The 288,358-nt window shown below is 37.4% G+C and overlaps 3 protein-coding genes and 2 pseudogenes across 10 annotated transcripts; 2 read left to right on the top strand and 3 right to left on the bottom strand.

Moving 5' to 3' along the window:
- Positions 1-10,177: 10,177 nt before the first annotated feature.
- Positions 10,178-29,922, bottom strand: ALKAL1 (ALK and LTK ligand 1). 2 transcript variants are annotated; one of them, XM_004777521.2, is made up of 5 exons: positions 29,190-29,922; positions 15,721-15,774; positions 13,898-13,978; positions 12,742-12,822; positions 10,178-10,307 (listed from the first exon to the last, which is right to left on the bottom strand). In XM_004777521.2, exons 1-4 carry the CDS (start codon positions 29,377-29,379, stop codon positions 12,758-12,760), a joined length of 390 nt encoding a protein of 129 aa, XP_004777578.1. In that variant the 5' UTR covers positions 29,380-29,922; the 3' UTR covers positions 10,178-10,307; positions 12,742-12,757. The 2 variants fall into 2 exon arrangements, with proteins under 2 accessions (XP_004777578.1, XP_044931746.1); XM_045075811.1 differs by lacking the exons at positions 10,178-10,307; positions 12,742-12,822 and having other exon boundaries at positions 13,905-13,978; positions 29,090-29,922.
- On the top strand, positions 20,907-20,996 carry LOC123390918 (annotated as a pseudogene).
- Positions 29,923-79,839: 49,917 nt separating the features above from the next.
- On the bottom strand, positions 79,840-181,261 carry RB1CC1 (RB1 inducible coiled-coil 1). Of its 7 annotated transcripts, XM_013048435.2 has the most exons (25): positions 181,130-181,219; positions 166,866-166,891; positions 158,956-159,070; positions 157,676-157,785; positions 156,166-156,292; positions 155,826-155,996; positions 151,416-151,618; positions 149,656-150,082; positions 144,440-144,610; positions 134,207-134,391; positions 133,854-134,040; positions 133,687-133,768; positions 133,370-133,431; positions 131,692-131,795; positions 131,064-131,190; positions 129,075-130,975; positions 107,823-107,988; positions 105,539-105,647; positions 105,205-105,445; positions 96,646-96,700; positions 95,602-95,649; positions 93,243-93,301; positions 90,998-91,134; positions 81,591-81,661; positions 79,840-80,800 (listed from the first exon to the last, which is right to left on the bottom strand). In XM_013048435.2, exons 4-25 carry the CDS (start codon positions 157,744-157,746, stop codon positions 80,723-80,725), a joined length of 4,782 nt encoding a protein of 1,593 aa, XP_012903889.1. In that variant the 5' UTR covers positions 157,747-157,785; positions 158,956-159,070; positions 166,866-166,891; positions 181,130-181,219; the 3' UTR covers positions 79,840-80,722. The 7 variants fall into 7 exon arrangements, with proteins under 7 accessions (XP_012903889.1, XP_044931729.1, XP_004777579.1 ...); XM_045075794.1 differs by lacking the exon at positions 166,866-166,891 and having other exon boundaries at positions 157,676-157,797; positions 181,130-181,261; XM_004777522.3 differs by lacking the exon at positions 166,866-166,891 and having other exon boundaries at positions 181,130-181,261.
- Positions 180,519-204,385, top strand: LOC123390900 (translation initiation factor IF-2-like). Its single transcript, XM_045075796.1, has 3 exons — positions 180,519-182,041; positions 183,094-183,165; positions 204,058-204,385. The coding sequence occupies exon 1, from the start codon at positions 181,094-181,096 to the stop codon at positions 181,733-181,735; it is 642 nt and encodes a 213-aa protein (XP_044931731.1). The 5' UTR covers positions 180,519-181,093; the 3' UTR covers positions 181,736-182,041; positions 183,094-183,165; positions 204,058-204,385.
- A 75,441-nt stretch (positions 204,386-279,826) lies between these two features.
- On the bottom strand, positions 279,827-280,418 carry LOC101694490 (annotated as a pseudogene).
- Positions 280,419-288,358: the final 7,940 nt, after the last annotated feature.

Below are 288,358 nucleotides of genomic sequence, written 5' to 3'. Positions count from 1 at the left end.
TAAAGACCCTGCTTAGAAGAAGCAGGACTCTGAATCATAGAATGGAGACATTTAAGTAGAAATGGATGAAATTAAAAACTCATCTTCCAAATGCACTGAACTCCCCTGTCTCCCTCCACCCTCCTCCACTCTGAGGAAATCTGTCCTCCTCTACATTCAAGTCTTTAAATGATATATCTGTAAAAGCTGCTTTGCAAACTCATATGGATTCTTCTCAGGACATACCCCACTGCCTCTCATTGCCTCCAGGCCTTATGAGCTATACTCCCAAATAGCAGAGTTAGAGAGGAATGAGGCTTACTCTAGAAAGAGGTAATGTATACACCAATAGATTAAAGGATTTTGCCAGACTTACTTAGGGAGCCTGGGGTATACATGGAAGGGTATTTTAAAAATGTAGCAATCAAGTCTGTCTGAGTTCATTGACATGGATTCAAAGTCACCGAGGATCTTGGATTTACTGGATTGTTTGAGCCCCTGTGAATAATATTAAAAGCTTATTCAGTTGACTAATTGAAGCTTGAACTTAGCAATGGCTTATAGTTAATGATGTAATGTCCTCAAAGTATGAGGACATCATTAGAACACCAAATAGAAGGAATTTGTTGGTTCTTATAAATGAATATTTCATACAATTCTATTAGGGATAATCTGCTAGCCATCCTTATAAAAGGCCTGAAAAAGGTCAGCCACAGACCATCTGGAGTAGCAATCTCAATCTTCAGAGACATCCTAAGTATCTGAAATCATATACCCATCAACCAATAGCTTAAAGCTTCCCATTCCATCCACATCTAACCCATTTTACCAACTTCTTCTTGAGAAAACATGCTTAGAACCATGATATTCTTATTCCTTGGCCCCAGGACCCACACACTTGTAAGATAGGACCAAAATCCTTGGAACAAGAAATTCTAGCCTTTAAGTATCACCACCAGTAGTTGCCTGTACTTGATTCAGTAAGACATGTAGCTGGGGGCATATTTCTGGGATCTCACTCCACAGATCTTTCTAGATGCAACATAGACTTACAACATAGAACCAAAAAGCTCCAGAGAAACTCTGGTTCTGTGTGACTTGGCAAATTACAGGGGATGGGAGAAAGGAGGCAACACACTCCAAGCTCCATATAGCTTTTTCAAACAATGAACCTGACTTCATGCCTCTCCTGAGTATTCATTCCAATATAATCTGATCTACTCCTATTCATAGACTGTCTCCTAAATATCTAAACTAAAGCCTCCATAAATCTCCTCTGCTCTCCGTTCATTTCCCAGACTCCAAGTTTATGTCTCTGCTATATCTTAGACTCATATCTAAGATTTGCTGCGTGCTTTTGCCATTTCTGGTTATGACTTTGTCTTCCCTTCTCCTTCTTTCCTTCCTTTCTTTTCTTTTCCTTTCTTTTTTTCTTTTTCTTTCCTTCTTTTCTTCTTTCTTCTCCCCCTTCTCCTCCCCCTCCCCCTCTTCCTCCTCCTCCTCCTCCCCCTCCTCCTCCTCCTCCCCCTCCTCCTCCTCCTGCCCCTCTTCCTCCTCCTCCTCCTCCTTCTTCTTCTTCCTCTTCTTCTCTCCCTCCCTCTCTCTCTCTCCTCTCTCTTTGTAAATTATGCTGTCTGTCCAAGCTGATTCATGAGCAACCTTTCCTGTCAGGTCTAACCTACAGACACCAGGATGTGCGCTCCATCCCATGGATGATGACACACCCACTAGGCATATTCAGACCCAACTGGAAGGACTCAGACTATGTTAGCAATGCTATACAGTCCAAAGAGTATCAGGCTTAGAATCAGAAAACACAGGAATAAATCTTAATTCAAATCTTAATTCTGCCAGGTGATGTCTGCATACACTTGAGGAAGTTATTAAAAAATCCCTGAGCTTCAGTTCCCTTTTCTCTAGAATGAGGCTGAACACTGGTAAGCACTACCTCATAATTGAATTTCATAAGAATTAATAAGATGAGAAACTGCTCAATCTGATGTTTTTATATACAGTGTACATTCAAAAATAAATGGTTACTGTCTCTGTATTTCACTCCAACATACAGGAAATAGTATCCATTAGAACACAGCTCAGGAATCTTTCATTTATTGATATTTTCATATTTAAAGTCATTCCACAAATGCTTTGAAGCTGTTGAACTAATTTTAATTTTGGAAGTTGCTGTTTTAATAACAGTGACATAACTCCAGATGATGATGTAGGAAGATTCTAAGTCTCTACAGCAAACCAAGGACAGCCCGTGAATCATGTAAGGTTCTTTGCACACTGATGATAAATCAGTGATGCAGTGGAATTAGTAAGATAAACAGAATTCAGCTCCTTCCTTCTTATCCCTATTACAGCTTCTCTTCTTGGCATGTAACTCAAGCAAATAGACTGAAGAAATGTTCAGTAATTCACAGGAGTGAGAAGTTCTGACATGCTGTTGGAAATGTCTCACCACGTAGAGGAGAAATAGCCAGGGAACAGCGGTTTTATTTCCAGGAAAAACTCACTCTTTAATGTCAACACATGATCCTATCTGGGCCAATCGGCAACTCCCTTCAAAAAATTTTGATTTTTGAATGGGAAAACATAGAAATTGAGCATTTTGTCTTATCAATGGCAGTATTCTTAAGGTAAATTTCATAAATTCTTACCATTAAGGTCCCAGGATCCTGGATTCCTATTCTTCCCAAGGTCAAAGTTTGAACCCATAAGTGACCCTCATATCCTTCCATAAATTGTGTCTTTTTGATTAATCTAAATCAGGTTGTTCCTGTTAGTTAGAACCTTATTAATTTTGAACAAATATAGAAACATATTTGCTAAAATAAACTAAACATTGATTTCTGTACAAATATTTTCCTGCAAAACTAAAACATTGTTTTATCTGTTTGGGCATTAAAATCCACCAGGGGGCAGAAAGGATTTCAGCTGAATTTTCTCCAATGCATGTAAAGCAAACCACACCACTCAGTTCAGGTTGAATTTTAAATGGACAGCTACTTCTATTTTAATCCAATAGAATATTCATTATTAGAAGAGGCATAAATCGATTTCTGGAAAAAAAAAATTGAGCCTTAGTTAGACATGTTTTCAAGCTTTCTAAGTAAAATTTTAGAAATAACTTATGTAGACAAACTATTTCAAAATAAAACAGGATGCATCTCTAATATATCTATGAAGGCCACATTATCACCAGATAAAGTAGGGTTTTGGGGGGGGTTTTTGTACAATACTTGCTAAAGTAAATCAGGATACAATTATGTAAAAAATGCAGAAAAATACAAATCAACTTTTCAATGATTGTGTTGGGCAAGAAAATTACACATAATTTGTCTTGAGTTTTCTATTCAGATTTTTCTGAAATGTATTTATTTTAAATTATTCAACCATAAAGAATTAAACTTGTTTTTAAATACAGAATCTGTAGAGAAGTTCCTAAATTTTAAGGGCAGCCCCAAATAAAATATAGATTGTCCTATAAGAAAAAATATCATTAATGATAAATTTATAATGAGAAAATACTATTTAATGCCTTCAAATTAATTTCTAGGGTTTCCTGGGTTTTGAAGTTTCTTGCTATCTATCTTTAGTCTGTAATTATCTTTGTCGAAGAAAAGTCAATATATTTATAACAAACTTATGAGCCCTTGGGATTTCTGTCCACTTGATGGTAGGGACTAGAAGATGTGGGGAGAAAGGTGTAAATCTTTCCAGAGAAGGTAAAACCTACTCTGAGGTTGAAAAGATAAAGGTGCAACCAGGGAGGGTAGTGGGGTAATAAAACACTGAATTTATAAAGAAAAATCAATAAATATTCATCACAGTTAAAGTAACTTTTATAGACAAGTTTCTAATAAATTCTGAAGGAGTTTATTTTTATTTTCTAAAGTGGAACATTTAATCGTCAGTCTAGATACACAACTTTCAGGAGCTGCCGTTTACACATCTAGAGCTTTCTCTTCTATCTCAGTTCCAAAAATGCATTTATTTGCTACCTGCCCGAGTGTGAACCAGAGGTGATGTCAGCCATGAGCATGATAAGAATTCAGGCTTCTGCTGATGTGTATTATCTGTAAAGAATCTGTTTGGATTTCCCAACTAATGTTTTTTGGTCTAGAGAATGGTTTGGAACAAATTATAGTATTTGCTTTGCCCAAAGGAAATGGCAAAGTTTCAGAAGTACTTTACTGATCCATTATTTGCTTATTACTTTCAACATAAAATTGCTAAGAATAACAAGAGATGGTACAAAAGAAAGTCCATCTCTCAGTTTTAAGTAGATAAACATGGAACACAAAGGTTTTGTAACAAAAGTCAACGAACTATAGCTAAGTTGAGAACTGATTGTTGTTTTTTTCTTTTTTCTTTTCTTTTTCTAATACCTATGCTGTCTCATGGAAATGACTTGTGTTAGTCCTGGAATCATGGAGGAGGGCAAGCCTAGGACCAGTATCCAGCCAGAAGTTCACAGCAATATTTTAGCGACCGGATGATGAACTCCTAAGACCATAATGGTAGGGGCAATGCATACTACATGCATACTGTACATCGGGTGTATTTCACTTGTTTATTTAGCAATATCTTGTGCTGGGTAGGTTCTGATACTTTGCTAAGTGTCACCTTCTACCTCCTACAAAGCCTGCTCTACTGATTTTTGTGTATCTCAATAATTAAACAGGACCCAACCTCTCACATGTTGCCCAAAACTCCTTGGGCCTTGCGTTCCCCTCCAACCCTGCCTTCTCTCACATTTTGGCCAGATGCTTTGAGATTTTTGGAGAATAATCTAGATTTCAGGCCCTCCACTTTCTTACTCCCATTATGTCACAACCCACTACCCTAAAACCTTTGTTCCCAAACTTACTGAAGTTGCTAGCACCAATGACATCTCCATTCCCCAAAGGCTGTTCCTCAGGACCTGAGGCTCCCTTTTTTTTTTTGGCATCTCATGCTATAATTTTCTCCCAGAGGCTTCAGTTAAATCAGTGGTTCTTAACTTAGCTGGGTGTCATGGATCTTTCTACAATTTAATGAAAGCCATGGATCTTTTCTGGAGAAAAATGAAACATTGATAATATAAAACATATTATATATACAGATTATAGGTATATATACTATGTGTGTGTATTCCATTCACTTTCAGAAGGGATTCACAGATTACCTGGTAACATACCACTAGCCTGAGACTGAGAAATTCTCACTTGAATTCTGATGGCTTCTTTGCAACATCCTCTATGTCCTCTCTACCTGGATGCCCCGCAGGCCCTTCAATGGCTACTTGTTCCTAGGTAGTTGCACTCCCTCCCCTCAAGTCTATTTTCTACCATCCTCTGTCTCTATACTTCTATTGACACCAGATAGCACATAAATACCAAAGACAGATTTTCCTCAAGGTTGGAGCCTGTCTGAGGTCACTTCATAAGAAGTGGATCTTGCCTTTGAACAGAAACTTCACTTGGCAGTTAGGGGATGTTCTAGCATTCTGGACACCTACTCATGAAGACTAAGAACCTTAAGAAGATTTTTTTTTAAGATTTTATTTATTTATTTGACAGAGATCACAAGTAGGCAGAGAGGGAGGCAGAGAGAGAGAGAGGAGGAAGGAGGCTCCTGCTGAGCAGAGAATCTGGGATCGCGACCTGAGCCAAAGGCAGAGGCTTTAACCCACTGAGCCACTCAGGTGCCCCTCAAGAAGTTTTTTTAAAAATTATTTGTTTTCCTTTTTGTTTCATGATAGAACTGAAGAAACCTTCCTGGACACACGTCCTACTCAGAGGAGGGATTAGCCCCATTGTTAAGGGTTAATCTTCCAACCTTTCATGGACTCTGCCTCCTATTACAACTATTCATCAGAGCTGCTCTTGGTCACCATAACAGTTGCTGTTCCACCACGCTCACAAGTATGAAAAAGTAACTGCTCTATTAAACTGAGGAAGGAAGGTGCAAGGATGATATCATCTGGTACTAATTCACTGACCACTCACTCAAACAAATTTTTAATATCAAGTTCCTGAGATGTGCAAGAAAAGAGGGAATATTTTGCTGACCAGATGCAGATAGATGGACATAGTTTTTGTTTTTTAAGATTTTATTTATTTATTTGACAGACAAGTAGACAGAGTGACAGGTAGAGAGAGAGGAGGAAGCAGGCTCCCTGTCGAGCAGAGAGCCCAATGTGGGGCTTGATCCCAGGACCCTGGGGTCACGACCCAAGCGGAAGGCAGAGGCTTTAACCCACTGAGCCACCCAGGCGTCCCTAGAATGGTTTTTATACCTCAAATTGTTCTTCCTTTCTCTCTTTCTCCCCTCCATTCACCTTTCTGCCCATTATTGGCACAGGCTGAAGAAGCTAAAGACTGTCACTATTGTCAAAGATCAAGAGGCATCTCAGGGTACACCGAGAGATGTGGACATATGGTTGCCTTGCCTGGGGTTCCACAGCATGGATCCCAGGAGAAATTTCTAGGAACAGGGTATTAGGGACTGTTAGGGCAAAGACAAGGTAAAACTCAAACTGATAGTAAATCTCCTTTGGGACCAGATAGAAGAGGGAGCCAAGATTCTTCAAAAAGGATAAAAGGAAATCAAACCAAAGAAACTCCCAAGTTAAAATGTCCATCATATGCCAAAAAAATAGCAGTTCATGAGCCAAAATTGTTTATTTGGCTGGCACAGTGTGGTAACATTTTTCTAGTTAAATGTCAACATTTAGAAGTTTATATATTTCACATCAAAGTCCAAATTCCAGCAATCCTAGAAAACTCAAAAGGAGTCTGCTTTCTAACATGGCAGCACTGGCCAGCACTGAAACCCACCCACCACTGCTGACAGGTTGTGAAAACCAGCCACTGTCCCTGTGATCTGTTTGAATCATTTGCTTTAGTCACCTGGCCTTACAGGTACTTGATTTTCCATGCACAAGTTTAAATGGCTCTCCCAGGTCTACTACTGTGTTCATGCCTCTGACTTGGATAAACTGAAGGAGTTGCAAAGGGGAAATGTGGCAGACAATCTGTCCTGTGGGTTTTGACTCAGTGTCTTTCCATGAAGCACAAAACACGAGTTTACTGCATGACTAGACAGCCTCTCAATAGTGTTTCATAAATCGTTGTTTGCTTTTTATTATAAATTAAAATATGTTCTTTAATCTCCTTAATTGGATTTTGCGATAACTATTTATTCTTCATTATATAAAGCACCTACTATGAGCTGATCACTCTTCTAGGCTCTAGAAATATTTCAGAAGATAGGTGCTTCTCTTTCAGACCCAATTTATTGTGGAGAGATAGATAAGAGAAACAAATATCATTATTACAAAGAGTGATAAAAGATATTGAACAAATTAAACAAGGTAATATGGGGAAGGGCTGCTTCAGATAGGGCTAGATGTTCTAATCAATTAACTATTTTTTGAACATACAGAAAAGTGATAAGACACATACACGCCCCCCATCCCACCCCACCCCTCAAAATCACACATGCTTCCTGTCTTCTGCAGGACTCTCAAGGACTGCATCTTGCCTTTAAAGAAAAGGTTGTACTGGGGCACCTGGGTGGCCCAGTCAATTAAGTGTCCAACTCTTAAGTTTGGCTCAGGTCATGATCTCAGGGGTCATGAAATGGAGCCCTGCATGGAGCTCCATGCTGAGCATGGAGCCTGCTTAAGATTCCCTTTCTCCCCTCCTTTTGCCCATCTGCCCAACCCTGGTGCTCGCTCTCTCTCTCTCTCTCTCTCCCTCAATAAATAAATAAATAAATAAATTTTAAAAACAAAGCAAAGGATGTACAATAGAAAGAGAAGTGGAAGTTCAGGTAATTATGCAGATAGTTCAGAGATTCACTGGGCGGTCTTGTGAAACCCGTAGGTGACTAGTTGAGAGCAGCCAGCTTAATCGATCTAGCTCTCAGTATTCTGGAGTAAACACTGTTAACCTACTGTTTTGTCACTTAGACAATGAGATTATTTCTGTGATGCGTGGATGTTACTTTGTTACTAAGTAACCATTCGTATTCTACCCTATTCATCTTTCAACCACCTATTTGCCCATGTGAGAAAATTTTCTCTATGGAGACAAATTAAGGGTTTCTTTATTGACTACTCTCTCAAGCTGTTGAGTTTAATATAATGAGAAAATGAGTATCAAGCAATAAAATAAACATCTTTTTAACTGGAGATATTTTTAATCTATCCCTGCAGGCTTTAAATATGTGTGTGTGTGTGTGTGTGTGTGTGTGTGTGTCATAGAATACATTTCTGAGGCACAGCAGTCATCTGTGGGAATGTTTAAAATCTAATTTCATAGAACTCCATCTGAAATAATTTATCTTACTGAAATCATACTAATCATGAAGCCCCTTTAGGCTATCTTTTTTATTTCAGCCACATATGTCTCACCATTAAGTTCTTATTTGTCATTATTCAATAGCCTCTTCACTTTAATAAAAATAACACTCCAGCTCTTAGATGGTTATGAGGAAAAACTACTTCATTTTTCCAAATGTTGTAAAGATTATAATTACTATGTTAAGTGCAATGAACTAAAAATATGGTATTCTTCTCATTCTTTACTACATAGCAATATTGTAAAATTCCATTCTGCCCCCTTCCATGTTTTTTTAAACATAATTGTCTTTGTCCATAGGCAAAATAAATAAAACAAAAACATTGAAAATCTAAATTTCACAATATTCCCAAAGCCAAAGGCACTTTTGAGCTTGTTTTTCTGATCGATAAAGGAGTAAGTATGTTTACATATATAGACAGGATACACACAGTTATGGGAGAGACCAAAGGAGCTGCAAAATAAAAGCACCAGCTAGTGCAGACGTACTTGTGTCTGTGACGCCAGCACAAACAATGGGAATAAGTAGAGCGAAGTCAATGACTGCACTGTCTGTGCCCTGCTTTCTACTTTAAAAAGATGTGGGGCAGTTTACTGGGTGCCTCAGTCAGCTATGTGGCTGACCTTGGCTCAAGTCATGATCTCGGAGTTCTGGGTTCGAGCCCCAAGTAGGGCTCTACACACAGCAAGTAGTCTACTCATCCCTCTGCCTTTCCTTTTGCCCCCTCCCTCCACCCCCACTTATGCTCTCTCTCTCCAATAAATAAAATCTTTTAAAAAATAATTAAAAGTAAAAGGATGGGGTTTTTTATCATTTTTTGTAGGTTTCTCATTTTTTCATTGTTGTTTTTACATGAAACTATTTTAATGTATCAGAATATGTTGTTCAATTCTAAACAGCAAGCACCTGTATGGCTTAGCCAGTAGAGCACCAGACTCTTGATTGCAGTGTCATGAGTTCTACCCCTACACTGATGTAGAGATTACTTAAATATTCTAAATAGAGTATCCAGGTAACCCCTATATTCTCCTAACTCCATGACACATTTCTTTGCTTTTTTTTATTTAAGACAGCACTACCGGGATGCCTAGATGGTTCAGTGGGTTAAGCCTCTGCCTTCAGCTCAGGTCATGATCCCAGGGTCCTAGGATCAAGTCCCACATCAGGCTCTCTGCTCGGCAGGGAGCCTGCTTCCACTCTCTCTCTGCCTGTCTCTCTGCCTAGTTGTGATCTACTTGTGATCTCTCTGTCAAATAAATAAATTTAAAATAAAAATCTTTAAGACAGCACTACCATATGTTCAAACTTCAAAAAGATAGGAATTTTCTCAGGACACTGGTTAGCTGTCTAGAAAATACATATTTATACATATATACATATATAGTAATCATATCTCAATAGTGTAACCTCTGCTACAAACATGTTCAAAGAAAAACAGATTTTCATATTTCAGTTTTAATAAAATTCATATTTCAAATTAGTGCAATTAAAGAAAAATTCTGAATAAATATATTTAAATATTATTTTAAAAGAGTTACAAAAGTGGACTTCAAACATGATTATTCAACAAACCGTTACTCAAATCATATACCAAAATCATTTCTCACTCATCTCAACACTCTCAGACACAATTTACATAGTTAAATATTTAATCCATACCTATATGGAACATAAACCATGTAAGAAAATAAAATATATCTACCAAAAATAAAAGAATAGCACACTTTTGATATTCTATATACATTGTGTGATTTAAACTTTATTTTTTAAAAATTTCAAATTACTCTATACATGAAAATAAACCAAGAAAGACTGAACTATATGAAAGGACACAAACAAACAGTTGTTTCTGAGAAGTCTCTTATTTTATTCATATTAACATGCCATAAAAATAGATGCTTCATCTCTTTGTACAGTTAGTATGATTCCAGGCACTTTTTTCTTCAAATCAAATTTACATTCTTAAGAAATGCCTGTCAGGGGGAAAAAGAAAACTATTATTTATATTCTGATTCTTAATGTACTTAAAAGTATGCATAGTTTTAATATAGTTATATTTTATTTTATTTTGCTGAAGGAATCTGTGGGCTCAATTTATAATTTAATTCTGAGAATATAAGCTAATGAGTGTGGAGGGGTAGAGGGGTCAATCAGTACTTTTAGATACTTTAAATTATGACTCCCCCATTAAAGTTTTATGATATCTAAATAAACCAAAAATGAACTTGGCATAACCTAAGTAACATAAATATTCTTAAAATCTGTTAATCTCTAATACTGTATTTCTAATACCTTGTTAAATAAATAATTAGAAACAGATATTACGATAGAAATATGTCTTTCTCTGCAATTTCTAAGGGGCATATTTTTCAGCTCTGTCTTCTATGAATCTAGTTCTACGAGAATGTAAGTTTATATGCAGTATTTGGAATTATAGTACAGCATTCATTTTTTGAGAATTTTCATGGTTATTTTGTTGGTTTTTTGACTTTATGCAAATTCACTCATTCACATAAAATATATTAAAACAAAGAAAGATAAATGTGTCTTGATTTAGATCACTTCAATAGCCTAATGAATTTTCTTTATTTATTCATGGTTTATATTATTCAAAAGGTTTGAGATAGATTGAGAGTTATTATTCAAATATCTTGCCTCTGAACATTAAAATGATCTTCTCTTAATCTAAAAAAAAGAAAAGAAAAGAAAGAAAGAAAGAAAAAATTGGGGAAAGCCTGGGTGGTGCAGTTGGTTAAGCATCCAAACTTTTGGTTTCAGATCAGGTCATGACCTAAGGGTTGTAAGATCCAGCCCCAAATCAGGCTCCACACTCAATGCAGAATCTGTTTCAGACTCTCTCTCCCTCTCTTTCTTCCCCTTTCTGCTGCACTCTCTCTCTAAAATAAATAAACCTTTTTAAAAAGGGAGAGAGAGAGAACTTTTAAAATTCTGAAACTGTGAATATGCAGAATTAAGAGTATCAATTATTATTATTTATTTACAATTGCTTTTTAAATAAGAATAGAAATAGACAACAAGTCAAGATTGTCTTATTAATTGGCACAATGAAACTGTGAGATGAGTTAAGTAAATCCCCATGCAGTTACTTGGGTAGATCAAGTTTCATGGGCTAAATCAAGAGATTCAGAGATAATTCTATATACACATTCCATGACTTCCATTTCTATGTCACAAACTGTGAAAACCTGTTTTTTTTTAATTTTTTATTTTTTATAAACATATATTTTTATCCCCAGGGATACAGGTCTGTGAATCACCAGGTTTACACACTTCACAGCACTCACCAAAGCACATACCCTCCCCAATGTCCATAATCCCACCCCCCCTTCTCCTAAACCCCCTCCCCCCAGCAACCCTCAGTTTGTTTTGTGAGATTAAGAGTCACTTATGGTTTGTCTCCCTCCCAATCCCATCTTGTTTCATTTATTCTTCTCGTACCCACTTAAGCCCCCATGTTGCATCACTACTTCCTCATATCAGGGAGATCATATGATAGTATTTACCCTAAAGATACAAATGTAGTGATCCAAAGGGGCATGTGCACCCGAATGTTTATAGCAGCAATGTCCACAATAGCCAAACTATGGAAAGAACCTAGATGTCCATCAACAGATGAAAACCTGTTTCTTTAAAGAGACTTTTCCGTGGTGCTGAAATACTGACCCAAAAGTGTGTTGGCTTTGTTCTGTCCCGGGAAAGAACTACTGAGTAGAAAAATCTCTAGTGGGAAAAAAGATCCTTCAGTTTCTTGTATAGAGTCTACTTTTGTAAATAAATGTTATATTTTTTTTAGGTTATCCAAATACTTTATTGTCCTAGGGCTCCTAGGGTAATTTAGTCAGAATGAAAATTCTGACTTACTATTTCACTCTGGCAAAGTATAAGCTAGAGCAGATGATTACATATTCATCATATTTTTGATCCCTTGCTTTTTCCTTTACTCTTCCAATACCTTATTTCTTTTTGTTATGTACCCTACATAAACCAAAATTTTAGATCCCAGTGCTACTTTTATTATATCTTTTGACCAGTTAAGAAAAGGTAGAGCTTTATATAGCTTTGTACATCTAATGTCTATTTGCATAAGGCTTCTGCACAATATTAATATAACCCCAATAGATGAAATATTTTTAAAAATCACTCAAGACTGGTAAGGCTGCCAAAAAGTTGTTTATTTTACTTAATTTAATCACCATTGAGGGCATTTTTAATTAATTCAATAAAGCAGTCTGAGCATTTAAACAAAGCTTTAATACTAAGTGAAAAATCCACAGATTAAGTTCATTAGGTGTTGCTACAATCAGCTGCCTGGCTTTCTAAATTGTTTAAAATTTCTTCAGAAAGCTAGCTGATTAAACAGAATAAGAAAAATAAATAAATACATACTCATAGGGAAAGTCTTCTAGGTCTGTGAGCACAAGGGACTCACTGCTAATCTTGTTAGCAATCTAGCACATCTCTTGTAATCTACAAAAAACATTTAAGGGAAAATTATGCATACAGTTATTATAAATGTGGGAAAACCATATTATTATTATCACTAATTGAGAATGAGAGCTAAGATTTAATAAGCACCCAACACAACAAATGCTTAACCTGGGTTTTCTCATTAATTCTCATAACACAATTAGGTAGATGTTACTGTTCCCTCACTTTAAAGACAGAGATGAAAAACCAGCATCCAAATGTCAAGAATCTCATAACTACTGAGTAGTTTGAGTTCAAAGAGTAAGCTTTCTTCACTATGCTGTGCTACAACTTAGTTTGCTTTGATTCCAGTGTGATTAATTTCCCTTAGTCATTGAACACAAGCAGTTTTTGAAAAAAATTATAACAATTCTGATTCAACTTCCTGAGTAAAATTAAACATACTTCAAATGACCAATCTAGTTAAAAAGAAACAAAATGCTTAAAATCCGTGCACCTTAAAAGGGAAGTTGAGGTTTAGAAAGGAATTTAAAAACAGCCAACTGAGTTACCACACATGATCCCAATTTGGGCAGTTTCAATAATAACATTTAAATATTACATTTGAAATTACTAACTTTGGTGACTTAAGTGTCCAAAAGAATTCATTAGAGCCACATTTAAAACACTATGCTATAATTACTCAGAACAATCGGTCACTCATTGTATAAATGATATGAAACTATTTACTTTAAAATAACTGAAGAGGAAATTTTGACTTATTCTTCATGGTCATCTTATTTTCTTTCTCATTTATATGAAGAGCACTTCATGCCAAGGAATTTGAAAAATGAAAAAAGGCATAAATCCTGACAAACATTTCAGTCCTTAAGGAAATCTGGCTATTTTCAGATTTGGATATAGTCCCAATTACAATTCAGTTTCATTCTTTGCACTCTCAACAGCACACACAAGCCTTCATTTAAGTACTGTCAATGTTATAAATAACATCTCATACATTGTTTAGTCTATCCCCAGACGCAGACAGTTGAAGTTTAAAATTGCATGCATTTATTGTTGCATAAAGATTTTATTTTAATGGGAAAAAAAAAGGAAACCTATCCAAACTACTTACAAGCTGGTGTTGAACAATCCCTAGTGTTGTGATAGAGTCGATGGAAATGTTTGCTACATTCAGCTGAAAATGTGACTGGCCCTATTAGGAAAAGAACGTTTATGATAAACATCGGCATGTTTTCCAAACAAATTTGCTAGTACTTGATGGCTGGAAATAATACAACTGTAACTTAGCATCCTTCCATGCCCTTAAAAGAACTTGTCTGAGAATACTTCTCCTTACCCTAGCTCTGTGGGAGGTAGTAAATTGTAATCTGTGAAAAAGCTCTGAATTCATTACCAATTCTCACCATTTCACATATTGGAAACTTCAGTTTCTGAAGAACTCTTTAGAATAATTAAGAGGGGAAAAGCTCTAGATAGAAAAAGAAATTGTACAAACCAAATCAAGTAGATGTGAAGAATAAAAAATAAATATCCTCGTTCCCACTTTCTGTTCTTCAGGGTTTTTTTTTAATATAACAGGAATTAGTGCTTATATACAGAGACATTAATTCCATTTTCTAATTAATTTGTGTCTTGTTAGTGTCAAGGACTGTAGTAAAGTGAGCAGGGACTTGAGGCTTCCCTTATTTATTGCCACAAACCCAGAGAATTCCCACCAAAACTTATCCCTACATCTGTAATCTGATGTTTTGGAAGTGGTAGAAGGGCTCACAGTGCTGTGAACAGAGTGACTAGAAACGCTAAACACTGGGAAATTCCTTACACTTGCTAGAGTGGGTCTTGGTTTAAGCTCACAACCATCATTCTCAGATTAATTAAATATGGCCACTGGTTTCTTTAAGTGGGAAAACCATAATTTTCCCAGTTTATAGGCCTGAGATGTAAAACAGCGAAAGACAGCTGGGATGGTTAGGAGCAGTCAGGCAATAGCAATGGTGAAGGTGGTCGTGCTTGATTCACAATAATTTAATGAATTACTAGAACTTGAGGCATAATGTGATTCCCAATGATAAGCAAAGTCGATAAAAAGAAAGAGAATGTCATAAGACAGTATTTCATCTGTGCTTAGAACATGGCATATGGGGACGCCTGGGTGGTACAATCAGTTAAGTGTCTGACTCTTGGTTTCAGCTCAGGTAGAAATCTCAGGGTCATGAGATAGAGCCCCTGTCAAGCTCGGACCTCACTGCAGAGTCTACTAGTCTACTTAAGACTTTCTTTCCCTTTTCCTCCCCACCCCAGGCTTGTGTTCTCATTCTCTCTCTCTCTCTCTCAAATAAATAAATAACCTTAAAAAAAAAAAAAGACATGGCATATGAAAGAAAGTCTGTCTTTTTCCCATTCAAAAAAAAAAAAAAAACTTCTGTTGCCCCCATTGCCTAAGAAGCATGACCTAAATTCCTTAGGATATAAATCGTTTAGAATTCTTCACAGTATGACTCCAACCTACCTTTTGAGGCATACTTTTGTCCAGTGGCCACACACACCCTTACCTAAACTTACCCCACAGTGTATCCACACCATCTACCTGTCCTGCCTCCAAGCTACCATGTTCTCAAAGAATTTCTTCTCATCCAGGAAAATGTTATTCTCCTTTAGAGCCCAACTTAAATGGGCACCCTACAAGCTTTTCCTGGTAGTTTTTGGCAAAATTATTCACTTTCCGTGCATCCCTAAAATATATATATATACATTTCTATTATTTACCAAGATCTGGTTGATATTATTATTAGTGCAATTTAATAGCATTTGTCCACTTTCCTAACTGGACTGTTGAGCTTCTTACAGACATTTATCTTCATATCCCTAATGCCTAACAGTAATTTGTATACAAGCTTTTTATTTAATTGTATCACTGATAGATTTTGTGCTTACCTGTGAAATGTTTTATGAATTTGTCTTTTAAATTCAAATCTCTTGGGAATATTTCTGAAAAGAAAAAAAATTACAATTTCTTAGATGCATTTCCACCATTAAAAATATCCTTATAAATAGTCTATAATGACAACCACCTAACACATGAACTCATGGAAGTTCATGCAGCTCATTCCAAATCTGTATCTCTGGCTCTGACCATTCCCTGGAGCTTCAGACCTCACCCAGAGCTCTACCACTCTAACTGGGAAACTTACAGACCTCTCAAAAGTGCATAGCCAGAACTGAACACCTGATTTCCCTAAGACCCCAGACCTGTTCCCTGCCCCCCACCCGCCATGTTCCCTGTCTCATACAAGGCATCACTCCTTACTCTTTGCTCAACCCAGATATCAAGAAAGTATGCCTGACTTTCCTCTTTCCTTCTCTACTATATACACACCATTACTTAATTTTATATATTCCAATGCCAGAAATTACCCAAGACCCATACACTCTGCTTCTTCTCGTCCCAAGCCATCATACTTTGGTCATTATCCCTGTGCTGCAGCTCCCTGATGGGTCTTCTCATTCCTCTAACCCACTCTCCCAACAGCAGCCAGAAAAAATGAGGTGAAATAATCTCCAGTTCATGATACACTCCCACTTTAAGGGGATTTGCATTTTTTAAGATTTTATTTAGTTTTGAGAGAGAAATTGAGAGACAGCATGAGCACAAGTAGGAGGGTTAGGGGGACAGGGAGGGGTAGAGGGAGAAGCAGACTCCCAGGTGAGCAGGGACCCTGATTTGGGGTGTGATTCTAGGATCCTGGGATCAGGTGCTGAACCAAAGGCTGACACTTAACCGACTGCACCACCCAGGCACCTGGGGTTTTGCATTTTAAGTAAGTGAAAATAAAAAATCAAACTACATCTCACACTTCACTTTGTACTCCCTATAAGCAAAAAACACAATTTATAAAAAAAAAAAAACAGTTTGGAATATACACAACTCTTTAAGAGGAAAAGAAAACAGAAACAAATAAAATTTTGAACCCAATTTCATTGACAGCTACAGATTTAAACTCGCAATGTCCTTTTTATAGATTGACTCTTGTGCCTGTCAAACATCATATGAGTTTTAATAGGGGCATAATAAGTGAGTCTGAAGGACCACACTGATTTGTGTACCTCGTTGAGATAGGTAGTGTAAAATGAAGACATAGGAATTCTAACAGCCCTTTACATCCTAGAGTTAATGAGGAGTGTTTAAGAGTGCTTCCTTGCGTAGGGAGCTCCCTGCTCCTAGCAGCCCAGTTCTGAGTCCGGAGCAGCACTGTTAGGGCGACAGATGTGCAGCTGGATTCGAGCTCTCCTCCCACTGACAACAAAACAAACATCTGAACTTATGAACCATCCAAACTAATCCAGAAAAACAAAGCAATAGGAAGATATAAGTATTTCTTTATATAAATATTTTGGTGCTCTCATTAATTATATTCCAGACTGAACACAGGTCTTTCCCCAATACCTCTCTGAAACCAAGCGTGGCAAATTGGCTCCTGGGAAGTCAGTACTCCCCAATTTATCTGGCAAGGTAGCTCCTCTGCCCCTTTCTGAGCTGAGTTAGTTGAGTACAGTTGGAGTTCTATGGCTAAAACATGTTCGAAGACTATGAATAATTCTAGTTCCAAAAACATTTTCAACTATGATTTTTTAAATATTTTTAAATTTAAATTCAATTAATTAACACACAACATTAATTGGTTTCATAGGTAGAGTTCAGTAATTCATCAGTCGTATATAATACCCGGTGCTCATGACATCACATGCTCTCCTTAATGTCCATCACCCAGCTACTCCATCTCTCTACCCTCCTCCCCTCCAGCAACCCCCAGCTGATTTCCTATGATTAAGAGCCTCTTATGGTTTGTCTCCCTCTCTGGTTGTGTCTTGTTTTACTTTTTCCTTTCTTCCTCTATGATCCTCTGTTTTTTTTCTTACATTCCACATATCAGTGAGATCGTATGATAATTGTGTTTCTCTGATGAGGCCTGGCACAATGATGACACTCAGGAGGACACCCCTCTTCTACACTCCCATAGCACACTTTCTAACTTCTTCTATAAAGGCAATTTTCAGATTAGCATGATAGTGAACAATGCATGAGTCTGTCTCCACCACAATATTGTGGCTTCTTGAGGAAAGGTACAATGTCTCGTTCATCTGCAGGGTGTACAACACTGCTTTGCAGATGGGTCATCTGGCAAATGTTTAAGGAATTAAAAGCTGAGAGTATAATCCTTCAAGTAGCTTGTTACCTTTCAAATGAAAACAATCATGGTCTTGCTTGAGCTCAGTATAGGCCACCAAGAAAACCACACTTTAAATACACTTGAATTTTCATTTCAAAGTACAAACACAATTTAGGAACATAAAGCAGACTGACTTAAATGAAACAGAAAAGTGATATTTAAGTTGACACTTAAAGTGATAAGCAAGAGATATCTAGGTAAGAGATGGAAACATCACCTTAGGCCCCCCCCAAAAAAAAAGAAAAAGAAAAGAGAAGGGAAGGGAAGGGCAGAAAGAAAAAGAAGGAAGGAATGGAAGGAGGGAGGGAGGAAGAAAGAAATCTCTGAGGAGGAAAGGATGACACTGTGTTTCAGGTATTTAAGAACTGTCCAGGATGGCTAAAAGAGGAAGAAGGTGAGGGAGAGAAAAGTCAGCTGAAGCAACAGACAAAGGCTTCGGAGTGGCTCAGTTGGTTGAGGATCTTCCTTGGGCTCAAGTCATGATTCCAGGGTCCTGGGATCAAGTCCTGCACTGGGCTCCTTGCTCAGCAGGGAGCCTACTCCTCCCTCTCCCTCTGTCACTCCTCCCTGACTCATGCCTGTGCTCTCTCTCTCTCTCTCTCTCTCTCATACATACACACACGTAAGCAGCAGACATAGATGCCCTTATAGTCCTTTATAAACTTTGTCCTTAATTCTACGAGTGATGAGAAGTCAAAGATTAGGCAAGGGGATGACATAGTCAAGATTCACTCTTAAAAGATCATAATGCCCAGTATGGAGGAACAAGATACACACACATAAGTCAAAAGGTTTAGAGATAAGCTATTGTATTTCCAATGAACAGCACTAGTGTCAGGTGTCAAATTCTGCCCTATGCCTATTTTCGCATATAAAGCTTTATTGGAACACAGCCATACTAATTTGGTCACATGTGGTCTATGCCTGCTTTCGTGTTATAATGCAAAATTGAGTGCTTTCTGCAGAGATCAGAGAGTCCACAAAACCAAAATATTTACTATCTGGCCATTTCTAGAAAAAGTTTGCCAATGCCTGCTTGGTAGCACACTCCTATTTGTATTAAAACTGTAATGGTGACTGCAGAAAGGCAAGAAGTAAGATTCTGGGGGTAGGAGAAAAGAGGTATTTTTCAATACATATTTATTATTAATTTTAACTTTGAACATAAATCTGTATTACTTTTTCAATTAAAAAAAAAAAAAAACCTAGTTGATTTTGGGGCACCTGGGTGGCTCAGTGGGTTAGGCCTCTGCCTTCAGCTCAGGTCATAATCTCAGGGTCCTGGGATCAAGACCTGCATTGGGAGGGGGTCTCTGCTCAGCAGGGAGCCTGCTTCCCCCCACCCCCCCGCCAGCCTCTCTGCCTGCTTGTGATCTCTCTCTCTCTGTCGAGTATATAAATCAAATCTTAAAAAAAAAAAAACTAGTTGATTGAAACTGAATTTGTATTTAATGTTAGGATGCACCTATGATAATTTTGGATCAACAAAATACTACTTGAGAAATCAAATAGAAGAGTATCACACCACAAAAGATTAGTTGATTGATATCTTATGGAAAATGGTCTTAAAAAGCAATCTTCAGGGCACCTGGGTGGCTCAGTGGGTTAAGCCACTGCCTTCGGCTCAGGTCATGATCTCAGGGTCCTGGGATCGAGTCCCGCATCAGGCTCTCTGCTCGGCAGAGAGCCTGCTTCCCTCTCACTCTCTCTACCTGCCTTTCTGCCTACTTGTGATCTTTGTCAAATAAATAAATAAAATCTTAAAAAAAAAAAGAAAGCAATCTCCATCACAGAAATATAAGTCACATATGTGATTTCAAAGTTTTTAGTAGCCACACCTTAAAAAGTAAAAAATAGGTAAAATGTATTTAATAATTTATTTTGCTTAACCCAATATTCTAAATGTTATCCTTTCAACATATATTCCCTGCTTTAAAAATATTAAGACATTTTACATTTTTTTATACTGCTTTCAAAATCTGCAGTGTATTTAACAATTATGGCACATCTCAACTTGGACAAGCCACACTGCGAATGCTTGATAGGCACATGAATTGAGTAGGCTACCATGTTGTACAGCACAAGTCTCAAATGCATGCTTCATTCTTCTGGTATCTAACAACAAGGTATAAAAGATTATATACGTGGATGGATTAAAAACAAAAGGATCTCCTCATAATGCATGACAAGTATCCCCCAAATTACTATCTCACTACTCTAATTTGTGAAAATTTCTAGTTATTATTTAACCAAAACAGCTGCCAACTGCCACTATTATCAATTTTGTTTACAATAATATTTTTATGAAGAAATTTGAAGGTTTTATTAATCTTTGATAAACCTTTTATAAATCTTTTATGAAGATTTGCATATACATGTGTGTATATAAATGCTGACAGGCTTATCTCTCATTCCTACTTCTCATGTTCAAAATGAGCAGAGATCGTGCTCTTATCTGCAGCATATACATATATGTATTTTTTGAACTATCACCCTTCGAGGGTGACTAGGTTTTTCATTCATTTATTTATTTATTTTTAAAAGATTTTATTTATTTATTTGACAGAGAGAGATCACAAGTAGGCAGAGAGGCAGGCAGAGAGAGGGGGGGAAGCAGGCTCCCTGCTGAGCAGAGAGCCCGATGTGGCTCGATCCCAAGACTCTGGGATCATGACCTGAGCCAAAAGCAGAGGCTTTAACCCACTGAGCCATCCAGGTGCCCCTATACATATATTTTTAAAGATTTTATTTATTCATTTGACAGAGATCACAAGTAGGCAGAGAGGCAGGCAGAGAGAGAGGGGGACACAGGCTTCCTGCCAAGCAGAGAGTCCCGATGCGACACGGGACTTGATCCCAGGACCCTAGCATCATGATCTGAGTCCAAGGCAGAGGCTCCTGCAGCATTTATATTAAAACTGGGACAGTACAGAGAAGATTAACAAGGATGACAAACAATTTCATGAAGTGTTTCATATTTTTATTAAGTCAGAGAGTGACAAATACTGTATGATTTCACTCATATGTGAAATTTAAAAAGCAAATTCATGAAGTGTTTCATATTTTTATTCAGTGTGACAAGTACTGTATGACTTCACTCATATGTGAAATTTAAGAAAAAACAAATGAGCAGAGAGGAAAAAAGAGAGGGAGGTAAACCAAAAAACAGACTCTTCACTATAGAGAACAAACTGATGGCTACCAGAGGGGAGGTAACCCCTCTGGTAATGAGATGGAGAGCAGGTGCTGTGATGAGCATGAGGTGGTGTATGGAAATGTTGGATCACTATATTGCATACCTGAAACTATTATTACACTGTATATTAACTAACTGGAATTTTTTTTAGAAATATATTCTTTAGTTAGCATATTGAGGAATACAAAAGGAGTATGTATATATTTTACTTTTTTGACAGTCTGACGACCTTTTTAAAATTTTTTTGCATCCTTTTTAAAATGTAAATTCAACTAATTAATATACAATGTATTATTAGTTTCAAAGGTAGAGTTCAGTGATTCATCAGTCTTATATAACACCCAGTGATCATTACATCACATGCACTCCGTCATGTCCATCACCCAGTTACCCCATCCCCCCATCCGACCCCCTCCAGTAACCCTCAGTTTGTTTCCTATGATTAAGAGTCTCTTATGGTTTGTCTCCTCCTCTGATTTCGTCTTGTTTTATTTTTTCCTCCCTTCTATGATCCACTGTTTTGCTTCTTAAATTCCACATATGAATGAGATCATATGATAATTGTCTTTCTCTGATTGACTTATTTCACTTAATACAATACCCTCTAGTTCTATAATGAGATATCATGTCACACAGGTCAGAATGTTTAAAACTAACAAGTCAGGAAAACAGATGTTGGCAAGGATGCAGAGAAAGAGGAACCTTTCTATACTGCTGGTGGGAATGCAAGCTTGTGCAGCCACTGTGGAAAACAGTATGGAGGTTCCTCAAAAAGCTAAAAATAGAACTACCCTATGAAGTAACTGGAATTTTAAAAAATGTTTAAATGACCAGAGATCATATGGAATAATAAAAAAGTCAGAAGCCAGAACAACTAGAAAACAAAATAATAGAAAACGTTTAGTGTTCAGTTTTACCTGCATATAACTTAGTATCTTACCATAAAGATAATTGCTCGGACTTGATTGATTCTTTACAAAACCACATTAATTGATCCTTTGCACCTTATTAGGTACTGAGGGGCATTCCTTCATTTTGTTTTAAGCTAGCATTTTTCGATACCTAAATTGAAACGTTTGCTATATAGTTCCTTGAATTATCACTTTCTTTATTTAGAGATGACACAACTATTGTAAATGTATAAAAACAGTTCCATTTTCAAAAATGAAAACTAACCCTATTATATCAATGTTCAGAAAATTGCTCATAGGAAATATGGGTATTTGAAAAACATGGAAATTTATTAAATATTTGAAGGGAAAAGCTGATGACAAACATATTCAAGCAAGCAATATCTTTAAAAAATACTTTTAGGTTTTTTTAAATATATAGTCATGGGGAGCCTGGATGGCTCAGTCAGTTAAGTGTCTGCCTTCAGCAGGTCATGAACACAGGGTCCCAGGACTGAGTCCGCATCAGCTCCCTGCTCAGCTAGGAGTCTGCTTCTCCCTCTCCTTCCCCTCCTCATTCTCTCTCTCATACTCACTCTTTCTCAAATAAGTAAAATCTTTTTAAAAAAAATACACTCTCATAAAGCATGTACTCTCTTCTGTTCTTCTAAAATTACATGTTCTTATAAAATTACATAAAAAGTATGTATTTGTAAATATGATTTTACATCATACCTCTTATTAGAGTTTGAGATTTTTAAATAAAGAGATTAACTCTCTTTGTATGTAACCTTTGGGGAGGCCTAATGTTATTTCAGCTGCAAATTATATCATCATCTGAGCTTTCAGCAAGTTTTCATCACTTTGCTGGTGGAGGGCCTTGCCTCAGTGCCTCAGTGTTAATGGCTGCTGATGGTCTCCATCAGATTTCAGGTACACTGTCATTGAGCAGTATCATTTTGGAAAGGAATCTTTTTTCTGAGCAGTGAGTAGATATCAACAATGGGCTTAAAATATTCAAGAAACTGTGTGTGAACAGATGTGCTCTCATCTGAGTTTTGTTTTTCCATTTCTAGAGCACAGCATAATTCACAAGGGGCCCAGGATTTTTGCAGTGGTAGAGGAGCATTCACTTCAATTTAAAGTCACCATCTGCGTTAGCCCCTAACAAGAGAGTCGACCTGTCCTTTGAAGCTTTGACTTTTCTCTAGCTATGGAAGTCTCAGATGGCATCTTCTTCCATCTTCTTCAGAAGGCTGTTTCATCTACACTAAAAATCTGTTGTTTAGTGTAGGCACCTTCACTAATGATCTGAACTAGCTCTTCTGGAGAACTTGCTTAGCTTCTATATCACTACTTGCTGCTTCACCTCACCCTTTGATATTATGCAGACAGCTTCTTTCCTTAAATCTCATGAACCCACCTCTGCTAGCTTCAGACTTTTCTTTTGCAGCTTCTTTACCTCTCTCAGCCTCCACAGAATTGAAGAGAGTTAGAGCCCTGCTCTGGATTAGGCATTGGCCTGGGGCTGTTTTGCCTGGTGTGGTTTTCTATCCATATCATTAAAACTTTCTCCAAATGAAAAATAAGGCTGTTTCGCTTTCTTACCATGCGTGTGTTCACTGCAGTGGTGCTTTCCTTCAAGAAGGTAATTTCCTTCAAGAACTCTTCCTTTGCATTATTTATTTATTTGATAGAGAGAGAGAGAGAGTGCACAAGCAGGCAGGGCTACAGGGAGAGGAAGAAATAGACTGAGCAGAGAGCCTGACATGGGGCTTGATCCCAGGACCTGGGGATCATGACCTGAGCTGAAGGCAGATTCTTAAGGAAAGGTGCCCCTTTCCTTTGCATTCACATCTTGGCTGACTGCTGCAAGAGGCCTAGCTTTTGGCTTATCTCAGCTTCTGATGTATCCTCCTCACTAAGCTTAATCATTTCTGACTTTCAATTTAAAGTGACAGAGCTGTGACTCTTCCTTTCACTTGAACACTTACAAGCCACTGTGGGGTTATTAATTGGCCTAATTCCAATATGGTTGTGTCTCAGGAAAGAGGGAGGCCTGAGGAGAGGTACTAGCAGTCTGATAAGTGGCCCCTTCCCACGGTTCTGCCCTCAAGTCACCTTTCCTTGTTCTGTGTCATTTTACTATGTGCTAGGCTTTCCCCCGTAATCCCCAGGTGCTGAGGTAAAGCTACGCTGAATGCGGTGGCCAATACAATGTTACCAGGATTGGACTCCTTCAAAACCAGTACTGTGAGATGCAAATAAATGCTAGATTTTAAAAAAGAGAGAAAGAAGGAGGAAGGGGAGAACAGAACGGGAAGAAGAGAGAAAAGAAAGAGAGAGAAAGAAGGGGTGGCGTGAGAAAGTTTGGCTAATAGGTTTACATAAAGCTCCACATACCACAAGTCTTCATAGTTCTTTATTTTTTAAAGATTTTGTTTTTATTCATTTGAGAAAGAGTGAGAGAGAGCATGAGTGGGGAGAGGGTCAGAGGGAGAAGCAGACTTCCCGTGGATCTGGGAACCCGATGTGGGACTCAATCCTGGGACTCCAGAATCACGACCTGAGCTGAAGGCAGTCGCTTAACAAACTGAATCACCCAGGCGCACCCCCACTTTTTTTTTTTTTTTTTTTAAGATTCATAGTTCTTGCATAGTGCTTCTCTAACAAGTATTGAATGGCGATGCTCCCGAGGCTGGCAGACCAAGGAAGACTTTTTTTTTTTTTTTTCACAGATCATGATTCAGACTCATGGGAAAATAAAGCTATGGTGCTGTGGGTACATGTGGGGATGAAGGGTGGACAGAGAGCTATGGAAAGAAAAGTGTGGCTAGGGTTGTGGAGACCAGTCAGGAATTGTCTCTGTCTCAAAGAAACGTCCCAGAAGATTCTGATATACCACTTTTCTCCTCCCCACTGTCCTCAATTAAAAATCTCTGGTAATTCCAAAAACTCAATTACACAAGAATCTGCCAAGAGCTTTTTGATGCCGAGGCACGGGCTATACTCAGAGATTTAGGATATCCAAGGTGAACACGATAATTACATTCTAAAACTTGCTTCGCAGTTGCTTCCGAGGTATATGGCCTCATTCGAAGATCCACTGCCCTAGAAGGCATTAAGGGCAGCAGATGTTGTGTTGTCTAAACTTGGTCATAAATGCTAAGAAATGAGCTCATGACTCAGAAATGGCACAGATTAAATCATAAGTTCTAATCAGCCTTTGAGGGCAAATAAAAAATCAATTCTTTTACTTTTAAAGTTAATTAAAAATTTTTTCCATTTCAAAATTTCAGTTCCAAAGAAAAAATGTTCTCCTAAAAGTCAATTGCATCTAATGAATTTAATAGCCTACAGGGCATTAAAAACTGAGTAATCCTCAGTTCTAACTGCAAGAGGTTTATATCCAGATAGTATAATATTACACTATACAAATATAATCTATGTATATATTTTATACATATTATATGCATAAACTAATACAAGTCACAATATGAGGAAAGTTGTAGGAGAAGAAAAATTCTGTCTTGTGTTTAAAGGGGAAAAAATCATTACTGAATGAGATAATCTAACCAATGAGGTTGACAATAATTCCAGGTAAATCCTATTTTAATAATATTTTAATTTTATTAATATGTATAAAACTATACACTTTCAAACATGATATAATGTTTTCACTACTATTTCCTGGTAGCTTATGTTGACAGAGAAATAGAGTTGTAATAAATGGCTAAACTCCAAGACATGTTACTTCCCACTTCAGTGATGTTCTTTTTTTTTTATTATTATTTTATTTATTTGTATGAAAGAGAGAAAGCACAAGCAACGGGAGCGGCCGAGGGAGACTCTGCAGAACTTGATCCCAAAACCCTGGGATCATGACCTGAGTCCGAGGCAGCCAGTTAAACGAGTGAACCACCCAGGAGCTCAATGATGTTTTCTTCAATAGCACACACAGGAGGGGAACACAGACTCTGAACCAATGACCTAGCCATCACTTTCTGTCTTCTGCATGGCAACAAAGATCCTAGAAATCGGAAAAGCTTATTTATAGCTATAAAAATGAAGTCCAAAGCAGGGGGAAAGATTATAAAGGAATTTTTTAAATCCTAGTTTTTCTTGCCAATTTTATGATTGAAAGGCAGACTCCTAGGACTGTACCATTCCAAGGAAAGAGGAGCCATCATATGTGATCCTATCAACTTCCACTCAGAATTTCCCCTTAGCAGCTAGGTGAATGATATCCTACAACAGTCACCACTCAGAAATACTGTGAAGGGCAGAAGTTCATTCATGTGAGCTCACTCTGGCTCCTCATAATGAGTGTTCTAGTGATAGCACTTCCCAAGTGCTTAGCAAAATATCACACATCACCTTTGCTTCTTGACTTTTTCTCGTATTATTGTTTTTCAGTGAAACAAACACCTTCCAGTAACTTTGCAAATAAAATATGTTAAATATTTTACTCATCTGCAAACAACAAAAACAAAAACCCACTGTACTTCCTTCTTGGTGATATGCAGAATAAGGAAAATTATTTTTATTATTCTTGTGGAAGAAATTTTACTCAGCTGATAGGTCTAGCTAAGTGAGCAGCTATAATAGTAACAGACTGGAAATAGAAGGGATTTAGGTTGTAACACAGTTATGCACACCCAAGTTCCATCAGAACTGTGGGGATGGTTGCAAAGTAAATTCAGGATTTCCATATTTTTGAACACGGAACAAAGATACCAGAAAGTAACAGAGCCAAGGAGGATAGACAGAATTCGGAGAGATGAGAGAAGCACATTCTTGGAGGCTCCAAAGTAGCAGAGGCAAAGAACCGGCTGGTATCTGTAAGGAACAGTCTGAATCTGTGTCTGAATCAGTGTGGCTGGTACAGGGTGCCCTCTGTGGTGCCCGGAGAACCACAGAAGGCAGAGGGGCAAGTCACAATAGGACTGGAACGTCCTGCATCCAAGAGAAGTTAGAGCCTTCTTAGAAAACCAGGAAACACCACTGTAAATCTGTGACTGGGGAGAAAAGATCTGTGAAATGAAATTGGTCTGAAATACTGTGTTAACATTAATATGTCTGTAGTTTGGGCCTTTCCCCCACTCTTTTTCATTCCAAAGTAACATCTCCTTCTCTGAGATGTTAAAATCAAAACCAAATGAAGACCAGCCTTGAAAATTCTCTGAGCAGGGCACTTGGGTGGCTCAGTCGGTTAAGTATCTACCTTCAGCTAAGGTCATGATCCTAGGGTCCTGGGATCGAGTCCCACATTGGCCTCTCTGCTCCTTGGGAAGCCTGCTTCTCCCTTTCCCACTCCCCTTGCTTGTGTTCCCTCTCTCACTGTGTCTCTCTCTGTCAAATAAATAAATAAAATCTTAAAAAAAAGAGAGAGAGAGAGAGAAAGAAAGAAAGGAAGAAAATTCTCTGAGCAGATCAAGTCAGTTTTGTCATACAAGCAAAGCTTCATTTAGCTTATTTTGTAAGGCTAACTTGACCTGGGTCATCTCTTGCTTATGCCTCTAAAACTCATAAGCAAAACTTAAACTGTTTGCCAATGTCAGTATCAGGTAACTACCAACCAATTCCCAAGCACTTAATTGTAATACTATAATCAATCACTGTGAAGAATAAATGGTCACTGCTTTCTCACTATATAGGCTGCTTTATAACAACAAAGCGCCTGGCATGCAAACTCTTTTTGGTGCATCCCCAATAAACTTTTACTAATTACTATTTTGGCCATTCTTTGGTTTTACTTTAGCTATTTCTGAACTCTTAACAGAGATAAATATTTAGGCTCACAATAATTTCAAGTCCATATACATGAAGGATGTGACACCACTGCTGTAGTCACCCCCAGAGCCTCCCCTCCCCTCCTGAGAACTCTGGGCTTGCTAGTCACCCTGGAAATCTCTGCCCTGGCCCAGCACCAGAAGCTCAACAACCCACCTCAGCTTCTGAGGCCCTGGCCAACACCTCCCTCTGCTTCCTCTCTGGCTTTACCTGTGCACAGCCTTTCTCCCTCCACACCCAGAATGTGACAGAGCACAGACATCTGGCTGCCTGCTTCAGTAGGTGGTCTCAGCCTGGCATGTAATAGGCACTCAGTGAAAGTTTGTGGAGGAAATAAATATGTATTTCTATCACAACCACTAGGGAAGAAAAATGATACTAAGTAATCCCTCTTTGCTTTATTAAAAGTGAAATGTGAGGCAAGAGAGTTATGAGGTGACAGCAAGGCAGCCAACTGGGCTGGTCCCCAGGCAAGCAGATGGCCCCAAAGAGGGTCACTTCTGCTCCAAGCCTAGCCCGTGGCTCTACCTGGCTCTGTATGGCACAAGCTCTAAACAGAGACAGGTGTTCAAAGCTTCTCTATTCCTTGCTTACTACCTTTCTTCCTGCCCTGGTACCCTGCACTCTTGACTGCCCCCTCTGACCTCATTGTGCCCTATGATTTTCGCATTTCCCAATCATACTGGACTTCTCTACCTTGGGGCATCTCAGGACCCCTATATTGGCTATTTTTTTTCTCCCTCATTTTTCCCTCCTCCCCTCCTTCAGCATCTAAGTAGCCAGGGACCTGAGTGCCCAGAGCTGATTTAGGAGCCCAACCTAGGGAAGGTCTGTGTGAACAAGAGCCAACTCAGCCCGCTCAAAATTAGCGGTTCTTTAACCATCCCCTGAGGCCAACTTGAAGGGGAAAGCAAAGGGGGCATTCCTGAGTCTGTTCAGGCTGTGTCTGTGTGCTCAGGCAATGCTCACTGAATGCTCAAAACCCAGGAAGACCCAGAATGAGGCACTGTCAGATACAGAACCTGTGCACTCTGCCTGGACCAGCTGGGGTTGAGCCCCATGGGTTTCAGCTGCTCCACCAGCCTCCTGAAACGGGCTTCTTCACCAAGGAAGGGACACAACACTCCAGTTCCTTTGCGAGACGGGGTTTTTTGCTACTTAAATCTCAACAGTGCTAAATCTAATAAACTCATTACCTCTTTTCCTGAAAACCGGTTATCTTTAGAGATGGTCTGTTCTCTGCTCTGCTTAATTCCGCCTTCTTAAATCCCTGCATCAGAGCAAAGGACTGCTTACCGGCGCTCCGTGAGGCGCTGGGTGCCCGGCCGGCTCTGGCCGCGGGGAGGAAAAGCCACGACTTGGGTTCTTGCTCCGCGGCATATGCTCCCCTGCCACTCCGGGGCCTCCCGTGGGCCCCGGGCAGGGGCAAAACCAGAACGAGCAGGAGAAGCGTGGACAGTGGGGCTCCTGGCTTAGCTGGCCGCATGTCTGGGCGCGGAGGACCCGAAAGGAAGCTCCCAGGGGCGGGTCTCGAGGCAGGTGCGTGTGCGCTGACTGGGAATTCCGCGACCCGGCGGTGGGGCGGTGTCCCGGCGGCGTCCGGCTGGAACAGAATCGGTACTTAGCGGGCGCTGCTGATACCTGCGCGCCTCGGTGTCTCTGGGCGAGGACGCGGGGCGGAGCGGCGTCTGGGGACTTCAGAGGTGTCCCAGGACACAAAGCGAGTGCGAGCACAAGGGACTTCCCGGCACACCCGATCCTCGGACTGTGTCCTCGGGGCTCCCTACAGAATGGCTCTACGGGCCGGGACACCGGATCTTGATTCAGATTCTGAGGGTAAACAGAACCCACAACTTCTAGGTCGGGACGATGGAAAGCAGAGCATGGACTTGGGCCGCAGTGTGCTGAGACTGCTATTCCAGGGGCGGAAAGGTACTGAACTCACTTTCTTCACCTTGAATCCAGCTGCGCCTGGAGGTGCTGGCTGGAGCGACCAAACCGGGTGCAGGAGGACCATCCTGCTGCGAGCGCGGCTTTGCCCCGGCGCGAGATTGCCTTCTCCTCGTTGCAGGGGCGGAGCTGAGGACCCAGGAGGCTGGCCCCGCAGAACACCCACGCCTAGCTCTCCTAGCTCTCTGCGGGGCTTGCTCTGTGATTCCCTGGTTGACTTCTACTACAGATGAAATCATCCAGATTTACCCCTGCGCCCAAGACCACAGAAGACTACTTTTTTTTTTTTTTTTGGACATAAAGTATTCTCCAAATGTTTTGTGCAATGTTTAACATAGAAAAATGAGATTAAGTCCACTTGTTCTAATTTAAATAAAGTGGGCATCTCTAGATAAAATTGTGCTGTGTAAATGACTGTGATTTTAATTATTTCATTAGCCCGATCTATTACTTTATATTAAGTATAATGAGAAATGTTTAAGTTACTCGCTAATCAATTGACTGCTAGTTATCTTCTCGGATGCAGTGTGATAAAGAGCAGAAAGAGAACCGGAGGGAATAACCACATGAGACAACTGCCCAGTGTTAAATTCTCTTACAAAAAGATCTTGTTAATCACAAACCCTGAAAAACAATCCCAATGTGTTCAAATAATTTTTCTGGACTTGGTATTTCTAACCTGTTCCAGGGAACTGGGGAAACATAGGAAACTTTTCAAGAGCCCTATAAAAATCCTGCTGATGGAAACTTTATATAGAGAAAGTTGTTACACTGGTGAAGAATGCCCCTTCCATTCTCTTTACTGTTAAGCACAAGAATCTGGGGGATGAGAATGATTTTCACCATAGGAGACACAGAAAAGCCCTCTTAGAAAAATATATAGAGAGAGTTTCGGAAGGCCCTAGTTAGGTAGAATAAGTTCCTCCTTATAGCTTTACTCAAGTGAAATAAGAAAACATGGGAAGTCCATGGACATTGACAAGCATTTCAAAAATTTACTTTAATTAGAAATACAGTAAGTTAGCAGCCACAATGAAAAACAACTGGGAAGATACAAGGTGAAATAATGCTGATAGAAGTGATACAGAAGTAACAATGAGTAATGAACTCCAAATCAACTACCTATCAGGAGAATGTGGGGGAGGGGGTCCATTTGTTAAAACTGATGAAACTACATTGATAGTGTTGGGTCGGTGGCTCAGGGAATGCAGGAGGAACAACAGAAATGACTACCAGGCCGCCATCTTCCAGCCCCCTCCCCTCTCTTCCTCAACCCTTGACTCTCCCACCAAAAGGATGTATGCCCAGGTCACGTCTCCATAGGTAACCCCATACCTATGCAGGAAACAGAAGTATCAGGACCACCCACCCCATACCCTCCGATCACCAAATACCCTACCATATATGGATGTGAGCCCATGCCCTGCCTTGGCCCAATAAAAGACCCCCGCCGACTCCCCTTTCCGGAGTCAAGGAACCTCGCTGGAGGGTGCCCACCTCTCCTGGTGTGACTTTCCTGGCTCCCCTTCTCCTGAGCCCTGAAACTTCGCCAGAGAGCGCCTTTAATAAATCTTGACTTGTGCCTAACTCGCCTGGTGTTGTGCATATCTCACCTATAAAACCTTACAGATAGATCATTATCACCAAGAGAGTATGGTTTACATTAGTGTTTACTTTTAATGCTATACGTTCTATGGGTTGGACAAATATAGAATGACATGTATCTACCATTTTAGTATTATATGGAGTAGTTTCATGGCTCTAAAAATCCTCTTGGTCAACCTATTCACCCCTCTCCCCCATCCAACCCTGACAACTATGGATCTTTATACTTTCTCCATAATTTTGCCCTTTCCAGAATATCATATAGTTGGAATCATACAGAGTGTAACATTTTCAGATTGGCTTTCTTCACTTAGTAATATGCATTTAAGTTTTTTCCAGGTCTGTTCATAATTTGATGGATCATTTCTTTTTAGCATTAAATAATATTCCATTGTCTGGATGTATGACAATTTGTTTTTCCATTTGCCTACTGAAGAACTTCTTGGTTGCCTCCAGATTTTGATGATTATGAACAAGGGAAACATCTGTCTCCAGGACGTTGTTGAACATAAGTCTTCAATTCCTTGGAGTAAAAGCCAAGAAGTGCAATTGCTGGATCATACAATGAGAGTTGTTTTGTAAGGAACCACACTTGGCATTCCTTCCAGCAATGAATGCGGGTTCCTTTTGCTCTACATGCTCTCAAGCATTTTGTGTTGTTAATTTGTTTTTTTAGTGTGTAAAAGAGGGGGAATGTGTATAAAAGGGTACTTAGACAATAATTAATGTTTTAAATAAGCCAATATTTAACAGTACACATGTTAGAAATGAGTTTTTAAGCCTCAAATCTTATTTTTTATAAATAAATCAAACAGCTTAAGTTTCTCTGAATATTTAACACCAACAAACCCTATTCAATGTTTAAAATTACAATCACAAATTTAATATATTTCATTCTCTCAAACATTTGCTTTGGTAGGAGAGAGAGGTGAAAACATTTAAGTTCTACTATTACACAATTTCAATTATGCAATACAATTATTCAATATGATTTCTACTCACCATGTTATACATTAGATCTTCAGACTTTTTCATCTTATAGCTGAAAGTCTGTACTCTTTTTATCAGCCTTTTACTATTTGCTTCACCCTCAGCCTCTGGCAACCAGTTTTCTACTCTGTTTCTATGAGTGACTTTTTAAAAAATCCCCATATACATGATATCATGCAGTATTTGTCTTTCTCTGACTGGCTTATTTCACTTAGCATCACGTCATCAGTGACCATCCATGTTGTCACTAACAGCAGGATTCCCTTTGTTCTTATAGATGAATAACATTCCATTGTGTATATCTTCCTTATCCATTTATCTGTTGATAGACACTCAGGATGTTTGCTTATCTTGGCTTTCATGAATAATGCTACAATGAACATGGGAATGCAGCTACCTCTTTAGTATCCTCTTTTCATTTCCTTTAGGTATATACACAAAAGTGAGATTGCTGGATCATATGGTAATTCTGTTTTCCATAGGGGCTGCACCAATTTACATTCCCACCAATCCCCCAAGTGTACCAGTGTTCCCTTTTCACCATAGCCTTACCAACATTTACTATCTCTTGTCTTTTTGATCATAGCCATACTAACATGTGAAGTGGTATCTCATTTTGATTTGCTCTTCCTTGATGATGAGTGATGTAGAGCAACTTTTTAATTGGTCATTTGTATGTCTTCTTTGGAAAAATATCTATTCAGTTCCCTTGCTCATTTTTTTAATTGGGTTATTTTTTTATTGCTGAATTGTGTAAATTCTTTGTATATTCAGGGTATTGACCCCCTACCAGTTACGATTTGCCAATATCTTCTCCCATTCAGTAGGTAGCCTTTTCATTCCATTGGTGGTATCTTTTGCTTTACAGAAGCTGTCTAGTTTGTTGTCGTTCCACTTGTTTATTTTTGCTTTTATTGCCTTTCCTTTGGTGTCAAATCTAAAATATCATTGCCAAGACCAATGTCAAGGAGGATTTTTCCTATGTTTTCTTCTATGAGTTCTATGGTTTCAAGTCTTACATTCAAATATTTAATCTATTTTGAATTGACTTTTGTGTATAATGGGAGGTAGAAGTCCAGTTTTGCTCTGTTGCATGTGGCTGTCCAGTTTTCCCAACACTGTTTTTTGAGGATACTGCCCCTGCCCCATTGTATATTCTTGGCTCCTTTTTTATAAGTTAATTGACAATATATTATTAATGATTATTTCTGGGCTCCCTATTCTGTTCCATTGATCTATGTGTCTATTTTTATGCCACTACCATATTGTGTTGATTACTATAGCTTTTGTAGTATAGTTTGAAATCAGGGAGCATGATACCTTCAGCTTTGTTCTTCTTTCTCAAGATTGTTTTGGCTATTCAGACTTAACCATTTTTAAAATAAAGAATTTTAAAAAGCATAAAAATTGAAAAACTCATTGCTACACTTTCCCAAAATTGTTAATAATATAAATGTAAGTTTTAAAAAATCATTACCTCTCTACACATTTTGTATCTTCTTGTATAACAAAGTTGTTTTTCTTGACTAAGGGGAAATAGAAGTCATACTTCAGATCAGCTAAGATGATTGATTCATCAATATCCGAAAGAAATTCAGAATCTCAATTTAATTGTGAATTCAGGGAAGAGACAAGGATTGTAACACAGAAAATTGGAAGAAAATTCAAGACAATTAAACTGTGCAGAGCGGGTTATGGAACCAGGCTACTTTTTATTATAGTAATAAAAACTTCTAGGCCCATTTCTCTTTAGAACTTACCATATTATATTTCACTCTTACCTTTTTTTCCTTTTTAACCATGATCTCTTACACAACTTTTTTTTCTTTTTTTAAAAGATTTTATTTATTTATTTATTTGAGAGACAGAGACCACAAGTAGGCAGAGAGGCAGGCAGAGAGAGAGGAAGGGAAGCAGGCTCCCTGCTGAACAGAAAGCCCGAGGAGCAGCTCCATTCAGGACCCTGGGATCATGACCTGAGCTGAAGGCAGAGACTTTAACCTACTGAGCTACCCAGGTACCCCATCTTACACAACTTTTATAAAATAATTTCCTTCACAGATCTTTTCCTGCCTATATTAATGGAATTTTGCAAACATACGTATCCCAGGCTACAAGATGTTACATAATATTTTAGGTTTGATTGGAAGTTACCTTCATTCCATACACCCATGATTTGAATTGAGTAACATACAATATGTTCTGTCAATATAAATGAAGAATTATGTATGTTTTTGCCTACCTCTTTTGAGTCACATTAAAAATTTATAGTAATTTTCACAAAACTATTCTATTTTTTGATGTTCGAACAAAACAATTTGGTCAGCTGGAACCTTGTAAGTCATCTCCTTTCTCTTTGACACTCTACAACCATCTGTGACGTGTCAAGCATCCTTACTCTCCAGCTCCAACAAAGATGTCCAGGCCTGTCTTGATTTCCCTGATTCCTTTCAATCGGGGAGAGACATTGAATTGGCCACTCTCCAGGAGATTTTAGTAGGGATGAGTGTCAGATTCTTCCACATGACAAAACATGGCACGTGGGACGACACATCAACAGGGTATCAAAGATCTAAGTTTTAAAGGTCATGAGTTCATGAGGTTATTTCCAATTTTAACATTAATAAGTCTTTCTTTAGAATCATTTTTAAAATGTGTTTTTAATTTCCCCTTCTTAGCTGCCAGCACTTCAGAGTTTTCCTTATATGTGTGTATGTATTTGTGATTCATACAATTATATATAGATCAAAGAAAAGAAAGGGTCGGGTGAAAACAGTAAGGCCTCTCATAACTTAAATGAATACATGATAGGCATATTTATGAACATTTACAACATTTCCTTTAACTGGTTTTATGAAAACGTGCAATTTCTACAAACATGTTTCAGAAGTGTTTTTAATTAACAAGTCTGAAGTTAATGAGTTACATTATGGACAGTTAAAGGCTCTATAATAAAACAATCAACAAAAAACCCTTATCTCTATACAAAATGTCAGGAAAATAAACAAAGACTCTGTAACCTTATGATAAATGTGACAGCCACTGTTATTTAAAATCACTGAGTTAGACTAAGCAGTCAGGCAACACAAGGCTTTCTGTTTAGTATGCAGAATGGTAAATATTCTGTATTTCTTATCATCTTAGGAAAGAGAAAATACTTTGCAGCCTAGCATCTAAATAAAGAAAAGATATTCAGGGCTGAGGAGATTGGGAAATTGCTTTCCCTCTGTATAAGACTCCTTGTCCATACTTCACTTTTAATCAAGGCCAGAAAAGAATTAAAAAGTATATTTGTATGACACATTTCCCCTTGGTGATATAGGCTCCTGATTCCACACTTATCTCTGCTAGAAGAGGTACCAAACTAGATTCATGGTACTGAAAAACACAAGTGATAGTAATGTACATTCTGAACACATGGGGATTCTTTAAATGGGGAATCTTGTTGACTTATTTCCGAATAAGAAATACAATCAGAAAAAGCTTTGATTTACAAATGTTAGTGCACTTCTCTCTTCCATGTTTAGTCTGAGCTCCCTTTACATCACTTTTATGACACTGAATCAGTTAAGTGGCATACTAAGATGATATGAGAGGAAATGGGTATTATTTATAATTATCATGCAAGCGCATCATAGTGCATTTTATTCACATTTTTGAGCTGAGATACTCAGACACAAAGAAACAAATTGTTATATTCTTAGGTGAATGTTTGAATCATTACAAACTTTTATAATATTTATGTCCTATGTTGAGCACACCTAAACGTGACAAGTGATTGGGTGTAATTCAAAAAATAAAAGACTAGAATTTCAAAGTATTTAGTGAATTTTTATTTTATTTTTTTAAAGATTTTATTTATTTGTCAGAGAGACGGTGAGAGGGAACACAAGTAGGGGGACTGGCAAGCAGAGGGAGAAGCAGGCTCCCTACTGAGCAGGAAGCCCGATGCTGGGCTCAATCCCAGGACCCTGGGATCATGACCAGAACTGAAGGCAGACACAACTGACTGAGCCACCCACACATCCTCTTAATGAAATTTTAAATGTACAATGTTATAAAAGGCAAAATGAGTTATGAGAAACCCTTCTGATCTTGAAGTGGAAACAAGGTAGTCTATGTTGGACTGTGCTTAAAATAATAAAAATCAGTCATCGTGCATGGTACCAGCAATTTACCAAAGACCAGGGGCTGTTAACTCAAGTAGAGCAGAATATAAGTAACAGTCTAATGTTTTAGTTCCAGAAAATGGGCTCCAAAATCAGTCCACTTGGATCCAAATTCCAGCTCTACCACTTTAAAGCTGTGTGACCTTAGGAAGCACCCATCTCTTCACCATCAACAGGAATAATAACCCACTTTAAGCGATTGTTATGTTTAGGTTAGACTTCATTTGGGGCTTCTTTTAAAATAAATACAAAGGTAAAAATTTCAGGACAACCAGTGGACAGCTGCCATTTGGTCTCTATTTTAGCCTGCTTAGTTAACTGCTCACAGTTTTCAGTTCTCTGCTGGTGCATTAAATAACATTTTCATTTCTTTGGATAGATCTGGATCTTCTACTTTTGAGGAGGGAGTCACAGAAGGCTTTGACTGCAAGCACTGTCTGCTTTCAAGAAGGGAGGTGTTCCTATTCTAATAGCATTCATACGTCTCAAAAGAGTGCACCTGGCTTACCACTTGAGACAATTAACTGTCAACCCTATTCATTGTAAACACCACTGGAGCCAGATTGAAAGCTCTCTTGGGTACCTTGGATTTGCGAAATTTCCTTTCAGGCTACACCTACAGCTTCGCTTCCATATGTGTCCTTTTTGATGGACCTCATTCTGCCACCCGTCAGCCAGCAACAAGCTAAATAAGTCCCTCCAAATTCTCCCTTCTGGGACCTCACACTGTACTTTTTGAATAAGTATTTAGTAAATACTTAGTTCTGTACTTAGTAAATACTGTTTCTCCTAAGATATATCCTAAACTTTTCCAGCCTGCAGAAGGACTATTTACTATTCACTTCACTCAGTACTTTGAGAAGAGCTCAAAAATGTATTTTGCTGGGTGCCTGGGTGGCTCAGTGGGTTAAGCCGCTGCCTTCAGCTCGGGTCATGATCTCAGGGTCCTGGGATCAAGTCCCTAATCGGGCTCTCTGCTCAGCAGGGAGCCTGCTTCCTCCTCTCTCTCTCTGCCTGCCTCTCTGCCTACTTGTGATCTCCCTCTGTCAAATAAATAAATAAAATCTTTAAAAAAATGTATTTTGCCACGGGCTGATTCCACAGAGTAAGAGAAATCAGCATCATTCTTGCCAGTATACTACAAAATGTTACTTTGGATCTAGGGCAACCTTAGAACGAGAATCTTCTTCACCAATAGGTGGCACTGGTGTTTTAATTTCTAGGCAGATTATTGTAGCAGAAAAGCAGTAAACTCCCAAGAAAGTCTGATCTCGTTTTCCATCCCTGCATTGCATTTCTGATTTTCTTCTTTTTTTTAATTTTTATTTCTTTTCAGCGTAACAGTATTAATTGTTTTTGCACCACACCTAGTGCTCCATGCAATCCATGCCCTCCCTAATACCCATCACCTGGTTCCCCCAACCTCCCACCCCCCCCCACCCCTTCAATACCCTCAAGTTGTTTGTCAGAGTCCATAGTCTCTCATGGTTCACCTCCCCTTCCAATTTCCCTCAACTCCCTTCTCCTCTCCATCTCCCCATGTCCTCCATGCTATTTGTTATGCTCCACAAATAAGTGAAACCATATGATAATTGACTCTCTCTGCTTGACTTATTTCACTCAGCATAATCTCTTCCAGTCCCGTCCATGTTGCCACAAAAGTTGGGTATTCATCCTTTCTGATGGAGGCATAATACTCCATCGTGTATATAGACCACATCTTCCTTATCCATTCGTCCGTTGAAGGGCATCTTGGTTCTTTCCACAGTTTGGCGACTGTGGCATTGCTGCCATGAACATTGGGGTACAGATGGTCCATCTTTTCACTACACCTGTATCTTTGGGGTAAATACCTAGTAGTGCAACTGCAGGGTCATAGGGAAGCTCTATTTTTAATTTTTAAAGATTTTATTTATTTACTTGAGAGAGAGCATGAGTGGGGGTGGAGGGGTTGGAGGAGTTGTAGTGGCAGAGGCAAAAGGCAGCTCCCCACTGAGCAGAGTCCCTGGATGAGGGACTAGATCCCAGAACTCTGGGATCATGACCTGAGCTGAAGGCAGAAACTTACCAGACTGAGCCACCCAGGCACTCTCCCGCGTTGCATTTTCTATCAGCCTCCAGTATCCTCACAATCTTTCTCAGCTCTGTCTGCTTCTGCTGCCTGAACACTTGGAACAGCTTTCTTGGCTCTGCTTCACAGTTTTCAACTCTCTTCCAAGCTACCCCTAGAATTTCCACTGAATCATATTCTGGCTGGCTCAGTCGGTAAAAGAGGAGTCTCTTGATCTTTGGGTTGTGAGTTCAAACCCCACGTTGGGTGGAAATTACTTAAAAAAATAGCTGATCTGATCATGTCAGTTCCAAGCTTAAACCTGAAGGGGCTCCCCATGGCTTACAGTGCCAAATCCAAACAACCAATGGTTTGAGATGGTTTGGTTTCTCAAACTGTCATTGTTTAAAATGGTGGTAATTAAAAAACAAAACAAAACAAAATTAAAAAACACTTTTATTTATCCATTTGAGACAGAGAGAAAAAGTGAGCAAGTATAAGTAGGGGAGAAGGGTGGAGGGAGAGGGGGAGAGAGAGAATCCTAAGCAGATTCCCAATGAGCACAGAGCCCAACCTGGGGCTCAATCTCATAACCCTGAGATCATGATCTGAGCTGAAATCAAGAGCTGGATGTTCAACTGACTGAGTCACCCAGGTGCTCCAAAATTTAAATACTTTTTAAGGACTATTTCCTTGAAGATGTGTCCTCTACCCTTGGGATATTTAAAACAAGAGGGGAATCTACTCAGTGAAAGAAAAATGTCAAATGGTTTTGCCTTCATTTTTTTAAATCTGTCACCAAAGGTACATCATTGCTTTGTGAAACATGAACCACAACATTATTGAATGATCACCATTTTCTTTATATCAGTCTATGATCAGCTTTTATTAGCTTGGTTGACATCCTGACTTCTGACAGAGAATTGAAAATCTATGTTAAGTTCATTAACTTGACACTTCACAGTGATTTAGATACGTGGCTATACTAATCCATTGCATGTTAGTTTTTATAACTTTCAATCCAGAAGATAAACGTTTTGACCTTGTCAGATAATCTTTTTTGCAGCTTAATATAGGAGTTCCTACTCTTCTCAAACTCTAGTGTTTTAAGAACCACCCAGGGATTTTGTGAAAATGAAGTTTCTTGGTTTCCATTTGAAGAAATTCTGATTTGTAGATCTAAGTGTGAGGCCCAAGGAACTACTTTTTTTTTTTTAAGATTTTATTTATTTATTTGACAGAGAGAGATCACAAGCAGGCAGAGAGGCAGGCAGAGAGAGAGGAGGAAGCAGGCTCCCTGCTGAGCAGAGAGCCCGATGCGGGGCTCGATCCCAGGACCCTGAGATCATGACCCGAGCCGAAGGCAGCGGCTTAACCACTGAGCCACCCAGGCGCCCCAGGAACTACATTTTTAATAAGCAAAAAAATTCTTTGCAGGGAGACACAATTTTTAAAATTTTTATATTTGTTTGATGTTAAAATCATTGTAAACTTACAAAAAAGTTGTAAAAATAGTACAAAGAATTCCCAAACACTGTTCATCTGACTTCCTTAATATTAACCATAACACCATCCTACATAGTACATAACCAAACCCTTCTGGGGGTTTGGTTAACATTAACATTCATACAACCTTTTTAGCTGATATACAGACTGGAGTCACTCTTCATTGGTTGTCCTACTCACATCTTTCCTAGCCCAAGATACAATCCAGAATTCTGCCTTGCCCTTAGAAGTTGTGTCTCCATACTCCCAGTCCAATCCAGGACAGCAACTTAGTCCTTTGTCTTCCATGACCTTGACACTTTTCAGTACTGACTAGTATCTTGTAGAATATACATCAGCTTTAGTTTTTTGATGTCTCCACAAAACCAAATTCTGCTCATTAGTTGTGGCAAGCAGGAAGCACGTGATGTCACTATGTCTCATTACTGCTATTACCTTTGATTGCTTGTCTGTCAAATATCTCCAAGTAAATTCACTAGTTTTCCCATTGTAATTAATAAGTATCTTATGGGGGTGCCAGGGTGTCTCAGTGCGTTAAAACCTCTGCCTTCAGCTCAAGTCATGGTCTCAGGGTCCTGGGATGGAGCTCCAGGCTCTCTGCTTAGTGGGGAGCCTGCTTCCTCCTCTCTCTCTGCCTGCCTTTCCACCTACTTGTGATCTCTGCCTGTCAAATAAATAAATAAAATCTTAAAGAAATAATAAGTATCTTATGGGGAGATAATTCTTGACCAAATATCTTGCTTCCTATCATATTTTAATTCATTAATTTTAGCAATTATTGATGACTCTTCATTGCAACAACTATTCTATGTGTTTGTTAAATGTAACTTTTCATTTTTATTAATGTTTTACATATATTTATTGGACGTATATTTAAGGAAGAAAAGTCCACTCTCCCTCATTTATTTACCTACATATTTATTTATATTTATTCAACTCCTTGTTTGTACTTGAGAAACATTCTACTTTGTGTTTACCCAACATTTAGTGAGTTTCTACAATCAGTTAGGCTTTGCTCTAACCTCTGGGACACACAAATGAGTAAGAAACAGTTCTTGATCTTGGGAATATTCTAGTGTATTTAATCAGACCCAGACAAGTTTGATTAGCATAATTTAATTTCCCCAAGCCTGCTGCTCCGTCAGACTGAGTAGATAACTGGACTGATGGTATCTGTCAGATGTTCTCACATTTTCATGAGCATAAGAACTGTCTAGGAAACCTGTGACACAGGCAGACCCATGCCAAAGAATCTGACTTGGTATAGCCAGGAAGAGGCCTGGGCCTCTGCATTCGTTACTATGGCTCCTCTATGATTGAGATACAGGTGATCAAGAACCCCACTTGAGAATGCCTGCTCCAGACACAAGGAATTCTCATTCACTTTGATGTGGCTTTAATTACAACAAGTCTTTTCACATCTTCAAAAGATCCCTTCTTCTAAAGCACTGGGAGAGTTGTTTTATTTAGGATGATCATTTTCCCTGGACACATCAGTTTCTCTGCTCAGTGGGGAAAAACATTTATGGAGGATGAAAAAACACTGGTTTTCATTCAAGATTGTATCACCAGGACTTCATTCTTGAGGAGGACCTGAGCTATAGTAAATCAGGAAAGAGAGGCTGCTTGAAGTTTTGGTAATGAAAAACTAGTATTTAAAAGCAGCTTCTCTGCTTCCTTGCATGTGAATTTGGGCAACTTAGCTTCCTCAGCAGAAAAAGCAGGTAAACCTGTTATCTGTTGTGCACATCTCACAAAGGATGGAAGGGGCTCCAGTGAGGTCGTAATGTAGGAATCCTTTTTTGTTTGTTTGTTTCAACTACAGTAACTCACATAGATACTGTTCTGTTATTATGAGTCATAAACAAATTAATTCTTAAGGGAATTAATTTTCATTAGTTAGGGTTCTGTGAAGACAGTGCAGTATTACATTCTACTTAGATTTTTAAAAGCTGAAGTATGATTAGAATAATGGGGCAAATGGCTTTTCTGTCTCAATGGACTATCAATTTACTTGCTGTTTCTAGTTTTATCTTATCCATTCAACATTTATTTATTCAACGTAAATAAAGAATGTTTATTTATAATAAATTTTGAGAAATACAGTTTGAAGGATATAGATAGAAATATTATTTATTGCTTAAAAAAGAAATATTATTTACTGCCTTAAATAAACCATTCACATGATGGTTTATTTCTTATGAATGGACTTGGTGCCACAAGTTCAATTAATGATTTTTTTCTGTGTGAGAGGAGTGGTTGAACTGAGAACACAGGGGCAGTCTCCTGCTCTCTTGGTGTTGCTAAACATGTTCAGCTTACTATAAACTTTGTTTAAATTTCAATCTATCTGCTTAAACAGTCTTAAATATAAAAGAAACTCGAACCCTTTAAGGACAAAAAGTTACCTGATTTATCTACTAATCTCCTTGTAAATCTGAGTGTGTTTAGTATGATGACTTCACCCTAACTGTCCAAGGGAGAATTTTGACAGTTTTATAAGGGAATTAGTAGCTTTCTGTTTTTTGGCTGGTTTTTTGCCTCTCAACTGTTCAGCACTATTCGGAGGCATCTCGGGGCTGTCCCTACACACTCAGCCTGTGGCCAGAGCCTGAGCTGCATTTCTTCCACAGTTTTTGTTTCAGCCTCACCTCTGCCACAAGTAAATCCCAAAGTCATGCCACGGACATTTCTCCTGCGAAGACTTTCCTTCTATGCTCCCTCTCTCACCGGCAATTCTCTTTTGGGTGATTTTATACACACACACACACTCACACACACACATATATTATTACTAAATTACTAAATAATGTTTCCCCTTTTATCACAATGTATAGATGTTTCTGTACTACCCATTATTGTCTAGAACTTCAGCATTGAAAGCCCAGGCATTTAGTTTGAGACAGACATTCCTCTGATTTGCTTAGAAATTATTTTACTGTAAGGATTTATACTTTTCTCAACTTAGGCCTTCCCCTATTTGTCCAGATTTATGGGGCAGTTATTACTATTTTTCATTGCTCTCAATTCTGTGCCCATATATCAAATATCAATTGCCGTTAAAAAGACACTTGGACTGTCATGTTCCAGAATGTACAAAGACCAGAGCAATGGTTCTCAGAATGGTTCTCCAAGCCTTACCTGGGAATTTGCTGGAAATGAAAATCCTTTGACCTTCCCAGACAGCTGAGTCAGAAGTCTGCCAGAGGGGAAGAGAGTGGCCACCAATCTGGATTTCAACAACCCATATGGGTTGCTGATTCTCCCTAGGGCAAGGACCAACCAGATTAGAGGGTTAGCTGGCATGCTAACAGCAACACATGGATAACTGGGTCCTTAGGAAATCTGTATAATTTGCAGAGTTTCATAAATGGACTATTCATAAGATATAAACAGAATGGAGAGAAACTATAAGTACTATTAACAGGAAGTACCATCACCACCCCAATGCCTCAAGGAGCAAAGGTAGGAAACCTAGAGACAGGAAGAGCTATGCCAAAAGCACATCCTGGCAGGTCAGGGAAGACACTCGTGTTAGGAACGAGCTATGACCTCCACCTTCCTCCAGTTTCTGGATGCAGAAACTTCCCAGTGGCTAAATCCCACCAGAAGCCTACGGATGTACAGATCATGCAGGGTAGTCAGGCAAAGAGCTGGTGGGGAAGAGGGGAGGCTGAATCAGGAAGGATAAAGAGAAGCTATAGCCTAACTCACCACGAAGGCACAATCCTTGCCAGAAATTGAGACTACCCCAGTGGGAGATAGCAACACATAAGTAGCTCACATAATGCAAAAGAGAATATGCTAGAATTAGGGTCATGGATGATCTCAGTTGCCTGGGAAGAGGGGTTAGCTGGAATGTTGGGTTTTCAGTGCCCAAATCAGGAGAGCATGGAAAATGACAAGCATTGGGGAGAATGTGGAAAAATTGGAATCCTTATCCATTGCTGGTGGGAATATAAAATGGTATAGCCACCGGGGAGACAGTATGGTAGTTCCTCAAAACAAAGCAAAACAAAACAAAACATGAAACCAGGGACTCAGACACTTGTATACTAATATTCATAGCAGCATTATTCAAAAATGGCAAAGGTGGGAATAACTCAAATGTTGATCAACAGATGAATAATATACAAATAAAGGAATATTATTCAACCATAAAAAGGAGTAGATGGGAGTCACATGGTACTTGAGATTTTTTTTATTTGTGGGGCAGATGAGTTGGTTCTACTTAACAAAACAGTTCGAAGTCACTTTTTTGTTTCATCATCTGCTGGTATAATTCAAAAAGTTAAATTTAGAGCCCCTTTGCTGTATGATCTTATATTTTTATCTAGGCATTTCTTAAATGTAACAAATAAATTCTCAAGTATTATTTTTAAAATTACTTAACTTCCAAAAATGCTCTTTTTAATTTTTTTAATTTAAATTCAATTTAGTTAATATATACTGTATGACTAGTTTCAAGGGTAGAACTTAGTGATTCATCAGTTGTGTATAACACCCAGTACATTATAAGTGCCCTCCTAAATGCCCATCACTTAATTACCCCATAGGTAATTACCCCATATGGCTTCCATCCAGCAACCCTCAGTTTGTTTCCTACAGTGAAGAGTCTCTTACGTTTTTCCTCCCTCTCTGTTTTCATTTTATTTTATTTTTCCTTCCCCTTCCGATATGTGCATCTGTTTTGTTTCTTAAACTCCACAGATGGGTGAAATCATATGGTATTTGCCCTTCTCTGACTGAGTTATTTTGCGTAGCATCCATCCACATTGTTGCAAATGACAAGATTTCATTTTTTGATGACTGAGTAATATTCTATTATACATATATATATGGCATCTTCTTTATCCATTCATCTGTCAATAGACATAAGGGTTCTTTCCATATTTTGGCTCTTGTGGACATTGCTGCTATGAACATTGGGATGTATATTTCCCTTGAAATCACTTATCCATCATTTTATCCAATAAGATTGTCATTCACACTAGAAGCAGAGAGAAAGAGTTTCCCAGATGAACAAAAACTAAAGGAATTCATGATCACTAAACCAACCCTTCAAGAAATATTAAAGGGAACTCTTTGAATGGAGGAAAAAGACCAAAAGCAACAAAGACTAGAAAGGAATGGAGAACAAGGAAAGACCACAAATACAGGGAAGTTAAACAACATCTTACTACTGAATGAGTTTTCATTTTTATTTCCTTCCATGTACTTTCTTATTTCTTCTTTAATTTCCTGGTTAATCCACTCAAATCCAACAATACAGTAAAAGAATTATTCCCCACAATCAAACAGGACTTAATCCTGGGCTACAAGAGTGGTTTAATGTTTGCAAATCAATCAACAGGATATACCACATTAATAAAAGAAAGGATAAGAATCATATATCCTCTACAGCAGATGCAGAAAAAGCACTTGACAAAATACAACATCCATTCTTGATAGAAACCCTCTAGAAAGTAGGGATAGAGGGAACAAACCTCAAAATCATAAAGCCCAAAGGAGAGTACCTGGGTGGCTCAGATAGTTAAGCATCTGCCATCAGGTCATGGTCTCTAGGTTGGGGGTTGAAGCCCCACATTGGGCTCCCAGCTCAGTGAGTAGTCTGCTTCTCCCTCTGCCTGCTTGTACTCTCTGTCTCTGTCTCTCTAAAATGAGCACCTGGGTGGCTCAGTTGATTAAGCGACTGCCTTCAGCTCAGGTCATAATCCTGGAGTCCTGGGATCAAGTCCTACATTGGGCTCCCTGCTTGCCAGGGAGTCTGTTTCTCCCTCTGACCCTTCCTCTTCTCACGCACTCTCTCTCTCTCTCTCTCTCTCTCTCTCTTTTTCTCTCTCTCTCAAATAAATAAATAAAATCTTTAAAAAAAAAAAAAGAACAAAAATTTATTAAGAAAATAAATAAAATGAGTAATAAAATCTTAAAAAAAAAATAAAGGTCATATGAAAGACCCACAGTTAATATAATCCTCGATGGGGAAAACTGAGAGGGATGTCTATTCCACCACTACTATTTGACATAGTACTGGAAGTCTTAGCTGTAGCAATCAGACAGTGAAAAGGAATAAAAGGCATCTAGATTGACAAGGAAGAAGCCAAACTTTCACTAGTTGCAGATGACATGATACACTATGTAGAAAACAAAAGACCACCAAAAAGTCATTAGAATTAATACATGAATTCAGCAAAGTTGTAGGATATAAAATCAATTTACATAAATCTGTTGCATTTCTATACAGCAATAATGAAGCAACAGAAAAAGAAATCAAGGAATCAATACCATTTACAGCTGCACCAAAAAACATAAGATACCTAGAAATAAACCTAACCAAAGAGGTAAAAGATCTATACTCTGAAAACAATAAAATGGTTATGAAAGAAATTAAAGAGGACATAAAGAAATGGAAAAACATTCCATGCTCATGGATTGGAAAAACAAACATTGTTAAAATGTCTATACTACCTAAAGCAATCTATACACTTAATGCAATCCTTATCAAAATAACACCAGCATTTTTCACAGAGATAGAACAATCTTTAAATTGTATAGGGCTACAAGAGACAATGAATGACCAGAACAATCCTGAAAAAGAAAGCAAACCTGGAGGCATCCAGACTCAAGACTTTAGGCTATTTTACAAAGCTATAGTCATCAAGACAGTATGGTACTGGCACAAAAACAGACACATAGATCAATGGAACAGTACAGAATACCCAGAAATGGACCCACAGTTTTATGGTCAACTAAGCTTCAACAAAGCAGGAAAGACTATTCAATGGGAAAAACATCTCTTCAACAAATGATGTTGGAATACTGGATGGCAACATGCAGAAGAATGAAACTGGGTCACTTTGTTATACCACACATAAAAATAAATTGAAAATGGATGAAAAACCTGAATGTGAGATAGGCAACCATCAAAATCCTAGAGAACAACACAGGCAGAAACCTCTTTGACCTCGGCTCTAACAACTTCTTACTAGACATGTTCCTGGAGGGAAAAGAAACAAAAGCAAAAATTAAATATTGGGGCTTCATCAAGATTAAAAACAAAGCAAAACAAAACAAAAAACTTCTGCACAGTGAAGAAAACAATCAACAGAACTAAATGGGAGAAGATATTTGCAAATGGCATATCTGATAAAGGGTTAGTACCCAACATCTATAATTTATCAAACCCAACACCTAAAAAACAAATAATCCAGTTAAGAAAGGAGCAGAAGATATGAATAGACATTTTTCCAAAGAAGACATACAGATAGCTAACAGACACAAGAAAAGATGCTCAACATTACTCATTATCAGGGAAAACAAATCAAAATAAGGATGACATTACCACCTCACACCTGTCAGAATGGCTAAAATTAGCAATATAAGAAACAACAGGTGTTGGCAAGGATGTGGAGAAAGGAGAACCCTCTTGCACTGTTGGTGGGAATGAAAATTGGTGTACCCACTTTGGAAAATAGTATGAAGGTTGCTCAAAAAGTTAAAAATAGAACTATCATATGACCCAGCAATTGCACCACTAAGTATTTACATGAAGGATGCAAACATACAGATTAAATGGGGTACATGCATTCCAATGTTTATAGCAGTATTATCAACAAAAGCCAAACTATGGAAAGAGCCCAATGTCCACTGACTGATGAATGGATAACAAAGATGTGGTAGCCATCAGAAAGAATGAAATCTTGCCATTGGCAATGACATGAAGCTACAGTGTACTATCTGAAGCAAAGTAAGTCAATCAGAGAGACAAATACCATATGGTTTCCCTCTTATGTGGAACTTAAGAAACAAAACAGAGGAACATATTGGGTGGGTAGGGGAGAAAAGAAATAAGAATATAAACCTTAAGAGACTCTTAACAATAGAGAACAAACAAAGGGTTAATGGAGGGAGGTGGGTGGAGGATGGGCTAGACAGATGATGGTATTAAGGAGGACAATGTTGTGATGAACCTGGTTGTTATAAGTGATGAATCACTGAATTCTACTCCTGAAACCAATATTATACTTTATCTTAACTAACTAGAACGTAAATAAAAATTGGAAAATAAAATAATTAAAATATTTGCCAGCAAAGGCTGTTTTGACCCAATCTTCCCACCCACACCCACATCCATAGAAAAATAACAGATTTTCCTTTTTAATTTTATTATTATCATTATTATTATTATTAATTGCAAATAAAAATTTGGGAGCATTTTATTTAATGTGATGAGTATGTAGTCTTTATAAAATATTTCAGTCTGGAATACATCAGAGCAATTCTCACATGTCCCATATACTATTATATTTTATCATATTTTTAAATTTAAATTCAATTAATTAATACATATATCACAATTAATACATATAATGTATTATTAGTTTCAGAGGTAGAGGGCAGTGATTCATCAGTCTAGTACAATACCCAGTGCTCATTACACAAGCCCTCCTTAATGTCCATCAACCAGTTACCCCATCTACCCACCCCTTCCCGTCCAGCAACCCCCAGTTTGTTTTCTATGATTAAGAGTCTCTTATGGTTTGTTTCCATCTCTGATTTCATCTTATTTTATTTTTGCCTCCTTTCCACTATGATCTTTTGTTGTGTTTCTTAAATTCCACGTATCAGTAAGATTATATGATAATTGTCTTTCTCTGATTGACTTATTTTGTTTAGTATAATACCCTCTAGTTCCATTCATGTTGTTGCAAATGGCAAGATTTCTTTTTTGATGGCTGCATAATATTCCATATATATATATATATATATATATATATATACCACATCTTCTTTATCCATTCATCTGTCAGTGGACATCTGGGATCTTTCTATAGTTTTGCTGTTGTCTATAAACATTGGGGTGTAAGTGCCCCTTCGGATTACTACATTTGTGTCTTCGGGGGTAAATACCTAGTAGTGCAATTGTTAGGTCATAGGGTAGTTCTATTTTCAATGTTATGAAGAACCTCCATACTGTTTTCCAGAGTGGCTCTACCACCTTGCATTTCCACCAACAGTGTAGGGGAGTTCCCCTTTCTCCATATCCTCACCAACACCTGTCATTTTCTGACTTGTTAATTTTAGCCATTCTGACTGGTGTGAGGTGGTATCTCATTGTGGTTTTGATTTGTATTTCCCTGATGAAGAGTGATATGCAGCATTTTGCAATGTTTCTTTTGACCATTTGTATGTCTTCTTTGGAGAAGTGTCTGTTCATGCCTTCTGCCCATTTCTTGATTGGATTATTTGGCCTTTGGGTGTTGATTTTGATAAGTTCTTTATAGATCTTGGATACTAGCCCTTTATCTGATATGTCATTTGCAAATACCTTCTCCTATTCTGTCTTTTTCTTTTTTTTTTTTTTTTAAGATTTTATTTATTTATTTGACAGAGATCACAAGTAGGCAGAGAGGCAGGTGGGGGTGAGGGGGAAGTAGGCTCCCTGCTGAGAAGAGAGCCTGATGCAGGGCTCAATCCCAGGACCCTGGGATCATGACCTGAGCTGAAGGCAGAGGCTTTAACCCAGGCGCCCCATTTGTCTTTTTCTTTTATCAACTGTTTCCTTGGCTGTGCAAAAGCTTTTTATCTTAATGAAATTCTAATACTTCATTTTTGCCTTTGTTTCCTTTGCTGTTGGAAACAGGTCCAGTAAGAAGTTTCTGTGACAGAGATCACAGAGATTGTTGCCTGTATTCTCTAGGATTTTGATGAATTCTTCTCTCACATTGAGGTCTTTTATCCATTTTGAGTCTATTTTTTAAAATAAATTTTTGTTCTTTTTTTTTTTCTTTTTAAGATTTTATTTTTTTTATTCAAGAGAGAGAGAACATGAGAAGAGGGAGAGTCAGAGGGAGAAGCAGACTCTCTGCCAAGCAGGGAGCCTGATGCAGGACTCAATCCCAGGACTCCAGGATCATGACCTGAGCCAAAGGCAGTCACTTAACCAACTGAGCCACACAGGCACCCAATTTTTGAGTCTACTTTTGTGTTGATGTAAGGAAATAATCGTTTCATTCTTTTGCATGTGGCTGTTCAATTTTCCCACCATCGTTTGTTGAAGAGACTGTCTTTTTTCCACTGGATATTCTTTCCTGCTTTGTCAAAGATTAGTTGACCATAGACTTGAGGGTGCATTTTTGGATTCTTATTCTGTTGTATTGATCTGTGTGTCTGTTTTTGGACCAGTACCATACTGTCTTGATGATCACAGCTTTGTAATAGAGCTTGACATCCAGCATTGTGATGCCACCAGCTTTGGTTTTCTTTTTCAACATTCTTCTGGCTATTAGGGGTCTTTTCTGGTTCCATACAAATTTTAGAATTATTTGTTCCAGCTCTGTGACAAAAGTTGATGATATTTTGATAGGGATTGCATTGAATGTATAGATTGTTCTAGGTAGCATAGACATTTAAAAATAGTTGTTCTTCCAATCCATGAGCATGGAACATTTTTCCATTTCTTTGTGTCTTCCTCAATTTTGTTCATGAGTGTTCTGTCATTTTCTGAGTACAGATCCTTTGATTAGGTTTATTCCTAGGTATCTTATGAGTTTTGGTGCAATTATAAATAAAATTAACTCCTTAATTTCTTTTTCTTCTGTCTCTTTGTTAGTGTATAGAAATGCAAATGATTTCTGTGCATTTATTTTATATTCTGCCACTTTGCTGAATTCCTATATGAGCTCTAACAATTTTAGGGCATAGTCTTTTGGGTTTTTGACATAGAATATCATAAACTCTACAAAGAGTGAGAGTTTGATGTCTTCTTTGCCAATTCAGATGCCTTTTATTTCTTTTTATTGTCTGACTGATGAGGCTAGGACATCTAGTACTATGTTAAATAGCAGTGATGATAGTGGACATTCTTCTGTGTTCCTGACTTTAGGGAAAAGCTTTCAATTTTTCCCAGTTGAGAATGATATTTGCTGCTGGTTTTTCATAGATGGCTTTTATTATATTGAGGTATGTTCCCTTTATCTCCAAACTGTGAAGAGTTTCAGTCAAGAAAGCATGCTGCACTTTGTTGAATTCTTTTTCTACATTTATTGAGAGAATCATATGTTTCTTGTCCTTTTTTTATTAATATAGTGTATCATGTTGATTGATTTGTGAATGTTGAACCACCTTTGCAGCCTAGGAATAAATCCCACTTAGACAAGGTGAATAATCCTTTAATATACTGTTGGATCCTGTTGATTAGTATCTTGGTGAGACTTTTGCATCCATGTTCATCAGGATATTGGTCTGTAATTTTCCTTTTTAGTGGGCTGTTTGCCTGGTTTTGGGACCAAGGGAATGCTGGCTTCATAGGCTTGGAAGTTTTCTCTCTGTTTCTATTTTTTTCAGCTTCAGAAAAGTAGGTATTAATTTTTTTTCAATGTTTGATTAATTTTCCCCTAGGAAACCATCCAGCCCTGGACTCTTGTTTTTTGGGAGATCTTTGATACCTGCTTCAATTTTCTTTTTGCTTATGGGTCTGTTCAGGTGTTCTATTTCTTCCTGGTTCAGTTTTATAGTTTATACATCTCTAGGGATGCATCCATTTCTTCCAGATTGCCTAATTTGTTAGCATATAGTCGCTCATAATACGTTCTTATATATATTTGTATTTCTATGTTTTTGGATGTGATCTCTCCTCTTTCATTCATGAGTTTATTGATTTGGATTTTTTGTTGATCTTCCAGAGAAGGGACTGATTCTCAGGTGGATTTGCCCCAGGCAGAATTGCACCCCCCTTGATAAGGGGCCAGGCTATGTAAAGGATTCTGGATTGTTCTAAGTGTTTTTTGTTCCCTGAAGGCTTTCTGTGCTACCTGAGAGGATGAGAAAATGGTGTTCTCCCAGTCTCCAGCCTGCCAAAAGCTCAGGGCTTCACTCTTCAGTGTGCCATCAAGGAAAAGCAGTCAATCACTCCTGTCTCCCTGGCCTCTGTCTGCACTCTGTGCTCACCCAGCCTGTAACTGAACATTTCCTTCTAAGGCATGCAACCCCATTTCAAATCTCCAAACCCTGCAGACTCCTTTTGGCACCCACACCACTCCTACCAGGAGAGAAAAAGGGGTTTCTTTGAGGTTCTGCCACTTGCTGGGCCCCTGTTTGGGGAATGGTTGCCTGACTGTGCTGCTGTTAGTGGTATATGGTGTCCCTGAGCTGAAAGTCTCCTCCTGGGCTTACTTTGATTTCAGCCAGTTCCCATTCCAATGCCCAGGAACTCTGCTACACTTAGGCATCCCATCTTCCTGTGACCCTGGTGATCCTGGGGTCCTGAGATCATATGTGCCCCACTTAGGATTCTTCCCTGCTTCATCACCTGAGTGTCTTCAGGCTGGGACATCCCTCTATAGAGCAGACTTCTAAATGTTCTGATTTTGTGCTCCGTTGCTACATCACTTTCTGGGAGCCAGCTAATTGATGTTCCCTTCTGTGGCTTATCTCCTGATATATCCCCTCAGATTCACTTCCCTATGTTGGGTTGGCGGGCTCCGGGAGTGCAGGAGGAATAATAGAAATGACCACCAGGGCCCGCCATCTTCCAGCCCCCTCCTCCCCTTCCTCAACCCATGACTCTCCCTCATAAAGGATGTATGCCCAGGTCACATCTGCATAGGTAATCTGATATCTATGCAGGAAACAGAAGTATCAGGACCACCCATCCCATACCCTCCGATCACCAAATACTCTACCATATATGGATGTGAGCCCATGCCCTGCCTTGGCCCGATAAAAGACCCCTGCCCACTCCCTCCCAGCGCGACTTTCCCAACTCCCCTTTCCTGAGTCGAGGAACCTCGCCCAAGGGTGCCCACCTACTCCCGGTGTGACTTTCCTGGCTCCCTTTCTCCTGAGCCCTGAAACTTCACCAGAGAGCGCCTTTACTAAATCTTGCCTTGTGCCTACCTCACCTGGCGTCATGTTTATCTCATCTATAAAACCTTACACCCTGCACCTCTTACTTTGTAGAAAGTGGTTACTTTTTTATTTGTAGAGTTGCATCTTAGATCTCTGGTTGAGTTCCCAGGTGTTCAGAATAATTTGATAGCTATCTAGCTGAATTTCTGGGACTAGATGAAGCTAAGGTCTCCTACTCCTCTGCCATCTTGGACTATATCTCTTTATTTCTTTTTTAAAACTGTGTTTTCAAGTGTTTTCTTCCCTTTATCATCCACAATAAAAGTCATTGTCACATTATTCAATGTATTGGTTACTTTGTTTCTGTCTTATTTATTCATTTAGTGGAAAAATAAGCTATAAGAACACATGGAAATGTTCCTTTTTCCTAGATATCAGCAGGTAGAACAATAATCAAAACTGTACATGAATTTATATTGAAAACCATTTCTTTTTTTCTACCTGTAATTAAACAACATTAAAAAAATCACATCCATATCCATTAATTCAAATATATGTCTATTATTTACAAGTGTTATGTTTAAAGATCCCTTACTTAGGGAGGTAAGCCACAAATGATAGTTCTGAATTTTACTAAAATTACTCTTTTTTTGTTGTTGCCATATGGATGGAGCGTCACATGATACTTCCTGTGAGGTTTGCTTGTTTTTGTTTTTTTGTTTGTTTTCCTATTCTTTTAATGAGGAGATGGAGTTTGGTTTTTTTTTTATTTTATCTTATGGAAACTTGAAGCTATTTATCTATACTTCTATTCTGCTGAAATCTTTAGAAAGCTGATGCCCAAACTGAAAAGCAGAAAAACCCCAAAACTTAAAAAACATAATTATATACATATAAAATAAAATAAAACTCTACCAAGGATCAAAAAATAATTGAACGTATGGGGCGCCTGGGCGGCTTAGTGGGTTAAAGCCTCTGCCTTTGGCTCAGGTCATGATCCCAGGGTCCTGGTATTGAACCCCTTATTGGGCTCTCTGCTCAGCAGGGAGCCTGTTTCTTCCTCCCCTCTCTCTGCCTGCCTCTTTGCCTACTTGTGATCTCTGTCAAATAAAATCTTAAAAAATAATAATAATCAGAAGTAAATTAGAAATTAAAAATCACAACATTGGGGCACCTGGGTAGCTCAGTCATTAGGCATCTGCCTTCAACTCAGGTCATGATCCCAGGGTCCTGGGATCAAACCCCATAATGGGCTCCCTGCTCAGTGGGAATCCTGCTTCTCCCTCTCACAGTGCCCCCTGCTAGTATTCCCTCTCTCACTGTCTCTCACTGTCAGATAAATAAATAAATAAACCTTTAAAAAATAAAGTAAATAAATGAAAATCACAGCATTGTTTTATCATGTTACAATGGATTCTTTGTCAAACTGAGAATATTTTTGAAAAGAAAAAGTACAAATCAATGTGCTATATGAATAAAATGAAAATTGAAGAGCATTTGGTTTAAGATGGTAGAATAAAGCATTTAAGGAATTTTATTGTTATTTCTGGAAACCCTCCAAAGACTACCAATAAAAACGAAGTATAGACACACATCCACAGGTTCTGGGAAACAAGTAAATATCCATAACAATAACCCAAAGACTCTAGAATATCCTCAAGAGTTAGACTAATTAGAATATCTGTCTATAAGGGTTGCCTTTTATCATCCAGTCAAGAGCAAAAGTATGGGGGTAATCCCTTTACTCTTGTTGATGGGAGCTGAGTTCTTTCCCAACATGCCTGGCTTGAGTAGCATGATTATTATCTAATGGTTTCTGTCTTGCTAGGCTTCCCCTTTCTAACCTTTTCACTACATAGAACATGTTTGTCATAGCAGAACACTTTGTTATCAGAACTCCTTGGCATTTCTTGGTTGCCAGCTTCCACAGCACACAATTTAAGGGCAAAACAAAATCACTGCTGTTGAGAAAGGGACAGGTGGGGCTAGGTAGGGAGAGATAGGTAGAGGGCTATGTGATCAGGCTCACAGAAATCCCAAAGATATGGAAGTGTGGGAAAACCAGATATAAGGGAACAAATTGGCCCCTCCTGCCCTAGCATCACCCTGCCCTAGGTGTGAATGGTGGGTGTCTTTTTAATGGTTATCACCTGTGACCAACAAAGAATAACCAGACCTTATAAAGGAAGTAAGCCATTGAAGGTGTTGTCACTAGTTCCTGCTCAATGGTTATCAATAGAGATGTTAAAAGGATTTAAGGATTTAAGCTCCTTGTGAGCTTCCTATAAAAGATCAATCCTAATTGCCCTCATTGACAACCCTCTTGGGACCCCTTTCACTCTTGAGAGCTTTTCTGTATCTTCACTTAATAAACTTCTATTGCTTTACCCACTCTCCACTGTCTGCGAGATTTATTCTTTGACTCCATGACACAAGTACCTAGCTCTCCAGTTTAACTGTGTTCTTTGTCCCCTCATTGGTCTGCATTCTTTGCAACTTTCAAGGCTTCCTATGTTTGTTTTATCTACAGTACAAAGGGTTTTTAGCCATACTTTATGGTAGGAAAGAAATGTATCTACTCTACCTTATTCCAGAACAGGAAGTCTGTGTGGTATCATTTTAATCATGCCATTGTCTCAATTATTTTTTTTTTCTTAAGGTAAATCATCAAGAGGGCTAGTAATAGTATGGCTACAAGATCCTTTTCTGGATTTGAGATTTTGTAATTTGATAGCAACTAGGCAAAACAAGACAAAACTGTTGTGCATTTGATCTGAGAGTTGCTCTAAATTTGGTTTTACTTATCACTAATAGTTCAAAGTTATTCACTGCTTCATTATCTTCTGGTATAATTTGTTAAGCTGATGATTAATTCAAAGCCCTATTTCCTATGAGTTCATATTTTACCATATTTTTAGGTTTTTTTTTTTTTTAGATTTTATTTATTTATTTGACAGAGATAACAAGTAGGCAGAGAGGCAGGCAGAGAGAGAGAGGAGGATGTAGGCTCCCTGCTGAGCAGAGAGCCCAATGTGGGGCTCAATCCCAGGACCCTGGGAATCATGACCTGAGCCGAAGGCAGTGGCTTAACACACTGAGCCACCCAGGTGATGAGGGAGCAGGAGGCTGGCTGAGGACAAAGCAAAAGCTGGCGCCTTGCACCCCCCCCTTCATCCGCTCCCCTCCATAGGTGTAGCATTCCTCAGGCACCCCTGACTGCCATAAAATGATAAATAGTTAACTTGCTGAGATCACAATCCTACAAGACAGGAGTCTCCCCTGGTTTGCAAATATCCTTGAGATTTACAAACAAAGAAGTTACCTTATCAATAGCCCAAATTCCAAAGACACAGAACTCAGTTTCTCAAGCCTAATGTCATCCTCCCCTCCATAAAAACGGAAGGAGGCGGAGGTAGAAGGAAAAGCAAATAAAGTTAGATTTATTCTAAACCTAAATCTCATTAACAAGGATGTTTGATGGCAGGAATGTAACATTCCACCAGGAGACTCTCAATTGTCTTTACTTAATAGTAACTAAGCCTTCAATATCCTGATAGTATTCTTTGCCCCAATAACCCTTTGTCCTCACCTACCCAACTCCTGCGTATATAACCAACCACCCCTCACAACCCGGGGCAGCTGCATCTCTGCCTGCCCACGGGCCCTGTCCCCGTGCTCTAATAAATCACCTTTTGCACCAACGACGTCTTAAGAATTCTTTCTTTAGTCGTCGGCTCCGAACCTCCTCACCCCACCGAACCTGACTTAGGTTCTGGGACTTCACCACAGGTACCCCCATATTTTTAAATTTTTAATAAATAAGCTCTCAAATAATCACTTATAAAAGTACCTGCTTCCAAAACCCTTTTATATTTTAACTAACTTCTGGGGTGCACATTAAAGTTTTCAGAATGCCCTAATAAGCATTTTTTTCAATTTTTCCTCAGCCCAGGAAATTAAGCCTCATATAAAGTTAAATTATATATCCAAATTAATGGTGAAGTTGTGATGCATGAGATAGTTTGTCTCCATATTTGAAGGTTTTCATTAAAGGAAATTGTCCCATGAAAGTCCTAGGTGCAAAAGAAATAAGGATGTTATGTACTTAAGGGTGTGGTTAAACAAAAGGAGAGAATGGGGGTGGGGGCTGTGCTTTAGAAGGTTTCAGATCATGGAACGGTCATCATGGCCAGTTTTTCCAACATGGTGTTGGTCTGGTTCACACAGAGGTATATCGAAACTGCTCTGTTTGCCTTCAAGAAGACCATTGGATTTTTATTCCAAGGAGAATATTTAGGAATCAAAGATTATGCAAAAATAAAATGAACTGCCCTGAGTGGTAGTAACTTTTTCCACCTCTGGAGCAACTGAAACATCACCTGGATATTTCTAGGGAATTCATATATTTTGCGGATGAGATTTAAGCATTGCTTAAGTTTGGTGATGAGGCATTTATGGTTTCTGATATTTTGTGACTTCATACAACCCTGATGATTTAGAATATGTTTGAATTATAGAATACTGAAGGCAAGGCAAATGTTTTAATTCATGCTTTGCATTTAAATCACAATGGAAGAGATCATATGCCATTCAAAGATATCTTAAACTAAATTTTGATTTTCCTGAGAAGTTGCCTATTAATTAAGAGAATAGATTTGAAATTGTTAATTGCAGGAAGACTCCATCAAATATTTATTGTATGAATAAAGTCTGAATAATTAAACATGTAGAGAAAATACATATTTGTATTAGATTTTTCATTCATTATTCCTCACCTTATAGAGAGATTTGGGCTAGATGTATGATAGAAGCTTTGCTGCACTCTGCATGTAAGTATTGGCCAATTTTAAGAAAATAGGGTTAATTTCATTTGCTCTTTTGGTGCCCCAATTATTAAAGCAATTGCCACTTTTATAACTGGTACTCGTAGATGTTAAGTACAAGAGAGGAAATAGAGTATCATAAACTTGATTACCAATAACTGAAACACCACACTTACTTTAGCAAGATAATTATTGTGGTTTTCAGTGGGACCATACTCTGACAATTGTGAGGTTTTGCCTAGTCTCACCTTCTGCCACTAGGAAACACGTCCAGGCATATTTTAGAGGAGCAGATGGGCAGTAATAATACATGTTTCCTAAGTAGATCACTCAAAATCTAAATGCTCATTCACTTATTTATTTCTTAGCGTACTTTACAGGAGTTTAGACTACTTGGGTATTGTGGATAGCTCTCTCAATTACTTTTATATAGGGCATCCCTCATCCATGGGATACAGTTTCAGTTGTTCATATGGGACCTATTTTTTTCTCTGTCAGCAATTGGTGTTGAGACTAATAGGATAACATACTTTGGAATGTATATTTAAGGTCTTTTTGTAAATTCATCCTCAGATTTTATTAGAAATTAAAATGAAAAGAAAAGGGTCTTAAGCACTAAGGTAATTTGGTGTGAAAATATCTTTCAATTGTGATTTATCTCTGTAAATAAGATGTTTTGTCATTGTTTCTGGTAAACTAATTTTATTTAACTATTTTCTCTAAATTAATAGAACAATTTGAATATGTCTGTGAACACTAGCTTGAAATATGATCCTAAAGATGTTTCAAAACATAAATTATATTTATATATAAATAAATTATATTTATGTTTTGAAACATCTTTAGGATCATAAAATACATATTTTAATGGGTATATAGCTATTGTTTAAATCATGTTTATTTAACACAAATTTGTGAATATTGTTTGATGAAGCAAAACTGAATTTCTGAAACCATTTTCTATTGGTTCTGAGGGACAATTTATATTAGAACATATTCTTTTTAAATAAAAGATTTTATTTGAGAGAGAGAAAGAGAGAGCATGACGGGGAGAGGGGCAGAGGGAGAAACAGATTCCCTACTGAGCAGGGAGCCCAATGCGGGGCTCAATCCCAGGACCTTGAGATCATGATCTAAGCTGAAGGCAGATGCTTAACCAACAGGACTAGCTAGGCACTCCCTATTAGATCATATTCTTAATCAAAACTCACAAGTAAAAAGTTACTAATATATCACTAAGAGGATTAAGCCACTAATGCTATGTATGAATGCAGAGTAATCTTACTAAAATATATCATAATTTATTCCTTCTATTGTCAATATATAGGAATTTGGGGGTAATGTGCTAATTATAGGAAAGATGAAGACATATTAAAATATGTACCTATGCTTGCATAAAGGAGTTGCATGTGGGCATAGAGTGATAGTAGCTAACCACATAACATATAGATGATGCCAGCATCTTCCAAGCACTATGTATATAACAACTTATAACCTCACAAGCATGCTTTGAATTGTTGATATAACAACTATTCACATTTTCATTGTGTAGAAGGAAAAGTGAATCATGGAGAAGGTCACTGGTCCAAAGTCAGGCTCATACTTGGCCGAGGGAGGACTTGAACTGGGCAGTCTGTTCCAGACTTCATGTTTTTATCTCTCAGATGATACTCCGTTAGTTTCTTCATTCTGCATTAATTTATTTGCTGAACATAATCATTGAAACCAAATCAAATTTCACTAGTTTTGTGTGTCAGGAAGGTTCTTTTTCCTGATGTGTTTTAGGATGGTACTTGAGAGATTGTTATTAATTTGGCTTTCCTGTCTACAGACAGTACATTTGCATCTCTGCAAAATTAGCAATTAGTTCCTTGGCTTGGCTGCAAGCATTTTTACATAACTGCTAAGATAATAAACAACTCCTACTTTTCCATAAGCAGAGTTATCTGTTGGAATGCAATAGCCACAAAAGAGCCAAAATGTTGAATGGCCAGTGAACATCTAAGAAACAGTATTCATCCACAAGGGCCCTCCCCCACATCCTGCAGGAAGGTACTCAGGGCCATTGTGCATGTCCCTTGCACCCTGGGGCATTGGAGCCACTTTTACTGAAAGTCAGTATGCTCTCCAGCCTGCTAGGCAATCACACTGGATGTTAAAGCTTTTTTTTTTTTTAATTTTTTTTTAAGATTTTATTTTTTTATCTGACAGAAAGAGAGACACAGCGAGGGAAGGTACACCAACAGGGGAGCAGCAGAGGGAGCAGAGGGAGAGGGAGAAGCAGGCTTCCTGCCAAGCAGAGTCCGATGTGGAGTTCAATCCCAGGACCCTAGGATCATACCTGAGCAGAAGGGAGATGCTTAACGACCAAGCTGCCCAGGAGCCCCCTGGATGTGAAAGCATTTATGTGAGTAGCATCTATTTTATTTGTTCCTGCCCTGAAGATGCTGACAAGATAATATTTACTGATGGCATGGTTTCTTCATTTAAAATTTTTTCAAAATTTTAGTCTTAAAAATTGTTCCTAAACAGAATAAGCCATAGAGATGTCAGGCCGTCCTTCAATGTTCTCATTAGTAGAATGTTCACATAAAGCTCTCTTCGGTGATGCGGGAGAAACAGACATAGGCTTTTCTGATGTTTGATATGAGGACCAACTCCTTTCTGGGCCACTGCCCAAGCCTCTGAAAGCTGAAGCAGACCTCTTTTGTTTTCTAGATTTTTTTCCTCTGGGAAGTGGCAGTCAATTGTAAATGTGAATTTGGGGAGACATAATTAATCTGGAAGGGAAGTCTAGGGCTGAGTTTCCAAAGATAGAATGCAATGACGGGCCTGGATTTGGCTCATCAGTCTGCTGGATGTGCTGCTCAACATGCAGGAACATGAATCACTGGAATTCAGTTGAGAGGGTCTAGGTCCTGGTGCTGGTACTCTCAGTTTTGATTCTTGATAAAAGGCAGTTTCCCAAAACCCTTCAAGGATGATGACCTAACAAATTGTACAGCTCATTAATCCAAGGTTGATGAGATTGCCAAAAGATTGTTGAATTTAAGACACCTAATTGTACTTTTTGCCATTCAAATTAAGGTTCAGAGTTCTGAGGATGTCCAGAACACAAGCAGTAGTACACGTAACTTTGTACCTGTTGTGCTAATGAACCAGATATCTCGAAAACACTGAGCAGGGAGCAGAAATGCATAGATTAGGAGAAAAAAAAAAAAGAATCATAGATGAAGGTGATGTGGTTTTGGAATCTAGGTGAGGTTTGGTGGGGGTGGAGTCCAGAGCCCATGTCCAAGAAAGAATTCTTGAGACATCTTTGTTGTGAAATGGTTTATTAAAGTACAGGGAAAGGACCTGTGGGCAGAAAGAGCTGCTGCCCCGAGGTTGTGAAGGGTGGCTGATTATAGACCTTGGGATTGGGGCAGGTAAGGAAAAAGGGAGGTTTCAAAAGGATTTTCATATATTAAAGAAGACTCACAGGATATGGAGGCCTTGCCATTGTCAAGTTAAGGTTGTTTTTCCCTCTAGCAAGACATTAACATGAAGATAGTTGGGAACTTCCTGGAGGAATGTTACACTCTGCCTGTTTCAAGTATCTCAATGGGCTGCCAATTATAAGGACATTATAAGGACACAAAAGCTATTGCTTTCGTAAGTAAAATAAGTAAGTAAAATACTTACTTATTTCGTAAGTAAAATCAGGTCTGGTTGGACTGGGGTCTCTACAAGTTAACTGTTCTCCCTTTAGGGCAGCCAGGAGTGCCTAAGGAATGTCACATATATCCCATGGGTGGGGGGGAGGGTTGTGGGGTGTCAGTTTCTGCTTTGTCCTCAGCTTGCCTTCTGTTACCTCATCAAAGGGCAAGCTTTAATCTGTAGGTAATATATCATGATTACTGAAGGTTTTTAAATCACAAACAGAAGTAAAACTAAACATTTTGATGTAACAATTTTGATGCTACTGAGAAATTAAATTTCTCCTGGAAGAGAAATTGAAATCCACTAAGAAGTCAGTGGAATTAAAACTAGGAAGGGAACCATCAGAGTAAACAGTCTGTGATTTAGGCTCTGAGGTACCAACATTTTATTGCTTTAAATTTCTTTTTTGATATATCCTTTTCAAAAGTTAAAACAAAACAAAATGGGTTCCAGTGTGTTTAGAGAATTTCCTGGCATCTTTTGAAGTAATTTGACCAATTCATTTATTGATTTTCATAATTTTCTTATTAACCTATATTTCTTTTTAGTTGTATAAAATAGTGAGCTTTTATCATCATTATAGAAATAACATTTTTTGGTGAGCTGTTGACTATTTTATTTTGGTTTTTACATTCACTGAAGGTATTTTTTATTAGCATTGATAGGGAAAAACTGTGCTCTAAGATGGCTGACCAAACCAGCAAGGGAATTCCAGTCCCTGTCTCAAAGCCCTTCTGGGTTCTTCTTTCCTACCCCGTTTCCCATGCACGTGCCAAAAGTACCAAGTACGCGTAAGTAGAAGGGTATAAATCTCCCTCCCTGCTTGTGCTCAGGGCTCAGACTCTTGGAGGACAACCTCTTCTGAGCCCACTAGTGTTAAATAAACCTCCAACCCTCCAAAATCTCTGAGTGCCACTTGGTTCTTCTGCCAGGATCCAATTCAGGTTCCACAACAGCATGGGGCAAATCTACCTCTTTTCTTTATAATTTCTTCTCTCTATAAGGTTATAAAGTCTTTCACCCTTCAGGGTGGGGACAAGTATTTAACTGCATTACTGCTTTTGTTTTTAAATGGTGTCTACAGTTTCTATAACTCATCTGGATACAATTTTGGGTGAGAAACTTTTTTTTTTTTTTTTTTTTTTTTAGCAAGGCTGATGTCTTCTCTGGCTTATTTATGATGTGTTGATTTGGCTAATCTGGTCTCTTTTCTCTGCTGCTTTATGAAAGGATTCTGTGGATCCAGGTTCTTCATTTCTAAGGTGAAGGGTTCAGTGATGGGTTGGCCGAGAGTAGAGAGAGCGGCTGGTGGGCTTGTCTGGGGCCCAGGAAAGAGATGCAGACTGAGGTATACTTAGGGTTTCATCTAGTACTACCACGCACCCAGACTGTGGCCCAGGGAGCCCCCCCCCCCGTGTGAAGGATGGGGGTGCTAGTTTAAGGACCCAGAATAAATCACCCCACTCCTATAAAACCTTTTATGGTTATCAAAAATATAAAACTGCCTTTCTTTTCATGCATACACTTCCTAGGCTACAAGCTACATCATGTAATTTGATTTAACTTGAATTTCAAAAAAGGGCAGATCATTTGTTCTGAGCACTGAATCTTTTCTAAGGATGTTATTAGCATTGAAGCAAAGCACTTTTTGCAAGTAAGATAATAAAAGCATGGCTTTCCCCTATCCTTTCATTTAAATTCCTCTTTTCTGCCATATTTATCCTGTGAGCAGACATAAATGAAGTGTACTGTTGTCTAAACTTGCTTCAGAGGACACCTGGGTGGCTCAGTCATTAAGCATCTGCCTTCAGCTCACGTCATGGTCCTGGGATTCTGGTATCAAGTCCCACACTGGGCTCCCTGCTCTGAGGGAAGCCTGCTTCCTCCTCTCCCACCCCCCTGCTTGTGTTCCCTCTCTCACTGTGTCTCTATCTGTCAAATAAATAAATAAAATCTTGGGGTGCTTGGGTGGCTCAGTGGGTTAAAGCCTCTGCCTTCGGCTCGGATCATGATCCCAGGGTCCTGGGATCCAGCCCCACATCGGGCTCTCTGCTTTGCAGGGAGTCTGCTTCCTCCTCTCTCTCTCTCTGCCTGCCTCTCTGCCTACTTGTGATCTCTGTCTGTCAAATAAATAAATAAAATCTTTTTAAAAAATGATGAAAAAGAAGTAAACTTGTTTTGGGTACCTCTGCCAGGCACAGTTCTTGCCTTTCTGGAACTCATACAGAGTGACAGGCAGAAAAAACAGGACAATAACTGCAGGATAAAGACACACAATGACTTGGGGTCCCTGGATAGCTCAGTCAGTTAAGTGTCTGCCTTTGGCTCAGGTCATGATCCTGGGGTTCTGGGATGAAGTCCAGCATTGGGCTTCCTGCTCAGTGGGGAGCCTGGTTCTTGCTCTGCATCCTCCACTCCATGCTTTCCTTCTCTCTCTATCCCTCCCCCCAAAGATACACAAATACAGACAACAGGTTTAACAGTCTCAAAGACATCTTCCATGTATATTGAATATCTTAAGATACTGGTTGAATATGATGCTTATAGTTTTTGAATTTCGGAGATCAGAAGGAGGATGAGAACAGTCAGATGAGACTGAAAAGAGGGAATGCTGGGAGCACAGCCTCTCTACACCTACCCACTGGCCCACAGTGGCTTGCATATAGTAGATAATGAGTGAGAGTGTGAATGTAATAACACTGCTTGTGCTGGAATGTGCAAAGCTGGGAATAGGTGTCAATTTGAGATGAGAGTATTTCCATCTGCCGGCAGTAGTTGGATTGGTAATGATGGAAGGCATGATCCTGATCCTGGGCTAGTCCATCCACCTCTCTAAGCATCAGTGTCCTTATGTTAGCTAGGGTGCAACAGATGTTACTCAATCAGAGGGCTGAAAACCAGCCACAGAAGGGAAGTGGGAGAAGGGACACAAAAGGGAAGGGATATGTTTTGTTTTGGAGAACCAATAGTTCCAGCCAAGGAGAGGACCTGCTGAGATTTTCACCTGAGAGCCTTGTGCTAGGTGTGCCTTACCCAATAATGTGCCACCCCCCACCCCCGTAGGTGAGCCAGTTTGAGTGAGATTGGAGCTGAGAACCTGCACAGAAGTTCTCCTGAATTGTACTGAAGTTACCTTTTACTAATTAGAGTACTAAGATCTCCTCCTAGGGGTAGAGTTTTCAAGCATTGTTTGAGGATATGGATGTATGCATTGATGTATTGATGTGCTGAACATGTGTAATTGAACCAAAGGGCCTAATGGAATTTGTTTAAGCTCCATAACTGTTGGGCAATCTCTCTGCCCTGGGCCTAAGACACTGAGTAGAAGCTTCCTGCACTACCCTGAAGGGAGCCAGTGCTTTGAGACCTATTTCCCTGTCTCCACATTTGTCACAATAATCAAGTTCTTTGGTTTCAGCACTTCCACTTCTGTTCAGCACTTGTGTTCAATTTAATGCACCTCAAGTGATGTGGTTTTGGAATATAGGTGAGGTTCAGTGGAGTGAGGTCTGGAGCTGATGACCAAGAAAGAATTGTTGAGATGTCTTTGGTGTGAAATGGATGGTGGTTTATTAAAGCATGGGCACATGACCTGTGGACAGAAAGAGCTGCTGCCCTGGACTGTCAGGAATGGTTGATTGTACACTCAGGAATTGGGGGAGTAAGGAAAAAGGAGGTTTCAAGAGGTTTTTCCATATGTTAAAGAGGACCCTAAGGATACTGGAGGCTGTCAAGCTAAATTTGTTTTTCCCTCTGGCAAGGCATTAAGATAGTGAGGAGAGCGGGAAGGAGTCAAGATGCAGAGGAATAGAAGGGTGAGATGACATCAGGTTGCAGAAGTGCAGTTAGATAGTTATTGAACCTTTCCAAACACCTGCAAATCCAACAGGAGATTGAAGAGAAGAGCAGTAGTTCTAGAAACAGAAAATCAACCACTTTCTGAAAGGTAGGACTTGCAGAGAAGTGAATCCAAAGTGATGGGAAGATAAACCTTGGGGGGGGGGCGGCTCCCAGAAAGTGGTGGGGCAATGGAGCACAAAATCAGAACTTTTAAAAGACTGCTCCACTGAGGACATGGCTCCAGAGCCTAAGCAGGGGTGGAACCCGCGTGGGGACAGAGGGGTCTCAGGTCCCAAGGGGTCACAGAAGGATCAGGGGTGTCTGAGTGTAGCAGAGCTCACAGATATTATAGCAGGGAAGCTGGTTACAGAGACGGAGCTGAGGAGTGAGCTCTCAGCTTGGTATTACCTTAAACTGTGATCTGTGGCAGTCAGGCCGCTGCTCTTTGAGCAGGGATTCCACAAGTGGCAGATCCAGGGAGACTCACCTTCCTTCTCTGGAGGTAGGAATCTGCTGGGTTTGGAGACTCCAAACAGGACTGTATGCCAGAGACAGAAATGCTCAGTCATAGGCCAGGTGAGCTCAGAGAACTGCTGGAGACCAAGATGGGAGTGATTGATGTCTTTTCTCCAGGGTCACACTAAGGAATGGGGCCCTGAGCTCTTGGCACCTCTGGGCCAGAGACTGGGAGGCAGACATTTTCATTCCCATCTTCCAGAGCTCTACAGAAAGCCTTCAGGGAACAAAAGTTCCCAAGAGCAAACAGAAGGAAATTACTTAGCCTAGCCCCTGGCAAGGATGGTGCAATTCCACCTCCAGCAAAAACACTTGAGAATCACTACAACAGGCCCCTCACCCAGAAGATCAGCAAGAACATCCAGCCAAGACCAAGCTCACTGATCAAGGAGAACAGCAGAATTTGAAGGAGGGGAAAGCAAAGCATGGAATTCATGGCTTTTCCCCCATGATTCTTTAGTCTTGCAAAGTTAATTAAATTTTTAAAATTTTATTTCCCTTCTTATTCTATTTTTTAACTTTTACTCTTTCCTCTTTTAATGTTTTTTAACTACTTTATCTTAACAATACCTTTCTTTAAAAAAAATCATTTTGAATCTTCATTATTATAGTCATATTTTATTCTTCATTGTATCTAACTTAATTTTTTTCAAACATACAGGGTTTTTTCTTCTAAAAAATTCTGGGATACAACTTCTTCTAATAGATCAAAATATACCCTAAATCTAGCACAGGGCTTAGTTCTAGGCTCCAGCCTGAGCAAATTCTCCTAACTTGCTTTATCTTTCTTTTCCCATCCAACTCATCAACTCTCTCTCTCTCTCTCTCTCTCTATATATATATATATATATATATATAGTGGTTGTTATTGTTGTTAAAAATTTTTTTAAAGATTTTATTTTTTTATTTGACAGAGAAAGACATCACAAATAGGCAGAGAGACAGACAGAGAGAGAGATGAGGAGAAGCAGGCTTCCTGCTGAGCAGAGAGCCCAATGCGGGACTCGATCCCAGGCCCCTGGGATCATAACCTGAGCCGAAGGTAGAGGCTTAACCCACTGAGCCACCCAGGAACCCTGTTGTTAAAATTTTTTTAAAAATTTTTGAACTTTTTAAACCTTTTCTTCTCCCCATGATTTGGGATCTCTTCTGATTTGGTTAACACACATTTTTTCTGGGGTCTTTGCCACCCTTTTAGTATTTTATTACCTCATTCATATATTCTTATCTGGATAAAATGACAAGGCAGAAAAACTCACCACCACCACCACCACCACCACAACAACAACAAAAGGACAAGAGGCAGTACTAAAGACTAGGGACATAACCAGTACACACGTTGGTAATATATCAGATCTAGAGTTCAGAATGGCAATTTTCAAGGTGCTAGCTGGGCTTTAAAAAGGCATGGAAGATATTAGAGAAACCCTGTCTGGATAAATAAAAGCCCTTGCTGGAGAAATAAAAGAACGAAAATCTAACCAAGCTAAAATCAAAAAAGGTATTAATGAGGCGCAATAAAAAATGGAGGCTCGTACTGGTAGGATAAATGAGGCAGAAGAGAGAATTAGTGATATAGAAGACCAAATGATAGAGAATAAAGAAGCTGAGCAAAAGAGAGATGAACAACTACTGGACCACGAGGGTAGAATTTGAGAGATAAGTGACACCGTAAGATGAAACAATATTAGAATAATTGGGATTCCAGAAGACAAAGAACGAGAGAGGGGGTAGAGAGTATATTGGAGCAAATTACTGTAGAGAATTTCCTTAATATGGCAAAGGGAACAGGCATCAAAATCCGGGAAGCACAGAGAACCCCCCTTAAAATCAATAAGAATTAAGTCCACGCCCCATCATCTAATAGTAAAACTTACAAGTCTTAGTGACAAAGAGAAAATCCTAAAAGCAGCCTGGGACAAAAACTCTTTAGCAATAAATGGTAAAAATATTAGATTGGCAGCAGACTTATCCACAGAGACCTGGCAGGCCAGAAAGAACTGGCATGATATATTCAGAGCATTAAATGAGAAAGACATGCAGCCAAGAATACTATATCCAGCTAGGCTATCATTGAAAATAGAAGGAGAGATTAAAAGCTTCCAGGACAAACAAAAACTAAAAGAATTTGTAAATACCAAACCAGCTCTAGAGGAAATATTGAAAGGGGTCCTCTAAGCAAAGAGAGAGTCTAAAAATAGTCAACCAGAAAGGAACAGAGACAATATAGAGTAACGGTCACCTTATAGGCAATACAATGGCACTAAATTCATATCTCTCAGTAGTTACTCTGAATGTAGATGGGCTAAATGCCCCAATCAAAAGACACAGGTATCAGAATGGATAAAAAAACAAAACCCATCAATATGCTGTCTACAAGAAACTCATTTTAAACCCAAAGACACCTCCAGATTTAAAGTGAGGAAGTGGAAAACAATTTACCATGCTAATGGACATCAAAAGAAAGCTGGGGTGGCAATCCTTATATAAGATCAATTGGATTTTAAGCCAAAGACTATAATAAGAGATGAGGAAAGACACTATATCATACTCAAAGGGTTTGTCCAATAAGATGATCTAACAATTGTAAATGTCTATGCCCCTAACATGGGAGCAGACAACTATATAAACCAATTAATAACAAAATCAAAGAAACACATTGACAATAATAAATAATAGTAGGGGACTTTAACACCCCTTGACTGAAATGGACAGATCATCCAAGCAAAAGATCCACAAGGAAATAAAGGCCTTAAATGATACATTAGACCAGATGGACACCACAGATGTATTCACAACATTCCATTCCAAAACAACAGAATATGCATTGTTCTCTAGAGCACATGGAACATTCTCCAGAATACATCACATCCTGGGTCACAAATCAGGTCTCAACTGATTGGGATCATTCCCTGCATATTTTCAGATCACAATACTCTGAATCTAGAACTCAATCACAAGAGGAAATTTGGAAAGAACTCAATACATGGAGACTAAAGAGCATCCTATTAATGAATGAGTGGGTTAACCAGGAAATTCAAGAAGAATTGAAAAAATTCATGGAAATAAGTGATAATGAAAACACAACTGTTCCAAAATCTGTGGGACACAGCAAAAGTGGTCCTGAAAGGAAAATATATAGCCATACAAGCCTTTCTCAAGAAATAAGAAAGGTCTCAAATATACAACCTAACCCTACACCTAAAAGGAGTTGGAGAAAGAACAGCAAAGAAATCCTAAACCCAACAGGAGAAGAGAAATCATAAAGATCAGAGCAGAAGTCAATGAAATAGAAACCAAAAGTACAGTAGAACAAATCAATGAAATTAGAAACTGGTTTTTTGAAAGAATTAATAAGATTGAGAAGCCCCTGGCCAGACTTACCAAAAAAGAAAGGACCCAAATAAATAAAATCTTGAATTAAAGAGGAGATCACAATCAACACCAAAGAAATACAAACAATTATAAGAATATATTATGAGCAACTATGCACCAGCAAATTTGACAATCTTGAAGAAATGGATGCATTCCTAGAGACAAATAAACCACCACAACTGAACAAGGAAGAAACAGAAAATCTGAACAGACCCATAACCAGTAAGGATACTGAAGCAGTCATCAAAAAATCTCCCAAAAAACAAGAGCCTAGGGCCAGATGGCTTCCCAGGGGAATTCTATCAAACATTTAAAGAAGAATTAGTTCCTATTCTCCTGAAACTGTTTCAAAACATAGAAATGGAAGGAAAACTTTTTATGAGGCCATTACCTTGATCCCCAAACCAGACAAAGACTCCATCAAAAAAGAGAATTACAGGCCAATATCCTTGATGAACACAGATGTGAAAATTCTCACCAAAATACTAGCCAATAGGGTCCAACAGTACATTAAAAGGGTTATTCACCACGACCAACTGGGATTTATTCCTGGGCTACAAGGTTGGTTCAACATCCACAAAACAACCAATGTGATACAATATATTAATAAAGGAAAGAATAGGAACCATATGATACTCCCAGTATATGCTGAGAAAGCACAGTATCCTTTCTTGATCAAAACTCTTCACAGTGGAGGGACAGCCAGCATAAAGTCACACATATGCCTTAAGAAAACATGCCTCTACATACATTGTGTGTAAGTAAGGCTGAGGGTCCTCTTTGTACAGAGATTTTAGTATTATAATGAGGTAAATGTCATTGTTGGTCATGCCATACATGGTCCATCGGTGCAGACTAGATTCAGGGGTTTAGCTCAACACATCTGGGTGGTCTGGGCCAAGTGGAAGTCTCTTCAGGGCAAATGCTATCAACTGATGGGTGGTTTCTGTTTTTATCTGCCAGAGTTAATAGGCAAGTCATAAAGAAGTGCTTAAAGAAAAATGTAAGACAAAGGTTGCAAATACAAGCAGTAAAGTGAGTACGGGAAATCAAGGTCAGGTCTTGGGGTTTAGCTGGTAACACTTCATTGGAGATATGCATCACAAATATCTTCTTCCAGTCTGTGACGTGCTTTTTTACTCTTTTGGTGGGGTCTTTTGATGAATTATAGTTCTTATGTTTCAGTGAAATGTAAGGTTTCAATCTCTTAGTTGCTTTTCATGGGTCCAATTTAAGAATTTTTTGTTTTCCCCAGGGGAAGAATGGGTATTTTTCTGTTTTCTTCAAAGAGTTTTATTATTATATCTTCCACATTTAATTTCACAATCCGTTTTAAATATACTCTCCATGTTTCAAATGCATTTTGTGCATAGTATGCAGGCAAAGTCAAGGCTCACTTTATTTTCCATCTGGTAACTTTTAAGAAAACCATCCTTTCCCTACTAAGTTGCAGTAGCTTTGTGGTAAATCAGGTGATTGTATATATGTGAATCTATTTCTGGACCCTGTTTTCTTTTCCATTTTATTCTGTGAGCAGAAACCAGGACTGTTTTTGTGAGGCTATAGATAGTAATTTCTCAGCATGCTATTTTTAGATTGAGACATGAATGCTTTTGCCTTCATAGAGTTCTTTTGATTCTTTTCCCTGACTTACTTTCCATCCCTTTATAAAGACAAAGATAGCAGTGACCTCCTGGACATGCACTGGCAATGGTGACCCCAGAGCTTTTTTACTATAAATTTTATTATGTTTACTTTGTCTAATAGAAAAAAAAAATATGTCGCTTAACCCAAAAAAGAAAAAAAAGTACAATAATATGAAAGGAGCAGTTATTTTTCATTATTTATTATTCATTTTTCATATTCCTGACTGAATATGAACACCTACTAGAAATAATCTACAAATGTTTTGAGATCTCAGAGAAATAATAGTTTTATAATCCAAGATTTGGCTTTTCAAACTATTATGTGTAAAGGAAATATTGCATCAGTTTATCTTTAAACTTGGCATTTAATATAGTAATTAGTATAGATATTGATGTAATCTCCATATTTTCACTATATATTTTAAATTATCTTTTAATTAGAAAGGTAAATGTTTAGCTCTTGCTTGTGAATGGAAACATTAAGTACAAGAAACAATACTTTTACATATTATGGCTGTTATATTTTTATAAAATGAAATTCCATATGTTCTTCATAATCTGACAAGTACAAAAAAAACTCCTGATGTAAGTATTGATCATAGTTTCTCTGATGCTTCCAGTGGAACTAATATACCAGATTGAATTCTCTGTAAGTCCTTAGTCACTGAACACTTGCTATCTTATGACAAAAAAATTTTTTTAAGATTTTATTTATTTGACAGAGAACAGAGAGATCACAAGTAGGCAGAGAGACGGGCAGAGAGAGGGGCAGAGAGAGGGGGAAGCAGGCTCCCTGCAGAGCAGAGAGCCTGATGTGGGACTCGATCCCAGGACCCTGGGATCATGACCTGAGCCGAAGGCAGAGGCTTAACCCACTGAGCCACCCAGGCGCCCCTTATGAAAACCTCTTAAGTCTATCTCACAATGTACCTGGCTCCCCCTAAAAATAGGTTCAGCAATATGTGCAGCCTTAATTCTGAAATTATGGATTTCTCTTTTCTCTTCCCTCTAGATTCACTTGTGCTTCTTCAAAATGTTAGGTGAGTTTTCTGAGGTCCTATATAACACCAAAACTTACTGATAAATGATAGCTACCTGAATCATTCAGGCAAGAAAGTTTCTGTTAAGAGAATAAACTTAGAATTAGTGGTCCTTGTCCCACAGAATCCAATTTTGGCTAATTTGTACTGTGAACAATGTGCAGTTTTTTGGATTCACAACATATACAAAGTAAAGATGAGAGGGAGCACTTTGTTGCCTTAGGTCTTCAACAAAGACCTTAGTGAAGATAAGCCAAATAGAGCTAGAGGAGATACATTTGAAAGAAATGATATAGCTCATCACTTTACCAGTTCAGTGATTTTTGAAGCGTGTAAACTTATGTTAAGAAGCATTAAAAAGGCAGTTTTGTATCAGTCCCGAAAGGGCTTATTTAAATTTCAAGATGGTTAATGAACTTCTTTTGTATGGAAATGAAAAAAATAAATCTAGACCAATATATACTTTTTTCCATTTATTGTGTAATATGGTTAGTTCTCTAACATCTTTAATTCCTATCTCAAAAATAATTTTTCACATATGTCATGTTTCTCATGAAAATTATACTTCATTTAGAGAAAAACAGAATTGTCAAAATCAAAATGGCTATATCTAATGAATGAGTCAAACTAAAATAGGGATCAAAATGTTTAATTGTTTTCTAAAATTTTCTAGAAATCCATATTCTAAAATTATTTTAATGTACAATATATGGATATTAGGTCATTTTTAAGTGCTTCTCTTTTATTTTCTTTTTTCCCCAAGGTTTTTGTTTTTTGTTTGTTTGTTTTTTAAGATTTATGTATTTATTTGACACAGAGAGTGAGATCACAAGTAGGCAGAGAGGCAGGCAGAGAGAGAGGGGGAAGCAGGCTTCCTGCTGAGCAGGGAGCCCAATGGTGGGGCTTGATCCCAGGGCCCTGAGATCATGACCTGAGCTGAAGGCAGCGGCTTAACCCACTGAGCCACTCAAGGTGACCCCACCCCGAGGTTTTATTTTTAGGTAATCTCTACACGTAATGAGGAGCTCGAACTCACAACCCTGACATCAATAGTTGCAAGCTGTACCAATGGAGCTAGCCAGATGCCCCAAGTGCTATTCACATTAAGTTTAGAATGGGAATTAAAATTTTTCTCTACAAATTCTGTGTTAAAATCTTTATCCCAAGGAAAGATAGAGGGAAGAGAGCAGAGAGGTTTTAGTGTCTCTTTGTATCCCTAAATGCATCAGAGATGTCAGTTGCTACTTCCATCTGACGTGCCATCGTTTAAGTTTTGTGGGATTTTGGTGGTGGGCTGGGGTTAGGGTGGGGTTATATGCCTTTTGTTTGTTTGTTTTTTAAAGATTTTATTTATTTGGCAGAGAAAGAGAGAGTGCATGCACAAGCAGGGGGAGGGACAGGCCGAGGAAGAGGGGGAAGCAGATTCCCTGCTGAGCAGGTAACCGAACATGGGCTAGATTCCCGGACCCTGGGATCATAACCCGAGCTAAAGACAGACACTCAACCGACTGAGCCACCCAGGTGCTCCAATAATAGCATTGATGTAGAAACCTAGGAAGACCATCACCCTACAACCCTAATTAGTGTTTTGAAACCACTTATGAAAATCTTTCTAGGAATGTATAGATATTTGTATGGCACTTTTCAATATGCAAAATATTTTCACTTAATTTCTCTCATTGTGATCATCACAACAAGGCTGTAAGGTTAATTTCTTCCAGATAACAGAAATTCCTACAGGGAAATTAAGGCTAATTCTGCCCCTTATCAGAATGTCACATTGTATCATGCCTACAATTCTAAGCAGGAGGATCTGTGTGAAACATCGGAATTTTCCTGAGGAAACAAGTTCTCTAGATGCTTATATTAAAAGACTTATCAAATGAATAAGGATGGCTGTGTTCGAGTCATGTATTTTTGAGCTTCACTTGTGGGTATTGATGATATGGGGCTAGAGATAAATGTGGGTTGGGAGCAGTCCTGAAATTCCAACATGAACAGAAAGTAGCTGACTGCAAGCACCTGACACAGGCAGCTTATGGTGCCTTTGGACTGCACCATCACTGTAGTTTTATCTTATTAGACCTCAGCATCCCTGTGGTCTACTGGTTCACCCTATTGGATAAAGTCCAGAATTTTCCCTTGGAGCAAAGGTATTTCTTTTAAGTACAAAGGCTGGATTCAGATAGACAAAGGTCAAACTTTCAAACTCTTTGTTTCTTGAGCATTATCTTTGAAAATGTGGATGGTTCCTGTAGTAGACTAGCAGTTCATACTATTGTAAGAGGCTTCCTACAGAAGGTAATTGACTAAACATACTCCTTGTTGTTAATGAACTATATCTTTGTGCTCTTAATTTGTAGAACTTTCTTCAAGAAAGGACCACAGTGACTGCTCATCACTTTCAGTAAGATCCAACTTATTATAGTAACCTTGAGTATATGGTTTCCCCCCAAACTTTGAAAAGACCTTGTGAGAAAATACTGTGCAAAGTAATGGTAATAAATTCCTTGATATTAGCCATCCTCCATTTCACAATTGTAGCCTTTTAAGATATGCCACAAGTGCATTAGGAGGCATTTAGCTTTGACCCTTCTAATCAAAGTAAAACTTTTGAAGTTTACTACTATGTGAATACACAGAATCATCTTGATGCCACACATTATTTAATGGAGATTTTCTGAATTTCATTCTTTTTTTAATAATCTTATTTATTTATTTGACAGAGAGAGAAAGAGAGAGCACAAATAGGCAGAGCTGAAGGCAGAGGGAGAAGCAGTCTCTCCACTGAGCAGGAGCCGAATGCAGGGCTCTATCCCAGGGCCCTGGGATCATGACTGGAACTGAAGGCAGCCGTTCAACCTGAAAGAGCCACCCAGGTGCCCTTTGAACTTTATTGCAATCATAACCTTGTAATTACAAGCTCTGTAATTAAAATGATTAGAAATAATGTGGTAGTGAGCATTGAGGAGGTATTTTAGTATGTCTAAATTGCTGGAATTGTTACACTTGATCTTAGCCAAAAGGCCGAGAAGCGATAAAATTGCTGGAATTTTTTAAGATTTATATGAAAATCTTGGAATTTCCCATTTCAGTTTGGTGTATTCCAATAAACACAACAAAGAACATATGCAGAGGGAAATCAGGTACCACCTAGAACTTGAGTAAAATGAGAAAAGTTTAAAGAAATAATTCAATAGTGATCTGGAGAAATGGTCCTAGTTTGTGGATATGTGGCTGGAATTTTAAAACGATTAGTCCAATCAGACAAGAATTTAGTTATAGTCTCATGGAGACAGGACTAGAACTTCATCACACTTATAAAAAAGCTAACCCCTGAACAACTGAAAAAGGCAGCGCTGACTACAGGGGTAATGTGAAAGGGAAGCTAGGAAATGCAGTAGGAAATGCAGCTGGGGGAGACTGGTGAGTAGCACAGAGAAGGCGAGTCCCCACCTTGGACTCCCACAGCTGAACTGCTGTGGCCACCTGAAAGCCAATTTCTGGCTCACTGGGCTACATTTTGATAATTCTGCTTCCACCAAGGGGCAGAATTCATCTGTTAGTATACCACATTCCCTTGGCAATCATATTACTGTCACAAGTGACAATGGTTTGAGTTTATATCAGAATCACCCCAGTGACATGGCCTGCCTTCATACAAGGACATGGAAAAGTTAGTACTTACTGATTCATTCATTCATTTATGGGAAAACGGTTTGAGTGAAGATATTTAGAATACAGAGCAGCACAGGCATGCTTGTGAGGTAAGTCATTTAAATCCCAAGAAGACAACTTGGACACGCTGTGGAAGTGATTTCTTGACATTCCAGTTACATCCACAAGCCTGGACCCAACCACCTCTTAACATTATGAACTAGGATTTATCACGTAGCTCATGGGGTGAGATTTCAACTAACTCTACTGTGAATACTGTATTGATAATGGTAAATAGCCAGTTACTCAATTAATCAAAACTTTTTTGAAAAGCCTCTCCAGTGTTTTAAGGAGTGCACAATTGTTCAATACAATTGTTTGGGAAATACCAGGTACCAAAGTTGGAAGGTGACTTGTCCAGTATCGTAAATCCCTGCAGATGTCAGGATCAGAGTGATGACAGAATTCTTGTACAATTTTTGAATGCTCTTATTTCCAGGGTACAAAATAGGCCACAGTTGTAAATGTTGCTTACTCATGTTTCCTTGCACTCTTCAATGCTACAGGCTAAAGTATGTTGCTTTTAAGGATCTAGCTATGTATATTGTTGTATATGAAAACATTAAGGACAGAGTATACATTACTAGATCATGTATAAACATTTTTTTAAAAAAAAGTTAATACCTGCATATATGGTGACAGTTCCAGAAATCATACTTCTAAGCAAGTTGAAGAAATAAACTTGTTGTACATAACTGAAATTGATGAGGTAATTCAAGCATCATATATACTTGTGGGATTAGGCTTTACACTTGCAGGAGTTAGCTCATTCTTTAAGAAACTAAGCAGTTGATGTTAGAAACTTGGACTTGTTAAGTAGACATCCACTGATACAGAATTCAAAGAGAATACAAGTGACACGTATGTGAGTTATTCACTCAGTAATATTACTGACTAGTGGAGGAATTAACTGATGGCATTTCTAAATCAGTCTAAGAAAGGAGTATTACAACATCAACTGGGAATTAGACTGTCAGAAGCATTTTTGCTATTAGGGTCCACAAAACATCTTGCAGAAGCAACATAAAACATTTATAAAAATAGCCTCTGAGTGTGCTGGAAATTCGTGAATTGTCCATTTTATAGTGATAGTTCAGTAAGAACGGGGGGGGGTGGATTTCTCCCTCTAGCAGGCCTAGCACCTGCTCTGAAGGGAAAAGATTCGGTGACATGTTAAAATGGCTGAACAGCACAGTATTTTAATGGGGGCACAGACACTAAATAGGCATTGCTAAGTATATTCTTATGTGATGCATACAATTATGCTTTGATGAGAGCACAGGGAGATTTAATCTTGCATTTTGTAGCACTGAGGTTTGCCACTTTCCATTAACATGGGGACTGATACTGCTAGTAAGCCTTATTTATTTTAAGGTAGGAATGGAATAGGTGGAGTTCAAATGAAATGGTATCCAAGTCTGAGAAACCTAAGAAGTATGTAAACCAAATAGTTTACAGCTGACTGCAGTCTCATTACCACTATGTTGAGAAGTGTTTGAATTTCCATCTTACTCATAAAGATAATAAATTATAGAAAGCATTTTTAAAATTGGCCAAAGATGGCTTGTTTATATTCTGAGACTATGACTAATATAAAAGCTATTAGTGGACAATGACATTTTTAACTGCTTCCAGTTTTTACTACTAAGTAAAATTCGTATTTGTGGAAAATTATTTTAAACATTGAATTTTGTGGCTTTAGACATCATTAAATCACATGCTAGTCTAAAAAAATTTCAAGGATATCTATCACGATTTCTAAATATCAAGGGGGTAATAGCTACTTTGCACCTAACTTGAGAAAGTATTGTGATGGTTTAAAAAAGACAATTTTTATGCCCTGCTACTCCTTTGAATGTAAGTTGGTTCTGTTAGTTTGACCAAAAAGACAAGTGACAGAATTTGATTTCCAAGCCTCAGACTTTTGCTACTTCTTTCAGGAATGCTGCATTGCTTAGAAAGCCAGGGTATTATGATGGAGGCCACACAGGGAACCAAAATATTCCTGGTGACAACCCCAACTAATCTTTAGACACTTCAGTGAATATGGAGCATCTAGCCTAAATTGAGTAAACAGGTGACTACAGCCATGTGAGCAACTAATTGTTTTGGAATGAACAGTTACACAATAAACACTTGATACAGAAATTGGTACCAAAATTGTGGGGCTGTCATAACAAAAGCCTAACATTTGGCACTCCCTGACCAAAGGCCAGAACAGTGAAGGAGTTGTCTGTGAAGGTTGGGAAAGTAGAGAAACTGTTACTGGAAGCTGGAAAGGTGAGGACATTTTGCAGTAGTCAAACAAATGGCAAAAGTAACAAATGTGTGCTTCCGGGTAAAGTTTCCAAGAAATGTTCAAAGTGACAACTGATTCATTTTAGCAGTGTATGAGACATGGGAGAGATGGTTCCAAAATGCAGGTCTCTGGGAAATGTGACTTGATGAAATGAAATACGAAGAAACATTTAAAAAAACTGAGGCTCTGGCAATTATACAATAATAGCACAAAAAGAAAAAACAACAGAGAAGCGTCAAATAGACTACGGGCTGTACAAGGAAGGAAATGTAATCCTAGCTCAGGACTTGGATCAGCAGACAGTATTTAGAGTCATGACAATGTAAATGCTAGTTGAAAAGGAACCGTAAATTACTGGAAAGAGAGCAGAGAGAGTTCTAATGAAATAACTAAAATTTCATATAAGACAGTAAACTGATAACAAATTATCAAGTAAACTGCAGTACAGTTATGATTTGGTATATAAACTAAAAAAGTCTAACCAGTAAAATTTTACCTCTATGTGGTACAACTGGGAAACTGGACAGGGACGTAGGGGTATATTAAGTTTTTTGAAAGCATGTGCATGTCTTATACCATGAAAATTTTAAAAAATGAAAGTGAAGGTTAAGATTATTTTTGTTCATTCTGTTCTTAGCATATGCAGAGGTAACTCTGCAAAAAGAAATTACCCACATATTTTACATGTGCTTGAATTTTACTTGCAGAAAAATATGATTTAAACACTCATCCCTGGAATAAAGATATATTTCTATTAGAGTCTGAGTAGTGAATTTAACAGCTTTTGACTCTGCAAAAAATCTTTACAATAGCTAATATTTATCCAGTATTTAATGTTTTTGAAACTGTTCTAAGTACCATGTATTAATTTTCATCACTTAACCTTCAAAATGACCTTAGGAGGTAGGTCCTAATAGTATACCATTTTATACATGAGAAAACTGAGGTTCAGTTTAAGTTGCCCAAAGTTAAGGTTAGATCTAGAAATGGAACTCAGGAGTTCTGATGCACCAAAGTACAATACACATTGACCATAACCAGAGGGTTAAGAACTCAGTGAGTTCTGACTTCTAGGTTTCATTTTTCTTTTTAGCTAAGAAAATTGCATTTTCCTTACATGTGTTTTATAAAGGGATATATGAACACTGATAGGATGGAAATAAAAGAAGAAAAACTAAGAGCAATAAAATCCAACATTAAAGAGGGGCATTAATGAAATGATGGCTTTCATGTGTCAGGCCACTTTGGTTCCACAGCATAGTGACCACATATTTACGTGTGTGACGGGTACCAAATAAGTCAAATAGTCCATCTGGCAGATTCATTTAGGCTCAACCAAATCTGCTTAACAAAACCATTCTGTATATAAAGTAGTTTATTGCTTTGGTTTTTTGCATTGAGATGTCATGGAAGGATTGAATAGAAACATGTGAAATCATTTGCTCATTTATTCATTAATATGTTGTCAAATTCAGTTATCTATACACTATGGTGTTTATTCCATTTTCTGTACTATTAGATATACATATTTAAAAAAATATTTAACTTATTTTTAAGAAGAAATTAAATATTTTCTGAAAAAGAATCATTTAATTATTGTTCTCTAGCAACAAACCTGAAACAAGCCTCATCCAACTCAACTAACTCATTTAAATACCTTTGCTCCATAGCAATTTGTCTACATACCTAGTTTATACAATTCTATTCTACATAACACTGTTTTACCCTGTTACATAGTATATAGTTAAAGAACATTTTTGTAATAAACATGTTTCTCTTTTGATTTGATACAGAACAAGTTTTTCCACACTTCCCAGCAATCACTCAAATATATTAAAAACGTATCCTTCTTTAAAAGGCACACACATGTACAGGTTCAAATCTTTATTGTTTTAAAATTCTACATGTCTTTTACAATACAATACTTTGTTATTTAAATGGCCTCTAAATGGTTAATGTACAATGAATATGCTTTTTCTGAAATCAAACCATGAATTACGATTTCATCAATATGACTATTCTAAACCAAATAATAAAGAGGTTGGGAAGTCTCCAGTGCTGCCTTTTAAACTGTCGATAGCACAGACTCTTCCCTTTAGAACCCAGGTGACCACTGTTGAAAGTGCTTTTGAAGATTGCAGATTATGGCTGATCTTAACATCAGTCACTCAAATTAAGAGTTTCTTTTTGTTTGGAAACATCAAAGGGCATTTAAAAAAATAAATGAAACAGTTTGCTTTAGTAATCTACAGAGGCAAACTCAAAGTTATGATTATCTGCATGCAATAACACTCCTCTTTAAATAGATTTGAAGAATTTATACATTTTATAAAGAATGTGTTTAAGAGTGCAAGTTTTCTGATATTGATTTCACAAAAGGACAAATGCTGGTAATAATAACTAACATTTAATATCTAAGTCCAAGCTAATGTATATGTAACAGGCAATTAATATGGCTAACCATAAGCCACAATGCAGGGTATGCCCTTTGAGAAAATGAACTAGTTTGGTCCGCATTTCTAGTTATTTGGGTAAAAAAACAAAAACAAAACCATTTTAACTCAGCCAAGGGTTTTGATGAATTTATTGTTCCTAAAACGTAGCCAGTTAAAAAGTAAGTGATATACACCAATGAAGTATATTGTCACGGTGACTTTTGTATAAAAAGATGGCCTGCTGTTTTTGGAGTGATGAATAAGCACTGTAGGACAAATCAGAAAAACGTCACAGAAGGTTTAATTTCTTCCATAAATTATACTTTCTTATTCCATGACACAGCTTTCACTCTGTAGAACTTTGTCCCCAAAGGAACTTTAAATCTGTTTTGTGCCTATGAAGAGAAGAAAAAGAATCACTTAAATGGGTAAAACCAAATTACAGAGGTGCTGTCCTATAACACTACTCAATGCTAGAGTACTGGGGGCTGAAAAGCATGGGTGAGGAGAAGTCTTTATAAAATTATACAAGATCCAGCCCTTACACCTGAGAGTATACTGAACCACTAATACTGATGGAAGAAAGAGCTGGTAATCACTGCTCAAGAATATAGTACAAAGGGAGATATATGTCATGATTTTAAGTATCAAAGCATCCTCAAAGCACTGTTTTTTTTAAGTTTCATTAGTGTTTTGGAGCAGAGGGGCCCCAAATTACAGTGAGTCAGGAAAAATGCTCATTAGATTCCATTGATTCTATAGCTTTGATACTGCTGACATTAGTCACGTACATTTTTAGTCACGAATTTTTTTGCATTCTTTCTTCAATAGGGGTAAGCATATGAAAATCAGAAAAAACAACTCTGCTACAAATAGATTCACTTTTAATCACCAGTTATGCTGTGTGATTAAGAAAACATAATGGTTCTAGAACAGAAACTTGCAGTTATTGTCATGTACAGGCCGACTAACTGTTGGGAAGCTACCTATATCCACTCTCTAAAGATAAATAACAGATATTTATAAAATCGGTGATTCATACTCACAACTCATTAAATTCAAGGTATTAATGAAATGAGCTAAAGGACAAACGCCTGCCCTACTAACAATTTCTATGTGAAGTAGTATGTGAATCTGAATCTTCTTGATAGTTTCTAGGTTTATATCTTTTGATGTAGTTTTTACCTTTTTGGCTTGACAGTATTCCTTTTCCATTACTTTTCCAAGTACCCAGGGTCTTCTAGATGCACCTGAAGCTGTTGAATGAAATTGTTAATTTCTTTTTAAAAGTAAGGATATAATCACCCATGAAAACATAACTGCCAGAATCAAATCAAATAAAGTTCTCTAAAGTAAAAGAAGGTATAAGACTTTTAAAACAAATCACTAAAATACAAAATTATTTGTAAATCGAAAATTAATTCCTTTTACTTTTCCGCCATAGTTTTGGCTTTTCTCACTAAATATAGTTGATAAATCCTATCACAGAACTAAAACAAAGTTCAAGAAATACAAATCATGAACGAATAAATCTAGGAATTCTAAATTAGCTCAACAATGCCATCTACTGAAAGTGCTAAGGAAGATGACAATGTCCATTTCTGAAAGCAGACAGTTACTCAGACAAAAATTGCTTTTCTAGATTCAAAGCAAACCACCGCCCTTTTCTTTGGTGTTGGGGGTGGGGTGCCTTGAACGCCAGTGCTCAAGGGCAGGAGCTGCATCTGCCTGGCAGCCTGGTATGCCTTGGCATGGAGTGTTAACATCATCAGTGAGGAAAAAATGGCAATCTGGAAAGGCAGTGCTTATGTGAAGGGGAGATGGAAAATGTGGGAGGAGACAGGCTGAAAACAATAGTCCTCATAGAGCCAAAGTGTGACAAGCTAAGGAAATTTTATTTTTTAATTCATCAGAAGATAAGTTTTTAAAAGAGTCGATTTCAAAAGTATTTGGCCAGTAAACTATCTGGTTAGGCTAAAGCCTTTGAGATTCCTAAGAAAAGACAAAACTGATTTTTATTCTGTAAACATTATTTGGCAACATATAAATGAAAGATATTACAAGGGGTGCCTAGGTGGCCCAGTTGGGTGAGTGTCTGCCTTCAGCTCAGGTCATGATCCTAGGGTCCATGGACTGAATCCTGTGTTGGGCTCCCCGATCAATGCGGAGTCTGCTTCTCCTTCTGCCCCTCCTCACAGTCATGTTCTCTCTCTCTCTCACTCACTCACTCAAAAATAAACAAACAAAATCTTTTTAAAAAATTTAAAAAGGGGGGAGGAGTCAAGATGGCGGAGAAGTTGCAGGCTGAGACTACTTCAGCTAGCAGGAGATCAGCTAGATAGCTTATCTAAAGATTGCAAACACCTGAAAATCCATCGGCAGATCGAAGAGAAGAAGAACAGCAATTCTGGAAACAGAAAAACAACCACTTTCTGAAAGGTAGAACTGGTGGAGACGTGAATCCAAAGCGAGGGGAAGATAGACCCCGGGGGGAGGGGCCGGCTCCTGGAAAGCGGCAGAGCAACGGAGCACAAAATCGGGACTTTTAAAATTCTGTTCCGCTGAGGGACATCGCTCCAGAGGCTAAACCGGGGCGAAGCACACGCAGGGTCAGCGTGGCCTCAGGACCCACAGGGTCACAGACGGATCGGGGGTCTCTGAGTGTCACAGAGCTTGCGGGTATTGGAACAGGAAAGCTGGCTACAGAGACAGAGCCAACAGTAAGATCCCAGCTTGGGGTTTCCTTGAAACAGCCGCAGGCTCGGTGAGCTAGGAGCCCGGCCAGAGGTCAGGCAGACGGGAGTAACTGGGCGCTGTTCTCTGAGGGCGCACTGAGGAGTGGGGCCCCTGGCTCTCCGCTCCTCCGGGCTGGAGACCAGGAGGCCGCCATTTGTATTCCAGTCCTCCGGAACTCTACGGAAAGCACTCAGGAAACAAAAGCTCCTGAAAGCAAACCTGAGCGGATTACTCAGCCCGGCCCCTGGTAAGGGTGGTGCAATTCCGCCTGGGGCAAAGACACTTGAGAATTACTACACCAGGCCCCTCCCCCAGAAGATCAACAAGAAATCCAGCCAAGACCAAGTTGACCTACCAAGGAGTGCGGTTTCAATACCAAGGAGAGCAGCAGAATTCCAGAGGACGAGAAAGCAAAGCACGGAATTCATGGCTTTCTCCCTGTGATTTTTCTTAGTCTTGCAGTTAATTTAATTGTTTTTCTTTTTCATTTTTTGTTTTTGTTCTCGCCTTCTGGTAAAAATTTTTTTTAACTTTAATCCTTTTCTTTTTTAATGTTTTTTAACTAGTTTATCTAATTACATATTTTTCTTTTTTATATTTTTCTTCATTCGTTTTCTTTTTTTAAATTATTTTCGTTTCTTTTTTTTCTTTCTTCCTTTTTGAACCTCTTTTAATCCCCTTTCTCCCCCCTCACGATTTGGGATCTCTTCTAATTTGGTTAAAGCATATTTTCCTGGGGTTGTTGCCACCCTTTTAGTATTTTACTTTCTCCTTCATATACTCTTATCTGGACAAAATGACAAGACGGAAAAATTCAACACAAAAAAAAGAACAAGAGGCAGTACCGAAGGCTAGGGACCTAATCAATACAGACATTGGTAATATGTCAGATCTAGAGTTCAGAATGACGATTCTCAAGGTTCTAGCCAGGCTCGAAAAAGGCATGGAAGATATTAGAGAAACCCTCTCGGGAGATATAAAAGCCTTTTCTGGAGAAATAAAAGAACTAAAATCTAACCAAGTTGAAATCAAAAAAGCTATTAATGAGGTGCAATCAAAAATGGAGGTTCTCACTGCTAGGATAAATGAGGCAGAAGAAAGAATTAGCGATATAGAAGACCAAATGACAGAGAATAAAGAAGCTGAGCAAAAGTGGGACAAACAGCTACTGGACCACGAGGGGAGAATTCGAGAGATAAGTGACACCATTAGACGAAACAACATTAGAATAATTGGGATTCCAGAAGAAGAAGAAAGAGAGAGGGGAGCAGAAGGTATACTGGAGAGAATTATTGGGGACAATTTCCCCAATATGGCAAAGGCAACGAGCATCAAAATTCAGGAGGTTCAGAGAACGCCTCTCAAAATCAATAAAAATAGGCCCACACCCCGGCACCTAATAGTAAAATTTACAAGTCTCAGTGACAAAGAGAAAAGCCTGAAAGCAGCCCGGGAAAAGAAGTCTGTAACATACAATGGTAAAAATATTAGATTGGCAGCTGACTTATCCACAGAGACCTGGCAGGCCAGAAAGAACTGGCATGATATTTTCAGAGCACTAAACGAGAAAAACATGCAGCCAAGAATACTATATCCAGCTAGGCTATCATTGAAAATAGAAGGAGAGAGTAAAAGCTTCCAGGACAAACAAAAACTGAAAGAATTTGCAAACACCAAACCAGCTCTACAGGAAATCTTGAAAGGGGTCCTCTAAGCAAAGAGAGAGCCTACAAGTGGTAGATCAGAAAGGAACAGAGACCATATACAGTAACAGTCACCTTACAGGCAACACAATGGCACTAAATTCATATCTCTCAACACTTACCTGGAATGTTAATGGGCTAAATGCCCCAATCAAAAGATACAGGATATCAGAATGGATAAAAAACCAAAACCCATCTATATGTTGCCTCCAAGAAACTCATTTTAAGTCCGAAGACACCTCCAGATTTAAAGTGAGGGGGTGGAAAAGAATTTACCATGCTAATGGACATCAGAAGAAAGCAGGAGTGGCAATCAAATCAATTAGATTTTAAGCCAAAGACTATAAGAGATGAGGAGGGATACTATATCATACTCAAAGGATCTGTCCAACAAGAAGATCTAACAATTTTAAATATCTATGCTCCCAACGTGGGAGCAGCCAACTATATAAACCAATTAATAACAAAATCAAAGAAATACATAAACAATAATACAATAATAGTAGGGGACTTTAACACTCCCCCCACTGAAATGGACAGATCATCCAAGCAAAAGATCAGCAAGAAAATAAAGGCCTTAAACGACGCACTGGACCAGATGGACATCACAGATATATTCACAACATTCCATTCCAAAACAACAGAATATGCATTGTTCTCTAGAGCACATGGAACATTCTCCAGAATAGATCACATCCTCGGTCCTAAATCAGGACTCAACCGGTATCAAAAGCTTGGGATCATTCCCTGCATATTTTCAGACCACAATGCTCTAAAGCTAGAACTCAACCACAAAAGGAAGTTTGGAAAGAACCCAAATACATGGAGACTAAACAGCATCCTTCTAAAGAATGAATGGGTCAACTGGGAAATTAAAGAAGAATTGAAAAAAATCATGGAAACAAATGATAATGAAAATACAACGGTTCACAATCTGTGGGACACAACAAAGGCAGTCCTGAGAGGAAAATATATAGCGGTACAAGCCTTTCTCAAAAAACAAGAAAGGTCTCAGGTACACAACCTAACCCTAAACGTAAAGGAGCTAGAGACAGTACAAGAAAGAAACCCTAAGCCCAGCAGGAGAAGAGAAATCATAAAGACCAGAGCAGAAATCAATGAAATAGAAACCAAAAAAAACAATAGAACAAATCAACGAAACTAGGAGCTGGTTCTTTGAAAGAATTAATAAAATTGATAAACCTCTGGCCCAACTTATCAAAAAGAAAAGAGAAAGGACCCAAATAAATAAAATCATGAATGAAAGAGGAGAGATCACAACTAACACCAAAGAAATACAAACTATTATAAGAGCATACTATGAGCAACTCTACGCCAACAAATTTGACAATCTGGAAGAAATGGATGCATTCCTAGAAACATAAAAACTACCACACCTGAACCAGTAAGAAAAAGAAAGCCTGAATAGACCCATAACCAGTAAGGAGATTGAAACAGTCATCAAAAATCTCCAAACAAACAAAAGCCCAGGGCCAGACGGCTTCCCGGGGGAATTCTACCAAACATTTAAAGAAGAGCTAATTCCTATTCTCCTGAACCTGTTCCAAAAAATAGAAATGGAAGGAAAACTTCCAAACTCATTTTATGAGGCCAGCATCACCTTGATCCCAAAACCAGACAAGGATCCCATCAAAAAAGAGAGCTATAGACCAATATCCTTGATGAACACAGATGCGAAAATTCTCACCAAAATACTAGCCAATAGGATTCAACAGTACATTAAAAGGATTATTCACCAAGACCAAGTGGGATTTATTCCAGGGCTGCAAGGTTGGTTCAACATCCGCAAATCAGTCAATGTGATACAACACATCAATAAAAGAAAGAACAAGAACCATATGATACTCTCAATAGATGCTGAAAAAGCATTTGACAAAGTACAGCATCCCTTCCTGATCAAAACTCTTCAAAGTGTAGGGATAGAGGGCACATACCTCAATATCATCAAAGCCATCTATGAAAAACCCACCGCAAATATCATTCTCAATGGAGAAAAACTGAAAGTTTTTCCGCTAAGGTCAGGAACACGGCAGGGATGTCCATTATCACCACTGCTATTCAACATAGTACTAGAGGTCCTAGCCTCAGCAATCAGACAACAAAAGGAAATTAAAGGCATCCAAACTGGCAAAGAAGAAGTCAAATTACCACTCTTCGCAGATGATATGATACTATATGTGGAAAACCCAAAAGACTCCACTGCAAAACTGCTAGAACTTGTGCAGGAATTCAGTAAAGTGTCAGGATATAAAATCAATGCACAGAAATCAGTTGCATTTCTCTACACCAACAACAAGACAAAAGAAAAAGAAATTAAGGAGTCCATCGCATTTACAATTGCACCCAAAACCATAAGATACCTAGGAATAAACCTAACCAAAGAGGCACAGAATCTATACTCAGAAAACTATAAAGTACTCATGAAAGAAATTGAGGAAGACACAAAGAAATGGAAAAATGTTCCATGCTCCTGGATTGGAAGAATAAATATTGTGAAAATGTCTATGCTACCTAAAGCAATCTACACATTTAATGCAATTCTTATCAAAATACCATCCATCTTTTTCAAAGAAATGGAACAAATAATTCTAAAATTTATATGGAACCAGAAAAGACCTCGAATAGCCAAAGGGATATTGAAAAAGAAAGCCAACGTTGGTGGCATCACAATTCCGGACTTCAAGCTCTATTACAAAGCTGTCATCATCAAGAAAGCATGGTACTGGCACAAAAACAGACACATAGATCAATGGAACAGAATAGAGAGCCCAGAGATAGACCCTCAACTCTATGGTCAACTCATCTTTGACAAAGCAGGAAAGAATGTCCAATGGAAAAAAGACAGCCTCTTCAATAAATGGTGCTCGGAAAATTGGACAGCCATATGCAGAAAAATGAAATTGGACCATTTCCTTACACCACACACAAAAATAGACTCAAAATGGATGAAGGACCTCAATGTGTGAAAGGAATCCATCAAAATCCTTGAGGAGAACACAGGCAGCAACCTCTTCGACCTCAGCCGCAGCAACATCTTCGTGGGAACAATGCCAAAGGCAAGGGAAGCAAGGGCAAAAATGAACTATTGGGATTTCATCAAGATCAAAAGCTTTTGCACAGCAAAGGAAACAGTTAACAAAATCAAAAGACAACTGACAGAATGGGAGAAGATATTTGCAAATGACATATCAGATAAAGGACTAGTGTCCAGAATCTATAAAGAACTTAGCAAACTCAACACCCAAAGAACAAATAATCCAATCAAGAAATGGGCAGAGGACATGAACAGACATTTCTGCAAAGAAGACATCCAGATGGCCAACAGACACATGAAAAAGTGCTCCATATCACTCGGCATCAGGGAAATACAAATCAAAACCACAATGAGATATCACCTCACACCAGTCCGAATGGCTAAAATCAACAAGTCAGGAAATGAGAGATGCTGGCGAGGATGCGGAGAAAGGGGAACCCTCCTACACTGCTGGTGGGAATGCAAGCTGGTGCAGCCACTCGAAAACAGCATGGAGGTTCCTCAAAATGTTGAAAATAGAACTGCCTTATGACCCAGCAATTGCACTATTGGGCATTTACCCTAAAGATACAAACGTAGTGATCCAAAGGGGCACATGCACCCAAATGTTTATAGCAGCAATGTCCACAATAGCCAAACTATGGAAAGAACCTAGATGTCCATCAACAGATGAATGGATCAAGAAGATGTGGTATATATACACAATGGAATACTATGCAGCCATCAAAAGAAATGAAATCTTGCCATTTGCGACAACATGGATGGAACTAGAGCGTATCATGCTTAGCGAAATAAGTCAAGCAGAGAAAGACAACTATCATATGATCTCCCTGATATGAGGAAGTGGTGATGCAACATGGGTGCTTCAGTGGGTAGAAGAAGAATCAATGAAACAAGATGGAATTGGGAGGGAGACAAACCATAAGTGACTCTTAATCTCACAAAACAAACTGAGGGTTGCTGGGGGGGGGGTTCGGAGAAGGGGGTGGTATTATGGACATTGGGCAGGGTATGTGCTTTGGGTGAGTGCTGTGAAGTGTGTAATCCTGCTGATTCACAGACCTGTACCCCTGGGGATAAAAATATATGTTTATAAAAAATAAAAAATTAAAATAAAATTTTAAAAAGATACCATGAGTAAACTATTAGAAATAAAAATATATAGATGTATCACATGATAGAAAGATAAAAGCCCCTAAGCCAAAGGATATGAAAATATTCTCAAGAGTAATATAGGACATCACAGACAATCCATGATTTCTGGAAAGAATGACCTAAAACTAAATACTTATGTTTTGTTTGAGCAGTAAATAAGTCCCACTGTCATGGGCAAAAAAAAAAAACACTATTATTATTCCCCAGGGCAATGATAGAAGGGTAGGGTAGCATCATCCCCAATTGGTATCCTCTCTTCTGTATTTCTCAAAAAAAAAAAAAAGAAAGAAAGGTTGGAGGGGAGAGAAGGCTGGAGTTCCTTGGTAAAAATAAGATTATTAAATTCTTTTCTCCGAGACCTCTGAGAACCTTTAAAATGGTAATGTTGCACTGTGAATCTCTAAGATTATACAGTGTTTCTTAGATTTATTTTCATTTATTTATTTATTTTTTTAAAGATATTATTTATTTATTTATTTGTCAGAAAGAGACACAGCAAAAGAGGGAACACAAGCAGGGGGAGTGGGAGAGGGAGACAAAGGCTTCCCGCTGTGCAGGGAGCCAATGAGGGGCTTGATCCCAGGACTCTGGGATCATGACCTGAGCCAAAGGCAGACACTTAACGCCTGAGCCACCCAGGCACTCTTCATTTAATTTTTTAAAGATTTACTTATTTGTGAAAGAGGGGTAGAGAGAGAGAATGCATGCATGTGGAGGGAGAAAGGGAGAGAATCTTCAAACAGATTCCCCCTGAGCTTAGAGTCCAACACGGGCCCAAGATCACAGCCTGAGCTGAAACCAAGAGTTGCACATTCAACCAAGTGAGTCACTGAGTTGGTTTCCTAGATTTAAGCACTAACTCTCCTATTCTCGGGAAATGTATATTGAAATATTTAAAGACAAAGATCTATGATATAACTTAGGCTCATATGGTTCCAGGCAACAAAACAAAACATGCACCCATTTGTGTATATTTATGTGTTTATACACTTAGACATACACATGTAGAATAAGGCAATGGGGCAAAAATATTAACAATAGTTGAATCTGAGTAAAGGTGTATGGGTCTTTTGTTTTTGCTCTGTACTTATCATGCAACTCTGTGGTAAATAAAAATCATTTTCAAATAAAAAGTTTAAAGAAATGAGACAAAAGAAACCCACAGAAAATCGAAACAATACCAAGTTCACTGTTTTCAAGACACAAAGCCAGTAAGCTGTAAGGTTATCCTCTCATTTTTCAAAGTCTTATGAAAACTATGCAATTGTGTGGACATTCACCAACAGCCATGATGGACTGATTATGTGACATGGGCCTAGTTCAAGAGTTGGTATTTGCCCATGTTGGTTAAGTCATTCCGAAAAGAAACATCAATGTAAATGGACATACATTCTCGTATTTTAATAATTCTATTTAAGCTAAGTATCCCAAGGTTTCTATTCTTCTAAGTTCAAAGTAATTATAATAGACATTGTAATTTGGTAAATTTTAACAAAACTATTTTTTAGAAAGCCTTAAAAAATTAAGTATTGACAAGTTTAATGAAAAACAAGGAAGGAACATAAGATGATAATAAATAAAACATATTTTATAGCTGGAGAGACTATTTTTTCTAAAAGCAGTCTTTTTTGCCTTTTTAAATAAATAAGTGTGACCTAAGCTTAAATAGGCTGCATTTATATGGGAATTCTGATAATATAATTCTACTTTTGCTAGGGTATGAGATACTTGACCTAAATGCACTAAATATACTCTAATTTTGAACTGTCCAGAGACCAGGAAAATAATCTAATACTGATTTTATAAAAAACAACAACAAAAAATTAAGCAGAGTTCCTTCTTAGTGATTTAATTCTGTCATACTCAAACAAGAGGGTAGAAAAATCTTTGAAATATTCTCTACACTCCAGGTTTAATATTTTAGTAATGGATGTGACACTTACCACCCTCACCTGGTTTGAGATCCAGGGCAGGCAGAGACTCCGAATGCAGAAAATACAAGGTTGGACTAACAGTAAATAACACATAATTGTCATGGCGCTCATCTAGGATGATGAGTACCAAATCTCCAACCTGAAAACTGAATAAAAGAATGTAATTTATTGTCTCAATAGTTACTGCCTCACTCTTCTGAAAACCTTTAAGTATATATTCTGCAATGTTCCACTCTATATTCAAATATCAGTACATTATTAAAACTCACATTAACACATGATCTTTTTTTTTTTTTTTTAACTCTACCCTGCTCCCGGTGGGAGTGCTGGTCATACATAGCACATGTTCAAAGGGTGATGCCCATGACACGCAAAGACCAAAATTTTTAAATTTCCAATACTATTGTTTAAAAAAACAAAAGTAATGCTTGGGTGAGGGGGAGAGAAAAACACTATTATAGTCACCAACCACAGGAAGAAGCTATTCATCTCCATCTTCCATCTTAGAACATGAAACAAATTCCAAGTGAACTTATTTACAGTCATAGTGGAAAAGAAAGACTACATACTATTTCTTCTGTCTCCAGCTTTAGAGCTCTTCAATTTGAAAGAAAAACCTACTGTGCTCAGTTCATGTACTTATAGGGTTAAACAGGATAGTGAAAATTAATGCTTTGGGGTGAAGGCCCAAAAGGAGGAGCAAGGAAAGAAAGAAGTGGGTACAACTGCCCATATGCTTTAATCGCTTTTGTGTCTTCAGAATCATTTTTAGAATGTTGTTCAAAATATGAACAGGCATTTAAAGTTAATCTTAATCTTTTGACCTTACTGAATTTATCAGTTCAAGTAGTTTTTTGATGGAACCTTTGGGGTTTTCTATATAGTACCATGTCATCTGCAAATAGTGTAAGTTTTACTTCTTCCTTGCTGATTTGAATGCCTTTTATTTCTTCTTGTTGTCTGCTGTGCCTAGGACTTCCAATACTATGTTGAGTAAGAGTAGTGATAGCTACCAGAGGGGAAGTGGGTAGTGGCGATGGATGAAAATAGGTGATGGAGATTAGGAGTACTTTTATCATGATGAGCAGTGAGTAACACAGAATTGTGGAATCACTATATTGTACACCTTAAACTAATATAACACAGTATGTTAACTACACTGGAATTAAAAGTAAAAACTTAAAAAAAAAAAAAAGAAAGTTAATCTCAGATTTCTTAGTTGTCAAGATAATTTAATTTAGTAGGTCCTGTACCTGAAAAATCATCAAAATCACTGGGAAAGCTTTTAAAGGATAATAGCTTTTTCCTTAATTGCTCATCGTACAAATACTTGATGCCTTACCTAACAAGATGTGGCAGGAATGGTTTTGGCTAAATACCAGAACACCTTCAAAAAGGTAGACAGGGCCTCTCTTTAGGCAGTTAAATATTTTTTTTCTTTTAAAGTTCATCTCAAAACTGGATTTGGTTTGACATACAGCTGATACATAAAAGCAGATACCAGCTACCTTTCTAACATCACTGAGAAAAGATAAAATTCTAATTAGAAGTTCAAGGCCAGAAACCACAGATGTCTGACAACCAAAAATTTAGTTGACAGACCTATTTTAGACAAAAATAAAGGGTCTTGTAAAAATATCTAGTTTACTGATTTTTGTATCTGTCCATAGGTATAGGATATGTGCTGTTCACGTGTTCATGTGCTGCTGGCAATGCTTTTGAAAAACTTTATTACAGAGATCCTCCTTTTAATAGCCCATGCCAAAAACCAACATATTATGATGGGTAATGGGGTAATGGAAGACTGTCTATGAAATTATTCAACTGATAAATAGCATATTATGAATTTGTAGTAGTATATCAATAAAATGAAATCTGAAAAATAAAAATGAGGAAACAGTATGACTTATAAAAATCTGACTCTCCAACCTACAATGTAAAAGGAAATAGGATGTAAAAGAGGTGGCATTAGATGAAAAGTAGAGTCAAAAGGAATATTTGTGTATAAATGATAATTGAAGCTGTAATGACTTCAAATAGAATGCTAATGTTTCCAAGAATAATTTAGGAAAACTATGCTTTTTAATAAAAAATTTTTACTACCAATGGGTACAAAACAGCTCAATGCACTTGAATCTGAAGGATTACAGCCACTGAAAAATATTTTCATTAACAATTAAATAAATTAATAAATTTTTAAAAATCAATAAATTTATTTCACATGGAAAACAGAAAATATAAATATAATACTTACTCTCTAATAGCTATCTTTTCAGAATGCCTTGAGGATACCGAAGACATGCTCTGAGACATCTAAAAAAAAAAAAAGAATAAAGTTTATAAAATTAAAGCACCACATATATTTATTAGGTCCTTGTTGCAAAAATTTCTTTTGATGTCACACATATTCACATCTGTGTCCCAGCTTTTAAGAGCCCAAATATGATGTTCACTAATGTAATTGCTTTCCATCAACAATGACTTTCAGTGGGCAAATTCACCTACATTTTTATATATGGTATTTTTTAAGTCAAATTTGGCTGCATTAAAAACTTTAAATATAGAATCGTATTTTATTTCTATTTACACAGTTAATATTAAATATATCACAGAATAGAGATTGACAAGTTTTGGAGAAGCGCTTGCCAATTATAACACATCAGTTTCAAATCTTTCATTTTGGTAAAAGAACAAACCAAAAAACTCTTGAGCAAAATCTTATTCAAAGGTCCAATATCTAACTAGGAAAAACAAATATAATACTCCTCTGGTTAAAATAAGGGTGGGAGAAAAAAGTCCCGAGAATTGGTAAAGTCCCTCACTTACCTCCAAGGCAACTTCTGAGAACTTCAGTTTAAAAACCCACTATTCCCAGCAAGGGCTAAATAATGAGCCCTTAAGGGGCTTAAATTAAGACCTTGAAAATTAATTCCTCTCCTGATGAGCACAATGGAATGGGACTTGCTAGCTGATGTAGTGCTGCCTTAGCCCAGCTGGGACTGCTTGCTTTTCAAACAGGCTTTAATCCATTATTTAATACCATCACACGATACATGGGACATGTGTCCCATGGTCTTGGGGCCTGAAAGGATGGCAATGATGCCTATATTTCCCAAGCAGAGTGGGTCCATTACACAGTTGTACAAATCAAGGACGGATAAATGAATTTCTCTTTAAGAAGTCTAATTCTGATGCCCTCGGAACATTATCTGGAACGATGCAGGGTCTCACTAGCATTTGGAAACAAAATAAAATGAACAACAAATAGTAAATAGAAAGGCCTAAAAGTGTAGTAACTTTTCAGAATCATTGAAATGGTCTATATGCTGCCAGTGAAGACAAGTCTGATTTTTCATTTTCCAGACCATATTCAATTTTATTTTGATTTTTAAGTTTTTCATATATTTATTATAAAATAAACGAGGGCTGAGATTTAAGAAAACACTGTGTGAAAACAGTTGTAAACTGATATGAAAGTATGCTTTACACTAAGTTACATCTTGGGGCGGGAGTGGGGTACTCTTTGGATCTGAAGAATAAAAAGCTTTCATTCATAAACACTTCCCAAGTATCAACTGTGTACCAGTTGCTAGTTTAGGTGCTAAGAACACAGAAAATTGATTATAATCCTTGCCAGACACAGCTTATATTCAACTGGAAATACTGCATAAAACAGCATACTGAATGATGTCTGGGATAGGCAATTCTTCTTAGTCTTTGTGAACAACAGTTTCCTCTACTTAGAAAAATAGTAAATAGCCTTAAGATTATCTTGGTGATAAATTGACTAGAATGACTATAGACTAACTCACTATATGACCAATGACTGTAGAATTAAGATGTGATTTACACTGTTTGAGTTGGGGAAGAAAGGCATATGAAACACAGCAGATGTTTCCCTATAAGACACAATTTTTAAAAAGCTCAATTCTAATCAGTACCTTAAAGTTTTCAAAAGTACTGAACACAGGCCTTAGATTATTCCTATTTTGTTGTAAATTATAATTATTAGACCTTGAAAAATTAAGTAATTGCTTTATTAAAACATGTAAGATCAACTTTATAACTGTTCAAGTAACTGGTTAGGTTTGCAGGTGACAGCAGAGCCAAGATTAATTCAAAACCATATAGTCTCTCATGCAAGGTGTCAAGGTCAAACAGCTCAAGTTAAATTAAAAAAGAGAGAGGAAAAAAAAGAGAAAAAAAGGGGAAGGGATACAATGTATTAATTATTCACACTTCCATGTGAACATGTTAATTTTCAAAAGGCCTATGAAGAATACCTTTAACTTTGTTACGGACTTAAGAATCCTAACTTGATGTTATAAATACACATAATTATGGAATCCTAAGTGATCATAGCTTTTAATCAGAAAACTGCTTTGATTTTATTGATTGATTTTAACATTATATTAGTAAGGTAGTCCACTTGGTCAGTTCTACGGCCACATATAGTAACTCTGAGAATCAATTCATTAATGACCCACATGGCCCAATGAAACTACTAGAAATAAATTAATCAAGCTGTATACATCTCTGATGGTATTTACAGTGAAAGAAAATGCAAAACATTTTGAAATGTTAGTATCTATTTGGTAAGAAAAATAACTCACCAGTCTTTGATTTAACCGCTTGTTTTCTTCTTCTTTCAACTGTAACGTCTGCAGGAGAAAAAAAAGACCCCTGTGGTTTAATCCCTTGTACCTTCTCAAATTGAAACTTAGTAATTGTCAAAATGTCCTGAATTTTCACATTAATGTTCTGATCTACTATGAAATATTAGGATATTCTTTTTTATGGGTCTTTTCCAACTGTTTTAATTATTTACAGGCTTAAGAGAGAGTTAGAATAATTTTAGATACATTTGCCTAGGCCTAGAGTTCTCAGAATTTTACATGCATTAGAATTACTTGTGACACTTGCAAATATGCAGTAAGTAGCTGAGCTCTATCCCCAAAGACTCTGTAGGGAATAGATATGAGACAGGGATAGGAATAGGTATGGCCAAAGAGGATTCTGTAGTTGTAACCCACAGCCCACCTGATTCTGACAAAGGTGATCACACAACCCTTTAATTAAAAAAAAAATGTAGAAAATCTTAAAAGCCTAAGGAATGAAAAGTAGTCTATGAACAAAGATATGTTAACTTTAAATCAAAATTACATATAACCCGGTAGTACAACTGGGAGGAAACTACTACTGCCAATTTTTTCTTGTTCAATTAATTTCTTAAAAATCCCTTTTCTTCTTCATTATTCATATTCTATTTTTGCCCAATTCTAGAAAATATTTACCTTGCTTTAGAAATACTTAAGTTCATAATTATAATGTTCTGTGCATTTTGAACCATTACTGAATAAAACCATTATTCCATATATTCATTTTATAAAGAACACCAATCTTTCTTACTGATAGAGACTTCAATTATTGGGAAGAAATGAAAAGGAAAGGACTGAGTTACTACTGCCAAACATTTAGCCAGTTGGATTAAAAAAAAAAATGACAGGATTTCTCAAAACATTAACCATTAAAGTAACCATTAAAAGCAAGATTAACTTATAAACACAACTGTGTATGTTTTCAATACAAGGTTTATGTAACTGCATCTCCAAAGTGAACATAGCAAACATTGTATTTCAAGAAAGCAATTTACTTACTCGTTCTAACAGCATTATTCTCTGTTTTTCTTCAGAGAGCATATGAATATTTTCTCTAAAAGAGAATGATTTATTTTAGTTTAAGTTGTTAAAAATTCTGAACTTACATTTTCCAATAAGATTTGGAAATTTTATACTAAGTTTAACTATTAATACAGAGCACTTAAAAAATTTAAAGGTCTGTACTAAATTTTCAAAAGTGGCCTATTTAAATTAGGATACATTTCAATGGTATATATTCTTTGTACCAGGTCTTGAACCTAGGTCTATAAACTGTTTGAAATTATAAGCAAAACTTTGTGCATGCATTTTTCTAGAGATAAGGTCTTCTAAATTTTAAGTCCCCCCCCCCACTCTTCTTCCTCTTTGTGGGGTTAATCTATATTACCAATCAAGTGTTACTTCTTGGGTGGCTTCACCATTAAAACTAGAAACAAAATAAAATTCTACACATACTTGAGTAAGCTACAGAACTTAAAAGTTTTATTTTATAAAAAATAAACCAAATATCAATAGACTTCAGAAGTATTACTAAATGGCTATAAATGTGCCATGTGTGAATCTGCCCATCACATTAAAATACTCAAAAAACTAACACCTCCATCACTTACCTTTTTTGCAAGGCAGGGAGAACACTGAAATTCTACTCTCCTATCATATTTCAAATACACAACACATACTCTATGTGTGTGTGTGTGTGTGTGTGTGTATATATATCTATATATATCTATATCTATATCTATATCTATATATATCTACATATCCTCAGGTCTTATTCATCTTTTTTTAAAATTTTTTTTTAATTTTTTTAAAGATTTTATTTATTTATTTGACAGAGAGCGAGATCACAAGTAGGCAGAGAGGCTGGCAGAGAGTGAGAGAGGAGGAAGCAGGCTCCCTGCTAAGCAGAGAGCCTGATGTGGGGCTCGATCCCAGAACCCTGGGATCATGACCTGAGCCGAAGGCAGAGGCTTTAACCCACTGAGCCACCCAGGCGCCCCGGTCTTATTCATCTTACAACTGAAATTTTGCACCTTTTCCCCCCACCTCCTGGCAACCACTTTTCTACTTTACCAGTCTGATTTATTAAAGATTCTTCATATGGGGATACTATGTAGTATTTGTCTTTCTCTGCCTGGCTTATTTCACTGAGCATAATGGCCTCCAGTTTCATCCACACTGTTGCAAAGGGCAGAATTTCCTTCTTTCTTATGGCTGAGTAATAATCCATTATATATTTTTATTCACCATTTTATCTATTCCTCTATCAAGAAATACTTAGGATGCTTCCTAAGTATGCTGGCTACTGTGAATAACGCTGCAATGAACATGGGAGTACAAGACTCTCTTTGAGATAATGACTTCATTTCCTGTGCATGTATACAATCAGAGGTGAGACCGCTGGATCATATGGCAGTTCTACATTTAATTTCTTGAGGAACCTCCATACTGTTTTCTATAGTGGCTGCGCCAGTTTACATTCTCACAAATGGTACATAAGGGCTCCTTCTTCTCCACATCCTTGCCAGCTGTTGTTATCTATTGAATACAAAAACAGACATCCTGATAGATATGAGGTAACTGTTATCTTGTGGTTTTGATTTGTATTTTCTTGATGATTAGTGACACTGAGGAACTTTTCACATACTTGATGGCCATCTATATGTCAACTTTGAAAAAACATCTGTTTTTTTTGCCCACTTTTTAGCTGGTTTGTTTCTTTGCTATTGAGTTTTGTGAATTCGTTACGTATTTCAGACATTGATAATTTATCAGATAAATGATTTGCAAATATCTACTCCCACCTATGGCTGGCCTTTTCATTTTGTTGATGTATAGAAGCTTTTTAATTTGATGAGGCACCACCTATTTATCTTTGTTGCCTTTGCTTCCAGTGAAAAAGCAGAAAATCAATGCCAAGGCCAATGTCAAGGAGCTCACCTCGTATATTTCCTTCCATGAATTTTACGGATTCAGGTTATGTTCAAGTATTTAATCCATTTTGAGGTGATTTTTATATATGACGTTAACACAGGGATCCAATTTCATTCTTTTGTATGTGGCTATCCAGTTTTCCCAGCACAATTTATTGAAGACATTGTCCTCTCCCCATTAGTTTTCTTGGCTACCTTGTCAAATTTTAGTTGCTTAGTATGGGGGGATTTATTTCTGGGATCTCCATTCTGTTCCACTGAGCCATGTGCTTATGCCACCTGTCTGATTCCATAGCATTTTAAGACAGTTTGAAATCAGGAAATGTGAGGTCTCCAGCTTTGTTCCTCTTACTCAAGATCGCTCAGGCTACTTGGTGTTTTGTAGTTTCACATGAATTTTAGGATTGCATTTTTCTATTTCTGTGAGAAATGCCACTGGAATTTTGATACAGATTGCATGAAATCTGCAGATTGCTTTGGTTAATAGACATTTTAAACAGTATTAATCTTGCAATCTAAGAACACAGGATACCTTTCCATTTATTTTTGTGTCTTCTTCAATTTCACCAATATGTTTTAGTTTCCAATGTAAAATCTTTCAGCTCCTTGGTTAAATTTATTCCTAGGTATTTTATTCTTTTTGATGCAATTGTAAATGGGACTCTTTCCTCAAATCTCTGTTAGTTCACTATTAGCATATAAAAACACTACTGAGTTCATTCCTGCAACTTTACTGAATTTATGATTAGTTCTAACAGTTTTTGGTGGTCTTTAGGGTTTTCTACATATGTCATATCATCTGCAAAAAGAAAATTTCATTCTTCTTTGCCAGTTCGGGGTTTTAAAATTTTTTTCTTGCCTAATTGCTCTGGCTATGACTTCCAGTGGTGAGAGTGGGCATCTTTGTCTTATTCCTGATCTTAAAAACCTTCAGCTTTCCACTAGTAAGTGGATTTTTCATATGATCTGGGTTTCTCATATATGGCCTTTATTATGCTGAGGTACATTCACTCTATACACCTAACTTTGTTAAGAGTTTTTATCATGAAAGAACGCTGGAAATTTTGTCAAATGCATTTTTTCTTTCATATATTGCAATGATTAGATGATTGTCATCCTTTGTTTTGTTAATGTGGCATATATCATACTAATTTGCAGATATTGAGCTACCCTTGTATACCGGGAATAAATCCCATTGATCACGATGGATGCTTTTATTTTTTATTATTTTATTTATTTATTTGAGAAAGCGAGTAAGAGAGATCATGAGTGGGATGAAGGGCAGAGGGAGAAGCAGACTCCCAGTTGAGCTGGGAGCCCGATGAGGGACTCGATCCTGGGACCCTGGGATCCTGACCTGAGATGAAGGCAGACACTTAACTGAGTCACCCAGGCGCCCCGTGTGCTCCTTGTAATGTACTATTGAATTCAGTATAGTACCATTTTGCTGACAATTTCTGCATCTGTTCATTAGGAATATTGCTCTGGATTTTTCTTTCCTTCCCTTGTCAGGTTTTGGTATCAGGGTAATGCTGGCTTCATATAATGAGTTCAGTGGAGTTCTTTCCTCTTCCGTGTTTTATAAGAGTTTCAGGAAGTTTGGTATTAGTTCTTCTTCAAAAAAATGTTTGACAGAATTCACCAGAGAAGCCATCTGGTCCTGGGCTTTTCTTTGCTGGGAGGTTTTTGATTACAGATTCAATCTCCTTAACTATTAACTAGCCTGTTGAGATCTTCTCTTTCTTCATGATTCAGTCTTGTTTGGTTGTATGTTTCTAGGAATGTATCCATGTCTTCTAGATTGTCCAATTTGTTGGGAATAGTTGTACACAGTAATCGCTTATGGCTCTTTGTAGGTCTGGTACTGTGGTAATGTAGTATTGTAATTTAATGTTTTAAATTCTTTTGCATGTGTAATTCACAGATTACATTTTAAGCAACCTGACTGAGGCAGGAATTCTATCTTCTAAATGTTAATTCTTGTAGGAAGAAGCTTTGCCTAACATAAGGTCACAAAGACTCATAATTTTAGCTTTTACATTTAAGTCCATGATCCACTTTGTTAATCTGTCTTGTAAAGTAAACAAAAGATCCAGTTTCACTCTTTTCATGTGGATATCCAACTGTCCCAGCACCATTTTTTAAAAAGGCTATTATTTCTCCATTGAATTGTTGTCTTGGCAGCTGTGACCATAATGTAAGGGTTCAACTGACTATGAGAGCTTACTTCTGGACTTTCAATGATTTATAAACATATACATTCACATATACAAGCACACAGATATAGATGAGGCTACCACCACCGTCTTGATTGCCCTAGCTTTGTATTAATTTTTGTAATAAGGATGTGGACATTTCCGACTTCATTCTTCTTCTTTGCATACTGTTTTGGTTATTTTGAGTTCACTGCATTTCCATATGAATTTTAGGACCCATTGTCCACTTCTGGAAAAAAGGCATACTTCAACAGCAAATATTGTGCTGAATCTGCACATCACAAGAGTACTGCTACCTCAACAAGATTAAGTCCCCCCCCGCTTTAAGATTTCATTTTTAAGTAATCTCTACACCCGGTATAAGGTTTGAATTTACAACCCCAAGATCAAGAGTAGTATGCTCTACCAACTGAGCCAGCTAGGTGCTCCAAGATTAAGTCTTCTAATCAATGAACATGGGATTTTTTAGGTCTGCAATTTTGTTAAATAATATTTTATAACCTTCAGTGTATATGTCTTGAGCTTCTTTTATTAAACTTATTAAATATTTAGACTTTTAGTGAAATTCTTGGGATTGTCAATAACAAGAACATGTTATAGATACAAATAAAGATAGTTTTATTTGTTCCTTTCCAATATGGAATGGATGACTATAATTTCTTTTCCTTGCCTGAGTGACCTTTATAGAAGAATGGATCTTTTTTTTAATTTTTAGGGGAAAAGCATTCATTCTTTCATCACTGAGTATGATCTTACTTGTGGGTAAGATGCTTTTTATTAAATTAAGGAAGTTCTCTTCAGTTCCTGCTTTACTGAGTGCTTAAATAAAGTATCTGTTTATTGATACTGATAGGGTATATTATATAAACTAATTTTTAAATATTCGGCCAATATTGCATTCCTGAGACCCAGTAAGAATCCCTTTTATGTATTGTTGGATTTGGACTATTAGTATTTTGCTGAGAATATCTGAATCTATAGTTATGAGATATTTTCATAAGTATTAGAACTGAACTTGATGTGGAGTTTCTCATTCAATAGGACTTGGAAGGGTTCTAAGATTTTAATTCCTAAGGAGTTTAATGCTAGTTCTGATACTGCTTATTTAGAGAAGGAACCTGAAGAATGACCGTTAAACTACCATTTTTAATTTTTCTAAAATAAGCATTTAAAGTTATTTAAAATAACTTTAGAAACACAAACAGAAAATTAAGGGAAACTCCTAAAGTTGGTTGAAATAAGTAGAAATCCAGCATATTTAACAAGCCAATTAGAAAAGGACCAAATTGGCATTACTATCCCTAGCTTCAATTTTCTTTTTCTTAGTTTCACTGAGGTCTAATAATTGATATGCAAAAATCTGCACATACATTTCATATACACATCTTGATGGGTCTAAACATATGCATACACCATGATACCACCACCACAACCAAGGAACCAGATATATCCATCAAATTAAAAAATTTCTGTGTGTGTGTATAAGAAAAAGGAAGAGAGAAATTTTAATGTAACACTTACTAGTCTTTTCCTTACGCTTCCCTACTCCACATTCAAAGCAGTCTACTTTAAAAAATGCTACTATGTTAAAAAAAATCTTCAGTCTTTAATACATCTGTAGTATTTTTTGGTATATAACATAAAATATAGGTTACCCTCCACCAATAAGCAACCAGGTATTACTCCAATGTCTCACGTCTTCTTCCAAACTCATTTAAAATGCCATCAATTTCCATACATCCATGGGTTTACTCAAGAGAACCAAATCTAGTGATCTATTTACCTGTGACTTTATCAACAATATACAGAATTATCATCTACATAGCTTAAGACTGCATCTTAACATCCAGCAGGATAAATTCCTACTCGCTGATAATTTTGAAAGTTATCACTGTTTTTTTGCACATATATTTTTCTGTATGAATTTTAACATCCAACATCAAATTTTACCTACTTATCCTGCTGGAATTTTAAATGGGTATAAATAACTGAATAAATCTGATGAAAAAACAGTATCTTTATAACACTATACTTTATCATCTTCAACTATCAAGCCTTTTAGTACCTTTCATATAGTTCCACAGCTTTCTCCACAAGGGTCTTGCATATTTTTTGTTAAATTCATTACTAACAAATAATTTCCTTATATTTTCATTGGGACCTCATACACACACAAACACACACACACATATATATTCCCATCAGCTTTTGCTGGTAAATAGATGCAAACTGCTCTATTTTGATATATTTAAGACACACACTCTGATGCAGTCTTACTACTTTTAATAGTCTGTTAGGTCTATGTGGTTTGAAAAGGATATTATCATGATATCATGACAGTTAAGACTTTACTTGCCAATTTTTATTGTTTATTGTCTTGCAGAATGGTGATGGTGACAGCTGGCATTCTGGCATTCTTCCTAAAATTACGGAAAATGCTTCTAAATGTTTCAACACTGAATATATTTGCTATGTCTCATGTATACTCTCTCAAACTAACAAAGTTCACTTCTATTCATAATTTACTAAGTTTTTAATTATTGCATTCCTGAAATACTCCACTGAGTCATGATGATCATCTTAATACTCCATTGTATTTAAAATGCTGGAATTGTCTTGTGGACTTTTTACACTTATATTAACAAATGAGATTAACTTTTATCTTATTCTGTAAAATTTTTAAAACCATACCTGCAGTTATGGTTATACTCATTCCACATATTTACTTGTACCTACTTTTTGCTTAATATTTTATTTATCACATCTCGTATACTTTTACCAATTTCATTTTCTAATACAGATACTTGAGATTATTTAATTCTTCCAGTGTTACCACCTTCTTAGTATCTCTCGTTTTTTGATACTTTTGTTTAGATTTAAATAATTAAATTTCCATTTTCTTATCAATACCTATGTTGAATATACAGGTATTCAGATTTCAAAATGTATAAACTTCTAAGTTTGTTACTGATTTTCAATCACTTATGTTTAGTGGCTGGAATTGTATCAATATTTAGACCTTTGAGACTTCCTTTGTGATCTGGTATATAGTGAATTTTCTTGACTGTTTCTGTACTGTTTTATTTTTTACTTCACTGTGCCCTGAGAGGAAATTCTATTGTTAATATGGATCTGAAAAGTTCTCATTCTAGTTTTTTTTTTTAAGATTTTATTTCTTTATCAACAGAGATCACAAGTAGGCAGAGAGGCAGGCAGAGAGAAGGAGAAGCGGGCTCCCCGCTGAACAGAGAGCCCAGTGTGGGGCTCGATCCCAGGACCCTGAGATCATGACCTGAGCTGAAGGCAGAAGCTTAACTCTCTGAGCCACCCTAGGCGCACCTCTCATTCTAGTTTTAATCCATTTTTCTTTCAGATACAATTGATAGAAGTTACATTTTCAAGCATCTACGTAACAATGAATTGCTTATGGTAAAACTGCCCTCTCTAAATATGAAAACTTTTAAGTTTATAAAAACTATTGCTTTGAGTAGCTTATATATTTTTTCCCTTTATCATTTTTCTTTAGGTGCTTCTCATATGCAGAATTGGATCCTTTTTTTTTTTTTTAAATTCTATTTATTTATTTTACAGAGAGAGATCACAAATAGGCAGGCAGAGAGAGAGAGAGGGAAGCAGACTCTCTGCTGAGCAGAGAGCCCGATGTGGGACTCGATCCCAGGACCCTGAGATCATGACCTGAGCCGAAGGCAGTGGCTCAACCCACTGAGCCACCCAGGCACCCTGGATCCTTTTTTTTTTTTTTTTGCCCTGAGTCATTAGGTCAGTTAACTTTCCACATATTTCGACTTATTTCTGTCATTTACATTTTCTAATTACCATGGGTTCTTTAGAGGTTTGTTCCTTGCCTTTCTGAATTATTCATTTCTCTATTTTTCACATACAGTCTTAAAGCCTTATATCTTTCCAAGACTCAAGTTAACCAGCTTCTACTCCTTTTTTTTAAACCAAGTGGAAAGCTGCATTTTTACTTTTTAAAAAACTCCTCTGCCTCCTCCCACCCAACACACACTCATCAAAATAAATATATTTATTACTATAGTAATGCCTTTTCCTCGAGTTAATGGGCCTCAAAATTTAAACAGTTCTATAAATAAAAATAGTCTGACACTACTGCAATGATCATTATCTTGGAGGCCTATGAAAAGTCTGGTGCACATAAAAAGTATAACAGGTCAAAGTGATTCAAATACACACAATCATCAGTATTAAAATATTTCTCAAATCTACAGCTTAAACGAATTTAAATGGCACAACTTTCAGATATATGGGCTGTGGGCAACCAGCAGTGCTACACGTATTTCCTATCTTGAGTGCTTTCAGCTTAGACAAGTGCACTAGTGCTGTAAAAGCATGTATTACTTAAGGCAGTTGAAGACATATGTACTTACTGTACAGACATCATGCTTGTCTCCATTGCTGAATCAACTTTTCCTTCATCTTGTGTTTCCATGGCTGATCTCTCTGTTTCACCTGGGAGTTCAGGTGCACAAGCTCCATAAAGTTCTGGGGCTGCAGCTACATATGCTGAAGGAACAAAACTGCTACTACGCAGCTTACTGACTTCTTCTTCAAGTTTTTTCTTTTCCTCAAGCAAACGAGCTCGATCTTCAGATAGTGACTCTATCAAATCTGAAGGCCCCCCCAAGTTGAAATAACATTATAAAACATTTCATATGATTTTTTAATTTTAAAAATAAAAATATATTGTGAAATATTACTAACCTTTATCTCGCTCTTGCTGTTGCATTGTACTTTTCAACTTATCACTAAGATCATTGATTATGTTTTCTTTTTTCATTTTCTCTCTTGTTAAAACAGTGTTAAAATTGGTCTGGAACAAGAGAATGACAACTACTTAAATTACCTGCATGTACACAGCAGCTAGGGCTAAAGAAACTAGCCAATATTTTTGCATGGTGCATTTGTATGTGGAGAAGATAAAATGCAATTCACAAATGATGTTAATTTTTGATAAGAATGTCCTACTGTGGTAAAAACAATGTCACTGGGTTGTCCTGAGGTTCCATATTAAGATATGCTCCAATTTAATTCCTTAAAAATGAATTCTATTTTTTCATTATTATCTACATATCTATTGTCAAAGGAAAAGCATGAGCATATGATTTTAAAATTGGGAAGAAAGAAAACAAGTGCTGTTATCCACTTTACTTTTTCTTTAATAATCTTTCTGCTTCTGGAATCTTCCTTTAGTCTTACAGCTAAGTCTTGATTACCACAGTAATATTTTATAGAGATGACTTTATCTCATCTTCTTCTCCTTTCTGGACATTTGCAATAGCCACTGCACATGTAGTGAATAATAACCGGATCTGTTACTCCTTTAATTTTTTATAAAAACTTTCCTACTGTGAAACGCATATATCAAAGTGCCTACACAGATTACATAAGCCCATCTGGCAATTCTAACCACAGTTTCTTTTATAAAGATGACTGAATTGTTAACAATTACATTTATAAGATCTCCATTAAGATCTTCCTTAAACTTAAAAGCAATAGCTGAATGGTAAATGATCTAAATTGATTCTTCCCATCTGCCCAGCATTTCCAATTCCAAATTTAATAATCTATGATCTTTCAATCAATGCATAAAGCCAATAATGCTAAAAACTGGGAGATGACTTAGTATGGCATTTTTAGATCGAAATTAGTTAATTCATTAAAGATTGAGTTAAATACCATTTCTAGCCAGAAAGCATACATGAAGATACCTTGAACATTTATGATGCTAAGCCATTTCTTTTGTTAAGCCATTTCTCCACATATTATGTATGTATAGAAAATTAACAAATATTTATAATAGTGTTTTAGTCAGTTAATTCATCCCTAATATTTATAAAAGCATATTTCAGCCAATTAATCCGTCCCTTATTTAATTTTGTAAATCAGAAATTGCATATTAGCTCACAAAAGACCACAGAGAAAGAAAGTGAATGGAAGATATATTTTAAACATAGATGTATATATAAAATATATCCAAGACATATACAAAGGAATTTTTAAAAACAGAGACATCATTAATGATCTCTTCATTGGTAATTCTTCCTTAAAACTAAACTGGCTGCTACTCTACCTCCCTGAACACTTAATTTTGTTGACTTCCATAGCCACATTTTTCCTTTTTCTAGTTATTTTTTCTTATTCCCCCTTTCAGGCTCTTCTTTCATTCCCCAAGCCTTAAGGCTTAAAATAGAAAGTTCCTACAGGTTTTGAACTACACTTCTATACTTTTCTTGAATTCTACAAAGACCTAAATGTAATCACACCACCACAGGAAAAGGAAAATACCACATATATTGAACAAATGTGTGTATCAACTGCAATATGTTACCTGTTTCAGAAAAACATTCCTTGGGGTAAAAAAAGCAGGTCATTATTCTCCCTGCCCTATCTGTCAGAGCAGGCATCCACTGTCCCCACAGCTGCCCATGTCTAGCAGTTCTCCACTCTTTCTCCCCAACCCAGTTGTACAAATCCAACTGTGGATTTCCTTTATTTTCTCTCCAAGTGCCTGAGGTGAAACACAGCTCCTGAAGAAGGCTGCCACCTAGTCCTTAGTGGTCTGTGCCTGTTTCCCATATAAGCTTTACCCTCTCACCATTCCTCAATATTATTAATCAAGTGAATCAACAAAATTCAACAGTAGGCCACGATTATGTACCACTAGGCTGTCACATGGATAAAAATTATAGGAAGCATAAGAAATTTGTATAGATTGGCATGTAATTTAGAGTAATAAAATCTGAGAGCTTGGAGGAAAAATTCAAATATGTGCAAAGTAATAGAAGCACTTCCATTTTACAAAAAACCTAATCTGAATTGAAAATGCTTTTATCATGAGGATATTTAATAAGTATGACAGGGTCAATGCAGGAAAATCACATGTAAGATATAAGATGCCCTGAGTTACACAAAAAAATTATGTCTGTTAATTTATGTTTATCTTCTTTAGACCTGAAATAAATGAAACAAGGGTTGGGGAACATACCTGTTGTTCAGCAATCAGAGATGTTCGAACATTTTGCATTTCTTCATTCTTTCGTTTCTCTTGCTCTTCAAGTTGTTCTAGAAACTTTGCTTTTTCTTCCTGAAGCTTTTCTTGAAGTTCAGCAACTAGGCTTGAAGAATCTTCTCTGGTAGATTCAATGGCAAGACTTGAAAATTACATACAGTATTAAATTTTTTTAAAAAATAACATATAATCATAAATATACAAAATATCAAAATTATTTGGCATCAGAAAGGCTATATACCTTCCTTAAACCGAATAGTAATTAATTACTGTAAACCGAATAGTAATTACCGTTAGAGATAATTCTATGTAATCCTCCACCCTTTTTAACCTACTAAGGAAAGGGAAGCAAGTGAAAGGGAAAGTTTAACAGAGATTATATACTGACACCAACATGGTAAATGCCTATAATGATTACATTTGATAAATTCAGGGTAACCTGCTTCTACCTGCATTGGGAATATTTTCAATATAACGAATCAATATGCCTCTCAAGAGCTCTGCTTCAAATGTCAGTTCTGCTAATCCCAGAACTGTAATGCACATGACAGAGAAAGAAGAAAACAAACATATGTGAGGATCACATACTTTTGAAAAATCCTTCTTAATTTTTTAAATAGGTTTTAGTTCACTTTGTTAATTAGTAAACAAGTAACACAAAACTAAAAGGGAACTTAAATGTTCACACAGCAAATCTACATATTGATCATTCATATTCACCTCCCTCAAAACTAGCTACCCCCTAAGGGGTTACGGATAAAACACCAGAGGTAAGAGAAGAGGACACACAAGGAGAAAAAGCCCAAACACAAGTTAGTAAGTATTGTAATTTCTGATATAGAAGTTCAATCCAATTTTATCTTTCAATCCAATAATCTTTTTTAAAAATTATTCTTATTAACATATAATATATTATTTGCACCAGGGTACAGGTCTGTGAATCATCAGGTTTACACATTTCACAGCACTCACCATGGCACATACCCTCCCCAATGTCCATAATGCAACCACCTTCTCCCTACCCACCCAGCAACCCTCAGTTTGTTTTCTAAGATTAAGAGTCTCCTATGGTTTGTCTCCCTCCCAGTCCCATCTTATTTCATATTTTCCTTCCCTAACTCCCAACACCCCCCCGCCCTACCTCTAAATTCCTCAAATCAGAGAGATCATGATAACTGCCTTTCTCTAATTGACTTATTTTGCTCAGCATAATACCCTCTATTTCCATCCACGTCGTTGCAAATGGCAACCTAATAATCTTTTACATCAAAAAAAGTTTGCCCATGAAGTAGATAATTAATCCCACCAAAGGAGTTATAAATATGTTAAACCACAGGAAAGAGGCTGCCATGTTAGCAAATATTCCTAAACTATTTTGGTGACTAAGTCAACTGATTGCTTTAAATGTAGATTTACACAATTTTAAATTACACTTTAATGTTTTTGGAATCAAATAAATAAAATTTATTTGAAAGAGAGAAAAAAAAAGTGGGGGAAGAAGCACAGGGAGAAAGATAAGCAGACTGCGCTGAGGGCAGCGCCCGATGCAGGGCTGCATCCCATCAGCCTGACATTATGACCCAAACTGAAATCAGGAGCCCAATGCTGAACCAGACACTCAACCTACTGAGCCACCCAGGTGCCCCTTGGAATCAAGAGGCATTTTCTAGTCAATGTGGATACTGAAATTGTTTGCTTATAATTATTCCTGATGTAATTTCGTAATATATAAAATTATCATACTATTAATATTATAGCAATTGATAATCATACAAAGAATTGCTGTGATTCTTTTATTCATTCTTCCAACTTTACTAACAAAATCAAGCAGTTCATATCAATTTATTGCCCATTTTCCTCTAAGGGATGGTTTTAAATGGCCAAACATGAAATATGCAGTTAGAGACATATTACCTCTATCAAAGTTTGAGATTTCTTAGTTTACAGCAAGATTTCAATTCGGAAATCACCTAATCCCTTAGGCAGTAGAAAGGATAAGGTAAAAGAGTTGTTTTCAAAGTTCTTCCTTTAGGGCTAGAGGAGTACAGAAGGTAAAAATTAGAGCGCAGATGGAAACCTGACAAGCTACGTAAACCAAGGTGTTACTCAGGAACCAGAATATAAATATGGACTCAATATACTAACAATAAAGTGTTAAGGGTTCAAATTGGTACAGGCAAGGTTTAAGTATTAGGTTTTCTTCAACAGTGCCTAATGTCTACCTTTGGCAAGTAAGAGTTATACTTTGAAGAATTATCCCTACAATTATAGGATAGGTGAGTTGTTACAGGAAAAACAAAAGGCCAGGTTTCAGGCAGGTAAGCAGGGCGACCATAGTGAGGAATGAAGTTAGAGAAGCAGGGGGGAAGCCAGATCACAAACAAAAAGTATTTGGATTTTCTCAGCAGTACAAGGTAAAGTCATTAAAGAATCTTGTCTAGAGAGAATGACAGAATATAAATTTAGGTTTGTCAAAGACCGTTATGAGGATTTTGGTGAAAATATGGAGCACAGTAACAAAGATAGGAGAGATTTCAGCATGAGAAAGAATGCTAAGAATCCTGTGAGAGTGTGTGGGGTGTGTGTGTGTGTGTGTGTGTGTGTTATGCACAAAGATGGGTAGTATTTGTAATTTCTAGGGGTCTTGTAACTTTGGACTGCCTGATGCACCTTTATTTCAAGTGTCAGTGCTGTGCTAGGATGGGGCAGGTAGGGGAGAAGACAGTTCTAGGCATACAAGAATGTGCAGACACATCATTGTCTCTTTGTACTTTTTTTTAGATTTAAAGATTATTTATTTATTTGAGAGAGAGTGATAGACAAAGACAGAGAGAGAGCATGAGCCGGGGGAGGAGCAGAGGGAGAGGGAGAAGCAGACTCCCTGTTGAGCAGGAAGCCTGACGTGGGGCTTGATCCCTGGAATACAGGATCATTACCTTTGTAAATACGTAATTATTCCAAATACCCAGAATGAGCACATTAAATGATTAGGTATACACTGATTCATAGGGTAAAAGACTTTTGGTGGCAAAAAAAAATAAAGGAGAGCTTAAGACACAAAGAACAATAATCCTACAGTGTTGGGGTCAGGGGTTTCTTGTGATTATATATGCTATGTCACATTGAGACTCCTGTTGGAAAAGGTTCCAGGGAACTGTTAGCCACATCATTCCATTGTATTTTATACTACTCTACAACCTCAAATGGCTCTGTCATCAGGGGGAATTAACCCCAGCAATGGAATAATAATAGCTAAAGTAAGTTTTATTTTTTGTAGCACCACAGCCACACTTTCTTTGGGGAGTAAGGAGATACGTGTGTGCTGGGTACCCGCAATCTAAACTTACATAATCCTGTCTTATATTAATATCCCAAAACGGCCTTGAAATTAGAACTGAAGGAAGCAGATACATTTGTTATCAGTTGAAGTTTCTACACTCTTACATAGAACCTGAAATAAATCATAAATCATTTCTGGTTGATAGGTTACCCCACCATTAATAAATTAGTGTATGCTAGTCAAAAGATTATTTTATACCCAACATTTCTAGAAAATTTGCATTGAATACAAACTAGACTGTCATGATGCCTGAACTATTTCCTATCATCATATTAGATTTGGGCCTAGTAAACAAATATTGTTTACTGTGGGTTTTAAACGTTTTTCAGATTAAGTCTGTAAAACTGAAATGCTCTTCCTATACTCACCCAAATCTATATCAACTACTCCCTGGAGGTACAGCTATAAACAGTAAAGTAGGCAGATTTGTAATCATAGACACACACACATTCTCTGCACTCATTTTCTTTGTACAGAGGTGTATGAGAAAGCCCCTTCCCCTATTAAAAATAATCTATACTACTGATTTAATTTTTCCCTAGTTATATGGGAAAAAATGTGTCTTACTTTAATTTTGCATTTCCGTAATCCCAGGTAGACTAAAAACTATTCACGTATTGGCTATTTGTATTTTTTCATTGATCTGGTTATTCATATACTCTGTCCATTTTTCTAATGAATACCTTGCCTTTTCCTAACTGATTTCTGGGAGTTCTTTAACATTACAGATACAATTAATACTTTTATTTATATCTTGTTGGTGCTTCTCCCACACAGCTGGTCTCTCCATACTGCTTCTGGCATATTCGCAACCAACCAAGTGGTGGAAAGCAGGGAGGTGTGCTGTATCATATCATCATCCCAGCATCATTTCTGCTCAAAGATTTCCACATTCTTTTTCAAGTGTTTCTCCTGCATGACAGTGAAGCCTAGAAACTATGTCAACCAGAACCCCCTTCCCAGTAAGCTCGGAGTTCAAGTTTGCCAATGAAAGATACACAAGATACACAAGATCTGGAATGCTAAGGAAAAGAGAGAGTTTGTCATTCTGTAGAAGTGGCTATGACCAGCTATGTGGACTGTTCAGTTTATGAGGGGTTTCCAAGTGGACTACCTGCACGGGTGCTATAGTAGACAACTGGTGGACATCTCCAAGAACCTGTAGCAAGTTTCTGACTCGCTACCACTTCTGGCGCTTCAGACGGCTTTGAACCTACAGACTTTCAAGTCTTTGGCGGCAACTCCTTTACCCATCCCTCCCTCAGAACTTCGAGGAGTTTGGGAAGACCCAATTCTAGTATTAAACCCTTTAATCCTGGAATATTTAAAAGAGATTCTGTTTTCTAAATTCAATTCTGACAGATACAAATATGATCCTTGGGGAAAAAAGCATAAAGACAGGAAGCTGGAATTGATTCTCTGATATGCTTTGATCTGAAGGCAGTAATGACCTGTCAGTGCAAAATAGAACTCTGGGAGATTAGGGCATTCCACGGCAGAGGAGCTGATACCTATACCTGTGTGGATCAGGTGATTAAGGTGGCCAATGCCACAGCTGTCCCTACCAATCCCACCAAGCCTTCCTTGCCAGCAGCAGCAGCCTTTACTGCCTCATCTGAAAAGATTAGTGCCAGTTTGCCTGAGGTTCCCATCTCAACAAGCTGATCCTTCTCAACTGGCTCCCCTACTATTTAATTACTTCCAGACCCATCTCTACTTTCAAATCCCACATCCCAGGGGAGTTGAAAATCTAACCAAGGAGGAATTGCAACTGGAAAATTTTTCATTTATATTGATAGAAATATAGGAAATACGTATGGGGATAGAGCCAATAGGAGTTAGAAAAGGAAAGGCAAACATAATGGTAACTTGGGCCAAAATTATCTGTAGGGATACAATAATCAGAGACTCCAGATTCAATGTTAACACACTGCTAGATTTATTGCCTGAAACCTGGATGTGATGGCCCACATTAAAGAAAATAAGATGCAAAGACGAGATATTCTAGACCACCATAGGCAAACAACGGCCTGCAGGGCAGATCCGGCTTTTATTTGTTGTGTAGTTGAAGTTTTACTGCAAAATAGCCACACCCATTCATTTATATTAACTCACTTATCTCTTGCTAGTTCAGCAGGAGGGATAGAAACCATTATCACCTGCAAAGCCTAAAATATTTACGACTGGTCCTTTACACAAAGTTTGCCAACCAATCTCTGTATCAATGATTCTCAAGGTGAGATCCATAGACCTTAGGGGTGACTAGAAACAGTATCAAGGGATCAGTAAGATCAAAACGATTTTCATAATAATACTTAGATGATATTTGTCTCTTACACCTTGTTGACATTTGCACATATAAAATCGCTGACACCTAAATATAAAGACAGCAGTGCCAAACCGTACTTTTTTTTTTTTTAAGATTTTATTTATTTATTTGACAGAGAGAGATCACAAGTAGGCAGAGAGGCAGGCAGAGAGAGGAGGAAGCAGGCTCCCTGCTGAGCAGAGAGCCCGATGCGGGACTAGATCCCAGGACCCTGAGATCATGACCTGAGCGGAAGGCAGCAGCTTAACCCACTGAGCCACCCAGGCGCCCCCAAACTGTACTTTTAATCATTGTTTCTTTACACCAAAGCACCCAAAGTGGAAAAGAAAAAGGCAAATTTATTTTGGAATATCCATGATATAGTAAGAATTATTATTACTGAATCCTGACTACTGACTACTCAGCGTGATGAAATGAGTACATATAAAGCCACTTACAGAAATATGTCTATCTCACGGAAAAGTACTTGTATAATTCCTTTGGTGTGTGCTGAATTAGCTACTTTTTCATGCTCTACTATTTCTATTTGAAAAACGACAATCTGCACCTGGGTGGCTCAGTGGGTTAAAGCCTCTGTCTAAGGCTCAGGTCATGATCTCATGATTCTGGGATCAAGCCCCCTATTGAGCTCTGCATTGGGCTCTCTGCTCAGCAGGAAGCCTGCTTCCTCCTCTCTCTCTGCCTGCCTCTCTGCCTACTTATGATCTCTGTCAAATAAATAAATAAAATCTTTAAAAAAAATAAAAATGACAATCTTTGGTTATTTAGATTTTTCAACATGTTCTTAAGAATGACTAATGTGAGCTTATTAACGTCAATGAACAAATGACAGAATTTATTACCAATGGTTAAGATGTCATTATTTAAAGATAAATTAAAATTTAGAAACCCTGAGGTGCCTGGCTAGCTAAGTTGGTGATCTCAGGACCATGAGTTCGAACCCCACGGGGCATAAAAATTATTTAAAAATAAAACTAAAAAAACAAAAAAAAAAATTAGAAAACTTGTACCTGCCACTATGGGCTTGAGAGTTTTGCAGGACTTAAGATCTTTCTCATAAAACTGGTAGATACAGTAACACATCTGATTTTTCTTTCAATAAAATATGACCGTATTTACAAGATCTACATAACTCAGTGAGCCTGTATTTTTCAAATGGACAATTCATTGTGCTACAAAATTATGCATGAGTAAAATAGCCAAAGTGCAAGACAGAGTTCAATAGATATTAGCATAAACAGCGTGAAACAATCCATTCTGACAGTTTCATATTCCTTCCTGAAACTTATGTTTAAGAACTTATCATTTATTGAGAGGGAGGAGTCAAGGTAGTGGGGAATTAGCAGGCTGAGATGACAACAGGGAGCAGGAGATCAGCTAGCTTATCAAACCATTCTGAACACCTACAAATCCAACAGGAGATCGAAGAGAAGAGGAGCAGCAATTCTAGAAACAGAAAATCAACCACTTTCTGAAAGGTGGGACCAGCAAAGAAGTGAATCCAAAGCAATGGGAAGATAAAGACTGCAGGGGGAGGGGCCGGCTCCTGGCAAGTGTCAGAGAAACAGAGCACAAAATCATAACTGAAAAAGTCTGCTCCACTGAGGGACATCAGTCCAGAGGCTAAGCTGGGGTGAAGCCCATGCGGGGACAGCATGGTCTCAGGTCCCGTGGGGGTCACAGAAGGATCAGGGGTGTCGGAGTATTGCAGAGCTCGCAGGTATTAGAGCAGGGAAGCTGGCTAAAGAGACGGAGCCGAGGAATGAGCTCTCAACTCAGGGTTACCTTAAATTGTGGTCCGTGACACAGACCACTGCTGTGTGAGCAGGGACCCCACAAGATCCAGGGAGACACCCCCTCCCCCGGAAGAGCACAGGGATCTGTGGGGCTTGGAGATTCCAGGCGGAGCTGTGTGCCAGAGACAGAGATACTTGATCACAGGCTGGGTAAGCTCGGAGTGCAGCTGGTGGCCAGGGAGACGAGTGATTGAGCGCTTTATTCTGAGGGTGCGCAGAGGAGTGGGGCCCTGAACTCTCGACTCTTCTGGGCCAGAGGCTGGAAGGCCGCCATTTCTTTTTTTTTTTTTAATTGCTTTTCAGCATAACAGTATTCATTGTTTTTGCACCACACCCAGTGCTCCATGCAATCCGTGCCCTCTCTAATACCCACCACCTGGTTCCCCAACCTCCCAACCCCCACCCCTTCAAAACCCTCAGATTGTTTTTCACAGTCCATAGTCTCTCATGGTTCACCTCCCTTCCAATTTCCCCCCACTCCCTTCTCCTCTCTAACTCCCCATGTCCTCCATGATATCTGTTATGCTCCACAAATAAGTGAAACCATACGATAATTGACTCTCTCTGCTTGACTTATTTCACTCAGCATAATCTCTTCCAGTACCGTCCATGTTGCCACAAAAGTTGGCTATTCATCCTTTCTGATGGAGGCATAATACTCCATAGTGTACATGGACCACAGCTTCCTTATCCATTCGTCCACTGAAGGGCATCTTGGTTCTTTCCACAGTTTGGCGACCATGGCCATTGCTGCTATAAACATTGGGGTACAGATGGTCCTTCTTTTCACTACATCTGTATCTTTGGGGTAAATACCCAGTAGTGCAATTGCAGGGTCATAGGGAAGCTCTATTTTTAATTTCTTGAGGAATCTCCACACTGTCTTCCCAAGTGGCTGCACCAACTTGCATTCCCACTAACAGTGTAAGAGGGTTCCCCTTTCTCCACATCCTCTCCAACACATGTTGTTTCCTATCTTGCTAATTTTGGAAGGCCGCCATTTTCATTCCTGTCCTCTGGCAAAGACACTTGAGAATCACTACTAACAGGCCCCTCCCCCAGAAGATCAGCAAGAAATCCAGCCAAGACCAAGTTCACTTACCAAGAAGAACAGCGGAATTCCAGAGGAGAAAGCAAAACATGGAATTCATAGCTTTCTCCCCATGATTCTTAAGTTTTGCAAACTTAAATATTTTAAAACTTTACTTTTTCTTATGCTAAAATTGTTTTAAATTTTAACTTTTACTCGTTCCTCTTTTAATATTTTGTAAACTAGTTTATCTTAACAATACTTTTCATAAAAAATGTTTTATGAACCTTCATTATTATAGTCATATTTTATCCTTCATTGTATCTAACTTTATTTTTTGAATACACATAGGGTTTTTTCTTCTAAAAAAATTTGGGATCCAACTTCTTCTAATAGATCAAAATATACCCTAAATCTAGCACAAGTCTTTATTCTGGTCTCCAGCCTGAGCAAATTCTCTCCACTTCCTTTTTCTTTATTCTCCCAACCAACTTATCAACTCCTTTTTTAGAAATTATTTTAAAAAACATTTTCATCTTTGTAAGTCATATTCCATCCCTGCACTATGTTTACCTTTATATATGCTTTTCTTTCTTTAAAATTTTGGGAGGTAGTTTCTTCTAAGAGACCAAATACTCTGAAAGTTAAGTGGGTGACCCTGTTCAATTCACCAGTCTAATATAAATATTTTTTTAATATTTTTTTCTTTTTCTTAAATTTTTTTGTTCTGAACTTCTTTTTACCCCCTATTCCCCCCCCATAATTTGGTGTCTCTTCTGATTTGGTTAAAGCACATTTTCCTGAGGTCTTTACCAACCTTATAGTATTTAATTCGCTCCTTCATATATTCTTATCTGGATAAAATGACAAAGTGGAAAAACTCACCACAAAAAAAAGAACAAGAGGCAGTACCGAAGGCTAGGGACCTAATCAATACGGACATTGGTAATATGTCAGATCTAGAGTTCAGAATGATGATTCTGAAGGTGTTAGCGGAGCTCAAAAAAGGCGTGGAAGATACTAGAGAGACCCTGTCAGGAGAAATAAAAGCCCTTTCAGGAGAAATAAAAGAACTAAAATCTAACCAAGTTGAAATCAAAAAAGCTATTAATGAGGTGCAATCAAAAATGGATGTCTTACTGCTAGGATAAATGAGGCAGAAGAGAGAATTCATGATATAGAAGACTAAATGTCAGAGAATAAAGAAACTGAGCAAAAGAGAGACAAAGAATTACTGGACCACGAGGGGAGAATTTGAGATATAGTGACACCATAAGATGAAACAATGTTAGAATAATTGGGATTCCAGAAGAAGAAAGAGAGGGGAGCAGAAGGTATATTGGAGAGAATTACTGGAGAGAATTTCCCTAATACGGCAAAGGGAACAAGCATCAAAATCCAGGAGGCGCAGAGAACCCCCCTCAAAATCCATAAGAACAGATCCACACCCCGTCATCTAATAGTAAAATTTACAACTCTTAGCAACAAAGAGAAAATCCTCAGAGCAGCCCGGGACAAGAAGTCTGTAACATACAATGGTGAAAATATTAGACTGGCAACGGACTTATCCAGAGAGACCTGGCAGGCCAGAAAGAACTGGCATGATATACTCAGAGCATTAAATGAGAAAGACATGCAGCCAAGAATACTATATCCAGCTAGGCTATCACTGAAAATAGAAGGAGAGATAAAAAGCTTCTGGGACAAATAAAAACTAAAAGAATTTGTAAACACCAAACCAGCTCTAGAAGAAATATTGAAAGGGTCCTCTAAGCAAAGAGAGAGCCTAAAAGTAGCTTATCAGAAAGGAACAGAGACAATATACAGTAATAGTCACCTTATAGGCAATAGAATGACACTAAATTCTTATTTCTCAATAGTTACCCTAATGTAAATGGGCTAAATGCCCCAATCAAAAGACACAGGGTATCAGAACGGATTAAAAACAAAACAAAACAAAACAAAACCAAAAAAACCCATCAATATGCTGTCTACAAGAAACTCATTTTAGACCCAGAGACACCTCCAAAATTAAAGTGAGGGGGTAGAAAACAATTTACCATGCTAATGGACATCGAAAGAAAGCCAGAGTGGCAATCCTTATATCAGATCAATTAGATTTTAGCCAAATACTATAATAAGAGATGAGGAAGGACACTATATCATACTCAAAGGGTGTGTCCAACAAAAAGATCTAACAATTTTAAATGTCTATGCCCCTAACATGGGAGCAGCCAACTATATAAACCAGTTAATAACAAAATCAAAGAAACACATTGACAATAATACAGTAATAGTAGGGGACTTTAACACTCCCCTCACTGAAATGGACAGATAATCCAAACAAAAGATCAACAAGGAGAAAAAGGCCTTAAATGACATACTGGACCAGATGGACATTACAGATATATTCAGAACATTCCATCCCAAAGCACTAGAATATACATTCTTCTCTAGTGCACATGAGACATTCTCCAGAATAGATCACATCCTGGGTCACAAATCAGGTCTCAACTGGTACCAAAAGATTGGGATCATTCCCTGCATATTTTCAGACCACAATGCTCTGAAGCTAGAACTCAATCACAGGAGGAAATCTGGAACGAACCCAAATACATGGAGACTAAACAGCATCCCTCTAAAGAATGAATGGGTCAACCAGGAAATTCAAGAAGAACTGAAAAAAATTCATGGAAACAAGTGATAATGAAAACACAACGGTTCAAAATCTGTGGAACAAAGGCAGTCCTGAGAGGAAAATAAAAGCCTTTCTCAAGAAACAATAAAGGTCTCAAATACACAACCTAACCCTACACCTAAAGGAGCTGGAGAAAGAACAATAAAGAAAGCCTAAACCCAGTAGGAGAAGAGAAATCATAAAGATCAGAGCAGAAATCAATGAAATAGAAACAAAACAAAACAAAACAAACCACCAACAACAAGAAAACAGAACAAATCAACGAAACTAGAAGCTGTTTTTTTGAAGAATTAATAAGACACCTGAACAGACCCATAACCAGTAAGGAGATTGAAACAGTCATCAAAAATCCCCCAACAAACAAGAGCCCAGGGCCAGATGGCTTCCCAGGGGAATTCTATCAAACATTTAAAGAAGAATTAATTCCTATTGTCCTGAAACTGTTCTAAATCATAGAGATGGAAGGAAAACTTCCAAACTCCTTTTATGAGGCCCGTATTACCTTGATCCCCAAACCAGACAAAGACTCCATCAAAAAAGACAATTGCAGGCCAATATCCTTGATGAACACAGATGCGAAAATTCTCACCAAAATACTAGCCAATAGGGTCCAACAGTACATTAAAAGGGTTATTCACCACAACCAACTGGGATTTATTCCTGGGCTACAAGGTTGGTTCAACATCCGCAAATCAATCAATGTGATACAATACATCAATAAAAGAAAGAACAAGAACTATATGATACTCTCAATAGATGCTGAAAAAGCATTTGACAAAGTGCAGCGTCCCTTCCTGATCAAAACTTTTCAAAGTGTAGGGATAGAGGGTACATACCTCAATATTATCAAAGCCATCTATGAAAAACCCACCGCAAATATCATTCTCAATGGAGAAAAACTGAGAGCTTTTCTGCTAAGGTCAGGAACATGGCAGGGATGTCCATTATTAAGTCAAACCCTCACTCTTTGCAGATGATATGATACTATACGTGGAAAACCCAAAAGAGTCCACTCCAAATCTGCTAGAACTTGTATAGGAATTCAGTAAAGTCTCAGGATATAAAATCAATGTACAGAAATCAGTTGCATTTCTTTATACCAACAACAAGATAGATGAAAGAGAAATTAAGGAGTCGATTCCATTTACAATTGCACCCAAAACCATGAGACACCTAGGAATAAACCTAATAACCAAAGAGACAAAGACTCTGTACTCAGAAAACTATAAAGTACTCATGAAATAAGTTGGGGAAGACACAAAGAAATGGAAAAATGATCCATATTCGTGGATTTGAAGAACAAATATTGTGAAAATGTCTATGCTTCCTAAAGCTATCTACACATTTAAGGCAATCCCTATCAAAATCCCATCCATTTTTTCTAAAGAAATGGAACAAATAATCCTAAAATTTATATGGAACCATAAAAGACCTTGAATAGCCAGAGGAATATTGAAAAAGAAAGTCAAAGTTGTTGGCATCACAATTCCAGACTTCAAGCTCTATTCCAAAGCTGTCATCATCAAGACAGTATGGCTGTCAGAAAAACAGACACATAGATCAATGGAACAGAATAGAGAGCCCAGAAATAGACCCTCAACTCTATGGTCAACTCATCTTTGATAATGCAGGAAAGAATGTCTAATGGAAAAAAGACAGTCTCTTCAACAAATGGTGTTGGGAAAATTGGACAGTCACATACAGAAAAATGAAACTGGACCATTTTCTTACACCACACACGAAAACAGACTCAAAATGGATGGACCTCAATGTGAAAAAGGAATCCATCAAAATTCCTGAGGAGAACACAGGCAGCAAGTTCTTCTATCTCAGCCGCAGCAACTTCTTCCTAGGAACATCACCAAAGGCAAGGGAAGCAAGGGCAAAAATGAACTATTGGGATTTCATCAAGATCAAAAGCTTTTGCGCTGCAAAATAAACAGTTAACAAAACCAAAGGACAATTGACAGAATGGGAGAAGATATTTGCAAACAATAAATCAGGTAAAGGGCTAATATCCAAAGAACTTCTCAAACTCAACACCTAAATAACAAATAATCCAATCAAGAAATGGGCAGAGGACATGAACAGACACTTCTGCAAAGAAGATATCCAGACGGCCAACAGACACAAGAAAACGTGCTCCACATCACTTGACATCAGGGAAATACAAATCAAAACCACAATGAGATACCACCTCACACCAGTCAGAATGGCTAAAATTAACAAGTCAGGAAATGACAGATGCTGGTGAGGATGTAGAGAAAGGAGAACCCTCCTACACTTTTGGTGGGAATCCAAGCTGGTGCAACCAATCTGGAAAACAGCATGGGGGTTCCTCAAAAAGTTGAAAAGAGAGTTATCCTATGACACAGCAATTGCACTACTGGGTATGTACCCTAAAGATACAAATGTAGTGATCTGAGGGGGCACATGCACCTGAATGTTTATAGCAGCAATGTCCACAATAGCCAAACTATGGAAAGAACCTAGATGTCCATCAACAGATGAATTGATAAGGAAGAGGTGGTATATATATACAATGGAACACTATGCAGCCATCAAAAGAAATCAAATCTTGCTATTTGCGACAACGTGGATGGAACTAGAGGGCATTATGCTTAGTGAAATAAGGCAAGTGGAGAAAGACAACTATCATATGATCTCACTGATATGAAGAAGTGGAGATGCAATATAGAGGGTTTAGGGAGTAGGAAAAGAATAAATGAAACAAGATGGGATTAGGAGGCAGACAAACCATAAGAGACTCTTAAACTCACAAAACAAACTGAGAGGTGCCGTGGGGAGAGGGGTAGGAAGAGGGTGGTGGGGTTACGGACACTGGGGAAGGTATGTGCTATGGTGAGTGCTGGGAAATGTGTAAACCTGGCGATTCACAGACCTGTACCCCTGGGACTAATAAGACATTATATGTTAATAAAAAAATTAAAAACAATTTAAAAAGAAATAATCATTTATTGGACTTTGACTTAGTATCAAGGAAATGTCCACAAGTATCTGAAAGTTATTCAAATATTCCTCTTTTAGTTACATGTAAGTAAGAGGGAAATACAAAATGATAGAAGTTGGCGAGAGGGAGACAAAGCCTAACAGATTCTTCATCTCAAGAAACAAACTGAGGGTGGCTGGAGTGTAGAGGGGTGGGGAGGATGGGGTGGCTGGGTGATGGACATCAGGGAGGGTATGTGCTGTGGTGAGTGCAGTGTACTGTGTAAGACTGATGAATTACAGACCTGTGCCCCTGAAACAAATAATACATTATATGTTGATTTAAAAAAAAGCTTCTCTGTAGTACTCTGCAGGACAGGGATAGCAGAGGGAGAGAAAAATCACTGAAATTCAATGAATTTATGATGAGAATACAGTATTCTGGAGTGGTAGAGGCCCATTAGTGGCACTTAACCAGAGATATGATGCAGTACTATTACAAGCAGCAGAGCCAGAGCAGCAATCAGGTCTGACCCAGAAAAATCTTTGGCACTGGCTATCCACAGGGCCACAAAAGAGGGATGACAAAGGATTATTAAAACTTAAAAAACTTAAGAAACTCTTCATCACCCCTCACCTAACCCCAACATCTGAGTCAGTCATCAACTACAATGCCAAAGTTTTATAATGCTGTCTCCATAGTCTTTAGTATAGGGACCTGTGTCCACATCTCAGGCTTAGTGTGTATTCTGGTAAAGTAGTTAACCAACATTTGGGGGACAAAAGAATACTGGCTCTGAGGGGGTTCTGATACCACTGTGGTCCATCAGGAGATTACTGATAGCCAAGTGATAAATGGGGTTTGGGTTCAGTGGGTCCTTTATCATGGACAATTGATAAAATACATCTTTACATCCAGAATCCAGTGGGATATACATAAAAGTTATTGTTGGAGACTCCTTGTTGGTTCCCTTACTCATGGAACTAAGGAACTATTATGATAAAAAAGCCAAGTAAAATCTCTAAAACAGTCTCTCATTTCACAGGATGTAAGGGCAATTTTTATAATGTTCTTATTCAACTTAACTATGTGTCCTATAGAAAATATACAACAATAAGCAATGGATCCTCATAAATTTAATCAGGTAGTGACTCCAAGGAAACTTATTTCACATATGACCCCTCTGCTGGAGTAAATCAACAAGGCCATTACTGCCTGACATGGAGCTAGTGACTTAATGATTTCTTCCCTCTTCATAATACATACTAGAGGCTGACAAACTTTTTCTAAAGGGAAAAAGTAAACATTTTAGTGAGATCATCTGTCATACCTACTCAACTCTTCCAAAAGCAACCACAGGTAATAAATAGGTAAAGGAACGGGCATCTGTGTATATTCCAATAGAGCTGTATTTACAAAAACAAGTGATAAGCTGGATTCCCACAGGGCAGTTTGCAACCTCTAGTAGTATAGACCACAAGCAGCAGTTAGATTTTACCTACAACAACAGCAACACACTTCCAATGTCTTATCTCTGGATTATACCAGTTCTCTAGTTCTCTGTTAAAATCCAGTATTCAGGGGGCCTGGGTGGCTCAGTGGGTTAGGCCGCTGCCTTCGGCTCAGGTCATGATCTCAGGGTCCTGGGATCGAGTCCCACATCAGGCTCTCTGCTCAGCAGGGAGCCTGCTTCCCTCTCTCTCTCTCTGCCTGCCTCTCAGTGTACTTGTGATTTCTCTCTGTCAAATAAATAAATAAAATCTTTAAAAAAAAAAAATCCAGTATTCAATGCACACAAAACAGATAATCATGTCAAAAAATGGGCAGAAGACATGAACAGATACTTCTCTAATGAGGACATACAAACGGCTAACAGACACATGAAAAAATGTTCATCATCACTGGCCATCAGGGAGATTCAAATCAAAACCACCTTATACCAGTTAGAATGGCCAAAATTAACAAGACCGTAAATGAAATGTGTTGGGAGAGGATGTGGAGAAAAGGGAACCCTTGTACACTGTTGGTGGGAATGCAAGTTAGTGTAGCCACTTTGGAAAACAGTGTGGAGATTCCTTAAGAAAGTAAAAATAGAGCTTCCCTATGACCCTGCAATTGCATTACTGAGTATTTACCCCAAAGATACAGAGGTAGTGAAAAGGACCATCTGTACCCCAATGTTCATAGCAGAAATGGCCAGTCTCCAAACTGTGGAAAGAACCAAGATGCCCTTCAACGGACGAATGGATAAAGAAGATGTGGTCCATATATACTAGGAATATATACGCCTCCATCAAAAAGGATGAATATCCAACTTTTGTATCAACAAAAGATTATGCTGAGTGAAATAAATCAAGCAGAGAGAGTCAATTATGGTTTCGCTTATTTGTGGAGCATAAGGAATAACACAGAGGACATGGGGAGCTGGAGAGGAGAAGGGGGTTGGGGGAAATTGGAGGGGTAGACAAACCATGAGAGACTGTGGACTCTGAAAAATAATCTGAGGGTTTTGGAGGGGGGAGGAGGTTGGGTGAGCCTGGTTGGGGGTGTTATGGAGGGCACGTATTGCATGGAGCACTGGGTGTGGTGCATAAACAATGAATTTTGGAACACTGAAAAGAAATTAAAAAAATAAATACAAATTAAGAAAAATCTAGTTGGCAGGGATACTGGTCTTCATGCTATTCCTCAAAATATCAATACTAATCTGAGAGGAGGCGGGGAAAAGATATCATATTAATCCAATACATTTATGGCATTTATGCTCCTTAGGCCGAGTAAATAGGAAGTAGCAACTACCTCAGCTACCAAGTGACGACAAAGGAGTGCCAGAGGATGAGCAATAATGACCATGAAAATTCAGGAGCTTGTCAGTACAGTGAAATTTCTTAGTATTCAGTGGTCCAATCATATGAGATGTCCCCTCTAAGGTGAAGGGACTAACTACATTGTAGGTGATCATCTCTGAATTTTGGAGGCAAAATGTACAGTACAACTGGGTGTGCTGCTCAGACTCATTAATGAAATAATTCCCTATTCTGTGTAAGGTCCAGGGCAACATGCAAGTTGCTTTGCCCTTTGACCCACATCTCCCAGAAGATGTTTGAAGTGTCTGTAGTGGAAATTAATAACGTATAGAACTTTTGACAAGTCATATAGGAGAATCACAGTTGAGACCCTTAGAATTTTGAAGTGCATAACTAATTTTTCTTTTTTTTTTTTTAAGATTTTATTTATTCGACAGAGAGATCACAAGTAGGCAGAGAGGCAGGCAGAGAGAGAGGGGGAAGCAGGCTACCTGCCGAGCAGAGAACCTGATGTGGGGCTCTATCCCAGAACCCTGAGATCATGATCTGAGCCAAAGGCAGAGGCTTAACCCACTGAGCCACCAGGCGCCCCCATAACTATTTTTCTGTTGTAAAGTAGCTTGCCTCTGGGTCCGCAGAGACTGAAAGACTGACCATGGTCTCCCAAGGTACTGTGTCCTGAGCTACCCATCATAAGGTAATGCTGTCTAGGTCATGAAACCATAAAGTTGGGTATACACGGCAATATACTATCACAAGTTAGATATGGCATACATGAGATCAAACAAATTATGGCACAAGTATGGCATAAACAGATCAAGAGGTTTCAGGTTCCCAAGGGGCCTTCTCCTGCTACACTGCCTCCTTTCTCTCCACCACAATTCTGACATTGACTGAGTGAAAAAAAAAAAAACCTGGCAGGCTTGGTTTTATCATGATTCTGTAAAATATACTGACACTATTCAAAAGTATAGTTGAGGTATTAGAGCCCCACTGAGAAATGGTTCTAAAGAATAGTAGTGAAGGGGAATCTTCTCACTGGCAATATGTTAAGCAGTGTACCTAAAGTTACTAAAGAGGACAAATGGTCAGAGGCAAAGATTTGCAGTGATTAATGGAGACTGGCCAGCCTTTGGGTGGATAGTGAGAGACTTTAAAGAAACTAGATTGAAATCTGGTGGGAAGATTTCTGGAAAAGAAATAAGGACCAGCCTCTTGAAATGTACAGGATATGTAAGTTCTCTGAATATATTATGTCTGACTGTGAGGAACCTCTTAATAATCAGATGGGCAACCTGAACATTCTAGATTATCAATCAGTCCTAGTCAAAAGGCTGACGAACAACTGTCCATACAGGCAGGAAGTGAGGTTACATATAGGCTCAGCAATATGAACTTCTATGTATTTAGTAACTAGCAGTTGAGCCCCCTGATATTGTAGTGCTCCTCTGGGAAACCAGCCAGCTACCTGGTGGCATGCTGATTACACTGGACTGCTTCTATCAAAGAGAACAGTAATCTATCTTCACAATTAACAGTCTATTATTCTCCATATAGAATTACTTTCCATGCCCACAGTATTTCTGCAAAAATTACCATTCCTGAACATACAAAAAAGGCTTATTCACTGCTATGATATTCTACTAGAATTGCTTCTAAACATGGAATTACATTGTACAGTGAAACATATGTAGCTATAGCTACATACCCATGGAAATCACTTATCTTACTACAAATGCCAATCACTAAACAGCCAGTTTGATAAAACTGTGGATCAAAACATTAAAAATTCATTACAGTACCAGATGGGTTCCCTACCCACTGTAGAGCCCAATGCAGGGCTTGAACTCATGATCCTGAGATCAAGACCTGAGCTGAGATCAAGAGTTAGACCTTAACCGAATGAGCCACTCAGGTACCCTGTCATTTTGAATGGCTAGAGCAGAGAATGCAGAACATACCCTGAATCAGATTATTACTATGTGAAACTAATTCTCCCACAGTTAGAATATATAGGTTGGAGAACCGATGATAAAAACTGGAATAACACATATGTTAAACTAACTAGAATTTAAATAAAGATTTAATACAAGAAAAAAAAATTGTAATAACTATTATTCCAATAAGCCAGCAGCAAAAATTTTGCTTCTCATCCCTACAACTTTGGATTGTGCCAGTTTGGTTTCTCCAAGAAGAATTCCTTTACCAGGAGATACCACCAGGGTCCCACTCACCTGGAAGCTTAAGCTACCACAGGGATACATACGGCTCATCATAGCACTGAATCAACACAAAAAGAAGGAAGCTGCAGTTATATACTGATATTTAACTTAATTATCAATGAGAAACAGTTGTCCCTAAACAGTAAGGCAGAGGAATATGCCTGGAAGTCAGAAGCTTTTCTAGGGTATCTCCTGGCACTTCCATGTCCACTGATAAACAGTCAAATGAGAAACTACAGTCCCTGTATTACAGGAGGAATCATTATTGGCAGTCTCTTCTGGTCAAGTAAAGTCAGCTGAGGTAATGTTTAAGGTAATAAAATAGAAGGAAGCTGTAAATACCTATTAGGGTTATGAGACTAGTTATAGAAATAAAGACTACCACGATTAGGTCTATACATAAGGATGAATTTCTTTTTTTATCCTTATACCTTCTCTTGGTATCTCAATATGTAGTAAGTATTGTGACAATTGTAATTAAACCTGTATTTCAGTATTTAGCCTACAGTATATCAAACAGAGACTGTGTCTGTACAGAAAGAAAAATGAACAGAGTTCTAGGATGGTTGCAATGACATAAGTTATTTGGAAGAATAACTCCTTTGGAAGAGGTGAGACTGAGGAGATATGAAAGACACAAGCTGAATCATGTCGAAAAGAATGACATTTCAAGTGTCTTTATTTGGAAGTTCAGTATGGGTAAATGAAAAAAGAAGGACCCTTGGGTTGGAAATGGGGTATATACAGTACTGGACTGTCATCATCCATCCATCCATCACTCTCATCCCTCTTTTAGATTCTCATCTGTACTGTACTGCAGAAATGTGTATTTCCCAGAATCCCCTTGTAACTGCAAGTTTGCCAGTAAAAAGAATATGTACAAGATTGGAGAGCACGAAAGCTTGGTGCACCCTGATGAAATTTCAGAGGAGCTTCCTGTCAAGTAACTGAGAACTACCCTTTTGTGTTGCAGACTGAGCCACATTACTGGGGCTCTGAAGAGATTCTTGGTTGCTACAGCAATTTTCCAGTGAGCCATGAATAACTCTCAGCTTTGATGGGTAGTTCAGCATCTATTTTCCTGATATTTCACCCAGAGCTTTCCTGATTTTCAGCAGTCATTCCCTTGATCTTAGCTCCCCCAGCTCTCTAAACATTTGTATTAAACCCTCCAATCTGCCCAGAATACATGAAGAGTTCTTGCTTTCAAAACAGAGTGGGAGGTTTAACTGAATGCCAGTATATGAAAAGTACACAGCAGAGTATATCACAAGATATTATAAAAGTGATGAGGCAAGAAATAGGTTAAAGTATATAAGGTATTCAAACCTACAAATATATTCACTGAGAAGAATTAATGACAGAACTAATTGATAATGGTCTAGAAGTTAGTCATTAGGCCATATAGCCCATCAATGAAGTTTAAAGAGCAGAAATACTGATCAAAAGGTAGTAATATCAGTCACAATATTAAAAATGCAAAAAAAAAACCCCCAAAACCAAAAAACAAAAAACCATCACTGTATAAAACCTGGAATTTAAAGACATTATCTTTTGAACCACAGAGGAAATGACCAAAATTGTAATATCAAGGGACTAACAGTGAAGAAACACTTAGTCAATTTGGAATTTACTCTTTAATAAGTGAGCACTACTCAGATGAAACTATTATCTTTCACACATATGCTATTTAAAAGGAATGGTAAAGAGTAATTTTCAACAGAAGAAATTAGGTTAAAACATCAAACCAAAAAAGGAAAATTAATGAATTAAAAAGAAAGAAGCCCAAAACATATGAAATTTTCAAAAAATAATTTCTCTGAAAATCCAAGATTCTCAGCTATTTTTAAAAGCCACTAATGAGCTTATGCAGTCTATTATTTTTTAAATGTTTATAAGAAACAATGAATATAAAGTAAAAGATTGTAGTTTATAAAAATATCTCAATTACTATATTGACCTATGATAAGGAAGTAAATCAAGGTACTGTGATTATATAAATAGTTAAAATTTGAATCACCAATATTTTAATTTTAAATTTTAAAGCAATTCTTACCTCTTTGCTATTTGATTCTCAAGATGTTTAACTTTTTCTAGTAACTCTTTCTCAACAGCATCTCTCTCCAATTTAAACTCTTTTAGGGCAGTGTGAATAGCTTCTTCTTTTTCACAATTAAGCTTCTGAATTAACTGTTCTCTGTCTTGTTCCTGGCTCATGACAAGATTCTCTTTGTCTTTCTCAAGTTTCTGAATAATGGCTTCATACTTCTCTTCCTGTTGGGTGAGTTTTTCATCTTTTTGTTTTTCAAGAGCACTCAATTCTGCGCCCAATTTACTCTGCAGTTCAGCTATTTCTCCTTTCAGGTTTTTTTCTATTTCAAATGCTTGGTGATTCAATGACGTTACTTTGTTTAATTCAGCTTTAAGCATATCAGATTCTTCTTCATGTCTACTAATTAACTCTGAAATGCACTGATCTTTTTCAATTGTCATTAAAGTTCTTAGCTCTGCCAAGCCCACCTGATAGTTTTCATTATTATCCTGAATCCTTTGGTTTAGTTTACTTATCTCTGTTCTCAAATTTTCTGTCTCTTGTTCAAGGAGAGATTTTAAGGTCTCCTTCTGCTGGGTTCTGCATTCTTCCAGCAAAATTTTTATTTCATCAGTTTCTGCTTCCTTCAATGCAAGTTCAACCTCTAACTTACATCTCATGTCAGACAAATCTGAAACCTTCAGTTTTAATTCCTGTAGCTGTTGTTCTTTCTCTTGGATAACTGTGGCATGAGACTCTTGTATCTGATCGATTTGTTGCTGATTTTCCTTTTTTAGTTTCTCCAAAGACACTTTATGGTCTGCCATAACTTTCTCAAATTCCTGAGTGTGCCTGACACGCAGAGCGTCCTCTAACTCCTTTAGATGACTTTGCTCTAAACACTGAAGTTCTGTCCGCAACAACTGCATCTTCTCATTATTTTCAACATGGAGCTTCTTTAATTCTTCTAACACTATCTCTCGTGACTGTTTCAGTTCATTAATTTCACAATTTTGAGTGTGCATTGTATTTTCCATCTCTAACAACTTCTGATCCTTTTCATTTTGCAAGCAGATAACAGCTTCTTTTTCATGTTTAACCAAAGCAAATTCATTATCTTTATTTTGTAAAACCTCCTCAAGGCATACCAAGTCTCCTTTAAGCTTTTTAATTTTGTTTTCATTTTCTTCACTTTCTTTCATAAGTGCATCAAGTTTGCCTTCGTATTCACTTTTTAAAGACTGCAGCTCTCTTTGATGTTTTTCATTTAGTGTTATTTCCAAAGAATATTTTACTTTTTCAATAATGTTTCTTATTTCTAGTGCTGTACATTTTAAAGAATTTGAGAAGTCACACTGTTCTTTCTGTACAAATGTTCTGAAGTGGCAAAGGTCTTCCTTGATGGTTTGTATACTGAAGTGTGAGTCTTGGGCAACAACTCGACACTTTTCCAACTGGACATTTAGAGAAGCATGATCTCCTATATCCTCTTTACCACATACATTTGTATCCTGCATCCTTCTACTGTCTATCGCATTGATAACAGATGAATAAAGTGATTCCACCATCATTTCTGGACTCTGTGGATCACTTATAGGATTAGGAGATGACAAATTTTCTTCTATTACAAACTCATTTACGGCAGACATAAAATCTGATTCAGGGCTTTCTGCTAATGAATCCAAATCTAATGAAACTTGGTGAATAGTCTGTTCTATGTTTGGATGGGGGATAGTTTCAAAATCAAATGTATGTGCATCAATGCTATCTGGAGATAATTCTTCTAAGGGACATACTGCAGGACATAAGGGATCCTGAACAGTGAGTGGAGGAGGAGTTCTTGGTGAGGTAGTAGTTGCAATTCCTGTTGCACTTTCTATCCTTGGTGACGAAGCCGACTGTGGGGACGTCTGACTCATGGATGCCTGGAAAAGAGAGGGGATAGGCTTAAAGAGCTCTAGCAACAAATATTTTACGCTAATGAAACAAATCATTTGAAAGAACTTAATTTGCCTTTTGTTCACTCAATAGATCTGTAATGGTCTGTGACATTTCATCCAAACTTTGTGCTGCTTTTACCAAATTATGTAGAGCAAGTACATGCTGGTGTAGAGGTTCAAAGTCACAAAGTAAGGGGACCCTGGAACAGAAAGCAATATAATTAGATTTGTGATTCCACAATGAAAAGATGGATGCCTACAACCAAATATTTCCATCTATGTAAAAAAAAAAACAAAAACAAAACCCCCCCAAAACAGTACCATCATCCCCTTTTAATCAACACCAGAAAAATAGCTTAGACCTAAGACATAATCACTGAAGTGATGAATCAGACATCTCCCACGCTATACACAAAGTGAGAATAATTACTAGAAAAAAATTAATTACATGTAAGGCACTAATTTCCTTTATCTTCATTTTCTGATCATTTGCATATTCCCTAGAAACTTCTTAAAGCAGCGTATCAGTCTATCATAAAATATTTCTATATTATGGCATCTCCTGAGACTATCAGTGCTACTTTCCACAGCTCCAAAATAATTAAAGTATTTTAAAATGATAACTAAAGTTAAAAATAATCTTTCTCAGCCTTTTGGCTAAGATCAAGTGTACTAAAGTTAAAAATGCTAATGATATTTACCTGAGGAGTGGCTGAACTTCTGAAGGACAAAATGATTGAAGAAACTGTAAATCTTTTAATGAAATATCTGGAAGTTCACAGTCAAACTTTCGAGGCTTCTGTGTCTGTACAAAAAAATGAAACAAAACAAAACCCAAAAAATATACAGTACAAATTTATAAATTTTTACTATGATTAATTTCAATATTAACAAAGAAGCAAAAATGCTACAAATCTACTGACATTTAAGAAATAGGATAAAATAAAAATGAACTATTCAATGACCAACACGGTATACTATTTTTCTGAGTTTTAAATGACTGGGGATCATAGCTGTTGGTGATCCAAGTACTGTGGCTGTTCCTCCCTTTCTCGTCAGCTTTTAAAAAATGGGGTAGTGGGGCACCTGGGTGGCTCAGTGGGTTAAGCTCTGCCTTCCGCTCAGGTCATGATCTCAGAGTCCTGGGATCGAGTCCCGCTTCCGGCTCTCTGCTCAGCAGGGAGCCCGCTTCCCCCTCTCTCTGCCTGCCTCTCTGCCTACTTGTGATCTCTCTCTCTCTCTGTCAAATAAATAAATAAAATCTTAAAAAAAAAATAAAAAAAAATAGGGTAGTATCCTGTCAACATCAAAGAAACCCATTTGTTTCACCAGCATATAGGCTGTTCCTAAATTTTTCTTTAACTTATAACAAGACCATGAAGATCTCTCTGGCCTTAGCTCTATGACTATTCCTATCATTTATTAGGATGCCTTGGTGTTTTCATATGGTAAAAAGTTTTTTCCTATGTAACATGTCCTTCCTTGCCTTTTACTTGATCTTTCCATTATTTTCCAAAATAAAAAACTCTTAGTAAATTTCAGTTTCTTAAAAAAAAACTACCTGGTAAGTCCTACCATTTCTTTATAATATTGCCAAGAAATACAACTTTTAATGTGACTCTAATCATTTCAATCACTACCTAAGCAGATTTAGAGATGTCAAGATGCTCTTCATTAAATGGGGGTCCTAGATATATGAGTGTGGGACACCCTATTACATCACTCATTTTTAGATATTAAAAGATTCATACATTTAAGGCCTAAAAATCCTGCAGTACAGAAACACATTTAATAGCTAAGCACTGCATCTTAAGAGAAAACAAACAAAAAGCTTACAGCATTTCCCAAACTTCTCTGACCCATGGAATCAATGTTTCTCATGAAATAAAATGAATGGTCCCCAGTAATCCTGGTTTAAAAACACATTTATTTTTCAGGATTTCAGTGAAGGCCACCTGAAGAGTCACCTTATTCTGATTAGTAAACACAAGAATAAAATGAGGGTGGTGGTGGTGGTGAAGAGAATGAAAAGAGGAGAGGATAAAAGGAAAAGAAAGTGCAGGGATGGGGAGAGAATGAGGGAAGGGAAAGATAAAGAGAATGAGAGGAGGGCAAATGAGAAAGACAAAATAATAAGACAATCTACTCCTACCAAACAATATCTTAACAGTGTAATATGTCTTATCCTCCTGTGTTATGAAAACTCTTCATCAAAAACTATGAATATATTTTAATAAAGTTTCATGACAAATGGCTTTTAAAGCCAAAAACATTTTTATGTTATAAAAGAAGACTCTATGTTTCTGAAAATATCTCTACTTCTGAAATAAGGTTTGAATACGTACAAAATTTAGTCATAGTTAGAAAATTAATACATACACAAAAGGACGGGGGCCAGGAGTCCAATCCCCTAAACAGACGATTTCTTAAAAAGGACTTCCCTGTGTAAAAAAGTTAACAATATGATAATTTTATAACTTTGTATTTCAGAGGAAAAAAAATTTCTGGTTTTTGAAAAACAAATTAGCAATTCTTTATATTTAAGTTTTAACAATGGATTCAACTTTACAGACCTTAAAAAGAATATTTCTCCAAATTTCAATGGTAACTTAAATCACATAGATCCTATATAACAACACATTCATATTGACAAAATAGCATTTTTCATTAAAAATAAATTAGTAAAGAACACTTACTAAATAATTTCCCAAAGGATTCCCTTTTTGACTTTTCAGCTTCATATAATCGCTTTCCATCTGTGACTAAAGCACCAGCCCACTAAGAGAAGGAAAGCTTACGTTAATAATCATACACCAACTCATTAAGGCTCATACACAATGAAAAGAGAATTCAACTTGCATACCTCCCTGTAGTGTTTTATGAACATTTTTCTCCTTACAACCTCAACAACAGCTATGCAGTACATCTGAGGAACTGTACTAAGAGCTTCAACAATTTTGACTCTTTCTAACAGTTCTATTACAAGGCGCAGCAAAGCTTGCAATTTCTCTCCATCTTGATCAGCATGAAGCATTACAAAGCAACACCACCTACAGAATGAAATTGAGACACAAAGCTCTAAAAAAATAATCTAATCCCAAGTTAATCAACCAATCAAGTATTTCAATATAACAATAAAAAGTACTCCATTACTTGGCAGAAATTTTAAAAAATCACTTTGAAACATCCAAAATTAGATGTAAGAGAATCACTTACTTCAGTCGGACATGTAGGTTATTTGCTAGTTCCTGTTTGGCAGTGGTACATTTCTGTTTAATATCCAACAGTTTTCTATGATTTTGCAACATAATCATCAACTGATTTGCGTGACTCAGGCACAAATCAGGTAAAACAGATGCATCCTTCAAGTTTTCAGCTCTCATCTGATTAGCTAAAAATCCCTTTGAAAGAAAATATTTAAAAGGACATTAACCTGGTTTCAGTAAAGATAACATTCATTTAAGAGGGAAATCTTTGTTAAATATGAACTGTTCTACTTTTAAAGATTTTATTAATTACTATCCTGAATGTAGATATACTCATAAAAAAGATTATTTTTAAGAACTCTGCTCATCTAGTTGTTTCAATTTCTAGCTAGGAAAAAAAAAAAAAAACCCCACTGGGAAGATAGAGTAATTTATCCAAGGACAGACACTCTTAACAGTTAAATTAGAACCAGAATTTATGCGTCTAGACTCCTACTATACCATGGGTCAGTCAGATCATGTATTAAATAAATAAAATATGATCACTGATTTTAGCCATGAAATAACTGACCTAATCTAACCAATGATATTCAATAGTACTTTGTACCCTTCCCCAAATGAGTAACAATCAATTTACTGTACTTTTTATTAAGAAGTCATTCCTCTCTCCAGTATTTCTGGACTAAATTTTTTCCACTATATATATATATATATGTTTTCTCATATTAGAATGACTTAAATGTATAGTTTTATAATACATTTTATTATTTGATAAGAAAAATATTATATTTTTTCTTAGCTATCCTTACTCATTTATTTTCATAGGTGAACTGTGCATCATTCTGCTAAGCAGGGATTGTGTTTAGGCTCTAAATTAATTTAAAATACGATAGTTGTATATACAAAACATAACAAAAAAAGAAACCCAACAGCAAAACCTTAAAAAAGGTCCAAGACATCTTATTAAGGTTACTACTAAATGCTTTTGTTGTACTTATCGGTTCTTTTACTACTGCTTACTGAACAGTTTTTGTGTTACAGGAGTTTTATAATTTGCATGTCCATCTGACGGCCATACTTGCTACTGTAAATAATTATCTGTCTAGGAACTTAACAATATGGCTGGCAATAGTATGTCTTCTAACTTTTTGGTAGTTCTCTCTGTTTCTGTCTTCCTAAATTTCAAGAAAATATTTAAATTTAAATGACATGTACTAAACTCAAAACCATTTAATATCTGAAAATAAAACAATTTCAATAGGAATTTTATATCTTATTTCCTTTTCAATATGCCATATGCTCTACTGTGGCTATATTTTTTTCTGAACTTAAAAATAACTTACTGGTTTTATCAATTGCATTAAAACCTTAATAGGTTTCCACTACTTTTTAATGATCCAAGAAAAACATAATCAATCCCCCAAATTAAGTTCTAAAGCAATAATGAGGAATTTCCTGACACCAAAAGCACATACATGCCAAAGTTGCCAAAAGAAAAAACGTTTAGGGGCACCTGGGTGGCTCAGTGGGTTAAAGCCTCTGCCTTTGACTCAGGTCATGATCCCAAGGTCCTGGGATCAAGCCCTGCATCAGGCTCTCTGCTCAGTGGGGAGCCTGCTTCCTCCCTCTCTCTCTCTGCCTGTTCTCTCACTACTTGTGATCTCTGTCTGTCAAAAAAATAAAATAAAATCTTAAAAAAAAGAAAAAAGAAAAGAAAAGAAAAAACGTTTAAATCTGCTTTCAATAAAGTAATTTCTGTATTTATCAAACCATCCTTAGAATAATATTTAGACTAAGTAGTAAAATACCTAAGTACAAGCTTCTTAAAATAAGTCATCGGAATGAAAAGTATAGCATAAGGAACATAATCAATAATACTGTAATAAGGTTTAATGGTGACAGATAATAATTACACTTATGTTGAGCAATGAGTAAAGAATTGTCCAGTCACTTTCTTGTAGACCTAAAAACTAATGTAACACTGTATGTCAACTATACTTCAATAAAAAAAGTTTAAAAAAGTATAAAAAACCGTGATGTCATTTCGTATTAGTATTTTTTATGTGTAAGTAAGGATAGATATATACATGATATGTAAGTTTAAAAGAAAATTACATAGCTGAGTGATGATGGAAGACAGAACTTAAACTATACCACATCCTAATTCTGAATTTTTAGTAGGTTATCTAATAAGAATAATCATGACAACATTCAAAAGAAATCTAACTAGCTCTTAGTTACTACAGTACTTACAACTCCCCTCAAGATGTATTCTGTGAACTTTTGGTTTAGGGAGCAGATTTCCTATTATTTTCTTTTTTTGTTGATAATCTTTAAAGACAAAAAGATTACTAGAGAAATAAAACACACTGAATAAATTTTCAGGGCTCCAGTGTTAACAAAGCTTCACAGATCTGGTTAAGATTCTCTGTCAATTAAGGTAGAAGTGTCTATAAACCTCAAAAGTGTTGTGGTCTTAAAAAAATTACTCTCTTAAAGCTGCCTGAACTGGTCTTTATCATATAAGATACTTAGGCAATAAATCTCCTTCCATTGTCTCATCCCTTCTTTCTCTTTCTCTTTTTTTTTTTTTTTTTTTGGAGAAAGAGAGTGTAAGAGAGCAAGTGGGGAGGGGGGCAGAGGGATAGAAGAGAGAAAATCTTCAGTAGGGTCCATGCTCAGTATAGAGCCTGATGTAGTGGCTTGATCTCACAACTTTGAGATCATCGTCTGAGCTGAAATCAAGAGTTGTACACTCAACTGAGGTACCCAAGTGTCCCCTTTCCCTTTCCTTTAAGAGTGGTGAGAAGATTTAACTGCTATGTTGCTAGAATGAATTACATAAAATTGTGTTTATACAGAATCTAAAATCAACTCCTCAAAATGATTAATCTGAATTTATCAACTTTCACTGACCACATGCTAAAGGAAATACTGATAAAAAAAAAAAAAGAAAATATCTGCAATGGAAAAAAATACATTAACTATAATAAAACTAACAGAGGAGACATCTGCAAATAATGAAAAGGTCCCAGACCAGATTTTTATAGAGAAGTCTAACATTCTATAAACTCAAGACTACCCTACCCCAAATTCTTGCTCTTTCTCTCTCTGTCTCTATTTTTTTAATGGGGAGGAGTGAGAGAATCTTATGCAGGCTCCACACCCAGCTCAAAGCCCAACTTGGGACTCAATCACATGACCCTGAGATTATGATCTTGGCCAAAATCGAGTCAGACCATAATAGAATGAGCCAACCAGGCACCCCTCATTCTGTAAATACTGACTGTGTACTTACTACAGGTAAAGAACCTGCAAGGCACTGTGATTAGGGCAGCGAGGAAGAGAGATTAGAAACCTGGTTTCTTAGAGCTTATTATTATTATTATTATTTTTCTTAATTTATACACCCAGTGTGGGACTCAAACTCATGACCATAAGATCAAGAGTCATGGCTCTTCCAACTGAGCCAGACAGGTGCCCTGGAGCTTGTATTCTTAAAGAAAAAATTTCATTAAAAAAAAAAAAAAAAACAACCCACATAATCACTTAAATGTAATTATGACATAGCCTAAGTACAACCTGCTAAGAAAAAATATATCTGATCTGATCAAGACTGCAAAATCAGAGAAAATTTGTCTGTGAAAGTGATGTCTCAGTTAAAACCCTTGCCTCTATACATCCTTTGGCAGTCAAACACATAAACATATAGGAGTGAAAAGTTGCTCCAACAGCCATGTATACCTAACTTCAATAAGTTATCCCTCATCCCTCATAAGCATATTTAGAATTATCTTATTATAGCCAATTTCTCTCAAAGCTATTTACTCAGGCAAGCCCAGCTGACATCTATGGATTGCTGGGCCTTGATTTCCATCTATTTTACATATTAATATTTTACATATTCAGTTTTATTCTGAATATATAATGTACTTATATTGAAGCATATGTAGGAACACTAAAAATATTCACTGAGGAATAATTAAATGAAATTTAATTGCCTCTCAATGTCAAAAAGGATTATACACTATACTACTTGAGGTATCAATATCCAAGAAAAACATAAACATTTTTATTTGAGAGAAAGAGAGCAAGAGAGAAGGAGCTGGGGGAGGGGCAGAGGAAGAGGGAGAAAGTAGACTACCTCCTGAATGGGAAGCGTGATGTGTGGCTCAATCCCAGGACTCTGAGATCATAACCTCAGGCAAAGGCAGACGCTTAACCAACTGAAACACCTAGGCCTAAACCCCAGAAAAATCTGTTTTTTTAAAAGTAAGAGTATTATGTCTTAAAAGTTAAATTCTATAAAAGTTAACTTAAAACATTAGCAAAAGCTGGGAATAAATTAGGGGGAAAGAAGATAGTTAGACAAGGTACTTCTATGATCACAGGATGCCAAAGAGTAGTTTTCAAATTTTCCCAGGAACAGTATAGGACAGATCTACTAAATTTTTTTCAGTTTGGGTTCAAGAAACCCTGGGAGGGTTCAGCCCTGAAAAACAAAAATACAGGAGCAAACAAAAAAGGATCAAGAAATGCTTTCTCTATTTTTTAAAGAAAATAAATAAATACTATTAGGTCCTTTATTAAGCAAATACACTTCCAGGAAAATGACCTATTCTTGTATTACACAACTCCATTTGCTGAATCCAATGCAGATGAGGATAACATCAGCATTAGGTTTTTTTTTTAATATAACCAAATGCAACACCCTTCCTTTTAGCTGCCTGATTGTAGTAGAGCTACTATACACATATTCCACCCACACCCTCACAACAACCCCCAGAGATTTGACAGTAAAGAAAGGAGAAAACAGATTATCTAGATAAGAAAACAGGAAGCCCTGGTTTATTCAATCAGAGAAAGAGGAATAAAGAAATCTGGAGATTTTAAAGGAATGAAGAGTTTATTAAATTAAAGACGAAAAAATGACTAATAATACATCTGACTGCATCAAAATTTAAAATTTCTGTTTAACAATCTTCACAACACTATCAACAAAGAGACGGTATCTGTATTATTTACAATAGACAAAGGATTATCCAGATTACATATAAAATAAATTTTTACAGAAACATTAGGATAAAAAAATTGGCAAATGAAAATTCAGAGGAAATAGATGGCAAATACTGATATAAGGAAAACTGCTCTTCTCTTAATTACTGGGAGTGTTGACTGATTTTTCCTTTATGGAGGGTATAGCATTACTAATTAATATTTAAAAATGCACAAACACACCAGAATCTAGCAATTCAATTACTGAAGATTGTCCCAACATGCACATAATGACAGAGATGTACTGGGATATTAAAACAATGTTTGTAACAAGAAAAACTAGAAGCAACCTAAATGACCATCAAAGAAGTCTGGTTAAATAAATTATGTTTGATTCATTCTATTGAGGGCTAAAAAAGAATGACCTTGGAGAAACAACAAAACAATCAGAAATTCAAAGCTGTCTCAAGTGATGGTAAACTATAATTTAATGATAATGTAGACTAAGCTTCCTATGGCATTAGTTACGAAAGACCTAAGAAAGCAGTGAAGGAGAAGAACCAGGATCTAGAAGGAGAAAACCTAGGAAAAGCTAGTTAAGTAACTAGGAATTCTTTGCCCTAGAGACATGTGCTGATTCCTGAAGAGGAGCCCAAAGCTAAGAATTAAAAAAAGCAATCCTTCTGACATTCTCAAGGAGCTATGAAATAAAAAACTGGAGATCAGGGCCAGCCAAAGGAAATGAAGATGGAAAACACTTTGTATTAGTACCCCCAAAAGCTATATCCTATGGAGTAAGAGTCTACAAAAGTAGACTGGCCACCACCACAAGGACTGTAAGATCAACTTCCCATAAACTAAATCCTTGATGTTACATTAAGATAATGTAAGACTGTGATAGCCCCTATCACATGCAAACAAATTCTCTCCAGAAGTGTTATCTTAAGCTTCATATTTCCTGTTTTTATTTATTTATTAAGATTTGTCAGAGATAGAGAGGGAGAGAGCATAAACAGGGGGAGGAGCAGGCAGAGGGAGAAGCAGGTTCCCTGTTGAGCAAGAAGCCAGATCCCCACCTGAGCTGAAGGCAGATGCTTAACCAACTGAACCATCCAGGCATCCTCTGGGTTTTTCTTATCAAAAATAATTAGGCAGGTGAAAAGGCAAAACCACATGAATTTAAACTATTTAAACTATAAGAAACAATCCTATATCCACAGACACACAGGCACAAGTAATGGAGTTAACAGATAAAGAGACTTTTAAATTACTATATGGTTAATGTAATCAAAGAGATGATGGATGAGTCTGAGTATTTTGATAGATAATTTGAAACTATATAAACAAAAGAACCAAACTGAAATTGTAGGGCTAAAAAAATAAACAAAAATTACATATCAATAAATGGGTTTAATAACAGCTATTCACAGCTAGAAAAAATTAATCTGGGTCGAAAGAAATACCTGGAATAAAGCACAGATGGATATGACGATGGGAAATGCAGGCTATAAGGGTAAATGAAGAGAATGAGATGTAAGGTCTAATACATGTGTAAATGGAATCAATGAATGAGAAGGGAAAGAGCAAGGCAAAGGCAAAATTTGAAGAGAAACTGGCAATTTTCCCAAAACATATGCCATTATACCACAGCTTCCAGTAGTACTACAAGTGCAACGCAAGGAGAAATACAAAGAAAACCACATTTTGTCGTATTTTAGTAAAACTGTTAAAAACCTAGAAGTAAATCATGGAAAACCTAGATTCTATATCCAGAGAAAACATCCTTCAGAAATAAAGGTGATTTAAAGAAATTTTCAAATGACAAAGACTAAATTTTCCACTAAAGGATACTTTAGGATATTCTAAATGCCTATCGAACTTACAAGGATGCATGTATTACTTTAAAAAAGCTAATATGGAAGATAAAATATTTTTTTTAATGATAAGTTTTAAAATTATACATATATATGTATATATGTATCATTTTAAGAGAGAGCAAATGACCAGCGGTTATGGGGCAAAGTAGGAGAGATTTTAATCAGGCTCCATGTCCAGCATGGAGCCCAACACGGGGCTCAATCTCATACCACCGAGATCATGGACCTGAGGTGAATTCAAGAGTTAGATGCTTAACTGACTGAGCCACCATCCCCCAAATTTTTAAATTTTATTTTTAAATGATAAAAATAATCCAAAGGGCAAAAGCAGAAAGAGATATAATTGGAAGAAAAATTAGAAATAAGACTTAAAAACAAATAGTAATTATATTAAATAAATGGACTGAATACTCTTTTTTTCAAGATTTTATTTATTTGACAGAGAGAGATCGTAAGTCGGCAGAGATGAAGGTGGGGGGTGGGGGAAGCAGGCTCCCCGCCAAGCAGACAGCCCAATGCAGAGCTCAATCCCAAGACCTGAGATCATGACCTGAGGTGAAGGCAGAGGCTTAACCCATATTAAGCCATCCAGGTACCCCTGGACTAAATATTCTAATCAAAAAATTTCTCAACTTACTTTGAGGCCATCATAAAGACAATGCCCAACTTGACAAATATATACCGAATGAATACACAATATAATTCAGTTTGCCAAAATGTTACACTTAATTCAGAAATACATGAAAAAGACAATATATTATGACCATGTTGAGTTTATTTCAAGAATCCAAGAATGGTTCAAGATTAGAAGCAGACTATAACTTTCTTAATCTGATAAAGGGTTTCTTCTATTAACACAAAGAGAAAAAACTATTAGAAACATTCTAGTTGTGAAATACCACTTTCTATGGATCAAAAATTAAACAATGACACCTGCTATCACCTTCTACTCTGCATTGGTACTAGGGGATTCCAAGTCAGTGCAAAAGCACAAGATAAAGGGGTTCAGTTCACAATAAGGTGGCCACATCCAAAATCAGGAGAAAAAAAGAGTCGGAATGACGGATGAATTCACTTAGGAAACCATAAAAATACAATAAGTATTTTGAAATTTATTTTAGAAGAATTAAAGCAAGGATATACATGTTTTATCTACCTACCGCACACTGTATAATGCCATGCAGGTAAAATAAAACATTTACACCCAGTTGTATGTTTTAATGTTAAGAACACATTGGAGGAAAAATACTGAAGATACAGAAGAACATTAAACTAGAAAAGTGTATATTAGAATCAAGATTATGAAAGTCTACCCTTTTGGTGTTTTGCCAGAGTGGATGGAGGGCAAAATCATTAGCATGGCAGAAAATGCCTACAGTTTCCACTCTTTGCAATTCCATCACTTTGTTTTGGTTATAAAATCTCTGACAGAGTTCTTAGAACACTACATTAAATTAGACCTAAAAACCTAAGTATTAGTAATCTATAAGATTTCACATTTTCCTCCTATCTTTTACAAATCTCATATGTTCTTTTTTAATTTTCTGAGGGGGGAGCAGGAAGTACTCAAATGTTTAGTACAATGACTGCTTTATAATGTTCTTTCCACATGTTTTTTCCCCAGCTGCTGACAGCATTTTCATGGTTTATCTTTCTGTTACTACTTAAAGTGGCCCCAGCTCACGTTATCAAACCTGAACATTAAGAATGTGTAAACCTGGAGCATGGAACATTTTTCCATTTCTTTGTGTCTTCCTCAATTTCTTTCATGAGTACTTTATAGTTTTCTGAGTATAGATTCTGTGTCTCTTTGGTTAGGTTTATTCCTAGGTATCTTATGGTTTTGGGTGCAAGGACCATTTCCTTACACCACACACGAAAATACTCAAAATGGATGAAGGACCTCAATGTGCGAAAGGAATCCATTAAAATCCTTGAGGAGAACACAGGCAGCAACCTCTTTGACCTCAGCCGCAGCAACATCTTCCTAGGAACAACGCAAAAGGCAAGGGAAGCAAGGGCAAAAATGAACTATTGGGATTTCATCAAGATCAAAAGCTTTTGCACAGCAAAGGAAACAGTTAACAAAATCAAAAGACAACTGACAGAATGGGAGAAGATATTTGCAAACGACATATCAGATAAAGGACTAGTGTCCAGAATCTATAAAGAACTTAGCAAACTCAACACCCAAAGAACAAATAATCCAATCAAGAAATGGGCAGAGGACATGAACAGACATTTCTGCAAAGAAGACATCCAGATGGCCAACAGACACACGAAAAAGTGCTCCATATCACTCGGCATCAGGGAAATACAAATCAAAACCACAATGCGATATCACCTCACACCAGTCAGAATGGCTAAAATCAACAAGTCAGGAAATGACAGATGCTGGAGAGGATGCGGAGAAAGGGGAACCCTCCTACACTGTTGGTGGGAATGCAAGCCGGTGCAACCTCTCTGGAAAACAGCATGGAGATTCCTCAAAATGTTGAAAATAGAACTGCCCTATGACCCAGCAATTGCACTATTGGGTATTTACCCTAAAGATACAAACGTAGTGATCCAAAGGGGCACGTGTACTCGAATGTTTATAGCAGCAATGTCCACAATAGCCAAACTATGGAAAGAACCTAGATGTCCATCAACAGATGAATGGATCAAGAAGATGTGGTATATATACACAATGGAATACTATGCAGCCATCAAAAGAAATGAAATCTTGCCATTTGCGACAACATGGATGGAACTAGAGCGTATCATGCTTAGCGAAATAAGTCAAGCAGAGAAAGACAACTATCATATGATCTCCCTGATATGAGGAAGTGGTGATGTAACATGGGGGCTTAAGTGGGTACAAGAAGAATCAATGAAACAAGATGGGATTGGGAGGGAGACAAACCATAAGTGACTCTTAATCTCACAAAACAAACTGAGGGTTGCTGTGGGGAGGGGATTTGGGAGAAAGGGGTGGTATTATGGACATTGGGGAGGGTATGTGTTTTGGTGAGTGCTGTGAAGTGTGTAAACCTGGTGATTCACAGACCTGTACCCCTGGGGATAAAAATATATGTTTATAAAAAATAAAAAATTATATTTAAAAAAAAAAAAAAGAATGTGTAAACCTGGCGATTCACAGACCTGTACCTCTGGGGAAAAAAAAATACATGTTTATAAAAATATAAAAAATTAAAAAAAAAAAAAAAAGAATGTGTCTTCTTCCTTATTTCATGCAAACAATACTATTCATTAACAATAATCAAGGATGTGGTAAAAAATAATGGTGTATAGCAAACTGATACTACACATAAACTACTAGGATAGAGAAACTATGAACTGGTTTTCCTGAGAGAAGACTGATAGGGTACCTGAGCAAGTTCCTTCTGTTCATTCACCAGTCGGCTGCAGCTAGCAATCATCTGGTCCAGGGCATAGAGCCGGTCTTCAAGTCCTTTAATGGCTTTCATATTCTGATTATCAAGTTTGGCAATAGTTTGACGGCACTCTGCTATAAATGGCCGAATAATCCTTGGATCAAGCTAAATGACAACAGAACATATGAATGAAGTTTTCAGCAAACAATTTACAATATATTTCTCACCATTTTGATACACAGTTTCAGAGGAAAAAAAATAAAAAATACAGAAAAGTAAAAGCATGGGGAATCCTACTTATACTTTCACAAAATTGAGAGCAGGATAATTATGTCAATAAAATATTACTGATTATATTAGAATACATAATTAGGGATATAGTGCCAGGAGGTACCTGGAGGTATCTTTATTATCAGTCTCTATCTTCTAAAGGAATTTGCTTTATCAACCCAACTTTTTTCCTCTTCAATCTCTCCTGTTCCCTGGCTTTAAATCTACGAATTTTCTGGAATTCATGGAGCCTAACAAATTTCTCTCAACACTGTTCCCCTTCCCTTGAAAGAATACACTGGTAGTGTTTTTACAGATAGTCTCCATTAAAAAACATTGTCAAAGAGAACCTTTCACTTGAGGCTCTTAAACACTGAAGATAATCTTTCACAAACTCTGGAAGTCTGGGGCATTACTTCACTAGTTTCTCTACAGTACCATTCTCTGGCTCCTTTTCCTATCTAATCCATAAATACAGATAATCCAGAAGGACTCTGTGCTTATTAGCCCATCTTTACTATTTTATATGATTTCAGCATTAAGCATAATTTCTATGGAGCTCCCAAGCCTTCTGTAATCACTAATCCTTCTCATAGATTTTCAGCTTGTGTTTCTGACCACCTACTTATATCTCTATGTGAATACCAACCAGTTATCTTCTATTATTATTATCTCATTATAGTTGTCTTCTGTTGAAATCCCTAAATGGCTTCCTTCTGCCCACAATGACATCCAAAAAACACAGCATATAGTAAAGGCTTCAGTAATTGGATACAATTAAATCTTTCTAAGGCCTATCCTCTTCTCAAACTGAATTACCCATTACATCCAGAAAAGCTCTTTGTTTCTCTAGCTCTGATCTTTCTTCATACTGATGATCCTGCCTAGCTGTTTGCAAGCCCATCCCTGTTTCTACATAAGGGTCCTAGTCGAATACTGCCTCCTTCATGCTTTCTCTGATCACTGAAATTGAAAGACCATAAAATATTCAGTGTAGTGTTCGGCACAGAGAGAACATACAAAGGCAATTAAAACCAAACTATTTTATTGTTATTATCAATAATCCAGTGTAATTATTAAGAGGCTGCATTTGCAACGCTACAAAAAAATTAACAAAGCCACTGCTTATATATAGGCAGCATTTGCCCAATATTAATGAAAACCTTACATACGTTTAACATTTTCTCACTTTTCTGAATTTCACTGTAACTAAGTCCAATCTGCACACATTTGTGATCCAAAGTATTATACAAACCAAAGTTTAGCTATAAATCATTAAGGTGATAAAGGGCTAAAAAAGAGGATTAAAATAGATTTGAATTTTTAGCTTGTGCAAAATTACAACTATGCATGGACTTTTCACAGTAGTAATTTAAAGAAAAAAACCCCAAACCAGGGCTCCTGATTATGATAGTTCTGTATTTCATAATTCATTGAAAGTATAATACAACTATACTGGCAATATGGAAGAGTATTTTGTAAATCACTTAAGTAGCAGGTACATAACCTGACTTCCTAAAATCTTATTCTACTTAATATTTTGTTTCATTTGTCCCACAGAGTCTCTGGAGAAATTCTTTTTTAAAGATTTTATTTCTTTGTCAGAGAGACAGCTCACATGCACAAGCAGGGGAAGTGGCAGGCAGAGGGAAAAGCAAGTTCCCTGCTGAGCAAGGAGCCTGATGTGGGACTTGATCCCATGACCTTGGGATCATGACCTGAGCTGAAGGTAGATGCTCAACTGACCGAGTCGAGTCACTCAGGTGTGCCTCTGGAGACATCTTTAAAAATATGTATTTTAAACCACAGAATTCTATTAATTATTTAGGAAATTTTCAGTAACTGAACACAGTGCTACATTCATATTTTACTCTTGGACTTTTCCACTGATATCTGGAAAGATTAATATTATTGTTGTATTAAAAGATAAGAAACTAGAAATTGTCTTACCCTCTCCATTCTTCCCATCCCACCTCTAAATCCACACCCACTGCACAGACCAAACACTATTTCAGTTACACACAAAAATCCTGAATGAAATAACTACAAGATTCAATACTTTATGCTGATACTAATCTGAACAGCTTAGAAATGAGCTGAATACGCATATTTCCAATTATTAATCATCAGATATACAAATGTTTGCCTTTTATAGTATAACCTGAACTAAAATATCCAAGATTCATTCTAATACAAACACACCATAACCTAAAAAAATATTTGAGTACACAAAAATCCAGCAACAATTCTAAATTTTACCTGGTATACGAGGGGGAAAACTAAATAGGTCATGAAAATGCCATCTATGAATCCATCCAAGTATTATAAAACAGAGGATTCAACTGACGTATGGATGAGATGAGTAATAAATGGATGGCAGTGCCAGGATTTGAGCCCTTAGGATGCCCAATCTTAGGGAAGTTCCATAATGCCTATGTTTTGACTAGTTTCTTGAAAAAGATATTTGATTTAGGCAGTTGAAAATGCATGTTACAAATACTACTGAAACTGGGATTAGTATGTGAAAATGATGACTTTAAACAGGATTTGCTTTTGTAAGAACATCAAACCTTAGCACCTTTTAAAATTCATTGGCAAAGAGCACTTTCTACGATCAGATAATCAAGTAGGTTAGTTGTTATGGGTTAACTATGTAATAAATGTGAGATAAAAAGGAAGGCATCTCTAGTGAGAGAGAAGTCCCATACTCCCTTTAATCTATCTTTAGAAATGCCATTAATGGTATTAAGAATACAGAAATCTACCAAGAGGAGGAAAATATTAATCTAATAAAGCAATTTGACAAGTGATATTTATTATTCAGTATATCCCACTAATAGATCATTCCACACTGTAAAATACAGGCAGAAATATATAAACAAATATTGAAACAAGTTTTTCAAAATGAGTTTTCACTGCTTTTAAACAAAATTTTTTAATCTAATGGGCATGCACAACTGAAAAGAATGCTGTATTATAGACAGTATTTTACATTATGCTACACTTATTTTATAACAAGTAACTATAACCAAATAAAAATTTATATTTTGCCTTCAGAATATAATAGCCATGTAATCTATCACAAAGACTTCAGATACTCTTGGTATGTACTATGAGAGTAAATATTAACTTAGGTCAAAAATGTGACACCCTAGCAATAATACTATGGCTAACTTCTGTAGATTATTTCTATAAATATAAATTCTTATAAATTTTCATTAAGTCAGAAAAGGATCACTATTTCTTTTCTCTTATCATGTAAAGCGAATAAAAATTATATGACTGTGCTGGAATTCATTTAAACACGTAAATGCAAAGCCAATTTCAAGTCCGTTTAAAAGGGGATTTTCCTCATAGTCTATAACCCTATTCTGACTCACGCAGAATTTTATATATTTATATATTAAATACACATATATACACTTCAATCACCCTAATTACCATCATGTATTAGAATTTTTAGGCTACTAAAATGTCAACATTTTAAACAGGAACACAAGTTTTCATCCCTTTTAGGCAGTAATCTTTGCATAATATATTACATACTTTCATGCCTTGGCAAATGTCTTAATTGAAGCTTTCTTTGATGACAATAAGTGGCCAAAAAGAAATTCCTGCTTTAAAGGATGTCATCAAGGAAGTGGAAATTTAAAGAAGAAGAAACCTAGAATTTATTTAAGTATTCCATTTGGAAAGATATGTGCTATTTTCTAGGCATTCCAGACAATGCACTACCTTTCTCAATATTCAAAGAACAAGTTTTTTTTTGTAATTGAGTACCCTTTTAAAAAAGGCTAACTATCATGCCAATTATCTTTAGACACCTGCAGCCTTCAAAATACTATTTTGTTATTTCTGTATAACTGACTGAGCCACCCAGGCACCCATGGATCATATTTTAAGAGAGATTTATTTCCCAGGTCTAAAAGTTTTTAGAAGTATATTTGGAGAAAAATTTAATCCAAAATATGAGCTCACTATAATTACAAAATACAACCAAGAATACAATGTTGAAATTTTGAATTTTAAAGTATCTCAGGCAGATACGATATTTAAAACTTCTTTTAAAAGTCAGCAATTGATTAGATTAGAAAGATGCACACGGGATTTTCAGGGAGACAAAAGTGTTCAGAATCTCCTTTTGGGTGGTGGTTATTCTGTGACCTAACCACTAAAGAACCTGAATATTTCACTGAATATAAATCTTTCTCGCCAAAAATAATTTTTTAACTGTAAAAAACAAAATTTTATCTTTAATATTTTCCAAAAGACCTTCAAAGTTCTATAGCATTTATAAATGTGAGCATGTTATTAACTTAAAAATGTTATAAATGTGAGCATGTTATTAACTTAAAAACAAAATTTTATCTTTAATATTTTTCAAAAGACCTTCAAAGTTCTATAGCATTTATAAATGTGAGCATATTATTAACTTAAAAATGTGGCAGGCTAGAAGTGGCCAAATATTACCATTTACCTATTTACTTATATTCAGTGAGTGCTCCATGCCTATAGCACAAGAATGAAAACATTAAGACTGCTCAAGTTTTACCTAGAAGATAAAAGAACCTAACTGTAGGAACAAATTAAAGGATAGGAGATAGTAAAACATCTAAGTAATATTACAAGGTCAGAGAGAAATATATTTCAAAGTGCTACCACCAAAATCTGTACCACTTGAGCGGACACTTCAAATGTTCTGTATTGCAGTAGAAATTTTATGTATATGACCTCTAACAGTTTTCACAAATTTACTAACAATTCATAAATTAGGTTACAAGTGAAAAGGTTTGATTCGTCCAAGAGTCTCACATCAAGGCTCAATATTTCTACTGTTAATAATGTGTTGTCATTCTCCCATTATATAAAACATTCAGTACAAATAATATAATTTTGCGTAGCTGAAATGACCCAAGAAATACCAAATTAACATGACTTACTCTGCTCATGGAATCAAAGCATTTCCTGACCAACGATTCCACATCATTAGGTCTATCTTGAACATTTATCCAGTCTAACAAAGAAACATTAAAAAAAGGCAGATCACCGTCTTTAGCATCTACTGACGTTTCATCCTGCTGGACAGTACTTTGACAAGATTCCCTAATTTCTTTTCCATTTTCAGCATCTGTGGTATCTGGGGCTATATGTTCCACTGACTTGTGAAATGAGGTTAACAAGGATTGGTTAGTTGTTCTAGGCATATCAGGAGAGAGCACCAGTTCAGTGGAGGTTTTCATTTCAGCCTTTTCTGAGCCTTCATGTTCAGGTAAAGAATCCAGTCTTCCCAAACATTCCCTGTAACTATGTCTGGTTAGGCACTCCAACAGTGGAATCTTGGCCATTACTGAAACCGCAGTTCCTAAACTTAAAATACAAAAGAGCTGTCAGTAAAATTATGAGACTGCTCTAGCCAGAGAAATAGCATTTAATTACTATACACACAAAAACTACAACCTCTTTATTACATTATGCATACATAGTCTGTGTTCTTTTAAAAAAAAAAGTTAGACAGAGAAGGGTATCATTAATACATTAAAATACCACTCTCAAGTAAAGGGAGCCAGCTTACACTAAACAAGTGTACACATGATTTTCATCAAACCTTAAGCTATAAAAAATTCAAATTAAAAAAAAAAAAAAAGATTTACCCACAGCAGTTCCTTAAAGTATAACTTAAAGCCAAACAAGTTGAAAGCACAGGATAAAATTAATAATCCCAATAAAGATTAACATAACTCTCATATTCATTTCACCCTATAGACAGGTAGATCTATGTTGTCAAAAGGCATGCGGAAGATGAACTATCTATGATTTGATTTCTGTAGAACATTTGTGAAATGACTCAGGATTCTATGAGGAATTAACATATCTAAAAGAACTTCTCAAACAACAGTTACTTGAAAAGACTGTTGTATAAACTCTTTCTAGTCTTAAGTAATCACTCCCTTCCTTCCCAAGATCAGTCCCATTTGCAAGGCTAAAATCTTCTAATTCATACCACAAAACAGAAAAATTTCAATTAATGATATTCATTTTAATTGCAAAAGATGTTACTTCCCTCCAATTCAATTCAAAGTAACAAAAAATGTAGAAACTAAAAAATGAATGTAAAAATTGAAAGCATACACACAGACAACAAAGGGCTATATTCATGCTGAATTATTGCTGTATTTTTACATTCAGTATAGCCTTTTTCAAAAACAACCACTGGCTATCAAATGTGCTTATATGAAAAGAACCAGAAAACCATCTAAATGGTTTCTTTCCATCTTAGCAAGCCTACATCATGGCAATATTTAAAAAGGAAAATAAAAATTTCCTTGATTGCTGAATGTTTGAAAACTTTTCCATTTCTGCTAGATGTGTTATGTTTATATTTTGCCTTTACTTTAATGTAAAATTGGTAGCAGGGCAAGGAGACAAACACACTCAGGTATGTAAATCATTCTAAAGTATTTTGAGCGCTTTACATAAAGAAAACAAGGTAAGTAAAAGAAACGTGGGAGATCCATAAAATAGGAGGTGAATAAAATTGAACACAATTTTAAAGTCCATAAAAGTCATCATAAATGTCTCAAAAAACGAACAATTATAATAAACAGTTATTAGAAATGAAATCACAATTACTGAAACAACTGATAAATTGCAAAGGTATTTCAAACAAACATCTTATTACCCATTTTAATGGCAAACATACTGAGTAAGTTTTAACTTGATGTCTTCTATGGATTGCAGATAATTTGAATAAATACTTTCAAACTTGAAAAGTAGCTTTTGGTAAGAATTTGAACAGTCCTCCAGATTGGCCATAATTGCAGCCCAGCCTTGGTGCTGAAGATGTTCATCATGGACCAGACCTTCACAGAAAGAGCAAAGTTTCTTGGCAACTTCATACATTTCCTGAAAACAAAGAAACACACCAAAAGAAGGTAATGTTTTCAACAATTAAATGAACTGTAGTATATTCACACAATGGAATACTGTGTAGCAATGCATACAAACCATCAATTCATGCAATTACATGTAGAATCTCAGGAACATAATGTTAAATAAAAGAGGGGAGACACAAAAGAAAACAATGATTCCATCGATTTAAAGTTCTAAAAGAGGCAAAGTAATTTATGGTTTTAAATTCAGGATATTGGTTTATTTTACAGAAGAGGAAAGATGGGTACTGACTGCGAGAAAGCATGAAGTAGGGCTTCTGGGGTGATATTATATTTTAAGATTTCACTTTGTGAAATTTGCCAATGATTGAATTTGCACAAATGAATGTGCAATGATCTGTACATTTTCTAATATGTATATATCTCACTAAACAAAAATCTATTATTTCACTAATGAAGGTATCTGAATCCAAGGTCACACCACAATTGAGGTGACCAAATTTAAACTTGACAATTTGACTCTCGAAGACCATACTCCTGCCATTATTATAGAGCCTCTAATTCCTATTATAGAGCCTCTAATTCTAATTCAAATTTCTTATAATATGCACTATCTGACATATTCACTGTTTTGGTTACCACAGCTTTTGAGTACATTCTAAAATCTGAGGAAGATGTATTGTTCCCTCCACCTCTCATTCTTCTTTCTCTTTACTTTGGTAACTATTCCTGAACACTGATCCTTCCCCATAAACATTTTATCTAAAACAAACAAAACAAAACAAAAAAATCAAAGCTCCTCCTCACTCTCCAAAGCAAAAAATGCTTTTTTTTTCTCCCTACACCAGTGCTTTCCATGGCAACTTTAAATGCAATTCATTACGCTAATGAATAATATTAAGATTATGACTGTGAATACTAAGAATGATATTAAGAATGTCTTTTTTTTAGGGTGCCTGGGTGGCTCAGTTGTTTGAGCATCTGCCTTCAGCTCAGGTCATGATTCTGGGATCCTGGGATAAGTCCTGCATCAGGATCCCTAGCAGCGTACACCCTCCTTCTCCCTCTACCTCTGCCTCTTTCTTTCTCTCTTAAATAAAATCTTTGAAAAAAGAGTCTTCTTTTATTTCAGAGATAGAATTTAGTGATCCACCAGTTGCATCTAACATCCAGTGCACATTACTTCAAATGCCCTCCTTAATGCCAATCACCCAATTATCCTTTCCCTCATCCTCTTCCCCTCCAGTAAGTAATTCTGTTTATTTCCCAGAGTTAAGAGTTTCTTATGGTTTGTCTCCCCCTCTGATTACCCTTTGTTTTATTTTTCCCTCCCTTCCTCTACATTCCTGTTTTGTTTCTTAAATTCCACTTTCGAGTGAAATCATATAATAACTGTCTTTCTCTGACTTATTTCACTTAGCATAATACCCTCTAATTCCATCCATGTCATTGCAAGTGGCAAGATTTTGTTCTTCTTGATAGCCGGGTAATATTCCATTGTATATACACACCACATTTTTCTCCATTCATCTGTTGATGGACACTTGGGCTCTTTCCATAAAGTGACTATTGCTGATAATGTTGCTATAAACAGCACGGTACATGTGCTCCTTTGAATCACTATGTTTATATCCTTTGAATACCTAGTAGTGCAATTGCTGGGTTGTACGGTAGCTCTATTTTTAACTTTTTGAGGAACCTCCATACTGTTTTTCAGAGTTTAAAAATATGTCTTTCCATTAGCCTATAACTTGTATTTTTCTTTTTTTTAAGATTTTATTTATCTATTTGCTAGAAAGCGAGAGAGCACAAGCAAGGGGAGTGGAAGAGGAAGAGGGGAAGCAGCTTAGCAGAGAGCCTGGTGTGTGGCTTGATCCCAGGACTCTGGGATCGTGACCTGAACCAAAGGCAGATGCTTAACTGACTGAGACACCTAGGTACCCCTATAATTTATATTCTTTAACAGAATTTTATAATTTTTGTTGCTACTTAGATTGTAATACATTTCCATTTGCATTCCAAAGCAGGGCCCAGTACTGAGAAATGTGAATGTTTATGCATTTATCACATACCCAGCCACCTTACCAAAAGTCTTTCTGATAGATTTTTATTAAATCCTCTGATATTCTAAATATACAACCATAGATCGCCTAAAATGGATGTTTTTCACTTCTTTTCCATTAATTTTGCCACTTACTTCATTTTCATTTTCTTATTTTAGTGTATTTCTTCAGAAGTTCCAAAAGAATACTGAATAGACTGATTCTGATTTATGTAAAAATGGCTCTAATAATTTGTTGATTTAAAAGCTGATTAGCTTTCATATTTGGTCAATTCTACATTTTATTTATTTTGTTTCCTTCTAGAGCTATTTTACTATGAGGAATAGCTGCTAAATTTTAACCTACGCCTCTTCTGGATAATATTAATATGACTCCATGTTTTGTCCTATAAAGTATAGTATTACCGATTGAGGCAATTAATTACCATTAAATTTCCAAATACTGAAGGACCCTTGCATTCCTTTAATATACCTTTTGCTATTAATATATTACTCTTTTGATACTCTTATTTTGGTTTTATCTGTAAGAAAAAATGAGTTATTCTCCATTTTCAGGATCCAAAATATTAAACACTGGCCCGTAAGAGCTTTCTGATTTTAAGAGACATATTAAAACCTCCCATTTTTAAAAAATCTCCCATTTTAAAATTATGATAAATACACATGAAACTTAATGTTTTAACCCATTTTAAGTGTATGGTTCAGAAGCACTAAGTTTTTCACATTGCCGGGTAACCATTACCACTAACCTTCTTCAGAAATTTTTTATCATCCCAAAGTGAAACTGTACCTAATAGATAATTAACTCAACCTTCCCCTCACCCCTCAGCCTTGGGTAACTCTTATTCTATTTTCTGTCTCTATGAATCTGACTCCTATAGGTACTTTATATAACTGAGATTGCACAATATCTGTCCTTTTACATTTGGCTTATTTCACTTAGCTTATTTATCCCCAAGTTTCATCCATATTGTAGTTCATATCAGAACTTTCTTCTGATATGGTTAAATTTGACAAGGTTAAATAATATCCCATTGTATGTATGTATATACCACATTCTGTTGATCTATCTAGTTATCCACTGATGGACATTTGGGCTGTTTCTATCATTTGACTACTGGAAATAATTCTGCTATGAATACTGGTGTTCAACATTATGTTTTATTAAGTTCTGCAATTATTATCATTTATCCTGTTTTGATAGAAAAATACAGATCTGACTTCTCTTTCTCACAAATTAAATCTTTTATTATAAATTTCACTTTGTTCTGTTTAATGCTTTAACATCCACTTTTCAAATATCAACACTACCATTTAAATTTTTTGTATGGTGGAAAGATAATTTGTTCTCCTCAAGGACTTAAATATGGGTATGGAAAAAACAATCACATTTTTAAGAATTAGTTAAGTCTTTTATTTCTGTCTACTCCAACACAGGTAACTTTATTGTTTATAGCAATATTCAGAAGTCAATAACTGCATACCATCATTTAGGAAAGAAGTTGAACAAATCATGTTTAAAACTGCTTTTCCACTCTAAGATCTTATAACTCCTTGCAAATGCAGAATGACTAACAATGTATGAGTCTGAAAATTTAAAAACCAGACATATCAGCCAGCAAAATATTCCCCCAAAACTTTATTTTTATCTTTTTTTTATGCTTCCCCTGTAATTCAGACCATCTTGCTAGCTACTTATTTGAGTATAGTTAACACACAATGCTAGCTTCAGGTGTACAACACTGTGATACAACAACTCTATACCTAGGCTATACACACAACAAGTGTAGTGACCATCTGTCAGCATACAGTATTATTACAGTATCACTGACTATATTCTTTATGCTGTACCTTTAATTCCCATTTATTCATTCCATAACTGGAAGCCTATATCTCCCACTCTTCTTCAACTATCCCTCCACTTCCATCGCTCTGGCAACCATCCGTTAGTTCTCTGTGCTATTTAGATTTGAATGCTTTTAGGAACTATCAATTTGTTATAACGTTCACTGATGCCTAAAACAGGCTAATACTTCATGAAAATATTACCAAGTATATGAATAAGATATAATTTTGTTAAGTAACCAATTTTTAATTTTAAATTATACTAGATGTAAATAAGTATAATAATCTCAAAAAACAATTATTTTTATCTTACCACTGCAAGTTGTGTTCTTGAAGCAACAGTGTGAAAAACTGCAGGCATCATAAGAGACTCTTCAACTTTTATTTCCATGTCATTTTCTGTTGAAAAAGTAGTTTTTGGAATAGCAGGTGGACGATCACATAAAATCATTTCTTTGTTGAAAAGAAAAATTGGATTTGTGTCCTACAGAAGTAAAAAAGCAAAAGAAACTAAAGTAAAATGCTATACTGAACATGCACACTGCCCTCAATATATGAAGCCGATAAACCTTACTTTTGAACGTTGAGTTCCCAATTCCCTACGTGATGTGAAACTGGAGCACGTTTGTACGAAAGCATTCATGGACACATACCGTCCCAGCACTGTAGGTGCACACTCTTCGATCTGCAGCCATGCATTCTCCTCCATTGACCACCAGCACCTGATGCTGAATAGCAATCTTGTATTTGCTATGAATGGCATGCTTGAGATCTGCCACACTTTAAAAGAGGTGGAGGTAGGGCAAAAAATTATTTATACATACTTTCCAATGACAAACTTTTTACCATCAAAGTAGCACTATGTAAAAATATTTGATAGATATTAATTTCACTCTAAAAAATTTTCCCCAAAACAACAGCATAAAATACAAACTTGTTTCTGGAATCAGATTCCACAATCATCTGGCTGATCTTAGGTGAATAAATCACCCATGTGGCACAACTAAAAGTGAATCTATAAAATACAGGAAGTAGACATATTTATTTCTGTGATCTTTATATAAAAAACATAGCAAAAGAATATGCTCGAATTTGCATCAGGTCTGTTAAAGTCTTCCGAACACAGATGTCTGTTAAAATCCTCACATCACATTACACAAACTACATTAAGTATAAACCATAAAATTGCTTCCTTTTCTTACCTTTCAGAAAATCATTCCTTCACAGGTAAAATTATATTTTATAAAAAGCAGAATTTTAAAAAAAGAATATAATTTCAAATTCCATTTTTAAAACTAAGATTATAATTCCAAATTATTTATAATATTTCCAGTGTCAGATTTGTTTACTCTGTATTGCATTAAGTCTTTGCTCTCAGATCCACTACCAAAATACAAGTATACAGGAATAGTTGTTACTATTCCCTTCCTTGCTGTTTGCCCTAAAAATATATCCTCCCTCCCTGACACTTCTCCCCACATTTCACAAATATAACAACATTCATTAGTCAAATATTTGAATCTCCTACAAAGCTGGAGAATTATTAGGTAGTATGAGTCCTACAAACTTAGTTAAAAATATTAAGCTGATTGTCTTCTTGAATCAACAAACAAAACAACTATTACTGACTTTATTCATGTAAGGGAATAAAAACAAATCACCAAAACATCTAGGACTGACACATGTTACTTTATATAGTTAGCAATAATTTCCTTAGCAATGTCCTGGGAAACTTAGAAAGGCAATCAGGTATGAAAACTTCTTCTATTTGACAGTTTTAATTTGAAATAAGTTTGTTTGCAGGTAAGTTTGTTCATTGTGAATAATATATTCACAAAAACAGACAAAGCACAACTTTATGAACTTCGGTGTTTTAGTGAAAGAAAACAACTATGTAAGTAATATGCTAGAAGATTTAAGATATTACTACTCTTTTTTTTAAAATTTATTTTTTATTTATTTGTAGCTTAACAGTATTCATTATTTTTGCACCACACCCAGCACTCCATGCAATCCGTGCCCTCTGTAATACCCACCCCCCAAGATATTACTACTCTTATTTTCTTATTTAAAAAAGGAAGAGTTTTCTGCAAATCGATTACTTTGTAACTTTTTGCCTACACAAAATACAGAATTGATGAGATTGAACGAAATACAACTTACGTTTGCACTGTAAGTTCAGTGTCAAATGTCAGGGTAGTTCCAGTGTTAACCAGAAATACATATAACTTCATGATGATTTCTCTGGATTCTGTGAGCTTATACCTCACACTCTGATCCAGTTATTAAAAAAACAGACAAGAAAAATGGTCAGTTACATAAACATAACTACAAACACAGATACCCTCACATAAAACATGTTATTTCTGTGCCACATAAATAACTAAAAAATAGTTTTTGGTGTCTAAGATGGCTAACTGGACAATTTGGTAAATTTGCTGCTTAAAAAATAAACAGTAATGAAATTAGTGAAAAGCATAAATATTCTAATTAAAAATATTTGTTTTAAGGAAGAGGCCAGCAATCAGAACAAAAATTATGTGTACACTTCACATTGTCCTCATGTACCCTTCTACATTAAGAATTAAAATTAAAAATTTGATCAAAGATCTTCCTAACTCAAAAAGTTCTTCCGTGACTGCTTCCTTTTAACAATAAAAAATTGTCTGGAGGTTAGACTTACTGATAGTAAATAAGAGTAGCCACTACTTGCTAGTTAGGGAAAACGAGTTAATTCCAATTCCTTCTACCAGCTGTCTCTTAATCTAAATTCCACCTCCACTCTGAGTTAGAAATGCTCCATAAGAAACTGTGACCTAACGGTTATATCATCTCCTTGAGCAGTAGAAAGTGCACAGGTCTAGAAATCAGGATATTTGAAACAACTGCTATTAACTAGCTGTCCAAGCCAAAATCTCATATATAAAATAAACTTCTTCAGGGAACCTGGGTGGTTCAGTCACTTGAGCATCTGACTCGTGGTTTGGGCTGGTGTCATGATATAAAGGTGGTAAGATCAAGCCCTGTGATGGGCCCCACCATCAGGGAGTCTGCTTGAGATTCTCTTTTTCCCTCACTCCCTCTGCCCTTCTCCATCCTTCCATGTGTATCCTCTCTCTTTCTCTCAAGTAAATAAATCTTAAAAAAAAAAAAAAAATGAAATAACATAAACTTCCCCACCTACAAGGGACAGGTTTAAAATCTAGCATTTTATTTTTTACAATCAGAGGTAAAAATCCCCCAAATTAATGAAAGTGATGAAAGACAATAAATTAACAGATATTAGAATATATCTTTCCTTATGCTCTTTCCAATGAGCTTCAGAGTAAAATTATCAGGAAAGAAGGAAAAAAATAAATAACATCTTAAAATCAATGTTTCCAACACCAGTTTTTAAAAAAATGCATTAGATGAAAAACTCATGAATTTAGAACTGTACTTACTGTCAGGCACTGTGAAAAGGACTACCACTTTTCTTAAAAAGCAGATTAAAACTGGCTTATGTTTGCTTTGCTTGATATTGGCAACTGAATGGCATTACTGGTTAAACTCAGTGAACTGGAAAAGAAAAATTTCTGGATTATCATAAAGATAAATAATTCAGTATATGACAACATATGATTATTTATTTTAAAACTCCCTTGTGAAAATAATTTCTACTCAATCTCTCCTCCTACCTGCACATTCACTGAAACCATAAGAGTATTATAACTTTTATCCATACCACTCCACTAAGAGACATAAAAGTTTCTAAAAAACTCTCCAAAGCTGCCAAATTCTACAGCCATTTCTTAGTTCTTTTTTTTTAATTTTTTTTTTAAGATTTTATTTATTTGTCAGAGAGAGAGAGCTAGCGAGAGAGTGAGTGAGCACAGGCAGAGGGAGAAGCAGGCTCCCTAGAGACCAAGGAGCCCGATGTGGGACCCGATCCCAGGACACTGGGATCATGACCTGAGCCGAAGGCAGCCACTTAACGAACTGAGCCACCCAGGAGTCCCCAGTTCTTAAGATATAGTGGTAAAAAAGAGCCTGGCAGCTTTAGCCCTAGCATCATTAAACCCTGAGGCAGGGTTTAATCCTGGCCCCATTTCTTGTACATTATCTTGGGCAACTTACTTAATTGTCTTGATTTCTTGTTTTGTAAAATGAATAAAAATGGTACCTGTAGCAGGCAGCCTGCAAAACAGCCCTACTACCTCTGGGTATCCTTACTCCAATGAAATCCTCACCCCTACTGGGTATGGGCAGGGCCCATGATCTTTTTCTAACCAATGAAATATGGTAAGGTTAATGAAATGTCACATGATTGCTACTCAAGATTATAACATCCACCATGCTAGCTGACTCCTTCCCTTGCCAGCTCTGATGAAGTAATAAGCTACCATGGAGAGGCCCAATAAGTCAAAAAATTGAAGTTAGCCTCAGCAAGAAGCTGAGAGTCTCAATCAGACAAGCTGCACAGAACTGGTAACCACTGCTGAGCTTGGAAGCAGATCACTCCTTGGTTGAGCCTCAGACAAGACCTCAGCTCCAGCAAACACCTTCACTGCAATCTTCTGAGAGACCTTGAGGCAGATGACCCAGCCAACCTATGCCCAGAAAATGTGAACTAAAACATTTCTTATTCAGCAAAAGATAATATAGTACCCCACATTGCAGGGGTATTATGAGAAGTAAGGGAGAAAAAGTATGAAAAAAAGAAAAAGAAAAAAAAATATTAGCCTCATGCTCTGCAGGGAATAAGAATTCAATAAACAGGGCGCCTGGGTGGCTCAGTGGGTTCAGCCTCTGCCTTCTGCTTAGTTAACGATCCCAGGGTCCTGGGATCAAGGCTTGCATCGTGCTCTCTGCTCAACAGGGAGCCTGCTTCCCCTTCTCTCTCTGCTGGCCTCTCTGCTTACTTGTGATCTCTCTCTCTCTCTGTCTGTCAAATAAATAAATAAAATCTTTAAAAAAAAAAAATTCAATAAACAACCCTAGCACCCCTTCTTGGGCTTTTTCCTCTGCCAACTCTCCAGTATTTGGGTAGGACGGACCTCAACACCACACTCAAATTCAAAAGTATATTTTATCTTACAAGTTAAAGGAGTTCTTTTGTTTTCTAAAGGATTAGGTAGCTATAAGTATGGTGACTAAAAAAGAAGGAATATTGGTAGCAGAGATGATTCATTTATTCATTCATTCATTCAAATAGAACACTTATTGGGCTTGTGTGTCAGGACTATATTTTGTGAACAAAACAGACATGATCTTTGTCCTTATGGAGATCACAGCCCTGAAGTAGAAAAAGAAATTAAACAAAAAGAAAACAAACATGGTATAAGTTACAATAAATGCAATGTAAGAGGAATGGGGTGGCAAGGACCTAAAAACCTATTTTAGATTTGGGGGAGCAAAGAAGGCCTCTACGTAGATTACATTTAAATAGGTCACACAAATGAGACTAAGACTGTTCTGTAAGGGGGGTAAAGCAATACAAGAAGATATAACATTTGTGAGCCTAAATATAAAACCCTTAGAGTAATCACAACTGTATTCTAAGTTTTACTTTTCTTTCCTCTTAAATATTATTTACCCTTTCTGTTTTGGGGTAACTTCACACTTAGAAAAAAGCTCAGAAATAGTAAAACAAACAAACAACCAAACAAAAACAAAACAAAAAAACCCTCCCTGGCACGTTTTACCTAGTGTTACCAACTATGTACACTGTGCTCCATGCCTGCTCCTTTCTTTTTCTCTCTCTATATACATATACACTGTACACACAGGATACATTTTTTCTGAACTATCTGTGAGTAATATGCAGACAGAATGTCTCATTATCCATAAACACTTCAGAATGTGAGTAACAGGAAGAATTTTTCTCATACATGACCAAAGTACATTTATCGACTCATCAAATTTAACCTAGATCCATATTATCACCTAATCCACCATCTGTACTCAAATTACTGCCCCAATAATACTCTTGACAGTTTTTCTCCCTCGATCTAGGACCCAATTCATTGATAATATTCAGATTTATGATCCAATTCAGAATAATATTTGATAATATTTTAAATTTAACATCTATTTGATTTCCTTCAATCTAAAACTTCATCCATCTTTTTCTTTTCATGATCTAGGTACAATACTGTTCTCAATACAATAATCCATCAGAAGCTTCAGAAATCATTATAAAGATGGACTCAGTGCCATTTCCCTGTTCCATAATACTTACAGTAAATGAGGGAAACTGATAAATGCAGCAGCTACTATGTGCCTTTAAACAAACACTAATCTCTTTAGCTGGCGTTCACCCTAAGAAACAGCTCAATAATTAACAATGCTTACGAAAACAGCTACACGAAAAAAGCTTATTTGAAAATTAGTCTATATGTATAATTCATGAATAATGTAAAACAATCTCAAGGACACTTTTTATTGCTGTGGCTCTAGAACCTAGGTTAGTTTGACTCTACTATGTAGGCATTATATAGGCACACTATACAGGCACACTTGATATTGCCTGTCATTTAGATCATTTCTTTCTTTTTCTTTTTTTTAATTTAGCTCATTTCTAAAAGTTCCTGAGTGACATTATGGCAGTATCATTTAGAGAAGCACCTCCGGACCTACCCTGATGTAACATCCCACATTCATCCATTATCCATTGTGTGAAGCCATCGCATTGGCAACTTTAACCAGAAGCATCCCTCTGAATCTTAACTCTCTATGTCCTCATTAATTGTCATCTACCACCCAGGACCTATGCTAGAACAGCATAAGAGAAAAATCTAACTAGTAAAATGAATCATTGTCCCATGGGTCTCACTGGCCCGGGTGCTCTTTATTTATTTGACTAAATAAATAAAGCTTAATGGTAATCCTAAAATTTGTATGGAATCACAAGAGACCCTGAACTTCAAGTAATCTTGAAAAAGAACAAAATGGAGGCATCACAATCCGAGATTTCAAGATATACTACAAAGCTGTAGTAATCAAAATAGTATGGTACTGGCATAAAACTAGACACACAGATCAACAGAACATAGAGCTCATAAATAAGCCCATGATTATATGACCAATTAATCTTCAACAAAAGAGGCAAGAATATGCAATGGGAAAAAGTCTTTTCAACAAATGTTGCTGGGAAAATTGGACAGCTACACAGAAAAGAATGAACTTGGACCACTTTCCTACACCATACACAAAAAACAAACTCAAATGGACTAAGACATAAATGTGAAACACCAAACTGTAAAAATCCTAGAAAAGAGCACAGGCAGTAATTTCTTTGATATCTGCTATAACAACTTTTTTCCTAGGTATGTCTCCTGAGACAAGGCAAACAAAAGCAAAAATAAACTATTCAAAGTAAGAAGCTTCTGCACAGTGAAGGAAGAAATCAACAAAAGTAAAAAAGACAACCTATGGGATAGGAGAAGATATTTGAAAATGATACTTCTGATAAATGATTACTATCCAAATACATAAAGAACACAAGAAACAGTAAGTGTTGGCAAAGATGCTGAGAAAAAGGAATCCCTATGCACAGTTGGTGGGAATGCAAACTAGCGAAGCCACTGTGGAAAACAGCATGGAGGTTCCTCAAAAAATTAAAAATAAAAATTACCATATGATCCAGTAATTCCACTATTGGGCACTTAAAAAATATGAAAATATGATAATTCAAAAAGATAAATGCAACCCTGTGTTTACTGCAGCATTAGTTACAATAGCCAAGATATGGAAGCAATATAAGTGTCCATTGACAGATGAAGGGATAAAGATGTGAGGTGTATACACACGTATACACACACACACACACACACACACAAAATTACTCAGCCATAAAAAAGAATGAAATGTTACCATTTGCAACAACATGGATAGATCTAGAGAGTATAAAGCTAAGAGAAATAAATCAGAGAAAGACAAATACACATGATCTCCCTCATGTATGGAATTTAAGAAACAAAACAAGTGAATGAAGAAAGAGACAAACCAAGAAACAGACTCCTAATTACAAAGAAAAAAAACCAATGGTTACAAGAGGGGAGGTATAGGAGGAGATGGGTGAAACAGGTGAAGGGGATTAAAGAGTACACTTACCATGATAAGCACGGAGTAAAGTGCTGAATTGTTGAGTAGCACTTAAAACTAACAGAATACTCTTTGTTAAGTACACTGAAATTGAAATTGAAAAACAAAACCAGAAACATAAAGTAAAAAATGAAAGGGAATAGCGAAACAAAATAAAAACAAAACAAAAACAAACAAAACAACACAGGGTATGGTTTCCACAGCCATAAAACACTCATTTATTTCACCTGTCCTAAGTATACAACATAAAATAATCATCAGTGACCCTTACTGAATAATTCATTATATATCGGTGATTATGCTCAGTAATATTATATGCAATAGTTCCCTTATTTTTCATAACATGTAAGATAACCATATTATTAATTTCTTTTTGGGGTTTAGGGAAAAGATTCAGACATCACTCAACTTGTCTAAAGGTAGAAGGTTAGTACATATGAGATCCAAGAGTTTGAACACATCTCAGTTTACAACATTCATTCAATAAAATTTCACCTGAGAATCTAGTATGCCCTAGGTGGTGTGTGTGTGTGTGTGTGTGTGTGTGTTTAGTTTTGGATAATAAAACAAACAGTGTGATAAAACTGCTGAGTCTCATGAAGAGTACATCTGGGTAATCTATACACAAACTCTGTGATATCTACTTTCAAAACAGTAGCTCTAAAAATGCAATTATTTGTAATTAAAAGTAATTCTAAAATATATGCTTGCATTTTTCTATGTTTTATTCTTTAAAGATATTGATATTGTTAACTTAACAATAACCACTGATTATTAACATGAAATAAAAGCCATACCAGCTACATATCTTCACAATTTCTACTGTGAGAAAGGCTATTATCTCTAAATCAAGTGATAAAACTATGGTTCTAAAATAAAATACTTCAATAATCTCTCCAAGTCATATAGCAAAAACAACCAGAGTTCAAATCTATGGCTGGGTCAAGAAGGAAAGAAGTCCAACAAGGAAAGAACATGAACTACTACTAAAGAATATGAACATGTACTACTAAACACATGTAGTGAATACATTCCATGACTTGCCATTTTACTGTTCCTGTGTAAGTTCCAATACTTGTTTCCCCCACCAATTCTATCTCTTTTCATTTTCTTGAATGCAATATAAAAAAAAATTCTAAAAGTAAGTAAGGGGGTGGGATGGCAGAACACTTCCAAATTTGACATGGTAAGGTTTTCAAATGAAAAATAAGTTGCCCTCCAAGAACTGATGTGATCCTAGGTTATGGGAGAGTAAGATTCCCTTGGGAACACAGATAACATAGTTCCTTGTATGTGGCAAGACTGGAAATTCTTTCATGCTGTGGATCATCTGTGCATGGGGATTCTCTGAAAACTTTAAACCTAGAGAAATGTACACTGAAGAACTTACCTATGGTAGCCAAGAAAACATGCCTGAGTGAAATACTCAAAGTGGCCTTTGCTCTGTAGCCCCTGGGCTGTTTAGACACTGTTCTAAGGGAACAAGAAAGCTGATGAAACCCATTCTACTCCCAGTGCTGCCTTTCCATTATCTGTTTCATCATTTAATCCAAGTATCAAAAGATGGGATCTGACTTTCTCCCCAAAACTGGTAAGTGGGACACTGTTACAACAGAGATTAAGGGTAAACAGCTTAAAAAAAAAAAATCCTATAAATTAGTAAGAAAATCACAAAAACCCACAACAGTGCATGAGAAAGTAATCCAAATAGTTAACCAATGAGGAAAATAAACCTCTTCAGTAATCAAAGAAATACAAATCTGAAAAAGACAGAATTTTCACCTATTAAATGAGCAAGAGTTTCAGTCTAAGAGTCCTAGACTTTCAATCTAAGAGAAAAGAATACAATAAAGCAAAAAAAAGGACTTTAGAGATGTGAGTTGAAACAAAAATTGTTCTCTTTGCATAAAACACATATTTCACACCCCCAGTGAAATAAAGGCAGTGACAATCCTAGAGCAATAAGTACTCATCTTCCTTGTATAGTAAAGAATTAATCTTATCCAAAGAGAAGTCTGGACTTTATCCTTGGCTATGAGGAGGGGAACCTGAGGTCTCTAGGATGTCCTATTTGACAAGAATATATCTGTTTGGGGGCTTTAGAATAGTATAACAATATGATTTATGATGGGGGCTTTGGGATACACAGTACCAGTTCCCATCTCCAGAAGAAATGGAGACTAAAAGATATAGTAGGACCTCCAGAAGAGCTAGAGACTAAAGGTTAGCTACCATGTAAAGATAATAGGACCTCAATAAAAACTCCAGACACCAAAGACTCAGGTAAGCTTCTTAGAGGAAAAATTTCTTATAGAAAAAATCTGAACTACAGTTGAAGTATATACAAAATAATTCACTACTTCTGAATAGTGTTAAAAATACTTCTAGTAGGGGCACCTGGGTGGCTCAGTGGGTGAAAGCCTCTGCCTTCAGCTCAGGTCATGATCCCAGGGTCTTGGGATCGAGCCCTGCATCAGGCTCTCTACTCAGCCTTCTTCTCTGCCTACTTGTGATCTCTGTCTGTCAAATAAATAAATAAAATTAAAAAAAAAGAAACTTCTAGTACTGGAATTAGTAATCTAGTAAAACAATTTGCTGCCAGAATATCTGCTGGCAATTTATTGCTAAATAAATAATCTAGTAAACTACATAGAGTAAATAATCTGCTAAAACCATTTGCTGTTTCTTGGTTATAATCTGACCTAAAGTGAGGGAAAAACAACTGACTTTTATATAGGAAGAGCTTAATAGACCTGGTTTAAATTCTTTTTTTTTTTTTTTAAGATTTATTATTTATGTTTGAGAAGAGAGTGCCTGTGAGCAAGGTAGAGTGGGAAGGGGGAAGGGACAAGCAAACTTCCCCCTGAGCAGGGAGCCTGACACAGGGCTCCATCCCAGGATCCTGGGATCATGAACTGGGCTGAAGGGAGCTGCTTAACCTACTGAGCCACCCAGGCGCGCCCTGGTTTAAATTCGTACTCTGCTATTTATAGGCTGAATGAGTTGAAAAAAGTAAAGAAAACATTTTCCTTGCTGGGCTATTGTGGGTGTATCTGTTCTTTAAATTTATAAGACTACAGTTGCAAAAGAAGGGGAAGTAGCAGCAGGAGCTGTGGGGGGAATATCATGGCATATAACTGAAACAAGATTAGGCCATGAGATAACTGATACAAAATGATATTTACATGTGGCTCAATATTCCATTGCCTATTGGTGTTAACTTCCACAAAATGTAAATATAAAAATACAAGAACAAAATAAAACTTACAGAACACTTTCAGAGGTTCCTCACCCCTACAAGAGAAGAAAAATAGTATACTAAAAAAACTTGGCTCAATAACCTGGTTTTCTGTATTTTGGTTATGTTTCTGTTTTTGCTTTTTTGAGCAAAGCTAGGAGTTATTCTCAAAAGCAAGTCCATTCTATAAAACCCTGCTGTAAAGAACCTTGTCTGTGCTGAAAACTAACTCCTGATAATGCCTATATAGGGTGCCATGCATGTTAGAAATTATGTGTCCCACACTTTCTGCTATTCGTACTGGACAAAATTTTTTTTAATTTCCTCCCACACCTAGTGGTCATATTTTCTCACATTAATAGCAAGTTTTTGAAATACTTTCTCAAGGCAGCTTCTCACTGTGCTGCTAAGAGAATTTCTTTTTCCTAATTTCTCAAAGAGAACTGTGAACTTGTAAGTAAGTCTGGACCCAGCATACAGCAAATCTCAGCATATCTTACTTGCAGCACGTCCACGAACAAGAGAATATACGAATAATGAGGGCACCTGGGTGGCTCAGTCTTAAGTGTCTGCCTTCGGCTCAGGTCATGATCCCAGGGTCCTGGGACTGAGCCCCACATCACATTTGGGTGGGCTCCCTGCTCAGCTGGAGGTCTGCTTCTCCCTCTCCTACTCCCCCTGCTTGTGTTTCCTCTCTCACTGCATCTCTCTCTGTCAAATAAATAAAAATCTTTAAACAAAAATATACAAATAATGTATAATATTTAGGGGCTTTGTGGACAATAATTGCAAATACAATGAAAATCACAACTTCCTCTAAGTAAGCACATATATATAGAAAGATACAAATCCAACTCTCATGTCACACCAACACCTAATCTAAATCTATATACAATATAAAAGATATGCAGCGCTTTCTTACTCTCAAACTATACCGTCAGCCTTTAATTTTTCAGCAAAAATCACCACAGACATGAAAAATAAAATTTACTTTCAAGTTAAGAGTTTTCCTGGACTATCATTGCCAGGAGAAGAAATCTGATTTTGAGGATACCCAAAGTGCCTGCCTAGTCAAGATTCTGTTAGAGAAAGTTTATGTACAGGGCTCAAGCCATCTATTTAAGGAAACAGGCAAAATTCAATCTCTGTCTTGAAGGGCTGTACAATATTATGAGGTTAACAAAATGTAACTAAAAATTCAAAAAACCAGATATGAAAGAAATAGTAAATGTCCTGAAGTTCCACTACTCTTACATGAGCACTCTGTCTTGCTCGATACAAAGGGATATCATATAGATCACCATATTTCCCATCATCTAAATCTCCTCATAAGCTTGCCTGACCTTAAATTCTTTCTTCTGTACCTTAGCTCCTAAGTCACTAGAATCTTTTCTAAAAATCTACTCTGTCTTTAGCTGTTACTTCAACTCTGGGTTACTAATTTCTAAGTGATCACATCACAGTTTCACAGCAAGATTTGTTTCGGTCAAGAAAGATTTCTATCTACATTTAATTTTTTTTCTATATTTCACATACTGGACACATAGGGTGATGGACATGAATTTTTGTGTAAGCAAAAGTTCTGATTCAGATTCTACCTGTAAAGTATGGTTTATAAAAATTAATAAAAATTATAAAAATCATTAAATGCTCTAAATGGGTAACAAAATAAACATGTTCATAATATTTTAAATTCTCTTAAGAGAAATACAAAACTTCTATAAAGACTTATTTTGTGTAATCTAAATCAGTTATAAAATTTTATTGAATTATATGTTCTCCAGACAATCCAGGAGTCACCTGACTTTATTATCAACTAAAAACTTGTGGAGTTAAAAAAACCTTCTCATCACTACACATCTAGATTTCTGTTTGCTAATGTGTAAAATGGGAATGTTAGCAATACCTGTCTCCTAAAGCTTTTTGGAAAACAACTAACTATGCAAAGAGTTTAATATTTAGCACAAAGCCAACTGCACATTATAAAACTCCAAAATGTTACTTAGGAACAGGCAGTAACTCTTGCTACACAACAGAAACTATTCAAGAACATCGACTGAGAGAATAGACTCTCACAAGCAAAAGTACTCTTAGAATACTACTTGCAGGGGCGGCTAGGTGGCTCAGTGGGTTAAAGCCTCTGCCTTCAGCTCAGGTCATGATCCCAGGGTCTTGGGATCTAGCCCCACATTGAGCCCCACATCAGGCTCTCTGCTCAGCAGGAAGCCTGCTCCCCACCCCCCACCCCCCGCCTGCCTGTCTGCCTACTTGTGATCTCTGTCTGTCAAATAAAAAAACCTTAAAAAAAAAAAACTACTTACAGTAAGTAAATAATAAAACAGTTCAAATAGTTAATTGAGAGAGATCTCATCCAACTATCTAACTATTGGTAATTTCCTTAGAACCAAGGTATTCCAAGGCTCTTTAATTAAAAAACAGAAAAGCAAAAATGCAATAATCATCTCTACTTTAAACATCTCCAAGATATTTCTCCTACTGACCTTTTTGGGTTCACCAATGGTAATCAAATTTACCATGTCATATGTGAATAAGTACTCTTTCATCTCTGTATTCCTCTTTACCACTTATTCCCAATTAAGCTATCTAATTCAGTGCTTACTACTGCATACCCAAGCTCTGACAATAACCTAACTGAGCTCCTTCTACCCAGTGGGTTTCATTTCAATTCAACCCTGTAAGACACCACCAACTAAAAAATCTGAGGTCTTATTTTAATGTCACTTTACTTCTCACCCCAACTAAAAGCACTTTATAAGATTTACTTCTATAAATTCCTTGGAGTAAACAATCCAATATTGCCTTTCTGCATCTCATTAATGAAGCTCCATATCATTTAAAATGACCTCCTGATATAAGATGAATAAGCCTTGGTCTTTAGTGTCTTTACTCATGTCACAACACTGCCTCCATTTTGTGACCATGATGTCACTCACAAACATCCTGTTGTAAAGTCTTCATCAATCTACTGGCTGTTAACAACCTTCCTTAAGCACTTACGGCCCTCAACTTCAAATTTCAGCTAATTAAATATTAGTGTCTATATCCAGAACATAAGTAAATAAATGTCTTGCTCTACATTTTTCCCCATGTGCCAAATGCCTGACATCCCCCAAACTGTATTGTAAGCAGCTAGAGAAAACTTGGCCATGCCTTATACCTTTCTTCAAGACATCACAGTGTCTTCTACACCTATTACCAAGACATTAGACAGTTAATAAATGAGGCCAACGCTATGGAGAAGGACTAGAGGAAGACCACAACAGAGAAATCAGAAATACAAAGTGGCTCAAAGAGAATCCACAGGAGTACTTTATTTATAAGAATGTATAATTTAGGGGCGCCTGGGTGGCTCAGTGGGTTAAAGCCTCTGCCTTCGGCTCAGGTCATGATCTCAGGATCCTGGGATCGAGCCCCACATGGGGCTCTCTGCTCAGCAAGGAGCCTGCTTCCCTCTCTCTCTGCCTGCCTCTCTGCCTACTTGTGATCTCTCTGTGTCAAATAAATAGTTAAAAAAATCTAAAAAATCTAAAAAAAAAATGTACAATTCATATATTCAACAAAGCTGAATTCACTCCTTGCTATGTAATTGTTAAAACATTAAGCAAAAAAAGGGGCATTAGTAATAGTAACCACACACACATTTGGTCATCCTGAAAATGAAGAGAATCTGTCCTGAAAAAATAATAGAACAGAAGTAAAACAGATATAGGTTTTACTCCTAGATCCACATTCTTTACTTTTGTGACCCTGAGAGCCTAATTTCACCAAATCTCATTTCCTCACCTAAAAATTGAAAGGGCAGACGGGTTAATTCCTCCAGGTTTTTATAAAATCTCAGACGTTAAACTCGTTCTAACTTATTTAATGTGCGAGTTTCTAAAGATTAAAAAATATATATAAAGTATATGCTATCTCCTTTCAAGGAACTTAGTCACATAAAATGAATATGCCACTACAATGCAATACATATTATAGAGGTATACAAAAGTTGTATCGAGAAGGAACGGGCAAAAGTTCACAAAAAGGAGGTGTTGTTTCAAAAAAATACCAAAAAAAGGTTACGTAAAATGGAGTTCCTGGTTTAACCTCCTCAATTACATTTGCTAATATTTAAGAGGATAAGCTTAGCAAAACACAAATTTCCTTGAAAAAATAAACATTAAAAAGAGCTAACCCTTTCATCAACTTAGGAAGTTGGGATTGCTAATTAAGCACATTTTCCCTTAACTTACATAAAATCTATCAAATTTCTAAGTGGACTGCATCTAAATGATCTAGAACTAAATTTTCACATGCAATGGTAAAGTGCCATCATATAAGTCAACTACTGCTGAATTAGAAATTAACTTTATGACAAAATTTCAGCCTTAGTACATTAAGTACATACATGGTATTACTTTTCACCAAATAGTCAAGATTTTCTAAAATTTGCCATAATGCTCATTTTATACATAAAAGTCATTTTTATAAAATGAATAGTATGACACAAGCTAGCCCAATTTAAAATTAAAAGCAACAGGTTAGTAACTCAATAATGACACATTCTCTTAAAATTATTATGTGGTCCTTTGCCTAAAAATGTCTCTAGTTTCTGTCCATTAAGCCAGTAATAAGTGGCCATTATAAATACTTATAAATATACATACATGTATATTTGGGGAGTGAAACAGACATTACAGGAGAGAACATTTATCGAAACATGTCAGACATAGTCTAACCAGTTACTAAAACTGGGATTCTGGCCCATTTGATAGATAACTTGTGGAACAAAACCAATACAAATAGATCTTCATATATACACGTGCAGATAAAAAATAATAATAGAATTTCAAATTAGGGGAAAGGATAAATGGTTCAAGCAACAGTACTATGACAAATGGCTATCTATAGCATACAGAAAAATAAACTTTATCAGAAATGCCATCAGTTTTTACCCTTTAGGTTACTTCTCTAATGAATGAAATGAACAGTGTTGATTGTTACCTCACAACAAGCACACTGGCAGTCTTAACAAGAACAGAAATCCAGGGAAGCCTGGGTGGCTCAGTCTGTTAAGCATCTGCCTTTGGCTCAGGTCACGATCCTGGGGTCCTGGGATTGAGTCCTGCATCAGGTTCCTTGCTCAACAGGGAGCCTGCTTCTCCCTCTGTCTCTGCCTGCTACTCCTCGCCCCCCCCCCGCCTCGCTTATGCTCTCCCTTTCTCTGACAAATAAATAAAGGAAATCTTTAAAAAAAAAAAAATAGAAACCTGTACAACTTATAAAGAGATTTAATCTGGTAGTATGTATCAAAATTTAAACTGTGCAAATTAAAATGTACAAACCAACAATTATATCTTTGAAAATATATTGGAAGCAAATAAACACACGTATACAAAGGCATATATCCAATGAATTATTTTTAACAATGAAAAATCAGAAAACTGCCAATCATTATTGGTCAAGTAAATGATGGTACAGCTATATGACATTATTTAGATATTTAAAAATATTAGCTCGATACATTTTAGTGATTATTATTAGTGATTATATTATTAGTGATTAGTTATATATTTATTATTCAGTAAGAAAAACAAGTTACAGTATATGTGATTCTGTTTGTGGATTTTATTGTTATTTTATTAACTAATGGTGAGGAGTACATGTATATACAAGCATTAAAAAAGTCTGGACTACATTTTCCAGCTATGTCTCCTGAAGCAAAGGAAACAAAAGCAAAAGTAAACTATTGGGACTCCATCAAAATAAAAACTTCTGTACCGTGAAGGAGACAATCAACAAAACTAAAAGGCAACTAGGGAATGGAAGGTATCTGCAAATGACATATATGATAAAGGGTTAATATCCAAAATATATAAAGAACTTACAAAACTCAACTCCCAAAAAACAAATAAATAAAGATAAAAAAGAGGCAGAAGACATGAACAGACATTTCTCCAAATAAGACATACAGATGGCCAACTGACACATGAAAAGATGTTCATATCACTTACCATCAGAGAAATGCAAATCAAAAGTACAATGAGATAATATCTCCCACCTGTCAGAATGGCTAAAATCAAAAACACAAGTAACAAGAGTTGAACAGGATGTAGAAACAAAAGAACACTCCTGCACTTGTCTGGGGGAATGTAAACTGAAGCAGCCACTATGGAAAACAGCATGGAGGTTCCTCAAAAAGTTAAAAACAGAACTATGATTCAGCAATTGCACTACTGGGTATTTACCCCCAAAATATAAAAACACTAATTCAAAGGGATGCATGCACCCCATGTTTACAACAGCATTATTTACAATAGCCAAATTATGGAAGGAGCCCACATGTCTATCAATTGATGAAAGGATAAAGATGTGGTATACACAGACAGACTGACACAGACACAGACACACACAGACACACAAGCCACCCAAGATTATTATTCAGCTATGAAAAAGAATGAAATCTTGCCATTTGCAATGACATGGATGGAGCTAGAGAGTGTCACAGAAGGACACAAATACCATATGATTTCACTCACACGTGGAATTTAAGGAAAAAAAAAAAAAGAAGAAAATAAGAAAAAAGAAGATAGAGGGGGGGAAAAGAGAAGAAAAACAAAAAATGGATTAACTAAAGAACCGATGGTCATCAGAGGGAAAGGAGTTAGGGAGATGGGTTAAATGGGTGATGGGGATTAGGGAGTACACGTATCACGATGAGCACTGCACGATACCTGGAGTCACTGAATCACTATACTGTACATCTGAAACTAATAACACTAGGTTAACTAACAGGAATTATGAACAATTTAACATCAATCTTTTTTTTTTTTTTTAAAGATTTTATTATTTATTTGTCAGAGAGAGAGCGAGCGAGAGCGAGCACAGGCAGACAGAGTGGAAGGCAGAGTCAGAGGGAGAAGCAGGCTCCCTGCGGAGCAAGGATCCCGATGCGGGACTCTATCCCAGGACGCTGGGATCATGACCTGAGCCGAAGGCAGCTGCTTAACCAACTGAGCCACCCAGGCGTCCCAACATCAATCTTTTTATGATGGCTATTTCTGGATGCAGGACTTTCATTTTCTCTGATCTCCTTAAAAATCAGATTTATAATCAGAGGTAAAGATACTTATTTCAATTTTGAAAAAGAAAAAAGACAACACTTAATGCATCACAAAGAAATTAAGAATCTGAAATATGGTGCCTTAGAAGAGTTGGTCCACTAAAAGAACAAGACAATGACCACCATCTGCTGCTCCCATTCTAGCCTCGAATCTGCCATCCCAGTTTAGATAATGCCTTCCAACTCTACATCTTTCCTACATGGCCATTCATATTTAGTTCTCGAATTGTTATCTTTACTACATGTAAGAAGGAAAAAAAACCAGGAATGTGAAAAGAACATGAGATTGGGAATCAGAGAGCTATATTTAACTCCTATCCTCACTATTGACTATGTGACCCTGATTAACCTCATCAACCTTAAATTACTTCTTTTAAAATATTTTTTTATTAAAAAAATTTTTTTTACTTTTTTTAATTATTATTTTTAAAGATTTTATTTATTTATTTGATAGAAGACACAGCAAGAGAGGGAACACAAGCAGGGGGAATGGGAAAGGAAAAAGCAGGCTCCCCACTGAGCAGAAGCCAAGTGGGGAGCTCAATCCCAGGACCCTGGAATCAGGACCGGAGCCAAAGGCAGCTGCTTAACGACTGAGCCACCCAGACGCCCCAAGATTTTTTTATTTTTTTAAGTAAGCTTTACACCCAACATGGGGCTCAAACTCACACCAATTTCAGGAGTCATACGTTCCACAGACTGAGCCAGCCAGGCACTGCTAAACTTAAATTATTTGGACTACAGAAAGACACTCCCTATCTCATGGTTGTTGTGAAAATGTAAAGAATCTAAGTATAAACTATAGAGTTATGCAAACTGAAGTGCAATACAAACATCAGTTACTGTTGTTTAATTCAGATTTCCGCCCCCAGGCACAGGACTAGCACTCACCTGATGCTAAGTATCTCCCATTAGCAATCACGTTGTTACCACAAACTCGACATATCCACATTTCAATTCAGTGCTTTTCCTTTAAAACTGGTCCCCAACTTCTTTTGTCAAAAAAGCTATCATTTCCCCATTTTTCAGAACTTCAGTTTTTCCTAAAGCCTATCCATTTTTCCTCTAGAGTTCAATCCTTCATTTTCCAATGACATAACTCTTATTTTAGAGCCTGGAAACTCTTCTCTCTGCCTTTATATCTCCATCTTGCTCCAAGTCTTCCTGTGCATTCCTACCAGTTAAAACTGTCATCACCACTGTCATCAGGCTGCATCCCTACTCAAAAATCTTCCCCAGAGCTTCACAGTTGCCTACAGCAGAACACAAATCAATGGCCTACCATGCTCTGTAGCTTTTTTTTTTTTTTGCAGGTCTCTTCTGTGACATCATTATAGTACTTTACAGTTGCACTTAATTTCATTATCTATCTGCTCCTTTAAGAACGTGAATTTGCCAACTCTGGCTTAAAGCTACATTAACATTTAAAGGGCAGACTCTGAAGCAAGATTTACCCTTATGGGAATCCCATCTCTCCCAATGACGCTCAGACGACCTGTAAACATCACTTTATAATCCACAGACTGATAGGATACCTTTTACAGAGTGTATTTCAGACTCCTTTACTATGCAAGGACTAAAATAAAAGCTCTAAAGATGATGGCGATTATAACTTTAAACTCCAACATTCATGGACTTCATAATTACACTCTAGTTTACCTTTCTAGAAATATCTCCAACTACTTCTTTACAGGAAACTTATATTCTGTCACTTTATATAGCTCTGCCAGATACAAGTCCCCCAATTTCTATTATCGTGAATTTTACTCAGCCAACTATGGTCCAAAAACATGGTTCTGTTAGCACTTCTAGTGCTAACCTAACCACAGGTGGCCCACTCTTTTCCCTCTGAATTTACAGAGCTCTTACCAGCTATATCAAGTAGTAGGAATTATCAGAGGGAAAAAAATCTCACATCGTAGAAGGACATTTGTTCCACCAGGATCCTCTTGGGATACAGTCAGCTATAAATGAGGGGGAGATGAGATATCAAACCATCTCCAACACTCGTGAAAAACACTGTCTACCCAATTTATCAACTGGAGATTAATTTACAGTTTCCTCTTTGAGAGACAGCCACCATAATGACTAGGTCAATTGTTCCAGTTTACTGTCAACTATTCAAAATTTAGAACTAGCTTCCTTAGGGCGCCTAGGTGGCTCAGTGGATTAAAGCCTTTGCCTTTGGCTCAGGTCATGATCCCAGGGTCCTGGGATCCAGCCCTGCATAGGGCTCTCTGCTTGGCAGGGAGCCTGCTTCCCTTCCTCTCTGCCTACTTGTGATCTCTATCAAATAAATAATAAATAAAATTTAAAAACAAAAAAAAAAGAACTAGCTTCCTTATGGAGAAAACAAAGGGAAAAACCTCAATTTCTGACTTCCCAAACTGAACACATTCAGCCATTAGTCACTCTCTATTTGTTAAAAATCCAACATAAGCCAGAAACTCTGCTAGGTGCTGGAATTACAAGTCTCCACAGTAGCTTTCAGGTCCAGCAGAAGAGATAAAATTGAATGAACTAGGTATGTTAGACCAAAGTTTCATAGAAAAAGAACAAGAATTAGGAATAATTCTGTTTGATTTGCAATTCTGGAAATTGCAATTTGACCTCACTGAGGGGTAACTGTGTGCTGCATCAATGAAAATGTTCACTACAAATGGAAGGTGTAGGTTACCCATGGGACTGAAAACTGGACTTCAAATCCCCCAAATCAGATTATTTCCACCTGATCTTACCCTTTTTCTCTGCCAAGAGGAAAACAAAAGAAAAAAAAGAAGAGTACGTCAGTCATTTTCCTCACATTCACCCAAAGAGAACTTTTTCCATAGAAGTTCAGAGCCTCCAAAATGAAGCTCCAAGTAGACAAGCAACTTCATATAAGATAGCACCCAAAGAAAGCAGACAACAGGAATACTTTTAATAGTTTGGCTTTAGGTTTTTTTCCTGCATATACAGAAAAAAAACACATGTGTATGTACGGACAGTTTGGTTTTTACAGAAATGAGAAAACATTATGCATACTGCTATACACCTTGTTTGAGCTGAATAACATAATGTGGGTATCTTTCCATCAATACATGTAAATGTATTACACATCTTGCTGTCCTGCCATTCATAAAAATTATGTAAAATGCATGACTTAGATAACTTGAATTTGGAGTAAACAATCTAAAAAACAAAAGCCCCAATATAGAATATCAATAGATTTGTTATTCTGAATTAGTCTCTTTCATAAAAACTTTGTAAGTATTATTGTATTTAAACATGTTTTTTCATACATGCTATGTCATTTAATAACTTCTGCTTACCAGAAATTTAAAAAAAAAAAAAGCCATTCAGATGAATTTAAGTCAAGTTTGCTATAAAACAGCTCTCCTGCCTCCAAATTATACCAACTATGGAAGCCACATCCATTTTTTTCTGTATTATTGTCACCAGCTGAAATATAACATCCAGGACTGTTCATGGTGTAATTTTTAAGGAATGGCAAGATCAAGTTGTGACACTCCCTTTAAATGTGAACTCAGGTTTTCTAAACTAATATTCACCTAATTATGTCTATAGCAAAAGTGTTATAGTTCTATGTTTCATTTTATAATGACTTGGTTTAAAAATGAAATCAAAATTATATATAGCAAATATTGAACTAGCTTAATTCTATTAAACCATATGTAAACATACAGCAATATCAAAAAAATTCGCAGAATAATGGCTAAAACAACCATGGATATATTAACAGTATGGTACTGATCTGACTAATATTTCAACAGATTTTCTGGACAGTTGCTGATCAATTGTTATGTGTAGAATGAGGGAAAAATAACGTGTATAGGCCCAAACCAGTAACAAGAAATGGAAATGAGTCACAATTATTTTCCTACCTTAACATAATTACAAGTATGAGAATTCAAAAGAGCAAAAACATGGGGAGTATGAAGAGTATGGGGTATCATTCCATAATCCTCAGGGTACTCACTGAACAGCTGTTTCTGCTTCTCTAGCAGTGTATCTACCTCAGTGTCTGAAAGTAGCTAGCATTTGCAATCTATCTTTTTAAAAATTTCCCATAGTTCAAAATTCCCTACATTCTTATATACAAAGCTTTACACACAAAGTTCTTATTCATTATTGCAGGAGCTAAAATTATGTATTGCAGGGGTTAACATTTCTTGAAAATATAAATGAATGTTAGGTACAAGCTGCCTCTGGCCTTGCTGGGTTTCCTGGAACAAACTTCTATGCCTTTGCACACGCAGGGTTACAGTACATGACTGTTTCCTTACTATTACCCCAAAACCCTGAGTATCTGTAGAGCCCTATCACCATTCTCAGAGCCCCCTCATTTCTATTAGTACACCCTGAGTAACCTTTTCACTTTTTCATGTATATGCCAATTATTTCAGAACCTACCTATTTACTATTCCTGCTGCCAAGAATGTTCTTGCCCAGCCACACAGCAGCCTTCTCACTTCTCCTGGTTCTTTATTCCAAAGTTACCAACCAGTGAAGACTTCCTTGGCCACGTTATCTAAACCTCCTAATCCTGATACTCATCTCCTCCCTTGTTTGTTTGTGTGTGTGTTTTGTTTTGTTTTTCTTCCTAACATGTATCTCTTATTCCTCATTTTTCTTGAATGCAGGATTTGGTTTGTTCACTGTCAAATTCACAACATTTCTTGACCAGTGCCTGGCACATAGTAGGTACATGATAAATCCTAAGCCAAAATTTGTTGAGGTGGCTAGGACATCGTTTTTTGTTTTTGTTTTTGTTTTTTTAATAGATTTTATTTATTTATTCGACAGACAAAAGATCACAAGTAGGCAGAGAGGCAGGCAGAGAGAGGAGGAAGCAGGTTCCCTGCCAAGCAGAGAGCCCGATGCGGGACTCAATCCCAGAATCCTGGGACCATGATGTGAGCTTAAGACAGAGGCTTTAACCCACTGAGCCACCTGGGCGCCCCTAGGACATCTTTTCAAGGAAAAGTGAAATGACTTATCCATGTTAGATCATGCTTCTAAAAATATCCCCCTACACTCCATAAAAACCCAAATTCCCTTTCATAACTTCTTTCAAACTTGCAATAATGCTCCAAAAGTGTAATTATATTTATACAGAACCCCAATCTCCTATTATAAGGCAAAAACAATTTCTTACATATTCTTATATGTATTCTTATGATCCTTGTAGTAACTGGTTCAATGGTCTATTTTAAGTAATAACTGTATGAATGAATGTGTGTAGAAAGGGACTGCTAGATTTTCACTTGAGTTTCTTCAGCCACTATTACCTACACTACAAACGAGAAGCTTACATGGGTTAGAGAACAGCATTATCCAAAAAAGAACATTTTACTAGATATTCCTGTTTAAAAAAACATTTATAAGTTTCATACATCTGCAAAGTAAAGCATATAGCAAGCGTTAAAACGTTTGCTGAATGCATGAAAATTTAAAGACAGTTTCAAAATCAGAAGCCAAATAAAAGCTCTTCTCAAGCTTATACAATAAAAATTTAGGCTCAGAAATGTGGCTTTTCAAAAACAAAGGTCTTGTGTCCTCTGCCCTTCTGGACCTTATGAATTTGATTTGCTAAGAGTCAATCTGCCATACATTCTCAACTTGTATTTGTTAGCAAGGGCCAGAAAAATTCCAACACAAGAGTATTGCTTCACCGTCTTCCCTGTCATCCAACAACACCAGAAGAACCAGGCCAATAATCAATACTAAATTTGACTAACAATAAAAGATTTAAAATCGACTAAATAAATTATTTTTAAAAGGTATACTGAGTTCCTATCTAATGTCCATCAGCAGATATTTCTTGACATAAACACCAACATAAAGCATTTCTTTTATAAAACTATTTTGGGTTTTAAACACAACCCTAAAATTTAAAAAAAAAAAAAACACGACAGGAATGTTACTGAGAAAATGTGTTCATTTGGGCCACATTCTGTTACAACATTACAAAAAGCAAAAATACCTTCCCACCTAGCTTACAAACCAAATAACCCCCCAAATAAAATCCTTATGGTACTTCTGCTTCTCATGGTAATAGCCTATCAGAATGGGAAAGACCTTCTTTTTATCAAATACCGAAATATAATAATGTGATTCCTGATTAAACACAGATTTGTCTATTTAAATAATAAAGTCGTCTGTCACCTCCTAAGTTGCTAACTTTCCAACCCTTCGGATAAATCACACAATCAGCATCAACACACAACCTAGAAACTATTCAATAAAAACGATAAGCACATTTTCACAGGGCCCAAATCATTGCTCTACGTAAAGTCAAGTCGAGGCAAACATCGTTATCTAGCTTAATGACTTAGGCAGTAACGAGGCTCTATCAACAGTGAGCACATTAGTCTTCCCTGGTATGCAGGCACACACCACTTCGTGGTATGACCACACTCTAAAGAGTCATGATGGAAAAGACTAGATTACGAAACCATAAACAATAAACATAGTACATCCACCAGGCGGTGGAAGAAACTATTCCCCTCAAAAGCTGCCATTTCTCCTGTTCTCCTGCTTCTACTAAGGAAGTTGTGAAATCCGCAAACACACCCCATCCCAAATCTATCGGTGGGGCTGGCGGAGGCTGAGTCATTCCTAGGAGTAACTTTATACCGATCCTCGCACTCCCGGGTCGGGACAAAGGCATCTCTCCGATCCTCCCGCTGTGCGTTTCGTTCGGCCTCGGCCCAATTCCTCTCTCTGGTTTCCCAAGTCAAAGACAATATTAGGGCTAAGCCCGGTAGTGGTGACGACAAGGGAGAGTACGTCCCAGTGGGTTAGGCGTCCCTCCCCCTCGGCCACTCCCGAAATTCGGCCCGGAGCGCGTACACGGAGGGACCCCGGCCGCCCGGCCGAGGGAGCCGCAGGTAGGCCTGCACGGGGCGAGCCCGCCCCACATCTCCCGTAGCCCAGTGGCGCTCCGACTCGAACCGCGAGTCTCCTCAGGGGCTGTCGCGCCAGGGAGGCAGCCGCAGGGCAACACCTGCCGCGGCCGGATGCGCCAGACTCGCCGGCTCACAAACCGGCTAGCCAGTGGCGTTCGGCCCGGTGGGGACCCGGGCGTTCCCGGCCCACTGTGCCCAGGCTCGCCGAGCGGCTCCGGTGTCAGATGGGGGAAGGGGCCACGGGCGGCGACGGCACTTACCTGGCAACACCTCCTCCTCCGCCGGCGGCAGCAGCAGAGCCAGCAGCCCCTGGCACCATCTTCCGCCACCGCCTCGTTGTCGGCGGCGGCTACCAACCGCCCATCGGGCACCGCCAACCGACAAAACGGCCGGTGTCCCAGGTGCCGGTGGCGGCCCCGAACTCCGGGCGGGAAGGGAGGGGTCGGGGCGGAGGGGGTACGCTGTCAGGCCCCTCGGCTCTGGGTCGGGGGCCGGGGGTCAGGGGGCCGCGGCCAGTCAGAGCCGAGGGGCCGGAACGACTCGGGGACCCCAAGGCAGCGCCGAGGGCTCGGCAGGGCCGCGGACACCGCCGCGGTTGGGTTTGTTATTGTCGACTCCGTCCCTTCCTCCGCGGAGCATGCCGGGAAACGGTGGGCGGGGGGAGGGGTGCGCCGGGCTGCCCTGCCGGCGCAGAGACGCGCGCGCAGGTCCGGAAGTCGGCCGGGACCCGGGAAGGGGGGGCGACTCCGCCCATAGTCGTTGTCGGTAGGCCTGTGACTTGGCTGTCCTCTGGTGACCCGAGGAGAACGCTGGGGCGGCCTGTTGCGGTGCGAGCCGTCGTCCGGGCGCGCATTGCTCCAAGGTGATCGTGACCTTCCTTGCTACAGCGAGCTGGCCTGGGCTGGGCCGACTCCACGGAACTTTGGATTAGCCCCAGGTTAAACAACTTTTCTCTTTGAACCTGTCGCGGAGGAGCGGGGTCCACTGAGGTTCCGTGCGTTCGTCGCCTGCCCGCACACTCGGCCAAAGTCTGTAAGCGGATGACGAACCTGGCCGTGCCGCCGCCAGGCTAGACTACCCCCACCTCATACCCCCACCGCCAGGACTGCGAGCAGCTGTTAAGTGTCTCGGGTAACTGCAAGTGTGGGGCGGCACAATTTTTCTCAGACCAGGTAAGGCAACGAAAACATCCAGGAGAGGAGAGAGTTGAGGTTTGGTCGATTGGAATGAAGGTGTAAGCGGCAAGACCACCAATTTTCAGCTCTATAAATACTGAATTTGTTCTCGAGTGGGTTAGCATGAGCACGCTAATGGGCGGGAAACAACTTGGGTGGAATCCTGAGTTTGTGAAGATGAACACTCACGAGCGATGACGTGAAGCCACAAGGCTTTGAGTATTAAAGTGTGGTTAGCAGAAGTTACACGTAGAATAATGATATAATACTCTAAATTCCTGTTCTATCCAGATATATATGGTACGAGTCAAAGTTGAGAGGTGCTACCAGTGTCAGAGGCTCTTGAATTGGGTTTGCATAAAAATGAGTATTATCACTGTTTTCAAGAGCACCGAAACAAAAAATACTATTAGGAAGCGAAGTTTGCAGTCCTTCACTTGTCGCGTGGAAACTGACAAAACAAAACATTGAACTACTGGTAAGCATTAGGGGTTTTTAGTTTCCTTCACACTTAACCGGTTTCTGAAAGTTTGTTTAAGAAGGACTTCATTTTACCACTTGCTTTTTAATTTCACACTCCTGCATATCCCAGAGAGAATCTTGTCTTTGGCAAGTCATTTCACTTGTTAGTTTTTTTGGGCTAGAGTATTATACACTCAGCAAGATACAGCAGAGAAGTGAAAATTAAGAGACTAAATTGTTCTTATGCCTTGGGGGGAGGTACGAGCTGGCAAGACTGAAGAAGAAGGATGCTGATTTTATTAGTCACAGCCTAGTAACCAGCACACAGAAAATAGGTGGTGGAGAGATTTTGCCAGAAAATTGGTGAGCAAAACAAACTACTAGGCCTATAAAGAATATAGGGGTGCTTAAACTTCACTTAGTTACCGTTGACATTCATCTTTACAAATATAATACAGCTTAGAATGTAGAAACATCACTGAACTATGTGAGTGGTAATCTATTAAATAATAAAGTGTTTTAAATGTTATTTGTCTCTCTGACCTCTTTCTTGGGGGGGAAAAAATTCACTTTTCATCTTCTCTTAGTCATAGGTTGGAAGAAATGATCAGAAGAGAAGGTTCATACCTTAAAAGTTGACATCTTCTCCAGAGTGTAAGGTTAGAATTTGTATGCATTCAGTGTTGCTTCTTAGTGATTAGTGTAAATGTGTTAACATTAGCTTTGTTATGTATATGCAGATATCTAGACTAAATACTATTATAAGTTACTGATGCTGCTTATGTCAGTAGTAATAAGTTTCAACAAGTTGCATTTTGTCCTACCAAGGATATTGAAAACTCAATATACTCTCCCTTCCTTAGTAAATTAAACCAGCCAAAATCCCTCATGCAGCATTACTTTTTTTTTTTTTTAAGATTTTATTTATTTATTTGACAGAGAGAGATCACAAGTAGGAAGAGAGGCAGGCAGAGAGAGAGGAAAGGAAGCAGGCTCCCCGCCCAGCAGAGAGCCTGATGCGGGGCTCCATCCCAGACCCTGGGATCATGATCTGAGCCAAAGGCAGAGACCTTAACCCACTGAGCCACCCAGGCACCCCAGGGAAGCTGGTTCTTTTTAGGATTATGTAGGGATTGCACAGAATCTGCAGGGAAGCACTAGAAATACTTCAACTCAATTCAGATCTTTAAAATCCTATTTTTCCTTCAGGTCTCCATTTCAGAGATTCTTTCTTTCTTTCTTTTTTTACTTATTTATTTATCTGTCAGAAAGAGAGAGCTCGCAAGCAAGGGGAGCAACAGGCAGAAGAAGAAGCAGGCCCAGGATCCTGAGATCATGACCCAGACCAAAGGCACCTGCTTAAACCAACTGAGCCGCCCAGGCGTCCCTCAGTGTCACTTTCTCAGGGAGTCCTTTCCTAACATTCCTGTATTTCCTCTAGATTATTATATCTTCTACTATTCATCTAACAGCTGAAATATAGGTCCTTTTTTAATAGAGGAACTGTTTCCTTATGGTGTACAGTATTCTGCATACAAACATTTGTTGACAGTACCCTACACTTTTTTCCAGTCCTTCAGTTTATACTTGGACTCACTTTAACTAGTCTCCATCATTTACTCTATCCAAGACCAATCTGATCATGCCTCTTCCCTAACCATCTTCATGGTTTTGTTTTGTATATGGATGCAATTTAGATTTTTTCAGGTAGCATAAGAATCTCTTCATCATGTAGCAACCCTTCTCTTCACCTGTATCTCCTGGCACTTTTGCCCTTTACACCTGTGTTTCTTCCTCCAGGAATATTAATTCCACCTTGTTCCTTTTTCAAAGTCATTTTTTAAAACAGCTTAGACATCGATCAGCTTCTAACTTCTGGGCAATATAGTGATCCACACATCCTACTACATCTGCTCCATACCACACAACTATAAATTTTTGTCTCCCCTCTAAGTCTATGAAACTCTTAGGTTTAGAAGCTATGAATTACTAATTTTTAAGTTCCTAGAACTTTCTAGAGAGCTTGGCACAGACTTAACAATGACTAAAATATTTATATTGAAGATTGAGAAGTTACTATGAAAAATGCTTCTCCTCAAATATCTCAAAGTCTTGTACAGACAACCATTCAAAAATCACTGTAGTGACAAGTTTAAATGACATTAATTCCTTATCCAGAATAAATCAAGATACTGGGAAGATCTAGTTTACAGCTTAATTTTGTTTACTGCCTGATTTAGGATTTTATTTTGCATGCATTAGATGCTTCTCAACTTTTTGTCATTACACTCATTTTCTTTTAGGTTCTGTTCAAACACCCAGCAACTGTGATTAACATAATTTGACTTTTTTCAGAGAATGAATCAGTTAGCCATTTTTAAAGTTAACTCCTTTTTAAAAGTGTTGCATTTTGTTTTTAAGATCATAGCTAATGATGTATAAAACATGGTCATGCACTACTTAGAGGCTTCTGGTACTATGATTATTAAGTTAATGTTTTTAGTACTATTTACAGACATTAAAGCTGCCTTACTCTGTCTGTTGGTACTCACATATTATTAATGATAATGATGATAGTAAACTTGGTGAGTGTTTATCTTCAAAGCTAGTGCTGAGCTTGATGAGCTAGTGAGCAACACTGATTCTAATGCTGCAACACATGCAGGACTTCTAGCATGCTTAATTTTTCAACAGATTTAAAGCAGTAGATGGAGATAAAATACTTTTGGTCATTTTTCACATTAAGTTTTTGTCTCATTACTTTGAAGAGCTTTTTAACAAAATGTCCAAAGATAAAGCCGGACTGTCTTTTTTTTTTTTTTTTTTTTTTAAGATATTTATTTATTTGAGAGAGGGAGAGTAAGGGAGGGAGAAAGAATCTGAAATAGACTTGGCATTGCACACAGAGCCAGACTCGGGGTTTGATCGCACAACCATGAGATCATGACCTAAGCCAAAACCAAGAGTTGGACATTCCACTGACTGAGCCACCCAGGTGCTCCTCAGCTGGACTGTCTTAAAGCAAATCTTGTCACTTTTGCAGATATAGATTAGACTAAAACATCAAATGGTGGTAGTTGGATTTTGAATGGTGTCTTTCAGAGCTCTTTTATTGTGACACACATTAAAAAATACGTTTAAACATTGTGACCTGGTACATACATATAGGCCTCTATCGATGAAACCATGTTTTATGAAAATAATAACTTATCATGTACTCAGATTTTTTTCACTCTGATATCTCCTATTCTATTTTTGTTCCAGTGCTAGTCTTGACCCATAAAATTGACTTTACCACCCTCCAAATGGCTTGAAATTTCTTAGATTCAGTGACATAGGCCTCAAACCTTGAGATTCTTTGCTTCTGATTTTTCCATCAGTTTTTCCTATTTAGACTCTACCCCTCCGTGGTGAAGTTTGTGGTTATGTTTATTAAAAAAATAATAATACCCTAATTGAAGCCACTACAACCTAGTGAGTGTATCCCTAGATGACAAACATGGGCTTTACATTTATAAACCTACTTATTTGTCTTAGTAGTTCTATCCAGTTTCGATTAATTTCCCCATATTTACAGATGGGGAAATGAGAATTTAATTTACAGATCCCTTCTAGGTAATGTTCTTTAGCGAGTAACTATTATGGCTAATATATGAGCCCAGCCAATTCAACAGACTGTAGCCAAACACTATACTATGCTGTCCCTTAATTTGGTGGACTCCTAAAGGAGGAGAAAAATTTAAAAAAATTAAGTCTAGAAGTAGACTATAGAATCTCAGCATTATTAGCATTTTGAGCCATGGGGGCTGTCTTCTATGTTTTAGGATGTTTAACAACATTCCTAACCTCTACCCACTAGATGCCAGTGGCACCCCCAGTGATGACAACCAAAAGTGTCTCTGGACATGTAATGTTCCCAAAGAGACAAAGTTACTCCCTTCCCAGAACCACAGGCAAGAATATGGTACATCTATATAAAGAAATGCATTGAAGTCTTTAAAAATGTATTTTAGAAAAATATTTAATGACAAAATATTCTAAGTTAAAAATATAGAATTACTGGGGTGCCTGGGTGGCTCAGTGGGTTGGACCTTTGCCTTCGGCTTAGGTCATGATCCCAGGGTCCTGGGATCGAGTCTCACATAGGGTTTTCTGCTCCGCGGGAAGCCTGCTTCCCCTTTCTCTCTGCCTGTCTCTCTGCCTACTTGTGAGCTCTGTCAAATGAATAAATAAAATCTTAAAAATATAGAACTACTGTACTCTTTTTAAGGTGTACTTCTTTTTTTTTTTCATATTTTAACATCTCTGAAATCTGGGTGCATTTTAACCATGGGTAGGGTCCTACAGTCTTGTTAACCAACTGCCATTCATCACCTGTTTATTCAAGATATCAAGAAACTAGCTGAGGGGGAAAAAAAACCCTAAAAACAAAGGTGGAGCATCCTTTTGAACACAAGATTTCACATAATTTGACTTTTTTAAAAGAATGAGTCACTTTCACAAAAGTTTGTGGAGAAAGATGGGAAAGATGATGAATCAGACATGTTGGACAGCATAATGAAAGGCAGTCTAAAGCGTACCGTATCCAGAGAATTGCAAAGCCAGTCAGTAGAGGAGTCTGGAACCATGACACTTGCTCCATTATGGATTCACAGGAAATATCTGTTGCCAAAGCTTTCACTGGTAAAAAGGATGGTTTGTATGGAAAAATCATTGTATTTTATTTACTTATATTTTCCTTTTTAGGTATGCACAAGAGCAATGATAAAAAACACGTTAGTGAAGTCTAACAAAGCTTTTTAAAGAAGTAAAAATTATAGGTGATGTTTTCTTCTGTGCAAACATATTGCCGTATTTTCCAAACTGCAAGGTCCTTGAAAATATATCCTTACTCTTTCAACTTTAAGTGATTCTATATTGGTTATTACACAAAATTCAAGATTTTCTAATTTATTGAACTCCATTTATTTAATTAATAGCATAGTTTTTTGCTATGACTTCCTTAGATCATCATTTTTATTTAACCCTGCCTGCTGTCCATGCATGCAAAAACACTTTTCCCAGTAGGCATTCTTTTTCAATGTGGTTTATTTATTTATTTATTTGGAGCATAATTGACACACAATGTTACATCCATTTCAGGTGTCCAACTTAGTGATTTGACAAGTTTATATATTATGCTATGTTTGCCACAAATGTAGCTATCATCTCTCTCATTACATTTCTATTCGATGTGTATTAGAAGGAACAGTGAACCGGACATCTGGAAACCTTGAGTCTAATCCTGCCTCAGCCTTCTGTGCTATGTTTCCCTGTTGGTCATCTCCTACTCTGTCGAACTGTCTGGACTATTCTTAAACCTTTAACCCTTACCACTTTGCAGTTCTCTCATTCTTGGTAAATAATCTTACCTCATACATCACTGAGGAAATAGAAGGTATGAAAAAAAACTTGTTCACCCTTCTAACAAAGTCTGCAAACCCATCTGTACCTCTTTAATCTCCCCTCTAATCACTGTTCTGTCCATTCTATGGAAGATAGTCATGGGCTTTTAACTCCATCCCATCATCTCATTGTGTCACTTTGTGGGGCTACTTGGTACATGTAAAATTTTAGTTCATGCAAAATGTTCTGCAGAGTTTAAAGAATATCCTTAAAATTGGGTTTATTGTTAAGTGCTTATTGTTCCATTTTTTTTTAAACAAGAAATACATCAATAATATGATTTAGTGTTCACCTAAGGTAACTTTTGATGTGCCAGTTTTATCAAAATTAACTTCTTAGTTACTAGACAATTATTTACATAAAATGCCATATTGATCTGTTAAGATCAAAGTTAAAACTCTTAGGAAGATAACGTAAAAACTACTGAAAAGTTTTTCTTTTCCCCCTTGTTTCTGTAATATTGTAATTTTTTTTACTTTAAATTTTTGACTGCCTTGATCACATGAAATCTCTTTTCTTTCCCCAAGTTTTTACTTAAATTCCAGCTAGTTAACATACAGAGTAATATTAGTTTCAGGTATAGAATTCATATGAATTATTAAAAATTTTCACTGTCTCTTCTGGCCATTATTATTGTTAGTTTCATCATTGTTACTGAAACTAATTTTATTGTATAAAGGAGTGCAGTGTTAAAAAAAATTCTCCACTTTGAGTATCAAGTACACTATACAGTGACAAAGCCCAGGACTCAATTTTTAAATAAGTTCTAGAGGGAATTCTAATGCAGACTTGGCCTTGGGAAACAAAAGACTAAATCTATACAGATCCTTTTAATCCTAGTAAGTCTTCCTTTCCCTTTAAATGCTTTTTAAATCCATAGTTCTTACCCTCTCTCAATGAAATGTATCTTTGTACTGTTATCAAAGGATTACTTTGAGTTTGTCATTCTCAAATGTCCCTTGATTATTTTGGAAGTGTGCACATTGTTTCTATATAACTAAATCGTAAGGTTGTTCGCATATAGGAGTTGGAAAAACCGAGATCTCATTTGGATTTAGAAAATCACTTAATATGTATGATTTCATTTTCCTCCTTTGATAATGGTGTTCATCATATTTTAGCTTTCTCATTACTCTATAGGTTATAATGAAAATTGCATGTAAAATATACTGTACTCTCAGCATTTTGTATAGTCCCAAAATAATAACAATGTTTTCTCATACTTTTTGAAAAATTCAATTCTATCAGTTCTTAAAATTAATAAAGTGCTTATATGTATTTTAGTACAGAACATCTAGTTACATTTAAAACATAAAAGAATTACTTAATTTTATATTTTTCTTGTTATTTACATTTCATATTATGAGTTTTTTGCCTCCTTTCTGTAAAGTTTTTCCGACGAAATAAACACAACACCAGGCAAAGTGGGTGCAAGGCAAGATTTATTAAAAACGCTCTCCGGCGAAGTTTCAGGGCTCAGGAGAAGGGGAGCCAGGAAAGTTGCGCCGGGAGGAGGTGGGCACCCTCCGGCGAGGTTCCGCCACTCTGGAAAGCAGAGTGGCAGAAGTCACGCCCAAGGCAGGGAGGAGGGGGCTTTTAAGGGGTCTTGGGGAAAGCTCAGGGGTCTTTTGGCAAGTTTCCCTTATTTGGATATCCCGCCTGCTCATCGGGATCCCATTGGTCCACGGGAGCCCCGGGGCGGGGGTCTCAGATTCCTGCTTGGGCCTTTGTTCTCCTGTCTGAGCTCAGGTCTTGTGGCGGGAACTTTCGCCATCTTTAGTAGCCCTTCCTGCCAGCCCAACATTCCGACCTTTTGCTTAATATAATGTTGTCAGGGGCGACGACTTGGTTCTGGCTACTTCCTGCTGACAGGGGGCGTCGTCATGGGGGTAGTCGGAAGTGGGCAGGCAAGAGTAGGGCTGGAGGAGGAGTTGATTGACAGATACTCAGGCAAGTTCTTGTAGGCGACCCTGCAAGTACCAGAAAAGACAGGGAGCAACTGAGATTAGGAGGAGGGTTATGCATACAAGTCCCGCCAGAGGGACCAGCCAGGTTACCCAGTTGTAGGGGTCCAGGCCCCAGGAGGATGTGTCTCGCCACTGTGCTTGGATTCGATCCCTGAGTTCTTTGATCCTGGAGGTAACTATATGATTGGTTAACAAAGTAACAACATTCTTCATTTAATAATAGGCAGGTCCCCCCTTTTTCGGCGGTCAGAAGGTCAAAGGCCCGTCGGTTCTGTAGAGCTAAGGCTGCCAGGCTGGTGACTTGCGTCTGTAGGGCTGTGAGGGAGTCAGCAACCCGTTCCGTGTCATCATTCAGGGCTTGGGAGAGTTTGTAAGAAAAAAGTCTATGGAGGTTCCTATCCCCGCTGTTCCAGTTGCCACCCCTGTGGCTATTCCTGCCCCTGTTATGAATGGGAGGAAGGCAGCCCTTCCTCCATGGTGTTGGGGAAATAGGATGGACAGCAGCTGGGATTCAGAGTAGATGGTGGTAGAAGGAGATAGTAGAATGAATATACAGCCCAGGGAGTCGTTAGTGGTCAGGCAGCGATAGATTCCCTGAGGGCACAAGAGAAATATTCCCGAGGGGGTACAGTACAGGAGGGAGGAATTAGTGATATGGCAGCTGCGGTGGTAAGGGAGGACACATTAATAATATGTATGTTTCCCCCGATGGGGCCCATATGGACCGTATTATTTGTGGCTCTGAAGTTGGGGAGTGGCCAGTCAATAGGGAGGGGTATCCCCAGGACGTAGAGTGAGATAAGGTAGATAGGATAAAAGAGGCGGGGGAAATGGCCGGAGGGCTATGATTTCTAAGAAAGGGCCAGCCGTATAGTAATTCAAATGGGCTTAAGCCTGAAGACCCGCGGGGCGTAGCCAGGAGTCTGGTGAGAGCTATAGACAGAAGTGTAGGCTAGGAAAGATGGGTTTCTAGGGTAGATTTGGTGAGTTGGGCTTTGAGCAGCCCATTGGCCTTTTCTACCTTACTGATGACTGTGGGTGAAAGACCCCTCCCCTAGAAGATAGATAGGATAACTAACCGCTTGTTTGCTTTTCTGTGAACCGCTGGCTTTTAGGCGTAGATTAGGTTATTAATTGCTATATTAATTGCTCTCTTGCCCTTCTGTAACCGCTTGGCTTATAGAAATAATAGAAGACGCCATGATGGCATTCCTACCTTCCCCCTTCTTGTTCCCCCTCCCTGCCTCTCTCCTCCCGCGCGCGGGCCCTCAGAACCAATCAGCTTGTTCCCCCTTCCCGCCTCTCTCCGCGGGCGCGGGTCCCCAAAGCCAATCAGCAAACTCCACCTATGCCTTTTTCAAAAGTTCTAACTGTCAACCAATCAGTTGCGCCCCACCCAAAACTTGTTTGTACCTGTCTATAAAAACCCGGCACCACCCCAGCCGGGTGTGCTCAGCTAGCAGGAGCTGCTGACCACCCGCAGGTGCCTGCGTAACAATAAAGAACCTCTTGCTGATTGCATCCAGTGGCAGTGTTGGATTCTTGGGTAAAGGGATCCGTGGGTCTTTCATGGGTGATATGGGATGTGAAGTTTCCAGGTTATGTTGAGGCTCTCAGCTACCTGTTGGGTTACACTGGAGATGAAGGCAGGTCCGTTGTCCGAGTGGAGGGTCCGGGGCAATCCGAACCTCGGGATGATGCGCTCGATGAGTATCGTAGCCACTATGTCCGCTGTTTCCCGGGCCATGAGGTATGCTTCGATCCAGCCTGTGAATGTATTTTATGGCGAGGCATGGGAGTGAAGTCCAGGTGTCAGTCTTCCCCCGGCTGATGACCTCGGAGCTGTTGGTTAGGCCCTGGTCTACAGATTCCTCCTTGTGAATTTAGGGCGGAACAGGTTTTGCAAGCCCTGTGGACAACTTTGATTACCTTAGATAAGGAAGGATGATAGAACAATGGCTGAAGAAATTAGTGGAGAGCCTATGGGCCACTATGGAGGGATTGGTGGATGTCAGTAATCAAGGTGTGCACCAGATTGCCTGGCAGGGCAATCCTGTCCTGGATGTAGATCTACCCCTTATCTGGCAAGGGTATAGGCAGTAAAGTTGCAGGGTTTAAGAGGGGTGGGGGGAGGTAGAGAGAGAGAGATGCGGGTTCTCTAGGAATAGCAGATGGAATAGCTGGAGACGAGGAGTCAGATGGGCCAGAGATCGGTGGCTAAGGAGGTCTGTGAGTCGGTGGGGAGAGTAGACCGTGATGGGCTGCCCTAAGGTCATGTTGAGGGCCTTAGAGGGGGGCACTTGATATCCCTTGGCCCCCAGAAAGTTAAGTAGGGTGGAGGTGTCGTCTTGGGAGACCGAGAGGGAGGGGCTACAGAGGAGGAGGTCATCCACATATGTAGTAGAGTACTGGCCTTAAGGACGCACTGCTGTTAAGTCTGTAGGCCTGGCCGAAAATGTGAGGGCTGTCCCTGAACCCCTGGGGTAGAACAGTCCAAGTTAGTTGTCCAGAAGCATGCGTGTCAGGATCCTCCCAGGTGAAGGCAAAAAGAAAATAGGAATCAGGGTGCAAAGGGACGGTGAAAAAGGCGTCCTTTAGCTCCAGTACAGTAAAGTGAGAGGTGTTTGGGGGAACGCGAGACAGTAGGGTTAGGAACGACTGGGTGGAGGGGGACCACGACCTCGTTGATAAGCCTAAGGTCTTGTACCAGTCGATAAGCCCCTGAGGGCTTGCGTACTGGGAGGATGGGGTGTTACGGGGGAAATGATGGGGATCAGGAGTCCCTGACGTTTAAGCCGTTCTATGATAGTTTCAGGCCCTGGCGGTGGGCTAAGGAAATAGGGAACTGAGCTTGAGGGAAACTTAGAGTTATCCTTAAGCTGTACTTTAACCGGGGTAAGGTGGGAAGCAATGATGGGTTCTGAGATGTCCCACACCTGAGGGTCTACAGTAGGTATGTCATCTGGAGCGGGGGTCAAGGGAGTGGAGAGGTGTAGGATGAGATGGGTTGAGGTGGATAGAGGGGAGGATGGGGAGAGGCAGATAGTTGCCCTTAGTTTCTGGAGAATGTCCCTACCCAGTAGAGGGACCAGGCAGGAAGGAATCATAGGAACGAGTGGGGGAAGGGAAACCCATCCAGGCTACAGGTAAGAGGAAGGGTCACCCTAGGGTTGGAGGAGGTCCCATCGATCCCCATAACAGTAATTGGTGAGGTTCGAGTAAGTCCCGAGTAGGAAGGCAGAACAGAGTAGGTAGCCCCCGTGTCCAGCAAAAAAGAGATGGACTTACCCACTACCTGGAGCGTAACCCTGGGCTTGGCCTGGGTGAGAGGGGTGGCCGAGTGGGCTTCGTCAGTCGTTCTCCAATCCAAGCAGTTGAAAGGCCAGATTTACTGTCTCCGGGGGTCCCTCACGTTGAGGCGCCGAAGATACCCCGAGGTTAGGGCAGTCGGATTTCCAGTGGCCCATCAAATGGCATTGAGGGCAAGGCCGAGTTGGCGGCTTTGGATTGGGGCACTGGCGAGCCCAGTGTCCCTTGGCCCCGCATTTGAAACAGGCCCCCGGGGGGGTGCGGTTGGTTGCTCCTCTCTGCTGGCTCCCGGAGCCGGCCGGCCGCAGGGCTGCTACCAAGGCTTGGGTCTGCAACTGAACCTTTTGCTGGAGTCTGGCTTGTCGTTTAAGCTCAGCCGCCTCCTCACGGGAATTAAAGACCTTAAATGCTATTTTCACCAAGTCAGAAATGGGGGTCTGAGGGTCCTCCTCAGCCTTCTTTAACTTTCTCTGTATATCCGGTGCCAATTGAGAGATAAAATGAGTAGCCAGTACCGTGGCCCCCGCAGGAGAGGCAGGGTCCAAGTGAGTGTACTGGGTTAAAGGTTAGGTCAACTGGTTAAGAAACATGGTGGGGTTGTCGTAGGGGCCTGGACAATATCCCTAATCTTGTCATAATTAACGTCCTTATTAGAGGCTGGCCACATGCCTGCTATGAGACACTGGACCATGCGGTCTCGGCGCCAGTGGCCATCTTGGCCATCCTGATAATCCCAACCTGGTTCTACAGCTGGGACCGCCCGGGCTCCAACTGGCATGGCAGCATCAGTGAGCTGGACCTGATCCGCGTGCTCCTGGGCAGCAGCCTGGATGTGTTCCCTCTCCTCTATGGTGAGGGTGGTGGTCTGGACCACATGTAAATCATGCCAGGTGAGGTCATAGGCTTGGGCCAGATATTGGAATTCTTTAATATAGTTATCAGAACTGGCCGAAAAGGAGCCCAAACGTTTCTCAATTTGGGAAAGGTCCTGTAGAGAGAAGGGCGCATGAACTCAAACTTCCTCAACTCCAGCAACCTCCCTTGGGGGGCAGACTAACTCAGCGGGGGGCTTTCGAGCCCTAGTGCGACTGGAGCCACACAGACACATTCACACAGTCAGGCACTCTTCAGATTCAAACAGATTGGACACCCTCCCCTTTGGGTATCCCTGGCTAATGGGAGGTGATCAGTCTCCCCTTCCATTCTTTACGAAAGGATCTAGCTCAAACAGTAGCCCTGTGGCTGTTACAACAGAATTCAATTAAGCACAAAAGGTGTTTACCAACAGCAGATTTCAAAAGCGTAAACCTAGTTCCGGGCGACCAGCGCTCAGGTAACGGTTACCAAAGACTTTGAATGCTACCTTAAGAATGACCCATTAAAACTCCGAGACACACAATTAACCAGCAGTTCTAGTCATCTCTTTGCTAGCAGATTTTAACAAATAACAAGAGCCTATTTGACCTTCAGTAAACTTTGATTGGAGTTTCCCATTTACTGGGGATAAATTTGTCAGGAGTTCGGATAGGAGTGGGGAGGGGGAGAAGGAGGGGCAGACGAGAGCGCTGGTTCAGAAATCCTGAATTTAAGGGACCTTGGGGTGAAGGATCGCGGTAAAGAGAAGGAGGAGGAGGAACCAGAGGCCCTCTTGTCAGTGGATGGGTGAAGCTCTCCGGGGGTTCAGAGAGAGGAGACGGGGAGGAGAGGTCCGAGTCTTTGGGAGCAGTGGGTGGCAGGGTAGGGGGAGGGGAGCAGGCCAAGAGGACCTGTGAGGTGGAGCAGTGAGAGCAGAGGAAGGGGCGAGAGTGCAGAGTCCAGAAAGCTGGACATAAGGGACCTTGGCCCATCTGCCTTGGTGTCTGCCGAGGTTATTTAGGTCCATGAAAATCTGATAGTTAAACGTGCCTTCCGGAGGCCATTGGGACTGATTGTCTAATCGGTATTGTGGCCAAGCGACAGTACAGTAACGTCGTTTTTGCAGGTCCTGGTCCAGTTCCAGGGTTTTAAGATTGGCCAGCAGGCCTAAAACACCCCCGGGATGTTTTAGGGTCGAATTTGGATTGGGAGGTCCCCACGATTCGTTGCCGGGCAACCCAAGGGCTGGAGGAAGGCGTCCCCTCGTCCACCACTGGGTTGCGGAAAAACTGTGTCGACTGCCGTAGAGGTTAGGACGTCTCCCAGCCTCTCGGAGTCACGGAGGTCACCTGGTGACCGGCGGGGTCCACCCTGATGCGGCCGCGATTAGGGCAGGGCTTTCTGGTAGGAGGCGCGGAATCGGGGAAACTCACCACAGCTTTGGAAGTGGCCTTCAGAAAGGCGGGTCCAGGTTGGCCAGGGAAAGGAGAGAGCCTCCCCACTGTGTGGGGGCTCAATCTCCTTCCCGGGTCTCGGCACCAAATGTAAAGTTTTTTCCGACGAAATAAACACAACACCCCGCAAAGTGGGTGCAAGGCAAGATTTATTAAAAACGCTCTCCGGCGAAGTTTCAGGGCTCAGGAGAAGGGGAGCCAGGAAAGTTGCGCCGGGAGGAGGTGGGCACCCTCCGGCGAGGTTCCGCCACTCTGGAAAGCAGAGTGGCAGAAGTCACGCCCAAGGCAGGGAGGAGGGGGCTTTTAAGGGGTCTTGGGGAAAGCTCAGGGGTCTTTTGGCAAGTTTCCCTTATTTGGATATCCCGCCTGCTCATCGGGATCCCATTGGTCCACGGGAGCCCCGGGGCGGGGGTCTCAGATTCCTGCTTGGGCCTTTGTTCTCCTGTCTGAGCTCAGGTCTTGTGGCGGGAACTTTCGCCATCTTTAGTAGCCCTTCCTGCCAGCCCAACACTTTCCTTCTCCCCTTCATTCCTTTATATCTTTGAAGTTCTGGAAACCAAAGAGATGGTTGTGTCAAATGCTCATCTTTTCCTTTCTATACTTAAGGCTCCAAAGAACATTTTACATTCCTGTTTCAGGAAGGTTGTCTTTTTGAAAATATCCAACATCACCAAGAAGTAAGCTGAGAATCACAGGTTTCCTGAAAGGAAGTTCATCCAGGCTTCAAAAAGAAGTTACAGTATGTATGTCTTCAGCACAGTGTATAGTACAGATTCAAAAGAAACAAAAATATATATTAAGTAATTAAAGAAATATATTATTTTTCTATTCCATGAAATTCAGTAGTAGGAAGTTTTTACACAAAAAATTTTATAATAATTATAATTGTATATTTGTATACAATTTGTATACAAGTGCATAATTGTAATGATTCAAAACATGAAATTGAGAAAATGTTCATTTACATAGCATCCGTTTTAAAAGAATAGGAATAAATTTAATTAAAGAAATGTAAGACTTGTACACTGAAAATTGCAAAACATTGTTGAAAGAAATTAAGACATCCCATGTTCATGAATCAAAAGACTTACTGAGATGGCAATACTTTCCAAATTGATACACCAATTCAACACAAGAAATACAATGCTATAAATTTAGAGTTAATTAAAGGTACCAAGACATTTCAATGGAGGAATAACCTTTGCAAGAAATGGTGTTGGGACAAGTGGATACCAGCAGGAAAAAAAGTGGGACTCCTACCCTAAACCATATACCAAAATTTAGCTGGATTGAGAACGTAAATGTAGTAGCTAAAACTATAAAACTTAAAAGCATAGAAGTAACTGTGACCTTGGATTTGGCAATGGTTTCTTAGATATGACTCCAAAAACGCATGCAACACACACACACACACACACACACACACACACAGTAGGTAAAAAGCTTTTGTGCTTCGAAAGGCACCACTCAGAAAGGGAAAGGCAATACAGAGTGTGAGAAAGTGTTAATTAAATATCACATAAAGAACAAGTATCTAGAATATATAATGAACTCTTAAACTTAACAGTAAAAAGACAACCCATTTTTAAAAAACGGGCTTAAGGGCGCCTGGGTGGCTCAGCGGATTAAGCCGCTGCCTTCTGCTCAGGTTATGATCCCAGGGTCCTCGAATCGAGTCCCACATGGGGCTCTCTGCTCAGCAGGGAGCCTGCTTCCCCCACTCTTTCTGCCTGCCTCTCTGCCTGCTTGTGATCTCTCTCTCTCTGTGTCAAATAAATAAAGTCTTTAGAAAAAAATTAAAAATTAAAAAATAAAATAAAAATGGGCTTGAGATTTGAATAGTCATCTTTAAAGATATAAAAAAGCTAATAAGCACTTGAAAAGATGCTCAATCTCAGTCACTATGGAAATGCAAATCAAAATCACAATGAGATAGCACTCCACATCCCCAGGATGGCTAAAATCAGAGACAGATAATAATAAGGATGTGAAGAAATTGGAACTCTGCTATTTTGCTGACGGAGTTGTAAAATTGCGCAGTCCCTTTGGAAACCAGATTGGCAGTCCCTCAAAAGAGTTAACAGAGTTACCACATGGCCCAGCAATTCCACTCCTAGAGAAATAAAAATGTATGTCTCCACAGATACTTGTACATAAATGTTCAAACCGTATTACTCACAACAGGTAAAGGAAACAATCCTAATGTTCATCAACTGGTTGATAGATAACCAAAATGTGCCATATCCATACAATAGAATATATATGATGCAAAAATATCTATTCCCTTAGAATAAGCAGAATTACCATATGGCCCAGCATTTCCACTAAAGCCTGTGTTCACAGAAAAGTGTTGCAAATATTCATAGCAGCATTCTTCATAGCCAAAAAACATGGAAGCATGCCAAATGTCACCTGATGAATGGATAAACCAAATGTGACCTATATATACAACTGAATATTATCTGGCAATAAAAAGGAAAGAAGGGGGCGCCTGGGTGGCTCAGTGGGTTGAGCCGCTGCCTTCGGCTTGTGTCATGGTCTCAGGGTCCTGGGATCGAGTCCCGCATCGGGCTCTCTGCTCAGCAGGGAACCTGCTTCCCTCTCTCTCTCTCTGCCTGCCTCTCTGACTACTTGTGATCTCTCTCTGTCAAATAAATAAATAAAATATTAAAAAAAAAAAAAAGGAAAGAAGGGCTGAATCATGACACAACATGAATGAACCATGGAAATATGCTAAGTAAAGGAATCTAATCAGAAAAATCCACATACTCCTCGATTCTGCTTATACAAAATGTTCAGAATAGGCAGATTCCTAGACAGTACATTAGTAGTTGTCAGGAGCTGGGGAAAAGTATGAATGGGATATGACTGCTGATGGGCTTGAAGTTTCTTTTGGGAATGTTGAAAGTCTTCTGAAATCAGATAGTGGTGATTTTAGAGTCTTATGAATATCCAAAAAGCCACCACATTGTATACTTTGAAGTGGTCAATCTTTGGTATGTGAGTTATATTTCAGTAAAACTTAACATTTAAAAATTAAAAATTATATTTTTAAAAATCTAATAAGATAACTATCAAAAAGCAAATAGTCCCATAAGTCACTTTGGTTCTAGCTATGACTGAGGTGGTTTAAAAGTACTTTTAAAGTAGAAGTCTGATTTAACCCTCATTGGAGGTGGCAGTCCTTTAGAAGAGAGTCTAATGGAAACGTCATCATTAGCCCTGGGTACGAGCAAAATAAAGTAGTGCTTGTCTACTTAATTGTTTAACAAATAATAAATACAACTATCATTAGTCTTCTTTTATTATCACCACGTGCCATTAGTCTTAAACAATGCCAAAGAAAAAGTACTCCCTAAAAAATCTTTTGTTCAAACAAGTCAGGGTTTATCAATCTTGTCATCTGGAGCCAGATAATTCTTTGTTGTGGGAGGCTGTCCTGTGCACCTTGAGATGTTTGGCTGCGTCCTTGGCCCCTACCTGCTTAATTACAGTAGTACTCTCTTACCCGTAGTTATAAAAACCTAAGTGCCTCCAGACATTGCCAAATGTCCCAAAAGGCAAGATCACCAAGGCATTCTAACTAAATGCTGTGATTTCAATTAAATTTTAATTACATATATGTAAGCCTCAATAATAAGTAATTTTTCTTTTTTCTTTTTTTTAAGATTTCATTTATTTGTCAGAGAGAGAGAGAGAGAGAGAGCAACCACAAGCAGGGCGAGTGGCAGGCAGAGGGAGAAGCAGGCTCCTGGAAGAGCAAGGAGCCCCATGCGGGACTCCATTCCAGAACCCTGGGTTCATGACCAGAGCTGTAGCAGAGGGCAGCCGCTTAACCAAGTGAGCCACCCTGGCATCCCAATAATAAGTAATTTTTAATATCTTTTGAATAAACTGTGTATTCTGTGGGGAAGTTAATTGATGTCTCCAACTCTTGTGGTACAATATAAACCCTACATATAAACAGTAGACTCAAATATACAAAGATAGTACCATGATTATAAAAATACCTGAACAGAAATGAAATAATTTAAATTCTATCATTCTGTGTATGGATTATTCTTTAAACCTTAAAAACCCTTTTTGAAGCATTTCTTTATCTTTTTCCTTTTAAAAAAAATAATGAAAAGCATTACTCTATTTTTTCCTCATTTATATCATATTTTTAACTTTTCATTTTAAAAATTTTAATGGCATTTTTTCAGTGTTTACATTTCTACCTCATATTATTGGCTCATATTATTTCCTTTCATTTCAAGATTAAAAAAATTTTCTCATTCAGAGGAAGGTGTTAAGAATGATAAATGTGCTAGATACACCACTGATTTCAGAGAAAGAGAAAGTAGCTAACAAAATTGAGTGAGCATGTGTGAGGTATCATGCTGAGTGCTCTATACCTTATTCTAACACAACAAACTGTCATTTACATATGAGGAAATAGAAGCTCAAATTTAATTAAATTTTTCTTCAAATTCTATTTAAAATTCTAAGTAGCGTGAACAATTTATATTGGCAGAGATTTTACTATCTCAGTCTTGGGCTGGTTATTGCTAACTCAAAACCAAGTAATATAATGGTTTATTATTTGTATAAAATAATTAGTAACTTTAAAAAAACACGTATATTTGATATATAACGTTGTGTTAGTTTCAGGTGTACCACATAATGATTTGATATTTGTGTGCATTGTGAAATGATCACAGTAAGTCTAGTTAACATCTGTCACCATACATGGTCACACACAAAAATCTTTTTTGTGATTAGAACGTTTAATATCTACTCTCTTAGCAACTTGCAAATATGCAAAACACATTATTAACTTAGTCACCATGCTGTACCTTATATATCAGTGACTTACAACCGGAATTTTATTCCTTTTGACCCACTTCATCCATTTCTCCCAACCCCCACCTCTGGCAAACACCAGTCTGTCCCCTGTCACTATGAGCTCATTTTTTTTGTTTTTGTGTTTTGTGTTTTGTTTTTTTAGATCCCACATATAAGTGAGATCACACAACCTATCTCTATCTGATTTATTTCATTTAGCATAATGCCCTCAGTGTCCATCTATGTTGTTGCAAATGGCAAAACTTCATTTTTAAAAAATGGTTGAGTAAAATTCCATTGTGTACATATACTGCATTTTCTTTACCCATTCATCCATTGGTGGACAGTTAGGTTGTTTCAATATCATAACTATTGTAATATAATTAATAATTTTAAACTTGTGCACTTTTATTAGTTCTTCATTTAGTAAGGATTCCTTTCTAGAACATTAGTATTCCTCACAGCAAGACTACTGTCTTAAATTGTGGAACTATTAGTATATATACATATTTTGAAAGGAACCTTTTTAGACTTAAGTACTTACATCTCTGGTAGATGCCTAGTCTGGTGTACATTTAATTAACCCTTGTTGAATGAATAAGGGGTTAACTTGGTGGCTTTCCTACTCAACATGAAGTCAGCTCAAAGAAAAATTGTCCAAAAATGTTTCTATCAGCAAAACCTTAGTACACAATTTTAATTTGAAAGGCAGGTTATAATAAGAAAAAGAGGCAGAATCATTAAGACGAAGTCCTAATCTAAAACTTAGGATGGGAAAGAAGCAAGACTGGCATCTTTTAAGTGAATTATATTTCTTGGGTAGAAAGCTAAATAACAAGAGGAAGTATGTGTGACATTTTGCCTTGTTATCACAAATTTCCTAATGTGGCCTCAGTAAAATTAAGCACATTAAGTACTCCTTTGCCCCAGCCACAAAATGCAACATATCCAAATATTAAATAATGTCCTCTGCCAAAACTTGCCATTGGTGGCTAGTTAGTGTTATAAAGTTCTTACACAGAAGCTGCCCTTGTCATGATATGAAAATCAACTGAGGTATCAGAATATATGAACTTGAACTTGAGCTTTAAATAATTGGTTTGTCCGTTTAACAACAAAGCAACCTAGCCAGATATATTCTTGACATATTCTAAATACAGATAGGGTGTAGTGGCCCTTAGCTAGCTGGGTGTATCTCTGCAATTCAAAAGATGACTAATGAAATAATGTTTACATTTAAAACTAGAAAGAGAATTATACTGATGTGTACTGTTTCCTTGACTAACTGGTGATTGAGTCTATTCATGCAAATCCTGAAAACTGAAAAAGGTCAGAGTTTTAAAAGCAATAAAAGACTATTCTTCCTGAACCCCTCCCATTTACCTCTAAGGGCTTAAAATGACAAGAGGACTGGGGTTGGATTTCCCTGTGTATTCAACTACTTTGTCTATGTCTTCCCTTGGGCACTGTGATCCTTAGTAGGGAATATCAACTATAGTCCTGCAGAGTTCATACCAGCATGTTTAGCATGCCTTGCACTCAGTTTCTTATTATTCATGGATTCATTTGTTCATCCGTTCTCTCAAGAAACATTCATCATGGGGGTGCCTGGATGGCTCAGTTGGTTAAGCATCTAACTTCCACTCAGGTCATGATCCCAGAGTCCTGGGATCAAGCCCCACGTGGGGCTCCCTGCTTAGCTGGGAGTCTGCTTCTTCCTCTGCATCTGTTTCTCTCTCTCACTCTTGCTCTCACTCTCTCAAATAAATAAAATCTTTAAAAAAAGAGAAATATTTATCATGGATAGGCACTCTAGCAAGGAAAAAGTGACACGGGGCACCTGGGTGGCTCAATTAGTTAAGCATCTGCCTTCGGCTTGGGTCATGATCCCAGGGTCCTGGGATCAAGTTCCTTGTAGGGCTCCCTGCTCAGCAGGGAGTCCGCCTCTCCCTCTCCCTCTCCCCTTCCCCTCTGCTTGTGCTTTCTCTCTGTCAAATAAATAAAATGAAAAAAAAAAAAGGATAAAGTGACATGAGACAAACGTAATTGTTCATCAGTGGGTGTGTGGGTAAGTAATTTGCAGTATATTCAATTTGTGTAACTGAACACTACCCAGTAGTTAAAACTGCATGAACAGTGGCTTAGTGTACAACTATGATGTCTCAAAAACACAATATTTAAGTAAAAAGTAAAGACATTTGATAATATGCAGTATTGGAAAAGTTGTGAGAAAATGGGCACTTACTTCAGGGAAATATAATATATTACATCCTTAAGGAAGGACAATTAACACCCATTATGATTAATATTACCATAAAAGTGTCAACTGTAATTTATTCTGTAGATATATCTTGATATATGGGAACTGACATATGAACAAGAATAGTTATTTCAATATTATTTGCTATAGTAAAAGATGGATTGTTCATTCATAGAGGACAGGTTAAATAAATGATGTCCCAATGCATCTGGGACAAAAGAATAAGGGATCTCTTTGTACATTTTGTGTAATTATCCTTAAGGTGCATTGTTGAATGAACAAAAAATAGGTGCATTAATAGCAGGCTACCTTTTTAAGTTAAAAAAAAAAACAGGAATATCTCATATTTGCTTAATATGCATAGAACATTTCCGAAAGAATACAGAGGAAACAGGAAACACTGGTTTCTTCCAGGAAATGAAACTGGGTGTTTGGACACCTTTCTGTGAAAGAAACTTTCATTGCATACTCCTTTGAATCATTTGAATTTTGAACCATATCTAAATCATAAAAGAAAAAGACAATTGCATGTTTTTAAAGATAATGTTGAATGGGGAAAAAACTTAAAACACAGAAAATAATGTGCAGATAATCAAAATACAGACACACACATTGTAATGAAATATACCACAATCAGGATGGTGAGGTAGGAGAGGAAAGAATTGGACTAAGACAGGCTGACCTACGGAGCTTCAGTTATATATATATAATGTTTCTTTTCCCAAAAAATCTGAAATATATATAGTAATATGTTAAGATGTGTTAAATGTGGGTAATGGATACATTGAGTGTTCACTATGTCATTATCTATCCTTTTGTGTTTGTCTGCAAAATTTCCCATTTTTTTAATGGAAAGTTGTGATCAGATATTCATATGTAGTCATATTAAAATTTGTTGGCATTAATAGGGATCATAAAAATATGGAAGAAATATCTCCCTTTTAGAGATTTAATTCCAATTAAGAGGAATAAGAATATTATTGAATAGGCTACACAGCTGATGAGAGAGCAGAGCACTTCACCTCACCTGGGGGCAGTTCACTTTCTCTTTGATGGGGAGAGGCATGAAGAATTGTAACTTCTCAGGGCGCCTGGGTGGCTCAGTGGGTTGAGCCGCTGCCTTTGGCTCAGGTCATGATCTCAGGATCCTGGGATCGAGTCCCGCATCGGGCTCTCTGCTCAGCGGGGAGCCTGCTTCCCTCTCTGTCTCTGCCTGTCTTTCTTTCTACTTGTGGTCTCTCTCTGTCAAATATAAATAAATAAAATCTTAAAAAAAAATCTTTAAAGAATTGTAACTTCTCACAGTGCAAAACTTAGGTGAACTTACCCTCTCACAGTGCTGGACAGTAGATGAAGAAACTGCCGCTTCTACTTTAATCTCATGATTTCTCATCTGGCCCAAGTAATGCCTTACTGTCTAACCCTATTTTAAAGTGTCCTTAGGTGGCCTTTTATGTCCTTCAAATGAAGATCCTGACCTACGTGAGGGAGAACTGTGGACACATTAAGGACTCAATCTGGCTTGGGGTCCAGCCAATGCTTCCTACTGGCTGGATGATCTTCAGCAAGTACCTTACTCTGTGATTCTGTTTCTTCAACCCTAAAATGAAAACCAGAGCAGCACTTTGTCAGCATAGAGTGAAATAACATTTGTAAGGAGTTGAAAACAATACCTACCATGTGGTAAGTGCTCAATCAATACTGTCTGTTATTATTCATTCTAGATATAATCTCCCCCCTTTTGGCTTTATGCGCTTGCTCAGGCTATCACTTTTCCAGGAATTTTCAGAGGTCACCTGTCAATAGGCTACCAATTTTCGAAATTCTTTTTCTTGGTCTGCCCAGTTGCATGTCATTTCTTTGTTCTGTGAGCCTTCACACAACCACAAACCTTCTGTGGTACTTCTACTCTGTCTTTCTGAAGTTATCTGAGAACTTCTCTCCTTCCCCATTTTATATACATATCTATCTACACACACACACACACACACTGATCTAGCAGGATTCTTGCTGATGGCGACCAAGGTGATCAGACATTACCTGGGGGATGATAGAGGTGATTTTATACACACACACACACACATACACACACACATCACATACATACATGTATCACTGGATAGAGTCTATTTAATTTCTGTTAATGTCTTTATAGTCATTCTATGTACTTTCTCTGTAAGCATCTTTACCATAAGCATTTTGCCAAGAACATTTTTGCTGCATAACTGGCTGCAAGGCAATTTTGCTAGAAAAGATTAAAAAAAAATAACTGGTTGACAGTTTGGTTTCATTTAGCCATTGATGCAGTGTTCCCATTTTTATATAAATGTCAGCCCTCATAGTGGTTTACACAGTGGTGCAGAGTTTGGAGCCCACGTTTCCCATGGAATTTGAGAACATCAATAGACATGAGGCAATATGTCAATAACAAACAGTGTAGAAGGCTTTCACAGTGCAATACTAAGGTCAGTTACAAATGCACATCCTAGTATTTGGAAACAGATACCTCTCAATGAAGGAAGAAATTTTAACAAAAAAAGAACAGAGTGTGTTGCTGAACAAGGAGATGAATCAACAAGCAAACAAGTGTGTAATACTGTGAGAGGTAAAATAAAATGGGCTAACTTGTGACAAGCAGTTTTAAAATGGAGTTAGGAGGACATTAATGAGATGGGCCTTATGCATGTCCCTAGCCATGGAAACATGAACTGTTGAACTGGGCCAAACTGCAAATATTCCAGGGATTCAGGCTGGGCATCTGCATCTTCCTGCTACAGGAAGAGATTTTGTTTAGTGACAACCTTAGCCACCAGTTACATTAAACCAAGATTAATGTAAACCAAGTTACATTAAACCAAGCTTTCGGCCATCAACACCAATCAAAAATTCCTCTGTAAGCAACATATATTAGCATTCCCTTTTTGTTTTAAAAACCTTTGACTTTTGCACCCTCATGGAATACTATTTGGGCTGCTACCAAAATCTGTGTGCCCAAATTGCCATTCTTGGAACCCAAATAAATGTTCTTGCTTAATTATTACTTCCTGGCAATTTTAGGTTGACAGTATTATTGAACAAAAGACATTTGAAGGTAAGTGCTTAGGTCGAATCCACAAAATCAGTTTTTTGCTGTTTTGCCATGAGTCTACACACACTTTAAATGCATTCAAATATTTTGTATTTTGTAATATCGTTTTAATTTTGTTGTTTATTTTTCATATTTTATATGTCCTTTATAACATCCTTTTGTTTTTTGCGTGATTTTATCTTGTATAGCAAAATTGCCTTATGAGGTAAAAATGAGAACATGTTTTCAGCAAAGATGCTTATGGCAAAAATACTGCACATGCTTTGTAGTAGCCTATCATATGTAATATGTCTATATCTATTTGCTCCTACAGTTTACAATCATACTATTATGTGAAAATATATTTTTTTTCTTTCCTTCCCCTTTTTTCCACATTAAGTCATGAGTAAACTCCTATGCACAGTCAAGGTTATTCCCTATAGCCAAAGGTCTTAGGTAGTGAAAAAATATTTCTATGAATTCTATCTCTGAGGAACCACCTTCTGAAATACTATTTAGAACACATGAGTGCTTTTTATGCTCTTTCTCCTTTGGGCATGTTGGTGTTTGGCCACATTTAATCTCCTTTTACTTGCCTTTTTGGTCCTTCTAACTCAGCACCAATTGCTCATTTTCCTTGCTGCTTCTGCAGTTTTTCTTAGACCTAGCTTTTAGGAAATATGTATAAAAAGTTGTTATTATTCCCAACTTTTATTTTCATTTTTCTAAACCTCCTCTTTTCTCTCTCCCATCTTTCAATTTCATGCCCTTAAGAAAAGTGTAATCATAGACTTTAGTAAAAATATGTGCATTTCATGTCATCTCTTATACTTTAGTAAGAACTCTGTGTTCTAACACAGATTTTTAGGAATCATCTGAGTAACTAGTGGAAAGCTTTTGGGCTGTGGAGTATTCTTATGATCCTAATTTTAAAACACAGACCTATTTGGCGTGTTTTACATTATAGCTGGACCATAAGCTTTACACATCAACTTACCACTGCTGTGTCTCTCCAGGGACTCTGTACTGCCTCCATAGGGACATAATACTTTGTAGTAATACACAACTTTACAATTCCAACATATATGGTCTCATTACAGGGTTAGTCGATGGTTAAACCAAATTAAAAGAAATTCCAGCAAGGAGCACTACACCCATCCACCCTATTCTAAACACATTGGCCAGAACACAAACATCTTAAATTATTTATATTCTGCATAGTTTAATCAGTTAACTTTAGATAGGTTAACAAAATTGCCAATATTCAACTGCCCTTTGACAGAGAGTCTCTTCTTGACCAAACTTCAGTGAGACTCCTCGGAATCCTCTTCCGAGCTGGGCCTTAACTTTTGGGCTTCTGTGTTTGTCTCTGCATTGTCCCATTTTAGCAGGAATCCTGCTGACTCAGTTTAGCCAGTTTCAACCATCCTTGACATCTGACCACCCTCCATGCCTCATTGGGTTCCTCATTCTCTAGCATGTCTCAAGTGATATCTGACCGTCCCAGCCTGCCTTCAGCAAAAATGCCACTAGGTCAGTCTACCTAGAATCCACCCTTATCCCTGAGGATTCTTCTTAGTAATTTTTTACCTGCTGACTTCCACCCTACTCATTTACTATCCATTCTCACTTTTCCTTGCATCAGAGTTGAGGCCAATAGCTTTCCCCTATTGCAAACCTCAGCATAGTAATCCCTATAGCTACCACAACAGCCCCATGAATAAAGTCTGATATACCATCCTCTAATGGTGTCATTGAATAATCCTTTTCTTTCAACACCTTTCACCTCTTCAACCTAATGTATGTTAGGCATTACAGTAGGCACAGAGGACTCAGAAGTCATTAAAAGCAATCTCTCAGGAGGCAATAGTCCACTTATATATTGTTTTCTCTACTCTTCCTTCCTACCTTTCTTCTCTTTCTCCCTCCCTCCTTTCTTCCTATTTTCCCCCTCTCTTTTTCCTTCTCTCCTTGTTTATCCTATGATGTTCCAAGAAGGATGTGAGATGAAAACTTTGTTCTCATTAAAATAGCATACTCAGAATTAAATGTACTGGTATAAAGCACGAGTTACCTAGATTTTTGTCTCTCATATTGTTATTTACATAACCAGTCTCTTAAATCTGCCATTCTTGGTAGAACACATAATTCTGTATAGTTATGGATTAAGAGACTTGGAAGGTATCTTTTATAAGCATCTTTTTGGATAATGATTTCTATTATATTAAGGGTAAGCTTGAAATTCCAGTGATCACTTTTCTTTTTCAAATTGTTGTTTTTTTTTTTTTTTTAAGATTTATTTATTTGACACAGAGAGAGAGAGCACAAGTAGGCAGAGAGGCAGGCAGAGGAGAGAAAGGGAAGCAGGCTCCCTGCTGAGCAAAGAGCCCAATTCACGGCTCCATCCCAGGGCCCTGAGACCATGACCCGAGCTGAAGGCAGAGGTAACCCACTGAGCCACCCAGGCACCCCTCAAATTGTTTTAATGGTTGAGATTTGATAAAATGAATGTAGTTCCCAAGTGGTTTTATTGTAAATTTTAAAAATAATATGTATAGGTTTAACCCAATATGTTATTTTTTTTTATGTTTAGTGCACAAAATGTAATTTCTGATGGAGAAATTTGCTCTTTACCTCATGGACTTTTGGGAATAAACTATTTCATAGAGTTTGCCCACTCTTGGCAAGAACTATTTCTTTTTTGGGGAGGTGGCGGAGGTTGAGAGAATCTTAAACGGGTTCATGCCCAGTGTAGACCCTGACGTGGGGCTTGACCTCACAAACTTGAGATCATAACCTGAGATGAATCAACAGTCAGGCATTTAACTGACTGAGCCACCCAGGCACGGTATGAACTGTTTTAATACATGGTCTTAAAGATGAGAGAGATGAATAGCATACTGCATGTTTTTCAAAATAACACCAGGGGTCACTGTAGGCTAGAAATCTTCAAACATGTTTAGACCTGGTAAGTTAATGTTAATCACAGGATTTTTCTCTGAATACTTGTTGATGAGCTCATTGTTAGTTTCATAACAGTCCATATTACCTTGAATTATCTTTTAATTGTCCAATTTTAATTCAACTGGAAAAAAAAAACCCTCATCCCTTAGACAATTTAGAAACACTGCCACAATCAGATCAGTAATAACTAACTATTATAGTTACAAGAAAGTTGGGAATTCCTTTTCTGCCATCAAAGTTAGGTATGATAACATAGTTCAGTAGATAAAGCCAGATTTAAAATCAAGAAAGATGAATTCTTAAATTTGATGCATGTAGCATTATCTTTCTACCTAAATTTCCATTTCATAGGAAGAGACTAAGAGGATTTCTAAAATCCTATGCAGCTGGTAGTTTTTTGATGACACAATTAAACTTGAATATCTGTTGGTTTCAGCATTCTAATACTATGCAGAAGGTCACAGAAATTTCCTCATGTTCACAGAAGGTCATTTTGCTTAGTAATAGCCTTGGGAAAAACTGAACTAGACATAGGGCTGCTTTAGAGATTTAAATCTAATAAAGAGACAGTTCCAGAATTCAGGACCAAAGAGGACAACATAAAACCTTTCCTTGGAAGGAGCCAAATCTCCACACAGCCTGGCTCTAATGCTTTCCTTTAAATATTTTTGCACATATCTCCATCTCTGTTTGTTTATTTATTTATGGTTTCTTTTCTTTTTTATTATTATTATGTCCAGTTAGCAAACATACAGTACATCATTAGCTTTTGATGTAGTGTTCAATGATTCATTAGTTGCCTATACTACCCAGTGCTCATCACAACACATGCCCTCCTTAATACCCATCACCCGGTTACCCCATCCCCCCACACCTCTCCCATCTATCACCCTCAGTATGGTTCCTGGAGTCCAGAGTCTCTGATGGTTTGTCTACCTCTCTGATTTCCTCCCATTCAGTTTTTCCTCCTTCCCCTGTGGTCCTCCGCACTATACCTGTTCTTGTCTTCTTTTGTTAATGTGCTCTATCATGTTGATTGATTTGCGAATGTTGAACTACCTTTGCATTGCAGGAATAAATTTTACCTTTGGTCGTGATGGATAATCCTTTTAATATACTGTTGGATCCTATTGCCTAGGATCTTGGTGAGTATTTTGGGATCCATATTCATCAGGGATCTTGGTCTGTAAGTCTCCTTTTTGATGGAGTCTTTTTCTGGTTTTGGAATAAGGGTAATGCTGGCCTCAGAGTCTGGAAGTTTTCCTTCCATTTCTATTTTTTGAAACATCTTCAGTAGAATAGGTATTATTTCTTCTTTAAATATTTGGTAGAATTCCCCTGGGAAGCCCTCTGGCCCTGGACTCTTTTGGAGGATTTTGATTTGTTTCAATTTCTTTACTGGTTCTTGGTCTGTTCTGATTGTCAATTTCTTCCTGTTTCAGTGTTGGTAATTTTAAGTTTTAGGAATCCATCCATTTCTACCAGATCACTTAATTTGTTGGCATATAGTTGCTGGTAATAATTTCAAATAATTATTTCTATTTCCTTGATGTTAATCATGCTCTCTGTCCTTTCATTCATGCTTTTATCAATCGGAGTTCTTTCCCTTTTCTTTTGGATGAGTCTGTCCAGAGGTTTATCAATCTTATTAATTTTTTTTAAAGAACCAGCTTTTAGTTTCATTCGTCTGTTCTACTATTTTTCCAGTTTCTATTTTGTTGATTTTTGGTCTAATCTTTAGTATTTTTCTTCTGCTTGGTTTAGGCTTTTTTTGTTGTTCTTTCTCCAGGTCCCTAGGCATAAGGTTAGCTTGTGCATTTGGGATTTTTCTAATTTTTTAAAAGAGGCTTGGGTGGCTGTATATTTCCCTCTTAGGACCACATTTGCAGTAATCCAAATGTTTTGGACCGATGTGTTTTCATTCTCATTCATTTCAATTAGCTGTTTAAGTTCTTCTTTACTTTCCTGGTTGACCAATCATTCTTTAGAAGGATGCTTTTTATTTTCCAAATATTTGGGTTCTTTCCATATTTCTCTTACGGCTGAGTTCCACTTTCAAAGCAGTGTGGTCTGAAAATATGCAGAGAATAATCTCAGTTTTTTGTTATCACTTGAGACCTGATTTGTGACCAGTATGTGGTCTATTCTAGAGAAAATTGCATGCACACTTGAGAAGAATCAAGTATTCTGTTGTTTTAGGATGGGATATTCTTAGATATTTATATTTATAGATACATAATCTATAAAGTCCATCTGGTCCAATGTGTCATTCAATGCTCTTGTTTCTTTGTTGATCTTCTGCTTAGATGATCTGTCCATTACTGTGAATGGAATGTTGAGTTCTCCTACTATTAATGTATTATCATCAATGTTTATTTTGGTTATTAATTGGTTTATATAATTGGCTGCTCCCATTTTGGGGGCACAGATATTTATAACTGTTAGATCTTCTTGTGGGATAGGCCCTTCCAAGTATGATATAGTGTCCCTCTACATCTTTTACCACAATCTTTGGTTTGTTTTGTTTATTTTTTTGTTTAAAGACTTTATTTATTTGTTTGACAGAGAGAAAGAGAGTGCACAGGTTGGGGGGACAGCAGAGGGAGAGGGGAAAACAGACTCTCTACTGAGCAGGGAGCCTAATGTGGAACTCAATCCCAGGACCCTAGGATCATGACCTGGACTGAAGGCAGATGATTAACCGACTGAGCCACCCAGGTACCCCTGGTCTTTGGTTTAAGATCTAATTTTTCTGATGTGAGGATTTCTACCCCAGCTTTCTTCTGAGGTCCATTAGCAAGGTAAATGTTTCCCTATCTCCTCACTTTCAATCTGGAAGTGTCTTTAGGTTCAAAATGAGCCTCTTGTAGATAGCATATGGATGGATCCTGCTTTTTTTTTTTTTTTATCCAATCTGAAACCTTGTGTCTTTCCATGAGAGCATTCAGTCCATTTACATTCAGAATAACTACTAAAAGGTGACTTTAGTGCCATTGTATTGCCTGTAAAGTCCCTGTTTCTGTTTCTTTCTGGTCTATATGACCCTTGGGGGTTTCTCTTCCTTACAGAATCCCCCTTAAAATTTTTTGCAGGACTGGCTTGGTGGTCCCATATTCTTTCAGTTTCTGCCTGCCCTGAAAGATCTTTATCTCTCCATCCATTCTGAATGACAACCTTGCTGGATAAAGTATTCTTGGCTGAATGGTCTTTTCATTTAATACCCTGGATATGTCTTGCCAGCCCTTTCTGGCTTTCCAGGTTTCTGTGGACAAGTCTAATATTATTCTGATGTTCCTCCCTCCATATGTAAAGGAACCTCTTCTCCCTGGCTATTCTCAGAATAGTTTCTTTTGCTGTAAAATTTGCAAGCTTCACTATTATGTGATGGGGTGTTGATCTATTTTTATTGATTTTGAGGGGGTCCTCTCAGCCTCTTAGACTTGAATGCTTGTTTCCTTCCCCAGTTTAGGATAGTTCTCAGCTATGATTTGCTCAAATATATCTTCTAGCCCTTTCTCTCCATCCCTCAGGGATCCCAATAATTCTGACACTGGAATGTTCATGGCATCATTAATCTCTCTAATTCTTTTTTCATGTACTACTAGGAGCCTATCTCTGTTTTCCTGAACTTCCTTCCTTTCCATCAGCTTATCTTCTAGATCACTGATTCTCTCTTCTGTCTCATTTACTCTTGCTGTTAAAATATCCCATTTAGACTGCATCTCATTCATAACATTTTTTTTTAGTTAAGCCTGATTGGATCTCATTTCTGCTCTTAGAGATTCTATATTGTCACTAATGCATTTTTTCAAGCCTAACTATTGACGTTGTGATTGCTATCCTGAATTTTATCTCTGATATCTTGCTTATATCCATATCCATTAGTTCTTTGGCAGAGGACATTGTCTCTGGTTCTTTTCTTTGTTGACAGTTCCTCCTCCTAGTTATTCTGTTGAGGGATGCTTGAGCAAACGAGCAGAGTCCAAAATATCATCCACAACCCAAGCAAGATGCACCCTAGAAAAATCTGGAGTGGTCAGAAGACACCACCGAAGAATAAAATTTAAAAAAAAAGCAAAACATTGGGGGGAAGGAGGGCTATAGTCTCTCAGTATGATCAAAGCAGGATGTTTCAGTTGTATTTTGGTCTGTGTGTTAGAGATCAGTGGGTGTATTTTGGTGTGTGTGTTAGAGAACACTATGTTCCAAAATTACGAAGAAAGTAAAACTATATATATATATATCAATCACTTGTCACTCTATTCATGTCACTCTATTTTATATATATATATAAAATGACAAGGACTAAAATGAAGCATATTATCCATAAAAATATGTATGGAAAAATACAAGTTAAAAAGTGACTATGAAATATAAGTGGATATGATAAATATCTAGTTGAAATAAGGAGAAGGTAAAAAGAAAAAAAAAACAAGCAGAGAAAAAGCCTAAGAAAAGGAGTAGAAAAAAGAAAGTAAAGGATAATTTTATCTGAAAAATAAACAAGTCATGAGGTCACACCTGGAGCTCAATATGCAATTTTCCTCTGGCGTTGGGATTTTACAGTTTTATGGGATCACATAGGACTGTCGTCCACTTGTTCTTCCAGCCTGTCTTCTGGGGAAGGGGCCTGCCCACTGTCCCTCAGGTAACTGCTTGTGCAGAGTTGCCCCATCCCCTATCTTGGGCATGGGCTCAGTGGCAACTGGTCCCCTCTGTGGCTTTTGTTCCCTGGAGGCTTTCCATGCCTCTTCAGAGGATGAGAGCAAAAATGGCCGCATCCAAACCTCTGGACCAGAGCAGAAAATTCAGTCTGCCCTCTTTACTAAACCCTCCGGGACAAACGGTCTCCTCTTCTGTATGTGCCACAGAAAACTGCAGCCTCCAACAGTGCCCGCCCACAGCAATGCTCAGAGGTAGTCCCTGGGGCCCAGGAGTGCCATCAACCTTTGTGATTCTAAAGCATCAAGCAGCCAGGGGATCGAGCACACCTGAAGCTCCTGACTGGGAGCCACTCTAAATTCCTTCCTGGACCATGACTGAGTGCCACTCTAAAGTCTTTTCTGGGCCACTACAGCTTTGCAAATTTTGTCCAGTCAGGTGCAGGTTCCAGACTTTTTCAGGCTGCTCAATAAAAGAGTGATTACCAATAGGCCCAGCTCATGGTTTATGGTGATCCCAGCTGAGAGTGCCTGCCTGGGCTCCCTGACCATAACTTGCTTCCTGGCTCCATTGCTCTGGCACTCTATCGGTTCAGGAACCCCCTTTTGTTCTGTGTTTCCTCATATCCTGAGACCACGTTGCCCTACCTAGAATTCTGCTTTTTCATTTCCAGAGCCCCTTTCAGAGAGGGATGTCTCTCAGAGCAGATTTCTGTGTTCTGATTTTGTGCTCTGGTGTTATATCACTTTCTAGGAGCCAGCTTCTGGAGGCTTCCTCCCCCTTCTGTTTATCTTCTGATGTCTCCCTGCAGATTCATGACTCTGCACCTCCCACCTTACAAAAAGCAGTTGCTTTTCTATTTGTAAAGATCCAGATATATATTCTTATGTCTCAGGCTGGTTTTGTGGGTGTTCAAAATGGTTTGATAGATATCCAGCTAAATTCAGGGAACCAGATGAAATGGGGTCCCCTATTCCTCCGCCATCTTGCTGGTATACCTCCATCTCAGTTTATTTATTTATTTTTTAAAGATTTTATTTATTTATTTGACAGAGAGATAGAGAGCACAAATAGGCAGAACAGCAGGAAGAGGGAGAGGGAGATGCAAGCTCTCTGTTGAGCAGGGAACCTGATATGGGACTCTATCCTAGGATCCTGGGGTCATGACCTGAGCCAAAGGCAGCAACCTAACCAACTGAGCCACCCAGGTTCTCCTCCATCTCAATTTAGTACAATATAATTCTCTCACCATCCAGCATGAGATTACCTTCTATTCCCCTACAACCCTTTGGACATATCCAAGCCAATGGATGAAATCAATGAAACATGAATGAAGACCTTTAGGGGACTTCCTCAGGTTTCTTTCAGCTATGTCCTCAAACTCCTCCAACTGTAGGTCTTTGCTTAAGCTGGTCCTACTCCATATGACCGTTGCCCTCCACAAATTGATAAACCACTTTCATTTCCCTATGAAAGAGCTAATGCTTATTCCCTCAAAAAGCTTTTTGGTTCTCCTTTATTACCTTTTCCCAAAACACATATTCATGTGTTTGGTGAGCACTCACAGAAATGAGTCACTAAACTATTGTCTGTGCCACTAACCTTACCCCTCTCACGTTCATTGTCTTGTGCATTAATCTAGTTATTAAACACAGGTATATTTTCATCTCCAGTAAAATTTTTAACTTCTATGAAAAGCAGCTACATCACATACTGTAACACAGACCCTCAATCAATAGCCTAGCATAGAACAACTTCCAATGGATAAGTAAATCTGGAGGACAAAACAAAACATTATTTTTAATTTTGACTTCATAAGACTTTTGGATTACTTATATCAATGACAGAATTTCCTACTTTTTGGCCGCAATTGATTTACGTCAATGTTACTTAAATCTGGTTCTATACTTCTTTAAAATTGGATCTCATAAATCCCAAACACTTCTCAGTTTTTCAAATGCATAGGGATTCTCTAAGTGAACAAAAAGGCTATGCTTGGCAACATATTAATCTATATATGTCTTTTAAAATAAAGAGAATCACTATCAATCTTACAATGCAGATTTCTTATTATCTAGTTTTAAAAAGTGGGGTGGAGGAGTTATTGAAAATCTAACAAATCATTCTTAAAAACATCTAAATTTAGTCTTGGGGAGTCCACAATCAGAGGAACACCTAAAGCTTATTTCATTTCAGCTGGAGAAACAATTGCTTTTCTTCATTTCTCCTTTCAATAAGTGAGTATTTACTGAGCAATAACTGGTGTCTTGGTAATTTTATCGTGCTTAGCCTTGAGCATTTTATAAACCTCACCACCGACTTTCTTTTCTTTTCTTTTTTTTTAAGATTTTATCTACTTATTAGAAAGAGAGAGACCACAAGTAGGCAGAACAGCAGGCAGAGGAAGAGGGAGAAGCAGGCTCTCCACTGAGCAGGGAGCCCAATGTGGGGCTCGATCCCAGGACCCCAGGATCATGACCTGAGCCAAAGGCAGCCGAGTAACCAGGCGAGCCACCCAGGTGCCCCTGACTTTCTTGAAACAAAGCTATACCTTATTTGAATGCTTGTTTAACTGCTGTATTCCAGTATGGAATTCCACTGCATTTTCTACTTTCCTGATGTGATGCTTTTGTAAACCCTATTGGTGATTCCAGAGACAAATTCCTATGATTGAGAATTTAGTATAGGAAAAGTGTAGAGAGATTCCTTTGTATCTGGTGTTGAAAATGTAGTGCATTCACAGTGATGCTCATCTCCCACTATCTTCATACAGACTATAACAAGATTAAAGGATTGAGTGTAAGCACCAAAGCCATAGAAGTAGTAGACCATAAGTGTAAAGGGAAAACTACTCTTGTGTCTCCTCTACTTGACACTGTTCTGCAACACTGCTTCACTCTAATACCAGGTGTGTGGGTTACCTACACATCAAGCGATTCTGTGATAGCAGCTGGGTGTTTAACAATGTGACTCAATTATACACTATCTACCTAAAGGTGGCATTAGATACCATAGATGAAAGATTCAGTCCTATAAGATTGCTATTCCCCCAATTCCTCTTCTTATGCAACACAGATATACAAATGAATCTTACTAAAGGCAAAGAAATGTATGATATTTTGAGATGCTATCTACTTTGGTAACTCCATAATCAAGAAAAGATATGCACCCCCACATTCATAGCATTATTTACAGTTGCCAAGACAAAGAAACAACCCAAGTATCCATAGACAGATGAATGATCAGATTCATTCATCTGTCAACATATGCAATCCATATATAATGGATTATTATTCAGCCATAAAGAAGGAAATCCAGCCATTTGTGACTACATAGGTAGATTTTGAGGTATTATGCTAAGTGAAATATGCTATGCAGAGAAAAAGACAAATACTTCATGGTACCACTTATTTGTGTGTCTTAAAAAAAAAAAAAAGCCAAACTCACAGAAACAGAGTAAAAAGGGGTTGACAGGGGCTGAGGTGGGGGAGCTAAGGAGAGGTTGGTAAAAGGGTACAAACTTTTTGTTCTAAGATGAGGTTATGGAAAAACTATTAACTTTGTTTAAAACAACTTGGATATGTAAGTTTACTATTTCAACTGTAAATTTTTGAAATCCAGATACAGAATGAATATTTCAATAAAATCTAGGGCCTGAATTGAGATGTACTATGTTAAGTGTAAAATATAGTGGATTTTTAGGGCACCTGGGTGGCTCAGTTATTGTCTGCCTTCGGCTCAGGTCATGATCCTGGGGTCCTGGGATTGAGCCCACTATGGGGCTCCCTGCTCAGCAGGAAGCCTGCTTCTTCCTCTCCCACTCCCCCTGCTTATGTTCCCTCTCCTGCTGTGTCTCTCTCTGTTGACTAAATAAAGTTGTTTTTTTTTTTTAAAAACATAGTGGATTTTGAAAATTTAGTATGAAAGATATAAAATACCTGGATAACATTTGGATACAGAAGATGTGGTCCATATATACAATAGAATATTACTCAGCCATCAGAAAGGATGAATACCCAACTTTTGTATCGACATAGATGGAACTGGAGGAGACTATGCTGAGTGAAATAAGTCAAGCGGAGAAAGTCAATTTTTACATGGATTCACCAACTTGTGGAATGTTAGGAATAACATGGAGGACGTCAGGAGAAGGAAAGGAAAAGTGAGTTGGGGCAAATTGGAGGGGGAGATGAACCATGAGAGACTGTGGACTCTGAGAAACAAACTGAGGATTTTAGAGGGGAGGGAAGTGGGGGGATGGATGAGCCTGGTGTTGGGTATTAAGGAGGACAGGTATTGCATGGAGCAGTGGGTGTGGTATATAAACGATGAATTTTAGAATACTGAAAAAATTTAAAAAATGGATAAGATTTTTTTATATTAATTATACATTGAAATAATATTTTGAATATATTGTGTTAAAATCTATTAAAATTGGGGTGCCTGGGTGGTGCACTCAGTTGGGCATCTGACTCTCTTGTTTCCAGCTCAGGTCATGGGATTGAACCAAGCAACTCCATGCTCAGCTCAGAGTCTGCTTAAGATTCTCTCTCCCTCTCCTTTGTCTCCCCCCACCCCAATTTGCATTCATTTTCACATTCTCTAAGGAAAAAAATACATATATATTAAAATTGACTTCAGCTTTTAAATGTGGATCGAATACAACTTATAATTACATACGTAGTTAGTGTCACCTTCCCACTGAACAGGCTGACGTAGAGCCACTTTTAGAGGAGCTCATATATGTTACATATATTTCCTATAGTTTAGGCATCCTTGAACTAAATTTTAGCTACATTTTAATGTAAGGGTGTAAAGCTTCAAGTTTTGGAGTTTCTCTTGGGATATAGAGCATATGTCTTATAATTTTATTTTCATGATTTTGGTCAGAACACCAAAAAAAGGCTGAATTCAAACAACTCCTTGCTTTGGTTAAATACTCTTGAGGTTTCCCACTTATAGCTCATTGATTTGGTTGTCTGTAGATCTATTCAGGGTACACTGGAGTTTCCTCCAAAAGGATCAGAAGAGGATCACATGACTTTGAAGGAGAAAGTAAAATTGTTCTTACATGATGATATGGCTTCATGTATGTATCTCTTCAGTAATAAAAACCATACTCACTTCAGTGTTAAAAATCACATTGCTGAGGTATGCCTGGGTGGCTCTGTCAGTTAAGCCTCTGCCCGCAGCTCAGGTCATGACCCCAGGTTCCTGGGATCAAGTCCTGCATCAGTCTCCTTGCTCAGTGAGAAGCCTGCTTCTCCCTCTGCCCGCCACCCCCTGCTTGTGCTCACTCTCTCTCTGGCAAAAAGATAAATAAAATGTTAAAAATAAAAAGAGGAAAGACTATCAAAGATGAATAAAAATGGCCAAGAATGAGGGACATTGTGATATTATTTTAAAAATTTACATCGCTGAAAATTTGTTAAATAATACCCTTTGGCCAGACAGGATCACTGATATTTTCTATATGGTTCTATTTTTTTTAAGATTACTTTATTTATGAAAGTGTTTTTAAATGGAGTTGTGTGCTATACTTATAGATCGAATAGTGTTGAATATTTACTATATAAAGTCTATTCATACTAGCAATTTGACACAGCCATCAAGATTGATTGAATAACATTACCTTTGTCTCTATCTATTAGGCTTAGATGAAGTAGATGTATTCATTTTAATTTAATTTCTGAAGAGGTAATATGTACATTTTGAAAATCAAGAAATAAAAAGTATTCAGTGAAGGTCTCTTTTCCAGTCCTGTTCTCTCTCCATCTGTTTCCCAACAGCCCTCCAAAACACAGACATTGATGATCAAATACCCAATGTTATTATTTTGGTGCACGTGTGCACACTTTCTTTAGCATACTGGTAAATCCTGACAATCTTAAATTTCCCTTTTTATACAAAAAGTGGAATATTGAAAACACTTAACCATGTTGCTTTTTTTTTTGGTCATTTTAATATGTCTTACAGATCTCTTTGCATCAGTAAATGGAGCCCTTCCATTTCTTTTACAACTATATAGTATTCCCTGAGCAGATATAGTATAATTTATCTAACTAGGCTCCCATTGATAGACACATGGATTGTTTCCAGTAACAATGCCACAGTGAATAATCTTGTGCGTAGTTATTTCATCTGTATATCCACAGAGAAAGAATTATTGCACAAAAGGTATAATCATTTATTTTTAGTAAATATTAACAAAATGCCCTCCAAAATGGAATTTGAACTTTTACCACCATTTGAAGATTGTTTATTTCCCCATTGATGTTTTCTAACTTTTACTTTTTTTTGTTCATTTTTTCTTAAAATATCACAACCAGGATATTAATGTTAATACAGTCAAGATACGAAACATTTCCATCACCACAAAGATCTTTCTTTTTGCCCTTTTATAGACATACCACTCGCCTCTCACTCAAAGCCTCTCATTAACTCCTGACAACCACTAATTTGTTCTCCGTTTCTATATTTTGTCATTTGAAGAATGTTATATAAATGGAATGATGCAATATGTAATGTTTTGGATTGGTTTCTTTCATCAGTGTAATTCTTAGGCAATTCATCTAGGTTGTTGCATAGATAAATAATATCATTCTTTTTTATTGCTGGGTAGTATTTCATGTACCACAGTTGTTTAACCATTCATCCATTGAAGGGGACCTGGGTTGATAGTAACTTTTGGCTATCACCAATAATGTTGCTATAAAAGCTTGTAATTTACCTGCACCTTAGAACTGAAACCTAAAAAAAAGAATACCAAAAACTGACATCCAATAACAAAACTGACAGTTTTGGCATCTAATTATAGATGGCCAGGTGTGTAAACACTAAATCATGTCCCAATTCCAAGTGAAGAAAAATTTCAGACACAGATGCAGAAATGACACAGCTAACACAATCAGCAGACAAAACACCAAAAATGTACTTAACATGCTCAAGAAAGTTAGAGGAAAGCATGCATTTGATGAAGAGCAATAGAAATTATAAAAAGATCCAAATTAAGCTTCTAGGTGTGAAAAATGTAACATTTGAGATGAAAAACTGTAGATAAGACACCACAATATACCAGACAAAAAGACTTGAGAAATATCTGAAATGGAACTTAGAGGAAATGATTTTTTTTAAGTGAAAAGAACACCATAATGTGGCCTAAAATACATTACTCATAACTAAGAACCTCACAAAGTAGGAGGTGGGGGTTCAGACAAAAAAAAAAAAAAAAAAATTGAAGAAATAATGGCTGGATATTTAACATTTATCATGAAAACTATAAACCAATAGATTGAAGCTCAACAAACCCCAAATAAAAAACAGGAAAATAAACCTAACCAAGCACATGGCACTGAAAAGTAAGTAGCAAATTGACACATGGAAAGATGCTAATGATTATTTGTTACGGTGTTAAAAAAAAGAAATAACAGGTCCAAAATAGTTACTTGTGCTAAGCCCCATGCCAGCAAACCAAAACTTAATACCTAACCTAATTGCAGTTTCAGCCTCTTCAGGAAAGTAAACTTTATTTATTTATTTAAATTAAAAAAAAAAGATTTTATTTATTTATTTGACAGAGAAAGACACAGTGAGAGAAGGAACACAAGCAGGGGGGATGTGAGAGGGAGAAGTAAACTTCCAGGACACCAGGGAGCCTGATGCAGGGCTCAGTCCCAGGACCTGGGATCAGGACCTGAGCCAAAGGCAGATGTCCAATGACTGAACCACTCAGGTGCACTAGAAAGTAACATTTAACCAGTTAGTCTGGAATTACCTGGTCAGCACTAGTGACGTAATCCTGCCCTGTAAGACCTGCCTTACCCAAAGGATGGTTTTTGCTTGAAACACACTTTATTTGTCTTGTCCCTTTTTGCCTATAAAAGCCTTACATTTTGTACATCTCTTTGGAGTATCTTTCTCTTTTCTAGATAGGATATTGCTCAACTGTTGAATAAAGATAATTTGATCTTCAAATTTACTAAGTTGATTTTTTTTTTTTAAAAGGGAAATGAAAATTAAAATCATAATGAGAAATCATACCAATTAAATGCTAAAATTAAAAACACTTCCAATAGAAAAGGTTGGCAAAGATGCAAAATAACTGTAACTCTCCTACAATTCTGGTGGGAATATAAAATGTCATAGCCACTTTGGAAAAAGTATGATAGTCTTTTATAAAATTAAATGCTTACCATATAACTTAGCAGCCCTATTTGATTTAGTAGCATTACTCTTGTATTTAACCATGAAAAACAAATTTACATATTCATATAACACCAGTACAGCAAGTCCTTAAAAGCAGCTTTACTCCCAACAATCGAAACCTAGAAATAACTCAATGTCCTTCAACAGGTGGATGGATAAGTAAATTACAGTATAGCCATTCAGTGGATTTATTAGACTCAAAGGACCAAACTACAGATTCAGGCAATAATACAGAAGACTCTCCAAAGCATTTTTTTTTTCTTTTACTGTGTCATGTTAGTCACCATACAGTACATGATTAGTTTTTGATGTAGTGTTCCATGATTCATTGTTTGCATATAACACCCAGTGCTCCATGCACTCCGTGACCTCCTTAAAACCCATCACCAAAACATTATTCTAAGCAAAAGAAGTCAAACAGTAAAAAATTCTTCTCACACTACTCCTTGCTCTGTGCGGAAGATTATATTATTCTGTAGGGTTCCATTTTAGTGAAACTTTAGAAATGGATAAACTACAGTGACAGAAATCAGATCAGTAGGTTCCAGGCATGGAAGCAGGAGACTGACTTCAAAAGAACCCAATCGAACTTTCTGAAGTGAAGGAAATATTTTATCTCATAATTTGGATGGTAATTACACAAATGTATACATTTGTCAACACTAAACTAAACACTTAAGATTGGTGTGTTTTATTTTTTGTAAATGATATGTGATTAAAGTGAGAGTGAGAGGATATTCTAGAAATTATGATCAAAACAGTAAAGTAGGGGAACTTCCAAAGTGGAAGTCTGAAATCTTTGATAAGCTCTGCTTGCTCTGAAGGGCAAGTGAGATATTTAGGCTGAGACTGTGACAGCAACTGGTTGTTTGCAAGGATGGAGCTGAGTTTGTTGACTTTTATCTAACCTGGGCAGAGGAGAGGAGTAAATGTGGTCAGAAAGACTTGGGGGCAGAGACAGAAAAGAGAAAGAGGGCCCTTGAGTTATTAAGAGAACTGCAAACAGATCATGACAATTAAGCAAATTCTTAGAAAGGAATAGGTGCAAATGCAAAGAGTTGAAATACTGTGACAGAAAGCAGTAAATACTTGGACCACTTGCTCATGGGGCAGATTTCCATCAAAAAGCACTTGTCTGCGTGTTCACCATCATTTGATCCAAAACATTTGTATTAAACTTTAAAAAATGATAATATTCAAGATAATCATACTACCCTTCTAAACACACTCTATTTAGTGATTGGGTGATTTAAGGATTAATTTAGTATTTCATTCCTTAGATAAAACCAGAAAGGACTCCTTTGGGGAACAGTAAGCTAAGAATAATTCTACGATTGTTTTTGACAATTGTGCCTGACAACAGCTTATTCTTCTAGAATAATCCCTCTTGGTAGAACTCTTCTAAGTGTTGCATTGCAAAGAAGTTTCTAAATCAGACATGCCTGTTTATGTTTATGCTTATACATGCACACATATTGAAAGACTAAGAAATCCCATAGCACAAGATAACCAAAGCAACCTGAAGAAATTTCAAATATTTTAAAAGTGTGTATTCCAATCACAGGAGATTTATTTCAGTTGTCAAACTTCATATACAATTTTTCCCATGCAAAAATGTGTTAGCTCATTTCCACTAATAGGTGTTCCTCTCTAAGAAGGAAAATGTAACTTTGTTCTACTTCAAGTTTGTACAGACTATAGGGAAAGTAATATTACTTTGAAAACATTTTTGGTTTGAATATGCTTTGATGGAAAGCTCAGTTAGCTTTCATATTCAAAAAATAATTTTGTTGGGGTGCCTGGGAAGCCTCTGCCTTCAGTTCAGGTCATGATCTCAGGGTCCTGGGATCAAGCCCCGAATTGGGCTCTCTGCTCAGCAGGGAGCCTGCTTTCCTTCCTCTCTCTCTGCCTGCCTCTCTGCCTACCTGTGATCTCGGTCTGCCAAATAAATAAATAAAATAAAATTTAAAAAATAGTTTTGTTTGAAAATTATCTAATTCATAGTTAAATAAACTGCAAGGGAAAATGGTTTTTAAAAATTTATACATATTTTTTGAAATTCATTTGATTTACTAACAAACTAAATGTTCAATAAACCAAACTCACCCCCCACTTTTTTTGGTTTTTTGTTTTTTGTTTTGCTTGGCAAGAAACAAATTAAGTACTTTTTGTTTAATATTTGAAATACAAAGCAATTGGAAAAAAGCATCTGAGTAATATTTGAAAAAATCTAATTTCACTCACCATTTCCTGATAGATGTAAAGAAACAGAAGAAAGAAAATGCTATAGAAGCAAATTAAGTGTAAATTAATAATCTTTAAATTCTCTTTGGAGTATTTATGCATATGGCCCACCTTTCACCATCTAATTTAAATTTAAAAGACAGAAGAGCAGTCTTTTTCTTCAGGTAGTTGTTACTTATTCCTCTGAGGAGATGGAATATAGACTTATCCCTAAAGGCAGGATTTATTTGAAACTTTGTGAAAGGGTGTCATCAAATTCTGTGCTAGATTAGATTAAATTTATACATTGACTCAATGAATAGTTATTGGGTCCCACCTGTGCTCCAAGAATTAGTAGGCACTAGATAGGTAAAAACAAAATCCAATCAGACCAGATCTTATCCTCCAATAGTTTAGTCTTGTAAAAAGGAAGGATAAATGAACCATCAGGGCACAATTACAATTCAGTAGGGTAAGTGATACAATGTGCCAACACACTGGGTCCCCGAGGGACTCAAGCTCTGAGGTAAAACAAAGGGTAGAGAGATGGGTGTCAGAGAAGGGGTTTAGAAAGGCATGTTGTGGTGGAAGCTAGGAAACTGAAATAATCTTTCAGTTTCAGCTGGAAAATCTGGCTTAGAGGAAAGGAAGGCCTTCTTTCCTCTGTTTAGTCTAAGAGCCAATATTTGCAAAAGCCCAAGGCTATACAGGAAAAAAGGATAAAGTATCATTAGAATGGAGAGTTTTGAGATTAAAGGATGTAGTATATATGGCAGGAGGGAGAAGATGTAAATTCAATCAAGATTGTGAAGTGAACTTATGATAAACTAAAGGCACTGAATTTGAAAAAGGCAGCTGTTAAAAGTCTTTTAATTAGTTGATGACATAATGAAATTGTTACTGTGGGAAGATCATTTCCATTCATGCCCCATTCGTCATCTTTCCATCAGCTTGGACTAGAGGGATACTAGAACACTGAGTGTTTACAAAGTGCAGGAATTCCAAGGTGAATGGCTAATGGAAAGGACAGAAATGCCATTGAATGGTTCAACCCCAGAGTCTCAAAGGCTAATGTGTGAATGGGTGAATTGTCCATTTCACAATAAAGCCCTTGGAATGATGGCAGGACTTAGAAAGGGAAAGAAGACTATAAGACAAAGTCTAAAATTAGTAACAATGATAATAGCTAGTAAGGACTGAGCCATTAATATGTGCCTGTCACAATGCTAAGAATTTCATATAGATTATGTCATCTAATCCTGGAATATGTATAGTGAGTAGTGATCAGGAGACCTATGCATAACTGGGATATGGGGTGGCTAGAAATTTAAGAGTGTTTGTTGAACATGGGAGCAGTTAATGATCTGGAAGCATTTTAGGGTAAGGACATGATAAGGAATGATGAGAGGACCATGGAGGAAGTTGTGTCCTCAGAAGAGAGGCAAAGATGTAGAAGAGACTTTGAAAACCCAGTCGTGGATAAGAGTTGGTATTCCATAATGTAAAACTGCCAGAGGGGTAGGTTCAGACAGAGTGGAAAGCTTGGGAAGGTGAGAAACAGAAGAGATTTGGATTTGGGAAAAGGAAGCAAGGACTTATAAAGAGTTGGTCTAAAGATTAGTGATGTTAAGTAACCAAAATTCAATTGAGTAGATTTTAAAGAAATTGGCATTGATTGATGCATAAATTGAGCAGCATCCGATCTAGTAAGTAGAGGGGAGCTCTCAAGGGCTACAGAAAGGGAAAGGTTTGTTTGTTTGTTCATTTGTTTTGCGTTTTTTTTTTTAATTTTTTTCCAGTGTTCCAGAATTCATTGTTTATGCACAACACCCAGTGCTCCATGCAATACTTGCCCTCCATAATATCCCCTACCAGCCTCACCCAACCTCATTTCCTGCCTCCCTCCCCTCCAAAACCCTCAGATTGTTTTTCAGAGTCCACAGTCTCTCATGGTTCATCTCCCCCTCCAATTTCCCTGAACTCACTTCTCCTCTCCAGCTCCCCATGTCCTCCATGTTATTCCTTATGCTCCACAAATAAGCAAAACCATATGATAATTGACTCTCTCTGCTTGACTTAGTTCACTCAGCATAATCTCTTCCAGTCCCATCCATGTTGATACAAAAGTTGAGTATTCATCCTTTCCAATGGAGGCATAATATGCCACAGTATATATGGACCACATCTTCCTTATCCATTTGTCTGTTGAAGAGCATCTTGGTTCTTTCCACAATTTGGCAACTGTGGCCATTGCTGCTCTGAACATTGGGGTACAGATGGCCCTTCTTTTCACTACATCTGTATCATTGGGGTAAATACCCAGTAGTGCAACTGCAGGGTCATAGGGTAGCTCTATTTTTAATTTCTTGAGGAATGTCCACACTGTTCTCCAAAGAGGCTGCACCAACTTGCATTCCTACCAACAGTGTTAGAGGGTTCCCCTTTCCCCACATCCTCTCCAACACACATTGTTTCCTGTCTTGTTAATTTTGGCCATTCTAACTGGTATAAGGTGGTATCTCAGTGTGGTTTTGATTTGAATCTCCTGATGGCCAGTGATGATGAACATTTTTTCAGGTGTCTGTTAGCCATTTGTATGTCTTCATTGGAGAAGTGTCTGTTCATGTCTTCTGCCCATTTTTTGACATGATTATCTGTTTTGTGTTTGTTGAGTTTGAGGAGTTCTTTATAGATCCTGGATATCAGCCCTTTTTCTGTAGTGTTATTTGCAAATATCTTCTCCCATTCTATGGGTTTCCTTTTTGTTTTGTTGACTGTTTCCTTTGCTGTGCAGAAGCTTTTGATCTTGTTGAAGTCCCAAAAATTTATTTTCCCTTTTGTTTCCTTTGCCTTTGGAGACATGTCCTGAAAGAAGTTGCTGTGGCCAATGTCAAAGAGGTTACTGCATATGTTCTTCTCTAGGATTCTGATGGATTCCTGCCTCACATTGAGGTCTTTTACCCAGTTTGAGTTTATCTTTGCATATGGTGTAAGAGAATGGTTGAGTTTTATTCTTCTACACATAGCTGTCCAATTTTCCCAGCACCACTTATAGAAGAGACTGTCTTTTTTCCACTGTATATTTTTTTCCTGCTTTGTTGAAGATTATTTGACCATAGAGTTGAGAGTCCATATCTGGGCTCTCCACTCTGTTCCAATGGTTTATATGTCTGTTTTTGTGCCAGTGCCATGCTGTCTTGGTGATCACAGCTTTGTAGCAAAGCTTGAAATCAGGCAATGTGATGCCCCCAGTTTTGTTTTTCTTTTTCAACATTTCCTTAGCAATTCAGGGTCTCTTTTGATTCCATACAAATTTTAGGATTGTTTGTTCCAGCTCTTTGAAAAATGCCGGTGGAATTTTGATCAGAATGGCATTGAAAGTCTAGGCAGTATAGATATTTTAGCAATGTTTATTCTTCTGATCCATGAGCATGGAATTGTCTTCCATCTTTTTGTGTCTTCTTCAATTTCTTTCATGAGTGTTCTGTAGTTCCTCAAGTACAGATCCTTTACCTTTTTGGTTAGGTTTATTCCCAGGTATCTTATAGTTATTGGTGCTATAGTAAGTGAAATTGATTCTCTAATTTCCCTTTCTGTATTTTCATTGTTAGTGTATAAGAAAGCAACTGATTTCTGTATATTGATTTTTTATCCTGCCACATTACTGAATTGCTGTATGAGTTCTAGTAGTTTGGGAGTGGAGTCTTTTGGGTTTTCCATATAAAGTAACACGTCATCTGCAGAGAGAATATTCGACTTATTATTTGCCAATTTGAATACATTTTACTTCTTTTGGTTATCTACGTTGAAGGACCGTGAAGAGAGTGGACATCCTTATCATGTTCCTAATCTCAAAGGGAAAACTTTCAGATTTTCCCCATTGAGGATGATATTCACTTTGTGTTTTTCATAGTATCAATTTGATGAAATTGAGGAATGTGCCCTCTATCCTTTTACTTTGAAGAGTTTTAATCAGGAACAGATGCTGTATCTTGTCAAATGCTTTTCCTGCATCAATTGAGAGGACCATGTGGTTCTTCTCTCTTCTCTTATTGATTTGTTCTATCACACTGATTGATTTGCAAATATTGAATCACCCTGGGAACCCAAGGATAAATCACACCTGGTTATGGTGGATAATCCTTTTAATGTACTGTTGGATCCTATTATCTAGGATCTTGAGAATCTTGGCATCCATATTCTTCATGATATTGATCTGAAATTCTCCTTTTTGGTGGGGTGGTTGCCTGGTTTGGGGATCAGGGTAATGCTGGATTCATAAAAAGAGTTTGGAAGTTTTCCTTCTGCTTTAATTTTTTGAGACAGCTTCAGGAGAATAGGCATTATTTCTTCTTTGAATGTTTGGTAGACTTCCCCAGGAAATCCATCTGGTCTTGGGATCTTGTTTTTTTTTTGAGGGTTCTGATCACTGCTTCAATCTTATTACTAGATATTGCTCTATTCAGGCTGTCAATTTCTTCCTATTTCAGTCTTGGAAGATTGTAGTTTTCCAGGAATGCATCCATTTCATCTAGATTGCTTAACTTATTGGCATATAACTATTGATAATAATTTCTGATGATTGTTTTTATTTCCCTGATGTTAGTTGTGATCTCTCCCTTTTCATTCATAATTTTATTAATTTGAGTCTTCTCTCTCTTTTTTTTTTTTGGGTTAGTTGGCCAATGGCTTATTGATCTTATTAATTCTTTCAAAAAACCAGCTTCTAGTTTCATTGATGCATTCTACTGTACCTCTAGTTACTATCTCATTGATTGATCTCTGCTCTAATCTTATTTTCCTTCTTCTGTGTGGGATTGGCTTAATTTGTTGTTGATGCTCTACTTCTTTAAGGTGTAAAGACAGATGGTGTATTCTGGATTTTTAATTTTTTTTTTTTTTTTGAATGAGGCTTGGATGGCTATGTATTTCCCCCTTAAGACCGCCTTTGCGGTCTTATCCCATAGGTTTTGGGCTAACGTGTCTTCATTCTCATTGGTTTCCATGAATTGTTTAAGTTCTTCTTTGATTTCCTGGTTGATCCAAGCATTCTTTTTTTTTTTTTTTTAAGATTTTATTTACTTATTTGACAGAGAGAAATCACAAGTAGGCAGAGAGGCAGGCAGAGAGAGAGGAAGGGAAGCAGGCCCCCTGCTGAGCAGAGAGCCCAATGTGGGACTCTATCCCAGGACCCTGAGATCATGACCTGAGCCAAAGACAGTGGCTTAACCCACTGAGCCACCCAGGCGCCCTGATCCAAGCATTCTTAAGCAAGATGTTCTTTAGCTTCCAGGTGTCTGAATTCTTTCTGAACTTTTTCATGTGGTTGAGCTTCATTTCAAAGCATTGTGATCTGAGAATATGCATGGAAAAATCTCAATCTTTTGGTATCAACTGAGCCCTGATTTGTGACCCAGTATGTGGTCTATTCTGGGGAAAGTTCCATGTGCACTCGAGAAGAATGAGTATTCTATTGTTTTAGGGTGGAATGTTCTGTATATATCTATGAGGTCCAACTGGTCCAATGTGTCATTCAATGCTCTTTTTTCTTTATTGATTTTCTGCTTGGATGATCTATCTATTTCTGAGAGTGGCTTGTTAATATCGCCTACTACTAATGTATTCATATTAATATGGCTCTTTATCTTGATTAATAGTTGTCTTATGTAGTTGGCTGCTCCTGTATTGGTGGCATAAATATTTACAATTGTTAGATCTTCTTGGTTGATAGACTGTTTAAGAATGATGTAGTGTCCTTCTGTATCTGTGACTATAGTCTTTAGTTTAAAATCTAGTTTGTCTGATGTGAGAATCACTACCCCAGCCTTCTTTTGAGGCCCATTGGCATGAAAGATTCTTCTCCATCCCTTCACTTTCAGTCTGGATGTATCCTCAGGTTCTAAATGGGTCTCTTGTAGACCATATTGATGGGTTCTATTGTTATATCCAATGTGCAACCCTGTGCTGTTTTATGGGTGCATTTAGGCCATTCGCATTGAAAGTGATTATTGAGAGATACGTTTTTATTGACGTTGTGTTACCTGTGAAGTCCTTGTTTCTGTAGATTGTCTCCATAAATTTCTGTTCTATGATTTTCTTGGGTTTTTTCCTCTTGTATAGAACCCCCCTTAATATTTCTTATAGTGCCAGCTTGGTGGTCCCATACTCTTTTAAACCTTGCTGGTCTATCTCTCCATCCATTTTGAATATCAGTCTTGCTGGCTAAAGTATTCTTGGCTGCATGTTCTTTTCATTTAGTGCCCCGAATACATCTTTCCAGCCCTTTCTGGCTTGCCAGTTTTCATGGACAGGTTGACATTATTCTGATGGGCCTTTCTCTGTACATAAGGAATCTCTTCCCCCTGGGTGCCTTCAAGAGCTTCTGTCTAAAATTATGATTCATCATTTTCACAATAAGGTGTCTCAAGGTCTTTCTAGATTCTATGATCTTGGGGAGAGACCTTTCTGCCTCTAAAACATGAATGCTGGTTCCATTCCCCAGATTGGGAACATTTTCATTAAGAATTTGTTCGACTATATCCTCAAGTCTTCTTTCTTTCTCCTCCCCTTCAGTGATTCCAATAATTCTGACGTTGGAATGTTTCATGGCATCATTTATTTCCCTAATTCTGTTTTCCTGGCTTCTAAGCTATTTTTTCCAGGCCTCCTCCTGATTCTTTTTCTCTATCAGTTTGTCCTCTAGATCACTAATTCTATCTTCTGCCTCAGTTACCCTAGCTTTTAGAGAATTTAGATTAGAATGGAATTTGTTGATAGCATTGTTAACATCTTCCCTGGTGGCTTTTACTTCTGCTCTAATCAATCATTTTTATCATTAATGGCTTTCTCCAACCTAGCCATTGCCTGGATAATTGTTAGCCTGAATTCCCTTTCTGACATACTGTTTATGTTCATATCCAAAAGCTCTGATGGAGAGGGCACAGTCTCTGAATTTTTCCTCTGTTGGGGACTCCTCCTCCTAGCCATTTTGGTGAGAGATGGCTGAGGGGATGTGTAGCTAAATGTATGAACTGTTGTCTAGGCAAGTTGCACCCTGGACTGCTTCTGAACAATCAGGAGTCCCCACCAAAAAGAATTAAAAAAGAAAAAAGAGGGAGAGAGAGAGACAGAAAAAAAAAAAAAAGAAAAAAAGAAAGGAGAAGACCCAGCCCGAATGGGCACCAAAGGTAAGATTTATAAAGTATTCAAACAAAAACAGACAAACAAAAAACCGACAAATGCAAATGACAAGGAAAAAAAAAAAAGAACCCAGCTATGATGAACCCCAAATATAAGATTTATATACTACCAGAACAAAAACAAACACACAGAAACACTGCAGAAGAAAAAGATGGGAGGGTGGTTATAAATTCTTGGTGTGGGTGAGGAAGGTTATTTTGATTCTTCCTGGGTGTATCTTGATATCTGGGTGGATCTAAGATATCTTCTTGATATCTTAAAGGACTCAACTTTCCCGAGATAAAGGGAGATTAAAACTGGTTTATATATAGGGGTAGTATTGATTAAAAAAATGATTATCTTGAAGCTTATCTCCATATTAATATAAAAAAATAGGAAAGCAAAAGAAAAACACAGGTATATATATCAAAAAAGTTCAAGTTAAAAGGTCATTATGGAATTTGTTGTACTGAACCTCTCATTGTGATGGTAAATAGGTTAAAAGTTATAAAAAAATTTTTAAAAGAATGAGAATAGTGGGAACAAATTAAAAATGAAAGTTGTATCTTTGAAGTTTACAGGCTTTAGGGCAATATCAGGAGATTAATATCTTCTTTTTCCCTGATACTGGGATTTTACAGTTTTACGCAGACCCTATGATGGTTGTCCTCTTGTTTTTTGTTTGTTTGGGTTTTTTTGGCTGGCTTTCTTGGGGAGGGGCCTGCCCTGTGATTTTTCAGGCTGTCTTGCTAGATTTGAGTCCTCCTGCCCTCTATGAAGGGTTTGGGCTCTGAGGAAACTGGTTTTTCAGGCTTTTGTTCTCTGGAGGGTTTTTTTTTTTTTTCCTTTTTCCTCCCCTTGGTGGCTGTTGGCAGTTCTTTGGAGGTTTAGAGGAAAGCAAACTGCACCCAGATCTCCATCTCAGAGAGAAGCCTCAATCTGTTCCCCTGTGTGTGTTCCAGAGCACTTAAACTCCCCTCTGCCACCTCCCACTGGCAGAGCACGACCCCAGCCACAGTCTCAGGGGTCGCAGGAACCCCCGCTTGTACCCTGGTGCTACCAAAACCATGAGAAGTACTGAGAGCTGGCTTCCAGTGGCTGCCTCTGCCAGGCTATCTGGGAAGGTGCGGACTGCCAGAGAGGTCCCAACTGGAGACTGCACACTGAGATTTTCATGCTGGCCTGGGTCGAGCAGCGCGCTTGCAGAGTGCAAAAGGCTGTGGTTCTAGAGAGCACCGGCTGGCGTCCACACTAGACTCTCTCATGCCTACCACCACCCAGACGTTCTCATGCAAGCCTGCCTAAGACTCAGGAACTAAGGACTGACTTCTTCCCTGCACTCTCTTTGGCACAGTGTCAGCGGTAGCTGTCCTGGATCCCTGGGCTTAAACTCCTGTCCCTAACCGCCTGATTCCACTAATTTCCCCTTATGATCTTTTGCTCTTTTTGAGTGCCTTTAACCAGACTCCAAGTTAATGCTGGTCCCCAATCACAGGGCACTCTCGTATTGGGGTGGTACTTTCCAATGGGTCACTTCTGGTGGCTCCCTCCCCCTTTTGTTTATCTTCTAATATTGTCTGATGTTCCTACTCTGCTTTCCCTGTCCACTGGAGTCTTCTGCCCCAGTAGAGATCCAGAAGTGTATAATTCTAATCTCAGGCTGATTTCATGGGTGATCAGAGTGCTTTGACAGATAATCAGCTCACTTTTAGGGGATCGACTGAAACAGCACCTCCTACTTCTCTGCCATTTTGCCCCCCTCCCAGAAAGGGAAAGGTTTTAAAGGCAGAACAAGAAAGTCATAAACGGAAAAAATGATTATTTCTGATGAGGTTCTCTTTCCTTGGGGAAAAAAAAGTGTCTTATTAGGTAGATTACCTTATCTTGGTGGATGGATACATGACTGATTGCCTTATTATTGATGGTGACCAGAAAATTCTGGATTGACCACTTAAGACTACATTTCTGGGGAAGTTTGAAACTGCAATAAGGTAAGGTATTAAGCCCTGCTTTGGTGACTTGGTCAAGCATAAGTGGCTCCATTTTGGGCCTGTGGTTTTCTTTTTAAAAGTAGACAACCAAGGGCGCCTGGGTAGCTCAGTGGGTTAAAGCCTCTGCCTTCAGCTCGGGTCATGATCCCAGGATCCTGGGATTGAGTCCCGCATTGGGCTCTCTGCTCAGCAGGAAGCCTGCTTCCTCCTCTTTCTCTGCCTGCCTCTCTGCCTACTTGTGATCTCTGTCTGCCAAATAAATAAATAAAAGTATTAAAAAAAAAAAGCAGACAACCACAAAGGACCTGAAGATGTACCAGGGAAACATAGCTAGCTCCCAACAACCCTGCCCAGTATTGAGGAAAACTGAATTTTCTATCCAGACAACTGTGTGTTTAAAAGCTAATTCATAAAATCTACAAATGTTTCATTGTCGTTTTTTTGTTGTGTTGTTTTTGTTACTGCTGCCCACTTCATATTTCTCCCACTAAGCTCTGACATAGGATCATCACATGGATAATTCCATATTCACAGTAGCTTCAATGAATGTGTGTGTTATGGAAGGCAGTGAGTTATGGCAGAAAGAATGTGGAGCTAGAATCCAAATCCTATATACCCCCCATGTCATAACTTTGTGCAAGTAATTATCCCTCCCAAATCATTTCCCATCTATAAAAAAGGGATGAAAATATCTACCTTATATGGTGGGTGAAGTGAAATAATATTTATAAAGTTAATCTCTGGACAGGATATGTATTCAATAAATGGCAGCTATCATTAATCATCTCTCTATTATTTCAAGAAATTTCTTGAAAGAAGGAGCCATATTTTCATTCATTTTTAAACCCATTCAACTAATTTTTGACATATGCATGCTATTAAAAATTTTTTTTCATTCATTCATTTGTTTTCATCTACTTTTTCACCATTATTTTCTTTGATCTGGGCTTTTAAAGAGTAAATTGTCTGGTAGGACTTGTCTGTTTCTTCTTGGTGTGATTTAACTATTCCTTATGATCCAGAAGTCAGATAGCATATGATTAGAGTAAACTTTTTTTTTTTTTGACAAAAATACTTTATAGGTGATGCTGTGTACTTCCTTTTGCATGATAACAGGAGGCATGTATCAAATAGTCCAATTAGTAATGATTCTCATTTTGATTAGTTTGTTGAAATGATCATAACTAGATCTTCCTTTGTAAAGGTACTTTTCTCTTTTTGCAATTAATAAGTAACTGGAGGTGTAATATTTTGCTACCTTTTGACTATCCTGGTACCCAGTAAACAAATTCATGATTATAGAATTCCATTGATGATCCTTATCTCAATTAAGAATTTATTGGGTGTTTTGAAAGTGTCAATTCCCCAATTACACCATATTTTCTGTATTTATTAGCTAGCATTTTTTTTAAAGGAGATTTTCTATATTAACATGGGAAGAATTACATTTCCATCTAAAAAGACAAGTATATGTTTTCTTTTTAAAAATTTTATTTATTTGAGAGAGAGATAGTGTATATGCAGGCAGGAGGAAAGACAGGGGGAGAGGAAGAGAGAAAATCTCAAGCAGACTCCTTATTGAGCACGGAGCTCAATGCAGGGCTCCACATGGAGTTCAGTTTCATGACCCTGAGATCATCACCTGAACTGAAACCAAACTCAGATGCTCAACCAACTCAGCCACTCAGGCGCCCCAGACAAGTATATGCTTAATTTTTTCCCCTTTAATTACCAATTTTCAGAGTAAGGAGTAAATAGTATCTAGTAACCTCTAATGGTAACGCATATTTTTTTCCCTTTCTCTCTTTTATTTTATAAAATCAAGGCTTTTTATTCAACATTACACAATTAAAGTTATTCTCTTTGAGGAGCAAAATTTCACCAATTTGAGGGGTGCCTGGGTGGCTCAGTGGGTTAAGCCTCTGCCTTTGGCTTGGGTCATTGTTTTGGGGCCCTGAGATAGAGCCCTGAATCAGGCTCTCTGCTCAGTGGGGAGCCCGCTTATGCCCCCCTCCCCACCGCTTGCCTCTCTGCCTACTTGTGATTTCTCTCTCTATGTCAAATGCATAAATAAAATCTGAAAAAAACAATCACCAATTTGAACCATGACTATCCCTTCAAGCTACTTTCTGTGGCCCCTTGATATGCTTGACCAGAGGTAGAATCAGCCATTTCTCTAACAACCTCTTGTTCATTTCAATGAACAAAGGTATTTAGGAATTAAGGACTGAAAATTAAATATACTTGTTGCTATTGGGATAGAATTGTTTCAATGCCCTCTCAGAGGAAAGTGAAAAAGTACATATAATATTGATATATATTTATTCATTTAACTATAATATACATAACTATATTTTTACCCATGTGATTATATACTTTATTATATATATTTAAAAATATATATTAAAAATAATTTCAAACTTGTAAGAAAGTGGCAAAAATACAAAGACCTTCTATATCTTTTTTCCAGATTCCCCAATAGTTAACATGTCAAACACTTTTCTTACTCCTTCCTTCCTTTCTTCCTTCTTTCCTCCTTTCCTTTCTTCTTTCCTTCCTCCCCCTTCTTTCCTTCCTTTTAGTTTTTCCTAACCCATTTGAAAGTACATTGAATATAATGCTCATTATATTTAATACTTAGAATACTCAGAAAACTTAGAATACTTAGAAATACTTAGAATACTTAGAAAATCATCATTGATAATCCATTACATATGTTGATATACCAGATTCAGATTTAATATTTCTTTTTGTTTTCATTTTGATAATTGAGGCTTGCTTTATGAATCGATCTAAAAAAATTTATTTTTAATTATTAAATTAACCTCATTGGTGCTTTTTTTCCTATGACATATCTTTGGTCTCAGATCTCTCATATTATTTCTGGTTAATTTTATTTAGATATTATGTTCTATTTATTATGTGATTTACACTATGTGGTGTATTTTTTCCTTCATTTTATTTTTAAAATTAATTAATTAATTTGACAGAGAGATAGAGCTAGGGAGCATAAGTGGCAGGGTGGGGGGAGGTGGAAGAATGGTAGAAGGAGAAGAAGTAGGCTCCTTGCTGAGCAGGGAGCTCAATGGGGTGCTCAATGCCAGGACCAGAAATAAAGGCAGATATTTAACTGACTGAGCTACCCAGGTGCCCCGTCTTTTTTTTTTTTTTTAATTATTTTTAAATCCCGTTATAATTAACATATAATGTTATATTAGCTCAACTGTGCAATATAGTGATTCAATAATTATATACATTACTCAGTGCTCATTATACAAAATACACTCTTCTTAATCCCCGGTCCCCGTCACCTATTTTACCCATCCCCCTACTCACCTCCTTTCTGCTAACCACCAGTTTGTTCCTTATATTTGAGTCTGTTTTTTTGGTTTGTCTCTTATTTACTTTGTTCATCTGTTTCTTCAATTCCATACATGATTGAAGTTATATGGTATTTCTTTCTCTGACTGACTTATTTTGTCTGGCATTATACCTCTAGATCTATATCTGTATATGTTAATGCAAATAGATAGATTTCATTCTTCTTTATGGCTGAGTAATATGCCACCAAATGAATATGTGTGTGTGTATATATATATATATACACACACATGTATATATATATGCATATGGATATATATGTATATATATATAGTCCTTATCTTTATCCACTCATCTATTGATGGACATGTGGGTTGCTTCTATATCTTTTATATCTTGGCTATTATAAATAATGCTGCAATAAACATAGAGGTGCATATACCTTTTTGAATTAGTATGTTTGTATGTTTGTTAGTATTTTTGAAGTAGTATGTTTGTATTTTTTGGATAAACCCCAGTAGTGGGATTACTGGATTACACAGTATTTCTATTTTTAATTTTTTGAGGAACTTCCATAGTGTTTAATACACTAGCTGCACCAGTTTGCATTCCCACTAACTGTGGATGGGTGTTCCTTTCCTCCACGTTTGCCAATACTTTTTGGTTCTTGTGAGCCATTCTGAGAAGTGTATAGTGATATCTCATTTTGATTTTGCTTTACATTTGCCTGATGATAAGTTATGTTAAGCATCTTTTAATGTGTCTGTTGATCATCTCTACATCTTTGGAGAAATGTCTGTTCTTGTATTCCATCATTTTTAAACTGGATTATTTGTTTTGTTTTGTTTCTTGTTTTGCTTTGTTTTTGTTTTTTGGTGTTGATTTGTATAAGTTCTCAATATATTTTGGGTATTAACCACTTACCAGATAAATCATTTGCAAATATCTCTCCCATTCAGTAAGTTGTCTTTTAGTTATCTTGTTTTCTTTGCTGTGCAGAGGTTTTTATTTTGATGTAGTTCCATTCGTTTATTTTTGCTTTTGTTTCCCTTGCCTCAGGAGACATATCTAGAAAACAGTTGCTATCGATGTCAGAGAAGTTACTGCCCGTCTTTCTTCTAGGATTTTTATGGTTTCAGGTCTCGTATTTAAGTCTTAATCCATTTTAAGTTTATTCTATTGTGTATGGTGTAAGAAAGTGGTCCAGTTTCATTCTTTTTCGTGTAACCAGTTTTTCTAACACCATTTGCTGAAGAGACTTTTTTTGTTTTGTTTTGTTTTGTTTTGTTTTGTTTTTGTTTGTTTTTCCCCATTGCATAAATCTTGTCTCCTTTCTTACACATTATTTGACCATAAAATTGAGGGTTTGTTTTTGGGCTTTCTGTCCTAATCTGTTGATCTATGTGTCTATTTTTGTGCCAGCACCATACTATTTTTATTATTACAGTTTTGTAGTATAACTTGAAATCTGAGATTGTGCTACTCTAGTTTTGCTTTCCTTTTTCAAGTTTGCTTTGTCTAGGAGTGCCTGGATGGCTCAGTTTTTAAGCATCTGACTTTGGCTCAGTTCATGATCCCAGGGTCCTGGGATCAAGCTCCACATCAGGCTCATGCTCAGCGGGAAGACTTTTCCCTCTCCCACTCCTCCCTGTTTGTGTTTCCTTTCTCACTGTGTCTCTCTCTGACAAATAAATACAATGGGGGGGGGGATTGCTTTGGCTGTTCAGCGTCTTTTATGGTTCCATACAAATTTTTATAATTGTTTGTTCTCGTCCTGTGAAAAATGTTATTCATGTTTTGATAAGGATTACATTAAACATGTAGATTGCTTTGGGTAGTATGGACATTTGTTCTTCTATTCCATGACATGAAATATCCTTCCATTGGTTTGTGTCATCTTCAATTTCTTTTAGCTGCATTTTATGGTTTTCGAAGTACAGGTCTTTAATCCCTTTGGTTAAGTTTATTCCTAGGTATTTTATTATTTTTGGTGTAGTTGTAAGTGGGATTATTTTCTTAATTTCTCTTTATGCTAACTTTGTTATTATAGAAATATAAATTATTTCTATATATTTATTTTGTGTCTTGCCAGTTTATTGAATTTATTTATGAATTTAAGTAGTTTTTTTTGGTGGAGTCTTTAGGGTTTTCTTTATATAGTATCATGTCATCTGCAAATAGTTACAGTTTTACTTCATTGTTACCAATTTGGATGCCTTTTATGTCTTTATGTTGTCTTACTGCTATGGCAAGGAATTCCAGTACTATGTTGAATAGGGGTGATGAGGGTTGAACATTCTTATTTTGTTCCTGATGTTAGGGGAAAAGCTGTTTTTCACCACTATGTATGAAGTTCCCTGCAGGTTTTTCATATATGGTATTCATTATATTGAGATATGTTCCCTCTAAACCTGCTATGTTGAGGGGTTTTATTGTGAATGGATGTTGTACATTATCATTTTTTGTATCTATTGAAGTGATCATTCAGTTTTTATCCTTTCTCTTGTTGATGACCTTTATCACATTGATTGATTTGCAAATATTGAACTACTCTTGCATTCCAGGAATAAATCCCAGTTGATTGTGGTAAATGATTTTCTTTTTTTCATGTATTGTTAGATTCAGTTTGCTAATATTTTGTTGAATATTTTTGCATCTACCTTAATCAGAGATATTGGCCTGCAGTTCTCTCTCTCTCTCTCTCTTTGTCATGTGTTTACCTGGTTTTGGTATCAAGGTAATGCTGGCCTCATGGAATGAATTTGGAAGCTTTCTTTCCTCTTCTATGTTTTGGAATTGTTTGAGAAGAATAGGTATTAACTTTTCCTTAAATGTTTGCTGAAATTCACCTGTGAAGCCACCTGGTCCTAGACTGCCATCGTGGAGTGAAATAAAGTTGTCAGACACCAATCTCAGTGGCCGTGCAGGGCTGCCTCTGTAAGGGAGGGCAGCAGCAGCTGAATCCCACACATAGCTTTTATTTCTTTATTTGTTTGTTTGTTTTTAAATCAGAAAAGCAAGGACAGATGACTTCAAGCATGAGAAATGAATACAAAGGGATGGCAAATATCTTGAAGCAGGCTTGAATCTTCCCCTTTGAGTAGGCATGTAGGGAGTCAGTAATGGGATAAGGGAGGAGCAGGATGTTTGGGCTGGCAATCACTACGTGCAGAAAGGGGGGCTAAGGGTTACATTTTTCACAGGTCCTAACTTACTCCTTGCATCTGGGGATTGTGGGATCCTGCTCCTACCTGGCCATTGTGTTGAACAGCCCTGAGAACAGGAATGTGGCTGACATTTCAGCTGCTTCCATACACACTCCTTAGGGTTTATTTACAGTATATTTTCTAAGAATAATTCTACACTAGACTTGTTTGTTGGGAGTTTTTTGATTACTGATTTTATTTTATTACTGGCAAGCACTGTGTTCAAATTTTCTATTTTTTCTTGATTCAACTTTGGGAGGTTATATGTTTCTAGGAATATATCTATTTCTTCTAGGTTGTCCAAATTGTTGACAAATAATTTTTATAATTTTCTTTTATAATCCTTTCTATTTCCATGATGTCAGCTGTTATTTTTTCTCTTTCATTTGTGTGTTTATTTGAGTCCTCTCTCTTTTTAAAATTGTTTTTTGATGAGTCTGGCTAAAGGTCTATCAGTTTTGTTCATCTTTTCAAAGAACAAGTTCCTGGTTTCATTGATCTGTTCTACTGGATTTTTTTTTCTTTGTTTTGCTTTTATTTCTATTTAATTTATTTCTGCTCTAATCTTTATTATTTCCTTCTTTCTAGTTTTGTATTTATTCTTCTTTTTCTAGCTCCTTTAGGTATAAGTTTAGGATATTTACTTGAGATTTTTCTTTTGCTTCTTGAGGTAGGCCTGTATTGCTATAATCTTTTCCCTTGGACTAGCTTTTCCTGCATCCCCCAAATTTGGGACTATTGTGTTTTAATTTTTATTTTTCTATCTACCTATCTATATATACATATTTCATTTCCTCTTTGATCTCTTTGTTGACTTGTTCATAGTTTAGAAGCATGTTATTTAATATACAGCTATTTGTTCTATGTTCTATCCATGTTTTTTCTTCTGGTTGATTTCTAGTGTTAATAGCATTGTAGTTAAAAAAGGTGCAGGATACAACCTTAATCTTTTTGAATTTGTTGAGATTTGTTATGTGGCCTAACATGTGATCTATTCTGGAGAATATTCCATGTGCACTTGAAAAGTATGTGTATTCTCCTGCTTTAGGGTGGAATGTTTTGAATTCATCTGCTGGATCTATCTGGTCCAATGTATTATGCAAAGTCACTATTTCCTTATCAATTTTCTATTAGGATGGAATGTTCATTGATGGGAGTGGGTGTTAAAGTCCCCTACTATTATTGTATTACTATTGATTACTTTCTTTATGTTAGTTAATAGCTGTGCTGTGCATTTTGGTGCCTTAATGTTGGGTGTATAAATATTGAAAATTGTTATATCTTCTTGATTGATTGTTCACTTTACTTCTATAAGTGTCCTTTATCTTTTGCTACAGTATTTGTTTTAAAGTCCATTTATGGGTGGAGAAGCAAGATGGGGGAGAAGTAGGAGACCCTGTTTCAACTGATTCCCTGACTTGAGCTAAATATCTAACAGAACACTCTCAACATTCATGAAATCAGCATGAGATATAAGATGATACACTTCTGAATCTCTATGGGGGCAGAAGACAACAGTGGATAGGTAAAGTGGAGTGAGAATGCTTGGACTGTCATTGGAGGATAAACAGAAGGTGGGGGGAGCCACCAGAAGTGACCCATTGGAAAGTAATACCCCAATATGAAAGTGCCCTATGCTTGGGGATGAGCATTAACTTGGAGTCTGGTTAAAAGCACTGAAAAAGAACAAAGGGCCTTAAGAAGTGAGTGGCAGAATTGGGCGGCCACAGAGATGGACCTTAGCCCACAGTCCCAGGGTGGTCACAGCAGGCACCCGTCTATGCCTGAGAGAGACCAGCAGGGTCTCCTTTTAGTGGTTCCTGAGCCTGTGGCTTTATGCTGCTTGCACCAGAGCTGGAGTTGTGTACACCCCTGCGTGCACCTGAAAGAGCCTGGTGCAGGCTCCTGCCCAAGGTCCTTGGGTCTGCAGCATTCTGCAACCTGTGTCACCGTCCTCCTTGACCTGTCCCAGGGCCAGGTCTGAACACATCCAACATGTGTGTGGTCTCCAGACAGCAGTCCCAGCAACTCTTCTGGACCAATATAACTTGAGGTTTTTTTGACGTGGGAGTTGGGGGGATGCACAAAGACAAGCGGGGGCCTTGGGCTAGCACTGAGACAGTGACTGGGAGTGTGCACCACCTGTGGGAGGTTGCAGAGGGGGAGTCTGTGTGTTCTGGACTTTCCAGATGGGAACAGACTGAGGCTTCTCTCTAAAGTGGAAGTCTGGATGCAGACAGTTTACTTTACACTAACCCTCAGAAAAGCTGTAAAACCCACCAAAGAACAAAAACCTCCAGAGAACAAAAGCCTGAGAAACCAGTTTTCACAGAGCCCAGCCACTTGATAGAGGGCAAGGTGACAGTCCAGGCAAGACTGACTGAAAAACAAGGTGGCAGGCCCATCTCCCAGAAGACAAGCCAAAAGAACAAGAGGACAATAACCACAAGGTCCCTGTAAAACGGTAAAACCCCAACATCAGGAGAAAACAATATATTAATCTCCTGGTATTGCCCCCAAACCTGTATATTTCATATATACAAATTTCAAAAAAATTCATTCTCATGATTCTTCTTCTTTTTTTAACCTATTTACCATTACAAATAGATGTCTAATACAAAATATTCCCTATGACCCTGCAATTGCACTACTGGGTATTTACCCCAAAGATACTGATGTAGTGAAAAGAAGGACCATCTGTACCCCAAAGTTCAGAGCAGCAATGGACACAGTCACCAAATTGTGGAAAGAACCAAGATGCCCTTCAACAGACAAATGAACAAGGAAGATATGGTCCATATATACTATGGGGTATTATGCATCCATCAGAAAGGATGAATACCCAACTTTTGTAGCAGCATGGACGGGACTGGAAGAGATTATGCTGAGTGAAATAAGTCAAGCAGAGAGAGTCAATTATCATATAGTTTCACTTATTTGTGGAGCATAGGGAATAACACGGAGGACATGGGGAGCTGGAGAGGAAAAGAGAGTTTGGGGTAATTGGAGGGGGAGATGAATCATGAGAGACTGGACTCTGAGGAATAAACTCGAGGTTTTGGAAGGGGCTGTGGGGATGGGTGAATCTGGTGGTGGTATTAAGGAGGGTACATATTACATGGAGCACTGAGTATGGTGCATAAACAGTGAATCTTTGAATATTGAAAAAAAAAAAGTCCATTTTGTCCAATATAAGTATGACTACTGCATCTTTCTTTTCACTGTCATTTGCATTATAAATGTTTCTCCATCCCTTCATTCTCAATATGCATGTGTTTTCAGTCTGAAATGGCTCCTGTTGGCAGCATATAGATGGATCTTGCATTTTCATCCATTCCACAATCCTATGTCTTTTGATTGGAGTTTTTATTCCATTTACATTCAATGTAATTATTAGTGTCTGTACTTACTGCCATTTTATTACTTGTTTCATGGTTGCTTTTGTAGTTCTTCTCTAGCCTTTCTTTTCTTGCTCTCTTCTGTTGTGGTTTGATGTCTTTCTTTGGTGATATAGTTGGGTTCCCTTCTCTCTATTTTTTTGTATATCTGTTAGCAGTTTTTGAGTTCTGGTCACCGCTAGGTTTGTATGTACTATCTTATGCATATAGCAGTCTATATATATCAGGTTGAAGGTCACTTATGTTTTGAAACCATATAAAAGCACTCAAATTTTTACTCTTCTACCCACTATTTTTCATGCTTATGGCATTACACTTTTGTTTTGTGAATTCCTTGACTGATTTTTACTTGATTTTATTACTTTTGTGCTTTTTACTTTTCTTACTCTGCTCATGATCTTTCCTTTTCACTTAAAGAATCTCCTTTAACATTGCTTATAAGTACAGTTTAGTGGTGGTGAATTCCTTTAACTTTTGTTTGTCTGGGAAAATCTTTATCTCTTTTTCTATTATGAATGATAATTTTGCTGGATAGAGTATTCTTGGTTGCAGGTTTTTTCTTTTCAGCACTTGGAACATGTCATGGCACTCTCTTCTGCACTGCAATTTTTCTGAAAAATCAACGGCTAGACTTATGGGGTTTCCCTTGTATGTAATTATTTTCTCTTAATCATTACTTTTTGTCACTTTAATGATTATGTATTTGATATGGACCTCCTTTGGGTAATTTTGTTGGGATCTCTGTGATCCCTGGATCTGGATTTGTTTCCTTCCCTAGATTAGGGAAGTTTTCAGCTATTATTCTTCAACTAAATTTTCTGTCTGTTTCTTCTCTTTCCTTGGGGATCCCTAAATGAGAATGTTATTATGCTAGATGGTAGAGAGAGAGGGTGGGGAAGTAGACTCCCCACTGAGCAGAGAGCCCGATGTAGGGCTGGATCCCAGGACTCTGAGACCATGACCTAAGCCAAAGGCAGAGACTTAACCTACTTAGCCACCCGGGCACCCTGATATTGGCAATATTAAGGAGTACTTGTCAGTTATTTTGTAGAGCATCCCTCAGTTGGATTTGTCTGATGTTTTTCTCTTGGTTAGAATGGAGTTGTGTTTGGGGGAGAAGACTACCAGGGTAAAGTGTCATTTGTATGATATACATCGAGGGTATATACCATCAATTTGTATATGATACAAATGGTACTTTACTCTGGTATCATATCTCAATTGGTTGAGATAGTATTTAGCAGGTTTCTCCACTGTAAAGTTACTCTATTCCTCCCTATCCCCTATGAATCTATGAAAGATTCATAAATATAGTTTTTATTTTGTTTTATTTTATTTCATTTTTTATTTTTTAAATTTTATTTTATTTTTTTCAGTGTTCTAAAATACATTGTTTATGCACCATACTCAGTGCTCCATGTAATACCTGCCCTCCATAATACCTGCCACCAGGCTCACCCAACCCCTACCTTCTCCCCTCAAAAACTCTCAGTTTGTTTCTCAGAGTCCACAGTCTCTCATGGTTAGTCTCCCCCACCGATTAAGTCACTAGCCACATCCACAATTAAAGAATGGAGAGTTATGCTTTACACCTTGATATCTACAGAAATTATTTAGAATTCTGCACAAGAGATTTATTTATTCTCTCCCTTTAAAAAATTCAGTCATTTATTTATATCAATATGAACACAAGGATATTTATTTTTTTACCTTAGGTTATGATCCAACACTACTTTGTGTATTTGTTGTACAAATTATTCTAGCTTTGGCCATTAAGAGGTCTTTCAAGGTGACTCTTGTGTCAACTCTACCAGGCAAGCTTACTTAAAGATCATGAGCACAAAACCTGTAGGCAAAATTAAAATGCTAGAGGGACAAACTTATTTGAAGAATTTGAAACACAGTGAGAAACAAGGGGAAGAAGAGGAAGAAGAACTTTAACACATTTAAGGGAGCATGCCTGTGGGGTGGAAAGACATACCATACATGGATCTAGTGCACATATGTTCATGTATCTTGTCTGTCCCAATACTTCATCAGCCTTCCCCACTGGGTGTATAGTCATGAGGACCACAGATGGGGTTCAAGCAAGAGGCTTATGGACAAAAGGTACTCAGGGCCAATGACATACACTTACTTTAGTAGAAAGACAGAGTGACAAATAATTCTCAGTACAGCTGTGGCTCTCCTGTTAGCCTGATGAATAGCCACAGGTTCTCCCTGTGTTTGTTTGGTAGAGGACACATGGGTTGAAAGGTGTTACAACTAGGTGAATGACTTAATAACTCTTAAATATTGAGTATTTCCATCCTTTCCTATCTATGTTCACACACAAATGCTCTACTTAACTTACCTGTTTGATATATACCTTGGGTTACTGATGTATTTACTATCTATGCTTAACTCATCTCATGAGTTTCATTTATATATCCTATTTTTGTATCTTTTATAGTAGAAATAAATATTTTCCAAAATACAACATTACATAGACATTTTACACATTATGTAGACAAAGAAAATGCAGGTGGATTAGAAAACACAATTGCAACCAAGTCCCCCTTTCAGGAAACGGGAGCTCAAGTGATATGGAATAGATAGATTTATCATGAGGTTGGAAATATTGAAACTATTGGGGATGTCTGGGTCACTCAGTTGGTCAAACATCTGCCTTTGGCTCATGACATATCTCAGGGTCCTGGGATGGAGCCCCATTCAGGGTCCCAGCTCAGCAGGGAGTCTGCTTCTCCCTCTCCTTCTGCCTGACACTCTCCTTGCTTGTATTTTTCTCTCTTTCTCTCTGTCAAATAAATAAACACAATCATAAAAAAAAAAGAAAGGAAAATATTGAAAATATCAGATGTGCTTCCAAAGGAGGATAAGGTATTTGATCTAAAGGCCATAGTTACTGAATTTGAATTATTTATTTGTCAGATACCATATTTATTTGATTTAAAGGCCAATTTACTCTGAAGAGCTAAGTTTTTCCAAGATAATCTCCTATTTTTCTTTCAAAAAAAATTTGCAGAAGGCTTCTCTCCCAGGAGTCCTGTAGATGGGTGGAGCTGAGTACTTTCTGGGGGGGTTGCTGGCTTCCTGTTGTTAAGGAATCTGAGATATTTTGCCATATTTCTTTTTATTTTATTTTATTATTTATTTATTTGATAGAGAGAGAGAGAGAAAAAGCAAGCATTAGTCGGGGGAGGGGCAAAGGGAGAAGCAGACTCCCCATTGAGTACAGAGCCTGACACAGGGCTTGATCTCAGCACCCTTAGATCAAATTGTTAACTTACTGAGCCACCCAGGCACCTCTCCATCCCTCTTTTAAGAGAAATAATCTGACAAAGGTACAAACATCTCCATTTTAAAAATGTTCTTGTTAATTTTTACAACTCCATTTAACATCTTGATATTCATGATATAAAAAATGCTGAATTCTTGTTAAAAGATATATGGAGCCTTATATAAATATAAATCAAAGATATATAAATCAAAGATATATGGAGCCTTAATAAGAATTTGTCGATCTGTGCCAAGGAAGTGGGCAAACAGAGCTAGCTTCATGGAAAAGTCATGTTAAAACCAGGCCCTGAAAAATTCAATAGAATTTTAAAAAATAGAGAAGATGGAGAATGGTATCCTTGAAAAGGAAACAGACTGAACACAAGAGGAAGACTTCTACATGAAATAGCCTGGCTTTAACAAAAGCTCCTGTAATTGAGGGAATGGAGTCCAGGCTAGAAGCTCAGCCTGTAATGCCCAGTCAGACCAGAGGTTCATACATCATTTTCTAGGAGTTGTTTATTACTCAGACTTTATAACAGTAAAAAAATCACCTTGTTACTCATGGGTGTGAGGGTAGCATGTGCATATTACCCTTTAAGGTGTTGCAAACACTCCTGGGGAACAGAAGTTCTAGAGTTGGATGTGGGTGGGCAATGCTGCAAATCCAGAACAAAAAGTGGTAGGGACAGTTCTGGGAGCATGTCCCATTCTGCTAATCATCTATTTCTCACAACAACCTTTATCTTATGTATATACTATTATTCTCTCCATTTTATAGATGGTAAAACTGAAACTTGTAGAAGATGACTTATCTGCCCAAGGTCAAAAAGCCACTAGGTCATGGGATTCCTTTGGATTTAAGGCACACATCTTTAACTACTATTATATTCTTGCAACCTAATTTTAAACTTTTATCAAAATGTTCTAGAAATATTCACAGTGTGAAAACTGAAAATGGCCTAAATTACAGTACGGCACCTAAGGCCTAGTGGCTACCAATTATATGTTGAGTAAGCGAATGACTGAATGAATGAATGAATGAGTGCAAGGTGATCTAATTGAAAAGGAAAATCCTCTTGGCTTGAAAGGCTGAGAACATCAGAGGACATAGGAGAGAAAAGGAGAAAGAAAATCTCTTTATTTCACATTCCCAGGAAACTATAGAGAAAGGATAATTAAGAGGGAAGGGGAGTGGCAGACAGATTAGCCAGTGATGGGTATTAAGAAGAGCAAATACTTGCATGGAGCACTGCGTGTTACACCCAAACAATAAATCATAGAATACTACACCAAAACTAACAGTGCACTGTATAGTGATTAACATAACATAATAAAAAATTAAAAATAAAAGAAATCTGAATAAAATCCAAAGAAAGATCAATCATCACAGGCTTATTGATTTTTTGGTTCCTAGTACAAAAATAAATGTAAATGGGTGTGGTCAGACACTTCTGGTGAATCAGCTTCAAAGGCTATTTGGCTGTTATTTTAGAGTTTTCTTTTCCAGATTTGGGCTTTCTCTGGAAATTTATTTCCAGTAATCTACAGAGTTGGAAATTATTAGTGCAGTTTTCTGTTCTGTAGTCTTGAGCTTTTGAGAACATGTGTTTTGATATGAGGAAGAGCTGGTTATAAGTTTGTGCCTCAACAGTAGTACTTAGTGACTTTCATGACAGAATTTTTAACTAGGATGCAAAGGGAAGTTACTTAAATCAGAGGGCTGAGAGCTATCAGAAGTGGGGGAAGGGAGAGGTAAGGACACAACTAAGAAGGAATGTGTTTTCTTTTGCAGAACCAACAGTCCTAGCCAAGGAGATGCCCTACTAAGTGTTCCATGTGAGAACCCCTTGCAAGGTGTGTCTCACCTGATATCCTATTACACGAGCCAGTTTTAGTCAGATTGCAGCTGAGGACTTGCTCAAAAGCTGCCCAAATTGTCCTGAAGTTACCTTCCACTCATTATAATATTAGGATCTCCTCCTAGTACATGGAGTTTTCTGCCATTTTTGGAACATAGGATGTATGAACTAGCATGTTGATAGGCTAGGCATACACAGTTGAATCAAAGTGCCTAAGTGATAGAATATGTGTAAGTTCCTTAATGTGTATTCATGTTCCCTGTCCCCATCTCCAAATGCACTGAGTAAAAACTTCTTGTACAAGCACTACAGAAAATAGCACTTTGAGAGCTGTCTCCCTGTCTCCTTAACAAGCAATAAAAATTCTTTGCTTTCAACACATCCTTGGGGTGTGTTCAATTCAATACATCCCAAAAAGTGAACCCCTTGAGTTCAGTTATAGAATTACCTTGAAAACACAGATCATATTGATTGTAAAGACCATTGTGAAAGATGATTACACTTAAATCATGTGAACTCATCTCAGAAATGGTGGGAATAGAAAGAAAGAATATCTTTATAATCTTTGTCCTTCTTATAACCTTTTTCAATATTTGGCAAATATTTGTATATCAACAATTCTTTTTGTTATTTCACTAAACCTATAAGCCCATTAGGTTTAACATGAAATTGTAATAATTATGTTTTAAAAGTTTTTTGTATGTTATGATGTCATCATAAAAATCTTTCAGGAATTGCAGAGACTGCCCCTGCTAGGGCTAACCATTTCTTAGCGACAACAAAAGAGGTGCCCTAGAGACCCTTTCATATGCAAACCAATCTATCCCCAGTCTATGCTCCTAACCATTTCCCAAAGCCAATATTTTCTCTAAATCCTCCCAGGCCAATGTACCAGTACTGGAGAATACCCCATAGCCCCAAACCTGCCAGAATTATTCAAATGAGCCAGTCCTAATCTGTTCACTCTGCTCTATCTTGCTTTTCCTGCACAAACCACAATAAAATGTCGGGCCTCGGCTTTCCCCTCCCTCTTGCTCCTGACCAGAACTCCTGACCGGAACCTGTTACTGTGCCTGTGGCCCTGTGTAACATGGCAGACTCCCTTCTTTCAGGAAATGTTGATAATAAATTCTTCTTTCAATGGTATTGACCTCTTCATATTGACAGTCACTTCCATAATTTAAAACCACATGGGTATGATTGAGATAGGAATGTGAGAAAGCTGTGTTACACTAACATATAAACCTTATTTTGCATAAAAAAATTAATACACACATAAATGTGTGTGGTGTTTGTGTGTGTATAAACTATAAAGCTGAGCTTACCCATATTTTATTTTAAAATTTGGAAGAATTTAGCTACATTGTCAAAGAAGGAAAAGGAGCAGAAAATACAGATAAATTTGATCTGTAAAATTGGTATTTCTGAATAACATAATAGGAGTAGCAAAGATTATTAAAACATAGTTACACAGACCTTTAACGCTTTTCAAGGTACTGTCAAAAGACAAAAGAAACTAAAAAATGTTGTGGGTAAAGGTCAAACCTAGAATTTGTATTTGTATTTGTGTTTTATTTTAGAAAGTTTTTTCATCAAAGATCTTCAAACCAATAGTAATCATATCTCTGATATGAATTTGTGAAACCCCTTAACTATAGGATAAGAGGTTACTGGGATTTCGTTCCCAGCTGGAAATTTCAGTGGGTGTCTGCTATGACATTATTACAGAATGCTTTTGCATGAGACTTATAAATTGGACTAATACCATCCTAAGGCCATGTTTATTCACACAAAATTTATAAATGTTTTGAAATTCACCAGTCACATTATACCTAGACTCAGGTGACCATATATCTAAGTATATTATTATTATTTTTTAAAAAGATTTTTGTTTATTTATTTGACCGACAGAGATCACAATTAGGCAGAGAGGCAGGCAGAGAGAGAGAGGAGGAAGCAGGCTTCCCCTGAGCAGAAAGCCCAATGCGGGGCTCAATCCCAGGACTCTGGGATCATGACCTGAGCCAAAGGCAGAGGTTTTAACCACTGAGCCACCCACGTGCCCCTATCTAAGTATATTATTAATACACTCCCCTCAATCTCAAAAGTGTGCCAGTTTGCACAAAAAACTACAAGTTGCACATTTACCTGCCTCACCTCTCTTATCCTTGAGCAGAACTTTTTTAGCACATGATCAGTGATAAATGTATTGAAAATGTTATAAAGTATTTATCCTAAAAGACACATAGTAGGTTCTCTAAATCACCACTTAAACAGTTTTTTAATTAGTTAAAAAATCTGGAATATTGTGTTTTTAGTTTGTATTAATACCGTAAGTTTATTTATATATATATATTTTAAAGATTTTACTTATTTATTTGAGAGAGAGAGAGATCATAAGCAGGGGAGCGATAGAGGGATGAACAGACTCCCTGCTGATCAGGGAGCCTGATGCAGGACTCCATCCCAGGACCCTGGGATCCAGATCTGCACTGAAGGCAGACACTTAACTGACTGAGCCACCCAGTGTAAGTTTATATATTACCCATGGTCACTGAACATTACTACCACCATCAAACCTGTTTTCTTAATTTAGTTGTAGATTGACTTCAGTGCCTTTGAGCTGCAATCAGATTTCATAATCTGAAAGATACCTTTGAGATATCTGTGAGCCTACAGACTCCAATGGGAACTCTCCTTTTCCAAAGCAGCCACTAGAAAGAAGGCTTTTATATTCAGATATGGGCAGAAGACTTTTCATAAAACATTGTTTCCCCCACACCTCATGGGTACTGAAAATAATTGATTTTCGGAATGTGTAGGTGGCTCAGTCAGTTAAGTGTCCTATTCTTGATCTCAGCTCATGTATTGATCTCAGGGTTATGAATTCAAGGCCTGTGTTGGGCTCCAAGCTGGGTGTGAAGCCTACTTAAAAAAGAAAATAGAAAATAATTGATTTTGATCTTATTCAAAATATGTTTTAGTTTCATATTTGTTCTGAACATTCCCTACTTCAACTTCAAAATATCTCCCTAAAATCCATCAGGTCATGACATTTTTAGCAGGTCTCCAGGGAATACAGAATAAACCCAAACTCCCTGGCATGGCACAGTCACCTTCAGGTTCTGCCTGTCCTTCCTCAACCTTCTCTCCTTCTCCACTCCCAGTTCTTTCTGCACCAGACAACTGACCTGGAGTAGTTGCCCAGCACAGAAAGCTTCAATCTTCAGGATTTTGAGTCTTTACCAGCATTTCTGAAACTCCAAAGTCATATAAGAATTTATTTTTCTGGTAATTATTTGATTTAAAATTTTATTTGTTAATTTTCCTAACAAAGTGAAAAAAATCACTTCTTTTACTCATTTCCTCTGACTAGAGGCAATTCATTGTTATCCCATTTTCAATGTTGAGTCAAGCAATGAAATTCACTCTGAGGCTGTCCTTTGATGAATGAGTCTATCTCATTAATACCCAGAAAGCAGACCCTGTATGTTGGCATTAGCATCACCTGGAAGCTTAGTAGAAATGTACATTCTCAGATTTTACTCTAGACCTGCTGAATCCAAATCTTTGGAGGCAAGGGCCAGAAATCTGCATTTGGACAAGCTTTTCAGTTGATTCTAATACACATTAAGATTGAAGTAGCATCAGTTGGTCTAAAGCTCCAGATCTGCTTCTCAGTTGGCTTTAGTTTCTATTTATTGGTCATCTACAAAGGATTATCTACACAGGTGTATTGTATGGATAGAGGTTTCTGTGATTGTCTTATATAACCAACCACCTTGACATGCAGGCAGGTTAAAGAATGTTGCTTGTGAGATGTATGCTGCATAAGTGACCTCGGGAACTTGGTTAGTTGACGTTAGCTGGCCTCCAGATCAGAACTTGCTCTTCCAGTCTGGATGCCAAGTGCTATAAAATTTGCCTTGCATCCCTCTAGCTCTGTGCTGGGCTGCCCCCCTGAATGAAATCTGGAAGGGGAAGGAAGCACATATGGCCTAGGCTCCTTAAAGATGTGAAGATGTGATAACATAGAAATGCAACTCATTCCAAACTGCATGTAGGCAATCGAATTTTAAACTTCATACCCCATCATTTGCCTATAAATATGGCCCTCATGGGGATGGTCAGTTCGAAGCTTCACCTGAGGGGAGGACACTTCTGCTAGGCCTCTCAAACGGGACACTAGTCAAGCAGCCACCACCGGGCTTCCCCAGCTAGTGAGTTTGGATGTTGTAAGTAGCTGATCTGATGTAACTCTGTCTTATTCTTATTTACTGCTTACTATTGCCCTTCATTTATGTATAGATTTCCCTTTTCTTCTTTCCATTTCTCTTAGATATTTGTATTATTTATTTATTTTTTTTCTATTTTAATTTTTTTTAAATTTTTATAAACATATATTTTTATCCCCAGGGGTACAGGTCTGTGAATCACCAGGTTTACACACTTCACAGCACTCACCAAATCACATACCCTCCCCAATGTCCATAATCCCACCCCCTTCTCCCAAACCCCCTCCCCCCGGCAACCCTCAGTTTGTTTTGTGAGATTAAGAGTCACTTATGGTTTGTCTCCCTCCCAATCCCATCTTGTTTCATTTATTCTTCTTCTACCCACTTAAGCCTCCATGTTGCATCACCACTTCCTCATATCAGGGAGATCATATGATAGTTGTCTTTCTCTGCTTGACTTATTTCGCTAAGCATGATACGCTCTAGTTCCATCCATGTTGTCGCAAATGGCAAGATTTCATTTCTTTTGATGGCTGCATAGTATTCCATTGTGTATATATACCACATCTTCTTGATCCATTCATCTGTTGATGGACATCTAGGTTCTTTCCATAGTTTGGCTATTGTGGACATTGCTGCTATAAACATTCAGGTGCATGTGCCCCTTTGGATCACTACATTTGTATCTTTAGGGTAAATACCCAATAGTGCAATTGCTGGGTCATAGGGCAGTTCTATTTTCAACATTTTGAGGAACCTCCATGCTGTTTTCCAGAGTGGCTGAACCAGCTTGCATTCCCACCAACAGTGTAGGAGGGTTCCCCTTTCTCTGCATCCTCGCCAGCATCTGTCATTTCCTGACTTGTTGATTTTAGCCATTCTGACTGGTGTGAGGTGATATCTCATTGTGGTTTTGATTTGTATTTCCCTGATGCCGAGTGATATGGAGCACTTTTTCATGTGTCTGTTGGCCATCTGGATGTCTTCTTTGCAGAAATGTCTGTTCATGTCCTCTGCCCATTTCTTGATTGGATTATTTGTTCTTTGGGTGTTGAGTTTGCTAAGTTCTTTATAGATTCTGGACACTAGTCCTTTATCTGATATGTCGTTTGCAAATATCTTCTCCCATTCTGTCAGTTGTCTTTTGATTTTGTTAACTGTTTCCTTTGCTGTGCAAAAGCTTTTGATCTTGATGAAATCCCAGTAGTTCATTTTTTCACTTGCTTCCCTTGCCTTTTGCGTTGTTCCTAGGAAGATGTTGCTGCGGCAGAGGTCGAACCTTGATCCCAAAACCAGACAAGGATCCCACCAAAAAAGAGAGCTATAGACCGATATCCTTGATGAACACAGATGCGAAAATACTCAACAAAATACTAGCCAATTGGATTCAACAGTACATTAAAAAGATTATTCACCACGACCAAGTGGGATTTATTCCAGGGCTGCAAGGTTGGTTCAACATCCGCAAATCAGTCAATGTGATACAACACATCAATAAAAGAAAGAACAAGAACCATATGATACTCTCAATAGATGCTGAAAAAGCATTTGACAAAGTACAACATCCCTTCCTGATCAAAACTCTTCAAAGTGTAGGGATAGAGGGCACATACCTCAATATCATCAAAGCCATCTATGAAAAACCCACCACAAATATCATTCTCAATGGAGAAAAACTGAAAGCTTTTCCGCTAAGGTCAGGAACACGGCAGGGATGTCCATTATCACCATTGCTATTCAACATCGTACTAGAGGTCCTAGCCTCAGCAATCAGACAACAAAAGGAAATTAAAGGCATCCAAATTGGCAAAGAAGAAGTCAAATTATCACTCTTCGCAGATGATATGATACTATATGTGGAAAACCCAAAAGACTCCACTCCAAAACTGCTAGAACTTATACAGGAATTCAGTAAAGTGTCAGGATATAAAATCAATGCACAGAAATCAGTTGCATTTCTCTACACCAACAGCAAGACAGAAGAAAGAGATATTAAGGAGTCAATCCCATTACAATTGCATCCAAAACCATAAGATACCTAGGAATAAACCTAACCAAAGACACACAGAATCTATACTCAGAAAACTATAAAGTACTCATGAAAGAAATTGAGGAAGACACAAAGAAATGGAAAAATGTTCCATGCTCCTGGATTGGAAGAATAAATATTGTGAAAATGTCTATGCTACCTAAAGCAATCTACACATTTAATGCAATTCCTATCAAAGTACCATCCATCTTTTTCAAAGAAATGGAACAAATAATGCTAAAATTTATATGGAACCAGAAAAGACCTCGAATAGCCAAAGGGATATTGAAAAAGAAAGCCAACGTTGGTGGCATCACAATTCCGGACTTCAAGCTCTATTACAAAGCTGTCATCATCAAGACAGCATGGTACTGGCACAAAAACAGACACATAGATCAATGGAACAGAATAGAGAGCCCAGAAATAGACCCTCAAATCTATGGTCAACTAATCTTCGACAAAGCAGGAAAGAATGTCCAATGGAAAAAAGACAGCCTCTTCAATAAATGGTGCTGGGAAAATTGGACAGCCACATGCAGAAAGATATTTGTATTATTAATAAGGTGTTTTTATCCCTTTGAAATAAAAAAAACACGGCTGTTCTGAATCTTTTTTTTTTAGAACAAAATGTCAACTATAGGTCAGGTAGAAATAACTACTTTTATTATTATTACTGTTATTATTGTCACTTCAAATTGAGAGAGTGAGAAAGGCAAGTCTAAGAAAGTAATGATTCTTGCCTCATAATTAAGGTTTTAAATAAATCAGAGTGTCATGACTGATTCAGAGGTGGCCAAAGCCTAAGTCTGATTTGTTAAAGTGTGGTCCTTGGATCAAATGCATGAGCATTATCTGAGAGCTTGTTATAAAAATGCTGTATCTCACAGTTCTCCACAAGCTACTGGATCAGAATCTGCACTTTGACAAGCTCCTTGAGTGGCTAGTATTCAATTAAGGTTTGAGAGAATAGCCAATTAGCCTACCAGAGGCTCTTCATGATGCAATAAGGAAACATATTTCATGAAAGTTGTAGCTGTTTACAGACAGTACAAGAACTGTTTCAGCTAAAGAGAGAGAAAATGTTAATAAAGGGGGGGTATATATTTTAATAGTCTGATATATTCCTCCGGAATATATTTAAAAATTCATGTAGAGCCTGAAGTACTCATTTTAAGTAATACTTCACTGTTTCATATTGAGGGAATTTTAATCTTTATTGGTGTTAAGGATATGGAGGACTTGACAAGGTCTTCAGGTGTGTTCATGGTGTCCCATGGATGCATCATGCACGATCATGTGGCCATGCTGTTCCTCATCCCTAAAGGAGATTTTTCTTTTTCTTGCCATTATCTGTGCTTGCCTTGGTAGAATTTCTTTCTCCTAATCTAATTCTTGCAAAGACAGACCACTACAAGCCACATGCCTGGACTTCAAGGCTTGGGTCCCTCATGAAATTGCTTTTTCTGAATCATTTTGGATTTATGCTCTTGACATACTTTCAGGGACATTAAAATAAAAAAAAAATTAAAAAAAAAAAGAAAAAGTCCCATAGTGTTCGCTATTGTAAAGATGTAGTTGTAACAGTTGGTCACTATTTTGCTAATGCCCTCTCCACTGGTAGGACCCCAATGCCTAGAGTGGTACATGTACAGAGCAGGTCTCAGTACCAGCTGCAGGTGAGTAATAAAGGGGAACCTTGTGCCATCCCTCTGTCAAACACATACCAAATCAAGACTCTCCTGGTCAGTGAACAGTTGGACTTGGTTTAACCAACAGTGCACGGACTCATGGACTCATTGATGCAGGGAGTGACTTTGGTCCTTAATTTGTGTAGATATAATGACCTATCCATTGTGGGTATGGTATTTAACTCCCCTCAGTTCTCACCTCCACTTCCACACGGACTTCGTCCATTGAGGGAATTAACTACTCAGTGATTTTTTCCTTGATGTATCTCCCTCTACCAGGCAAGTGCTTTAAAAAAAAAAAAAAAATCAGTGCTTGCTCTATTGGTCAAATGGTGGTCTTTATCTCTCCTTTATCATGGAAGTAGTTTGTAGCAGAAACCACAGCTTGTCTATATGCTTTGTGTACCAACCTCAATGTTCCACAAACCTGTGTAAGAAAGGAATCCTGCAATTCTTCCTGAGCATTGTTCAGGGAAATCTTTTTGCTCTCTTTTGAGGAAATGATTTTAATTTCCAATGACATATTAATATAATCAGTATTATAAGGAAGATGAATGGGAACTAGTTATGTGCCATCACTGTGCAGTAATTCACATAAATTAGTTAATTCCTGGCATTGCATTGTATTAGTGAATTATTTTTGTTCTGTTTTGTTTTCTTCTCAATTACAGTCTAAAATATAGAATTACCCTGTCTTCTTCATTTGACTTTGGGATCCAGGGGTTCAAATGGGACAAGTTACAAGATCTGCTTTGAAGGTCAGGGGGTTCTCCATAGTAGAAAACTGTTTTTGGGCCTCAAACTACTCTTCAGAGTAAAGTGAATGTATAGCCCTTCCTGTAGATGTATGGGTTTAGAAGGTATCTTCCACTGTATTTTTCAGAACAGCTCAACATGGATGAAATGGCAAGAAACTGCATTTGCAAAGGTGGTAGTTCAGATGGAACCTCAGTTTTCTAAACTGCCAGGTTGTTGGAAGGTAACCCTAGGTAGCCTGTGGCTTCAAGGCAGCAGTCGTAAGTAGGCCTCCACAGGTCAATAGGAATGGTTAGTCTGATTGTCATATCTCAGAGAACTCCCAGGGCTTTAGCATGTACAAAGCAGATAGCCAAGTGGTGGCACTGTGAACAAGTAGGATCCTCAGCAGGGTGCGATCAAGATTGTAATTGCAGAGTCTACCTTTAGGAGAGCATCTGAGTTCTCTTCTCCTTGTGGACAGTAGGCAAGCTACCTGGAGGACTAACTTATGGACAAATACTGGTAATATTTGTGGTAGCGAGGGTTGAGAAATAAGGAGGATTCTTAGAAAGGGAAAGCACTTTGAGTATGGAGGATATGTGAGCTTAGCTTTAATCACAGACAGGTGAGCCTGGGATATTTTGGTTAAAGACCATGACCTGAGCAATAATTACAATACACCTGCTTTAAGGATGTAATGTCCCTAAGGAACAGACATAAAATTTCCTGGAAGCTAAAAGTACCAATGCCATCGAATCATCCTCACTTGAAAACTACTAGAATGATCTCCTTTAAGAAAAAGATTTACACTAAGTAGAGGAGAAAAATTTCTATTCTCTACAAACAAAGCTGAAAAATAGATCAGTCAAAATAAAGTATATTTTTGAGGGTAGGGCAGTGTTCCAAAGCTCCTCTTGCAAAGCCACGTGCAAGCCCTGTCATCATGCACCTGTTCCTAGAAGGTTGTGATATGTAATGATTTATTATCATAATAAATCAGTCTGTCCCAAAGTTTGCTTTGTAAAACCCTCAAAATCAACTAATTTGGAAAGCTTTGCCAGCTATGTATTCTTAAATATTCATAATGCATATGAACATACTTAAAGGATCTGAGAAATTGAATGATATACCTCTCACTCTTATTTAACCAATAATTTCCTAATATGATTTGATCTTGACATGCTACTTTCACATGATGCCCGTGAAGAGTTTTGTTAGTTCTGCTCCATATGACATATAGAAGTGCTTCTCTCTCTCTCTTTCTCTTGGTATTTGTCAGATCTTTTAATGTTGACATGAGAGAGGTGGTGTTATGATGGTGGGCCTGCCACCAGAGAAGACTTCCTCCACAGTATTACAGAATTTCTGAATTTACATGAAAAAGTAAATTTGAAAGACCAGATTGGGGAGAATTTCTGGAATCTTTTGAGACATGGTCATGGTCATTAATAAGATGAGATTTTAACATTATAGAATTATAGAAAATGACATTACAGAATTGAAGAGATTACAATAGAGGTTTAATCTTCATTTTTATTATTCTATTCCCTTTCTCTTTCTTATCTCTCTCTCCCCATCCATATCTATTTACTTAAGAATCCTGATAGCACTTGGCTGTTGGCATTCAGACTATTTATTTAGTTCCTTCTAATGATTGCCTTCATAGGTGGGCTGACACCCAGCCTTCTAACCACACAGAAATCCTACTATCCTTTATAAGATGATGAAACAAATGTGTTCTTATAAAACATTATTTCCACAAATAACCATTTAAATAACATCTATATTGTCTGAATTAATTACAGAGTAAAATTTCCCCTTATTTGACCCCCTTTTTTTAAAAAAATGAGATTAAAGTAACTGAGATCAATGGGGATTAACTTGAAGGGCATTTATGAGATCAAGCCTGAATTTTTCTCTTCATTTTCCCTCTGACTAATTGTGATACCATAAGCAAGCCATATAATAGTCTCATTAGAAGACCCTGTTGAGAAAAGCAGGAATAGGGAACCATCTGGTGTGTAAAGTACCTGCTGGTTGAAAAAGTTATGGAGCTAAAAATAATCTCAATATGATGGCTGTTTTGAAATTAGGCATCTGGGTAAACAAGCTGGTTATTGACCAACTAAGGAGACTGCTATTTTTCCTGTAGAGAGTTTAGACATGATAAATTGCCCTGGAAAATCCACTGCTCTGGTTGTGGTTGGTGGAGGATTGGTAAGTGTATGCTTTCAAAGTGACCATAAAGATGGAGACATGATCAATAATTATCATGCTGCTTCCTAACATATTTGAATAGAGTGTAAAGCACATGGGGAAAAATGAACTGGAAACATAGAGAGGGGTGTCTGGCTGAGAACATGATTGACGATTCCAAATATGGCCTAGGATTTGCAAGGTGTAGGCAATTCCCAGATGAATGTTAATAATAATAATAATAATATAATGCTACATTAATTCTAAACTTTTAAGGAGTATAAAAAATCTTTTATGTTCATATTTTTCATCATTTTGTTATGGAAATATACAGAAAATTTTAACTTTACATTATAAACCTATATACCCATAACCTAGATTTTCCCCTTAACATCTAATTAAACTGGCTGTATTGCCTATCTATCAGTCTGTTCACCTCTCTGTCATCCATCAACCCATTTTATTATTTAATGCATTTCAAAATAAGTGTGGGTAGTAGTATAATTCCCCTGAACTCAATATTGTTTATAGTTTTTTAAAAATTTTTTATTTTTTATAATCATATATTTTTATCCCCAGGGGTACAGGTCTGTGAATCACCAGGTTTAGTTATTTTTTTAAGGTAAAATTGATACACAATGAAATGGGCAAGTCTTTTAGTTTACTTTTCTATGGATTTTGACAAATGCATATATCTATATATCCCAAACTTCTATCAAGATACAGAACATCGGGCGCCTGGGTGGCTCAGTGGGTTGAGCTGCTGCCTTCGGCTCAGGTCATGATCTCAGGGTCCTGGGATCGAGTCCAGCATGGGGCTCTCTGCTCAGCAGGGAGCCTGCTTCCCTCTCTCTCTCTCTGCCTGCCTCTCTGTCTACTTGTGGTTTCTCTCTGTCAAATAAATAAATAAAATCTTAAAAAAAAAAAAAGATACAGAACATCTCCGGGATGCCTAGGGGTCTCAGCTGGTTGAGCAATGAGCATCTGCCTTCAGCTCAGGTCATGAGCCCAGAGTCTAGGACTGAGTCCCGCATCTGGCTCTTTGCTCAGCGGGGAGCTGCTTCTGTCTCTGCTTGCTGCTCTTCCAACTTGTGCTCTCTCTCTGACAAATAAATAAACAAAATCTTAAAAAAAAAAAAAAAGATAAGGAACATCTCTTTCTCCTAAGAAAGTTCCCTCACTCTTGTGCTCCCATCAGTCTTTGTCCCTCCTTATCCAGAGGCCATCACTATGCTCATTTCTACCTCCAGGTTTAGTTTTTCCTGTTTCAGAACTTCATACAAATGGAATCACACAATTTGTACTCTTTTGTGTTAGCCTTTTACTCAACATAATGCTTTTGAGATTGCCTTCAAGTTGATGCATATGTTAATAATTTGATCCTTATTTATTGTTGATTAGTGTTTCATTTTTTCAATATACCACAGCTTGATTATCCATTATTGTATTAATGAATACTCGGCTGTTTCCAGTTTTTGGTTAACATAAATAAAGCTACTATGAACATTCTCATATTTTGTCAATATGCATTTTATTTTTTCTTGGGTAATAGGTGGGAGTAGAATTGTGAGGGTGGCTGTACATTTACTTTTCAAAGAAACTGTAAAGTTGTTTTGCAGAATGGCTGTTCCATTTCATACTTCCATCAATAATGTTGAGCTCCAGTTACTCTACTCCTTGCTAGTGCTTGATACTATGGTATGTAATTATCTTACTGTGACTGTAATTTGCATATTACTAATAACTAATGATGCTAGGTAGTTTTTAATAAAATTATTGACAATTGATATAACTTCTTGAAAAAAATCTGTTCCACTCTTTTCTCCATTTTTTTATCAGATTGGTTGTTTTTAATTATTAAGTTGTAGGTGGTCTTTCCCTATCCTAAATGCTAGTCTTCTGACAGTTTTTGTTTCTCCAGGTTTGTGGCTTGCTTATTCATTTTCTTATGGGTATCTTTTAATAAGAAATTTTAAATTATGATTAAGATCAATTTCTTAATTTACACTTTTATTGTTTCTTTTGTTTTTAATGATTTTTTTCTATTGTGTTATTGTTTTGTATATATTTTTTCTAAGAAACTTTACCTTACCCCGAAGTCAAAAGATAGTCTCTTATGTTTACTTCTGAAAGTTTTATGGCTTGAATTTTTACATTTAGGTATATGATCCATCTCAAGTTAATTTTTATCTATGGCATGAGGTAGGACCCAAGCCTTTTTTTTTTTCCCCCACATGGATATCCAATTGTTCTGGCACCATTTGATGAAAAGATCGTCTTTTCCCAATTTCATTTCTTTGTCTTCATTACTGAAAATCAAGTAACCCTATAAGGTTGGGTCTATTTTTCTTCTCTGTATGATCCCTGTGAGTATCATACTGTTTTGAAAACTGCAGATTTTTGTTATGTCTTGAAGTTAGGTGGTCTAAGTTCTCCAACTTTAGTCTTCTTAAGATTGTTTTGCATATTCTAGGTCCTTTGCATTTCTGTATGATTTAGGGTCTTCTACAAAGAAGACTTTGGGATTACAATTGGACTTACAATGAATCTCATTTATTTTTGAATGCAGAAAAAATGGGTGGAATTTTTGAGTATTTGATCTTATTCTGACCACACTTTTAACAGAAACAAAGAGAAAATAGAATATAAAATAAAGATCAAAGTGATTAAATAATTGTAAACTAGGAACAAGTAAAGAATGTAGGAATGCTTTGGGTTGTATCTGTAAGAGGCATATTTTCTCCCAAATTTTGCCAGGTATTTCTTTTTATTGTTAGATGATTCTTATATGAATGTTATATAAGGCACTAAACAAACCACATAGCTCAATCTGACTTGCTTCCAAAATTATTTACTCATTCTACTATGGTTTTTAAAGTAGGAATGATAATAGAATGTAGGCCCAACTGATTCAAGCATAAATAGAAATTCTGCTCCAGGATGGGGTTTAGCCTCAAAGATTCCTGTACTATCCCTGTTTTTCAACTTCCCTTGATAAGCCTGAGACATTTTCTCTATCATTCTGTGTCTTTCTTTTCTCTCTTGGTTCTTGCCACTTTGATAAGGAATGCATGACATTGCCTTCATCACTCAAACTTAGATTGGAAATGGGAAGAAATAATAAGCCAGGAGGGAGAACTAATTTAGTTCTTCTATTCCACTTCAATCTGGCTTTTTTTTTTTTAATAATATGTATTTCCAAATTAGGTAGAATTTATATTCAAATCATGCAAATTATAAGGATACACTTAAAACAGAATTGTGTTCTAGGCTAGTAAACTAAGTATAATTCTAAAGAGATCAATTTTCTACTTTGCTGAAAAGATTGCTTTAATGTGTCCAAACATCATACTCGTATGTATTATTAAACTTTTTGTGAGGGCCAATAGTATGGATTTGATACCATCTCTTCTATTTATCTGCCTTACTGGTTAGGACCAAAACTTTGAAATAAGTTAAAAGTCTGTCTTTTAATATCTCCAGCATTTGGGAACAGAGTAAGGGGTCAGGGACAGTTTGGCCAAGAATTATGAATGGAAAAGCCATTTCCTATTGGATCTTTAGAATCTTCTTGCCTTTGTGTACACTCATCTTTGTAGTCTAACTGTTTAACTTGATATCTAAAATGTAATACATACATTATCAAATATTTGTTAAATTGAATGTCCTTAATCTTTGGGGTCTTCTCTATTTTGGCCAAAAGACTAAGAAATTAGCAGGATGACCTTTTTCAGATTCTTGTGTAGCTTGCCATTCTGATTTTAGCATCCCATACAATTTCACAGTCATCTGATCTTCTAAAAAGTTTAGAATGTTTTTGTAAGCCTGCCTGGAGGGCCCTCTTCTGCTGTGCAGTTGACAGAACATCTGTGCCAAAGTGCTCTGTGCATATGGAATTGACTACTACTGCTTTAGGGCTGGGACAGGGTTGAATGCAATAGCCATCATTCTAACAAACTGCTACATATTATGCTACATAAAACAGTCCTAGAAGAGAAGTACTGGTAGGATCTTCTCTCCATCTCCCACAGAATTGATCAAAATTGAGTGTTTCTGTTGATTTTTTAACTGTTCCTCCCCACCCCCCTCACATCCTGGCACCTTATTTTACTACTGAAAAAAATTTCAGTGTACTCCCATTCAAGAGAAGGAGTGGGAAGGAGAGGAAAGCAGGAAGGAGAGGAAAGATGACTAATCGAATTAAGCACTGATTAGGTACCAGGAATTTTCATATATTCCATATTTCATATATTAAATATTTATTTAATGCTCATTATGTGCCATAGATTTTCATATCTTATATATATGCTTCATTTGCTTTTCAGAATAACATGTGGGGTCACTATGATTACATATTTTCCATATAAATAGGAAGCTGAGGTTCATATATATTTACATCTTAATGAAACTCTTATCATGCAAATGAATTGATTTACCCCTGGTATTAGACTCTTAGCCCATTTGACTTGAAGCCCAAATAGTCTCTATTCCATCACCTGACACAAAGAACAAAAGGCACCCACTGTTAAAAGAACTGTATTTTACAATATTATAGGAAGGGTTCTCAGGCTTCTTTCAAGTTTACAGAACTTCAAATTTACTTTCAGGGCCCTAAGCACTGAGGAAACATTCAGCTTCTTTCAGAGATTTTAGAAGAAGAGTTAAGAAATAATTTTTCCTCATTCTCAATATTCTATCTTCTTTCTTTCTTAACTGCCTCCTACCTCTGTTGGGTATGGGGAGATTTGGGTTAGTGACAAAAGATACAAAATGAAAATGGCAACCTTGGTGTAGCAGAAATGCCATTTTTAGTAGGAAGTTTCTATGTCTTCAGTGCAGTGATTGCTGTTGGCCAGCATTACCCAGCATAAATTGGCCGTGTATTTCTGCCTCCTGCCCAGAAGGCTATTGTGTTCGTGCTGGTCCTTGGCACCCTGGTGCATCCCCCATCCTTGCACTGTGGTATTCCAATTAGTCTTACTCAGTGTGGCTGGCACCCATCATCCAAAATTATTTCTTTCTGCTCAGCTACAGAATTATCATTTCTATTTCCAACTGGCAACAGCTTGTCACCCTTCCCAGATATATTTCCATCTTAATGAAACTCTTATCATGCCAGCCCTTTGCATAAAAATTTTCAGTGTTTCCCCATTGTAGTTAGAACAAAATCCACCTCCTTGCCATAGCCTATAAGGCCTTATGTGATCTGGCCCAGCTCCCTCATTTCATATCCCATGACTTCTTTCTTGACTCGTGGGACTCTGCTCACCGTTTCTCAAACACTCTAAACTCATTTTTTATTTCATTAGCTGTAACCTGGTTCTTTCACATCATATAGGGCTTTTAGCTTATTTAAAATCTCAGAGGGGCCTGGTTACCTTTCACCCTTACACAGTTCTTCTCCACCCAACATTGGCTTTACTATTATCACATCATCTTTCCATTTTTTCCAAAGAAAGTTTCACAGTCAAAAATCATATATGTTTTTCTTAATTTATTTTTCTGACTCTCTCCATTGGAATGTAAGCTCCATTTGTAAGGAGGCTTCTTTACTATATTTCTCACTATATTCCTTGTGCATAGAAAGGTAAATACTCAGTAAGTATTGATCAAATGAGGACAGTGCATTAGCACCAAGGGATGGCTGATCATCAGTGGAATTCTAACTGCTATGGCAAGCAGGTAAAGGAAAGATTTTTTATAGGAATGGGAATTAGGAGGTTGGGATTAGGTCCTATTCAATCACTAAAATTCCTCCTAATTTTTGACATATGCAAGTCAAAACCAAATACAGACAGTTCTTATTTTGCACGATTCTATTATGTATGAATGTTCAGTTACTCCATTTCAGCTGAATAAACCAGTCCCCCAACAACACAGTTCAACTTTTAGTTACCATGATATATATTAACTGTGAGTTGCCCAATAGAGTACAAATTTAACTGCTAGCTCTTTAATGCACACATCATTTCATAAACAACAGATGTGCATCACTACCCATGATATACATCTTTCAAAGTCTGTTGGTGATGGGTCACTGCACATCCATTTTTCCGTTCACACACAGACAGTAAAGCATGTAGTTGTGTTGCCTCCCTATCTCCCAGTGATAACCCATGTGCCATTTTGAGCAAATAGATACTCAAAGAAAGGAATTGGCCAACAAAGTTGAAAGTGCAACAAAGAAAGAGAAATTGATAAAGTTGGAAGTGAAATTTGAATCAAACATAAATGTAATTATAGAATAAATACCTGACTGTGGGTATGTTAACTTTGTCACCATTGAGAAGAGCCTAGATGTGCAGCCAAGGAATTTAGTGAAGGGAACTATCAACATAAGTGAGGAAACTGCTGTGGGAAAGTGATGATGGTTGCCAGAGCAAGTGATGCTGCTGACAATATTGCATTAAAGGATTTCTTGATGATATTCATGCCAGTAAAAGAACAAAGGATAAAATATCAGAAGCTGATCCACTTAGGAAGGAGAATGACAACTGAAAAAGACATGAAAAAGATGTTTACTTTGTATTTTAAGTCATATGAGAAAAAGAAAGGCAAGCAGTGTTCCAAATTTTTTTTCAAGAAGTAAACCATTTTGATTCTCAATCTTCCTAATGTTTTCAGTTACAGTAAATAAATATTTATTTTTCTATTTTTTATTTTCCTTTACATTTATAAGTGACAGTAAGATAGTTTTTAATATTTTGACAGAAACTATTAAAAGTCAAAGACCAGTCTTACTTTTCCACTTTGATGGTTAATGTTGCTTCGTATGGTTTCAGTGTGCCTGGTCGTTTTGCAGTTCCACGCCATGTGCAAAGTGAAAACTTCCTGTTGACTCAGGTGCTCACTAGCACCTCCTTGCACCTGAAGCCCCAGGGAGAACTAGCAAAGAGTGTTTTCCTTCAAAGAAAAGAATTCCTTCCAATGGAAACCTGATCACTGAATACTTTTCCTAATAGTGTACATTCCTTTTTATATAATATAGCTTCATAATGATGAATTGTTAAAAATTTGGGAAGTATAAAAATTGTGAAGGCTGCCACTATCTAAAGATAATCATTATTAATATTTTGGAGGACTTTTTCCATACTTTTTCTTATGCATATATTTTGATGAGATATGGAGCATTCTGTACATATTTCTTCATTTAAAAATTGTTTTTAGCCAAATGTTATATATATATTTAGGTTATATTAAAAATGATAAGTAAATGATTTGAGAAGAACTGCGATGTGTGTTATGTATGCATGAGAGAGAGAGAGAGAAAGAAGATAGAGAAATCACAGATGTCATTATCACAAGGTGGGAGTTTGTTTTATTTTATTTAGCATCAGAAATGGTTACAGGGGTTATCTCGTATACTGTTGGAGACATTGAAAATTGGTACAAACTTTCCAGAGAACAGTTTGGCAATATGCATCAAAATCTTAAGTAAACATCATTGGACCCAGGATAAATTCAATTCAAGAACTTTAACCATGAAAAATAATGGGAAAATGCAAATGGGAATTAAGGGCATCTACAATAGCCAATAAACCTTGAAAAAAATAATGGGAAAAACACAAGGGTGTTTATTACATCTTGATTTATGAGAGTGAAGGTTGAAAACAATTTATGTCCATCTTAATAGATAGCTGAGCATATAAATTTTGATCCATGTACACAATGCAATGTTTTGTAGATATCCAATTATGAAATAAATCTATATTTATTGACATGAAAATTGTTTAAGATATTTTAAGTTAAAAAAGAATATTATGAGATGGTATGTAGAGAATTCTTTTAAATTCTTTTAAAACAAGGTTCAATTCTTTTAAAACAAGAAAACAAAAGAAAAAGGTATATATTAAAATATATAAGTTTACTCATGCATATGGAGAACAACAAATATAAAGAGTATAAGCACTTACTACTGTGTCTAGTAAGTACTTCTCCGGGCAGTGAAATCAGGCTTGAAGATTTCTCTCTGTCAACTCAGACCAATCCCTGGAGTTCCAGCCTCTTGAAGGGTGTCAAAACTCCCTATTTTTCTTAAATTCCACAACTTGAATCAGCGCAGTGTATTTTTATAGGTACTTCTTTCTCTGTCCCTCCTACACACTCACCAGGTTGGTTCCCCAAGTCTGGCTCCTAGGCTGGTTCTGCCTTGGGACTGGCCTCCCTCCTTGTACTCCAGCTCTGCTCCACTCTCAGGCCTCCCTAGCTGCAAGTCTCCTGTGCCCAGAACTTTGGTTCCCCTCCCTTGTCCTCTTCTTCTTTGGCTCCTCTTAATCCCTCAGGTGGCCTCCATTCACCCCTCATATGAACTCTCACTAACATGTATGTTTCTCAGGACACAGTCCTCTTTGCCTAAAGTGATTTATGCCAGTCATCTCTGTTGTGTTCTAGAATTCACTTTTATTCATCTTAGCATCCTTTAGACTACACAGAGCAGAGGTATGTTGAGTGTTCATTGTATGGTTGATAAATGAAGGAATACAATGGATTGAATTAAAAAATTAGTTTCTTCCTATTATTTTTGACTATGTATATAGTACGATGTTTTTAGGGAAGAAAGATATTCTGGATTCAAATCTAGGGAACATTTGCTTTTTAGGCTGTGCTCTTATAGGATAAAATATTTGCTCTCCAAAAAAATTGCTGTACCATTCATAATTTACCTTGCAAAGTTCTTGACGGTCCCACTAGTCTAGGACTCAATATGGTTAAGTACGCATTTTTTTTTTCCAGTCCTTTAGCACCCTCTGCCTGCCCCCCTACCATTGACTCTCTGTTCCATTTCCAATCTATATTTTTTAAAATATGATTTTTGTTTTTATGTTTTTATTTTTTTCACTGAGATACAATTAATATATAACATATTAGTTTCAGTTGTAGAACATCGTGATTTGATATATGTACATATTGTGAAAGGATCATCACAATAACTCTAGTTAACACCCATCACTACACATAGTTATGATTTTTTGTGTGTGATGAGAAATTTTAAGATTTATTCTCTTAGCAGCTTTCAAATATGTAATACAGTATTATTAACTGCACTTTATATGACATCCCAGGACTGGAATACCTCTGCCCATTTCAACTGCTAATCTGTTCAGTCTGTTTTCTGTATCCATGAACTTGTGGATTATTTTGTTTGTTTTTGTTTGTTTGTTTTTTTGTTTTGTTTTGCTTTGTTTTAGATTCCACATATAAGTGAGATCATACAGTATTTTTCTTCCTCTTACTTATTTCACTTATCCTCATGCCCTCTAGGTCCACACATGTTGTCACAAAATGGCAGAATTTTCTTCTTTTTATGGCCGAGTAATACTTCACTGTATATATACAACACATCTTCTTTATCCATTCATCTATGAATGGACACTTAGGTTGTCTCCATATATTGGGCTATTATAAATACTGCTGCAATAAACTTGGGGTGTAGATATATTTTTTGAATTCGTGTTTTCATTTCATTTGGATAAATACTCACAATTGGAATTGCTGGATCATATAGTAATTTTATATTTAACTTTTTGAGGAAACTCCATACTGTTTCCAGTATAAGGATTGCACCAGTTTACATTTCTACCAACAGTACACAAGGGTTCCCTTTTCTCTACATCTTTACCACACTTATCACTTCATGTCTTTTTGATAATATCCTAACAGGTATGAAGTGATCTCTCATTGCAGTTTTGATTTGAATTTCCCTCATGAGTAGTGATGTTGAGCACCTTCTCTGTTGGCTACCAGTATGTCTTCTTTGGAAAAATGTCTACTCAGATCCTCTGCCCAATTTTTAATTGTATTTTTTGGGGTTTTTGCTATTGAGTTGTAAGAGTTATTTATACATTTTGGATACTAACCCCTTATCAGATGTATGATTTGCAAATATTTTCTCCCACTTCATAAGGTTGTCTTTTTATTTTGTTCATGGTTTCTTTTACTGTGCAGAAACTTTCTAGTTTGATGTAGATTTGTAGATGTGGATTTTTGCTTTTGTTGCTTTTGTAATCTTTATGTTAATGATTATACACATTTAACAGAAATCTTAAATCTGAAACATAGATCTTTATATCTATGCAGTTCTATTAGGATGCACAACATACTGACCTACGTCAAACCATGAGTTAGTGATTTATGTACAAGATTGCATCATGTACTAAGCACACTGCTAAAAGTTTTACAATATTATTTAATTTAGCTTTTATTACACTTTCATGAAGCACAAACTAGTATTGTCCTCTTCTATAGATGAGGTAACTGAGGCCTAATGACGTTAAATAATTTGCCTAAGGCTCATGATGTTTCCCTGATATTACAAATACAAGTATTTATTTCTTCATAAAAATTGGAAAAACAACTTTTCAAAGGTTATTATGCCCTTTGAAATATGCTACTTTTTATCCAAGTCATCTTTTTCCTTAAAAACCAATAAGAAAAGTGAAGAGTATTACCAAATGCTTTCCAAAAGTTTTAGGATATAGATACAGATATAGATATAGATATAAATACAGATCTCTGACAATAGTTACATTAAGTCATTTGCCACTCTTTGGTCACAATAGGCTGGCCACTAAAACTAATGCTTGATAAAATTGTGACAAAGGCAATTTTTTCCTCCAGGGTCCTTCCACTCTCTTCCAATGGTGGTTAATTTCCTTTGTCAACTTGACTGGCCATGGGGTGTCCATATTAAACATTATTTTTAGATGTGTCTGTGAGAACGTTTCCAGATAAGATTAACATTTAAATTCTTGGACTCAGTAGATTGCCCTTTGCAATGTGGGTGGGTCTCATCCAATCTCTTGAAAGACTAAAGAACAAAAAATGGAAGAAGAAGAAATTCACCCCTAGCTAAGTGAGCCAGGACATCTCATTTCATCACAGTTGGACTGGAATATTTATGCCATTGGCTTTCCTGGGTTTCTGTCTTACAGATGACACAAGGTAGGACTTCTCAATCTCCATAATTAAATGAGCTAATTCTTCATAATAAATCTTTTTTACATACTATTGGTTTTGTTTCTCCAGAGAACCCCAACTACTTAATTTATTACCCACCCCAACCACAATAGTTACATTATTTTATCCACCCCTCTTCTTCATGTTCTATGAGAGTCTTATATCTGAAGAGGATCAGTGCTCATTCTTACTTGTATGTAAATGACTGATAACAGCTAAATAGTTTTGCTTGATCAACTAGATAACTACAATTTTAGTCATATTACACAGTAATATTACTCTATTTTTGTGTCAGGAAATTCTACCATAAACAGTTGGCTATTGTTTGTTACATTAATTCTATATTGATGTGTGACAAACCACAAATTTGGTGGTTTGGAGGCAAAACAAATTTATTTCACCTTTCTGTAGACCAGAGATTTAATGCTGAGCTAAAATCAAGGTGTCTTTAGAGCGTTATTTCTTAGTGGGACTCTTATAATCTTTAAAAGATGAAGTTCTATGGATTTTTTTTTTTTTACAAGTAAAATTTTTTTTTCAATGAATATATATATTTGGTATATTTAATTCCCTTTCATTCTGAGTCTTTTGTGAAATTATACAAAAATGTTTAATTCATAATAACATAAGCCAGCATGGCTTTATTGGCTCTAAAATAGGTAAATCCATGGGGTCCATGGGTGGCTCAGTGGGTTAAGCCGCTGCCTTCGGCTCAGGTCATGATCTCAGGGTCCTGGGATCGAGTCCTGCATTGGGCTCTCTGCTCAGCAGGGAGCCTGCTTCCTCCTCTCTCTCTGCCTGCCTCTCTGCCTACTTGTGATATCTCTCTGTCAAATAAATAGATAAAATATTTTTTAAAAAAGACCTTTTTTTTAATTAGTCCCTAGAAATGGAAATAACTATTTGTCAGTTTAGCTAACCAGCCACCTGGGACTGGCAAGTGAGGGGGCAGAGGTCTGGGAAGTTGGTGCTAACTAGATCCAGAGGGCTGGAGTCTCCAAAGCAGGAGCTACACTTCACTTAGGCTTGTGCTTTCAGCAGAGGGTGAAGGAACTGAGCACAGGGTGAAGGAACCACACTGCATTCTTTCAAGATTTGGTCATTGTGCACCTGAGGGAAGAGGTTCTGCGTTGGGTCCCCATTTCTGGTGCTGGCCCCAGCAGGGAGGCACCCTGGCTGAGTAAGTTGTAGCAATCTTGTGTTTAGGAATGAGCCAAAATGCACCTACAGTCTTTTTTTTTTTTTTGAACTGCCTTTTTTTTTTTTTTTTTTTTTTTTATACTGAGGTCAGCTTCGTGGGCCCTCATTCCTCAGACCCTCTGTGCCTCCCCTGTCTTACAACCCCTCTTGACTTGACTTTGTTCTTTTGGACCTTGTACTCCTGCTTTGTTAGAATTAACCTTATTGAGCTGAAGACTCCCTAATTGGGAGAAAGCTGAATTCTCCATCTTTTGCAACATCCCATTGTGCTAAAATTTGCACTAATGGTACCAACTGTAATTACCATTGTGCTTCCATCCACATGAAACATAACATTTTTACTCTGTTATATTCCTAGCTACATATCAAGGGTGTACAATCCTCATATATTTTGCTCTTTGGTAGAGCAAATACTTTTTTAAGAATTAATAGCTTTTCAGTTTGAGGATAGTCTAATAATACATCACATTTTTATAATGGACAGTTTTTATGATGATAATAATTTTTGTATTTACTTGAGAGAGAAAGCATGAGAGGTGGAAGGTCAGAGGGAGAAGCAGACTCCCTGCTGAGCAGGGAGCTCCATGCGGGACTCGATCCTAGGACTCTGGGATCATGACCTGAGTCGAAGGCAGTCACTTAATGAACTGAGCCACCCAGGCACCTTATGATGCTAATAATTTTCATCTGACTTATTTTCCAGCATGTTACAATTCACATTTTTCAATATTAATGCAAGTAGAAGTTACTTTTTAAAATTAAAGTAAAATTGATATATAATGTTAGTTTCAGGTGCACAAAATAATTCGATATTTACATACACTACAAAGTAATCACTATAGTAAGTCTACTTACAGTTTGTCACCATACAATTGACCATCTTCACCCATATCACCCACCTCCCATCTCTCTTCCTTTGTGATAATCTGTTGGCTATCTCTATCAGTTTTCTTTTACTTTTTGTGGTTTTTAGATTCCATATTTAAGGAGATCATATGGTATTTGTCTTTCTCTGTCCACCCTGTTTCACTTAGCATAATACCCTCAAGATTCATCCATGTTGCTCCAAATGGCAAGATTTTCTTCTTTTTATGGCTATTATTCCACTGTGTATATACATCACTTCTTTATCCATTCATCTATCAATGGGCACTTAGTTGTTTCCATATTATGGGTACTGTGAATAATGCCACCATAAACACAGGGGGTGTTCATATCTTTTCAAATTAGTGTTTTCATTTTCTTCAAATACATATCCATAAGTGGAATAGTTGGATCATTCTGTTTTTGATTTTTTGAGGACCTCCATTCTGTTTTCTATAGTGGCTGTACCAGTTTACACTCCCATAAACAATGCATTTGGGTTCTCTTTTCTCCACAAGTTCTCTAACACTTGCTATATTTTACCTTTTAATAGCCATTCTGACAAATGTGAAATAATATCCCATTGAAGCTTTGATTTGCATTTCCTTGATGATTAATAATATTGAATATCTTTTCCAGTGCCTATTGCTCATCTTTGTCTTCTCTGGAGCTTATCTATTCAGATCATATGTCCCCTTTTAAAATTAAACTTTTTTATTTTGGAATATTTTCAGATTTACAGAAAAGTGGCAAAGATAGTACAGAGAATTCCCATATACCCTTCCCCAGTTTTCCCTAAAATGAATAACTTACCTCGTGTCTTTTTTATTCATCAGTGTGTACTGGGAGCCTCAACTCAGACTTTGCTATAGATGAGGCATAGTCATTAAAATCACACTGCAGATCTATCATGGCTCTCATTGGTCATGTTGTTGCAGCCTCTGACCTGTCTTTTAAATCAAGTAGAATCAAGTATATGCTGTTTTGGCATTGGAATAGAAGGCCTGAATTTAGGTCTAAATTCTGCTGCTTAGCAATTTATTCCCCTGCAAACCACAGACAAAAATACTCTGCCAAATTCAGAAAACTGGTTTGAGAATTTGCCAATGGTCATCTCTGTAAGGATTATGGCCTTGCTTATCTCATTCATTACCAATCACCTGGTGTCTTGTAAAGGGCCAGAACATGCAAGCATTCATACAAACATGATTGTAATGAATGAATGACTAAACAAGGTAATGTCCATAATGTTTATTATAAATTAAAAAGTGTTTGGAGTTTTAACTACTTATCTATAAACAGAGGATATGTGTGTTATTTTTGCTGTTGGTCGTGTTCTACGACATGACTGAAACCTATCCATCACTTCCTATTTTGTTCACAATGAAGCCAAACCCTTTATGAGTACCTGGCAAAGGGTGGGCATGGTGAAGTGCCTTCAGTTTTGCTAAGGTATTTTTTAAAAATGCTAGGCAAAGTAACAGTTTCTTATTTTTGCTAATAAATCTTTTCTGACAAAGAATGAGAACTTGAAAGCAAATATTGTTCTTTCATCAGATCTTTATTGTCCAAGAGTGCTGATTTGCATTTTTGTTATCTATTGTTTTCTCAATTCCATTTCATGAGAAAAGTAAATGTTTATGAACCATGCATCTGCATTTTGTTACTTATTTCTGAAAGACAAAAATACCTTCATCTAACCCTTGCCTTCACCTGTAATGAATTTTATGTTTCATTTTGATTTGATTTTCTTTCCAGTCGGCTATATCAATAAACAAAACTTGAGATATTATATTTAAGATCTCTTTGGTGGAAGGGCAAACTAAACATTTTATTTACGTTATAGTCCCTTGAGGTCCCTTGGGGACAATGTCACTACTTCCATTCTCATGACTGTTCTGTGAAATTGCTCCTTGTTATTACTAAATCTTCTGAACCTACTGATTCTGGGGAGGAAGAAAAAGGTGTAAATATTTGAGCATTCCCTGCACATAGGATTCAACAGTGTCACATCAGTCCATTACATCCACGAGTCAGTCCATTTGCATAGAGAATACGGTACTGGGAAATAAAGCTGTCAGTAGTGTCAAGTTGGAATATAAAAATGTTTTCCTGAGTTTAAAATATATACACAAAAATGGAGTTCACTCATGTGCAACCTCAAAGATTGCTCTGAATGGCAATAATCCTGGTATATGATAATGGAGTTTTAGAACTAGAAGTTCTGTTTTTACTCCCTCATTTTATACATGAAGAAACGGAGGCCTAGAAAGTCTAGTAGCCTGTCAGTGTTCAGATAGCTAGCCAGTGGCAAAGTCAACAAAGAAATGTGGGCCTTGGAGAGATTGTCTCTTCAATAAATGGTGCTAGGAAAATTGCACAACTATATACAGAAGAATGAAACTGGACCATTCTCTTACATCATACACAAAGATTAAACTCTAAATGGAGGAAAGACCTCAAAGTGAGACAGGAATCTATCAACATCCTAGAGGAGAACATAAGCAGTAACCACTTTGACATTGGCCACAGCAACTTCTTTCAAGATATGTCTCCAAAGGCAAGGGAAACAGAAGCAAAAATGAACTTTTGGGATTTCATCAAGATAAAAATCTTTTGCACAGCAAAGGAAACAGTCAACAAAACTAAGAGGCAAACCACGGAATGGGAGAAGATATTTGGAAATGACATTACAGATAAAGGGCTAGTATCCAAGATCTATAAAGAACTTCTCAAACTTAACACCCCAAACCCAAATAATGAAGTCAAAAAATGGGCAGAAAACATGAACAGACAATTCTTCAAAGAAGACATATGAATGACTAACAGACACATGAAAAAATGTTCAACAGCATTAGTCATCAGGGAAATACAAATTAAAACCACATTTAGATGCCAACTTACACCAGTTAGAATGGCAAAAATTAACAAGGCAGGAAACAACAAATATTGGAGAGGATGTGGAGAAAGGGGAACCCTCTTACACTGTTGGTGGAAATGCAAATTGGTACAGCCACTTTGGAAAACAGTGAGGTTCCTCAAAAAGTTAAATATGGAGCTACCCTATAATCCAGCAATTGCACTACTGGGTATTTACCCCAAAGACAGAGATGTAGTGAAAAGAAAGGCACATGCACCCCAATGTTCATAGCATCAAGGTCTACAATAGACAAACTGTGGAAAGAGCTGACATGCCCTTCAATAGATGAATGGATAAAGAAGATGTGGTCCATATATATGATGGAATATTACTTAGTGATCAGAAAAGATGAATATCACCATTTGCATAGACATGGTTGGAACTAGAGGGGATTACGTTAAGTGAAATAAGTCAAGCAGAGAAAGATAATTATCATATGGTCTCACTTACATGTGGAACATAAGGAATAGCATGGAGGACATTAGGAGAAGGAAGGGAAAAATAAGGGGGGGTGGAATCAGAGGGAGAGACGAACCATGAGAAACAATGGGCTCTGGGAAACAGAGTTTCAGAGGGGAGTGGGTGAGGGGAGAGGTGACCCTGGTGATGGGTATTAAGGAGGGCACATATTGCAATGAGCACTGAGTGTTATACACAAATGATGAATCATGGAATACTACATCAAGAACTAATGAAGTAGTATTTGGTGACAAAAAAAAATAAGGTGAAGCTATTATTAAAAAGTAAGAATGTTATAAATTGAAAAAAAAATAAATGCAGGCCTTGGGATATGATTATTAGCTTTTTCCTGAATCACAGTTGCTCTTTAATGGTTATTAATTATTCAGATTGGAAATTATCCAGGGCTGCTGCTTTTCCTCATTCATCCTCATCTATTTTAAAACAGTGCTAATTGTATCTGATAGGGTTGGGAGGTAGACCCTCAGTCAATCAATTTTGTGCTCTTTACTAGATTTGGTGAAGATTTTAATGGGAGGGAGATTTTTAAAAGATAAAAATAATTTTTTTACAAGATTCTGTGATTTTTATCTATGTCTCTGCGGTTTCGTCTCATTAGTTAAAAACATTTATATATATATATATATATATTATCTTATTATACTAACTTAGATTTATACCAATATATTATCAGAAATATGATTCTGGATAATATTATTGATTGATGTGCTTTATCTATGGCATAATCTGGGTCAGTAGTCACACATGGATTGCAATAAACAGTGCATGTCATTGTAACTTGTTACATTCTTTGAAATAAAATTAAGAAAAAAGAAAATTGTAGATAGACATGGGTTAGAAATATAGGTTGGATTGCTAGAGAAAGAGATTTAAATACAGCATGAAAGTGATTCTGTTAGTTCAATAAAATTAAATTTTATCATATATGTTATACAACATATATACAAAAGCAACTTAACAACTTTTTCTAGATTTGCGTAAGATTTTTTAAAAGAACTTGCATAGGATTACCAAGATACCCATCATAAAATTGTTATTGTCAGTATCCTTAGAGGAGAAATAATTTCAAAAGTTACTTCTGTCTTGGATTTAAAAAAATACTAGAGAAATATAAAAAAAAAAAAAACCATGAAAGTAAGAAAGAGATACGGAGAGAGAGAAAGAGAGAGAAAGAAAGATCTTCTAGAGGATCATGTTTAAAAAACATAGCCAGTGATGACAAAATCACCATACATAGATGGGTCTTAGCATCTCGGTGGCTAGAGACATAGTATTTGATTAGGAGCATTTCTTCAGCAATTCCCCTCTCTTTAGCATCCTTTCTTTCCATGCTTATTGATTGCTCCCATATTTTTTTTTTAAGATTTTATTTATTTATTAGAGAGCATCAGCAGGGGGAGGGGCAGAGGGAGAAGAAGACTCCCCACTGAGCAGGGACCCTGATGCAGGGTTCAGTCCTGGGACTCCAGGATCATGACCAGAGCCGAAGACCTGTCCTCTAAACTCTGATCATATATCTGGTGTTTTACGTGAGATCTTCAAGATATGCCCAAACCACAATATTGATTCTCCAAAATCTCCTGCATCTGACAACTTGATCTTCCATTTGGCTTGGCCCCACATTCCAAGTTACCTTTGATTTTTTTTTCCTCTTACACTTCAAATTCAACCATCAGGAAATTCTCTTGGCTCTACCTTCAAAATATCCAGAATCTGACTACTTCTCACTCCTCCACTGCTATGCCCTGGTTTAAGCCACCACCATCATCTTACTTAGACTATTTTAATGGACAGTTAACTCTTCTGTCTGCTTGCTCTCTTCCCCCTACTCCTTCCACCAGTCTATTGTCAACCAGAGTGTCATTTTACAGCTGAATTCAGGGCATGTTGTCCTTCTGCTCAAACCCTCCAACATCATCTAATCTCAGGGTAGAAGCTTTTTTGGTTTCACTCCTTCTACTTTCCTTATTTTGGTCACCTTGATGCTCTTGACCACTGGACAAGTTTCACCTAAGCGTCATGGCATCATTCTCATTCTACTACCTGCATTGCTCTTCCTCCATATATCCTCAAAAAATTATTCTCACTCAGTGCTTCTAAGCCTTTGTTCAGATGTCACCTTCATAACGAAGCCTTCCAAGGCTGTCCTGTTTAAAGCCTCAGCCTTTCTGACCTGTGTCACTGGCTAGTCCTCTTCCTTGCTTTATTTTTTTCTCCCAAGTATTTATCTTTTAATAGCTTATTATTTTACTTATTTTTGTGTTTATTACCTGTTCTCACACTAGAATGCAAGTTCCAATGCGGTAGAGATTTTTTACCTTTTTTTTTTCCACTGCTCCATACCCCTGCCTAGAGCAGTCCTCGTCACCCAGCAGACACTAAAATGTTTGTTCAGTGGATGCATGAATGCAACTTGGGGTCATATAAACCTTCTGAGAATCCTGCTAGTATAATTTGGGATAGGGATGGTGTTACTTTGGGATAAAATTTATTGATGCATAAAATAAAGACAACAAGAACTCTCTCATGTTGTTTTGAAGAATAAGTTTTGTAATCATTTATAAAGTGCATAGTAGTATACTTAGTAATTTCTTCACATATTGTAGTTATGTGTGCTTTTAGACCATTTACCCAACTGTATCTTCTTTCAAAAATATTTTTTTCGTATTCATGCAGAAAAATTTTAGCCAATTTTTATTTATTTATTTATTTGAGAGAGATTGAGAGAGAGAGAGAGAGAGAACACAAGAAAGGGGCGGGTCAGAGGGAGACACAGACTCCTCGCTGAGCAGGGAGTCTGAGGCCAAGATCTATCCAGGGATTATGGAAACACGACCTGAGCCAAAGGCAGACGTTTAAACGACTGAGCCATCCAGGTACTCCGATAATAGCTTTAGATTTAGAAAACAGGGATGCCTGTGTGGCTCAGTCGATTAAGCAGCTGCCTTCGGCTCAGGTCATAATCTCAGGGTCCAATGTAGGGATCAAGCCCTACATCAGGCTCTCTGCTCAGCAGGACCTGCTTCTCCCTCTCCCTATCACTCCACCTGCTTGTACTCTCTCTCTCTCTCTGTCAAATAAATAAATAAAGTCTTCAAAAAAATAAAAATAAATTACTAATAATTTTTGAAATGGCAGACATACAATTAATTACTTTAATCAATAGCAGGTATTATATTAACATTTAATATTACTACTCATACCCATCTTGTTAAAATTTTAAAAGCAAACTTTACTGGGTCGCCTGAATGGCTCAGCTGGTTAAGTGTCTGACTCTTGATTTCAGCACAGGACATGATATCAAGTGAGAACAAGCCCCACATGTCAGGGTCCCCAGTAGAGAGTCTGCTTAAGATTCTCTCCAACTCCCTCTGACCCTCCCCCTATTCAGGCTCGTTCTCAGGCATGCTCTCTCTAAAATAAATAAATAAATATAAAAAGTCCCCCAATTTACTGCAAATAATACAGTGTTTAAAAGCACAGTGCTATAATAGTACATAACTGCCCAAGAATATTGCTCAAATTTAAAACAATCTGCTTCTTATTTCTTCTCTTACATGATTTTGACAAAATTGTAAAGATATCTCACATGTGCCTGGCCTAAAATTAAGTGTATATTTCTTCTGAACTGCTTTTTCTTGTGTTCCATATCTCAACTGAGGCATCCCACAAAGCTGGGGTGCAGGTGATCACCTGGAGGAGATCTTCAACTTCTTTCTTTCTCTGCACTCTGACTATACCTAGTCAGGGAAAAAGATTTCTGTTTACAATCCAAATATCTCATAAATCTATTCTTATTACCTTAGATAATTTCAGTTGTTATTTCATATAACAACTAAATTGAAGATAAGCTTGTCATTGAATCTTTGCCTTTGGCCCCTTTTGATCTATACCCCATCTAGTTACTGGAGGGATATGTCTGTTTCAGGCTAGCTGGATCTTGGTGGCCTCTATGCTCAAGTCCAAATACCTTTGCATGGCATATACCATCCAATGTCCAATCTGCTTGGGGCTGGAGTCCTGTTAGATGAGCAGCTGAAGGGGTCATCTGTCTGGCCAGCCAGTAGAACATGCAACTCTTGATCTTGGGGCTGTGGGTTGGAGCCCCATGTTGGTTGTAGAAAATTACTTAAGAATAAAATCTATTTAAAAAAAATGTAAGGAGCTCAGGGAGGAGTCTTAGCCAGTGTAGAGAAGTCTCCCCAGGCTATCTCAGAGTGTGCCATGTTTTTAGTACAAAGCAGTCCTCCTCAAAGGAGAAACTACCTGGAAAAGAGGTGGGTTGGTAGAGGGTATGACCACACAGGAAAAGTGAGACACCAAAGCCAGAACAATATGAAAGAAATTATAAAAGAGAGTGCTATGAAGCAGGAGGCAAGAAGGAGAGATTCTTCTTTTTATATACTTTGTATTTTATTTAAAATTAATAAAATGATAAATAGTTTTAGGTAAACAACCATTCAGTACATTTAACTGGATAATATAAAAATGTACACACCCACTAGCATGTAGGTCCTTAACCAATATTGAACACTTCAGTCTATTTAGAGTCTTTTGGAGTTCCGAAATTTTTTTAAAACAGTTTTATTTTCTTCAAATTCTCTTTTGGTCCAAGATTTTATTGCAAATACATTATCACGCCATATGTCAGCAGCTTCTTTGGTTACTTTATTTGCTTGGCCTATTTCCTCTATAACTTCCAGGTCACATTCTTTGTATTTTTCTACTTCTGCCTTTAGTTGTTCCCTTTGGTCTCAAAGTTGAAAAAATACTTTTGCTAGTATGATTGGTTCATGTCAACTAATTTTAGCTTCTGCTTTTTGGTAGGTCTGCGTACTTTTGGCTTCTCTCATGTAACTGAGATTCCAGAACCTCCTACCTACATTTCCTCACATGAAGAATTTTACTAGGAAAAGCCCAACAATCAGAGGTTCCAGTCCTCTCTCAGCCAACTACAGCAACATCAACTAAGCTTGGAAGGACTTCTGTTACTGCCAGAGCAGTAATGTCTTTCTTTTGGGGAAAAATCTTCTCCATGTCTTTAATTGAAGTACTTTTTTTATCTCAAAAAATATTTCCATCATGCAGGCTCTCTTTTCATCTGCCCTCAGTCCTTTTTCCTTTGACAGGATTTAACCTATCATGACATGGAAGTAAGAGTGCGGTGTTTCCCAAATAAAGCGAATAGCTCCTTATTAACCAGCAGCGGAAGCACAGAAGGGCAAGAGTTCCTGCCCTTTAGTGAGAAACCATTGGATATTCACAGAAATCATCTAATTAGCATTAAGTGAAGAATTGTTAAGTTACTTTTGAGGTTGTGAGCTATTCGGAAATGTGCACATATTACAATACATAAAACCACTTCTTTGTCAAAGATCAAGAGAATCTTTAGGGATCTCAGGCGTCCCATACGCCTGCCCACCAGCTGGCTGACACCTTCTTTTCTGGGTCCTGATAAGGGGCTTCACCTTTGGAGGCCCTAATCTAGGAGCCTGGGGCACTGGTCCCAAAGTGCCTCGAGGTCGTTTTGAGGCTGCAATGCTCGGGTCTGGAAAGCTCAGTTTGTTCAACGGAACCTGCCCTGGAGGGTGTCGGGGAGACCTTGGGGTCAGAATGGAGGGAGTTAGTGGGTCCCCTCCCATAGCCCAGGGACACTGAAAAGGAAACGACACCAGGGTCCCATGAAATTTTCCTTTTTGGAGGAATTTGTTGGTTTGTGGTGAGAAAAAGAACTGCATTGGAATCATGTTCACCGTCTTTTCCCAAGCTAGTGGGGTCAGTGTTCTCTCTCAGGCTGGGTGGGCACCACCCTTCCGGCGCTGCTTGGGAACACAAAACCTATCATGCTCTTACCTCTGCCTTTTTGGGAGCTGCTCCCTCTGCTTGGAAAGCTATACTCAAGGTACTCGCAGAATTACCTCCTACAGACCAAAGCTCAAAGTTAGCATGTTCGGAGAAGGCCTCTCTGCACCTCCCCCACAGACCTTTATTTTCCAAGAATAAAGCACCTGTTCTTAGACCAGTCACACCTTTGTAATATTGCTGCTACTTGACTTACCACTTTGCAGGTAGCTTTCTGATTGTTACTCCACTATCAGCCAGATCCCTTTCCATTTGCTTGCACAATGTCTGGTATATATCAAACTCTTAAAATGTTTTCAGTGCTTAAAAAGTCAAATATTATCTTAATTCTTTCCCCATGAAGTCATGGTAGAAAGAGAAGAAAATCATCACCTCTAAAGGATACTGTTAAAAACATAGAAGTTGATTTTATACTAAAAGAAGGTTTTAAATAGTTCACATTCTTTTCCATACTTTTTGATGTTTCATTTGTTTTATGATTTTGAATGTTAAAGTGATATGAAGCAATCAGCCTAAAGAGATCAGAATTTTATATTGACAAAATGACAAAATAAGATTCAGTTTAATGAATATGTAACATCTACTGTATTTAAAACTCTAATCATTGGGGATGGGGATAGAGATGGCCGTTGAATGTAAGGTGGCACTCTGGTTAAAATTTGATTTCGAGGGATTTTGAGATTATGATGAGTGGAATTTTTATCCTTCCAGTCAACAATTTAAAATTTCCAGCTGTTGTAGAATTGGAGGAAATGGCAACTTCTTCATCCCTCTGCTTCTTTTTCTTGAATTTGTCCCTTAGCCATCTAGGCATAAAGCAAGTTTTTAGAGCCAGCTGTCCAGTAAGATGACATCAGAGTCTGTGTTCCAGTAATAATAGAAATATTTGTGTCTGATGAAGCCAGGGGAGATTTATTGTGGATTTTGCTGTCTTTTATGGGTGCAAATGTTTCTGGTTTCACAGGTGTGATGTTTATTTAATTCCGAATAACTTAGATTTTGCAAAATGTGGTGTTGACTTATTGCACCAAGGGAAATAGAACAGAGGAAATGGAGACAAGTCTTCTCCTAGGGCTCCCAGGGTTCTTGGACTTAAAATTAGACTTGCTGGTGAGTTTTCTTTCTTTACTTTTTTTTGAAAATGTACCCTCTGAAAATAGAAGTGGTATTTTAAGTCTTTTCAAAAAATATGTACCCCATATATAAAGTCTATGAGATTCCTGCATAAATGATCTCAAAACATACTGTCTACATTCTACTGTTTAAAAAATTGTGTAATGTATTAAAGCATCACTTTATGTACGATCTATGAATGTTCCCCTACCTATCAAAGTGGTATTTTTCTTTTCTTTTTTTTTTTTTAAAGATTTTATTTATTCATTTGGCAGAGAGAAAGATATCACAAGTAGTCAGAAAGCCAGGCAGAGAGAGAGGAGGAAGCAGACTCCCCACCAAGCAGAGAGCCTGCCACGGGGCTCGATCCCAGGACCCCAAGATCATGACCTGAGCCAAAGGCAGAGGCCCAACCCACTGAGCACCCCTCTTTTCCTTTTTAATTATGAAAAAAATAAATGTCTGCTCTAACATCTCTAGTAACATGAAAGCATATGGAAAAAATATATATTATATATACTTTTTAACTTCTTTCTCCCCTCTCATTCCAGAGCTCCAGAAGCCACCTCTATTTTCGGTCAGGTGTACATCTTCCTAAAATCCTTCCTATGTGTTTTAGTTTCCTAGGACTTCCATAACAAATACCATAGATGGGAGAATTAAACAACAATTTATTGTCTTATAGTTACAGAGGCTAGATGTCCAAGATCAAATAGTTGGCAGGGCCAGTTTCTCTGGAAGCCTCACTCCTTGGCTTGCAGATGGCCACTTTCTTGCTGGATCCTCATATAATCTTTTCTCTCCCGGGTCTCTTTGTATGTCCAAATTTCCTCTTCTTATAAGAACACAAGTCAGATTGGATTAGGGCCCACATTAACAGGCTCATTTTACCTTAATTGCCTCTTAAAAAGCTCTATCTCTGAACACAGTCACATTCTGATGTATGGCAGTTAAGATTTCCACATTTGAATTTTTTTTTTGGGGGGGAAGCAATTCAGTCCATAACCCTATGTATGGATACAGTATCTATTTCTAGCTTAGGAAGGAGTATAGTATGTATATTTTCTTGTGATTTTTCACTTAACAATATAACAAGATCATTCCATGTTGATAGTTGTTCTTTTCATAGACTACAAATTTCCCTGGTATAGGTAACCCATAACATTTAACTATCACATTGTCAGTGGATATTTAGCTTGTTCCCAGTTAGTTGCTATCATATACACTTCAGTATTGGATATCTTTGTAAAGGCATCTTTTTTGTTGTTGTTGTTTCATATAGGTGATTAGTTCTTTAGGGATAGATTGAGAGGATTGGAAATTATGGGTCAAAGTGTAGACAAGTTATATGTTTTAAAATATTTGGGGCACCAAGGTGGCTCAGTGGGTTAAGCCTCTGCCTTCAGCTCAGGTCATGGTCTCAGGGTCCTGGGATTGAGCCCCACATCATGCGCTCTGCTCAGCAGGGCGCCTGCTTCCCCCTCTCTCTCTGCCTGCCTCTCTGCCTACTTGCGATTTCTGCCTGTCAAATAAATACATAAAATCTTTAAAAAAAATAAAATCAAATATTGCAAATCGTGGTCCCAAGAGGTTCAATTTATATTCACAAGAAGAGAACTTGAGAGTGACTGTCAATCTTAACACTCACCAACTTTGAATATTATCAATATATTTTTAAAATTTTATATATATGATGGACAACTTACTGTTTTAATATGAATTTCTTTTATAACTGAAAAAGTTGAACATCTTTTAATAGGTTTCATATGTAATTTTGTAATCTTGTGAAATGTCCTTTTATTTTTTAATTTTTTTTACAGATTTTATTTATTTATTTGACAGAGATCACAAGTAGGCAGAGGAGGCAGGCAGAGAGAGGAGGAAGCAGGCTCCCTGCTGAGCAGAGAGCCTGATGCAGGGCTCCATCCTAGAACCCTGGAATCATGACCTGAGCCGAGGGCAGAGACTTTGACCCACTGAGCCACCCAGGCACCCCGAAATGTCCTTTTATATCAGATGTCCATTTTTCTATTGGGACGTTGGTCTTTTTCTCATTTATAATGGGTCTTCATATGTGATGACTATCCTTCATTTGTTAATAGATTTTAAAATACTTCTTTCAGATATGACTAGTGTTTTGTTTTGTTTGTGGGTTATTTTGACCTAAAGAGGTTTTACGTTTTTATGTGATCAAATATGTACATATTTTCCTTTTAAAAATTTGTATATTTTTTCTGAATGCCATTTCTTTTAATACACAATGGCACTTTTCCTATATTTTCTTTGGTATGAATTAATTAAATGTATGTATTTATTTATTTAATCACAGAAGTCCTTGTTTTAAACTATACAGAAGCACTTAGTGAAATATAAAGGTCTATTTTACTTTTCCATCTCTTACCTATACACCCATCTCTACTTCCCCTACCTGGACAACCAGCATTTATTGCTTAGTACTTAGCATCCTAGCTTCTTCACTATAAACTTATATATATCTGTATCTCTCATTAATAAAAATATAAGTAAGATCAAGATTTATGTCTACTTATTTCACTTACTTTTTCCATGCAGCAGTGTGTCTCCAAAACTTTAAATGTCAGGACAAATAAGTCTACCTTATTCTTTTTGGTGTCTTGGAAACTTTAAATGTCAGTTCAAATAAATGTACCTTACACTTTTGTAGCTGAATGTGTTACAATATACTTAATTTAACTACTTCTACAGTGATAAACATGCAGTCCTTTTCAAATTGTTTTTCCATTATCACAATTTCAGAAAGTAGAATGTCAGTTTTGGTTATTAATGTTTAGATTTTAGTCTAGCTGTTATGTTTTCAGAAAACATGAGATAAAACTGCTATATATATATATATATATAATTTATTTATTTATATATTTTTATATATAAATTATTATATATATCTAATTTATTTATTTATTTATTTGACAGAGAGAAAACACAAGCAAGGCAGAGTGGCAGACAGAAGGAGAGGGAGAAGCATACTCCCCTCTGAACAGAGAGCGTGACATGGGGCTCAATTCCAGGAACCTGGGATCATTACCTGAGCCAAAGTTAGACGCTTTATGGACTAAGCCACTAGTCAGCCATCTTTTCTTTATCCATTTGAAATGCTACTTCATTGTGTTTAAAACAATATTATGCCTAATTCTGCTTCTTGAATCACTTTTATCATTTTCCTATTTCTATTCCAAAACAACACAGTTTTAATTATTGAATTTAATTATAAAATGTTTGGTTGTCCGCTACAGCAAGTTAATCTATATTACAATTTTCCCCCCTATGAGTATTTAAGTAGTTCTTTCCACTTGATATCCTTAATGAGCTAGAAACAGCTTGTCAAAATATGCATTTTTTGGAGGCTCTGATTTAGATTGATTGATTTGGCAAATATTGACTTTTTTTTTTAAAAGATATTATTTATTTGTCAGAGAGAGAGAGTACACACAAGCAGACAGAGAGAGAGAGGAGGAAGCAGACTCCCTGCCAAGCAAGGAGCCCAATTCGGGACTCAATCCCAGGACCCCAGGATCATGACCTGAGCTGAAGGCAGTGGCTTAACCAACTGAGCCACCCAGGCGTCCCGGCAAGTATTGACTTTTTTAAAGTATTGAAACTCTTAGAGTAACAATGGTTATGTCTTTATTTTTTGTGGTTTTCTGTTCTGTTCTTCAATAAAGGTTTTTTTATAATGGAATTGCATTTTTTTAAAAAAATACATTCCTAGGTGCAGTATTATTTTTGTATTGTAAGTGGGATTCTTTCTTACTACATTTTATGATTGGTTATTGCAGTTATATAGGAACATTATTGTTTTCTTTGGTTGTTTATCTTGCATCTCATTAAGAACTAACCCTGTCCTTAAGGGTTTACAAATTTAATGCCAATAAAAACCAATAGTTAAATTAGAACATAAGGATAATTAAAGGCACAATTATGTGTTTTATTTAATTAATTTATTTTTAAAAAAGATTTTATTTATTTGACAGACAGAATTCACAAATAGGCAGAGGGGCAGGCAGAGGAAGACGAGAAAGCAGGCCCGCCCCTCTGAGCGGAGAGCCCGATATGGGGCTCCATCCCAGGACCCTGGATCATGACCTGAGCTGAAAGCAGAGGCTTAATCTACTGAGCCACCCAGGCACCCCCAGTTGGGTGTTTTAATATATAAATTACTTTCAGAGCTCTCAAAGTTTCAAGCAAGTTTATCATGGTCATACAAGGCTTGTTGGAGGCGCAACTTGACCAGTCCTTCAAGAAGATGCATCTGGGGGTGCCTGGGTGGCTTAGTGGGTTAAGCTTCTGCCTTCGGCTCAGGTCATGATCTCAGGGTCCTGGGATGGAGCCCTGCATTGGGCTTTCTGCTCATTGGGAAGCCTCCCCCACCCCGCCCCCTGCCTGCCTCTCTGCCTACTTGTGATCTCTGTCAACTAAATAAATAAAATATTTTTAAAAAAAGATCCAGCTGTCTAATCAATGGGTTATAGTGAATAATGGCAAAGAGATGAGACTGAATATGATACATACTTAAAAAATGACTAGCATTTCTTGACAGATCAGAGGATGAAGTCTAAAACCAAACAATGAACCAAAAGTAAAGGTGGGGGTTATTATGGAAGCTCCTCAAAGCTCCTCAAAGTGAGTATTTAGGATTTAACTCAATAAATAAAGGCAATCAGTTTGGGGTCAGAGGAGGGACATTCAGGGCATAGGAGTTGTATAAGTTTTTGGCATTCTGGATGGAATTTCGAATCTAGGTCGCCCAGTGAAAGACTATTTCAGTAGTGTAATATCACAGAGAAAAGGGCCTAAAACAATGCAGTAAATAAGTCATTTCCAAAGAAGACACAAATAGGATTTAAAAAGGCTGAATAAGAAAGAAAAGCACAATATTTACAAATTTTTATCTTAGTAGAATGGAATAACAGTGATATGATTACCAGAAGTGGGTGGGAAGCTATTCTAATGAAAGACAAACAAATTGTGTATTAGAATATGTTTAACTAAATTTTGAAATAGAAAAGCACATTTGGTATGAAACAGAATCTTGGTGATTGGTGCACTGAAATAATTCTACAGCATAGCACACTTCTGTTTTTCGAGCAAATCACCATTTCCCAATCTATTTTTGGTTCATGATGTAGTAAGACTTAATCTTTCTGGGGTAACTTTTGATGTGGTTAAAGGTGTTCTGTTTTTGCTTTTGTTTTAGTCAAAGGTTATGAAACCAGTGAGAAATGATTAATTGGAATGGGTTTACAGAAAATATGACTTTCTAAAAAGTACAGCTCTGTTCACGTTGAGCCCTTTATAAAGGGTATTTTGTTCCATAAAGGGTAAAGACATTAGATTTCTTTTAAACTTAAAGGTCACATGTATGGGAGATAGGAGGGAAAATGAACAATGCTTTCAAGAACACTGCAAAGGAATTGTTTCTGTTGATGTGTAGTACAGATTTTTGAACCATAGAAAGTCACAAAATGTAATTTATGACATTTCTACATATAATAATTTGTTTATATAATCAATAAACAATTATTGACTATTAAATATTACAAGCAATAGAAACATTTCAGTTTCATAAAAATATGCCCAGGAAATCTCAAAAGTAAGTGGGAAATATTTGGTTAACAAAAATAAATTTCTGGAATTCCAGAGTGCAGCACATTATAAGGGCCAACCAGGAATGAGCATTTCAAGGATACAGAGATTTCTAGTAGGAACTCCATTTATTTGATAGTTAATTCTAATTACCTATTGACAAAAATAGTTTAAAAATATAGAAAGGTTTGATTGAAAGCTGCCATCAGGTTTTTGGACTTTTTGTTTTATGTGCAGTTCTACCAGTTTTAACATATATAGATTCATGTAGCCACTACCACAAGCAATATATAAACTAATTCTATCACTAAAAGAGTCCCTTATGCTGCCCCTTTGTCATCATTTCCTTCCTAGACCACTAATCATTGGCAACAATTTATCTTTCCTCTGCCACTATGGTTTTGTGTTTTTGAGAATATGCATGTTACAGTATACAGTATAGTTACAGTATGTAACTTTGGAGACTGGCTTCTTTCAC

The sequence above is a fragment of the Mustela putorius genome, unplaced genomic scaffold, assembly GCF_011764305.1.
Source record: "Mustela putorius furo isolate JIRA1106 unplaced genomic scaffold, ASM1176430v1.1 tig00000151_pilon_pilon_pilon, whole genome shotgun sequence".
NCBI classification, from domain to species: domain Eukaryota; kingdom Metazoa; phylum Chordata; class Mammalia; order Carnivora; family Mustelidae; genus Mustela; species Mustela putorius.
The sequence above is the reverse complement of the archived record's forward strand: the minus strand, read 5'-3'. Positions and strand labels throughout refer to the sequence as shown.

Excerpts from the sequence above, each read along its gene's own strand:
- RB1CC1 (XM_045075794.1), bottom strand. The coding sequence starts at position 157,746 with ATGAAGTTATATGTATTTCTGGTTAACACTGGAACTACCCTGACATTT. Across the intron at positions 107,989-129,074 it reads GAGAATCAAATAGCAAAGAG|TCTTGCCATTGAATCTACCA; the intron begins GTAAGAATTGCT and ends GTAATTTTCAAG. Across the intron at positions 105,648-107,822 it reads CTCTGATTGCTGAACAACAG|ACCAATTTTAACACTGTTTT; the intron begins GTATGTTCCCCA and ends CTCTTGTTCCAG.
- ALKAL1 (XM_004777521.2), bottom strand. The coding sequence starts at position 29,379 with ATGCGGCCAGCTAAGCCAGGAGCCCCACTGTCCACGCTTCTCCTGCTC. Across the intron at positions 13,979-15,720 it reads ATTCATAAAACATTTCACAG|GGCCAGTCACATTTTCAGCT; the intron begins GTAAGCACAAAA and ends TTTTCCTAATAG. Across the intron at positions 12,823-13,897 it reads GGATTGTTCAACACCAGCTT|ATTACAAGAGATGTGCTAGA; the intron begins GTAAGTAGTTTG and ends TGTTTTTTGTAG.
- LOC123390900 (XM_045075796.1), top strand. The coding sequence starts at position 181,094 with ATGGGGGAAGGGGCCACGGGCGGCGACGGCACTTACCTGGCAACACCT.